At 35.0% G+C, this 288,358-nt stretch overlaps 14 protein-coding genes and 1 long non-coding RNA gene across 24 annotated transcripts in view; 6 read left to right on the forward strand and 9 right to left on the reverse strand.

Annotated features, from left to right (window-relative positions):
• Positions 1-12,186: 12,186 nt before the first annotated feature.
• LOC126757025 (protein sine oculis) lies at positions 12,187-93,796 on the forward strand. Its single transcript, XM_050470604.1, has 7 exons — positions 12,187-13,148; positions 43,828-44,260; positions 44,373-44,583; positions 44,714-44,841; positions 45,814-45,918; positions 48,549-48,604; positions 92,103-93,796. The coding sequence occupies exons 2-7, from the start codon at positions 43,952-43,954 to the stop codon at positions 92,740-92,742; spliced, it is 1,449 nt and encodes a 482-aa protein (XP_050326561.1). The 5' UTR covers positions 12,187-13,148; positions 43,828-43,951; the 3' UTR covers positions 92,743-93,796.
• A 4,402-nt stretch (positions 93,797-98,198) lies between these two features.
• Positions 98,199-99,097, reverse strand: LOC126757062 (uncharacterized). The gene is made up of 2 exons (XR_007666673.1): positions 98,348-99,097; positions 98,199-98,292 (listed from the first exon to the last, which is right to left on the reverse strand). It is a non-coding gene; the product is annotated as an uncharacterized LOC126757062 (long non-coding RNA).
• Positions 99,098-105,590: 6,493 nt separating this feature from the next.
• On the reverse strand, positions 105,591-111,264 carry LOC126757003 (condensin complex subunit 1). Its single transcript, XM_050470545.1, has 7 exons — positions 110,636-111,264; positions 109,198-110,568; positions 108,947-109,091; positions 108,798-108,885; positions 108,434-108,729; positions 107,435-108,368; positions 105,591-107,364 (listed from the first exon to the last, which is right to left on the reverse strand). The coding sequence occupies exons 1-7, from the start codon at positions 110,748-110,750 to the stop codon at positions 105,934-105,936; spliced, it is 4,380 nt and encodes a 1,459-aa protein (XP_050326502.1). The 5' UTR covers positions 110,751-111,264; the 3' UTR covers positions 105,591-105,933.
• Positions 111,265-111,353: 89 nt separating this feature from the next.
• On the reverse strand, positions 111,354-112,182 carry LOC126757049 (DNA-binding protein SMUBP-2). Its single transcript, XM_050470636.1, has 2 exons — positions 112,066-112,182; positions 111,354-112,007 (listed from the first exon to the last, which is right to left on the reverse strand). Exons 1-2 carry the CDS (start codon positions 112,076-112,078, stop codon positions 111,436-111,438), a joined length of 585 nt encoding a protein of 194 aa, XP_050326593.1. The 5' UTR covers positions 112,079-112,182; the 3' UTR covers positions 111,354-111,435.
• A 1,281-nt stretch (positions 112,183-113,463) lies between these two features.
• On the reverse strand, positions 113,464-115,644 carry LOC126757019 (nucleolar protein 9). The gene is made up of 2 exons (XM_050470590.1): positions 115,345-115,644; positions 113,464-115,291 (listed from the first exon to the last, which is right to left on the reverse strand). The coding sequence occupies exons 1-2, from the start codon at positions 115,553-115,555 to the stop codon at positions 113,496-113,498; spliced, it is 2,007 nt and encodes a 668-aa protein (XP_050326547.1). The 5' UTR covers positions 115,556-115,644; the 3' UTR covers positions 113,464-113,495.
• A 925-nt stretch (positions 115,645-116,569) lies between these two features.
• On the forward strand, positions 116,570-121,384 carry LOC126757004 (cleavage and polyadenylation specificity factor subunit 1). The gene is made up of 3 exons (XM_050470547.1): positions 116,570-116,773; positions 116,855-118,228; positions 118,285-121,384. The coding sequence occupies exons 2-3, from the start codon at positions 116,885-116,887 to the stop codon at positions 121,243-121,245; spliced, it is 4,305 nt and encodes a 1,434-aa protein (XP_050326504.1). The 5' UTR covers positions 116,570-116,773; positions 116,855-116,884; the 3' UTR covers positions 121,246-121,384.
• A 367-nt stretch (positions 121,385-121,751) lies between these two features.
• Positions 121,752-122,550, reverse strand: LOC126757050 (phospholipase A2). Its single transcript, XM_050470637.1, has 2 exons — positions 122,155-122,550; positions 121,752-122,075 (listed from the first exon to the last, which is right to left on the reverse strand). The coding sequence occupies exons 1-2, from the start codon at positions 122,454-122,456 to the stop codon at positions 121,826-121,828; spliced, it is 552 nt and encodes a 183-aa protein (XP_050326594.1). The 5' UTR covers positions 122,457-122,550; the 3' UTR covers positions 121,752-121,825.
• Positions 122,551-123,415: 865 nt separating this feature from the next.
• On the forward strand, positions 123,416-124,354 carry LOC126757045 (UPF0598 protein CG30010). Its single transcript, XM_050470631.1, has 3 exons — positions 123,416-123,647; positions 123,706-123,916; positions 123,974-124,354. Exons 1-3 carry the CDS (start codon positions 123,480-123,482, stop codon positions 124,273-124,275), a joined length of 681 nt encoding a protein of 226 aa, XP_050326588.1. The 5' UTR covers positions 123,416-123,479; the 3' UTR covers positions 124,276-124,354.
• Positions 124,272-125,397, reverse strand: LOC126757042 (protein crossbronx). Its single transcript, XM_050470628.1, has 4 exons — positions 125,223-125,397; positions 125,098-125,162; positions 124,928-125,031; positions 124,272-124,865 (listed from the first exon to the last, which is right to left on the reverse strand). The coding sequence occupies exons 1-4, from the start codon at positions 125,297-125,299 to the stop codon at positions 124,401-124,403; spliced, it is 711 nt and encodes a 236-aa protein (XP_050326585.1). The 5' UTR covers positions 125,300-125,397; the 3' UTR covers positions 124,272-124,400.
• Positions 125,398-125,535: 138 nt separating this feature from the next.
• LOC126757038 (phosphatidylinositol 4,5-bisphosphate 5-phosphatase A) lies at positions 125,536-128,266 on the forward strand. Of its 2 annotated transcripts, XM_050470624.1 has the most exons (3): positions 125,536-125,730; positions 125,793-127,144; positions 127,243-128,266. In XM_050470624.1, the coding sequence occupies exons 2-3, from the start codon at positions 126,128-126,130 to the stop codon at positions 127,279-127,281; spliced, it is 1,056 nt and encodes a 351-aa protein (XP_050326581.1). In that variant the 5' UTR covers positions 125,536-125,730; positions 125,793-126,127; the 3' UTR covers positions 127,282-128,266. The 2 variants fall into 2 exon arrangements, with proteins under 2 accessions (XP_050326581.1, XP_050326580.1); XM_050470623.1 differs by having other exon boundaries at positions 125,539-125,730; positions 125,793-128,266.
• A 27,471-nt stretch (positions 128,267-155,737) lies between these two features.
• LOC126757035 (putative uncharacterized protein DDB_G0282133) lies at positions 155,738-158,501 on the forward strand. Its single transcript, XM_050470620.1, has one exon. The coding sequence runs from the start codon at positions 156,503-156,505 to the stop codon at positions 157,577-157,579; it is 1,077 nt and encodes a 358-aa protein (XP_050326577.1). The 5' UTR covers positions 155,738-156,502; the 3' UTR covers positions 157,580-158,501.
• An 11,519-nt stretch (positions 158,502-170,020) lies between these two features.
• The window catches only part of LOC126757034 (stomatin-like protein 2, mitochondrial), a 385,292-nt gene continuing 266,954 nt past the window's right edge, over positions 170,021-288,358 (reverse strand). The window contains exons 1-2 of one of the 2 annotated variants that reach the window (XM_050470617.1): positions 171,298-171,414; positions 170,021-171,244 (exon numbers count right to left, since the gene is read on the reverse strand). In XM_050470617.1, the coding sequence (XP_050326574.1) occupies positions 170,087-171,172 (1,086 nt within the window). In that variant the 5' untranslated portion in view covers positions 171,173-171,244; positions 171,298-171,414 and the 3' untranslated portion in view covers positions 170,021-170,086. Of the gene's footprint in view, positions 171,245-171,297; positions 171,415-288,358 lie in introns of those variants that run through there. The other variant, XM_050470619.1, reaches the window with a different exon arrangement.
• LOC126757037 (protein Rae1) lies at positions 171,653-173,277 on the forward strand. Its single transcript, XM_050470622.1, has 4 exons — positions 171,653-172,325; positions 172,386-172,611; positions 172,667-172,989; positions 173,050-173,277. The coding sequence occupies exons 1-4, from the start codon at positions 171,894-171,896 to the stop codon at positions 173,131-173,133; spliced, it is 1,065 nt and encodes a 354-aa protein (XP_050326579.1). The 5' UTR covers positions 171,653-171,893; the 3' UTR covers positions 173,134-173,277.
• LOC126757057 (NADH dehydrogenase [ubiquinone] 1 beta subcomplex subunit 3) lies at positions 173,262-174,137 on the reverse strand. Of its 2 annotated transcripts, none has more exons than XM_050470649.1 (3): positions 174,049-174,137; positions 173,651-173,793; positions 173,262-173,593 (listed from the first exon to the last, which is right to left on the reverse strand). In XM_050470649.1, the coding sequence occupies exons 2-3, from the start codon at positions 173,779-173,781 to the stop codon at positions 173,404-173,406; spliced, it is 321 nt and encodes a 106-aa protein (XP_050326606.1). In that variant the 5' UTR covers positions 173,782-173,793; positions 174,049-174,137; the 3' UTR covers positions 173,262-173,403. The 2 variants fall into 2 exon arrangements, with proteins under 2 accessions (XP_050326606.1, XP_050326604.1); XM_050470647.1 differs by having other exon boundaries at positions 173,982-174,097.
• LOC126757009 (uncharacterized) overlaps positions 176,776-288,358 on the reverse strand; it is a 158,892-nt gene continuing 47,309 nt past the window's right edge. For 2 of the 7 annotated variants that reach the window (XM_050470559.1, XM_050470562.1), the window contains 6 exons: positions 191,774-192,708; positions 189,243-189,369; positions 185,085-185,205; positions 183,827-183,903; positions 181,243-181,624; positions 176,776-181,180 (listed from right to left, as the gene is read on the reverse strand). In XM_050470559.1, coding sequence (XP_050326516.1) covers positions 179,485-181,180; positions 181,243-181,624; positions 183,827-183,903; positions 185,085-185,205; positions 189,243-189,369; positions 191,774-192,562 — 3,192 coding nt within the window. In that variant the 5' untranslated portion in view covers positions 192,563-192,708 and the 3' untranslated portion in view covers positions 176,776-179,484. Of the gene's footprint in view, positions 181,181-181,242; positions 181,625-183,826; positions 183,904-185,084; positions 185,206-189,242; positions 189,370-191,773; positions 192,709-213,827; positions 214,418-239,619; positions 239,727-243,466; positions 243,582-278,097; positions 278,547-288,358 lie in introns of those variants that run through there. The other 5 variants (XM_050470564.1, XM_050470560.1, XM_050470561.1 and 2 more) reach the window with 5 other exon arrangements.

The raw sequence follows: 288,358 nt of genomic DNA on the forward strand, positions 1-288,358 counted from the left end.
TCTAGTTTTGGGGTAACAAAGGGCAATGCTTGCCGCTCGACTGATAGCGGCGAATAACAAACACACAGCACACAAGCATATTCGCTCTGCTGTGAGCCACACTCGTATAAGTGGTACGATGGTGTATCTAACGATGTGTTCATTAGTCCGATGATTGTTTCAAGGACGGTATGACAAGATAAAAGAATTAAAAGAAAACGGAGCGAAGCGTATGGAAAGGTAGAAGGGCAGTGTGTGTGAAGTGGAAGCAATAGAAATTAGAGCAAAAATCATTTGAGTGTACTGCCTGCGCGCCCGACTCAGCGACTGTCTCGCAAAGGCTAAAGGACACAGCGGTCAAATGTAGATTTTTGATTGAGACGCAGAAAGGAGATGGCAATTTTGATTACGTTGCTGGAAGAAGAAGCAGTAAGCAGACACGCTAATTAGAGGGGTCAAGAAGGGAGCAAATGTAAAGGCATGAGAACTAGACTAATAAACGAAGAGCAGTTTGAAAGTATTTGCACCTTTTGTAATGCGCACGCCTTAAAAATATTGAAATCTAATCAAAGAAAAAATAATTTGAGAAAAAATTCACAATTCGCTAATTTCGTGCCAACCATGATTAACTACTTACAAACATATTTATGTATCTATGTACATATCTATGTATCTTTGTAGGCACTTCAATTGCGGTGAATTTGCGCATTTACCATGTCTATTCACCATAATTACATAACAATAAACTATTCGAAGGTGTCGGAAATTATTTTACAATTGCATGTAATTGAATATAATTATGCATACGAGCCGAGGCGCGAACAAAACGCGAGAACTCAAAACACGAAAGAGTGAAAAAAGGCTCGCTAAACGACCACCAGCCGATCGCAATTGGTTGGGAAGTAGCGGAACGCTAATGCAATGCATACACACATGTTGACGCACACATATACACATATACATAGAAGTCAAACTCCTTTGGTGTTTCAATAAATAATCGCCGGCTCATAAATATTCGGCACATCTGACAACTGAAAATTATCTGCTTCGCTCACGAGCCATTTAAATCAATTTAACACGTTTGGCGTTCCATTACGCGCAGGAAAAGCTGCACACACACACACATAAAAAAGTCATATGTATGTATATGCATATATACATATGTATATTTGCAACATGCAAGCACTTCTGTTATACTTCCCAGCTAACCACCTACCACCAGGGATCCACGCAGCCATTTAGTGTAAACTCCTTCATTACGTTCAATGGCATTCGTGTGGCATCACTTTTGAAGTTTATACTCTTACTCGGCTTTTTTGCTCTGAAAATTGAAATTTATTGAAAAAATGATGACAAACGAACGAAAATAAGCGCCTGAAACATAGCGGTGTAACTAGAGGTGTGTAGAGGTTCGTGAAAGCAAATTTAATGCCTTCGGGCGTAAAATATGACAACGCGTAGATCAATGCAATTTGATGGCCGGGTTGCCAAACTAATACTAACGTTGTAAGAATTACTGTGAACAACCACAGTGGTGTGCCTAGGCTTATGAACTAGACATACAAGGTATACTCGAAACCTTTCTAGTAGGGAGCGTACTGGGAGTTCTGAATTTTCCTTCTTGCTTGAAGCAATGGACCCCAAAGGAACACCCTAGGTCTTGGAACAGAAGCAACACAGGGCATAACACAAAGTTACTGTGGAAGTAGAGTTGATGGTGGACAGGTGATGGTTTTAGGCAAAAGAGAACTTAGTAAAATAGGGATCATCATAGGACTCTTACCCTAAAGCTCCCACCTTCGGAAAATTGGAAAAGAGGGTTCGGGGGATGATGAGACTCTGCCTTCAGCCGGATGAGGGATATATTACACGGCTTTTAATGCTCCATCTTAAAACAAATTGGGCAGTTGGGATAGCAAAAAATTAGGTTGTGTCAGTGTAGCCAGGTCCTTCTCCACATGGTCTAATGGAGTGGAGGTCTTCCTCTGCTTCCTCCGGTGGGTTCTGCGTCGAATATTCTCAGAGCTGGAGTGTTTTCATCCATTCGGATGACATGAACTAGCCAGGTAAGCCGCTGTCTTTAATTCGCTGAACTATGTCGTTGTCGTCGTATATGTCATACATCTCATCATTCCATCGAATGTGGTATTCGACGTGACCAATGCGCAAAGGACCAAGAACCTTTCTCTCGAAAACTCCAAAGGCCATCAGATGTTGACGTCGTCCATGCCTCTGCACCATATATCAGGACGGGGATGATAAGTGACTTGTAGAATTTGATCTTTGTTCGTCGAGAGATGCCTACTCACTCCAAGGCAAGAGTTATTCTGCGTTGACTTTCGATGCCGACGTTGTTCTGAGATATGGGATGTGGGTAATGAAATGGCCGTGGAATAAATAATCGTCAGTGGAACTTACTTTTGCTCATTGCTCTTGCCAACAGGTGCTACTTCGGACTGTGTAGGCAATTGAAAAGTAAAGTCCTCTCTCGACGAACAAAAGCCAAACTCTATAAGTCGCTCATAATTCCCGTCCTGCTATATGGTGCAGAGGCTTGGACGATGACAGCAATCGATGAATCGACGTTACGAGTTTTCGAGAGAAAGGTTCTGCGAAAGATTTATGGTCCTTTGCGCGTTGGCCACAGCGAATATCGCATTCGATGGAACGATGAGCTGTACGGGATATACGACGACATTGACATAGTTCAGCGAATTAAAAGACAGCGGCTACGCTGGCTAGGTCATGTTGTCCGGATGGACGAAAACACTCCAGCTCCGAAAGTATTCGACGCAGCACTCGCCGGGGGAAGCAGAGGAAGAGGAAGACCTCCACTCCGTGGGAAGGACCAAGTGGACAAGGACCTGGCTTCGCTTGGAATATCCAATTGGCGCCACGTAGCGAAAAGAAGAAACGACTGGCGCGCTGTTGTTAACTCGGCTATAGTCGCGTAAGCGGTGTTTACACCAATTAAGAGAAGAAGAACTTACGAAACCAGATGAATCCATACAGGCCACAAGTTAGGCTTATTTAAACAGGTCCTTGTAAATTCAGCTTTTTAGTGACCTGCGAGCCGAGTCTTTTTGCTACTACACTCAAATATCGTACAAGATTTTCTCATGGTTCGAGACGACTTCGACAGCTTCTTGAAACAAAGAACTTGCGAAAGTAGCCAAAGCTAAAACTAATCATTAACATTTTAATTTCAAAGCCGTTGGCAACACTGGCCAAAATCGAATAATTATCGACCAGGTGAAGTGGCTGTGACGTTAGCAACAAATGAAGCGCGGAACTGCGCACGCGTGCATAATTTATGTAAGAGCTGTGGAGCTCAAGCTGTTTCCACTGTGAAGCAAAGGCTCCAATTGAATACAAACATAATATGAACGAATATGTATGCATGTGTGTGTGCGCGTATTTTTTGAACGCTGTGGCACTTTGCGTGAAACGTTTAAACCAACAATTACGCGTACATAAATCAAACAGTCGACTGGCTAACTGGCAGCCTAGTTGAACTGAGCTGTTGGTGGCGCAAACACCAACACCTCACAAGTAGAAACATACCTACATACATACATACATACTTTAAAGTTTATATATGTATGTTAAGTTTTGAGAAGATTGGGGAGCGGCAGACGGTAGGTGGCGGGGGGTGTGGAGTAGCACAGCTCAAGTGAGGCAGCAGCAACAAAAACATCAGTATTGCCACATTCACAGCCCTGAGCGCCTGCTGCAGCCACATGCATACACACAAACACGCCACACCAGCCGCCGTCAGCAGTTGGAACTTTTGGTTGGTGGAATTGCTGGTTACTCGTTGGCGGTGCCGGTGCTGGCGATACAGTTGGTCGGTTTCAAGTATCAATAAATAATAGCGCCGGAATTCGCTGATCGTGATGGGAGTTTAGATTATATGTCTCAGATACAAATCTGTGAATGCCACCAGCGATGACCGAGCGACGCAACAACAACAAGAACAATGAGAGAATAATTTGAAAAGTCGCGCAAACGACAATCATCATCTTGAAATCGACGACGGACGACGGACGACGGACGACAACAAAACAACGAACTTTGCCAAGTGGACAGCCGCCAAATAAACTGCGCGCTTTTGAAAAGCAACGGCGGCGGCGGTGTTCAATTGCAATTGCCATGCTGATAAGCGTACAAAGGGTTAACCGACCTACTGACTGGTCATTTTGTTGCGCGAAGTGCGATAAATTTCGAAAATTGCTGGCGTTATTTAAATTAATTATGCTGCGGCGCATAATTGCAAAGCGGCGAGGAAGAGAATTATGCTGAGACAGTTAAAGGGAGCAAAGTGCAAGTGCAGAGCGTGCTAATGAGTTGCAATAGAAGTTACGGCGAGGGCGAAGGATGATATACATACATACATATATACTATATGTAACTTTTTCTAAAACTTTTTGGAAAAAATAACCAAAACAAAATTTATAAACATAATTTCCTCCTGTATTTATGTAAGTTTTACTTTCCTCTACTTAGCATTTGCAGCCATTGACAACCACATTTTCCGTTCCCACGTCAATCGGGTATAAGTAACCTGAATGGACCCGGATTTTTACCCGACTAAGGACTGTCAACTCGGCACCATTCCTCAAAATTACTTTGGGAATATTTTCTGCCGCTACAACAACAAATCATGCCACAGAACATCGAAAGATCATCAAGTCTCTAGCGAAAAGGACAAAGCAAACACTGTTGCATGCAAAATACCGCACTGCAGACTATCACAGAAAGTCACTTGCTGTCTCCCATAGCGGATCTCTACTGTGAGCCTTGTATGTACCCCTTTAAAAAGTACAGTGACCCCTCTCTAAATAATTTCTATTAGCATTAAGCGTATAATTTACCCTTGCTGCCGCCTGCTTTGAATGGAAACGCCCCTTAGAAGAAATAAGAGAACTTCATACGGTGCATGACAATAAACAATATTGTACCGACCAAACTTCGGACGGGTCTAGCTGCAGTCAGACACTCAAGGCCATTCACAGCGAAGCTATTAACACCTTAAATGTCTACCTTCCAACGAATGGCTTGACACCAAAAACCACACACAACAAACTGTTGAACAAGAGCTCGAGTTGCCTCATGAGATCCTAGCGCATCTTCGTTCAAACTAGTACGCATTCAGAATCGACCCCAACATACAGCACCTACATACATATGTATGTCCTGTATTCACCAAACCAACTCATCTAGCCCTCTCTTCCTATGACTCGACCTCATCCAAACATTTTTTGATCCTCCCGTTGGATGCCTTCGATGACAGGAAACTGGCAATTTCCCCAGATTCGAGACCTTTCGGTAGAACAACAACAACAATTGAGCTACAAGGCTCTTAAACAATGTCACTTAGAGTTACATGCATGTCTTTTCTCCTGCACTTTTCTACACAAGCTCCTTCATAAACTTCTGATAGACAGCATCTGTTTGCACGCGACCAAATTATATAAAACATATGCATATATATGTATATGTATGTATATTGAAACATACATATGTATGTACCAGCATAATTAACACTTTGAGGCACGCAAAGCGCACGCAACTACTCGAATTTCGAATTTAGCATTCTCTTCTTTCTTGACTTCTGCCTCTGCTTCTCCTTTATTTGCATTCTTTGAATAACTTGCGTGCCGACTGAAATATTTTTGACATCTTTCGCAGGCTACTGGTGGAAGGGACTCAGCATGAGGTAAGGTGTTATGCTTTAAAAATATTTAGAGGGACTAGGTACATATATACATATAAATATACATATCCACATACTATACAGTATACATAAGTATGTATGAGCAAGTTATACATAGAAATATAAATTACAAAGTTGTAAACCCGACGTTGGCAGTTATGCCGTGACCTCTAACTTCCATCTCTTGATTCGAGATATCGCACTACTTTAAGAGTTCTTGATCCAAGCTTTCCTATAGAACTTCTAAAAGGTAGAAACCATGTGGAGGGATCGGCGTAAGAAAGATTATGCCTATCTGTTATAATCTAACAACAACTGTGGTAACGAGAATTTCTTTGTGTGTTTTTTTTGAAGTTTGATGTCAATGTAAATCACTAAAGAAAGGATGGGGGGTTACGTATATTCTTTACAAAAACTAAGGGTATTATCACCATCTATAAGGTTTATTGCTTTAAAATATTCTTTGAAATGTGTCCGAAACCCTTATGCACTAATCATAAAGAGTTCATCGGTCGACAGCTACTTATATATTTCAATAAGAGAAGCTCTTAAGATGGTGGCTTATTTAACAGAGCTATATATGCCTTAATTTTTATTGAAAATAACTTTCTCTGCAGCAAGAGGTTCATTGAAAATATGTAGAAAGTTGAGTGTAAAACATACATAACCTCCAATATTCTCGTGAAATATGATCAACCAAATGATGAACTAAAAAAGTTGCATGGTTAACTCGTTTGAGTTATTAGATCTATTGGATAGTTTCGATAATATCCACATAGTTTCTTAACCGAACTACCTTGTTTCATCTCATTAGACAAAGCAACGTATGAACTAAGGGGCGTTCCATTTCAAGGTTCCCTACTTTTTTAAGAAAAACACAGAAACTTCTAATTTAAAGAGGAATGTTTATTATCATGCGAAAGAACATTATTCGGCACTAATTTTTTGAAAATTATCCCTTTCAAATGTTATCCGCGGCTACGTCTCAGATGGTCCATCCGTTGAGTCCAATTTTCGATGAATCGTTCGAGAATTTCGACGGATAAGTGGCGAATGACACACGTAATGTTTTGCTCCAACGCCTGAATCGAAGCAGGATTGTCCGCATAGACTTTAGACTTTACATATCCGCACAGTAAAAAGTCGGAATTTAAAAGTCTGATCACATAATCTTGATGGTCAATCGAACCACCGGCCCAAAACCTGAAATTATCTGCTCCCCGAAGTGTACTCTCAATAAATCCACTGATTGTTGCGATGTGTGGTAAGTGGGGCCGTATTGTTGAAACCAAATGTCGAAGAACTATGGATCTATGACCCGCAAACCACCCCAAACCGTTGTTTTTCCTAGATGAAATGGCAGCTCTTGAATCTCTTCAGGTTGCTCTTACTTACACTTTTTGCCATTTTTCCGATAGAGACAATATTCCATCAGTGTAAAACTTTTCTGGTTTCTCGGCGAAAAACTGCGCCAAGTAATTTTCACAGGCTTCCCTTGAAGCTAACTTTTGTCCATTAAGTGAGTTCTGCATTGGCCGAAACAAATTTTAGTCCGATGGTGCAAGGTCAGGGCTATAAGGTGGTTGCATCAAAACTTCCCAGCCAAGCTCTCCCAGTTTTTGTCGAGTCATTTGAAACTGTGTGTGGTCTAGCGTTGTCCTGATGGAATACGAAGCCCTTCCTGTTGATCAGTTCTGGACGTTTTTTTCGATTGCCTTCTTCAATTTGATCAGTTATTGACAGTAAAGTGTAGAATAAATCGTTCGACCAGGCTGGAACAGCTCATAGTGGATGATTCCTTTCCAATCCCACCAAACACTCAGCATAACCTTTCGAGGCGTCAATCCTGGCTTTGCGACCATTTGTTGAGCTTCACCACGCTTGAACCATGATCTTTTTCGCACATTATTGTCGTATTTGATCGACTTTTCGTCTCCTAGTAACTATTCGCTTCATAAATGGTTCGGTTTCATTTCGTTTCAACAAAGAATCGCAGATGTTAATTCGATCCATTAAATTTGTCACAGACAATTCATGTGGTACCCAAACATCGAACTTTTTTTAGTAGCCAACTTTTTTTTTTAAATTATTCAAAACCGTTTGATGATGAATGTTAAGTTCCTTAGCGATGTCATGGCTGCTTATGTGACGGTCCTGATCAATCTTTTTCATAATTTCATCGACTTTTTCAACGATAGGTCGACCAGAGCGAGGTGCATCTTTCACATCGAAATTTCCAGAACGGAAACGAGCGAACCATTGTTGTGCTACACGAACTGATACAGCATCGCCTCCATAAACTTCACAAATTTCATTGATGGCTTGCGTGGCATCGTTCCTTTTTTATACAAAAATTTGAAAATATAGCGAGTTTCTTCATTATTTTCACTTATTTTTGAACAGCTGTAACTTTTTTGCAACTTCCCCGAATTTAATTTTTTGCAAATTAAAGGTAGAATCTCATCTTTCCAATACTATACAATGTGATTGGTAGCACTGGAGATATTCGACTGCAACGACATCTATTGACAAAGAGAAGAGAGACTTTTTCGACTACCTAATATTTGGTATGCTTTCAGTTTAGGATCTCGACGTAAAGTGCGCCAAATTGTTGCATACGTTAGTCCGAGTTGGTGCGAGCAGCGCCGTATCGACTCTCCACGGTCATTGTGTACACTTTCAGCTACAGCTGCTATATTTTCTTTACTGTGCGCTGAACGTGGTCTATTCGGTCGGATGATCTCCGATAATGAATGCGGGGTCTCAAGATCCATCTTCTCATCCTTAACAATTCTCTTTTCGGTATTAACTCTCAGTTTAGATTAGTGATGCTAATTTTACAAAAATTTTGAAAGCCAGTTCTGTTAAAAGAACCCTTGTACACATTGTTACTTTGTATAATGTATTAACCGACATTGAAAATATCTTAATTTTAAATTGTTAGAATTTGGTAGGGAAGTGTTCAGTTTTATGTAATATTGAAATGTTTTAATGGAACATGGCAATTTTGTTGCTTATCTTTAAAAGTATCTTTGTTTTGTGATTTTTTTTTTAAATTTTTGATATCCTTTTGCGATTTCAAAAACATGCAAAATAAAAAAAAATTATATTGAAAAAAAATTCATTATACATATTACTGTTCTATAAAACTGATACTATAAAACTGACTGTCATGGCAATTTACTCACCTTTTTTATTAGTGCATGTCACCAAAGTATGTTTCTAATGTATTAGACAAAAGATAGCTGGACGCACGTAAAAATAAATAATCTATATCTCTAACGTATCTATAACGTTTTTTATTAACTTAAGACCGGACATCGAGTTTGTGGCCTAGTGAGTCAATCCAAAGTATTACTCAGATAATTTGTACATACATACATCTACTATGTATGTATGTATGTATGTATTTCCATTTATGGAAAATTAAATCGCATTGTTTATACTTATGTACATATGTATATCAATTTATACTCGTACACTACAAAAGCATTCCCTTACAACTAGTTTTCAATCTGAAGTAGATATCTTTTGCCATTATAATTGTATTTACTATTTGAAACACATACATAGCTAGCTATTCAACAACAGAAAAAAATCGATAAAACACAAAAGAATAAAATTTTCAAACCGCAAATCCAAATGCTAATAACCACACAAGTCGGTAAAACTACAAGGATAATCCATTTTGTGGTAGGGAAAATAACAACGGAAATTTGTTTTTTTTTTTAGTTAAAAATAGAAATTACAGTAAAAATAGGAATAGGAAAACATATACTGCACAGGCAGACAGTGGACGTGATATTAAAATAGAATTTAAGTGAAGTTTTATAAATTCCCGAAATTTTGATTTTAATGAAAAGTAGTAGTAAAATAATTAATGCATGTATAAGTGTATCGTTAGTGTACGTAGCATCATACATAAAATATATGTAAATTATTTAAAGCTATAGCCAAAGCCAAAGTTTTATCATCTCCCTTTTTAGCAAAGGATTACAACAGCTTTATTTGTATAAATTCTTCATGTATTTGAGTATGTACTTATGTAATTTTACATGTTACCACCTTAGCATCCTTTATTTAACACATCATTTAAATAGCATATACAAATACATATATGTATATACATATGTATGTACATATATATACATGTATTTACTGTATATTACGAGGACACAAAACCACACTTCTTATTAAGCTTCCTCTCTCCGCAACATCAAATAATTTTTCGTTTGCTTCCACATCTGTTCTTCTCATTCACTAGCAATTAGCATCAGCTTCAATTGGTGATGGCGTCCATTGCGCAGGTCCATTGGCACGCACACCTTGTTACGAGCATAGCGAATCAGTAACTAGTTGACCAATCAGCGAGTTGTGTTTGTTGTTGGTCAGTTGTACACGAACGTATAAGAGGAAACAGTTAGCCACGCCTAAAGGAAAACAGGTTGTCTTACTTGCTTTCACGAAGCACAATGTAATAGAGTTTAACCATTGTTGTTGTTAGGGGTATATGTATATAAAATATCATATGCCAATTATTGGTTGTTGTATAACCGGTATTTGAGAATACAGTTGCTTTCAAAATGTTGACCGTCGTTAAGGTAAGAAGTTGCACCATTTTGATCTCATTCTCTTTAAATACTACTAGGATGTGAGCGCGAAAAATAAGAGTAGGTATGGTATACACTAGTGTGCAAAATGTGGGAGTGCGGACTTTAAGTTCATTGAATTAAAACTATTTGAATGAACATTTGATAAAATCTTTTTTATTTTAATTCTTTGTTTTTTCTCTTTCTTCTCACAAACCGAAAAAAATGATTAAAAATTAAAAAACAGAAAAGAAGAAAAGAATTTGTTTTAGAATTAAAAAAAAATCGCAATCCTATTGTGGTTTCAGTTTGATTTAAAATGCAAAAAAAATTCCACACTTAGTACTGTTATAATGCTCTCGATTTTAGTGGACAATATTTTTTGGATCTATACAACTTTTACTACCAAATGTATTAGTAAATGGTCTATTTAGACTGAATATTTAAACATTGGCCGTTCTGAAAATTTTTTTTAAAAAATCAGTATTCGTTTTATCGTCTTGTTCCGGTCTTAAAATGTATTTTGATATGCTTTGTGAATCATTTGAAGTACAAATTTGAGCCAGGATGATTGCATTTGAATTAAGTAGAACTAGAGTCAAAACAAGATAAAGCGGGAAGATACATTAAACGACGCCAGCAGTTATAATGCCATATTAAGGTCTTCATAGGTTGGTTGTTGTTATGCTTTATAAACTTAAAGGTGTTAAATTGTATGCTGTTATATCTAAATACTATATTTATTATATCTTATACTATTTCAATATACTTCTATTTATTTTGAGGGGTTATATAGAGTTAGACTGTCGAAAAAACGAATTTTACAGAATTTTTTCTTAATCGGCTTAGCCGTTTTCGAGTACTGTTGGTCACTGACTTTGCAAACATCATTTAGAGAAAAACGCGTTAAAAGTTTGGAATGCCTTTCCAAGCGCTCGGAAACGCCTTTTAAAATTTGCGTTCGAAAATTTTCATCCGAACGATATAAAATTTTCTGTGTGTCTTTTTAATTTATATATGTACACTAAGAAAATAAAATTAAAAAAAAACGATTTTTTGAAAATTTTAACTGTATATGTATGTATTTAAGTTATATGGTATATTTCAATACCATTCGAGATATACGCAATTAAAACTTTTCTAATATCCATTTTTCATGTAACTGTAACACAATTTTACTACCATCCTCCCATTTGAAAATCCATACTGTTTATAATCATATAATATTAACCATCACTGTATTTTTTATTTCTCTTCAACTGCAACTTATTGTAAAGAGCGCCGCATTTTCTCTCATTGCAAACAATATACTTTGAAAGCCACTGGCTTAGACAATAGAAATATATAAATAAATAAGCAAAAAGTGGGTGTGCTGCTCCGTCTGCTCTCCTTTTCAGGCACATTGGCTAAAACCCTGTGTACAACGGCAGATCGCCAGTTGGCAGTTGTTGGAAAGAGACAGCCACACACATACAAGTTGTTTACAAGATGTGGCCTAGTCGCTTTAGTGGTGGTTGTGTGTGTTCCTTGCGATCGTATCGAATTCCGATTCAGTTACAAAGTAGACAAATGCAACAACCAGCTAAAATGTGAGCAACACAAATCATTAAAATAAGTATAAAAATAAAATTGAAAATTGCAGCGAGCAACTAAAACAATATCCCTATCGCCACCACGGCCATCATCTGCAACAGCCACCGTCACCATGTGAGCGGTTGAGTGTTGAGTGCCGCAAACGTCAACGGCAACCAGTGCTAACAATGCACAAACAACAAACACACGGGGAGCGCCGAGCGCACTCATTAGTTGCGGAGCAGCACAGAGTAGCTGGCGGATGTGTGATACTCGCACCAGTTGTGGGATACAGACAACAGACAAGCAGCAGATACATTCGACGAATTCAGTTTTTCGTACTCCGTGTTAGCGTGTGGTTCGTTCGTCGTGTGTTATAACGTTTCAGCGTGACGGACGTTTCGTTTGCATACAATCGTTCGGAGGATACGCTGCATGCGCGTGCGATATCCATACACCGTCGGTGGCAAATTACAAAACGGACGTATACGAAATGCGAAGTGTCGTTTAGTGTTGAAATAGAAAATGTAAATAAAAAATATAAAAAAAGGATTAAAAACAAAAAAGGATATACCAAACGGTAGACTCGCCAAAAGGCGCAACGAAGACACTGAAACTTTTTTATTTCAAGCGATCTACGAAATATCTACTTTAATTACTTGCTGTTGTTGTTTTATTATAATTTTGTTGTTTTTTGCCTTTGACTGTTGGGCGTCACGCAGCTTTTCCGCGCGATCTGTGTACATTTCACTATTCTTCTTGCTGCTGCACTGCTGTTTACGCTCTGCAACAGCAGCAATCTGTGACGTCTAGCGCTGATTTGTTGGCATTGTTATTGTCGAAATTGCTAAACGTTTTCTGCGCTGCAATTAATTAAATGTATCTTAACGTATGTATGCCTCAAGTGTGTGGCGCGAATCGAATAAATTTGCGGGAATAAAGGAATGTTGGCTGCTTTTGTTTTATATTCGGCAGCTACAGCGACAATTGCTCTACTTTTTTTGTGTAATTTACTACTTGTTGGCATTGGAAAACACGTGCTGTGACTAATAGCTGAAAATATCTAAATCGGCAGAATCACGTTGCTGGTGCAAAAAAGTGTGAATTAAACCTGGCAAATACAAGTGGCAAAGCAAATACTCAATATATGGACTGTTCGTTAAAAAATTTTACAAAACAAAACTGGAAAAAGTGCAATTTTGTTTCGGAACTACGCGCGATAGCGAAATCTGAAAATCGGAAATAGTAAAAAGAAACTTTAACGGATTAAATTCATATGAGAAAAAGCAAAGGTTTGTATATAATATTAAAAAATTAATTATTGACTTGTGCATTTTGTATGCAATACATACATATGTATGTACATGTGTATGTACATATACATACATACATATGTATTAAAAACAGCAGAAGAAAAACATTTATAATTAAACATAAATAGAAATTTAGTAGCATAATCATTTGCACTTGAGGAGATCTTCCTGAAAAATACTGTGATTTCTGTGAAGATCAAGGAAATTTACACAAAACAGATTTACTTTGTTACCATTGTACTTTTTTCTACAAATATTGCTTTTAATAAATTTTGAAACTTGCTAAGAGCATAACTTTCGTACATTTGAAGAATCTGAGATTTTTGCATTTGTACTACCGACGGCAAAATTAATTGAAAATGAAATTGGAACTTATAGCATGCAAAAATCTCGGATTCTTCAAATGTAGCGTATAAATTTATAAACATAAATACAGTATATAGTCTACTAAAATGCAAAATAACGCTGTATCGCTCTTCAAAAGTTTACAAGTGAAGGAAAAATGATATAATAGAAACCACTCGCATTGAAACAAAAATTGGTTTTTGGTTATAAAATGGTTATATTTTGATTATTATATCAGCGAATTCCGAATTTTTTGATGATACGTTGCTTTGTATTTAAGGTGACGATATGTATATACTTACATATATGGGCAGTACTATATACATATGTATGTATGTATATTATGAAATAAAATAATCAGTAAAACAATATTTTTCCGATAGCTAGGAGCTTAAGTGGTTACATGGGTTTAGGGGTTTCAAAAAATCGATTTGTAATTGTCTTATTAAATTTTACAACACCTCTCTTTGAGAATTTTCAAGAACTTATCTCGAGGTAATAGCTACAGGCTAAGTACGCCGAACTTTGCGCTGCGTTTTTTTTCGAAACTTTGTTTTTGAAGTCGGTTGGCAAGATTTCTCGAGAACTACTCAACCGATTTTAATGAAATGGAGCGTTTCTAGTTTAATTTACAACAGCGCGCCATTCGTTCTTCATTTTCGCTATTTGGCGCCAATTGGAGATTCCAAGTGAAGCCAAATTCTTCTCCACCTGGTTTATATAAACGAAGTGGAGGTCTTCCTCTTCCCCTGATTCCCCCTGCGGATACTACATTGAATACTCTCAGAGCTGGATTGTTATCGTCCATCGGACGACAAGACCTAGCCTGTGTAGCGGCTGTCCCTTAATTCGCTGAACAATGTCAACGTCGTCCTATATCTCGTGCAGCTCATCGTTCCGTCGACTGCGGTATTCTCCTTTGCCAACGCACAAAGGACCATAAATCTTTCGCAGAATCTTTCTCTCGAAAACTCGTAACGTCGGCTCATCAGATGTTGTTATCGTCCATGCCTCTGCACCATATATCAGAACGGGGATGAGGAGTGACTTGTAGAATTGGTCTTTTTTCATCGAGAGGGTATAAAAATTAATGAGAGAGTCAGCAGTCGTTCTTTGTCCTAATTCCTAGAAATTAAATCACATTAAGCTCATAACTTCAAGAAAGCTGAGTGTATTTTCTCATCCTTGGTCCAACAGATCTCACATAAATGGTTTAGTTTTTTTGTCGAGAAGCAACCTTGACTTTTTAATAAAAATTGTTTTTTATCAGATTTTAGAGATTGAGTAAAAGTTAGTTTTTTTAGTTTCCAAAAGCAGAAAAATACTTCTGCTTCCTCCTCTGAGTATCAAGAGCATTAATGCTTTCAAGGCATAAAATGTTAATTAGGTTTGTTTAGGACCCAGTTTTTATAATTGAAATTGTTTTAATGAATGTGGAATTATTATCTTTTGTGTTATAATGTTATAATATTTGCACTCCCATTATTTCTGAGGAAAACGACTTACTTAATTTGAATAAGTTAAAACCAGCTTTTATTACAGCCAGATATGATGCTTTCATGTTTTCTGAAAAATAGTATAAAATATATAAATATATCTATGTACTTGGCGTTGACAAGGATATTTTATTCCTCTCTTAAACAAGGTATATTTCCTTCAATATGAAAACAAATTGTTTATAATTCCTTTTCATAAAAGTGGACTTCGGTCATACATTGGAAACTTTAGGATTATCGCAAAAATATCAGTTATACCAAGACTTTTTGCAGCTATCATTGCAGACTATATAACCTTTTAGATGTCTCTGTTAATTTTTTCTTCTCACCTTGGATTTCGAAAAGGCAAATCTACTCTAACAAATTTTCTTGGGTTTGTAAACCATGTGTCATTGGGTTTTAGGGAACACGAGCATTCGGATATTAATACGCTGAACGCTGACGCATAGCTTTCCATTAAGTAAATATCTCGACTCTTGTACTTAGTCTGTATTTTCGGGGTTTTCAACCAAGATTTCTTCAATGCCTATCTTCTTATCTTTATAATAGTACACAACGAGTGATATTTGTGGATACTCTTTCATATTCAATTAAGGTCTCTATGCTAGTTATTTATTAACGATGTCCCTTCTGTCATAGAATTCTCAAAAATTTTATTATATGCCGACGATGCAAAGCTTTTTAAATTATATACTATACTTCAAGAGATGAAAGGTTTCTGTTGCAAAAATACTTCAACAATTTGGTTGCTTGGTGTGATAGAATTGAATTGCCATTGAATTTTGAATCTCAAAAAATGTAAGACGATGTGCTTTTCTCGGATTATATACTAGAGCAAGTTTTTAACTTTGTAGATAGGAAGCTACTATGGATATAAACTTAATTTTAGTCTTCATATTGATACAACAGTCTTGGAAGCAAAAGCTGTTCTCAGTTTTGTTAAACGTTCAAGAATTTGAAAATTCGTTTGTTACCAAATACTTTTTACATTTTTGGTTAGACCTGAAATATGACTCTGTGGTATGTACCTTAGTTACAAAATTCATTCTGATAAGTAGTAGTCTGTTCAAAAATAATTTTTACATTTTGCCGTAATGCATTTCCGATTCTAGGTTAGGCGACCTTCATACACCAAACGTTTGAAAATTATCATTCTAGCTTCACTTACTAGCCGTAAGGAAATACTTGGCATTATTCTTCGTTAAAATCCTAAATGGCACAGTTTACAGTTCTTTTCTCTTGTCTGAAGTTAAATTTAATACCCCGGTACGCTTTCCAAGGCAGTTTAGATCCCTACTGTTGAAGTCTTGTAGATAAAATTTTTAACTAAACGAAGCATGCCGTCAAATACATATGTATGTATGTATGTATGTCATGATTTTAATTCTCATTCCTGCACATTTGATTTATCTGACTCACTTTTCGAAATTAAAAAGACTCTCAACATAATAATAAAATAAAATAAAAACAAATAACAACTTGAATTTAAGTACCTTAATTCTATGCCAAGAAAAAAAATTCAATATTGACTAGTACCTCGCGCAATATATTGGAAACAATTTTTCACTGCACGAACTGAACATTTTAAGCATTTACCAGGCACTTAAAAAATTACTATATACTTGCTATTTTAAGAAAAACTCATAAGTATAATATTTCAAAGTTGAAAGGAGCAAAGCACACACCTGGTGCAAATACACACAAACAAAAATGCTACAACACTAACGGCGCATAGAAACATAGAACAACTTGCCAGTAGTTTGTGGCGCACACTTTTCCGCTGTTAACAAAGCAAAAATAATAAAAATGTGTTAAGTGACGATTTCTGCTCAATATTTTCCTCCAACCAATACGCCCCCTACGCATCACGGCGTTCTTTCGTTTTTCGTTTTTCGTCTTTTTGCTTTTGTATTTTTAATTTTTTTATTCACTATGTAGGCACATCTCCAACTCATCACATTTTGTCTATAAATTTTGTAGTTTTTGAAATTTTGAAATATCTTGCTGCTAAATTTAAAAAAACGCAACAACAAATAGATTTTCGAAATTTCGAATTATTCACTTTCTGCTGTGGCCAATCAATAAAACATTTAATACAGCGCTCCTTATTTAATCATGATCAAGAGAATTTACATTTGTATATATGTACATACATACATACTTTTGTTTGTACATATGTATGTGTGTAGGATGTGCAGTGAGAAATCAAAGAAATCATAAGCTCAACAGCCATAAATTTGATATTTTTATCGGATATGTTGTTGCAGTAGTGTTAAAATGGTGCAGCTTTGTTGCGCTTTTTGTTGTTGCTTATTATTCTTTCTTTCCGGTTCTGTATGTGTTAATTTGCGGCTTTATTTGCTGCTCATGGTTGATTTACTTGTTTGTTTATCTGCATCGCCTTAGTTGTTCGAAAATTTATTAATTGATTTTTATCACTTGATTTGCGAGAATTTTTGTAACAAAACAATAACAAAAACCATAAAAAGACTGGGCAAACGCTTTTAAAATTCTTGCTTTAAGATATTGTGATATTTTTAGCATGTCTGTATGTGTTAGTAAATATTCAATCGAATATATTTGGTATATTTTATGATCTGCTATTGTATCATTATAACACTTTATTAATTTCGTCTGGCGTTTGAATACAGTAAAGAATTGGCTTCTCTATTTAAAGTAAATATTCAAATAGCTTCCGGAAACCCGTTTTGCACCTAGTGATATTTTAGAGCAGGCAATAATTTTGAAATAATTGTTTAGATAATTATAACTTCTATGAGTCATATTGATTTTTTGACACTTGCTTTTCTCTCATTCACAAAAAATTTCGTTGAAATTGTTCCATGTTCAATTTGATGCGTTAAATTTATTGGCCCATAGAATCGTTTAACATTTTTCTTAGGCTGGCACAATCTCCTTTTGCGAGATCGTAGAAAACTTCCAGGCAAGCAACATGTCAAACTACTACTTGTTACCAACCATAATGTTGAAATAAAAACTGTGTACGAAAATGGTCTTGTAGAATTATGGTAAAGGAGTATAGCATAGAGTAAAGAGGAAGATACATTGTGAAAAAAGAGTACGCGGAAACACAAGCTTACGAGTGGTACAAAGCCTTCAAAAACGGGCGAGAGATCGTTGAAGATAGGCCTCGTTCTGCACAACTTTCAACCTCTTCAACTGATGAATTTAAAAAAGTGAAGGATTTGAGGTTCTTGCTCGTCTCGTCCCGATAAAGCTGATTTTTTTTTCAAAAAGAGTAGCGTAAACAGGTCTCTTTGGACATGCTTAATCGTGCGAATTCCGATCCCATTGCCGATGAGATATGGGTTTATGAGTATGGCATGTAAACAAGTCAACAATCATCAGAATGGAGTGAAAAAACAAGCCGAAACCAAAAACCACGCCAAAGCAGCTCAAAAATTAAGATGATGCTCATTTCTTTTCGATATTCGTTATTTGGTGCATCAGGAATTTGTTCAGGAGGGACAGACAGTTAATAAAGAGTTTTATTTGGCCGCACTGAGACGTTTGCGTGAGAACATCGTCGAAAACGGCCGGAATTGTGGAAGAACAATTCATGGATTTTACACGATGATAATGCAACATCGCATCGAGCCACGATTGCGACTGAATTTAATGCCAAAAAATCAATGAATACCAAGCAACCAACGTATTCACCAGATTTGGCTCCAAGTTATTATACCCTGAAGTTTGTAACACCCAGAAGGAAGCGTCGGAGACCCTATAAAGTATATATGTATATATATAAATGATCAGTATATTGAGCTGATTCTGAGTCTGTCCGTCTGTCTGTATATATACGAACTAGTCCCCCTCAGTTTTTAAGATATCCTTTTTGAAATTTTGCAAACGTCATTTTCTCTTTAGAACCACTATAACATATAGCTGCCATACAAACTGTATATATACGCATTTGACGCGGTATCTTCACGAAAGTTGGCACAGTTATTTTTAATGTAATAGACGAAGAAATTGTGCAGATGACTAAGCATATATTTGCCATACAAACTGAACGATCGTCAGTTCTTTCTCTTTGCATTTGACAAGATATATTCACGAAATTTGGTATAGATTATTTTCTAAGGCAACAATGTAATCTCCGAAGAAATTGTTCAGATCGGTTAACTGTAGCATATAGCTGCCATACAAGCCGAACGATCGGAATCAAGGGCTTGTATGGAAAACTTTCGCATTTGACATGGTATCTTCACGAAATTTGACATGGGTTACTGCTTAAGGTAATAATATAATCTCCGAGAAAATTGTTCAGATCGGATTACTATAGCATATAGCTTCCATATAAACTGAACACATAGTTACTAAAAGAAATGCACATGTGAAGGGTATATTAGCAGCCGAAGTTAACGTTTTTTCTTGTTTTTTCCTGTTTCCGAAACTGAACTGTCTTGTGATTTTTTAGTGTTTTTCAATCACGGAGAATGCGTCATAAGACAAGCGTCACAAAAAGAAATTCGCTAAACGAATAATAAGTCTTCTGAACCAGATTTTATACCAAGTGTATTGAAATTCGGATTACTCATTAAACATTTGCTTTGACACAAATACCAACTATTTTATGAAGTATTTTGGAGTAATTATTACTAAACTGTCATGTGATATGCTCTTTAAGCTACTCGAATATTGTTAAATAAATTTTGTCAGAGTCACGCGAAAGAAGTTTAAGGCTTATTCTTCCAATACCATCGGTTTGAGAGAAAATTTTTACTCATTCGTTTCAAGATCTCTCTATGATTCTTAAAAAATCGTATACATGTCGTATTTCTTACCTATTTACAGTAAGATCTTACTGTGTAAAACTCCAAGTATTACATGTTACGAAAAGTTTTTAGATTGCTATAAAGAGCCTCAATATGACATTTAAACTCTTCAAAGAAGTGTAGATAAACTTTTCAACATTCGAAGTGTGGTTATCACTTATTTCACATCTATTGTTATTAGCACTTTACAAAAAGTTATCAATTTTAAAAAACATGAATAACACAGTACAACAGCTAATCTGGGGTGAGAAATTCCAAGTCAGGGTGATGGTGTTAGGTCAGTATAGTAAAACCCTCAAAGGGTTTGGCGTTCGTATGTGTCAGTTTTTTTTTATGACCTTTTAAATTTTTTCTTGTCTTGATGTTTTTTCGCTTAGTTGTAACATTTTGGCAAAAACGTAGTTTAAGATAACTCGCGAACCACTTGTCCGATTTTGATGAAACAAATTTAGAAAAATTAAGAATTACAATTTTTATTTGTTTTTATTTGTTTTTATTCAAAAAAGTGTCATTTATCGCCTTTTTTTTATAAATTTTCCCCAATAACTCCAGACTTCTGGCCATAAACTACTAAAAAAATAAAGTAAACATTTTTATAATTTTTTATTTTTATTTTATTTATTTATTTTGACTTATCTTAATAAATATTGCCTAGATTTTTTTTTTTTTTTTACTAAGCGAAAAAACATCAAGATAAGGAAAAAATTTAAAAGGTCATAAAAAAATGGCACATACGAACGCCAAACTCCTGACCTAGTACCATCACCCTGACTTGGAATTTCTCATCCCCCAGACAATAATCCCAAAAATGTTCCACAGTGTAATGAATCAGCGTAAAGACCTGAGTCGGTTTAGCCATGTCCGTTTCTTCGTCAGTCTGTGTATACGCGAACTACAGCCACAGTATTTGAGATATCGATTTTGCACACATCCTTCTCTCGCCGAGAAGCTGCTCATTTCTTGGAACCACCTATATCGGATCGCTATATCATATAGCCGGCATACAACTAACCGAAAAAAATCAAGTTTTTGTATGGAAAATGTTTTTATTTGTGAACGGTATTCAGAGAACTTAATATTTTTGGTGGGTTCTAAATGTTCCGCTTATTTATTCTGGTCACATTAAACCTATATATCATACAGTCACTAGCGAACAGCGGCCAATACTGCATAAATTTAAATTAAACAAAATGTAAAACTTAATTTTCAAAAATATTTAGTACAAACCTATTATTATCAGCATTTATCTTCCTTCACGTCCTGGCTATTTTAAACCATTGCAGTTATTTTCGCTTTCCGCTGTCAAAACCACACACACTTCTCCGAGTATATTAAACGCTAGAAGCGCGCGGCTGTGACGTGAAAAACTATAATTTAATACAATTAAAATAAACATATTTCTAATATTATAGTACAAGGCAAAAACAACTGTTCGAATCAGCTAAAAATATACAGTGGGACAACGGGCAATTTATCTATTTTGGTAGCACAGCACAAGTATATGGGTATGTGTGCAGGCACATGAGCGGGCGATAATATATGCGTGTGCGGGTGGCTTGTCTGCCAACGAACAACAAAAATAAACGCTGTAATAACAACAACAAACACAAGTGGAAGCCCTCCTTTTGCATAGAAGCAACGACAGCAGTTGCCAACGGTGGCTCCCAGTGGCTCTTGGCCTGTCGTTGCTAGTCCAACTTGGCTGTCATAAATTTCAATTAATTGCCATGAAAGTGGCTAGTTTTAATGCAAAACCAAATTTAATATCCTCGACGTCTTTGTCTAAAGTGGCAACACTGCGCGCATGCAGCTACGCGTGTGCTGACGTGCGATCTTTCGGCCACTTAAGCAGCTGCTTTGACATTTCTTTTGCATTATGTACTTATACGACTATTTCCGAACTCAACTGGACCGCTCGACTGCGCTGCTGTGCTCGTAAAACTTCTTGCCAACGCAATGCCTCTCTATTTCACAGCATCCAGCTATCGCTTACAAATGCAGCAGAAGCAACACACTCGGCGCTCTGCGTCCACAACGGGCCGTAGATCATAAGCGATCATGTTTATCGACCGCAGTAGTTACATGTGCGTTGTTGTAGTTGTCGGTAGTAGCAATAACAGCAGCAGCAGCAGCAGCAATAATATTTTGCCGCCCACCAGCTGCTGTTGCGGCGCAGTCATAGCCATAAATGTTGTTGTTTTAATTTATGTGCTATTTCTATATCTTCTTCGCCGTCCTCATCGTGTTCCTCTGCTCTGTTAGTGTTGTTATGGATGTTTTCATATTTTCTGCATTTCATTAATAAATTCACAGTTATGTCATTCATTATTCTCACGCATGTACGAGTGTTTATGATCAGATATGCATAGATATATGCATATGTAAATATGTATGTCTGTAAAACGAAGCAGCAACGCACAAATTACGCGTAACAGCATTTGATGTCAAATTTATCAGAGGAAGTGTGTGAAAAAAATTTATAAGAATTCTCGCATCGTCGAATGCGAAAATAATGTTTATGCACTTTTCCATATGTACCTCGAAACATGTTCACATGTACATATGTGTATGTGTTTGGATGCTTCATAGTGCACATTAAAGCATTCACTAACTGTCCATATTTATGTACATACATACATATATCATACACACATGGATGTATCAAGTGCGGCATCCAATGGCATTAAGTCATACATTTGAGAAAGTACTGTGTGCCAAAATGGCTTTTTATTGTATAAAAAAAATACACAAATATCTATGTAGGTATGTATGTTTATAATTCCTTAAACATATAATTGAAATAATATTTGAATTTATCACTCTTTACTTTGTTATACCGAAAATCTGAATTAAAAAAAAATTTTTAAGTTTTTAATCCCAAATTCTAAATTGTAACTGAAAAATAAGAAATTTAATTCCGAATACTGATATTAAAAATAAAAATTTGTATTGCAACACTCGCATTAAATGTTTAATCCCAAATATCGGAATAAAAAAATAAAAAAATAATTCCAAGTTTATAATCAAAACGAAATTATTATTTTTTTGCGTACTTCGTGTTCTACCATTTTGGTGAAAAAGGAGAGCTTATTTTGAATATAATAGCAAGCAGTTTAATTCTTTTCATTTTAAGTTGTGTTTAAGTTAAACATACATACATACATATGTAAATTTTTAAATTTTTCAAATTTTTTTTTATTAATTGTTACTTGAATGTTTCAAGATTAGAATTAGATTCAAGATTAGATTAATTCAAGATTAAATTTAATTTTTCAAAACAGAATTAAAATTTAAAATTAATTTTCAACATCACAAACAAAAATTGAAAATTAAAATTTTCTTAAACAGAATTACATATGTACAAATTTTAAATTAATTTTCAACAATTGAAAATTAAAATTTTCTTAAACAGAATTAAAAATTTTAAATTAATTTTCAACAATTGAAAATTAAATTTTTCATAATCAGAATTAAAAATTTTTTAATTAATTCTTCAAAATGAGAATTAAAAATGGAAAATTTAATTTTTCAAGAATTAACAATTTAAAATAAATTTTTAACATCATAATTAAAAATTGAAAATTTAATTTTTCATTAAAAGAGTTAGAAATTGAAAACCAAAATTTCAAAACAGAATTAAAAATTTTAAATTTAATTTTTCAAAACAAAATTAGAAATGTTAAATCCACCTTCAACATGATAATTAAAAATTTTTCATAATCAGAATCAGAAATTTAATTCAAAATCAGAATTAAAAATTGAAAATTTTATTTTTCAAAACAGAATAAAAAATTTAAAATTAATTTTCAACATCATTGTTAAAAATTACAAAATTTAGTTTTAATTCATAATTTAAAATTAATATTTTAATTTCTCATAATCATCAATCAATCTCATAAACAGAATTAAAATTTAAAATTAATTTTCAACATCACAAACAAAAATTGAAAATTAAAATTTTCTTAAACAGAATTAAAAATTTTAAATTACTTGAAAATTAAATTTTTCAAAATCAGAATTAAAAATGAAAAATTTAATTTTTCAAGAATTAACAATTTAAAATAAATTTTTAACATCACAATTAAAAATTGAAAATTTATTTTTTCAGTAAAAGAGTTGGAAATTGAAAACCAAAATTTCAAAACAGAATTAAAAATTTTTAATTTTTCAAAATCACCTTCAACAGATAATTAAAAATTTTTCATTATCAGAATCAAAATCAGAATTAAAAATTCAAAATCAAAATTAAAAAATTGACAATTTTATTTTTTTCAAAACAGAATAAAAAAAATTAAAAAAATTAATTCAAATTTTAAATTAATTTTCAACAAATTGTTTAAAATTCATAATTTTAAAAATATTTTAAATTCATAATCATAATTCAAAATCAAATTAAAAATTTTAATTTTCATAATCAGAATACAAAAATTAAGAAAATTTTTCAAAATCAGAATTAAATTTTTTGAAAATTTAAAATTAAAATTTTTTAAATCAGAATTAAAAATTTTAAATTAATTTGAAAATTAATTTTCAGCAATTAAAAACTGAAAATTATAATTTAAAAAAATTAAATTTTATTTTTCATAATTAGAATTAAAAATAAAAAATAAAATTTTTCATAATCAGATTTAAAAAATTGAAAATTAAATTTGTCAAAATCAGAATTAAAAACTGAAATTTCAAAATCGAAATTAGGAATTAAAAATTAAATTTTCAAATCAGAATTGAAAATTGAAAATTTTATTTTTCATAATCAGAATTAAAAATTGATAATTAAATTTTCAAAATCAAAATTAAAAATTTTATTTTACAAAATCAAAATTAAGAATCGAAAATGAAATTTAAGTATTTTAATAAAGCAAATTTCTAGTTCAACTACAATAATTCTGAGTATGAGATTATCCAACGTTCTTGAAACAAACTATGCAAACTCATGTGGTTTACGGGTTTCAAAAAATCGATTTCTTATTGCCTTATTCTCCTAAATTTTCAAGTTGATCCAAGTAATAGTAATAGATACAGGCTTGAGAATTTGTGGGCTCGAGGCTAGCTAGGCTAAGTGCCGCGTCTTTAAAAGCGTTTTTATTGAAACTGTGTTTTGAAGTCGGTTGGCAAGATTTCTCGAGAACTACTCAACCGATCTTCATGAAATTTAAACAGGTCTTTACGATACAATTCTTAAAGACTTTGACGAAGGATTACAACTATTTGAAAAAACAAATTTCAGTGAAATTTAATTTTTTTTTTTTAATTTCCGCCAAAAATTCAATTTCAGTTTTTTTTTCCTTCGTCAAAGTTCTAAGTTAAGTATTTAACTAACACACGTTGTTTCACTTTAGATGATCCTGTTAAGAGTTATCCTGCCAACGCGGGCGCATAATTTTTCCGAAGCGTCACCGGAAATGGCGTCGCAATGGCCGAGTTTAAAATAATTTTCCGAAATATTTCAGAACTTCTTTGTTAATCGTGTGTTGTTTGTTGGAAAAACGCTGTTTTTAGCCCAGGAAACCCATGTATAACCCCTTAAGTAAATGTAAAACAAAGCTATCGCTTATTTTACCGTTATTTTCTTATGCTTTTTAACTCAAAACACAAACATTTTAGGAACTTTGTGAAAAAGGACTTTTTGAAATACCAACCACAAAGCTATTTACAGCTCATAAGACACCTATTAAAAACGCCAGTCAAGTAATGCAAAAAAATGTTGTATAACCCAACGTTTGACTCAATTCATTCATAAACATGTTTGCCATAAGAAAATTTATTAAAAGTAGCAACAAACAAATGACAGGCAAAAAACTTTAATTAACTTAACTCATGTCTTCATGGCGGTGCAAATTTTTCTACGCCACTTGAAGGAAACAAAAGAGCCCTCAGCCAATAACAGCAAAGTTTTTTATTTATGCTTATGAGTACATATGTCTCTATGTATGTATATGTATGTACATAAGTATGTAAGTGGAAAGCACAATATAGATTTGTTGTGCCCTGCACTTTGCTTGGTGAGAATTGAAAAATGTTTGTTGCTGACAGCATTACATGCGTCGCTGGCAAGCAAAAGAGCAGACGACGACGGCGCGCCGATGCGTGTTGTTGTTGCACTAAAATGTGAATGCAGCAAAATGTTGTTGCATTTATAAGCAAATATCGTGTGTTGTTGTTGATGTTGTTGTTCTTTAGTTGGTTACTTATGTTTGCTGTTGGTGCGACGCGTTGCGACTTTCCATCGCTCACTGTGACACAAGCGATTAAGCGCACACACGCACACACACTTGCACTCTGACTGGCTGCTGCTGTTTGTTTTTGTAAATTAATGACTTAATTTTTGTGAAATTCGTAATTGCAGAAATTTCATTCAGCATTCAAATTCAAATTTAGCTGTTGCAATGAATTATATTGCGCCGCATATGGCCAACCAACTGAAAGACTGTGCGACTGTGTGGCCGTGTGACTGCATGTGTAAATGTGTGTGCACTGGTAGACTGGTAGTGCATTAACATTTGCTTTGAAATGCAATTATTTACTCTGTTTTAATGTCATCTTGTCGCTCTTTTTGCTATGGTTGTTATTGTTGCTCTAAATGTGTTTGTTTTTTTTCAAGTATTTTCTTTTAATTTGCATTTTTATTATTATTGCAAAGTATTAATTTAGACAGTGTTGGCTTCCAGTTAGCCCGTACTACTAGTAAGCTTTTAGTAGAGTTTTTTAAATGTTGTTTTTGTTTTTAAATTTGTCTAAGCTTTGTAGTAAAATTTAGCTTAAATTGGATTAAATTAATGTCTGCTTTTCTGTCTGGGACAAAGCTAAATAATTAAAGCTTGGTTTGAAAGGCGGATGCGGTATCAATGGCTTAGTAATGGTTTAAGTAATAATTTAAATTTTCATAGAAAAATGTATTAAAAATTTAAAAAGACACTGCAAACTAAAAAAAAAATAAATAAATAAAAACAAATTAGAATTAAAAAAAATCAACTGACTTTTGTTTTAAGCGGTTATATACAGTTAGAAGGCCGAAAAAGCGAATTTTCCAGAATTTTTTTTTGAAAAAACTTTAAATATAAATATATGGATAAAGTGATAATAATTTCATTATACGTCATTTTTTAAAATTAATTTCAAATAATTTTTACTTTGAAACATCATCATTGGTTCCTAATGTATATACTCTTATTATTCAGAAAAATCAATGGAATTCAAAATAGCATTATATTGGAAGAAGGCGTGGTTGTGAACCGATTTCACCCATATTTCGTACATGTCATCAGGGTGTTAAGAAAATATTACATACCGAATTTCATTGAAATCGGTCTAGTAGTTCCCGAGATATGGTTTTTGGTTCATAAGTGGGCGACGCCACGCCCATTTTCAATTTTTAAAAAAAGCCTGGATGCAGCTTCCTTCTGCAATTTCTTCTGTAAAATTTAGTGTTTTCTGTGAGTGATTTTCAACATAACCTTTGTATGGGAGGTGGGCGTGGTTATTATCCGATTTCTTCCATTTTTGAACTGTATATGGAAATGCCTGAAAACGACGGCTCTGTAAGTTTGGTTGACATAGCTATAGTAGTTTCCGAGATATGTACAAGAAACTTAGTAGGGGGCGGGGCCACGCCCACTTTTCCAAAAAATTGCGTCCAAATATGTCCCTTAATGCGATCCTTTGTGCCAAAAAATATCTTTATTTATGGCTTAGTTATGACGATTTATAGGTTTTCGGTTTCGCCATTTTGTGGGCGTGGCAGTGGGCCGATTTTGCCCATCTTCGAACTTAACCTTCTTATGGAGCCAAGAAATACGTGTACCAAGTTTCATCATGATATCTCAATTTTACTCTAGTTACAGCTTGCACGGACGGACGGGACGGACAGACAGACATCCGGATTTCGACTCTACTCGTACCCTGATCACTTTGGTATATATAACCCTATATCTGACTCTTTTAGTTTTAGGACTTACAAACAACCGTTATGTGAACAAACTATAATACTTTGTTTTAGCGGTTATATATTGTTGCGAGAGTATAAAAATTATACACACATTATGGTATCTTTCAATTGTCTTTTAAGATTTAATATTAGTAAAAATATTTATTTGGAAATAACTTCAGCTGATCTCCGGGAGCTCCTCTCAAAAAAGACGTTTTGCGGTGACCACTACATCTCTGAACTGTACCTCTGAAATTAAAAAACCAAACAGACGTTAAATTATTTAAATCTGGAAAGCAAATCGAAGAACGGCAAAATTTCTCAAAAATAAAATCGTTAGACCAAAATTTCGGCTTTAAAATGTTTATAAAAAATATGAAAGTGGCGTACCTCTGGCACCGAACCCCATTGTTTATGAGCAAGTCCAGCTTATCTACTACTAGGCTCCATGGTAGGGGGAATAGAACTCCACCCTGTGGCTATCCTAGTACGCAGTACAGCTTTAATCAGTCTGCATACTGGAGCTGCCACATTCATTTTCTCCAATGCTTTGATGATTTATCGGCGAGAAAAAATCTTCATTTAATTACTAAAAAAATATATTTAAGAAGGTCGTTGGCCACCGACTTTGAAAACACCATTTTGAGAAAAATGCGTTTAAGAGGGTGTTCTGGTCTAGACGCATGAATTTTAGGCATTTTCTAAACAAAGATAAAAAAAAATTAAAAACATTTTTACTATCCATTTTTTTATATGTTTTTTATTGACATTTTAATAATATAAAAAAAATTGCAAGAAAAAAACCAAAATTCGTCGAGATACGGGCCGGTGGAGTGGGGGCTTCAAAAAAAACGGTGCGTCCTGGTTGACGTGATTTCAACCCTTGTAGAGATCTAAAACACAAAAAACAAGAAGATTCTTCATTAGTAAGGATGTCGTTATCGGGTTGACCATTTTCAAAAAAAAAAAAAAATGGCGTCGACTTGAAAAAAAAATTTTTTTGACCCGATTTTTTCGACCATTTCGAATTTTTTAAAAATACTTCAAATCAAAATTTTTGGAAATCCAAGGCAGACACGATAGAGCATTGTATAAAGAAGATACATATATATACCAAATTTCAAAGGAATCGGTTCAGTAGAACTTGAGATATCATTTCAACCACCTCAAAAAAAGTGGTTTCGAGAAAAACGCGTCAAACGAAGTCGAATTTTGAAAAATCCTTCCAAGGTCATATTTTTGAAAGTGCAAAATATGCAAAAAAAATCGATTTTTTCAAAATTCTAGACCAGAATACCCCCTTAAAGTTTGCCTTTTTCTTCCAAGCACTCTGAAACGTCTTTTCGTGTAACTTCGAAAATGTTCTCCGTAACGATATGAAATTTTCTGTGTGTATTCTTAAATACTTATACATATGTACATTAAGAAAATAAAATAAAAATAGAAAATAAAAAAAATCTAACTGTATGTACCCCTTAAAAATATCTTTATTTTGATTTTGACCAATCAGATTGAATGGAATCTACATGCTGCCGTGCGATATCGGCGGTTTCGATAAATTATCCCGAAACAAAATTTCAGATCGATATCTCTGAAACTGGGGTTTAATTCGCTTATACATAGACAGACTGACGGACAGACCGACGGATATGACTAAAGCTCGTTACGCTGATCATTTATGTGCATATATCTTATATGGCGTCCGACGTTTCTTTCTGGTTCAAGGTACCTTTCTTTTTATTTTATAGTCGCACGTTATATAAGGATATATATTCTGAAATTTGTATCTTCTAAAAAGGCGTCTACGACTCTTTTTGAAACTTCGAGCTCCGAACAGGAGCCGTTAGGCTGAACGGAACGATTCCGCTCTCGAGCTACTGCTGAGGTTGCTGAATCGGAGGGAATTGGCACAGGAGTCGCAGGACCATGCACAAATCTCTCCACACCTATGGGTAGTTTTCCGAACATATTCCAAGCAGAGGTCTTTGCCATAAGTCGCTGCGTAGAGTTAAACCTCGAATGCAACTACCGCAATGAACGTTTACCTATACTAAGCGATAATCAAGCCGCACTCAAAGCGATCTCTGTGAACGAGAATTGAATCGCTATTGGTGTATAGAACGACTGAATAGTCTATCAGATCATAACCACGCGTACCTTATTTGAATGCCAGGTCACAAAGGTATAGCGGAGAACGAACTGGCTGATAAGCTTGCCCGCTCTCCAGGATCCACCAACATGGTAGAGCCGGAACCTTTTATTACGGTTGGTCCCCACACTATATACGAGCTGCTTCGAATGGATGAAACAGGGTGGCTACAAGGTTCAAATATGTAATCAACATCCCAAAGGGAAAAACTGAGGCTACTTGTCGCCTTCTACACTAGCCATTGTAAGCTCAAGAAGCACTTATATAACATGGGCCTAGCTTCTTTTGCGAACTGCCGGTTCTGCGACTTGAAGTCTGAAACTTCAGAACACCTGCTAATTGACTGCACAGTATTCTGTAGGCGCAGGACAAAGGCCCTTGGATCCATGTTTCCAAATACGGATCACATCACCTCAATAGCAGCTAGCAATTCCAGGCGGTTTTATAATATTATGATGTCCTTAATATTACGCACACCCAAATATCTCAGGAATCCTTATGTAGTATTAGAAAGTATAATTTTCATACGTTTGAAGGGAGCTTTACTACTATATCGCTTCAAAGTGATTCAAGCTTGTACAAGAACGTCTAATCTTTAAGGCAGTAGTCTGGTAAATTGGGTTCGAAAAATCGAAAATTTTTTTTGCTTAATTTGAAAGTACAATGTCTTGAGAATATACTTTGAAAATATCAGAAATATTTCGGGAGTTATAACGAGTTTCCTAGAGCGCCTCGGAGTTCTCTCTCTCGGAGTTGTTGAACTTTAAACGCGTTTTTCTCAAAACATTGTTTTTCTGGTCGTCCCGGGTCCTAACTTTTTTTCTACTGAACCGATTGCTTTCAAATTCTAACAGGCTGTTCTACACACTTATAGTTCTCGTCGGTACTAACGAGAATCTATAATCTCTAACTTTTTATTTTACAACCCTTTCTTTGCTAAAATAAAAGGACTTTTTTTCAAAGTCCGCCATTTTGTTATTTACCTTTGAAATTTAACTTCATTAGTTCCGACCAAAATGACATGTCTATAGATTAAGAATAATCAAGAATATTTGATTTCAGATAACATGAAGAGCCAAAATCACCCGGGCCACCCACGTGCATTTTTTTTGAGGTTCCAACTTCAAGTGACAATAATAATAGTAATAAAGTATTAAATTTTTTCAAATAATTTTTTTTTTATTTTCAATATGTAAATAAAAACACTCTAAATATTCAAGATAATTCATTTTTATTTTCCTATAAAAAACCACCCTCCAAAGAAGTCATGAAAATAGGCATAAGTTACCAGACTACTACCTTAAGTTAGCTTCAAATCTTTAAAAGATACCGTAAATGAATAAAATGATCCCATAAATAGCGTTTCCCTCCTATAACACTATATTTATTCCTCACAATAAGTATGGAAATTTCTATCTATAACGGTAGTGTGATATTGAAATATTTATTTTTGTACCATTTGGACGCGAAGGGCTTTTAATGCTCTCACCTAAAAGTTGGTAGTGGTCGAATAAAGGCATAATTTAATGGAAAATGCAGGTTTTTGGACCACTGGGTACAGTTTAATAAGTCCATGGAGCTTTTTCGAAATAAAGTTTTGAATAAAATGTTGCGCAACTAGAACAAAAGCATTAAGAATACCTCAGCAACAACTATTGGACAATAAATTAAATAGATAAATAAGGTAAAATTTACAAAACAAAAAAACAAAAGACAAAATTAAAAACACAAAACAATTGTAAAATAATTTCGAGCAATTTTTAAGTGCATCATTGATATAAATATAACTTTTAATGCACTTGGTTAGCTGTGTTTGCAAATTTAGACGAGCACTTAACTTTATTTGCCTTTCATTGGACGTAAGTACTATAAATATTTGTACTATATAATAGATGAATGCGTAGATATGCACATTTACCGATATTAAACGCTTAAAATAATATTTTCATGTCCAAATAAATATTGTTTTTGTGCTCTTAATGCAGAAATTTTACGAAAATGTCCACTGCAATTAATATCTACATGCTGAAATTTCCTTTAATTTATGCATTTTATTTACAAATTTCAAAAACAAAATATTCTAATAAAATTTTGATCACCTTCCGCGTATCTAGATTACACGAATATCTACAAGTGCGCCTACATACGTAACTAATTATATTTGCGCGACATTCTAGCACAATTTTAAACGAATTTCTTTCAACAGTTTTTACCTGTTGTCACATTTTTCAGTCGCTCGTGTAGAAATTCTACACTTAAATGCAATGCAGCATGTCTCCTTAAGCAATTTAAGCAAAATCAGCGGCGAAGGTGTGCAGACATGCCGATATGCAGGTGCCTACGGCACACATATACATACATACATGTGTGTACATTAGGGGTTTTTTTTTGAACTATTCATTTTTTTCAATCCCACCATGAAATTTCCTTGGAAATACCGTAAAAAATTCCCTGAAAATTTGAGCCCTTAATATTAACATTAAGGACTGGACCAAGGCATGTAAAAATTTTCCATAGAGAATACAGGAAAATCGTGATTTTTTATCTTTAAATTTCTATAGCTCGGAGGCATTTTATAAGGCTTTTAAGTAAGGCTTTATAGAATTTTCATAGATGGCATGTAATAAAAAATCTATGAAAATTGCATACAGCCTTACTTAAAAAGTCGAATATCTCGAGAAGTATTAATGATAGCGATTTTGACCTCGGACCTTTTTTGTAGCAAATAAAATTTCCTACAAGTTTGTCATGAACATTTTTTCTATAGCTCTTGTCATTTACGAGATATATACAAAAAAATGCGAATTTCGTGGAAAAGTCAGGTTTAGAGCCCCGTACTACCTCGCCGGTGTGAGTTTCGACTTTGTCGCAATGGGCACTTTTGTAGAGTGTTCAATTCTGAGGAATATGTGTCTAAAGTCAAAGCGATGTCATAAAATGCCTCTGAGCTATAGAAATTTAAAGATAAAAAATCACGATTGTCCTGTATTTTCTATGGAAAATTTTTACATGCCTTGGTCCAGTCCTTAATGTTAATATTAAGGGCTCAAATTTTCAGGGAATTTTTTTAGGGTATTTCCAAGGAAATTTCATGATGGGATTGAAAAAAATGAATAGTTAAAAAAAACACCCTAGTGTACATACATACATACATACATAAATGTGAGTCGTGTAGCCGACGTGGCGTATGAGTGATCTGTCACCAGTTATGCGTTGTTGCTGTAAGAATTAGCACAGTGCTGCACTTCATATGCAGAAATATCTATCTATATGTATATACATACATACACATGCTATTAATTACGATTTTACGCACGCACATACGTGTATGTATATATTCCAAGATATGTATGTGTATATGTGTGCGTGCATGCGTATATTTTTATAATTATTTCTGCATCATTTTGTATATTGCCACCGTGTGTCGTTTATCTTTTTGATGTTCTTACGCTTTGTACGCTTTACAACAGTTGAGGCGTGTCGCCTCGCATTTGTATCGCATCGTTTCGTATCGCATGACATATCTACGACATGAAATGTCTTATCCCCACTGTTAATACATATATTATGTACTTATACACTTACATACATATATGTATGTATATGCAAGTCTACGCGAAGTACAATGATTTAGGCGGAGCTATTTTTATAAGTAGGCGATGATGCAGCAGCATTGCTGGCAGCAGGTGAATGACAGATTTTTATCAATTTTTCTTTAGCAGTGTTGTTGTCATAATGGGGACAACACTCAAATGCAGGTATGCATGTATGTACATACAAATATATTATATACACAGACGTATTAGAAATGGTTTGTTTACGCCAATAAATTCCCAAAACGTTGAGTTTTGCAAAGGTGAAAATTTGTATAGAAATTTAATTTTATTATATTTAGGCAAAAATGTATATTTGCATTATATTAAAAGCAATTTAAAAAATAAATGACATACTTAAATAATAAACGTATAAAAGCTGATGAGAGACAAAAGGTAAAATATTAAAAAAATATGAAAAAACTAAAATAAGTGTTTTAATAAAAAGATTACTAGATATACTCTGCATATAAAATAAAATAAATATCTAAAATACTGGAGACGTGTCTTCCGTCTATCACAACGTGTTCGATCTGGTTGGTGGCTTTTCGATTCGGAGACAGCCACGTATCTAGCTTGATGAATTTTCTATGCTGAAATCTAGTACTACAGATAACCATATTTCGGGTCCCGGCGAAGTCGATCAGCCTCAACCCATTTGGAGATGTTTCATCATGGAAGCTGAATTTACCGACTGTTTTGCCAAAGATACCTTCTTTGCCCACCCTGGCGTTAACGTCGCCAAGCACGATTTTGACATCGGCATCTCTCATAGGTGCGCTCCAAGCGCTCATAGAAGGCATCTTTGGTCACATCGTCCTTCTCTTCCGTCGGAGCGTGGACGCAAATCAGCGATATGTTGAAGAACTTCACTTTGATGCGGATTGTGGCTGGACGTTCATCCTTCGGGGTGAATGACAAGGCTCGGCGACGGAGTCTCTCTCCCACCACGAATCCCACACCGAATTTGCGCTCTTTTAGTAAATGCCACAAGAACCTACTTGCCTTAGTCCTTGTCCCGTCCATCCCATTTCTTGGGCGGTGGTGATGTCAGCCTTCCCTCTAACGAGGACATCAACCAGCTGGACAGCGGCATCTTTCCAATTAAGGGACCGGACATTCCAGATGCATGCTCTTATATCGTTATTCCTAATGCGTTTGCCATGGTCGTCATCAAAAGGGGGGTTTCTCTTCCGAAGCTATTTTGATCTTTTCATTAGGGGGGTTTTTTACGTGGCGGGTCTCGAACACAGTGCACAACCCTGAGATGTTTCGCCTGCTCACTTCAGCTACCCAGAGGATATTTGGTCTAAGACCGGAGGTCGGTGGAGCACTCCCACGTGAATAGGAGTCAGAGAACTTGCGTGAACTTCTACACATGGCTGTTTCATCCATCGTATTTTAATAGGAATTAAAATTGCAAAGGAATGTCTTACATCAATTTTGGAGGGCGGTTCAATAATTTCTTTTTCAGAAACTTCATCGCTTTTCATGGCGCAACAAGTCATGTTTGTTGGGTTTGAAATATTCGGTTCTACAATATCATGTTATAAATGCGGCTGAGCAAATCTCATTGTCCACCTCAATATAATCTGTAATTGTAACATTTGAAGGGCTAAATACGCGCGGCGACTGCTACGTGAGCAGCTGTATACAAAATGGGAAAAATGCGTCTAAATTTAAAATTTCGATTTATGAAGAACTTCGAGTTAAGGAAATTTTAGTTATGGAAGGAAATTTTAAGAAATTTGACTTCTAAACGCGATTGCCAATTCAAGAGTTCGACTTAAAGAAAACTGCGAGTTATGCCAGTTCAGCTGTACATACATACATACTTATGTATGTATATCGAAGCACATTCCACAACATATTCATTGTAAGTTCCACAGCTTTCCCTTACAACCCTTTACAAAAACGCACAACCTTTCTAGCAGTTAGGTCCCACTGGTAATAAAAAAAAAAATAAAAAAAATAATAATTGCTTTTTTTGTCTTGCAATGCTCAATAATATTGAAAGTGAAATTTCGTAAGCTATTTGATGACGGAGTCTCTTTATTCAAGCAATTTTTAGTAACAATCAACAGCTGTTTTTCTTAAATTGTATTACGTCAAACAGTTGCGCTGAATCGCGCAGACGATCACATCAAATCACAGCGCATCACAACACGATCGCAATTGGATCACAACATATCGTACAACAACAAAACCAACAAATATCGGCCACCAAATATAAACACACACATACATGCATACATATGCACATGCATTACACATGTAGAATGTCGGCTGGCGGTAATCGATCGGGATCGGAATCGGCATAGACGATTTTATACGTCATACATACATACATACATACATATGTATTTGTTTTTTCGTTGTGAAATTTAGAAGTTTATACGAATTCAGCGAAGAATGTAATTAGTTCGATTGCCGGCAAAACTCTGTAAACAAAATGTTTCGTATGAAAAGTAGAAAATTATAACGAATTTTCTTATGCTTACAAATATGAAAACATACATACTTATCTACGCACAGGAAACTTTACTGGACGCATACATACATACATATGTATATTTCTACATACACACGTATGCGTGTATGTATGTGTGTATATATACAATATATGCACTTTGCCGCTTTGGTTGCACTCAGACGGCGGTCTAATATTGCCTACAAGTCGACGACTGTCGGCGGTTGAGGTTCTATTTTCATGTGAAATTGAAATGAATAAAGCGAAACGATGAAATGCGCAAAGAAAGAAAAACTTTGCGTTGGTATTTTCATTACAGATACACATGAAACTGAAAACAGATCCAAGAATATCTCAAATCACCAACAATGCAGCCACGGCAAGTGTGCGAACAACAATAACAATAAACGGCGGAGCTAGCTAGCAGTCTAATATAAACCGTTATGTGTTTGCGTATTGTAGAAAATGCGTAAACGTAACGAGAAACCAGAGCAGAAAGTTTCTTGTGTTGCATAGTGTACGTGTACGTACGTATGTACATATATTTGTATAATTATAATATGTGTATGTATATTTATAAAGTATATAAAGATGTGAATGTGCTATAAAATATAATGTTCATCTGAGATTCTAACAAAAAAAATAGCCATAACACCCTTCAAAAATCCAAAAAATTCCGTACACGAACGTAATTATGATCGATTAGATTTAATGGTAGCTATAGGTTATAGTCGCCCGATTTGAATATTTTTTTTTTCGAAAGCTGTATCGTTGCCGTAATAAATAATCCATGTCAAATATCGTGACATTCTTTATTAAATATAAAAGTTTTCCATAGAAGAACTTATTTTTGATCGTTCAGTAGGTATGAAAACTACATACTTATGTACATATGTATGTATGTACTATAGTACATGCATATGGCTACAGTGACACAATCTAAACAAATTTTACAGATATTGTAACGGTACAAACCTTAGGCAATAATCAATACCAAATTGTATGAAGATATCTTGTCAAATAAAAGAGTTTTCCACATAAGGTTTTTATTTTGATCGTTATGATTTTCTGGCAACTATATGCTATATTGGTCCGATCTGAACCATTCTCGGTCTTTTTGGGCAATACTGCATGCCAAATTTCGTGAAGATATCTTGTCAAACAAAAAAGTTTTCCATGCAAGAACTTAAATCCGATCGTTCAGTTTTTAGGGCTGCGTTATGTTATAGAGCTCCGACAAATGAGCAATTTCTTGCGGGAAGAATGATGTGCGCAAAATTTCTGATCGATATCTCAAAAACTGTGGTGCTAGTTCGCATATATACAGACGGACAGACAAACGAACATGGCTAAATCGATTCAACTCCTCATGCTGATTATGTATGTACATACATATATTTTATAAAGTCTCTGACGTTTACGGATTTAAGGAACTCTTTTCAGTTGAGCGTCTTAGGTTTGCTAAAATTCCGGACCTAGATGACCGGTGTCCGACGGTTGTGAAACATCAAGTGATCTCATCTGCATCAATATTTGTTTTCAAATTATCCTTTGTTGTTGATACGTGCCTAAGACGAAACCATCCCTGTCTGCGGAAGAATTTAATTCATGATTAAGAACTAACTGAAGTTCATATAGAAACAGTCCGTGAAATTTCTAATTATTAATTATTCAAAATGTGTTTCAATAGGATGATTCAAATAGAGTTTTCTTAAGGGGTTACAAGGGTTTCCTCATGTAAAAAACAGCCTTTTTTCAAGAATTTTTTTCACATATAAAAAATTAAATATTTTATTAGAATTTTTATTTTTAAAACATACATTATTAACATAGAAATTCTGAAATTATAAATTTGTCGGAAAAAATTGCTATTTTAAATTCCCCAAGAAATTCTCAAAACGCCATTTTTCATTTGATTTCCGATTACCTCTTCGGAAAAAAGATGCTCCCCCTTGTTGGCAGGCTAACTCCTTACAGGATCATCTTAAGTGAAAAAATACGTGATTTAGTTAAAACATTAACTTAGAACTTGGTCGAAGAAAAAAACTCAAAAGTGTATTTTTGGCTTTTGACGTTTTTACAAAAAAAAATTAAAATTTCAGTGAAAATTTCGATTCATTTTTTATCAAACAGTTGTGAACGGAAAAAATTCTTCGTTTAAGTTTTTAAGAATTGTATCTCGAAGACCTGTGTAAAATTTCATAAAGATTGGTTGAGTAACTCTCGAGAAATCTTGCCAACCGATTTCAAAAAGCCAGTTTCGAGAAAAACGAGAAGAAGTTTCGAGATGACTCACTTAGCCTACCTAGCCTCGAGCGCACAAGTTCTCACGGCTGTTTCTCCGAAAGATTACTCGGATCAACTTGAAATTTTGGACAATATTCTAGAGGTTGTAGAATTGAATAAGACAATAAACGTAAACGTAAACCCACGTAACACCTTAAGTGATGCTAAACATACTGTTGACTTCGGCCTGATCAATTATTCAAAAATATTGTTTAAAAATTATGTTTAGACTATAAGTAGGTAAAGTGTTGAGAATTTCTATATACATATGTATGTATGTAGAATGCAAATATCAGTAGATTTTATTCTAGTTAGTGCTTTATGCTAATCATTTCGGCAAATGCAGTTTTCGCCGAGGGCTATGGTATGATTTATGTACATAAGTTGCAGACACTTGTTACGTTCACATTTACCGAAGCCTAACCTAAAAAATAATATACATATGTATAACACACAATAATAAGAATACTAAATACGCCAATAATTTATAATATCCGAAATATTTTTTTCAGTATTTATTTTAAAAATTGTTAAAACTCCCCAAGTGTTCAATTCTTATCAAATTCCACATTCTACGATTAGTCTAATTCTGAATGCAAAAGTCAAAGTATCGAATTTATTTCATTAGCTACTGAAACACTTTTTCATGTACATATGTATGTATGTATGTATATCGGAAGATGGGTGTCTACATACATATGTACATATGTATAATAATGCCATAAAATGTAAATAATAACAACAGCCAATATACATACATATGTACATACGTATAACTGAACAGATCGCGCTGCAGCGAGATCACTGAAAGTGAATACGATCTGACGATTTCTGCGTTTACACGAACGTTGTCTGATGCCAAAACATACGATCCGAATTGTATGCTAACCCCTCTGAGGAAAGTAATACCATGCGTTTTGTGTGAAGTGTGGCTGTGGAGGAGAATGATTTTAAGCAGCGTGCGACGTAGGTTGTGTAATTTTAGAATTCTTCTTAATAATGTATGAGTGGTTTATTTTCGAAAAAGTGTTTTGATTCAAGCGAATGTACGACTAAGTAGACGAGAAATCAAAGAAAAACCAATTAAAGAAAGCGAAAGCGAATCAAGTGTGTAAACGGGAGTGAGAATAAGTGGGAAATACGGTTATGATCGAACATTTTGAGTTTAATAATGTTGATATTGAATTTTCTCGTTGATAAATATATTAAAAAAGTAATAAAAAATATTTACTTATGCTAAAAAATATTTTTAAATTAAATAAATAATTTGAAAAGTCTTGGCTTACTTCTAAATACAATTATGAAGCTAGAAAAATATCTTTATTGAGTAGATAAAAAATTATTTTATATACAAAAACTCTATTCTATAAAAATATATCTATAAATAATTTAAAATTCTGCGCAAAATTTTAAAATAAATATTTTTAATTAAAGAAAAATTAAAAACAAAAATAAAAATATATGTACATATGTATGTATATTTTTTTAACTGAATGAAAAAAAAATAAATAACTTAATTCTATAAAAATGTACCGATAAATAATTTAAAATTAAAAGCAAAATTTTAAAATAAATTTTTAAGGACTTGCTTTTGATGAACAATTAAAAACAAAATAAAAATATATTTTTTTAATTGAAAAAAAAATAAAGATGTCTCAATTTTATAAAAATATGTATATCTATAATTAATTTAAAATTCTGAGCTAAATTTTAAAATAGATATTTTAATGATATTTTTAGTTAAAGAAAAATTAAAAAAAATAAATAAAAATGTATGTACATATGTATGTATGTATGTATATTTTTTAACTGAATAAAAAAAAATAAATAACTTAATTCTATAAAAATGTACCAATAAATAATTTAAAATTAAAAGCAAAATTTTAAAATAAATTTTTAAGGACTTGCTTTTGATGAACAATTAAAAACAAAATAAAAAAAATAAAAATATATTTTTTTAATTGAAAAAAAAATAAAGATTACTCAATTCTAAAAAAATTTATCTGTAATTAATTTAAAATTCTGAGCTAAATTTTAACATAAATATTTTCAATATTTTTTTTTATATAAGAAAATGTTTTAATGAAAAATTAAAAAAAAAAATTAAAGTGAGTATTATATTTTTAATTTAAACAAAAAAATAAAAATATATAAAATGTTTTAATTTTACTAGTGAAAATTTAAAAAGTTAGTGTAAGTTTCTTAATAATGTATTTAAATAAGATTAGTAATTTAAAATAATTTTAAATAGATTTGTGTAAATAATTTTTCATATTCCTAAAAGTTCGTAAAGAAATATTAACAGAAATGTTTGTATATAGTTTTAGTAAAATTTTCAATACACATACTAAAGATAATTATTTTATGCAATTTGTAATCTACAATATATACTACACCTGCCTACAAAAATTTTGTTTTATTACACAATTCTAAATGCGAGTTTATTTTTATTGAGAAGTGAAGAATCACGCAAATATTCCAGCCCAAAGCAAATTACTTGCTTTGATAAAAACGAGGAGAAATAACTCAGCATGTTGCCACTTTTAATGAGCTGCAAGCGAATTAATATCCTAAATTGATGGGCGGAAGTGAGTTTGCAATAAAAAACTTAATTTGATTATGCTAATGGCAGCTTAAAAAGCATAATTAATGGAAAATTTTCATAATTTTCATTGAGCAGCATTTGTAATGGAAATTTTTGTTTTTAAATGCTATATTTAAAACTTTGCGCGAAGATCATATAAATTTGTAAATTATGGTACCGAACATGTTTAGAAATAACAAATTGATATATAGACTTCGTAAATGATAAAATAAAAAAATACATACAAATATAACTTCAAAACGATAACCTCAAATAAATTATACATATTTGTAATAAAAAAGTCTTTATTACTTAAAAAAAATATTTTTAAAAAAATGCAAAGTTGTCGCTTATGGTGTTAGGGAGGAAAAAAGCATGTGTGCGTGTAACGAAAATTTTTTTTTGCTGTTCATGGGATCAGAGTCCCATATTTTTGAACATTTATTCTTACATATGTAAAATTGTACGAGGAATCGAATGGAAAATTTGAAAAAAAAAGTTGGTGAAAAAGCACAAAAACTGTTTTTTTTTTGAGATTTTGAAAATATATTTATCAGAAAGCTGAGAGTTTTTTACATAAAATTGTATAACTTCAAAATTTTTTGCACTCAATTTTCAGGTCGTTAAAAAATAAAAGAAATAGTAATTTTTTTGTTCGATCGAAATACGGGTACAAAACCATGTCGCCAATTGATGGAATGGCCCACATGTTAAAGTTTATTGAATCCTATTACTGAAATTTGAAAAGTTTCAAAAATTTTACATGCCACAAAAATAATAAAATTTTAATTTCGTGCCTAATTACACACACATTTTTCACCTCCTAACAACCAGAGCGATTATTTTTCGTCATTCAACTCAAATATTTCTTATACTTGTAGAACACAGGCACATACGCAGATAACTAAAAAAATCAAATTTTACATAATTAAACATTTGATTGCCTTATTTTCGTGATGAAAAATGCTCGAATTATATGTAAACATTTGGTAATTTCTAAAAATGAAATACGAACCTTCTATTTATTGCTTACTTGTGTTGTGCTGAGTGAAATGATCTGCGTTATTTGAGAATTTGCTGTTGGCAGGCGGCCAATTTTCGAAAGGCACGACAAATTGGGATGCACGCTCGTGAGTGAAAATTTAACACAGGAGAGCGAGTACAAGTATGAAAAAATGAGAAAAGCTTGCAGAGCAAAGCATTGCAGTGACACAGAGAGAGATAGAGATACAGAGAGCGGGAGAGTGGTCGAAATAATGAACGTTAGAGAGAAGAAAAAACAAGAGGAAATGTACACTATTTTTTCATGATTAGGATTCAATATAAAGAAACAAAATTTCGTTTATTATTGACAGTAAATGAATATAAACATTATTCCATGAAATAAAATTTCATATTTTGGTAGAAAATTCTTTTTTATCTAATATGATTTGGTGTAATTTGAGATCGACTGTCAGAACTACGCTTATTAAGGGATTTGTCTCAATAATATAAATTCATATTTATAAATTCAGAAATAATATTTTCCGACATCAAGTAAAAATTTTTCAAAACCATAAAAAAAAATTAAATACTTTTTAAGTAAACTAGAATTGAGTGTAAAATGAGAGAACACAGGCATCTTTCGCTCGTTTTGGCAAAATTTGCACCTGATCTTTTGACAATATCAGCACTTCCTTATCGCATATTATCAACTTTCATTACAAAGTTCTTTTCTGAAAAAATATTTATAATTCATTACACTAAAATTTTTTAAATCTCGAATGCTTTTGGACCAATATTTCAAATATGTACATACATATAAACCCAAAAAGTTATAGTATTATCTCGAGGTTTGAATTTTGCTATTATTAGCAATTAAGGTTTCTGTTAGTGGTAAATACTTTCTATGACTTGTCTCTTGAATATAATATAATCTTATACCCTGCACAGGGTATATTAAGTTTGCCACGAAGTTTATAACACTCTGAAAGAAACGTCGGAAACCCTATAAATTTACTGCGTGCAGAGCTGAGTTGATTTAACCATGTCCTTCTGTCTGTATAAACGCGATTTAGTCACTCATCAAGAAATTGCTCAGCAATCGGAATCAAGTTATTGTATGGAAAGCTTTTTATCTGATAAGATATTTGCTCGGAATTTCGCAGGGGTTATTGTCTATAGCAATAATGTAATGTTCGAAGAAATTGTTCAGATCGGAACACTAATTGCTATAGTTGTGGCTGTCCTACAAACCGAACAATCGGAATCATGTTCTTGTAAACAAATTTTAATACCTTGTGGTGTATTAAAGCAATCGAAATTAACATTTTGCACCTCTGAAACCCACCTAACCCTCTGTGGAATGGGAGAAATTCAACCAACTATAAATCAACCAAAAATATACATTCGTGGGAGCCAAGCCGCTAGTGGAACGACTGTTTCTTTGACGACAGGAGATATTTCGTCTTGCCCTCGTTCACTACCAGACCCATTTGCTTCACTTCCTTATCCAGTCTGGAGAAAGCAGAACTAACGGCGCGGTTGTTGTGGCCAATGATATCAATATCATCGGCGTACGCCAGAACTTGCACACTCTTATAAAAGATTGTACCTTCACTACATATAAAAACATATCCTTTTCATTGAGGGCACTTTTTACGTGGCGGGTACCAAACCCAGCTCATAAGCCTCGGGAAGGGTGGTTCCCCTTCTCACATTGACTTGCCTTCTTACGGATGTTTTTAAGCTACTCGGAGGATACTCCGTCTAAGACCGCAAGTCGTGAGCTGCTTGAGCCATATGTAAAACAATCGTTTCTGGCCACTCCCAAGTGAATGATGCTCAGAGAACTTTCCTCCCTTGTGTGAACTTCTGTACATGACTCCATCCTCCCGAAACTTTCATTACTGTTATTATTAATACATAGTTATTCTTTTTCTTAAAACAAAATATTTTTAAAGCTAAAATATATAAAGCTATGCTTATTCTGAATGATCTTTAAAAATATATTGTATTCTTCTTTTGCAGGTTTTCTAACAACGCTAGCAATGTGTCGCTTTCTCCAATAACTTGTGTAAAAAGTATTAGTTATCAAATTATATAAAAAAGTCTGATTAAAGGAGGTGTATTTGAAAATAAAAACAACAACAAAATGCTTCAACATACCGCCACGGATTTCTACGACTTGGCTGCCGCCAATGCTGCCGTATTGAGTGCGCGTCAAACGCCACCATACAGTCCGACGGGCTTGATCAGCGCAGGAGCGGTTCTTAGCAATAACAATAACAACAATACAAGCAATAATAATTTAGACATGTTGGGACACAATGGCAGCATTATCGGACCTGCCGGCGGTGGTGGTGGCGCTGGTCATATCGGCAATACGAACGGTGGCAGCAATGGACGTGAAACGTTGCCCAGTTTTGGCTTCACGCAAGAGCAAGTGGCTTGCGTGTGTGAGGTGAGTTGGAAGGCAATGAAAATGTTTAAGTTACTAACTAATATATATGTAGTTAAATAGACGAAAAGTTTGATAATTTTCAATTTTGTTGCTTTATATGTGTTTGTTTTAGGTACTGCAACAAGCTGGCAACATCGAAAGACTGGGCCGCTTCCTTTGGTCCTTACCGCAATGTGATAAACTGCAATTGAACGAGTCTGTGCTGAAAGCGAAGGCCGTTGTTGCATTCCATCGTGGACAGTATAAGGAGTTATATCGTCTGCTCGAGCATCATCAATTCTCACCACATAATCATGCCAAATTGCAGGCGCTATGGTTGAAAGGTGAATATACACGTCATTTTATTTACTTAAGGCGTAATGTTATATGTTTTTATGTGTTGTTAATAACAATAATATTTTTTGTTTGATTTGTGTATTAATTTTGAACACTTTTATTTGATTCGAAATGTAGCGCATTATGTGGAAGCCGAAAAACTGCGCGGAAGACCTTTAGGTGCTGTTGGTAAATATCGCGTACGTCGCAAATTTCCACTGCCACGCACAATTTGGGATGGCGAAGAGACGAGTTACTGCTTCAAGGTGAGTGAGTGAGTGAGTCTCTAAATGTGTGCGCGTGTGTGCGTCTGTATGACTTGCTGAATTTCGGGAGACGGGCAGGCATACAGCGTTGCATTTAAAGTTTATGCACGGTGAGGGTAACTTTTTTAATTGCTGCTGCCGTTAAAGTTCCTTCACACACATGAGCCTTCGTTCGCTCTACTTTTCAAATAAAGGGGGAAATTTTGAACGCATGAAATCGTAGTAGTGTCGGAACTTGTTTCTCGAAATGAAGTTAAAACTTTTACGTGTCCTGCCGCATTTCATATGTGCGTTTGCAGGTTGTTAAGTCGGATTGATAATCAGCAACAATTAAGCTGGCTTAAAGACAACAGCTTGGCAGCGCTTTAAAGCTTCTGGGTGGCTAGGGAAGTATATTTGCAGTAGTGCTTGTTACAGAAATGGCTTCATTTGATTAACTTATGACCTTTTAAAGTTGTATAAGTGAAATTTTACAAATATGTATGTACATATGTATAAACATTTTATTTTTTCTCTTTTCCACGCTTTGCAAATAACTCAATGTTGAAATTTGTAAATTGCCACAGAAATATTTTTGATAAAATACTTGTTCTATTAATACTTTATATGTAAATATGTATGTATATGAATTGGTGTAATTTTAGATGTATGTATGTACATATGTTTTTCTAAAAAAATCTTTGTGATTTCGACAAAGTATACGAAGCGATTTACATAACTTATTTTAAAGTGAAAACACGACCTTATTAGTGTAGTAAGTAACAATAAACGAACGTGACTTTTAATATAAATAAATAAATTTGTTACAATAAAAATAAATTTCGATGAATTATATAGTTTAAAACATTTTTGAGCCATAAATTGTATTTTGAATGGTGTAAAAAATAAAAAAATCATCTCAGTCTTATAAAATTGTTATTGTTATTGTAAAATGGCATAATTAATAAAAACCATATATTTCTCTTCCCGCAGGAGAAATCTCGCTCTGTATTAAGAGACTGGTATGCACACAATCCATATCCTTCCCCGCGTGAGAAACGTGAATTAGCAGAGGCTACAGGACTGACAACCACACAGGTCGGTAAACAAATTTTGACAATAGAAGATCTTAAAAAAATATATTTTACTAATTATTTTTATAAAATGCCTACATGTGTGTAAAATATATTAAAATCATAATTGCAACACTAATTATAATTTTAATTCAAAAATTTTGGTTTAAAAATTCGACTTTTAATTACATTTTTAATTTTTTAAATGCTTTTAAATTTTAACCTCAACATCTTCGATTAAAAATTAAATTTATATTTTTTATTTTAAAAATAATTTTTCAATTTTAATTTTAAAAATTAAATTTATATTTTTATTTAATTTTTCCAATTTTAATTTTAAAAATTAAATTTTTATTTAATTTTTCAATTTTAATTTTAAAAATTTCAAATTTTTAATTCCAATTTTTTGAAAAAAAAAAAATTAAATATGCAATATGTTGAGAGTAAATATTGAAAATTTTATTTTTTTATAATTGAAATTTTATTTTTTTTTACTTAATAGGAACAATTATAAATTTAATCGCATAATCAGAACGAAAAATTTGTATAAAATTAATCGTTTGAATTATTAGTTTCACGACTACTGCTCTAGTTCATTGAAGATGATGGGTCTGTGCGCCCTCAAGTATAAACATTTTTTTTAATTATAATTATTTTTTTATTACTTTTTTTTTAAGTATTATTTTTTTTATTATTTTACCTTTATGCATGGGATTAGTTCTTTTCTGTCTGGTATTTGGATTTAAAATAAAAGTTTTAATACGGTTTTTGCGAATAAAAATATACATTTTATTAATTTTTCAATCTCATATTTGAGATTATATTACTTTTATTTCAATCCATTGTTTGGGTTTAAAAATTATTTTTTATTAAGATTTTCGGGACTACAAAAAATATTAAAATGTTAATACAATTATTTTTAAAGCATTATTTGCAACACTCATAGCAATACATTTATAATTTTTATAGACAAATTTGTGAAATTTTTATTTTACTGCTAAAAAATTATAAATTTAATTCAAAATTTCTGAAACCAAAAACAAAGACACTTCAAACTTTCAAATTATGAATTAAAAAAAATATATACATTTCAAATTATTTTTTAAACCATACTTCTACAAAAAAAAACTAAAAACAAATTAAAAAAATATACAAATTAATGCTGTTAATTATTTTTATGAAAAGTTCATACAAAAACATAAAAATATGATACATTTCTAATAAAAAAATAATCAAAAATCAGAACTAACAGCTTTTTTTCGTAATGCAATATAATTTTAATAATGTACACATATAATAAAAAATATAAAATATTAAAAATGTAAAATAATTAAAAATAAAAACCATTTTTTATTCATAATTTAACTTTTATAACTATAAAAGAGACAAATGTTAACACAAAAAAATATATTTAGAAATAATGATTTTCCAAAACTTTTGGCATTTCATTGTCAGCTTTATCTTTTTTATTTTTAGTAATAGTAATAGCAATTTCTAAATAAAATAAAAATATTTTAACTTAAGAATTTATTTTAAGAAAACAAGATTTTACATATTTTTTGTTGGTACACTGCAAAAAGATTACTCCCAAATGTAATTTGTTCTCTTAAATAAATATTTATGCTCACCTTCAGCGTTTAGCGTAATTTTCACATTTTTGAAATTTTTAAAATTTTCAATGTCAAAATCGCCACTATTTTCTTAACATACATAGATGTGTATGTTCATAGATATTAACGTATTTACGTGTTATTTATACATTTGTGTAGCATTTGCTTTGCTTTATATTAATTTATCAATTTCACCACTTAATCGTTCTCTGTTTCTCGCTTGAATGCAGCTAATTAAGTTGTGTTTTGTAACAAATGACCGAAATTTGATTAATCATTTAGATGGCCTGGTTCAAATGTTTAAGTACATATGTACATATGTATGTATGTATGTATGTACATACATTAGAGTGATTCAAAAAAAAAATTTTAAAGTTTGATTATTTTTGGGAAAATTTTTTATTTCTTATGAATTTTATAACTCAATGAAAAAAAAATAGTATGAATAGATTTTTGGAGGGGCTTTCTTAGAGGTGTCTAGGAACCTATTTTTCAGAGTACCAAACGAAAAAAAAAAATTTTTTTTTGATCCACCCTAATATGCATTGATGTTTGACGATGAATATCTCGTAAACGCTTAACTTAATCGAAAAATCAAATAAGACCATTTTTATAGAGCAGTAAATTTCCTACAAAACTGTGAATTTCATCATTCATAATAATTTTTTTTTCATTGAGTTATAAAATTCATAAGAAATAAACAATTTTCCCAAAAATAATCAAACTTTAACTGTTAATATCTTTTAAACGTTTGGGTTTACGAAAAAATCATAATAGTACATATATAATTGAATTTAAAACAAATTAATATATATTATTATTTAATTATTTATTAACAAAAAAATTTTAAATAAAGAAAATTCAAATTACTAAAAAATAGAAACCATCAACATATGTATACATTTGTACATATGTATATACAATTATTTACATACAAAAAGAAAATAAAAATTAAAAATATAAAAGCAAACAAATTTTAACATAAATAATAATAACTCAAATAAGTTTATATTTAATTGTTAATTTAAAATTTTTCCGATTGCAGGTTTCAAATTGGTTTAAAAATCGCAGACAACGGGATCGCGCTGCCGAACACAAAGAGTAAGTAAAATCAATTTAATATAAAAAATCTATTTCAGAAAAAATATATAGAAAAATTAAGAAAAAAGCTGAAATAAGGCGCACAATTTGCTATTTTACACTCTCTCATGCTAAAAATTACGTTATGTGTCGTTAATTTTAACAACAATATTACGCAAATTATCTAAAATGTTGTGTGAAAATATAAAAAAAAAATATTTGTATTAAGATGTCATTACTTTGGCACTGGGGGGTGCAACCCTGAATGCGACAGTTACAGACGTTTTAATTTTTGCAAAACCAAATGCAACAAAAAATATTTGCATATGCAATTTCAACTAAAATAAATAACCGTATAATTAGTGTCAGGGTTGTGAAAATATGTAAAATTCGCTTTTTTGTTTTTACAAATGAGATGCGGTGAAAGAAAGCGCATGGAAAATTCGCCACAAGATCATTTTTGCATCCGCGGGCAGTACAAGCGGCATGACCTTGGCAATAAGCGATACACAAAAAAAAAAAGAAAAAACAAAACATAAAGCTTCAGTTACATACATATGTATGTATGTATGATGTATGTATGTACATTTGAGCACACACCCACATCAGCAGCGGTTGCTCACACCCCGAACGCTGCCACCGAGTGCTTACGAGCCGTCACAAGAACTATTCATTTTCATGAATTTCATGAATTTGAGACAAAACAGCTTTTTGGACAAGCACAAACGAACAAATACCAAAATCACAACAACAACAACAATAATAATAATAGCGAAACAAATAGCAATAATAATGTCAAGCAAATAACATTGCACGAGATATGGTATGAACGCGCTGCTGGTGGTCAGTTGTTCTCAGGCTCTTCTTCTTGTTCTCGCTGCTGTCAAATTTGTTCGGCTGAGGCAGTGAAGGCATAAAAACAGAAAAATCCAATCTTCATATTTATTTGCCACTTCATATTATATGTACATATGTATATATAGTATATGTGTGTATGTACATATGTACACATGTATGTATGTACATATGGCAGTGTGCGTGTGTTCGTTTTTTAATAAAGTCCTCACATTTGTCGTCAGTTTCTCAAAGTATGTGTCAGAGTACTACGAAATTCATATTTCATAAAATATTATTTTTTTCCATATGTCAATATACACACACATACATACATATAACCAATATATGTATGTATAGTATTTTATGTTATATTAAATGAAATATGATTTCTCTAAAATAGCCAACAAGCATATTTTTAATGTTGCATGTTTCAAATAAATGAGCAATTAAGTGTAGGTGATATGAGCACAGCAGCTGACATTGGAAATTAATGAAGAAACGCGTTGAAAAAAGCTAGACTATTAATTAGATTTTATGACTAAATTATGTGGATGTATGCAACACTTTCCAAAATATATTGAATATTAACACAAGCTCGAAATTTGCAGAAAAGATCTAGTGTTTCATAAATTTCTTCTAGCTATTCTATCTATTCAGGTTTACCGCCTTGAGTTGAATAGTTTTACAAAGAATTTTTTGTTTCAAATCCTTTTATTTTTACAAGCCTGAGATTCATTTCTTAGAAAAGTTCAACACTAATACTCACAATAACAAAAAGTTATTCTTGCTTTACTGTTAATAATATTTTGGGGGCTTTTTGGCATCCTCGTCTTTCATTTTCCACCCAGAGAACAATGGCAAAAGCCTAATTTATTTTGTTTATAAAATGGTTATATATTGGTTATAAAATGGTTATATATTGGTTATAAAATGGTTATATATTGGCTATAAAATGGTTATATATTGGTTATAAAATGGTTATATATTGGCTATAAAATGGTTATATATTGGTTATATCTGACAGCGAAAGCTTTTATGCTACATACTCTTTCAGACTGTTTATCTGATTGTTTCGGTTGATATTCAAAAGTACTAAACATTTTGCTTAAAATGCCTATTTTATTAAAGGATTACAGAAAAAGATGGGAAAAGTTAGGTTAAACTGCCTACCTATAACGGCCCAAAATTTTGTACCTAGTTAATTATTGCTATAAATAAATCCAATTTTAAACCGTCTTATTTTTCATTATATTTATCTTTCTCCCAAACTCTTATGGCGGTCTAAATGTAACGAGTTAGCTACCAAAATAACTCTCACTGCTGCGTTGTTTTCGAAAGAAAATCTTAACAAACATTTGCAAACACAAAAATATTTCTCACTTTCCTTAAAATGCCAAACCAATTTCCATTCCCATGCAAATGCTAAATCGTTTTCCTTTATCGAAAATAAAATTTCCCTTTCAATATTTATTTTAAATAAAACATCTGCTTGCTTCACATCTAAATAAATATTTGCAAAGCCCGCTCAAACATGTGTGCGTAGAAGCAGCGAAAAAACGATCAAAGATCGCACACAACAACCACAAACAGCGAAGAATGCATCAACTTGACTCCGACATCTTTCCGACGTCCTTTCGAGTGCGCGTCAAACAGATCCGACGGCAATGATAAATACACTTAGGAACAAATACATAAGCATACTTAAAGTAATTGCTAATATGTACTCACAGTTTTCGTATTGTTCGCTGAGGACTCTCTTCTGCTGCACTTAGCGGCCATTTTCTTAACACACACATATCTGTGTATTTGTTGAAGTGTGTGTTTCGCTTCGATGCATTCAAATGTCCTGCTGGAGGTCAGCAAGAAAAGCAGCACTGTCGATTGTACGTATGTATGTGTTTGGTTTGGTTGATTGACTTCCTGACTGCATTGTTTGTAAGCACTTCAGCGCACTTTTGCCAATGTGTATGCCGACAATTGGTTAGCGCAAAGGAGTGTTTAGCGCCGTCTTGTAAGGGCGGCAAGTTTAATATGAAAATTTGTATAGTTGAAAATTTATTTTTACAAAACCAAATATTCGATTTTTAATTTTTTCTAACTGCGCTTAAATATGCTCCTAGTTCAATTATACTGGAAATATTAATACATATATTTTTTACTTTTTATAATGCTGAGCACCCAGAAGGAAACGTCAGAGGTCGTCAGCAAGACGAGCTGAGCCGATTTAGCTATCTGTTTGTATATATGTATATTAGCAAAGAACTAGTTTTTGTGATATAGATGTAATTTTGCAGACGTCCTTTCCTCCAAAAAAAAAATGCGATATCGGACCACTATAGCGCATATCTACCATACAGGCTGGCCGCTCAGAATCAACTCCCTATATGTTAATCATTAGACAAGACACCGTGGCGAGTTTAGCTCGGATTATTGTTCAAAGCAATGCAACAATTTCTGGATAACTTGATCAGCTAGGGCTATAACATGTAACTTCCCACCTCAAAGTGACCATTGGCCGATTGCGATTTCAGATTAAGTTACAAATACTCGTATAGCTATAAGAAAAGGCACTGTTAAGGATTATAATACTTCGGTGCAGCCGAAGTTAATTTTTTTCTTGAAGTGAGGCTTGAATTCATTTAGGCCACCATAAAAATACGTTTTAAGGATGTATGTAAAGTAGTAAAGTAGGACTACGTGGTAACTTTCTTTTTTTTTAATTTTGCAAACCAAATAAAGTCGCTCGGGATCAAACATAGAAGACACAGTGTATGGTAGTTAAGCAGTTGTCATTGTGTGTTTTCTGCTATTCGACGTCGAATCTACTTTGCCTTCTATACTACTGTGCCCAAAAAATAAGGTGACATTTGACATCAAAATATTCATTAGTGTTTGAGATACGTGTCGTTTTGTGAGCTGCTAAAAGTGAGTTTTTCGTTTTTTGCGATGTCGAAATTTGTTGAGCAAAGAATTTGCAGAAAGCCTTTGGTGATGAGGCTATGTCTAAAAAAAATGTTTACAAGTGGTATAGTGAGTTCCAAGCCGGCCGTGAACGTGTCGAAGACGAAGAGCGTCCAAGGCGACCATCAACCTCAACCGACGACGCTCACGTTCAACAAATCAAAGATTTGGTGTTGAAAAACCGGCGATTAACAATTAGAGACCTTGCTGATGAAGTTGGCATATCGAAATTCTCAGCCAATACCATTTTGAAGGATGTTTTGGGCCTCAAGCGCGTCAAATCTCGACTGGTACCGAAAACATTGAATTTTTTGGAAAAAAGGCGTCACGTTAAAGTGTGTAAAATGATGCTTTCCGACTACCAGGGTGTCATGAAACGCATTATAACTGGCGATGAGACTTGGATCTATGCTTTCGACTCCGAAACAACCGATCAATCGAGCGAATATCGTACCAAAAGAGAGCCGAGACAAAAAAAATCGCGCCAAAGTCGCTCAAAAATCAAGGTCATGTTGACTGGTTTCTTCGATTATCGTGGTGTTGTGCACTATGAATTCCTTCCAACCGGTCAAACAGTCAAAATGGAATATTATTTGAACGTTATGCGTCGTTTGCGTAACGCTATCCGCCTAAATAGGCCGGAATTTTGAAAAGACAATTCTTGGTTTTTACACCACGATAATGCACCATCCCATACTGCCCTCGTAATTCGTGATCATTTCGCCAAAAACTCAACCCATATCATTCCGCAACCACCGTATTCACCTGATCTGGCGCCGTGCGACTTCTGGCTGTTCACCAAAAGACCGCTCCGGGGACACCGTTTTTATACGATAGAGGAGATTCAAGCCGCAGCGAAGACGGAACTGAAGGCCATCCCGGAAAGTGACTACAACCAGTGTTTCGAAGATTGGAAAATCCGTTGGCATAAGTGCATAGCATCGGGAGGGGATTACTTTAAAGGGGATGAAATTGATTTGGAAGAATAAATAAGTCACAGTTGCGCTTTTTCTTTTTGGATAGCAAAAGCTAGACACATCTTGCCGACAGCTTTCCCTTGTCCACTATTATATGTGCTTTTTTTAATATGCTCGAGCTATTTCGCTCACCTTCAATCGACTGTCTCTTAATATAGGATTGCGAACTTTCTGTCCCTCTGCACGTAGAAGAAGGGTGACCATAAAAATCCAACCCAAAGTGCTCTTGTATTTGACTGCGCTCAAAAACTAGAATGAAACCTCTTACCGATATATTTTTTGATTAAAATTCGCTTCCATATGCAATCCAAATAAATATACATACAGGTCTGATTCGGCTAACAAAAGTCGACAAGGTTTTGACAATAGCCGCGAATAATAGTAGAGTCATTGGCCGGTGAGGATAGGTGCAATCGAACCGCACTTGCTTGCACTGCTGAAACTCTCAAACAATTTAATTATAAATCAATTTGTTTTAAATATAACCAAAACTGTCTAAATTCGAACAGGTGTACTTGTTAAGGGTCTAGGAATTGACGCTTAGTAATATTTCGGAAATATAAATTTATATAAAATATTAAAGCTTGTGTGCTATATTTTTTCAAGCATATACATATGTATCTATGTACTATATAAATAATATAGTAAATAAATAGTAATACCAAAGGCAATGAAATTTTCCTACCAACATAATATGAACTTTAGCTGCCCAAAAACATCAAAATAAAAGACTAAACAAACAAAAATGAGCATAACGTACATACATATGTACATACATACTTATATTGGATATCGAATTACGATTTTGTCTACGTTTCCAGCAACACTTATTAACTACAAAAATACACACATACGTGCATACATATGTATGTACATAAGTTGATTCATAAAAGCACACACATTAGCAAGAAATAAAGTGGAATAAAAGCGAAAATGGCCAAAAAGAGTGGCAAAAGTAGAAGTTTGGTGAACAAAAGTTTACTTTGAGGCACATAAATCTAGTATATACATATACCGTTACTATATGCTTTTTGTACACATTCAAATATGTTTGCATTAGGGTGAGTAAAAAACTGAAATTTTTCTGCTTGGTACTCTGCGAAATAGGTTCTTCTTAGACACTTTCCAAAAAAGAGACCTTAATTGAAATGAGAATATCTCTGCCTTACTGTTTTCTATTTTTTCATAACAGATAAATAATATCGCTTTCAACCACTTGAAAAAACCTGCCGTTTCATAGATTTTATAGGAAATTGAAATCTCTTACGAGTTTTTCGTTAATCTAACCGTTTAAAGATATTATCGCTTGAAGTTTGGTTATTGTAATTCAAGCTTTTTTTACAATGAAACAAAAAATCAGCAATAAATCGGAAAGCTTAAGTTTTAAAAATTTGAAAAATTGGTCTTTATTATTATTTTTCACTTAAGTTAAGGGTTTACGAGATTTTCATGGTCAAAGATCATATGTTTGTGTATATGTATATATGTGTATATATATACATATATTTTTTTAATTATAAAAGGCCATTCCGTTTCAAATGAAGAACTCATACTTTTTAGAATACCAAGCGGTGAAAAAATTTTTGATTTTTTTGACACACCCTAATATACATATAAATTAAATATAGTCAATATTCGAACCTTTATGTAAGCCCGATATGACTGAATGTCCTTTACAGTTGTTATTTTGTTCATATGTATGTATGTATATGCATATACTGCCACCTTATACATTATATACATACTATATGTACATACTACATACATATGTATATCCACATTTAGGTTAGTTTTGGCATATAAAGTACAATATTATGCTCGTAATGACATTTTATCAAGTTGAGTAAGGCAAGTGAACTCAAACGAAAAGGACAAGAAAAAAACACATAAAAAATCAGGCAAGGCATTGTCATAAGTCAATAGTGAAAAGCCGAGCGCTGCTCAGTTTTCTGTCTAATTATTACTTGAACAATCGTTTAGTACATGTTTTTTTATACTCTCGCAACAAAGTTGCTAAGGAGAGTATTATAGTTTTGTTCACATAACGGTTGTTTGTAAGTCCTAAAACTAAAAGAGTCAGATATAGGGTTATATATACCAAAGTGATCAGGGTGACAAGTAGAGTTGAAATCCGGATGTCCGTCCGTCTGTCCGTCCGTCCGTCTGTCCGTTCGTCCGTCCGTACAAGCTGTAACTTGAGTAAAAATTGAAATATCATGATGAAACTTGGTTCACGTATTTCTTGGCTCCATAAGAAGGTTAAGTTCGAAAATGGGCAAAATCGGCCCACTGCCACGCCCACAAAATGGTGGAAACCGAAAACCTATAAAGTGTCATAACTAAGCCATAAATAAAGATATTAAAGTGAAATTTGGCACAAAGGATCGCATTAGAGAGGGGCATATTTGGACGTAATTTTTTTGGAAAAGTGGGCGTGGCCCCGCCCCCTACTAAGTTTTTTGTAAATATCTCGGAAACTATTATAGCTATGTCAACCAAACTCTTCAGAGTCGTTTTCTTAGGCATTTCCATATACAGTTCAAAAACGGAAGAAATCGGATAATAACCACGCCCACCTCCCATACAAAGGTTATGTTGAAAATCACTAAAAGTGCGTTAACCGACTAACAAAAAACGTCAGAAACACTAAATTTTACGGAAGAAATGGCAGAAGGAAGCTGTCTCCAGGCTTTTTTTAGAAATTGAAAATGGGCGTGGCGTCGCCTACTTATGGACCAAAAACCATATCTCAGGAACTACTCTGTCGATTTCAATGAAATTCGGTATATAATATTTTCTTCCTGATGACATGTACGAAATATGGGTGAAATCGGTTCACAACCACGCCTTCTTCCAATATAACGCTATTTTGAATTCCATCTGATGCCTTCTCTGTATAATATATAGTACATTAGGAACCAATGATGATAGCGGAATAAAACTTTACAAAAATACGGTATTTGAAAAATATGTAAATGATTTGATAATGAAATCTCGATTATCATTTTATCATGCGAGTATAAAATGTTCGGCATACGCCAGCAGCCCTTACACTTTGTTTTTTATGCCATAAGAATGATCAGTGACAGTTCTCAGGCAACTTTAACCTCAATCTCAAATAATTGTTTTTTAAAACAGGTTTTCAGCGTGTTTAATTAAATACCAAAGGGTATTGGCTTCAATTCTAATTTGAATTTTTGTATATTCCTGGTGATACCATAAATTAAAGGTCCAACTAATTAAAACCGACACCAAAAGGCTGATGGATTTTATGCCAATCTTTAATGTTTCCGATATACGCTCTGAGTTTCGCCTACGTACCAATACCCTCACCAAATGTAAGGATTCATGAATAGTTATTCTTTGCCAATTGTGGTTAGAATTTTAACAGTCTGGGTAGGTTAACACCAATAAGCCACCATTGTGTTTGGTTCTTTATGCCAAAAGGGTGCAGTTACTAGGTTCATGATAGTTATTCTTTACAGCGAATTTTAACAGACTCTGCGGCCTCACTATCGACACCTCCTCCAGTGTATCATATCATGGACCCCAGATGCTTACAGCGTAGTCTTGCCAATGCGGGACAAGTGCACAAGAAATGCTCCATTCTTTCCCTGGTGCCTTGCTCTAGACATTTCCTGCAATCTTCTCGATATATTGGGTTAGAATGACTCTGAACCACAAAATTTTATACATGTGAACATATTTAATGGCAGTTGAAAACCGGCTGGTAGTCTCCCAATCACTTATAGATTCCAAACTGGAAACTAGGCTATTTAGACTGTCCAACTCTTTTGTATTCCACTCCGGGGAATGAATTCGGATTTTTTATTTTTTATTAAAAGAGATTTAAAGTTGTTCTTTTTTAAGAAAGAGCGGGTATTTTGACGCAAAGTATTGTTATTACAAATTTGACTTCCAAATAAATTATTAAAAGATATTTGCTTATAAAGTATATAAGAAAGAAGTAAGATTCATGTTAGGATATTTAAAACATGTACATAAGTGTTTTGACATTTAAATATTTTTTTTATATTGAGGCTTAAAAGTTAATTTTGAAAATCTTCTTCTTTTTCTTTATTGGCGTAGACACCGCTTATGCGGTTATGGCCGAGTTTACAAAAGCTTTTTTCTTCTTTGTGAGTTATGGTTCGCCTTCTCACTTTAGCTCGCCTTCAAACGGATGTTTTTTGGCTACTCAGAGAATACTTGGTCTAGAACCGGAAGTTGTGATCTGTTAAGCCTTATGTAAAAGAATCGTTTCTGGCCACTCCCAAGTGAATGGCGCTCAGAGAACTTTCCTCACTTGATTTTCAATCTTCACCGTATTTAGGCAACTCAGCTTTCATATTTTTCAAAAAAGTTTCAGCTCGAGATTGATCCGTAGTTCCTTGTTTCAAAATGTAAATCGTAATAATTTATAAGTGTTCTTTCTTAACATTCTAGCACAAAATATTCTAAAAAATTAATAGTAAAGGTAGCAACAAATTTAGCTGAGAAGAAGGTTTTCTTTAAAAATATACATATGCAATTCTGTACCTAAAAACTCTTATTTAAACATACAAATATTTGTATCGTATACATGGTACCCGAAAATTGTAAATAAAACGCAAAATAATTAATTAATTATCAATATTTATTTTGTCGCCTTTAAAGTAATTCCCACCATATGTAATACACTTTATGACAACGATTTTTCCAGTCCTCGAAACACATTTCATAAACACTTTTGCGATAGTCTTCAGCTCCTTAAGCGAATTTTCTTTTCGATCGACTGAAAACTGTTTCCACGGAGAGGCAACTTCAGTTTAGGGAACAGAAAAAAATCACAAGAAGCCAAATCTCGTGAATACGGTGGTTTATTCACTGCGTTTTTGGCTTTTAATTCGGTCCATCGTACTCTTTTTGAAAAAACTTCAGAACGCGTTTCGTACCCAAAATATCCACCAAAGCTTGAGCTCTCTGGCCATCTCTCCAACACTTGCCTGTCGCTTTTCAAGCACCATATCCTTCACTTTGTTAATGTTTTTATCAGTTGAAGAGTTCGAGGGTCGTCTAGAACGAGCTATGTCTTCAACGATCTCTCGACCGTCTATGAAGGCTTTGAACCACTCCTAGCAATTAAAAACAGTTTTACCAACTAAGCAAATTACATTTTTTAAATATTATTTACCAGGGTAATTTAATTACTTTTTTTTACGTGCTTTTTTGTACCAATTTGTGTATGGAATAACAGTTAAAATAGTAAAACACTATATTCCAAAAACCAATTAAAATACATAGAAGTAAATCGTTAAAGGAAAATGGGTAAATAAACAACACTGAAAGTAGAAATAATTTTTTCAAGTGGGCATTTTTAGCAGTAACTATAGTTTAAGACAGTAGTTTCTTGTTGCAAATATTACTCCCGAACAAAGAGAAATTCTTTGTTACATACGCCAAAAGAACTAATAAAACTTATATCACAAATTTTCAGTCATAAAAGCAACAGCTTATTAGTTATTAAACGAGCTTAATCGCTTTTAAAAATTAAGCTCGGCTAAACGTATAACTCTGCTTTGTGGGTGGTCGCGTGCGCTGGCCCTTTTTGGCTTTAATAAGCTTATATTCTTAATGCGGCTTTAATTGCTGAGATTTTAACGTTTCACTTGTGCACACAAACTTACATACATATATACGTATATGTGCAACGGTTATAGTTTTTATTTTCTTTTTAAATTTGTTTCCTTCATCACAAATTTTTCTTAGCTGAATGAAGTTCAAAATTCATTGACGGGGAATTAATTCATAAATGTGTCGTTAAGCAGTTGTTATTGTTGGGCTGCCACTCGAGCACAGCTTTCGTGCAAGCGTCGCTATTTAAAATATGTACATATGTAAGTATGTACGTAGACACTACATCGCTGCCTTCTGCAGCAACTTGGCGCTCATCGAAAGTTTTGTTTTTCGTTCTGTAAGCATCTTTTAGCTTTTTGTTGTTGTTGGCACAAGTGCATTAGCTTGGAAATAAAAAAATTAAATACACTTGACTGGATTAAAAACAAACGATCGTCACGTGTTCGTCGCGCAACAAGCACAATGAGAGACTGGACAAAGAGAAATTGCTAAAAAGCGAGAATGTTAAAATTAAATTGTTTTTACTCTTATGGTTAAACTATTTTGTTCGTAGGAAAATCAAATGAACGGTGAAATAGTAAAAATAAGATCCCTAAACTATAGCAGCATATAATACTAAAGGAGATTTCGTTTCCAAAAAAGTATAGTCTAGGACACTCTGGTTGCTATATATCCACCACTGAACTGACATCTTAGCAGCTTTCTTCAGACTACTTTTGAAATATATTACGAAGCTCCGTCTGTCCGTCCATCCGTCTGTACAAGCGATAACTCGAGTAAACATTAAGATATTTTGATGAAACTTGTGACAAGTGTTTCTTGGCTAAAAAGTAAGGACGAGTTTGTATATCGGCGTTGTCGGACCATTGTCACGCCCATAAAAAGTGTGGCTCCGCCCTCTAGTAGGCTTACTGTACATATCTCATAAACCAAAGTAACAAAAACCAAATTCCTTTAGAGCAAATATTATAAGAGCTCTTATCGACATTGTGAAAATAATATAATAGCATTGGATCTTATCTTTATTATATCTTTACACAAAAAGTGCCTTTGAAGCTTGACACCTTATGACAAAAATCACCGAATCAAAACTCTTTAAGCCCCTTGGTGCCGATTGACTTTTAACGAAAATATGGGTCAATGTATGAGATATATAACTGATATTAGTATGTCTGTGTGTAACAAATGAGTTGAATCGGGTCAATACCTCCATATACCTAATATAAACATTTTCGATCTTCCTACCGCATATATCGGTCAGCAGAAACTTGATCTAAAACTCATATAACTAACGGGCCTTACGTACCTGAAGGTATTATACCTTCAAGATTATACCCGAAATTAGCCTTTCGTCATTGGTTTTATCATATTTTTATACCCTGAACAGGGTATATTAAGTTTGTCACGAAGTTTGTAATACCCAGAAGGAAGCGTCGGAGACCCTATAAAGTATATACATATATAAATGATCAGTATGTTGAGCTGAGTCGATTTAGCCATGTCCGTCGGTCTGTCTGTCCGTCTGTATATATACGAACTAGTCCCTCAGTTTTTGAGATATCGTTTTGAAAATTTGCAAACATCCATTTCTCTTCAAGAAGCTGCTCATTTGTCGGAACAGCCGATATCGGACAACTATAACATATAGCTGCCATATAAACTGAACGGTCGGAATCAAGTTCTTGTATGGAAAACTTTCACATTTGACAATGTATCTTCTCGAAATTTGGTATAGATTATTTTCTAAGGCAATAATGTAATCTCCGAAAAAAATTGCAGATCGGTTAACTGTAGAGAATAGCTGCCATACAAACCGAACGATCGGAATCAAGGGCTTGTATGGAAAACTTTCACATTTGACAATATATCTTCACGAAATTTGGTATAAATTATTTTCTAAGGCACCAATGTAATCTCTGAAAAAATTGTTCAGATCGGATTACTATAACGTATAGCTTCCATACAAACTGAACACATAGTTACTAAAAGAAATGCACCTGTGCCCAAGTTAACGTTTTTTCTTGTTTGCCATGATTTTGTATTTATCTTTCAGAAATAATATACATATGTTGTTCCCTTTATGCCAATTTCTTAATTTTGTTTGGCCTCATGTGAATATTCTTAAAATCATTGACCATGGAGAAAATATAATAAGTATCTCTCTCCAGAGATGAAGATATCTTCAGTTGTCTGAAGTTGTGTAGAAGGACTTGAGTTTGATCGATCAGTTTCTATATAAGGTTGTACCGTTGGGTTAAAAAATAATTCATACCGATTTTCATGAAGATATCTTGTCAAATAAGGGCTTTAGTTGCGACAACCAGCTATCGGGTGATTTTTTAAGAGCTTGATAACTTTTTTTAAAAAAAAACGCATAAAATTTGCAAAATCTCATCGGTTCTTTATTTGAAACGTTAGATTGGTTCATGACATTTACTTTTTGAAGATAATTTCATTTAAATGTTGACCGCGGCTGCGTCTTAGGTGGTCCATTCGGAAAGTCCAATTTTGGGCAACTTTTTCGAGCATTTCGGCCGGAATAGCCCGAATTTCTTCGGAAATGTTGTCTTCCAAAGCTGGAATAGTTGCTGGCTTATTTCTGTAGACTTTAGACTTGACGTAGCCCCACAAAAAATAGTCTAAAGGCGTTAAATCGCATGATCTTGGTGGCCAACTTACGGGTCCATTTCTTGAGATGAATTGTTCTCCGAAGTTTTCCTTCAAAATGGCCATAGAATCGCGAGCTGTGTGGCATGTAGCGCCATCTTGTTGAAACCACATGAGTCAACATTTAAATGAAATTATCTTCAAAAAGTAAATGTCATGAACCAATCTAACGTTTCAAATAAAGAACCGATGAGATTTTGCAAATTTTATGCGTTTTTTTTTTAAAAAAAGTTATCAAGCTCTTAAAAAATCACCCGATATAAGTTAGCACCCCATACATTCAAAAAGTATCATATGATGCATTAATATCATATGATACATAGTAATATAATATGACACCACTAAATCGCTGAGAGTGCGACACGTGTAGTGGCAACCTGTGGGAAGCGCTCCGTCAGCAAACTCCGTACCCGTTGCAGCGGCAAACATAGGTCTAGAGTTAAGTATAATTAATTGTAAATTTTAGTTTTTAAGCGGAATTCAATAAAGGAACAACATAGCTCCCGAAAAACATTTTTTTTATTAAAAGTAACTAAACGTTTTTTAACTTACATATATTGGCGTTTTTTAACAAGGAGCTGCTTATTGGCAAGAAATGTGTGTACTTATGTAAAATTTCAGTTCGATATTTCAAAAATTGAGGCACATATGTACAGATGTATGTATGTATATACAGGCGAACAGATCGTAACACTGATCATTGTTATAATTTTTATAGAGTCTACCACGTTCCCATTTGAGTATTACAAACTTCGTGACAAACTTAATATACCTTGTTCAGAGCATAAATACAAAACTTGAGTAGAGCAAGTTGGCCATGAGAGTATATTCTACCAGAATATGCTAATAAAATATGTGTTACATACTATACCATATAAATATGTAAGTATGTACGTACATATTTATGATCATTGAGAACATCAAAGCGAAGACTCAAAAGTAGCTTAAGGGCGCTTCAAGAGCACAAAGCTGCATCGCGCCAACAACATGCCACCCTTTATCGTTAAAGTGTTAATCTTGTCACCAGACAATTCGCAGCCGATGAACATGTGGAACGAATAACTACAAAAACAACACTAATGCATGGCTATGTTTGGAATTTGACTTACTTGTAGCACTGCACACATGCTCATACATTCATACATATGTATATTTACGCACTAACGATGGAAGTGCGAAGCTGTGAGTGACATTAAAACGCATACGAAACATTTAAGCGCATAGCCGGGCAATTTGTAATGATCTGTTGCTGCATAAAAATGTCGTAGTTCCTATATGGATACATACATACATACAGAGAGGAATGTAAGTAGGAAGATGCACTTGCCGCTAAATGCAACGGATGCCAATGCGGAGGACATGCAAATTCTGCTGGCTTGTTCGTATACTGTGCCGTTGTAAGCGGCGACCAAAATAAATGATTGTGACATAAACAGAAATAAAATTAAATGCAACAAAAACAACAAGGAAGCTGCTGTGGCAGTACTAAATAGTATAAATAAATGTCTGTAAGGGGCGGAGGCCAATCATATGTGAAATGCAGTTTGAGTGTGCCTGAGTCTAGAGCCTAGACAGTTACAGTTGAAATCTACAGAAATTATATTTAAATCGCGTAGCTTTTCGAACGTTAAAGCCAAGCTTCGTGCGCAATTTTCCCGCCACTAATTTTTTTCTGAATATTTCTGCTTTGCTGTGCTCTTTTGTGTTATCGATGATCGTCTGTAATTGTAGATTTTTATATGCCATCACCAGCAGCTTTTTAATGTTGTGCTGTAACAGCAACAATAACAATATACAAATATATGTATGTACATATATACATGTGCGTGAAGCGAGCAATAACAACATGAGCTGTGGGTTACGAAATGGTCATCAGGCAAAAGTGCGTTGTGTGACAATTAATAAAGGCAACGGCGAGCAACAACAACAAAAGTGCGCTAACTAAATAAGCGCTAATAAAATGCAAGCAAAAAATCAGCAACAACAACTACTACTACTACAAATGTGACAAACAAATGAGAAGCCACCACAAACGCACCCATGAAACATTAACAACAGCCACAACGTCGCCAGACAGTGTCCTCAGTTTATGCCCCCACACCGAGCTCTTCCTTGGCGAATTGTGACTGTAACCACGAACAGCACAGTCACAGCATGCATCCTTGCTTCTTCTTCCAAAGGAATGCTATACCTTTCCACTTACAAATTACTGCAAATGAATATGTTTGTATATATGTATATACATATGTACATATATGTATGTATATGTATGGTATATACATATGTGCATGTACATACAAAAATACACACATTATAGTGTGCAGTGCCTCAGTGGTCAACTTCAGTTCCAACTCCAACTCGGCAGCACTGGTGCACAAGATCGCCGAGACGATCACACCATCAGCGACATTAACAATCAACAATCGCCAGCCAGCGGTCAACATTATCCGCTTAAAAACATTAGCAGCGACAGCAGGAATAACAAGAAAGCCAACAGCGACAACAACCACAACATAAGCAACAACTGTAATAATCTAGCGTCAGCGTAAATAAGATCATAAAATTCAACACTTGAAGAAACGGGAGGGCAACAAAGCGAGACAGTGGGCATTCACAAGTTTTTGTGTGGAAAAACAATAATATTATATATATACATACTAATAAACAATTATAAATGCGTAGAAGTAAAAATTAAATTAATATTAAAAAAAATAAAATAAATTAAAAAACAATAGAAAAAATATAATTAAATAAAATAATAAAAATATTCATAACAAAATTACAAAAATGTTTTACATAGTTATGTTTCAACTAAAACATATTAAATAAAATAATTTTAGAAAAAAATAAAACTAAACCAAAAAATATTAGGTTGTCAAATATCTCCCTTCCGATTTTTTACTCTTTATTCAATGCTTTATAAAAAGTGTTCGGATTTAGTTCAAATATGCGCATCTTGATGGCAACTTCATTATACCCCCCTCGCGGAAACCCCCTTCCTTATTTGCGAAGAACTCGGACAGCCACTTTTCACAAGCCTCTTTTGAGTTCAACTTTACACCAACAAGGGCGTTCGCCATGGACAGAAACAGGTGGTAATCACTTGGCGCTATGTCCGGGCTATATGGTGGATGCGATAAAACCTCCCATATTCCCGTATTTCTAACGAGTCATCAACGAAGTGTGTGGTCTGGCGTTGTCTTGGTGGAACACTACACCCTTCCTGTTGGCCAATTCGGGACGTTTCTGGACTATCGCCTGCTTCAAGCGGTCCAGTTGTTCGCAGTAGATGGTAGAATTAAGCGTCTGGCCATATGGGAGCAGCTCATAGTGGATGATTCCCTTCCAATCCCACCAAACACACAGCAAAACCTTCCTGGCCGTCAATCCCGGCTTGGCCACTGTTTGAGACGATTCACCGGCCTTCGACCACGACCGTTTTCGCTTGATATTGTCGTATGTGATCCATTTTTCGTCGCCTGTCACCATCCACTTCAAAAATGGGTCGAGTTCGTTCTGTTCCAGCAGCATATCGCAGGCGTTGATGTGGTCCAGAAGTTTTTTTTTCGTCAAATCATGCGGCACCCAAACATCAAGCTTTTTTGTGTATCCAGCCTTCTGCAGATGGTTTAAAATGGTTTGGTGACTAACTTCCATCTTCTGGGCGATGTCACGAGATGGCACATGCCGGTCTAACTCGATGTTTTCCATGATTTGATCGGTATTCGTCGTCAAAGTTCTTCCGCCGGCTGGCTTATCCATGGTGTCGTTTTCACCCGCTCTGAATCGTCGAAACCATTCGTCCGCAGTTCGAAGTGATAGAGTACCATCCCCCAAAACACCACTAATCTCACGAAACGTTTCTCAAGCGGAAAACTTTAAAATAGCGCGAATTTCGGCGTTAGTGAACTCCATGTTTACACGTCTATAACTGTTGAACGCAATATCCAAACTAATTATGCATAGCGTCGTTTTGTAGGTTATGTCAAGACCGCGAAATTTAAGAGACAGAAAGGCGGAAGGGAGATATTTGACAACCTAATATATAAACTTATACGTGGGTTGCCTTTTATATTTCGGGATTCGAGAACAAAAACAAATTTTAATCATCAATAATCACTTGACTGTTTTTAGAAATATTCTGAATTATAATCTATACCCGTTTGAATGCGTTTGAAGCAATTGTTGAAGCATTTTGTCATTCCGCTTGAAGTATCTCCAAAACATGCGTTTGGAACGCTTCCACCGCCTCTGCACATGTTGAAAACGTTGACCTCTTACTTTAACTTTTACGTACGGGAATAAAAATAAGTCATTGGGTGCCAATGCAGGACTATACGGTGGAAGACTCATCAAATCGATGTCTTGAAGGTTCAAAAATCCAGTTGTTTCAGTCGATGTTCGAGAGCTCCCATTGTCGTGGTGAAGAGTGATCCGTTTTCGGTGGTTACATTTCCTGACTTCTTGAAAGACAACTGGCACAAAAATGGTTTTTCCAAAAAGACAGGCAACCATTTTCTTGGAAATGCTTTTGGCACGAAGAGCTTTTGATATATTCGCTTCATTTTGAAAAACCCATACAGTCGACAGCTATTTACTTTCGAGCTGATACCTATAAATCCACGATTTATCATCTGCCATTAATGCCTTTATTTGTCTTCATACCCACGATCGGTCACACGACTATCATACAATATCAGTTTGAGCCCAACATCGATAGTTTCCGGAGCAAGAACTGATTTTGGACGACCTACACATAATTAATCTTGGAGTGATCTACGACCTCGTTTGCATTCATCATACCATCGATAAACAATGGTCAAAAATGTCAAACTGTACGATAAAGTTGTGAGTTGCCAGATTGCAAAACTACAGTTACCAAATCCCGAAATATAGAAAGCAACCTACGTATAGTAAAAAACAATAGGAGTTACTCTTATTTTAATGGTGTATAACATTTTATGAGAAATCAAAGTCGGATCCTCGAAGAAAAGCTATGTTTCAAAAATACTGGTCCGACTTTGAAACGTATATACCCTTGAGGGACAAATATTAAACACCATTTAATGAGAGGTAAAAGTGGATGGTTATCATATTTTGACCATTTTAGGACCTTACTTACTTTAATTGTGACTTCGAAAAACGAAAAAATAACCTTTTTACCTACGACGTGATTTCTCGAAAATTATTGGTACGGTCCAATGCACAGTGTAATTATAATCCCAAATTTTTCGACTAATAGCACACTAGATTTATAAGCTCTTCCTAGAATCAAATTAATATGAACACTTACAATTTTTTTAAGTGGTTACATGAGTTTCCTCGGTAAAAAGCCTCCTTTTTCAACAATTTTTTTCTCATATAAAAAATGAAATGAAGACATTCTGAAATTTTTGAAAAAAAAAATGTTTTAAACTCAGCCATAGCGACGCCATTTCCGTTGACCCCTCGCAGAAAAGATACGCCCGCGTTGCGACATTTTTAAATTAAATACAAAAATACCTTTGTCGAAGTTTTTAAGAATTGTATCTCAAAGACCTGTGTAAAATTTCGATTTCGAAGATCGGTTGAGAGTTCACGAGAAATCTTGCCAACCGACTTCAAAGGCATACATAGTTTCGAGAAATACGCGTTTAAAGACGGCGCAGTTAGCCTATCTAGCCTCGAACGCAAAAGTTCTCAAAGCTGTTTCTCCGAAACTATTACTCGGATCAACTTGAAATTTGGGACAATATTCTAGAGGAGTTGTAGAATTGCATACCCATGTAAACCCTTAAAAAAAGTTTAATCTTGTAATTGTCTAAAGCAACACCACTGTGACACACACTTTTAAAAGCTCAATCAGCACCACTCGTACAAGCTAGAAAGCATAAACATTGCATTCTGTTGAGAAAGCCACCAACAGCGCAGCCGCATACAGTCTGCGTCTTACACACAGTCGCAGAGACTAAATAAACCGAGCCAACAATGCGCCGGGAAACTCATCAGGAATTTGTCAGATACGAGCCTAGAGATTAGCGTGCGACAGCAATGAAATAACAATGCGTAGTGTGATGCTCAGACAGACAGATCAGTGCTGATAACGCGTAAAAGCGAACAAGTGGGGGAGGCGGTGCAGTCGGTCTGGTCTGGGTCCAACGACAATTGTGGTGTTGAGACTACTCAATAACTGGTGTGTGTGGTGTGACAGCAAAAGGAGCAGCAGCGGGCACGACAAGTCAGTGGTGGTGGTCCAGTGTAGTTGGCAACATTAAAACAACAAAAAACGGGAACATAAGTATGTATGTATGAAATACACATACACATACATAAATTTTTCGTGATCGTGTTGCTCTGTAATGTGACTGCTTGGCCGCGACTACGATGCTTGATAGTGTCAATTGGCTGTGAAATATGACAAATGAGCTGTGCGTGGCCAGACTGTATGTCTCCACGCTTAAAAAGCGCATACTTAAATATCTGAATTGTAAAGTGCTTTGGGTGTATGCAAATGTACATATGTATGTACATATATATGTTTGTATGTCTGTATGTTTGAATATAAGTATATAAATGTAGTTTGCTGCACTGCGCGATCGCCTAGTCGATCTCTGTTTAATGTATGCAAGTCGAAAAAGAACCAGTTTACAGTTGTACAGAAAAAAATCACGTTTTATTTCAAATGTGTCACAATAAAAGCGTCTAACGATGACATAAAATGACAATCGTTGACAATTGGCGCTGATGCGATCACAAGTGATCATTAATATGTACATAAAGGTGTACGAACATACATATGTATGTATGTATACAATTATTGCTTAGAATGTTAAAGGTTCTCAATTAAGATACGTATGTCGGTCATTCATTTATTAAAAACGTTTTTATGACAATAAGCTAATTTTATTTTACTTGACTGCAGTTGCGTAAATTTTAATTATGTAATAATTTTACATATCGTCACCTGAAATGCAAAATAACGTAACATCACTTTTCGTAGGTTTACAGGAGAAGCAAAAAACCGTATAAAAAGAAAACCACTTGAGATATTGAAACAAAATTTTCAAATCTGAATTAACATGCACCTACAAGTATATTTTAGAAAAAAAATAATGAAAAAATTAAGCAAATTTTATTGGAGGTGTCTTACGTTATTTTGAATTTTCATTTCTGAAACAAAATAAATGATCAATGTAAATTTTTATAAAAATTAAAAATTTGAATATTAATACTTTTTTTTTTAATTTTAAATAAAAACAGTTGCAAGTTTTTTATATTTCATGTTATTTTTATTATTAATATGTACATAAGTACCAGAAAAAATTTTAATATTTCAAGCTAAAAAATGTGGATAATGTTTAATTATTACTTATTAAATAACTAATTATTCAAAAGGTATGTTATCATAAAAGTAATAACAGTCTACTGAATTTTTGGGTCCTGCAGATGTTGCCATTTTCTGTCTGATTACTTGGATCATGGAGTCGCTAAAAACGAACTCTGGCGGCTAATTTATCAATTCCGGGAGTTGTGGGTCGTTGGAGAAAAGTTACAGTGAGCTTCTTCATGGATGGGTCAAAGGTGGAGGGTCTACTGTCAGGAGCTCTCTATCAACTCCAGTTTCTCCAACTTCCTAAGCATTGCAGTGTCTTCCAGGGCAGAAGATTTACTACTCCGGAGTGTAGCCTCCTTCAGCGGAGTGCCCATCGGTTCAGATAGCAGAGCGGCGATTCCAGCCTTGAACTCATTAACAATGAGAGAATTCAGAGCTGATCGAAGACCTAACCTCGCTATCAATAGCATCGAGTGCCATGAGCTTGCAAGAAGAGTCTTACCATACGCCATCTGCAGAAGCTAACTCAACACTTTCTTCTTGACTGTCCCTCGTTTGAGAGGTCACGACTTAAGCAATTGGCAGCCCATTCCTTCGGACATCCCACCGAACTGGCGGGAAGCGTTTTGTTAATTTATAAGTTCGAACACAGGAGTTATTCTTTTCTATGGCCTCACAAAGGACTACATATGCACATATATGTATATAGTAGTCCACGTTCGATCAATGATGTAGCCTAAACTTACCAAAGCACATTGAACTTAATCACTAAAAATAAACATAAACAATAAATGAAGGCTAACTTCGATATAAAACAAAAAAACACTCTGTTATATTTACATACTTTAGTGATGATAAGTTATTTTGTTTAACGAAATCAAGCACTTGATGATACGTTTTTTTGAATTTTTAATATAGCTTTGGTATTTTTGATCGCAGAAGCTTAAAATTTGCGACACATATGTAATATGATGTGGTGAATCGTAATCAGTAAAAAACTCAATTTTGAATTTTTTGATGATACGTTATTTTGCATTTCAGGTGACGATAAATACATATGTATGTATGTATACGTAACAACAATTTCTGACAGACGCGTTTTCTTCAAAAAAAAATCGTTTTTTGTTTCAAAATATTTTTTTTGATTCCCCGATGGCTAAATGTAAAGTTGTTTTGATAAATGTTTGCAGCGTTTTTGGGTCCTTTGTTTTTTCACCTCGCGCTTCGTGTAATTTATCAATTGGTGTTTCGTTGCACAGATGCTTCAAAATTTATTGCATAAAAATGAAACAAGAGTTAATAAAATTTATTGGCAGTTTTTCTGGAAATAATGGTAGGGAAGTTGAGTTATCTTGTAAGTAAGAAGAGTCAAAAAATTTATTAAAAGACGACGAAATATGTAAATTTATACGCGGTTACGGACTTTTTCTTTTAAAATGAAGTAATTTGTAGATAAAAATAACATAAAAAGTTTTAAATATTTGATTATTAAACTATAAACACGTTACTTTCGGTAGATCCGACGCTAGAATATCATTCATAAACAACAAAGTTTTCATATAAGAACTCGGTTTTGATCAGTCGATTTGTTTGGTCCAAGGCTTGAATCGAAGCGGGATTGTCTGCATAGACGTTGCACTTTACATATACCCACAGGATGTGTGAAACCAAATGTTGCCGAGATCACTAGCTTCTATTTCTGGCATCAAATAGTCGGTTTTCATGGCGCGATAACGGTCTCCACTGACGGTTACGTTCTCACCGCCATCAATTATGTAGAAATATGAACCGATGATTCCAACAGCCCACAAACCATATAAACTCTTATTTTTCCTGGTTGAAATTGCAGCTCTTGAATCTCTTCAGGTTGCTCTTCATCCCAAATACGGAAAATTTTGCTTGCATAACCAATGAGCAATGGGCCTCATCTTCTTCTTCTTCTTCTTTATTGGCGTAGGCACCGCTTTCGCGATTATAGCCGAGTTAACAACAGCGCGCCAGTCGTTTCTTCTTTTCATGGCGCAATTGATACAAAAAAGGTCCTCTTTGGTCCTTCCCACGGAAAACCTCTTTGGATCCCCGGCGGGTACTGCGGCGAAACGTTCAGAGCTGGAGTTTTTCCATCCGGACAACATGACCTAGCCAGCGTAGCCGCCGTCTTTAAATTCGCTGAACTATGTCAAGTTGTTCAGCTCATCGTTCCAGCACAAGTCTCATATCATAGGCTTGTTGCTTCCTTTCATTGGGGTGTTTTTTTTACGTGGCGGGTTCCAGACCCAGCGCACAATCCTCCGGAGGGGATGTTTCACCTTCTCACTTTAGCTCGCCTTCAAACGGATGTTCTTAGGCTACCCAGAGGATACTTGGTTAAAGACCGGAAGTCGTGAGCTGCTTGAGTCATATGTAAAAGAATCGTTTCTGGCCACTCCCAAGTGAATGGCGATCAGAGGCTTCATCGCTGAACAAAATTTGGCACGAAAACATTGGATCTTATATTCCCCATAGAGGGAAGTGATATCGCTTGGGAAGGTCGAGCGGGTTCACTTCTTGCACAAGCTGCATTTTGTACGTTTTTAATTTAAGATCTCGACGAAAAATGCGCCAAGTCGTTCGATATGTCAGTCCGAGTTGCTGCGAATGACGCCGAATCGAATCTCCACTGCCGTCGTATACAGTCTCAGCTACGGCTGCTATATTTTTTACTGCGTGCTGGATGTGGTCTATTTGGCCGAATATTATACAATAAGGAATGCTGGGTCCCAAGATGAGTGACGATGAGTTCACGAAACACGCTCTTTACAGAACGTGAATATTCGTAATAAAGTTGAACGATTTGTAAACGACGTTCAGGCGTTCTGTCAAAAATAGTCAAAAAAAGAAGTACCTCACCTCACTCACGGATCACCCGTTATATGCAATACTTATGCATTCTGAACAATTTGTTCAGATATTTCATGCCAAATTTGGTGAAGATATATCGTCAAATGAAAACAAGACAAGAACTCGATTTTGAACATTTAGTTTGCATAGCTGCTATAGTGGTCCGATAACAGCGGTATCAAGCAGCTTCATGAGTAGAAAAAGACGTGTGAAAAATTTCAAAGCGATATCTCAAAAGACTGAAGGACTATTTGGCTAATTTCTGTTTGAATAGAGTTCTGACACTTGAAATTGTGTGTTATGCAAGTATTTAAAGCTACTTTTTTTGGGGGGCTTTCTTGCCTACAGATAATAACAAAAATATTTTGGAATAGAGAGAACTTCTCCATCTACGGTTTGGGTCACATTAGGGATTCAAGATTTTGCTAAATGAAAGAGACAGCAGCAACAGCTTTTATCTCTCGAGGCATACTTCATCTTAAGCCACTTCTTCACACTTTGAACTCCTGTTTCTTTAAATAGTAGTCTCATAACGAAATCAACGACAACAAATGTTTGCGAAGACTGCTTGCTTGACTTAAATGCATACACATGTTCATACATACATATGTACATATGCTATATACAAACATATGTATGTTGGCTTATAAAAATCCACTAAATTATATGAAAATTTATGATCGACACCTTTTTCGATTTGTTTGTTGTGTCTTTTTTACTGTTTTCCAATTCACCCAACACTGATTTGTTGTCGTGTTTCTTAATGCTCTTTATCGTTTTCGTAAATTTTTAATAGCCCAAACCGTCAGCCAACGAGCCTCGCGCAAGGTTGTATGCACAAAGATAATAAAAATTATAGCTGCTGTGACACTCATTTGGAGATTTTTGCTGGCTGATAAAAAATCTGTATTCCATGTTATCTTATTTCTTATTTTTTTTACTTTTTTACTGTTTTTTAATGGTAACATGTCTTTTTGTGGTCGAAAAACGATTTATTAAAACTTTTATTGTGTGTGTTTGTGTGAACGCATGTTTGTAGTTACATGATGTTATATGTACATACATGTGTACATATGTATGTACATACAAATGTATGTATATGTATACATGTGTACATTTTTATGCTTATGCACAAAGTGTGGATAACATTTTTTTACAATCTTGGATTGGATCTTAAGGTAAAGAATGCGGATCAGGTACACAAAGAAGGTATATGTAGGTATATCTTTTTTTAATATTTAGTTTTTAATTTTTTGTGAAAATAAGGTTTTCAAAATTCATAAAATACATCAATAGTAACTTTTTTAACTTTATTTTTGATTTTATTTTTTGTTATACAACAAAATAAAAATTGTTTTAAGTTTTGTACTTTGATATGAATATATATGTATGTACATACATACAGTTACAGACAATAAAATAGAATCATCCACGGTACTAATTTTCCGGTCTAAAAAAAATTGAATTTGGTTTAAATTCAACTAAGTTATATTTTTATTATTTACTTCATATCAAGTGCTATTGACGGCAGTAAAAATATTGGAAAAAACAATTCATAAATATTACTGAAACATTACTACTCATTAGGCTACCGAAAGTGTTCTGTGGAACAGAATACCAAAACTTTGCACCTTCTCTCAGAATTCTGTATTAATTTTCGGTTTAACGGGTGCAATATTTTCCTTAACAATTTTCCTGTAAGTTTTTGATTGGATTCAGATCTGCTAATTGCTCTGTCCAAGCCATAACCCTAACACCATGATCTGAAAACCATTTCTTGCAAGACCCGAAATATGTTTCGGATCGCTCTATTGTTGGAATTGCCAAAATGCAAGGCGAATTCCACTCAGCATTTGGGAGTATGACCTTATCTAAAACTTTAACGTATATATGGCGGTCTATGTTTTCTTGCATCTAAAAAATAGGTCCCGAAACACAATATGAGAAACAATGCTAAACCATTATATTGTCGACACGAGGTTTGAAGGACCCAGTCGTATAGCGGACGCACATTTCTTTGTTTTTTTGGTTGCGGACTCACACCCAACTATCATTTTCTATTAGATTAATTTTACATTCAGACCATAAAATGTCGTTTACCAACTGAATACGATTGCATCAATGCCGATTTCTCAGCATTGTCACCAAAAGCAATTTTTCTCCACAATTTATCTTCTTACTGTTCTTGAAGAAATTTTTGCACATAATACTTATTAATTCGCTGAAGAGGCCTTAAACGGATCGCGCATCGACAATATTGCAATATTTCGATCGACTTCCGCAGCAATTTTTTTGGGATCGACCTGTTTTTCAATAATTTTTCGGAAATTTTAAGGCATCAAACACAAATTTTTGAGACATATTCGATTTGCAATTTTCCCTTACGCGTGACCCATTCCTTGCAAATTTTGGACGCACAATCTTTCCTCCTCTGAACAATGTTTTGCTCGACCCATTTTTTTTAATAAATTCATAATTGACACAAATATTCATTCTGCAGATCTAATTAAGTAATATAACTACTTATTACGCTTTTTAAATTCAATATTTTTCGTTTATGAATCCATTTCGCTATTGACTCTATTATTTTGTCACTAAGCACGAGGCACGTTATTTACACTTTTTAAATTACAGTTAACTGTAAAACTTGACAATGCTATCTTTTCCTCTTTTTTAAAAGTACATATTATTTATTGCCTTTGTCATTGTGCAGAAAAGTTACTTCATAAATGAAAATTTTCAAAAAAATTATACCATTGTTTCAAGGCAAAAGCTTTGATTCTATTTTATTGTCCGTAACTGTACATATGTATATGTATGAACAAAGTCTTACCACTTTTTGCTCATGGTAGTATAAGTGTGTATGTATGTATGTTCACGAGCAAGCTCCCTTTACTCTTCTTTCCTGACCACATTTAAGCTTCTTATCTAATTTAATTCTCACAATGAACTTCAACTTGCTTCTGTGGTTCTCGGACTTCGCATAAGTATTTACGGTACAAACTTACATACACACTTACATACATTAGCCCCACACACAGTTAATGAATAGGCGCTTTCAAGTGCTTCGCTTGCGTTACTGTTTGCTATTGGAAAGGCGTGAAGCCATTTAAAATCACCTTTACTTTTTATTGCCGTTTCACTCTACTCAAAAATGGCTGAGTATGTTTCTCTTTCTTTTCATAACATTTCATGCGCACACACACACACATAAGTTTTGTAGAGAAAAGTATTAACATTGACATATTTTTACGCCAATTCAAGAAGTTGTTACATTGAATACCATTCAAACATACATATGTATATGTTCATCATCTTTATGTTCATGTATGTATACATATGTATGTATGTACATATATACATATATGGCGGTTATAAAAATAAGCTAAAACAAGTGGACATCAATGCTTTGGCTAATTGTTGAATGAAGGTCGTAAACGAGTTCTACCTTAGTGGTATGTTTCATCAAGTGTGAATACGTCAATTGGGTGGCGGACATGTGGATAGGCTTGTCAAGCGAGAAGACCCATAAATGTTTTGCATTCTTTGATATATGTATGTATGTACATATGTATATGTATACATAAATATTTTAAAACTAACTAATCTTATATGTAGGTGGTGTGTGGTAGGTAATTATAATTGAGAGATCAGATCCATTTTGAGAATCTGTGGATAGAACAAAATAATATAAAAATTGCGATTAAAAATCGGGGATAGATCGTATAAAGGTGAAAATTTGGTATGTCATACATTTTCCATGATGAAAAGATATAAACCAAAAACAAAATAAAGAAGTAAGGAAGGACTCTTGCAACTTGCAGAAGCCAGGGAAATACCTCTAGATGCATACCGCCAACCAGATGATAGGACTCCAAGCAATTATACATATGTATATATACGGTGAAACTTCCCTAACTCAAATCAACATAATTCACAAAACAACTTCGAGTTAGGGAGACTTCGTCTTATGGAAGGCCCAATTTTATCCATTTTAGGCACATTGTTATCAGGAAAGCACGCTCTCTCATTTTCATTGAGATAACTCACATTTTGGCCGATATATACATACATATGTACATATGTATGTACATATATGGGAAAAAAGAGTTCCTGGAAGTTCGAAAATCGCTGTGTTAGGTATATGGGAGCTAAGGGAAGTATTGACACGATTAAAACCACTTTTGACACACTGATATACCATTATCAAGGAAGGATTATCCCTGAATTTCAAGTATATGTATGTACATATATCTCATACATTGATCGATATTTACGGTAAAAAAATTAATTATGGGTAGTGGGTCCAAATATTCGGTACCAAAGGGCTTGAACAGTTATTTTGTAGGTTTTCTTTGAATAGCGTTTTGTGGGCGTAGCCTTCCGCCTTTTTTCCCAAGGAATAAGTGTACCAAGTTTTATCAAATTATTTTAAAATTTGAGTCAGTCAGTGGTCGTCGAAACCACGCTTTTGTCATGAATTATATTTTCGTGAGTAGTAGTATCTATATAAAAGTCCACCTATTTTTGATCAATTTGAAGACTCCTCAAGCTTTCAAAATACGTACATATGTTTGTATCCATGTACCAACTTTTACCGAAAATAAGGATGGAAGTTGTTCAGATATCAAAAACATCACATTATCAAGGATACCAGGACCGAACATGTTTCTGAAAAATTCCAAACTTATTACTAAAGTATCTCCAATTCGAATAAAAGTTATTACGTAAAAAGATACAACAGTTTTTGGTATCTTTGAAGTATTAGTATTGCGGGTTTTATGAGAAGCTCACTGAGTTTAACAGTATAATAAACCTGTATGTTATAAGGAACTGAAAAAAGAGTTATCTATTATGGTCTTAAGCTCAGTAGTGTTAGTGGAACAACTCAGAGCTTGGAACACCACGAACATAGGGCGAACCACAAAATTACTTTGAGATAGTGTTGATAGTAGATAGACCAAAAGGCTTCCACGATTAAGAGAAGAAAGTATTAACTTACATCGTAGTGGTCATCAGTAGTGGAGATTCATCTAAAATCAATCGGACAAAAATATTAGTTTTATAAATAGATAATCCTGGGCCTGATCGAAGGATTTTTTTTTTTAAATTAACAAAATGGCGGGCTCAGAAAATTTTTGTCTAAATTTTTGCGAAAAAATCAACAATTGATCTTTAAAAATTTGAAATTTTTGAAAAAACAAAAATCCTTCGATCAGGCCCGAGTTTATTATGTATTCTAAAAGCTGTATAAATTTCATTAAAATCTACTGAGCGGTTTTCGAGTTACAGTTGTCACCAGTTCAAAAAACATAGTTTTGAGAAAAACGCGTTTAAAGTTTCACACTAGCGCTTTGAAGTGCCCGAGCTCTCTTTGTTATTTGTCGAATAACTCAAAAACTAATTATCGGATCAACGTGAAATTTTCAGAGAATATTTTTATTATTACACTTAACGAAAATGCAAAAAAAAAAAATAATTTTTTGAAAATTCTGACTACTCCTAACCCATTAATCGGTTGACTGTTGAAACGGGACAGCGTTCACAGTTCCTATTTTAAAGGAATTGGACAGAAAGGGGCGAAAAACTTCAAAATTATATGAAATCTACAGGTTTGGTGCTTAGTAGGGGCTCACATGAGAGCATAATGGGTGAGGATGGAGAAAAATGTTACCTTCTTGATTCAGGTCCTCTCTCTCCCTATTAAAAATTCTTCTGTATTAAATTATATGAATGTTAGTGTACAACTGTATTAAACTGCATCCATATTTATATACATATGTATGTACGTACATATGTACATATGTATGTACTATATATGTATACTATGTATCTGTTTCAACAGGCATGAGTTACGAAAAGGCACATTCATTGATGCGTTCGCACGCTTCCTCGTCCATTCATTTTCGACTTAAAGTCGCGAAACTAAAGATGACTAACGAGTAAATTAACAGCTAGAAATTGGCACAAGTCGTGCCAAAGAAAAACAGCTGACGAAATTTCCAAACATAAACACGAGGCAAATAACTGCACGACGACAGGGCAGCCAAATGACTCCCATACACCAAAGAGTGGGATTGGAGGGCAGACGAAGAGCCGAACAAAGCGCAAACAAAGAGAAATTTAATAAACACAAAATTGTTAAATACAAAAATAAAAAGAATTGCAAAAAGTAGGAAAATATAATATTGTATGTATGTATATGCTTACATAGGCAACAGGAACAACACCGAAAGCAAACGCAAAAAGCACAAGCTGAAAAAGGCAGAGCACAGAGGGGAAATTTTAATGAAAAATGGAAGTTGAAGCAAAAAAAAAACATGACAAACACACGCACATTTTATTGAAATTTGATACGTTGTTGAATTTAGCCCCGCCGGCAGCCGTCAGCAACAACAACAGCAACAATAAGGGCAGCATAGCCAGCGACGACTGACAGCAAGTAGAAAAATAAAGAAAACTACAACAACAACCAACAGCATCAACATACGCTTAACAACGCCGCAACAACCACCATAAAACCGAAAGCTGCAAACGAGCGAATGAATGCATACAAATGAAACGAACCAAAACGCCGCGCAGTCGAGCGTTACCGAAGCGCACAGAGGCGCTAATGTGGGGAAGACAGGAAAGTATGCAAAAGTACCAACAACAACAAGCAAATAAAGACGGCAGCGAACTACATAAATGTCACTACAGAAATGAGGGGAACACAAGGGAGCTTACACCACCACCTCAGCACAGTGTTGTTAAGGCTTGACAAGAGAAGTAGTGCGCAGCAGCAAGAGCCGACATGAGACGCTTCAAATAGCTCAACACTGGCTACTGATTTGTTGTTGCTTTAGCGCGCTTTTAGTTGACAATGAAGACCACGACCGACGGCGTTGACGGTGGCTCACAATGGCGAATCATCGGCGTCGCAGGGAACTCTGTTGTTTACTATGCATTTACTTGTTTGTTTGCTCGCACCCTTATCTGCTGGACATGCCATGCCATCGCCTGCTGGCTGACTCACCGCTGAGGTGTGCGCGCCTATGACGTAGATTCAACATTTCACTGGCTGCTGGCTGGCACTAGCAAAACTGTTTGTATGTATTGCAGTCTGCCGTTTGTGTAGATTATATTGCCGGCTAATTTTGATGCGTTAATGGCTTCGTCAGTCGGTTTCGTTAATTTCTCTCGACACTTTGCGAAGTATGTACATACGTCCTCGTTATTTAGTTAAGGAGATCTGGCTTACCATTAAGAGTTTGTTAAATGCATAATAAGGCGTTTTCAAGTTGATTGGGTGAACTTTTTGATGTACATATGTACATAAGTATGTATGTATATAAATTTAACTAGGATTTATAGATATTTTGGTATAACCGATTAGACGATTAGACGAATATAGGTTAGGTTAAGTTAAAATGGCTGATCCGTCAACCTTGCGGAGGGCATTATGTATGCCAAAAGAAAAATATCATATAATTGGATATCTGTTATCGGCAAAAACGCTCTGAACCTATTATCCGCTATTTCCCTAAAATGTCTAAAAGTATGACATTCGAGGTGTTTTATCTTGATCTGGCAAAAGCGGAACATTCGAGGAAGAAATGTTGAGATTATTCTCGCTCACCTTCTTCCAAATAGCTGTTGCACCTGGCATCCGATAGGATATTCAATCTAACTGAATGAATCTCGTTGGGACAGTGTTCAGTTAGAATTCTTGCAACCACTGAGAGATGGACCTTGCTGAGATCGAAAAATACTCTAGATCTGCTGCGCTTTATCCTGTTCCAGAAGGACCTTGTCGACCAGCGCTTACTGATTTGGTCTGAAGCCCTACGGTTCAGTAGTGAGCCACAGGAAGCCAAAGGAGCTCCGACCCGCTCCTAGTCCGCTGTTATTTAGACTGAAGTGCCTGTCGCAGCAAGCTCATTAGTCTTACAGTTTGCTGCATATCTTCGCAGCCAATCTCATCATAAAATAACTCGATGATAGAGATAAGGTGTCTACACATCTTTTCAATAGTTTTGAGCACACTGTCAGCGAACTCAAGGCTAATATCGCTGCCTTATTATCGGATCGGAACATCGTGAAGTCCGTGATGTCACCGCGGAAACGGCCGCAGCTATCTTTTTCCACCAAGTTCTTGGTAATTTTGTTAAACGTTTGCACAGCTTTGGTGCACGACCTTTTATTGAGATAGACTTCTCCATCAAGTGACATTTGTGTTTAACTGACTTTTAGGAACGTCATGTTCATGTAATAGCCATGTAAAATTGGCTTAATTTTGTCTGAAGTCAGTCGATTTATTGCCCCGTCTTCTCTTTACCTAGTGGGACTGACCTAGATGTACCCCGGATAGTGGTTAAACCGTCCCCTTTAGTAGTATTGGCAGGTGACGGTTTCGTCACTGGAAATCCTGCGCTCCCAGGGATAGATCTAGACGTCAGTTTCGACCTCCCTTCACTACCCGACTCCATCTTTTCCTCATTTGTTATGTGATGTTTGAAAAATATTAATTCACGTTCAGTTTTCACATTGCAGTACTTTAATGTTTAATTTTAAATATTTTTAATTCTATTATTTACAATGTTTTTATTTGCATCATTTGGGTTTAAACTGTAACCTGAGAGCAATGATCAGTGCTTCTGTAACCTCAAAAGACATGCGCATTGTGGGTATCAATTTTTTAATTTTTTTTTTATTTTTTACAATTTACCACAAATAGGTACGCATGTATTTGTTGTACTATTGTCTTTTTGAACTTACAGAATTTGAAGGCTATGAGTTTGCATGCGTATGTGATTTATGATTATGAGTTGCGGTTAACTTAAAATGATGAACGACATGTTTTAAAATTTGCAATAATATACCATAAAATGTTATTACAATTAATTGAATATATTAATAATAAAATTGTTTATTTTTTCGATATCAAGTTGAAAGACGAACCATTCGCAATAATAACAACATCACATATTCATTATATAAAATATTTTTTAATTAGGATAATTTTAATTATTACTAGACTTTGCACAAGTTGATATGCATGCCTTACAATTCGTTCACGATTGTGAATATTTATCTTTGTATATACATATGTACATACATATACACATAAACAACCAGTACGCATCCATAATAGCATGCCACCTCCAAAAACCCACTACACATCGCAAACCGCACTCCAGACCACACGTTGTTGCTGTTGCCACCGATCTGGTCGCCATCATTATATTATAATGGGTATAAGCAAATGGTGCAGCGAGTGTGTCCACAGGATCAAATTACCAAATGCAAAAGAAAAAAATGAAAAACGCGCGGAAAAAAATTTAAAGGAAGACAGTGCAAATAATAAGAGAGGAGAAAATATACGTACATATGTATATACATAACATACTTATGTACATATGTACGTACATGTAGGTACATAGTACTCGTAGGTATATTTAAAGTAGGAAAGGAAAATACCTTGATGAATATTTTTTTTATTTTAATTTATTATTGTATATTATTATTTATTGTATTGTTTATATACATACATATATATATGTATGGGGTATTCCATACCAAATCGACCACTTTTGAACCCGACCCCTTTAGATTTTGCTGAAACTTATCCATCCTTTTCTACCCTTTGAAAAACATTTTTGAGAATTTCTTCAAAATTTTTTATCCAACTTCAAAAAAGTTATGAATTTTTCAAAAAAAGGCTTTTTATTTTCAAATAGCCATAACTTTTGTAGAAATTGACTTTTGGGGACCTTTTTTTTAAATTTTTGTTTTTGAATGAACTTTTCGAAAAAATTCACGAAAAAAATGTAACACGATCAATTATATAAAATAATCGTTTTTTTTTAAGTAAAATCGTTATTTTTTGGAAGTTCGCCATTTTTTGAAAGTTCGCCATTTTTGTTTTTTTTTTCCTCAAAAAAAAAAAAAAAACTACAATTAATTTGACTACTATCCCTGCTAATCCTGGAGTGGGCTGATTTTTTTATATTTTTTTATTTATTAAAAAAAAATTGTCAAATTTTCAAAAATCTAAATCAAGATCTACCACCGTGTTTTACTGTTTTCACAATGTACCTGAAGTTCAGCGCCATGTTGGGAGGACGTCTTACATACGATTTTCCGTCGGACTGGAATAAATTGAACTTAGATTCGTTACACCAGAGAACTCTATTCCTGTATTGGGGATTTTTCTTCAGCATTTCCTTTGCAATTCCTAAGCGCTTCTTAATATTTTTTTTGATACAAGCGGTTTTTTTTGCGCAATGCACCCACGCAATCCCGACTCCTGTAAACGCCTTCTTATCGTCCGAGCTGAGATTTCTACATTAACTTCTTGTCCAACTTCAGCCTTTATATCACGCGAAGTCATGAAAGGGTTGCATTTGCTTGTCCTATAAATTATCCGATCTTCTGCTGGAGTGATTTTCGAGGTCTGGTCTTTCTGATAGGGGTTTAAAATTTCTTTGTTTTTTTACAAATAAATAGCTCCAAATACCATTTTTTTAGAGCAAGCAAACCTTTGTGCGATAGCTAACATTGACAATTTCTCCTTTTGATAGCACCTTACAATCAACTCTCTCATTTTGGGAGTACATGACATTTTTTTTGCATATTCTAATAATTAAAACGTTTTTAATTGAACGTTGTTTAACTGAAGTATACTCACTTTATCGCTAAGTTCTAAAAAATCCGAGAATGAAAAGATAGAACTGCGCGTTTCTAATTACGTGGCCAGCCAAGAAACACAAACCGGGAAATAATTTTAATTTTTTCAATAACCAATCAGCAAATAGTCACGTGTTTATTTAACAATAACGTTCATAGTCTACACTACGAATAACGGGACTTATAATTTACACTGCGCGTCTTAAAAAAATTATACAGTGATTTGATTTTTTCTAGTGTATCGTTTCTAATTATAAGGCCACCACTGTATTTATTTACTGGCGTAGACACCACTTACGTGATTATAGCCGAGTTAACAACAGCGCGCCAGTCGTTTTTTCTTTTCGCTACGTGGCGCCAATTGGTAATTTCATGCGAAGCCGAATCCTTCTCCACCTGGTCTTTTCAACGGAGTGTAGAGGTCTTCCTCTTCCTCTACTTCCCCCGGCGGGTATTGCGTCGAATACTTTCTGAGCTGGAGTGTTTTCGTCCATCCGGACAACATGACCTAGCCAGCGTAGCCGCTGTCTCTTAATTCGCTGAATTATGTCAATGTCGTTGTATACCTCATACAGCTCATCGTTCCATCGAGTGCGATATTCGCCGTTGCTGATGTGCAAAGGACCATAAATCTTCCGCAGAACTTTTCTCACAATTAGGCCTCGAAAACTCGTAACGTCGACTCCTCAGATGTTGTCATCGTCCATGCCTCTGCACCATATAGCAGGACGGGGTCGATTAAGTTCTGCAGCTCAAATTATTTTCTCCAACAGCAGATTGAAGAAGTCACATGATAGGGAGTCGCTTTGTCTGAAACCTCGTTTGATATCGAACGGCTCGGAGAGATTCTTGGATCCTGACAGATTTTTTTGGTATTGATCAACGTCCGATGGCCGCTCCCCACCACCATCAAGTTTTTTGTTTTGAACAATGCTCGGAACCTTAATAATAGTCTGTATGCATTTAGTGACAAGTTTCATTTACTTATCCCGCTCCAATGTTGGTTTCTGATCCCGCCGTGTGTTCGTTTTCTTCCAGTATTTTCTAGTTCTCGGGCTCTTTGGGTTGTCATTTCTCTTTTGATTCAGCTATTTGGTACACTTAGTTGGGCCTATACCAAGTGTTAAAAAAATGCTTTATCGGGACGAGTCAAGCTAGAACGCGTTTCATATTCAAAATATCCACCAAAATTATTCGAACGGACTTTTCTCTTCCTTCGTTTTTTTTTTTTAATATTTTCTCCAGTTGAAAAGGTCGAAGTTCGTAGGCTTGTGATTTTAACAAAACCTTATGACAACGACTCCGCACACGAAATTTGATCAGGAATACAAAATTTGAGACAAATTCTTTCTTCAATATTTTTATCCATTGTAAAAATCGCAACGACTACTGAGGTGTACCCACTTAAGCAACTGCTGCAAATAAACTGGTTGACAGATCGCGCCCTTATTTGGCATAGTAATTAAGGATACCTACCAACCAAACAAAATACATATTTTTGAAATATCATTTACCCGGGAAATTTAATTAAAATTTCCGGGTGCTTTTTTGTCACAATAAAAATAAAATTCGTTCAATGTTTTAGGCTTAAGAATATACACTAAATTTTTTCCGCTTTCTTTCATTTTCTTTTATTTTGTTTTGAATTGTCTTACTCTAACTTTATTTATTTGAATCTGTATTGTTATTTATTTATCCATTTCAATTATTTCTGATTTATTTTATTTATTGCTATTTTATAATTTTCTTAATTTACCGCTTTTTCCAATCATTTCGTGGCTTTACCCTTACCTTTCAAATTTCATTGTCACTACTACATGTATGGTATGTATAAGTCACCATTGCTATTTTTATGAACTAATTTTGCTTTCGTTGTTTAGCAAGCTCGCCAATCATATGTATGTACTTTGTTGTTCTCCGCTTCTGCTAATGTCATTAGATCCCTACCTTTCAACTTACACTTCCTATTTACCGGCTTTTTTACGATTTGTTTCATTTATTGCAGGCGCTATTGAAACACTTTCTAGCTTCGTTCCACTACTCCACCCACTTTTCAACGCCTTATGGCAATCCACACCACGATTCACGTGTCTCCAATGTTGATTTTTTATGAATTTTTGCGTTTTCCCCTTTTTATCATACTCCTCTATTCGCTGCATTTCAAATCGCATTAAACACCATTGCTGTTAGCTAAATAAATAAGTATGGGCCGTATAAATTTGGGGAGGTGCAGGGAACATTGATCGCTCGCTCACTTTTTCTATTTCTATTTAATAAGCAGAGCGCTTTTGAGGGAGAGTGCCGTAAAAATGTATGGTTGCAAACAAAAATAAACAAAAACGAAGCGAAAGAAATGCACAAAGGCATTCAAAAGTATCATATTACATCCGTTATTTTCAAAAGGTTCTTCTTTTATAATTATTTTTGTTGGCGCCTTGGCTTATGCTTTCTCTACACTTTCGTCTCAATTTAGTATGTACTGGTGTTGTTGTTGCTTTTTGGAGCATATGTACACACATACATATTTACATGCGTATTTATTTTAGTATGTATTTGTGCCACTTGAACGCTTGGTTTATATTTATAAAGACAACAAGTTGATGGAATCTTGAAACGTTTTGGAATATTGTAGCAGAGAAGTTGGTGCCTGTAAGAGGAGAAATGTTCGAAGTAAAAGGAGCAGTGATAATAAAGGAAGATAACACAGGTCCACAAAAAAAAATCGATGAAAGGTTCCTTTAACCAAACATGGTGTATTACATGTATTTTGGGCCCCTGAAACCGAATCTGAAGTCCGTTTTGCTCCATCACGTCAGGATTTTTTTCTAACCTCAAAATACATGTCTGAGTGACAGAAAAAAATTTAAAAATATTAACGGATTTACATAGCTTAATTTTAGGATAGAGGGGTTTTGAGGGGTCCTTGCTTACGGAATTAAAGACAAATTTTAAAAATAATATAATTTAATTATTAATAATAATATAATAATTATAATTTAAGAAGTTATATCCTCAAAAAAGCCCTACTGGGTAATCGGAAATTGGAAATAAAACGCAGAATATTTAATTATTCATCGATACACATATATTTTATAGTCTTCAAAGTAATTCCCAATAGATGTAATACACTTATGCCAACGATTTTTCCAGTCCTCGAAACACTCTCCATAAGCACATTTTGTGATCGTCTTCAGCTCCTTAAGCGAATTTTGTTTTATTTCTTCGATTGACTGAAAATGGGTTCCACAGAGCGGCAACTTCAGTTTGGGGAACAAGAAACAATCACACGGAGCCAGATCTGGTGAATACGGTGGTCGAAGGTCATGCAGAACGAGGCATGTCTTTAACGATCTCTCGACCTCCTTTGAAGGCTTTGTACCGCTTGTAAGCTTGTGGTTTTAATAAAACTGAATCACCGTAAGTCCTTTCCAACATTCGCAACGATTCTGCAAAACGAAATTTGGTTAGAAATACTTAATTTTAGACATATTTTTTGTTCGATATTGTTATCCACTGCAATAGTATAAGATACACTCTCATTTTTAGACAAAAAGCCAATCCGGGGTCAACACCTTTTTCTAGAAACTCAAGCTAAGTATATGAATTTAATAAAAAACGGGATCTTAATTAAACATATGTACATACATACATAGGAGGAGAGAGAGGATGTACATGGCGGCAGGTAGTGTTGCGCCACGCCAAGCTGCTTAGGAGGATTAACCTCTCCCCAAACATTAAAATGCCCCATCCTCCGTGAGTATTCTTCGGATCCTCGTCGCAGTCTACACAGGGCACTGCAAGCTCATTAAGCACCTGTCCAACATGCGCGCATGTTTCTCCTGTGCTAATTGCCGGTTCTGCGACCTGGAACAGGAAACACCAGCACACCTTATCCTTCCAAGATTGCACAGCAATCTGTGGAAAAAGGCTTTCAGAGCCCTGGATTCCATCTTTATCAGCGGATCAACATCACCTCACTAGCGCCCGGCAAACTACTGGAATTTTTCAGACTGCTAGGGCTTTGGGAGGTCATGTTACATTCGCTGAATAGACCCTAGGTCGCGGTGCAGATGTACATATGTGTTGAGGTTAAGATAAATTTTAATTTTCCCCAAGCATCAAAATGCCCCATATACAATGCGCAAAATTTACTAGTTTCAAAACCGATTACAGGATATTGATAGGTTTCCCCTCTCCACCAGGCATTCAGGTTTCTAAGAATGCGTGACTGCTGTCAGTTAAATATTTAGATTAACTGTTATCATTTTACATAATAGTTTTGCATTTTTTGTTTTGAAATTTAAAACTACACTTGCAATTTTCTCTGCGATTCTTCATAAATAAATATTTTTTCTCTATTTTATTGTTGTTGTTCCTCAAATTTCCTTTGTTCTTCTTTAATCATTTAAAATACCCACTCACTCACGCCTATTTACACTTCTCACTTGCTGTGATTGTTGGTACTCGCCGCGCCATTGGTGGCATTCAAACGAAATGAAGCAGAAAGAACAATAAACAATTAAAATTCGCAAGCTACAAAATAAATGAAACAAAGAAAAATAAAACTCGATAAAGCAAAGCAAAAATAAACAGAATTGGTCGGCAATTTGTGGCATGGACGCTCTCCTCACGAACGCCAGCGCGAAGTTGTGAGCACGCTGTGTGGCGTCAATGGTGTGGGGGGAAATAAGTAAAGCAATGACGACTGCAATGACGCGTACGCCGAGTGTCAAGTGGTGGAGACGCAACGCGTTTTAATTTACATATGAGTACATACATATGTACATACATGTGTATATACATATGTATGTATGTAAGCTTGTATGCAAGCAAGCAAATTTGCCTTCGCAAATTTATGGGGGACAAGTGTGGGTGGTCCTGTTGAAATATTAAATTATGTGTATTATTTAGTAGCAAAATTTTTCGAAAATAAATTATTTTTGTTTAATTCAAAAAATATATTTTTTGGTTAAAATGTATTTGTGACAGAATATACTATAGTACTATCGTGTCATTAGATACTTATGTATCTACATAGTATATTTACATGTTTTGTGCTAGGTGTGTGAGATCGGGTCTTTATCTTGTAGGCTAAAGATTTGGGTAACTTAAGAGATAATAGATCGCGAATACAGCATCGATCTTGCTAGTATAAAATTTATACTACAATTTCGCGATATCGAGGTAATTTTTATGTTATTCTTTTGGAAGAGCAAAGTGGTTTGAAATCAATTCCGCCGAGGTGAAAATAAATATACATACATATGTACATATATTATACACGAATACAGAGAGATCACGACAACGACATTTTTATACTCTGAATATGATATACAAATTTGACAAAGAAATTTGAAATATTCTGCAGTAAACGTGGGAGACATCCGTCTATCTGTAGTGTACGGGAGCTAGTACCTCAGTTTATGAGATATCGATCTGACAATTTTCACACGTACTTTTCGCGCGAAGAAGCAGCTCACTCGTCGGAATCAACAATATCGGACGACTATAGCAAATGCATACATACATACATACATATGTACATACTGTCATACAAACTGACCGTTGAAACTAAATTGCTTGCCTAGAGTACACCTGTTATTAATACGGATAAGCACGGTAATAGAAAATATAAAAAAATCTTTTGAATTTCATTTCGCTTCTAAAGGAGCTAACCATGACTTACTTGTTAAATTTCATTTACTCAAAATATTCATATACATATGTACATATGTATGTATGTACAATATTATGGAGTGCTTGCGTCAAAGACATACACTACAGTTCAAGCCACGCCAAGATCTCAGCTGTTGCTTATAAAATACATATGTATGTATGTCTTTTGCGGTCTCTAGAGTATTTACATTTTCACACATTCCACCGAAATGCAGGCATTAACCAAAAAACCACTCATGTCTATCAACAACAATCATCTGCAAAAACAACATCCGCTACGGCAATTACAATTAACTGCTTCCAGTAACATAAACACGACTTCCCAATTCCCCAAAGTGAAATTCCAGACAGTGGCATTTGTCAAATATTTTTACACCCTGTACATAAATATAATGTATCATCACCACAATTCCCACCAACCGAACATATGTTGATATCAATAATACATACAAAACTTGGCCTATGCGTATAAAAGTCAAATTTGACACTCTCGCGTTAAAATGCGATTAGCGCTTCCCCCGCATATTGTAATTGTACACCTAAAGTGGATGCTCTCGTATTCTGCTGCGTTTTTCTAACTGTTTTGATCGAATAAATGTACTCTTATATATGTATAATACATACTTATGCAGTTACATGAACTGCTGCTGCGACACCCTCAACAAGACTCACTCTCACAGCGAACTCTCTGAGGAATTTTTAATTTGAAACGCCTCTACGTAATCTAGCTGACTCGTGCCATACTCAGTTGGCTCATTCCGCCAGATTTTTGATTTTTTGCCGTCCTGTTATTCTTTCGTTCGGCCAAGTGCAGCACGAATTCGAAATCTCGTATTTACTTCCGGTGTTCGTTTTCATTTTAATTTAAGTCGTTTTGTTTATGTGTGAGGTATTGTTTTTTAAAATTAATGTAGTTTCTAGTATTTTTATGTTTATGAAAAGAGTTGGACGATAAAGTAAGAAACTTTTCTGGAATCCGAAGTTGATTAAGCCATGTCCGTCTGTTCGTTTGTCTGTGGTATATAGGAGAACAAGTTCTTCAATTTTTGAGATAGCTACCAGAAAGTTTGCACAGATCCTTTTCTCACCAAGAGACGTTTTTCTTCTTTTAACTAGTGTTTTGGTAATCCGCCGATATTCATGTTGATCCTACAGCATATAGAAATATCCGAAAGAAATTGTTCAGATTTTCACTTTTTAAACGAAATAATTAAAACGAAAAATCATCTAAAACACCTGAAAACCGTCGCCAACATAGCCTCCGGGGATTAGTTCAGTATTTTTTAGACTACCACGAAAGTACTTTCACAGAATAACTACATGGGAAACCTTCAAAAGACTTTTAAGTTCTTGAAGTAAGCTACCGTTAAACTACTTCTGAAATTCAAGAGAAGCCTCTCGGTGTTTCGTGAAAAAATGCTTCTGATACAAAAAGTATGTTATTTTCAACCTTGAATCACCTCTATTTTTCTGATCACCACTGTATATATTTTTTGGAATCTCGATGAATCATCTTTTTAATGAGAATCAAGCCGTTTTGCAGCATTCAGATTGCATTATTTTCGATAACTCCGAATTGTACATACATACATACATACATATTTGTTGTATACGAACATACATACACATAATTTACAAGTAACTTCTACACACGCACATATTTATACATTTATGTACTTGGTATTGGTTGATGACCCAGATCTAGTTATATGCGCCGACATCTTTGTTGTAGGGCCTTTTGTCGTCACATCACAGATCATCAGATGATCAACACGTTGATCAGCCAGCCAGCATGTCGTTGATCTTGTATGAGAACAGAGACGGGCAATCGCAATCAGAAGCGATTCAAAAACAGTACTGACATTATCGGGAATGCATACAAATTTAGATATGTATGTACATACATATTTATTGTATTTGTACGTTTACACTTTTACTATGTATAATGTGTAAGTGTGTGTGTGTGTGGCTATTTCAGAGCTGTTTGGAATAACTACTTCGGCATGGCACATCTTCGTCGCTGCATCGGCGGCAGCATCATCATTGTCAACCGCATTATCATTATGTACTCCACAGTAGCGTCAACTGCAAAAACAGCAAGAACAAATTTAACAACAATAAACGAATGAATGTTTCGCGTTTGCTCGTTGTGTCCCATCACTCAACACAGTGGTTCAGGCAATAATATCATCTCAACCGTAACCGTAGCCATAGTCGGAGCTGAAGCGAGGCCGAGACTGTTGACTGTCATTGTTGGTTTGTTTAGTGAATTCTGTTGTTGTTGTTGTGCACTTCTTTTTGTAGCGTGAAATTTGATATCCTGAAAAGAGCAGCAGCAACGGCAGCCAAACTACGAACCAACAACTGACGAATATAAAGCAAACAACAACAACAACAAAAGCAATAATATGCTTATTTTACGTACATACATGTACATATATACAAACATACATATGTATGTGTGTATTCATGCTGATACATACCTATTTACACGTTTCTGATAAATGCGTTGTTAATGGCATGCTGCACGGGATATTCCGAATGTAGTGGAGCCCTGAGTGCAAAGTAGCTGTGGTTAAGTCGTTTATTTGTTGTTGCAAGGAAACTGATGCTAGATATGATTTCTATTGATTTTATCAAAGCATTGCCATCAGCAATTTTCTTTAACGGCAACAATTTGATTGGTCTTAACAGCGACGAAATTATTCATTGAACGTGTTGTGTGAAGAAATTTGTTAAATGCACAAGTTCAAGTATAAAAGCCAGACAAATCGATTTCTGGCTGGTTTGAAATTTACTACTCGCTAACAAGTCGGACAATGTATTTAGATACTTACATACTCTAGTTCATGAAGAAATTACGTTTAAGTTATGATACCATTGCGGAGAGAGGAAAAATGGAACTCTATGATTACTTCCATTTGAAGAGTTAACGGTTTATTAACAAACCATAATTTTCTTTGCCAAATGAGGCCACTTTTTTTGCAATTCGGCGTCGAATCGTCCAATTAATTTAGAATAGTAAAGCCTTATTACGTTTTATTCTTCTTGAGACTGCACCTTCTTCGGAGCAGATTCGAGGATTGAGTTCTTTTTACCTCTAAAGTGTACAAAAGGTGCCATGTTTCGTTGACCGATACAAAACCATGCATAAGCTTCAGATTTCAGTAGACATCTACGTGATTCCGGTTCTAGCGTTTTCTGGCGAGAGCGATGGTTCCAGCCGGTGCGGTAGAGTACTAATAACTCGTAGCAAGAATATATACTATTTTATATTCAATAAATACAAAAGTGGTCAATGAATGTTACCACCCTTGGATTTTTGAAATACGATCAAAAAAAGTGTTTTTGTATTGTTTATTTGAAAGAGAAAGGGAGAATGGTTATAACAAATATAATCGTTACACTTTTTGCTCGGTGGCACGGCACAGAGTCATCCTGAAAGACTGGGTCGTTGATTACAGGAATCAAGACAGCCATTGCTGGCTCCAAAAGGTTCTTAATAATGTCAGTATATCCCGACGCATTAAGGAATCATTTATAATTGACAATTCACTGTAATCAATCCCATCCCAAATCATGTAACCACTGTAAATTTGTTTCTGGTTGTCAAAGTACTTGGGAGCAAGTCTTCTTGTAGCTGCCTCCGAAAGTACTGGATTCCATTGGACTGCTTCACATTCATTTTCGATTCATCAGTGAAGATAACACCTTTCCAATCTCCTAAAGTCCAATTTCGATTGTCTCGCGCAATAATCAGGCGTGACGTGAGTATTTTTACATTTAGAGAAGGCTTTTTTCTGAGCCTTCTCGCCTATATTATAAGAACTGTTTTTGAAATGTACCTGCCAGAGGTTTTTTTTTTATGAAATAAACCAAATTACTGCTGAATTAATACAATTCTCCGTCTATCTTCTCATTACAGCGGCGCGTCGGACAAACAACATTTGGATTCATCCAGTGATTCCGAGATGGAGGGTTCTTTACTGCAACAAACGCATAATGTAGCTAATAACAATCATCACCACCAACAACAGCAAGTGCATCAGCACCAATCGCCACATCATCAACAACACCCCAGCGCGCACACGCAATCACAGCAACAGCAAGCACAACAGTTATCACCAACTACGACACACAACAATCACCATCATCATCATCATCACCATCATCATGCCGCTGCCGCTGCTGCAGCTGCGGCCGCCGTAGCCGCACAATTACCACAAACACATCATGCCAGCGCAGCGGCTAGCATGGAACAGGCACATCACCAACACCCGCACAGCTTGAATGCCACACAATTGGTAGGACTCTCACCCACCTCGGGCGGCAATGGTGGTTCGGGTGGCGCCAGCAGCGGTCTCACCACAGCAGCCGTTGCAGCCGCCGCCGCTGCTGCCGCTGCCTCGTCGAATAGTAAAAATGGCAATAATGCTGCTGCTGCTGCAGCGGCGGCGGCGGCGGCAGCTGGACAAATGGCGCCACTATCGGTCGCCTATCCACACCTGCACAGCGTCATGGGTTCGATACCCATCTACGATATGAGTGAATATCAGCATTTATGATTTTAGTTGGAAACATCAGCAGAGTGGATGGCCAATGCAGCAGCAGCAGCCGCTACGGCGACGTCGACTGTGGGCACTGAGCATACAGCAATGGCCAATGAGGCGGGTATGACGGCGGCAGAAACAGCAGTGGCGGCCATGCGGCAAGAATTGCAACAATCGACGAATTTCTACTATTAAATGAAATGATGCGAGTTTGTACTTAGAACGAACCAGTGAATCGAAAAACCTTAAATAACGCAAATAGAGCAGTTGTTAGCATGAGGCTTTGAAGGGAATGAGTGATATTTGTACGGCTGCTATGAAATTGAAATTTTCGCTAAAAGCAGCACACCCTGTACTGAACTGCGTTGGAGTAGTTAGACATTATTTAGATAAAAAAGGTTAGGTCTTCATTGTGGGGGTTTAATTATGTTTATCATTTAAAACCGCTTAAATAGTATTTTTCTGACTTTAATACTATATTGTTTTCAACACAACAGCTGTTTGATTATCGAAATTCATTAACACAATAGTTGGAAACAGTAGAACATTTTTTAAAACCAATATTTCACTGTTATTTCTGGTGGTTATTTAAGGATTTTATTTTTAACAAAATAAAAATTCAATTTTTGAGTAATTATAAGCAAAGCTATCAAGAATGTAAACAAATATCAGATGTCCTGTCATTTAAATAAGGAAAAGAAAGAAACTGACGTCAAAGTCGCACTAAAATCAGCAGTGCATTTTATCAACCCACAACTATAAACTTGCCCCATAATGGAACACAGAAAGAAAATAATGTTGCATGCAATTTTTTAGCAATACCTATTACAACAAATAGTAGTAACACAATATATTATGTTATTGTATAGCAAACATAGACGCAAATTAAAATTAAAATATATCGATATTATGTAAATTGTAAAAAATCGCCGTAATTATAAACGAAAAGAGCGTCTAATTAGAGCAAATAAGAAAGGAATTATTTAAAGTATTTAAATAATTGTAATATTACATTATATTATTATTGTAAATAGTGGCAATTTAAATTAAATCAATCAATAAAATCAAATATGTGCAAGTGAAATCATATTATTTCTTAGTTGTACATACATACATACATGTATAGCTTTTAATTTTTGTTAAACTATCGAATATTTTAAATTATTTGAAGGTATTATATGATAGCATAAAAAACACGTTCAAAACTAAAAATATGAAAATTAAAAAAAAATTATATACATACAAAAATTAAATAATAAAAAATTCAAAAATTTAAATAAAATGATAAAAAGTTAAATTATACACAAGTTGCAAATTGTTTTATCCTTAGATAAAGATGAAAAATTCTCTATACTTTTAAAGGGAGATGCATTTCAAGGTTTCATACTTTTTTAAAGAAAAGAACACAGAAACTTCGAATTTAATGAGAAATGTTTATTATATTTCGAAAGAACATTCTTTGGCATTTATTTTTTGAAAATTATCTCTTTCAAATGTTGGCCGCGGCTGAGTCCAATTTTCGATGACACGTTTGAGCATTTCGACTGGTAACTGGTGCTTTGCTCCAAGCCCTGCATCGAAGCGGGATTGTCCGTTTAAATTTTAGATTTTATAAATCCCCACAGGAAAAAGTGTGATATCATACAATCTTGGTGGCCAATCGGCAAGCCCAAAACGTGAAATTATCTGCTCACCGAAGTGTTCTCTCAATAAATCCATTGATTGATGCGACGAAATGCGAAGTGACGTCGTCTTATTCAAACCAAATGTCACCGAAATTACGAGGTTCAATTTCAGATATCAAATAGTCGGTTATCATGGCCGCCATGAACGGTTCGTTTTATTTTTGAAGAAATGTGGACCGATGATTCCACCGTCTCACAAACCCCCGCCAAACCGTGGTTTTTTTGTTTTGATGAAATGGCAGCTCTTGAATCTTCTCAGATTGCTCTTCGTCCCAAATGCGGCAAATTTTGCTTGTTTACATACCCATCGCGCCAGAAATTAGCCTCATCGCTGAAAAAAAATTTGGAACTTTTCAAGAGCCCATAGAGCGAAGCGATATCGCTTGGGAAGGTCGAGCGGCTTCAGTTCTTGCAAAAGCTGTATTTTGTTGGTTTTTAAATTTAAGATCTCAAAAAACGATATTAAAACAATGCCTCTACTTAGATCACTTTTTAAATTTGACAAACAAAGTTAAAGCACAAAAAGTGGAGTAAAATCGTGAAAAAAATTAAAAATTGCTTTATTTTCAAACCGCTTTAAATCAAAGCCGTATAAATACAAAAATAGGTTAATTCTTCTTCTTTTTGCTGGCGTTATAGCGATAGCAAAAATAATATTTCTTTTCGCAACGTGGCGCAAATTCCCCAAGGGACACACAGGGATCCTTCTCCACCTAGTCTTTCCAGAAGTGCCAGACTTCCTCTGGTCTAACGGCATATAATACCAGACTGGACAAAGACACATACTGGGCTTTCAGGCCTGCATGTGAACATAAAATGTCGTTGTATATTATAAGCTCACGTCACTGAATCGAAGACATGGCAAAATGGCAAAGGACCATAAATCTTTTGCTAGTCTAAGTAAACTGTTCGTGTTGTCATCGCACTCAGTGCGAATGATAGCGAAATATAGGCCGATACATTAAACGTGAAACATATGTACATATGCAGAAGGCAATTGCTAAGATATACAGTTGGTTTTCATTGTTGTTGGTAGTTGAATATCATTCCTAATAGATCTACTCGCAAAAGAGAGAAGATAACTCTGGTTATGGAAGAATGACGGAACAGAAATACACATTTCAAGAAGCCAACAGTGAAGGAACAAACTGTGGCAATATCGATAAACAAAGAAAAGGAAAGAAAGAATGTCCGCTAAACTAATCGAAGGTGTTGAAAATTGCTTCTATAAAAACACTGCGATAAGGTCTAATTAGTTTGTTGATTGCCGATCTATTGACAATACGGCGGCGAAGAACTTATATGCAATGTTTAGGAGACTTATCTACAAAGAAAGAATATGGTCGGACGAAAGCACGTTGGACGCATAGAATTCCAATCGTGTGCTTTGTCCGATCATACGAAAAGGATGACCCCATAATCTGCGCCAACTACCGTGGAAAGATTAAGCCCACCGTCAATCTTCAACATCGTGTGGTCTTAGGTCTGGAAAATCAACAACCGACCGAATATTCACCATGCGCCAAATCTTTGAAAAGACCCGTGAAAAGAGGATCGACACACAAAACCTTTTGTCGATTTCAAAGCTGCTTTTGATAGCACGAAAAGGAGCTGCCTTAATCCGCTATGTCTGAATTTGGTATTCCCGCAAAACTAATACAGCTGTGTAAAATTACGCTGAGCAATACGAAAACACCGTCAGGATAGGAAGGACCTCTCCAAGTCGTTTGATAGCAAACGAGGTTTCAGACAAGGGGACTCCCTATCGTGCAACATTCTTTTTCTACTCCTCCGATGGAAAGAAACCTGAAGAGCTTTAGAAAACAAATATGAGCTACTCAATACGGAAAATCGAGTGGAACAAATAAAACCATCGACGAAAATTGGCAGCAAATTATCTTAAATGTGGGATATGACTACACACCAAAAGAGGGGACATGGGCGCAGACTCTACCGCTCTGGAGAACTTGAGTCAAAAAAGGACTTATAAACCAAATAACTTGATGCTGGCTACACAATTGTAGGCATCTCTCGACGCAGGAAGAGTTGAAACTGTACTTCATAGACCCATCTTGGAATCCATGCTCTGAAGTAATGTGAAAGCGGTCAGACAAGAGAAGCAATCCATGATGAAAGGGAGTTGTGTTTTATTGGCTTCATCACTAATGTAGGATGACGATCCCTATATGGTGTGAAATAAATAAAAAACTAAAACAAACGCTTTATTTTGTGTGTGTTTTCGAGAGCATTATATACATACATACATATTTTCTATATACAATTACGTACATATGTAAACATTTAAATATGTGACAAAAACAAAAAATCAACGCGAGTCATTCATTCACTCAACATTCAATCTACGCTCTCGACTATAATCCCAATTAATCGTGTGGAAGCATGCCAATGTATGAGAGGTCTAATCATTAAACATACAAAGTGAAGACTCACATGCGTAGAGGTGAGCCCTTTTCTCTCTACTCTTTTCCAACAATGTTCATTTATCCACTAAGCGGATTTTCTTTCACTTAACACCTACTTACGGTCTTGTTTTGTCTTTTGGTCACACTTTTTTGTGTGTGTGGCTTATTATAAATAAACAATTAATGTTTGCGATGAATGAAAAGTATTGCTTTGGCCCATTCATTAGAAAAATTATTATAAGAAATGAGATTTTTTAATAATCCTTTTCTGCTATATTCTGCACATTTTTAAGATTTATAAAGAAACGGCTTAGCGAAAACAAGGCACAAGTAGAAGATCGTAAGAGGCCGGTGATCAATAAATGCCTTGCCTTTAAGAACACCAGTAATTCTACAACATACACAGAGGTTCCTTGATTTAACGTGAATATATTCGTTGTGTGCACTCGCGGTAACGTGAACTAATTAAAACCAAGGGAGTTCACGTTAGTGAAAATGTTCACGTTACGATTTCGAATGAAGACGCAAAATCTCTTCAAATTGCTAAATTCAGGATTTTTACACATTTAAATGTAAAAGTATTTTAATTGCCATTAGAATTTCATCATACATATTAAATTGCGAATAAAATTTCACATTAGATTTATTCATTAAAAAAATCCGTTATCTTTTCTGCTGGTTTTTCCTTTCTAATAGCTGAAATTTAAGCGTCTAAGTACACTCATGTCGCTTTGATCAACCATTGCATCTCCAGCCCATTGCAATGCCTTGTTAAAGATTTCAACTGCCTCACTTGCGGCAATTTTCTTTATGGGGTCTTTGGCAATACAATCATCATCGTCACTTTCTTCAATTTCATGGATTTCGGTGATTTTCAAAACTTATCATCAACATGAGCATCGGAATCATTGGCAATGTAAACTCAACCTAAAATAGAAAAAAAGTAATAATGATATCAAAATGAGTCGTAAAACTTCTACCTGAGGACTCAAGTCCTGAAGAAGATCAACTGACATTCGCATTAAAGAGTTTATTTCTGCACTCCAGTTGTCTTTCAGGATATTTAATGAAATGTTATATTCAGGGTCCTCCTCGTTTCCCATTAAACTTAAAATGTTTTTCCAACAATTGGCAAGAGTTTCTGTGCTAACCCGATCCCACCCGACAGATAAAAAGGTAACAGCATCTTTCAACGTTACATTTTTCATTGATTCAAGCAAATCTAAGTTTTTTGCTGCTATTGAAGCCAACAAACTGTTTCTGTAATATAACTTCGTTATTTTAATCGCATTTTGATCCATAGGTTGGAGAAGAGGGGTGACATTTGGCGGCATAAACATGTCAATTATATTTCCATCTTCAGTTTTTAATTCTGCTTCACTTGGATGAGAGGGAGCGTTGTCAATAAGTAATAGTGCCTTTATTGGTAAGTTCTTCCGCTTTAGAAACAATCTTACCTGGCCAAAAGCAAGAATTTATAATAATTATTAATTAAGCGAAAAAATTGTTTACCTGTGGCACAAAAGATTGATGGAACCAATGTTTAAAAATGGCAGACGTCATCCAGGCTGATTTCGAGTTCTTATAATCCGTAGGGCAACTAAAGTGTTTAAAGCTGCGTGGATTTTTTGCCTTACCAATTACTAAAAGTTTAAGCTGGCAAAAGCTTCCAGAATAAACCAGATTCGTCAGCATTATACAATTGGTCATTACATAACTCCATTTCCTCAATTTTTTGTTTTAGTCTCAGTTTAAATGGATCAACCAATTGAGGCTGCGATGAGAGTTTTTCTCCAGATACTTTAAGCAATCTAACTCCGTATCTTTTCTTAAATCTCTGGAGCCATCCGTCACTAGCATTGAATCCGGTCGAGTTTTCTTTAAGTAAGGAATGCAATTCTTTAGCCTTTTCTTTTAGCATTAATCCGCTTACAGGACAATTCCTTCCGCGCATCCGAATGAACCAAAGGTATAGACTTTTTTCCATAGCTGGAAGCTCTGACGATTTTAAAGTTTTTCTTTTTCCCGGTCCTTGGTATGTATTATTCACGCATTTTAAAATGGCTTCTTTTTTCTTTTTAATACTGCATATTGTTGACTTAGTGACATTATATTTTTTTGCTAAGTTAGTCACACTTGTTCCTTTTTTCAGACTGTCTAAAATGTCTGCTTTTTCTTTTAATTGCAAACACTTCGATTTTTTAGAACTCATTCCGATTGATTGATCACTCCGCGAAAGAAAAAACCTTCAACTGAAGTAAGTCGTTGTCATATGGTAAAAATTTGCGCCAATTTTTCAATATTAGGGGATTCCCCGATCTTAAAAAATAAAATTTAATGTATTCAGTGTTGTACGTATGTTAATAAAAAGTGTAGTGAACAAAAATTTTGTTCACGTTACTGAGCTTTCTAAGTATGTTTGTTCACGTTACAGAGTAGTCAATGTAAAAAAAAGCGTGTTCACGTTAGCCGGTGTTCACGTTAGACGGTGTTCACGTTACCGCGAGTGCACTGTACTAAAAAGTGGCGAAAAAGGCTTAGTAAAAATAATATTATGGCCGGCTATTTTGAGCATAGAATCTCTTTAACTAATTTAGTGATCTACTCAAACAGAATAAACCAGAATTGATCAATAAAAAGCTGTAGTGTTCCACCAAGATAACCTTTTGAATGAGATGTGTTACCATACCCTCCATATTCGCCAGACTTATAACCTTCGGACTATTGCTTGGGTTTTTGGAACGCGAGAACCTTCCCCTCAAATCAGGACTGGGTCAAAACTTTTATGAGCATGGAATCAATCTATTTCCCGAAAAAAGGCAAGAAGTATGAGATCAAAATGGAGAATATATAATTTCAAAAAATGTTTTACGTAATATATGTAAAATCGTCTTTAAATTGCACTGTAAAAAAATTAAATTATTTAGTGAAATACCCAATAAAACAAGAAAGGACGGAAAAGCCCACATAAGGTCTCGAAGAAATGAGATTACAGTTACATTTTTAGGTTTTAATTGAATATCTTCCATTTAACTTATAGGCATTAGGTGGATCTGCTTCTTAACCACATTGTGATTGGTACCACACTGGACCTACTTCCTATTTATGCCCTTAATTTCTAATAATGAAATTTATTAAGTTGGAGGCCTTTACTTTTCGTAGTATAAGCAATTTTACACTTTTTTGCGTAACTAAGGTTCATTTCTCTTTAGATGTAAAAAATCTAACGCCGAAGAATATATAATCGCTAAGCGTCTTGCAGTAAAAGAATAAAGTTACGAGGTCTTCTTTTGTAGAGAAATTGGAATTGGATCTTAGATATGCCCAGCGTCTAACCGATCTGTTATGGCATCATATGCTATTCATAATCATATTTAATAGACCTTATAAAATAGCGCCTAAAAGACGTTGGATGACTTAACTAGCAAACCTTAAGGAACACCGGATCCAAAAATTTCCGCAAATTTGAAAACAAAAAATCATTTATTTCTATTTGTAAGTTGTATATAAGTATGTTTATCTATTATATAGTGAATTAATTAACTTATCCCAAACCAACACCGCTGCATCATATTCATCACGTGCCAGGCGCATCGCCGTCGTTAATGGGTAGCCATTAGTAATGATGATGGTAATGATTTCGCAGGCGTCTTGATGTATCAATATGCACAATTTTGCAATAAAAAAATATATATTTGTATATTTATTTATTTTTATTAAATATATCCTTTGACGTTTACATAGGTAGGTGTTTGACAAGTGTTGGCTGAGATGCTCTGCGCCAACGAGTTAAAAGTTCCTTTTGCATATTTTTATGGGTAGTTGTTAGTGCATAATTAAATCAACCGCAATAAGATATTAAAATGCACAACTCAAATTTCCCACACATCCGCTTAATATTGAATGTGTGCCGAGTGGCTTTGAAAATCTCATTAAGAAGTTGCTAAGAAACGGCTTATATTGGTTGTAGGCTCATGCCAAACAAACAACAACAAAATCACTATCCAAATAAGAGTTAAATACGTATAGATACATACATACATACATACATATGTACTTTCATGCAGTCAAAGGCAGAAGTTTTGCAGTCCTTGACAACTCCCCTCAAGAGTGCAAATCTCGATGGAATTTTTAGGCATATTGCCTCCGTTTGTTGACTGTTCATACATACATACATATGTGGCAGTTATGTTTCGTTATAATTTGCCTTTTGTGTAGTTATTATTCATCACCGCCGCATTTAGTCAGCTTGGTGGTCGATTATGTGTACCCTTTTCATCTTCATTATCCCGTTAACCCACGTGCCGAATACGGCACGCTGGTTGGCTGACAGCGCTTTGTCGCGTTGCCAACCACTCAATCTCACGCACTGTTGCGACTGCTTGGAGGGTGTTATTTGTTGCTGTTGGTCCATTTGAGGCTTTTTACAAACGTACGGTTACTTTAACGAGTGTATCAACGGCCGCCGCCTAATGCCAGACACGTGCAGACGTACAGCCGTCTGTGTCACCACCGCCGCCTCCGCACGCAACGTGTGCGCTTTCCCCCTCCTCGCAAAAGCTGTACCTGCTATTGCACTTTGCATCACCTTGTATCACATTTCATAATATTTTGACTTTGGTTGGTGGATTAATTAACACCGAACAGACGTTTGGAACTGATGAATGAATACATGAGTGGGGTTTCCCGCTCCCCCACTCATTTAGAAAGCCTTTTCGTACATCAGGTTTTAAACATTCTTGGATTTTGCTACAGTCTTGCATGGCTGGCAGAAATATTAAGTCTTATATTTGATCACAGTTATTTTATTCCCCTTAAAAGTGCCTGGTTATCTGATTGATCTACGTCAGACGAAAGTCACGTCGTAATGTGGAAAATATGATAACTTATAGTATGTATATAGAATCCGACTGATCTTCTTAAGTTGGGAGTAGGGCTTTAAATTTTTTTCAAATGAATAATATATAATCTCACATTAAGTCTGTTTATCCAGCAGAAAACGTCGAAGAACCTATACCTATAAAGTATCAGCCTTAGCCGTGTTCGTCTATCTTTCAGCATATACTCGAACTAGTCCTTCAGTTTTTGAAATATAAATCTGAAGTTTTGAACCCGTTCTTTTCTCCCTAAGAAGCTGCTCATTTGATATAACCGGCGATATCGTACCACTTTAGCATGTAGCTGCCAAACTAGCCGAAAGATCGGTATCAAGTGCTTGCATGGAAAACTCTTTCATTTGACGAGATATCTTCATGAAATTCGGCATGGATTATTGTCTAAGGCAGCTGTAAAATCTCCTAAGAAATTGTTCAGATCGAGCCACTATAGCATATGGCTGCCATACAATCTGATCGTTCAAAGTTCTTGAAGGAATCTTTCGTATCTGTAAAGGGTATTATATTTATTTCACAGGGGGCCGCGCCCGGGCGCAACGTCTTGGGGGGCTGCAAAATGGTATTTAAAAACTCCAATTCGGGCAAAAATTCCTGCAAATTGTGTCAAAAGTATACAAGATATAGGGCGAAAATGGGTTTTTTCTATGGCTTTTAATAATATGTCTTGTAAATTTACTATCAATTTCCTCAAAAACTGTATTGTGGGAATTTTGGAACTTCAGAATTTGCGTGGCTTCTAGTTCCTAAATTTTATATACTTAATATCGAAGATATTTTGTAAAAATTCACTTTTGTTTGAACCACCTCCTGAAACTTGTAGGTAGGTAGATAAAGGGGGGCGGCAGAACATCCTTGGCCCCGGGCGCCCGAAGTTATAGCTACGCCACTGGTATCACCTAAAACTAAGTGAGCTAGATATAGGGTTATATATATATAAATGATCAGGATGACGAGAAAAGTTGAAATCCGGTTGACTCTGTCTGTCCGTCCGTCCGTCCGTGCAAGCTGTAACTTCAGTAAAAATTGAGATACTTGTATCTTGATGAAACTTGGTAAGTAGGTTCCTTAGTACAAAAAAAATTTTGAGTTCGTAGATGGGCGTAATCGGACACCTGCCATGCCCACAAACAGCCATTAAGCGAAAACATATAAAGTGCCATAACTAATTACTATAACTATTACTTTGTAATTTGACACAGGGTATCGCGGTAGCAAGGGGCATTGTGTGTAAAAAATGAAATGAAAAAGTGGTCGTGGCCACGCCCTCTAATATGTTTAATGTACATACATATCTCCTAAACCACTTAAGCTACAACAACCAAATCCTACCGACAGTGTGAAAATGAATGAAATCGGAGGGTAACACCGTTCACTCTATAACGGTACTGTTTAAAACTACTACGGATAAAAGCGCGATAAATCAATAACTAAATACGCCAGAGGCATCAAAATTTCCCACCGAGATGGTATGAGAGAGCTTTATGGGAGCCGGTGTGAAAATTGAACGCTAGGCGTGGCACCGCCCAGTTTTTGGTGCAATCCCATATCTCGGGAGCCGACCACCCGATTTCGGCATACTATTTCGGATATAAAAATGGAGCCAAAAGGCTCCATCCAAACTCCACCTCGGTCGGGTGTAATACATGCAATGGATGGAGCCATCTTAAGACCTGCTCAGGCCTAAAGGGACATAGGGATTGGACCACGAGTTGCGTGGCCCCATGTTGCCAACGCACTACTGCCACATGAGCCTCTACGGCTGTGCAATCTGAATTCGCGTACTGCGCCGCCACTCACGAGTAGCAACAGAGGACCTCCACGGTCCCCAGAAGCTCAAACAGGCAACATAGCTCCCATTCTGACTTGAACACCATCAAAGCTTTGTCTAACCTGAAGAGACAAGATGACTGAATTGAAGTTCAATTCAATGGTCATACCTCTTTGGACCCGAAGAAGTGCGCCAGCTACCGGCAATTCACACTACACCCTTCGGTAGACAAAACCAAGCGATGTGTTTCCCCGACGGCTGCGAAAAATGCCAAAAGACTGCGCGCCACTTACTTTCACCAATGCGGAGATTCAGAATGTCATCAACAAAGCGAAATCGTTTAAATCCAATGGCTAGGGTTACCATATTGGTCTCAGTCAAAATTAGTCCCGTTGCAAATTCAGCTAATAGGCTTAAAAAATTGCTCATTCCAGATTCGGATTGAACACACCGGTGATTAGTAAATTATATAAGTAAATTCAGCAAATTTTATACCGAATAAAATTGTATGCCGAAAAAAACCTCCGCGAGTTGAACTTGGTCGAGGTTTGGAATGCAACCAAGAATGATATGATTCATGTAAATGCATCCCAAGTAGACTAAAACTCTGTGATGCTCACTTTTTTCACGCACTCGCTCAAAAAATAATAATAATTAAAAGAAAATCGCCGATTCAGGAGGAAACCAGGGAATCAGTGCATTTTTCAATTAAATCAGGGAATCGGTAGCGAAGGTCAAAATCAGGGAATTCTTTGACAAATCAGGGAATATGGTAACCCTACTATTGACCCTGATGGAATCAACATGCTTATGGTAAAGCATCTAGGCTCGACGGGAGTAAGCTACCTCACCAAGGTCCTCAATCTGTCGCTGACCACTCTTCAAATGGCCGACGTGTGGAAAGTCTGAAGAGAGGTCCCACTACTGAAACCTGAGAAACCCACCAACAAAGGGGAGCCCGATAACTCTCCTCTCCCCATTAGTGAAGACACTTGAGGCCTTGCTACTCCCGACCTTCACTCACCACCTGAGCCTAGCCAACCACCAGCATGGATTCCGAAAAGTGCACAGAACCACCACAGCACGCTCAGATAGTTCGTGGCCCCAACCAGAAACCACCCTGTGAGAGAACGATCCTCGTAGCGTTGGACTTGTCAAAAGCTTTTGACTGAAGAGGTAGACAATGAACTACTTGAGCGGTCGTCAATCATGCGTACTGTTTCGAAGAAAAAATCTACGTTGATGATTTCTCGCTTCTTCACTGCACGGAACCTATGGCTCCTCCCCACCAAATTCACAGCGACCATATTCACGAACTGAACAAAGGAGTATAGACTTGAGCTTAATATTACAGTCGATGATATCAAGATTCCGACAGTCATCAATCCTAAGATTTTAGATGTAACATTGATAGTCTATGGTCCTTCACTTCTCATACGACCGCGATTATCGCCAAGGTACAGAGACGCAACAAAATCCTCAAGTCAAGTTTTCAAAAAAATCACCCCCGCAGCCACCTGCTTGGAGCGTAACCGCCTCCTAGGACCATCAAGAGGTCTTTCCTCAATTATGTCGACGACATCGAAAAATACGCCGACCGGACTTCGGACGCAACTAATTTCCGACAGGTACTGACCGCCATTCACAGTGGAGCTATTAACACCTTCACCGACTCCCTTCCAGTGAATGGCGTTCTTGGAGTCAAATCACCACCCATTGCAGACGAAGAGCTCGAGTTGCTGCGAGAAACGAGAGTGACCCTTGCGCAGCTTCGCTCTGGATATCGTAGCAGGTTAAACTCCTACTTGTCCAGAATAGACCCCGACATATCCAACATATGTCCTGCGGGCAATGAGTCTTCGCATGACACTGGCCACCTCTTTGCATGCCCCGCCAACCCCACACATCTGACACCCTTTTCCCTTTGGTCCAACCCCGTCGAAACAGCACGTTTCTTGGGCCTCCCGTTAAATGACGTCGACGACAACTTTGATAATACTTACCGTCCTAACGGGGACTAGATAACCGTTAAAACAACAACTACAATAATCATAGCAACTTGTAGCAAGAATATAAAAATAGAGTATACATATTTTCTTTAGTGACATTCAATGTATTTAAACGCCAAAATTCGCAAAATCGATTTCCACATTTCTACATACTATCCCATAGGTTGATAATAAGCGATAAATATGTAAGTATATAAGATGGTGACGGCCTGCTTTGGGTAGTCAATATCCACTCGCAAAATAATTTTGGTATACTGTTGTCGAACGGCAGCTATACTCGCGCTATTATAAATACATAATAGGTGTGTGTAAATCTAATTTTAAATTTATATTAGCAATTTATTTGCTTTAATTTTTATTAACTAAACTACGTTCCGTGCGTTATTTTTCTAGAGTTTCTAAACTACTACTAAATATGGCTTCCATTCATTTGCGATTGGCACGCCCACGTTTGCGTTGGGGATGCTGTTCTTCCTCATCATCCGAGCTGCCTGACTCTTCGATAACTTTGCTGCGTGCACCAGTGCGCGGTTTGTTTGTTGCTACTTTCGCCGCTTTTCTACTTCTGTCGCGCGCCGCTGATGCTGAGTTTGCTACCCCACGTCCACCCCGCGCTGTTTGCGCACTCTCTTCCTCTTCCGACGATGAGGAATCCGCAACGGTTGCACGCGCACGCGCATTTTTCTGTTGTTTTTGTTTTGCAGGCGCTTCATCGTCACTACTGCTTGTTGTTTCGCTGCTGGAAGATTTGTCACGCTTACCGCGTCGGCTACTGCCCGCACGTTGTTTGCTACCACCTGCCTTTTTACCTTTTTGGGTTTTGGCAGGCGCTTCGCCACGGCCAGCGCTCGAGTCGCCACCACCACCACCAGCTTCCTTATCTTCGCGCTCCTTTCCGTCATTTACTTCCAAGCATTCATTGATACGTGTTTCCAACTCCATAACGGCGGCTTTAAGTTCGGGTTTAGCCAGTTTTGATGTGTTACTTATGATCAACTTGAACGACTGATATACTTCGTCGATTTGTACTTTATCCTTGAAATGTTGTACATTGTCTAGCAGTTTTTTTACGGCGCGTTCATTGTAGGAAAGCAGACTCAGACAGTAGGCAATGTCGCGCCATTGGCGTTCTTCACGTGTCACTGGGAAGCGCAAGCACAATTTCTCCACCAAAGTTTCGACCTGTCGATCCTTTTGTATCAGACCCAAAATGTAACGCATAATCGTGCGATATTTTTCCTCTTCGATATTCAAACTAGTATCGCTCAATTTCGATATGATGTCCGGCAAGACATTGTACAGGATGTTCGATTTGTTAGCGATCTCTTTAAAGAACTGCTGCGTAATATTCTTGATTTCCGCGTCAGCGTCCACAATACACATAGCCAAATCGGCAATCTGTCCTTTCACGCGTATCATTTCGTGCAAAATGAGATGCGAAAGCATTTTCACCGCCGTCAGTCGTAATTCAGTATTACTTTCGTGCAGCGTCGAGTAGAAATGACCCGTCCAGGGTTCGATTATATTGGGAAAACGGAAGGTCAAATCGGATAAACCAATTACAATATTACATTTGATCTTAATATTTTTCGTGTGATTCAAGATGTTCATAAGGAAAGGCATATTCGCTTCGCAGAACGTTGAGGAAACGCACATGAAGCGAATGAGCGTAAGCGTGGCCGCTTGTTGCAGTGATTGATCCCGATACTTAACGGGATATTTGCATATTTCCATGACGTAGGGAAATATTTTTGTAAGCAGTGAGTTTTCGTCTTGTAGTAGTACATTCTCGCAGATATGGTTAATAAGCTCAGCTATATTGTCTTCAGCAGTGGCACCAACAAGATCCTCGTCTGGCTGTAAAGTTAAAATTAACAAAGTCATTATTAAGCATAAAAAAAACAATTGTCTCCTTGGTTTCACTCACCTCCTGTTGTGGTTCGGCAGCTGTACCCGACAATCGTTTCAACGATTCCGTCGCTGACATATTCAAATTCCCCGTCTTTCGTCTGTTCGTGTTGAATGCGTTCTTCTTTTTTTTCTCTTCACATTCGGTCAACTCTTGTCTAAATTTCATATTATTATAGACATCGATATCGAGAAAGATCATCTCTTTCATTGTCATATAGCCAATGGTGAAGAGGAAGCGTGTTAGTAAAAATACAGGCATACGTTTTTGCTGTGGCACTGCAGCAATCTGTGACTGAGTTGGTTGTGTCTCCGGTATGGGCTGCGAAAAGGGTGTTTCAAGCGCGTGCGCTTGCTGCGATGGTGTAATATCGGTGATACATATAGCATAATCACGGAATTTTTTCAATAAGCCAACAACAATTTTTTGACAAATAACATCCGGCGTCTGACAGAGGTGATAGAAGAATTCCAACGTACGCATTGCTAGCTTATCAAAATCTGGCACGCCGGGATGAAAGAAATACCGTTGGAAGAATTCGATTACTTTTTGCACAAGTGCTGCATCTGGCTCATAACGTTTGTAGAATTTCGAGTGTGCGCTTGAATCGATAGAGTTCAGCATAAACTCCATGCAACCAGTATAAACACGTGGATCGGATTTGGCACGTTCGCCCAAGCCAATCGTTTCAATTACATTAATATTTGCCGATGCAATGGACGACTTGGCATGTGATGCCATTATCAGCAGCTGTAATGCTAGGCGAGATTCATTGTCGGTTGTGCCCTCTAATTTCTGCGTAAAACGTTCAAAAAGCACTTGTATAATAGCAGCATCAATATCGTCCGTGGATACCCATTCGCGCATCAAACACTCCATGGCTGTGTAATGACCATATTCGAGTTCCTCAAGAAACCTCATAAGATTCTGCACGACCTTAATGCCATGTGCCCTAAATTTGCAAAAGAATATTGTATGAAGATACACATATATATGAATAAACACTCTTCAACCAACCTGCCCGTTTGATCGGTAGTGAATAGTACTTTTTTGTAGGCATTAGAAACCGCATCACGTTTTTCCTTATCCGAAGACCATACCAGATACAACATCTGTCGCATACCACCTTCAGTGCCTTTAATACCAAATAAATAACCAGTGGTAAAGAGATCAACAGCTTCAAATACATCAGTGTTAGTTTTGGACAGCAATAATTCTTGAATTTTTGGCACAGCTTTTGTTATGACTTTAGAAAAATCGATCGAGTCTTGTAAAAACTGTACGGTCTTGATTTGTGTGCCCAGCTCTTCGTTCTATAATTTGAGGAAAGTATGTTTACTTCTTCAAAACGATTTTTTTTTGAAATGAATAGTAAACTTACGCTGTCTTTGCACCCGTTTGCCAGAAAGATGTATGATTTTAACAATGCCATATAATAGGCGCATTGTTCTTCTAGTTTTAGAGTATGCCTGCAATAAATATTATAATTCTAAGTCAATTCTTCAAACTGTACGGCTTGAAAATATATACCTCAATTCAGCGTTGCCGGCAACATGGTCGGCTTTTCGCAACAAATTAACTGCCTCACGATATTTCTTCTCCAACAACAATGTGGAAATGCGTTGTATCATATCTTCATAGTTCTCTTGCGTATTCTCTGGCAAATCTTCGGTACCTAATACAAAGCAAATAAAAAGTATAAATAAATATTAATATGTATGTACATAGAAATAAATGTATATCTATAATATACATACATATATACAAATAAGTTTACTAACATTCTTTCAAGTGTGTCTCTACAATGGGTAATATTTCTGGTATTAACACATTCCATTGCTCATCCAATTCCTCGGCTTTTTTACGCTCCTCCGCCAACACTTCACTTAATTTCTCCATTTTCTCACATTCTTCCGCATGTTTCTTTATTAGCTCTTCTAACGTTAGTTTAGCTGCAAAAGGATTTCGTTCCAAAAATGATTTAATAAGCTGCACAGCATGTTTGCGTACAGAGGAAGTTTTATCTTCCAAACGATCGACAGCTTCACATAACACTTTTAACTGGAAAGACAACGGTACCGCGTTTTCTTCCTTCATATTATTCCAAATTTGTAAAACTTTCGCGCGCACATGCGCTGACACATCATTAATGTGCGCCAATAAATTTTCAAGAAATTCATTTCGCGCCTCTTTCAATTCTTCTGACATCTCTTCTGAGGTTAGCTCACCAACGATTGCATCGCCCATAATTTGTAAAATACAATTTCGAAGTGTATGAGATTCGCAATTCAACAGCTCATCACATAATGTAGAAAGATGTGGTATCATTAGTTTTGGAGCTATGGTTGCTAGTTCCATTAAAAAGTTAGAAAAGTTTCTTGATACCACCGTATCAGCTGAATCGACGGTTAGAGTCTCTACAATATCCTTAATGAGTACTGAGAAAACACTAGATATACCATACTCTTCCTGCAATACATTTATACCGCTTGCAATCGATAGAGCAGCATGTTCGGTCGTTCGTAATATTTGTAAAATACGCACGGGAAAAGTGAGCGCATGATTGTAGCGTTTTATGGCGGTACCGAAAATTTGAAAAACCGTATCTGTAATATGTCGATTATCTGAACGGGGTTGTATTAATTCGAGTGTACGATAGCAAATGTCACAAATTAAATTTACAAAATTTTCTTCAGCTACAGGTGGATCCCAAAGTTTTTCCAGCGGAAACTGTAAAATATTAAAAAGTTGTACAAGAAAACGACCACGCTTAGAATCCCAATCAGGGTATTGCTCAAGGGTTTCAGTTTGTTTCGAACGTTTTTTCTGTTGACTCTGCTGTTGTTGTTGTTGAACCTGAGCACAAACACTATCAATACGTCTCACTACATTGACTTGTAAAAATAGTGACATTTTTGATAAATTCAGATATTTTTGACGGTCTTCTAAGCTGTGTGCTGTGTCACTACTGGATAATATTGGCGCTAGCCTCTGACCAAGCTTGTCTACAGTAATGTACAGTAAATCAAAGGCTCGCATTAGATTGGTAACAGTTGCCGCATCACAACCGCGTCCTTCAATTATAGTAAAATATGTATCAAAATGATCAAAGAGATAGAACGGATCACCTTGTTGTACCATTTGTTTGCACACTTTCAAAAGAAAATCAAGAATTTATTAATGCGTGTTAAAATATAAAAATAAATAAGTTTCACTAACATCGTAAACGTTCCCCAATTTCATTTGGCGCATAAACTTGTTTCACATAGTAACTATCTCCGCTTGAGTTTAGCAGCTCTGCATTGGCGGTAGGTAACACGAATTGGAAATCCATGGCGCGCTATTTTCAAATAAGATTTCTAATTTCCCTCACTTTCTCGTTGATTTTCACACAATATTTTGTATTGTTTAACTTATCAATTAACCATTAATTGTTAAAAACAAAACAATTGGAAATGTAATGTTATAACTAAGCATTCACAACAATAAAAAATTAATTTCTTCTGTGCGACGCTTGCTGCCGTCAAAATTGAATTAACGTCAAACAAAATCAACTGACGCTGAAAACACAGAGTTGTTAAGAGTACTGTACGAACACTAAACTCACTGATCGTCAATTTGTTTGAATTTAATGCACTTCGAATTTTATTTTATTTTTTGGCGAAATTTTACGTTTTTAATGGGCACGATTACGATTCTTGCGGCGCCGCGATTTGATGGTACCGATGGATAGAGGAGGTCCTCAGGATTAAAAAATATATACACATATACCGTCCTCAGACGCATAGTTTTCGAGATATTTCACTTCAAAGTTCCACAATTTTACATGCAATTCACTCTTATTTTGTTTTTCTTTACATGTCATGACAAATACCGCCGCAAGAATCGTAATATTGCCTTTAAACGGATTAACGTTGTTTTTGTCTCTATTCATATATAAATTGACGAGAATTTTTCTTTTTTTATTGATTTTGTATACTAAACTTGTTCGCGTTTTACATTACATTTATATATATTACTTATTTCCCTTTCTTCCGCTTTGCTCCCTTTCCATCGCCTGTACCACTTCCATCAACTCCACCTTTGCCACCTTTCACGACCATCGGAGGACCACCATTTACTTTTTGCATACGTCCAACTTGCATATCTTTTAATTTGGCTTGTAACTTTTTCTTAGCCTGTGCAAGATCAGCTTCTTCGCGGACGGTCTTGGCTGGTTTAGGGTGTAAGAATTTGACTCTTTCCTCTCGTTTTACTGCCTCTCCACATCCATGGACCTCCGGCAATCCGTGTTTGAAGCAAAATCGTTTACGGCATAGCTCACAATCTTGGCCCATAAGTTTTGTTTTTGTTTTGCATCGCGCATAATCGCATAAGTTATCTACATCTTTTACTGCAGTCAATACATCATCTAACTTTAAATTAACGACTTCTGTGGGAATGCGTTCTAAAAGCTCTAAGGTGTTATTGGTGCCATAGTTTGGACGAGTTTTTCCTGGCGCTATCGGAAAAAGTGGTTCATCTAGAGCTGCTTCAGTAGAGTTTGAATTTTTTGATGTCGAATCCGAAGGAACTGTCTTATTTGTATTACCTAAAAGTAAATATTAATATTTTCTCTTTGTAAGTTTATTTAAATCATTTATTTTCACCCTTCTTTTCCATTTGTTTCCTAAAGTTTTGTTTACACTCCAAATGAAAATGTTAATCAAATACAGCTGATTTTGAGAACGAAAGTCGACTATTAATTCTACAGGGTGACACTAAAAGTGGAAAACCGAATACGTGTTTGAAATATTTTTAAAACATTCACAGCAGAAAACGGAATTTGTACAGTAAACTTTTGTTTTAGGTTAAGGTCTATTTAAAATATTGATTAGTCGAAAAAGTGTTTTCGTATTTTGTCAATAGATGTCGTCGCAGCCGTATATCTCCTGTGCTACCAACCATATTGTGTTGGAAAGGTGAGACTTTAATAGCGCAATTCTGTGAGCAGTCTCTAGTCATTATTTGAGACATTTTGAGATAACGGAGCATCTCGACAGGATAAAATTTATGTCATACTACTGTATTGCCGTGCTGACTCCATATTGCTTATACTAATTAGTATTCCATATATTGTAAGCAATAAGCTGTCACTTCAGCAGTTTGACAGCGCAGTTTTCATTTCTATGAAAATTTCGAAGAGGCAACATATCCGATTTGCACATATGCCGACGGTATTTTCGTCACGGTAGAGGAGTACCATGTATTTTCATTTACATTTTATTACCTTGTACCATGATTTTCATTTCGGTAATATGAAATTTAGTAGAGCGAGTATTAAGACGGTTGAGTTATATTATAAAAATAAAGTACATTTTCAAATTTTTCCAAAAAATTAATAAATTAATTTACAGAAAAATTATGCAAATGGGGTTGGGTATGAGCGAAGTCTTAAATTTTATAAACTTAAACAAGCATAAATCAAAATATCATTGCTTATTTTAAATCTATTATTTTAATTGATATATTAAATTTATGCCACAATTATTATATAGTAGTCCATAAATATGAATTCTTATTTTTCCCAGAAATACATTTGTAAAAAAAAGGATCTGTATCCTTTTTTCATTTTCCACATAAAAGATTTATGGAGTTCAAGAGCTCAAAGCAAGCGCTACATCAACCAGGGATAATCTCTGACATCAACTACCACCCGACGGCATTTCGAAATGATAAAATAAATTTTCAAGAGCTCAAAATATGCGCTACATCAGCTTGAACCTACCTACCCGACGCATTTTCGCAAATGATTATGTTATGATAACAAATGCCCACATACAGATTTGGCAATGGCGATAGCAATACGTTTGACAGTTAGTACAACATAAATTTTATCCTGTCGAGATGCCCCGTTACATTCATCAAACGGTTGTGAACCATTTAAAAAAATGCTGGCTACAAAAAGATGCTCGATGTTTGGGTAACACATGAATAAATAACTTCCATTACACTAATTTATTTTATGTAATAACACTTTGAAGAATTGTAGAAGACAAAACTGTGAATTCTGGTCGAATAAAATTTTTATTATGAAAAGTTAATTAACAATGTCCTTAAATAGTTTATCAACTCGTTGCTCCTTATTCGCATGAAAGCTAGCTTTCCATTGCGTCGCCGAAAGTCTGTAGGTTTCAACACGGAATTTGTTGTAAAGTAATCTACCGAATGGTGTACTCTTTAGCATGTTTGTTTTTTCTGCTAGTTCTTTTACTATACGCGCTTTCTGGGCCTCCTGTGCGGCCACAAAACAACTGTCCACAACTCGTGAACCGAACTTAGAGGTGGCTAAGTCCACATAGAAACCCTCCATGTATCTAATGAACTTCTCTCGAGATTTCTCGCCTATATATTTACTTTGCAGGAACGCATCAACGATATGTGAACCATTTGGTGTATTAAATATGGTCACTAGTTGTTCGGCAGGTGTGTCCAATATACAGTTGACCAAAAAAATAGGCTTATTGAAACGCAAAATGTGTTGAACAATAAGTGAGCCATGAAGATGTACGAAAGCGCTGTTATCCGCTTGTGTTACTTCATACGGCTTCAATTTGATTAAACAATGAAAGAAGCTCTTAACTTTTTGCTTATCGCTCGCAGGTGTGTGAAGCGCTGTTTGTAACGATACTATACTTTGAGCTTGCTTCGAACCGATGCGTAGACAGGCGCCAACAAGCGTCTCTACTACACCGGTATGGCCAATTTTTAGTAGATCTTCAATGTCATTAACTAATTCGTTGAAAACGTTTTCAAAATCTTCCTTTTCTTTAATATGTTGCAAAAGCTTTTGCACGGCAAAATTAGTTAATTGTTCTTTAGCTAATAAAGATAAACGTCCGGTAAAGAGCATTGCATAAAGTTGAGTCAATAATTTTGGACCAGCTATAGTGATCAAAGTTTCCAATAAAATAACGGATGATTGGTATTCAAAAACCTTTGGTAACTTGACAGTAGGTTTTTCTTCTTCCGCGCCTTCAGCATTTTTACTTCCAACTTCCTCAATTTTCTCCGATGACTCTTCGTCGTCGTCCAATATTTCTATTTTCTTATCCTTTTCTTCGCCAATGTGCTCAACTTTAAGGAATGCTTCCATTAATATTTTTTTTCCAAAATGTTTCAAAAGTTGTTTGTCTGTTGCGCGTAGTGCAATACAAATAACCCCTAGTAGAGCTGAGGATAGTTCTTGATATGGAAAATCTGAGAATTGAGGCCACATTTCTAATCGTTGTGGAAATTCCTTTAGCACATCCAACCATTCATCTGGTACATTGTACAGTTTTCGATTTTTTGCCATGTCAGCACCACCCTTCTCGAACGCCACCTTTGCCACATGCACACCGGCCAAGCTGAGGATACTAGTTCTCATAATATGATTAGCACAGGGGTCCCAAACGAAATCTTCCAAATTGTTAAGTAAGAACTTACTCACACGATCGACAAACTTGCTGCACTGCTTACGGTGGTCAGCGCTAAAGTCAGATTCAGCGTTATACGATTCTTCACTAAAAGCTGTCACTTCAGTTTTAAGCCGTTTCGGTGCAGATGGTTGATCCGCTGCATCTGTATTATCATCGGCTTCACCTACATTCTTTAGGCTCGCTTTTCCTAAAGCTCTCAAAAAGGCTATTTCAACCATTTTTTGTAAAACGTGTGATGCAAAGCGGTCGGAACAGATCGGCCGAAAATTATCAGCAAATACATTAAAGAAACGTTCCAAATTTTCTGCGTCCACAAATCCAATCAACGACTCAAGCACTTTACACACAATTTGATTGGATGCCAAATGAATCTCTTGTTCATTCGTTTGTGCAAATACGTTGTTAGCCATATTAACTATAAATAAGAAGCGGTACAATGTAATATGTTCCAAGAACACACAAATATACCTTTTTCTTCGACATCCTCAAATCCATTTTTCATTGCATCCAAAATATTAATGAAGTAATTGTACTGATCATCATCAATGTGGGTACCGCGACCATAAATTCCTTGTTTGGCAAAACCCTTTGCATTTCGAAGAAATCTACTATTTTTCTTCTTTTTCCTCTGACGCTTTTTATTTTGGTCGACTGCAAAACCATTAACTTCGGACTCCATACTTGAAAAAAATGGAACTTTAATTATTTTCAATTGCAAATGTATAGAACGTGTTTTAACAAAATAAACTGTCAATAGCCATAGCAAAATAAACTGAAAAAACGTGCAAACATCAATGCTGACAAACAATTTTTTTTATCAAAGTGTTACCAAGTTTATGATGGAAATGCAGCAGAGAACGTTTAATCAGAGAACGTTTAATATAGAGAAGGTTCACGGTGCTGCCAATTTTACGATATTTCATTTTTTGGAGGGGTACTCTTTTCTATTAGTGGATTTCACCACAAAAAGAGCGGATTTCAGCAATATTTAACAGGAGCGTCGAAAATAGCAGAATTGAGCATTTTCAGTGTTAAATGAGAAAAATTATGCTAATTTCAATGTACGCTTACAGATTCGCATATTTACAATGCGCCAACGGCTATGGATATCATTTATATACATATGTACATATGTATGTACATATATTTAATAACAAAGCTCATTAGTATGTATGTATGTGCAATTTGACCTATTTAATGATAAATTCCATTAAATCTGTTGAAATGTATAATAAAGAGTAAAGTTTGTATTATTACTTAAATATTTAATTAATCTAATTATAATTAATATAGGTTTATAAAGTTATATATGTATGTACATATTTGTATATGTATGTATTTATTTGCTTTGGGCATTAGAAGTTTCGATAACATCTTAAAAGACGATGTCATATGCATATACATAAATATGTGTACATGCAAACAGATTTTGAAAAACCGTACGCATAAAGTTCACATATTCACATACATTAATATTATCAAAGATAAGAAATATTTAAAAAGTAGCTTTTATTTGGACATTAACTACAAATATTACCATGAAAATAGCATAATTTAATAATAATGTTATCAATTTTGCATGAATTCACAAAAATTCGCAAAATTATATTCATATCAATTGATATGATAGCATGTAAACGTATAAAAATATAAGCCAAAAGGCCAACATGCGTCTGTAATAGCAATGTATATTTCTGAGCATAATTTTCATTCAATACTCAGCTCTGTTCACTCATTTCTGTTAAAATTTCTCCTTCTGAGCCAAAAGTGGTGAAATCCACTAATAGGATTTTGTTAGCTCTTGACAGTTCACACGCTTGTCCGCAGTTGAACCTTCTCTATATTAAACGTTCTCTGACGCCGGCAAATGTTTTGTTTGCGCGTGAAAAATAAGTCGGTAAGCAGCTGTTTGTTTATTATACTTTTACATTTTTTAGTAATTTCTCTACAATTTATTTGATTATTTTATATTTTATAGATTTCCCGACAATAACGCCAGTTGTTCATCATGTTTTCGCTGTGTAAACAATCACATCCCGCTACTGGAGTAGAATTTGCAATTTGCTGTCATTTCTTCAACAATTTTGAGGAGAATCTTGTCGTAGCAGGTGCAAACATACTCAAAGTATATCGTATATTCCCTCATCTAGATGCTGCGCAACGCCAAAAATTGCTAAATATCAATGACTTACGTACACCTCCGAAAATGCGCCTAGAATGTTTGGCGACCTACACACTTTATGGTAACGTGATGTCATTGCAGAGCGTGTCGTTGGCAGGATCACTACGCGATGCACTACTTATAAGTTTTAAAGATGCCAAGCTATCGGTAGTACAGCATGATCCGGATACGTTTGCACTAAAAACACTTTCACTGCATTTTTTCGAAGAGGACGACGTTCGTGGTGGATGGACAGGACGCTACTTCATACCAATGGTACGAGTTGACCCAGACTCTCGCTGCGCTGTAATGCTGGTTTATGGTAAACAGTTGGTGGTTTTGCCCTTTCGAAAGGATAATAGTTTAGATGAGATTGAGCTTGCGGATGTGAAACCCATAAAGAAAACACCTACAGCACTAGTTGCTCGTACTCCAATATTAGCTTCGTACTTAATAGCACTTCGCGAACTTGACGAAAAAATTGACAACGTATTAGATTTACAATTTCTATACGGCTATTATGAACCAACACTGCTGATTCTCTACGAACCGGTAAGAACATTTGCTGGACGTGTCTGTGTACGATCCGATACGTGTGTACTAGTAGCCATTTCATTAAATATTCAACAACGAGTGCACCCTGTAATCTGGACAGTTACTGGTTTGCCATTTGATAGTCTTCAAGTTTTCCCAATACAAAAGCCAATAGGTGGCTGCCTCGTCACTACCGTGAATTCCATAATTTACCTTAATCAGAGTGTGCCGCCGTATGGTGTGAGTTTAAATAGCTCAGCAGATCATAGCACAAGCTTCCCACTCAAGCCACAAGACGGTGTACGGATCTCACTTGATGCAGCCAATCTTACATTTATTGATATTGACAAACTAGTGATTTCGCTTAAAGGAGGTGAATTGTATGTGCTGACCTTATGCGTTGACTCCATGCGCACGGTTCGAAATTTCCATTTTCATAAGGCAGCTGCTAGTGTTCTGACCAGTTGTATGTGTGTTTGTCAATCAGAATATTTGTTTTTGGGTTCAAGATTGGGAAATTCATTATTGTTGCATTTTACTGAAGAAGATCAGAGTACTGTTATAACGTTGGACGAAGTGGAAACAAACGATGCGAACGCTGCAGTTAACGACGAATCTGTACCTAAAGCGAGGCGTATCGAAGACGAAGAGTTGGAGGTAAGAGTATTGACTTACTTATAACATTTAAAAATTAATTGGTTCTCGCTTTTTAGGTATATGGAACCGGTGCTAAAACATCGGTTCAATTGCGGAAATACATTTTCGAAGTTTGTGACAGTTTGCTAAATGTGGGACCAATAAACTTCATGTGTGCTGGTGAACGTGTTGAATTTGAGGAAGACGGTGTTACATTACGTCCACACGTAGAAAACTTAGCTGAGCTAAAAATTGAAGTCGTTGCTTCCAGTGGCCACAACAAGAACGGTGCTTTATGTGTCTTCGTAAATTGCATTACACCCCAAATTATTACTAGTTTTGAGCTGGAAGGTTGCCTAGATGTATGGACTGTGTATGACGATGCTAGTAAAAAGTCTACACGTCACGATCATCATGACTTTATGATATTATCGCAACGCTCAACATCTCTAGTATTACAGACTGGCGATGAGATCAACGAGATCGAAAATACCGGCTTTAGCTGTCAACAACCAACTATATTCGTGGGTAACCTAGGACAAAATCGTTTCATTATACAAGCAACAACACGTAACGTCAGACTGCTGCAAGGAACGCGCCTCATACAAAATGTACCCATCGATGTGGGCTCACCGGTAGTGCAAGTCTCGACTGCAGATCCCTATGTTTGTTTACGTGTACTGAACGGACAAGTGATAACATTGGCTTTACGTGAGACTAAGGGGACTCCACGTCTTGCAATCAATAAGAATACGATCAGTAGTGTGCCTGCTGTGATTGCAATAGCTGCATACAAGGATATATCTGGCTTATTCACAGCTAAGTCGGATGATGTACTCAATCTCACAGGCAGTAATGGCAATTCATTGTATGCTGGTTTGGGATACATGAAAGCGGAGCCGCATATGAAAATCGAAGATGAGGAAGATCTGCTATATGGTGAATCTGGCAACGCCTTCAAGATGAACAGTCTGGCCGATCTTGCAAAACAATCCAAACAAAAAAATACTGATTGGTGGCGCCGTTTGCTGCCTCAAATAAAACCATCTTACTGGCTGATCACGGCTCGTGAATCGGGCACTTTGGAAATATATTCTATGCCCGATTTGAAGTTAATGTATCTAGTTAATGATGTGGGCAATGGCGGTATGGTTCTTAGCGATTCAATGGAGTTCGTGCCAGTGCCACTAAGCAATCAGGAGAACAGTAAAACTGGCATACTTTTGAATTGTATGCCACAGCATGCAAATTCGCCTTTGGCACTCGAAATCAGCATGGTTGGCTTGGGAAATCAGGGCATGCGTCCACTACTTTTAATACGTACGCGTCTAGAATTGCTAATCTATCAAGTGTTTCGCTATCCCAAAGGTCATTTAAAAATACGTTTCAGAAAACTGGAAACACTCAATATGTTGGACGTGCAACCAACAAGTATGGAAGTAGATGATTTGGAAAGCGAACTAGAATCGTATAATTTGCAAGAGCGTTATGTTAGCAAATTACGTTATTTTGCCAACATTAGTGGGCACAATGGTGTGATGGTTTGCGGCGTAAATCCACATTTTCTTTTCCTCACCTCCAAGGGTGAGCTACGTGTACATAAGTTTTATGGAAATGGTGTCGTGCGGAGTTTTGCGCCGTTCAACAATGTAAATTGTCCCTTTGGCTTTTTATATTTTGATCATACAGCCGAGCTAAAGATCTCTGTATTGCCTACCTACTTGACATACGATTCTATTTGGCCAGTGCGTAAAGTACCGTTGCGTTGTACGCCGCGACAGATTGTGTATCATCGTGAAAATCGTGTTTATTGCTTGATCACGCAGACCGAGGAGCCTACTAACAAGTATTATCGTTTCAATGGTGAAGACAAAGAGTTGACCGAAGAAAACAAGGGCGAACGCTTCATCTATCCTAGTGCTTCCAAATTTGCAATGGTGCTTATGAGTCCGGAAACATGGGAAATTGTGCCAGACGCTTCCATACAATTCGAGGAATGGGAACACGTGACAGCATTTAAGATTGTAAAGCTCGCTTATGAGGGCACACGATCCGGTCTTAAAGAGTACCTTTGTATTGGCACAAATTTTAATTATAGTGAAGATATCACCTCACGCGGAAACATACACATTTACGACATCATTGAAGTTGTACCTGAACCAGGCAAACCGTTAACAAAATTCAAATTGAAAGAAGTTTTCAAAAAAGAACAAAAAGGCCCCGTATCAGCCATTTCGGATGTACTCGGTTTTCTAGTAACAGCACTCGGTCAAAAGATCTATTTGTGGCAGTTGAAAGACGATGATCTTATTGGTGTCGCATTTATTGACACAAACATATATGTGCATCAAATAATATCTGTTAAATCGTTAATTTTAATCGCTGATGTCTACAAATCAGTCAGTTTACTACGTTTCCAAGAAGAGTTTCGCACGCTTTCACTTGCATCACGTGATTTTAATCATTTACAAGTCTATAATATTGAGTTCATGGTGGACAACAATAATTTAGGTTTCCTAGTGACAGATGCGGATAAAAACCTTATAGTTTACATGTACCAACCAGAATCTCGTGAATCTATTGGAGGTCAGAAGTTACTACGCAAATCTGATTATCACCTCGGCCAGGCGGTGAATACAATGTTTCGTGTGCAATGTCATCAACGTGGTCAACACCAACGGCAACCATTCCTCTATGAAAATAAACACTTGGTGTTCTTCGGCACATTGGATGGTGCGCTTGGATATTGCTTGCCACTGCCTGAGAAAGTATACCGACGATTTTTGATGTTGCAAAACGTTCTACTATCCTATCAAGAGCATCTGGGTGGTTTGAATCCTAAAGAGTTTCGAACGGTGAAAAGCTCCAAAAAATTATCTCTAAATCCTTGTCGTTGTATAATCGACGGTGATCTTATTTGGACATACACAATGATGTCTACAGCGGAGAAAAATGAAGTGGCGAAAAAAATTGGTACGAGAACAGAGGAAATTCTTGCAGATCTCTTGGATATTGAGCGCATTGCATCGGTGTTCTAATCCAAGTCCCTAACATTACATTTTATTTTTAAAAATAGTATATAAGAATTGTGGAAGACAAGTTTTGTGTACAATAGAGCACCGCGTCCTTGTTTATGAAAACAAGTGGGGTGAATAAATTACATTAGAAATTAAATAATTAATGTATTTTTCATTATGGTATTCGGCGTTATGAGTAAGATTGATATGTTATAATAAGGGAATATATTATGAAGAGTGTACGATTTGAATATATCTATTGGTATATACAAAGATAACAAACAGGACTAAATGTTAACTTCGACTGATATGTCGGCTTTCAAATGTCTTTATTATGATAATGATCATATTGAATTGCTCTTTAAGCTGCAATGGTCCGATCTGAAAATTTGTACTGATATTGTAGCGATTCCACAGATAATAATTAATGCGAAAGTTGAGTATTTTGTGGAAGTGTGTAGGTCTAAATTATAACGAATTTTAAAACTGAGCAAACATCCTAAATAAAATATGAGTAATACAAAGAATTTAATCTTTTTCCTTTATTTCTCTATGTATTCATTAAATTTAAAAGTCATATGTACATATGTTCAAATGAAAGCTATCGTTTATAACTATAAAATGGTATATCATAGAACTGCCAAATTTTTGCCCGTGTTTTATCCACTTGGTAACGTATGCAACGCTGCCTAAAAGTCCCTTTTTGATACTCTTTGCAACTTACTATTGGATATCCATTAGCGAAACATTTTTTGCGTGTACCAAAGTAGACACGTCCCAATGTATTTGCGACCATATCATTAATAGATTGTAGGCAGTTCAAGAAAGTTTGTTCACAAGTACATTTCATACTGAAAATATTTACATTAAGTTTTAATATTTAATAATAACTACGATTTATATTTATGGATCTTATTTAATATCACTCACATAGGAAATAAATCGGTGTTATTAAGTCCATGTAAAGTTTGTCTTGACTCCAGTATTTCTTCACAATGATCATGCTCCCTACAGCATGTGTCAGACTCACGTTGAGTTCCTAAATCATTATAATTGGCTGCAGTATTTCCAGGTCCGCACCATTTTGTACCTGGTACGGTTATACCGGTGAAAGGAACTGATGGTAATGCTTGATTGTAGATATCTTCATCTTCGAATATTGACTCCTCTTGAAATGCAACAACGCCTGCAGCCAGAAGAACTATGATGATACAGTTTTGTAATTTAATCATGCTCCTTTATGAGCTTTTAATAAACTAAATTTTAAGTGCAAAAATTTCATAATCCAAGTCAGCTGTAAGTCTCAGATTGTTACGAAAACTTAATGACCTCAGAGGTAAATAACACTGATAAGACTTATGAACCTTGTGAGAAGATTTCAATTTAATGAATTCGTGAGATAGGAATATTCAGCCAGTTCTACATATTTAAGTCTAAATATACACTGGATTAAATAATAAAAACATTGCATATGTAAGTAGAATGGATGAAGATCCTACATGTATGATGCCTATATTTGAAGTTGTAAAAAAGTTGTATAAACGAATACGCGTATTTACATATTTTTTGTATATACATACATACATACATACATTTTACGTGCATAAATAATTTAAATTTGTTGCGAGTACAATGCTGCTAGATAATTGGCCGAGCTTCTTCCATGTGTAATATGCTCATAGATGTTCTTCAGGAAATATAGAGTCCTGGACTTATTCCGCCACTTCTCTTAGAGAAAAAATCTTCAATTTTCGTTTTGGAACAGTTGTTATTTGAACCCATAATTTAGTTGGTTCTAGTCATGCACTTTACATATTCATATGATAAATTCATATATTAATATATAATAACTGTATATGTTGTATTGTACTATAATCCATCCAACCTGATTTTGGTTTAATTGTTTAGGGATTGGTAAATACAAAACAGCATTCTGAAAAAGTGTTTACTTATTTAATCATAAATAAATATCACAGTTATGAAGTTTATTACTTTTCCATACAAATATACTATGATATGTGCAATTACGTAAATAAATATGTGTATGTACATGTGTGATTATAGTGCAGCTTCTTATTAAGTTGACCTTCCTTTTACAGATTTCCGTTTGAAATTTAATTTCCGGTAATTTGTGTTAGCCGTTGAATGTCACTTTGTAGGTTGTATCATAACAGCTGATTTTTGTTTTGACAAGTTTATTTGTTTTTATTATTAAACTCGAACAACTTGTACAAACAAGTATAAACGCAATTAAAATGATTTTTCGGTACGTGTTGAGACGCGCTGAAAATAAATATAAAACTATTGTCGCTTCAACATGCCTACTAAGGTGCAATCATTTCAGTGGCGTAAGTTATGTGCAGGGCCAGGAACCTGAACCGAAAATACGTGAATATTTCTACTATATTGATCACGAAGGCATGGTGAGATCTTTGGAACTGGAAATAATTTGCAAAGTAATAAAATTTTAAATGTAAACAGCTTTTTTTAGATGACGCCAAAATGAAAAACTTCACCTCTTGCTTTAAGGAAAAGAAATTCTTGAAATTTTTCTTTAGTCGAGTAAAACTAAATGACACCAAGAGATATCGTGAACACTTTCCGTATCTATCTTTATGTGGACGTGAACGTAACTTCATACGCTGTGATGATACACCAATTGTGTTCACACATGTGTTATCAGACGATAAGGGTAAATATTTTACTGCACAGTAGCACTACGATAATAATACGTAAAAATGTTTATTAGGTCCTGATCGTATATCATACGCTCATGCCGCAGAGCAGCTTACTACTGAATTTTTACCTCAAAAGATTTATATGAATCCTAAAACAGGTCGCGTTTACCATCCTGCATGGTCTAAGGTTGGAGGTATTGGTTTGATACGTTCGAAATTAGCTATAGAGCTAAGTCGTAATTTTGAGTTTGTTAACGGAGAACAAGAACCGCCTACACATTTCACATGGCGTGGTGAGCGGTTGGAATTGGAAAATACTTGGGTAGGAAATACTCAACGCCTTGGTATATTTGAAGAAGAAGAGTGCAATTAATACTGTGATAAAGTTAAGGAAATATATTTTAAATGTTTTTTTTTGTTAATAACTAAAAATTATATTATTGCTAACTACATTACACAATTTTTTAATACTTAACATTTTTATAACGTCATAAATGATTACTCAACGGTTAGAGGTTTAAATTCACCTTCCTTTACCCACGAAAGACCATTTGATGGCACAGTTGGGCTTTCCGGTAGATCTTTGCCTGAACAAATGCGCTCCTTTATTGGTCCATGAATGTCTGTGTCAAACTTTTCAAAAACTATGTAATGTGGATCCTCCGTGGGTGGTTCATCATAAATTCGATCTTTGCTAGAGCTTGCGCAGTCCTTAGCTCGTGCTATAAATTCTGCACGATTTTGTGATAGCAATTCCGCTGCTTCGGCATTGTTATATTTGGCACCACTAGCGGCAAGACGTGTACACTCAATGGGATCGATAAATATTGCCTGTATATATTTAAGCAATTGCCAGATGTGATCCTCTCCGGTACGCCAATAAGGAAAGGCGCATGAAATATCCAAAGATCCGGTGTAAGGGCAAATGAGTGGGTGGATGATTTCATTTTGGAAGATAACGGTCTAAAAACAATGGAAATATTTAAAGTTAGTAATTGATATATTGACATCGTCTAATTTCTTACAGGTAATGTCTTATCGTCTGGAAATTTATCTGGCAATAGTATTGTAAAACGAAATACTGCATCAATATAGAATCCTTGTCTGACAAATATGACGCCAAACCATACTGAAATCATTAAAATAATTACATTTAAATAAAGTGAAAAAGTTACAATTTAATAAGATAACTTACAAAGCGAGTTTCCATATGACGGTATTACATAGACCCCACCTATTTTTTCTGATTCAATCATTTTGCTTGAAATATAAACACTAGTTAATATAATTCAATGTAGTGCGCCAAATGTTGATACTTACTATTCTGCAAGTATTTTATATTCCTGTTGAATAGTGGTCAGCAATTTATCTTCTCCCTTATGTGCATCTAACGTCATTTTAAAAATTAATTTTTGTTAGCAAATTAGCTAAAAAATAAATGCGAACAAAATAGTATTAGATAAATTATTATACTTATCAGCTGATAGTAAACTAAAATGTAATTTTTTTCCGTTGTAGCAAATGTCAAAAAATTGTAAAACGTAATATTTTCGTTAAGCAAACGATACGTTCACATGTCAGTTTTGTATCTCATCAATAATAATAAAATGTGTAAGGTAAATGGCTGAGTGTTGAAATTTAACAAATTAAAAGTTATTCAATCGGTTATTGTTTGATTTTGCCAATCGCAATGGAATTTAAAAATTTAACTTTGTTCAACGTAACAAAAGTTGTATAAGTTCACTAAACACAGCTGTATCATACGTTTGCTAAAAAAAAAACAAAGTGCCAATGAAACAGGTTTAAACTTTAAAGGTGTTCGGGAAAGGTAAATTTGTTTTGATTTCGATAATTTAATTAGTAGTTAATATAAACACTTCTCTTCTGTAGAAATAAAATGAAAAATATCTTACTAAATTAGGTGATGAACATAATGTAAAGGAGATAACGTTGTTAAACATTTAAAATATATTTCTGCATGCTGATTATGCTGTATTCGAAGGCCAGTATAAAACAAAGCAATATATTTGACAACCAGAATACGGCGTTTAGATAGTATTAGTATAGCACCAAATTTGTTATGAGCTAATTCGTGGATTAGTAGCTGTCAAGTAACCTGATCGTGACCGTATAAAAATCTCACCAGCAATAATATTTTTATATGAGTAATACTTATGCACAGTAATTTCTAGTGTCGAACGTGTATATATAATAATTAAGTCGGAATGAGTGCATCAATAATTGCTAACTTATGTGTCTACATCCTTACATGGAATGTAGGAACACATCGTCCACATGATATATCTATGACGGATGCTTTGTCGCTAAACGGTACAACAGCTTGCCCGGAAGAAAAATTACCTGATATTTATGTTGTGGCATTACAAGAAGTCAGCACCCATGCTAAAAATCAATTTCTGAACATTTTCAATGATGACCCATGGACGTTTAAGATAAGTGAACATCTTACTCCCCACGATTATATTAAAATTGGAACAGAGCAGATGCAAGGAATATTAATTATGATGTTCGCGCAACCCAAGCACGAACCACATATGAAAGACATAGAGGTGCAAAGTACCCGTACAGGTTTAGGCGGTTTATGGGGTAATAAAGGCGCCGTAAGTATACGCATGAGTCTCTATGGTACCGGTGTGACTTTTGTTGGTGCACATTTAGCGGCACATGACGACAAACTGAGTGAACGCATCGAAGACTACAATCAAATAGTGAATAATCATCATTATAAAACACCAAAATATCGTAGTATTTTCGATCATGATTACGTGTTTTGGTTCGGTGATCTAAATTTCCGTTTAACTGGCAGCGATTCAGCATGGGATGTGCGCTCTTTGGTTGAACAGGGTAAATTTGAGGAGCTATTAGAACGCGACCAATTATCATTGGCACGCAGTACGGGCAATGCATTTGCTCTACTCTCTGAAGAACTACCTACTTTTGCACCTACTTTCAAGTTCATTGAAGGAACATCTGAATACGATTTGAAGCGACGTCCAGCATGGTGTGATCGTATCTTACATCGTGTACAAGAAAATCGTTATCCTGATATAACTTTAAATATAACACAATTATCATATAAATCTCATCCCAATTATACACTCTCCGATCACAAACCCGTATCAGCTGAATTTATTTACAAAATAGAGGCGCAGACCAAAACGGATGAGGAGTTGTACGAATTAACCCACGGTGGCAGCAGTACCGAAACCCCTTTAGCTAGTGTAACTATCTTATTTGTTACAACTTTGTTGACATTGTACTAAAATCTCGCAACGAAACTTGTTTGTATTTATTTTTTTTCTTGTTTGTCTATCTGCAGTTCGATAGCGAAAATGTTCGGCTCGCTCCAATGTATTAAAAGCTAAGCAAAAACGTTTACAAATAAGAAATTATAAGCAACAAGTCTGATAAGAAGGATCATTTAATTGACAGCGTGATAAGTGCCAAAATGCCCAGCATAGCGGACATACTCTAACGTAATTTTCTTTAATATCATTTTTTGTCTCAGAATTGTTTGTGTTACAAATTAAAAAAGTGGGCATTTCTTTGCATATTGCTTCGTATTGCATGTATGAATCTCAATATGTGAATTTTGAAATTATTTTTTTAAATTATGTATACATATATGTATGCATATCGATTTTTTAGTCATGCATTTTTCTTCTCTAAGTATATTGAGTTTTATAATTGCCTATTTACACTAATTAAATGAACAAAATACTAACAGCTAAAGTTATATTACATATGTTAATTCATAAAAATTCTTGAATATAGTTTTATTAGAGCAGTAAGCCGTAAGCCCTGGCAGCTAGTGTTTCTTACTCTGTAAGATAATAATTGTATTATTATTTTTCATTTAATAAATAAATAAATAAAATAAAAATTCTTGAAAGCTAAGTTTGTTCTCGAATAAAACTTTATTTGTTTTGCATAAATATACTCATTTGTTTTTAAATATTGTCCTCTACAAACATCTTATATTCTTTTGCAATATTACGTAATTATATACAAACAGTTATAGTTAAAAGCTTTAAATACATAAATAAGATAGAAGTATAGCACTTGTTAAAATCCGAAAATTTGCTCAGCTAACAATAAACTGTTGTAATAATGTAATATATTAGAGATTAAAGAGATAAATTTGCCTTTGTATAGAAAATGTTCACATATCAAAAGTCAGTGAAATTTTAATTCTCGAAACGTTTATAGTAGTAGTGTATAAAAAGCTGACTGGGCGTATTATTTGTTGTGCAAATTTAAAGTGAAAAAGTAAAGTGAATTACATATGTATATGCATATATCTATATTTTCATAAATAAAAATAAAAAGACAACTAACCTAAATGCTTGTTTCATTAAAATTAATTAAAAATTTCCTGTTAATTTTCATTGAAAATGCTTATCAAGTTGATAGATGAATTAACCTAAGGTTTAATTAAAAGTAAAGTCTGGATTTGACAGCTGTGTACATATTTCGTACCTATGTGCATATATACACCCATAAGTATATAGAAAGAAATATAAGGCTACTCAATTATTATTTGTCAGTTTGTTGAATTCCTTTTGTATTGATTATTTATAATTCGTTATACATATATACAAATGTGTGTATTTATGGGAGTTTGGATTTATTTGCATTGTTTCAATCATTCAAAGGCGCTAAAATACAGGTTTAATTTAGTTTAGTTGGGTAGTTCAAAGAAATATGTACATATGTACATGTGGATGTCTTTAGCTAAAGCAGCTAAGCGGCACAAAGAGCTTAATGATAGTTTAATTGCCAATTGTAGTAAGAGTTCTTTCAGCTCGTCTTTCAATCTTGTGGGCTCTAACTCTTTCCAAGCTAGCATTAAAATTAAAAAAAAAAACTAACATGTTTGACTGATGGCTATGAATGATAAAACATCTCGCATACTTCAAATTACAATTTTGTATATTAAAAAGTTTTAAAATATAAATATAAATTGCTTATTTAGTGAAATAATAATATTTGTTTTTTTTTTTTTTAATTTTACATATGTATACTATAGACGCAATATTGACTGCGGCAAAACATGTTGAACTGGTTGCAGTTTATCGCGATATGCGATGATAATCAAGTTATTTTATGATGATTTTGCAATCTCGATTTAAACAACATCATAAAAAATTAGGATTATATTAGTTTAACTAAGATTCTTTATGACACGATTCAAATTTTACTTATTTTTTTAAGGAATTAATAACAAAAAGTGGTAATGGCTGGAAATATGTAGATATTCTTCTTCTTCTTAATTGGCGTAGACACCGCTTAGGCGATTATAGCCGAGTTAACAACAGCGCGCCAGTCGTTTCTTCTTTTCGCTACGTGGCGCAAATTGGATATTCCAAGCGAAGCCAGGTCCTTCTCCACTTGGTCCTTCCAACGGAGTGGAGGTCTTCCTCTTCCTCTGCTTCCCCCGGCGAGTACTGCGTCGAATACTTTCAGAGCTGGAGTGTTTTCATCCATCCGGACAACATGACCCAGCCAGCGTAGCCGCTGTCTTTTAATTTGCTGAACTATGTCAATGTCGTCGTATATCTCGTACAACGCAACGGACCATAAATCTTTCGCAGAATTTTTCTCTCGAAAACTCGTAACGTCGACGCATCGGTTGTTGTCATCGCCCAAGCCTCTGCACCATATAGCAGGACGGGAATTATGAGCGACTTATAGAGTTTGGTTTTTGTTCGTCGAGAGAGGACTTTGCTTCTCAATTGCCTACTCAGTCCGAAGTAGCACCTGTTGGCAAGAGTTATCCTGCGTTGGATTTCTAGGCTGACATTGTTGGTGGTGTTTACGCTGGTTCCAAGATAGACGAAATTATCTACGACTTCAAAGTTATGACTGTCAACAGTGAAGTGAAGAGATATTTCGTTTTGCCCTCGTTCACTGCCAGACCCATTTTCTGTGCTTCCTTGTCCAGCCTGGAGAAAGCAGAACTAACGGCGCGGGTGTTGAGGCCGATGATATCGATATCATCGGCATACGCCAGCAGCTGTACACTCTTATAGAATGTAGATATTCAGTTCAATTAAAAAGATTAATTATTAAAGACTAAAATAATTGGTTTGTTACAAAAGACACATCAATAAAGCAATGCTGAGCTTCATTATCAAGAAATTTAGGGAAAGCGAATATGTGGAAATTCATAATCGTAAAGGACGACCCAAAGCTAAAACACGACAGAATGATTAAAAAATACTTAGAGAATTGTACTGGACAAAGATGAGCGGGTGCAAGCAAAAAAAAAAAATGACCAAGACGATTATAATTTGCTCGGCAACACATCAACTAGTCAGTGGAACGATGGAAAACAATATTTTTCTCTGATGAATGAAAATGTAGTTCTAAAGGCTCAGATCGAATAAGATGAGTTGAGAAAAATATGCGGCTAGGTCCCCGATACTGCCAAAGTACTGTTAAGCATGGAGGTGATTTACGTAAGGGGGTGTTTTTCCGGGTTTGGTGTTGAACCTATGGATCGATTGCCGCACTGAATATTGCATATGTTTAATTTTTTCCGTATAAAATGGCAAGAAGTCAAATAATTTCTAAGATTCTGTATGTTTTCACAAAATAAGTATTTATTTTTCAAATTTGAGTGATTTATTTATATTTAAAATGATAATTGCGAAAATTGCAGATGATAATGTAATTCGTAGGTATTAGTCCAATTTGTTTTGTCCGTCACTGTATATCAAATTCTATAAATATAATTTCCCTCGAATAAATGCATTTTCTATAATGTTCAGAGAATGAGATATGTTAGGTTAAGAGGTCGATACTAAGAGGGATCTCACCTGTGCAGTGAGATCTGGTATCAGCGCCGTTTCGCTGTGGTAACTACTGGTATCTACCTACATATATACTGGATCATAAGACCCTTACAAATCGATAAAAAATTTGCTGAGACGGCTAATGCCAGTTTCGGCTATGTTTTCTGGCTGCACAATGAAGGCGAAAGTGCCAATAATTTAAGTAATTTTTAAAACTATTAATTGATCTCTGGTAGCTTGTGTGGGCCACGTTGCCTGCTGCGCTTTGTCCTCCCTATATACCTAAATTATCAGCATGACAAGCGTGCCTATCTTGCCGTTGGTCTCACGTCTTTTCCTTCCCAGGAAGCTGGTTATTTTTTGGACTGAACGATCAATATGAAGTCCTGGCATGCAGAAATTTTTTATTAAGATATCTTCATGAAATTTGGCATAGACATATTGTTTAGATCGGAACACTATAACATATAACAGCGATTAAAATTTGCCGATATCGATATATCAAACCTTCATAGAATATATTTTTTTCTTTTTAAGTAGCCTTAACGTGACTTGAATCAAACGACTTCAACTTCATGTCAAATAACAAATCCTTGGCCGGTAACGTTTTCAGATTTATTTATTTGTACATATAGTTCCTAAAAGGAAAGCACATATTGAGGGTATTATTTTCAGTGAAGCCGAATTTTTCATGTTTAATTTACGTCTATACCTCTGCATCCGTGACCAAACTAATGTTCTTTGAGTCCTCGTTAAAAGACTAATGCCGGAATTACATGTGCAGAATTCTGCGTGCAGAAAAAAATTTGTACTGATTTGACAGTTCAAATTCTGCATCTCAATGCAGATCTGCACGGCATGTGAAATTTGAATTTAAGAGTTCCTCATTTGCATCTTGCTTTCTACCAGAAAGCTATAACACTGAAGGGTTAAACGAGTTTGACGTAAAAGAGAGATTTATAGTCATTGACATGTCTACCTTGTATATAAATATTCAAGTAAATATTCCACTTTTTCATATTTTGATCAAGCGGTAAATTTCATTTTAGTCAGTTCCTTTCGTTGGGGAGAAAATAACTTGTTTTCAAACCTGAATGGCGGGTATTGGCGCTAAGCCTGTACCAAGTGGTCTAAGTCTTTAAGATCTCGTGGAGTTAGCGCTGCCTCATACTTTAATTGAATAATATTTATTTGTGGGGACTTTGTGAAAAATGATTTTCTCCCACCGCCAGTCTTTAACGTGCTCGTATAATTGGTTGCCTTAGCACCCGGAAAATACAAGTGAAAGCTCCTCGTGGTACAAGTTCAATAAATCAATTACAAAATTAATAATAATAGTAAATAGTTTTATGCACGCGCTACTATATTACGAATGTTGGTGTTGTTGTAATAACATCACTTGTATACAACATGCAATTGTAAACAAGTGGGTGCAAAGTAAAGTTGGTCCAACGGAAATCCCCTTTCGAGAGCAACACCATTTAATTGGCTGTAACATTGTAAACAATGACAAATCAGTACATTGAAAAAATTTAGTGAGGCCACCAAGAAAATGAAGGCGACGTACGTTACTAACGTTCTTTCGGACGTAGATTCGTAAACAGTTACAAACCCGATTAGGCCATGACAATTTCAAAATGGGCAAAATGGACAACAACTACGTCGCCTTCCATTTATAATTATGGTGGACTTTAACTTGTTTACTGTGAACTAATTACTTCAGTGTACTTCCCAAAAATAATTTTTTTAATTCCTCGCTTTTTGTTATCAACGAGTGTATCGTCAATTAATCCTTAACTTATCATTTATGCGCATTAACTTTTTGGGTGCTACCGTTCGATGCAGATATAACAATTTTCTGCACCTGTGCTTTTGTACGGATATCAAATATCACCCTTCAATCTAATCGATCAGTCTTGTTGTTATTTTTTTAGTAACGAATGCCAAAGGGGAACATTTCTTATCAAAGTCGATGGTATACGTGTAAATATATCATATAAATTAGTCGAGGTATTGGAAAAAACCAAACCAGAAAGTTGAATCATAAAAAATGACTTCAGAAAAAAGCTGACGATGTCACGATTACCGTTTCAAATTCGAAATAAAAAGTTCTGGCATTCATGAACATTTGATATCACACCGCCGATTGATATTTGTTAATTCCACTAATAAGTTTTTTCTCCTTGTTACTTCTCTCTGGTGCATAAGACCTATGCACGGTTGTACCATACCCACATGATTGAAGACGTCCCTTTAAGCAGGTTGGATGGTTTTTCCGCCGCTGGCTACTCAATATAAATATCAAAATATTTCTATATTTATGGTCTAAAAGAAATCTGGTATCCAGAGTTATACCCTAACTGAACCAAGAGTGATAACCTAACAGAATCCAAAAATAAAACAACAAAATTATTTTTGAGCCAACTGTTGTTCCTTTTAAAAACGTTTCCAAATCACTAATTGTAATAAAGCAAAATTATTCAAGAAAGATGGGACCGGTGACGAAATTTTGTTTTTGAAGTGAGTTTAACCGAAACGTTATTGGTATGAGACCTCAGAAAAGAGGGAAAGGCTTACAGTTGCTATGACAATTTTGAATTTTGTCGCAATCATGTCTCCATAGTTTTTAGAACAGTAACTGTGAATAAATGAGTACTTATTTAAAAACGTTGTTCTAAGTTTCTTATAAAACAAGCACATATTTCGATGAATGACGAAATGATCGATCGATATAGTTTTGCCAATATATGAGAGTTGGCTGAGGGGCTTTCTTATACAAGTATACCAGGTGCACCGGTATGGGAGTGCGTTTTTTTTTGTGAAAAATATTCCAAGTATTGACCATTGGTTTTCACAGATTTTGATCAACTTTATGGCAATTTGTGGATATCATGCCAACAGAAATGTTCGTTTTTTGAGGCAAACAAATCAGACACCCAACTTTCAACTCCTGCGTAGGAAAGAAAGTGCTGTTTAGCCATCGATGAAAAGAAATGGTAATCTGAAGGGGAGAAGTCTGCTGAATACGGCGGGTGGAGTTGCAGCTCCCTGCCAAGTACTTTGATTGTATCCTGAACCGCTGTCGATGTTGAGCGTTGTTCCAGAATAACAGATGATTTTCTTCATTTAGGATTGATGAAAACAAATCCACTTTTCATCGCCGCTTACTAACTGACGAAAATTGATTTTCTTTCGCGTCTTTAAAACAAAATTTTACAAGTGTTTCTTTTTCGGTTTTCCATTTGCCTTTCATTCAGTTCATGTGGCATCAATTTTGCACATTGTTGAATCGTTCCCATAGTTTTCAAACGGTTATTTGTTGTGCAAAATTGAACATTGTTACCATTTGTTTTTGACTCAAAGTATTAAAAGTTTTAGTATTGAAATTCACGAACAACCATTTAATATACATATATACATAAATATTTCGGAACTTCAGGTAATATGTAAGAAATCTTAATGAAATTCAGAAAGAATTTCTATATCTATGTATGTATCTTCTTGCATGTGATTGTATATAATGAATGCAATATTTTCAACTTCTAATTAAAGTATGTATATAAGAAAATCTCATATATCACTTTACTTTGCGAGAGTATAAAATGTACGACTTGTTTGTAATATATTATAGATTGGTATAAGAAAAGTGCGTGTCGAATATAATTGTATACTAAACATAGATCACTTTCCAACTGGGATGAATTGCCTTGTGTCCATTTGAAACGAGGGCAAAAACATTTTCAATGTCAAAGTAAAAAACTCCCAGCATTGTTATCGTTCTAACTAAATATTAATTTTAGTTTTTTTTTTAAAATCCAAATATGCATTTGGAATGCAGTAAATACAACGTTGTCTGCAAGTATATTTGGCTGATTTTCTATAATTGCTACTAACATACATCTATCTATATGTATAATCATTCTTTTTCCGCATTTCACTGTATATTTAACTATTGTAGATAATCTCTTTTTCCGTCACTGTTAATAAAACACGGTGGTTCGCATACCCATACATAGATGGCATTGAATGGGTTTCCTCGGGGACATTTTTTCTCATATAAAAAATGAAATATTTTATTAACATTTTTTATAGTTACAAACATACACTATTATCAAAGAAATCCTGAAATTTTTGGAAAAAAATATTTTAAACTCGGCCATTACGACGCCATTTCCGGTGACCCCTCGGAAAAAAGATGCGCCCGCGTTGGCAGGATAACCTCTTACAGGATCATCTAAAGTGAAAAAATATATTTTTAGTTAAAACCTTAACTTAGAACTTAAACGAAAGAAAAAAACTGAAAATTGGATTTTGGCAGACATTTTTACAAAATAATGAAAGTTTCGTAATATTTTTTTCAAATAGTTGTAATTGAAAAAAAATCGTCCAAGTCTTTAAAAATTAGTAGTTCTAGAAATCTAGAAATCTTGCAAACCGACTTCAAAACACATAGTTTCGAGAAAAACGTTGAGAGCGCACAAGTTCTCAAGGTTGTATCTCCGAAACTATTACTCGGATCAACTTGAAAATTTAGAATTTAATTTAATTTTTTTTAAATTTTTTTAATTTTAATTTTTTGGAACTTTTAAACCCATGTAACACCTTAAGTTTGGTAGAAATTAGCAATAACAACAATATCACTCGAAGAATGTCAGATTTATTAAATTAGATATAAATATGACATTCTTCGACTTTTAATTATCGTTTTCATATCATATCTCATTTTTCACTAACCCATATTTTTCTGTAAAAAAAACTTTAATTTAGAAGATATCGTTATTTGTGCATAAGAGATTGCGCGTTAAGTGCAATTCTTCAGCTTTTTTGCCCTTAAACTTACTCTTTATTAATGAGGAATGAAAAATAATGTTTTTTTTTCTCCATTTCGCTAATGAACCACCCGTTACAACTCATATGCGCGTTTAGATATGTACGTATACTTTACGCTTTGGTTTGCTGCAATATTCCAAAATTTATACCATGCAATAGTCCACCAGATTTGGCTGACTGATTACCCAATCATAACAGATATAATACCACAACATATGTAGGTATGTACATACATATATACAGCGAAGGGACGCGGTGTAGATTCATAGCTTGTGGGGATCCACCGTAGTCATGTTATACTAGGTTGTATTGAGGCATATAAAAAAATTGACACTTAATCGATTAAACGATTAGAATATTTTTTTTTTTATTTTTTATTTCAGAAATGCTTTTTGTGGTCTGTTTTTTGTAAAAACGAAAAAGTCATTGATGAAGTTTTTGAAGTCCACGGATTGACCGGGTTTTCATATTAAAAGTACTGCATTTATTACGAAAATGTGTTCGGTTGAAGATTTGTGTCAGAGTTCGTGTTTGACTTACAGGGTTATATACAGTTAGAAGGCCGAAAAAACCAAACACTTGTACACATCTTATACTGTATTTTAAGACTTAGTATTAGTAAAAATATTTATTTGGAAAGGGACTGCAGCTGATCTCCGGCAGCTCCTATCAAAAAGGCGTTTTGCGGTGACCACTATATCTCTGAACTGGATTCTCTGAAATAAAAAAACCAAACAAATTTCGTTAAAGTAATGTTAAATCTAGTAATTAATCGAAGGAATATACAATGATATTACCGTAAACTACAGCAATTTACAGACCATACATACATATTTTGACAGCAACTAATTTAGTTACAGATAAAAACCAGATATTACGCCAGATTTTTCGCGTTCGCAGGTTTTCTAGATCAACTATATGCCAAAATAAGTACACTTTAATTTTATTAAGTTACTATTTGTTAACTTTTCTTAAATAACGTTTTTATTTTCAAAAAGTGGAACTTTCAACTTATGTCATTATTCTCAGAAAACAAGGATATTGTACTGATTAAACTTTCTTGGTGAATTGAGTGCCTGCGTCAATACCAGTAAATTGTTGATTTATTGCCTTAATGGGGGAAATTTCTTGTATACTCAAGAAATTACATGATAAATAAAAAAATACACAATCAGAAATGGTTCATAGATATAGCGACATCAACCGTTTCAGTGAGTTACTCATAAATTGCGTTGTTAGTTTCCACTTCCCTATTTATCTTTCCCCGTACATTTCCACTCAGTTCACCGCTTTAGCACCTCATAATTATATTTCTTTTTAACGAAATAACGTGAAAACTATTTCTAGCACGGGATTTAAATTAATAAAAACATGCTAAGCTTCTGCCAAAAAATAAACACTTTAAATAGTAAATACACGATAAGGGGACTCACAGCTAAAAGTACATATTTAAAATATGCAAGAAAAACATATCTTTCTCCGGTACAAAGGTATGGATGGAAATTCAACGTTTCGAAAGTATAAAAGTAAACATTAAACTAATAAATATGTTTCAGCTTTTACAATTTACTGCATTAACTGATCAGGTGACCAAACTGTCGTTATTCAATTGTTTTTTGTCATTGAAAAATTTATATAAGGAAACTTTAAAATGTAGTATTATCCAAAATTTATAATTTCTTAAAGTATTAAATCTATAAAATATGAAACTTTTAAATAAAGCACAGAAAACTTATCACAGCACAACCAGAGAGGTGAATAGAAGGTCAATTTGAATTCTGACTCAATAAAATTTAAAAAAAATAAATTTTAAATCCGTATTTCTGACATAAAAGAGTAATCTTAAAATCCATTTCATTTGTTCTGAAAATACAAACAAAATACCCAGCTGTGACGGAATGTAAAAATAAATTCTTCAAAAATACTGAAATGTCAATTTACACATAATATAGGTGTCTGTTTCCTACTCGGTTTGTGAGTTAATAAATATAAAAGGTATGCGTGTGCAGATACATACGTACATATGTAAATATATGTGTATGCGATGTACTAAACACACAATGGATTTTGAATATTTTTGACTCTAACCATTCATTATCGTATTTTGTGTGTAATTGCGTTCGAATACATTAAAGAAGTGTGAACTAATTTTTGAATTTTCGCGGGCTACGTGTATTTCATTTTCGATTGTTTGGTTGCATTATGTTAGTACCCATATCCCTTACTTATGCTGACAAGGTCGGACATTTTGTATGTTTAGTTAATTTTTGACAGCTCTTTGCTTTGATGCGTTTTGGTTCGTCCTCGATTTTTGCAAAGTACATACATACATATCTCTTTCGAGATAGGATAGTTGCTGAGAGCAGATCCGAACAATGCATTTGATGGATGCCGAAGCCATGAGAAAACTAATCTCGAATTTATGTAATTTTGACATTTGTGACATGATGCACTGTTTCGAAAGCAAATACAATTTACTTCTTCAAATGGGTCTGTTTTCCGCGATTAGCAGACTTCTACTTGTATAGTTTATCACCACAACTTTTCCTGCTGATTGTGTCGTCTTTCGGATGACTGCTTATTATACTCGTGAGTAAAACGATTAAGCGCACTTCGCACTTATCTTTTGCACATCCAATAACTCATTAATGACGTCATACATATGCCAAACAAGTTAATTGTTATGTTTTGAATATCAGGTATCTCTATCAACACCATTTTACGATTAATGTTAGAGGTCTAACGGTTGCAGTAAGTGTTGGTTGCTGATAACGACCTGTATTGATCTTCACTTAGGTTTGTTCCATCTCCACTTTATTATTCGCACACTGAAGTTAAATTTCTATTTTATGTTAAGAGCTAAATACTAAATCCGAGCTTCTATTGAGAGACTTCGTTAGTTGCACAGTTTGTTATTGACGAATATAAAAACTAGCATCTGGCATGGCATACTTAGTACACAAAAGAAATTGTAAATGTTGAAAAATGATAGTATACCTTTTAAAATAGTCTCTTTTTTAACTCGTTACGAAATCGTGTACGTTTTTCACTTTATCCTCTGTGATAGCCGGGACACCCGAGCACGGCTCATCACAAACTGAAGCACGACCACGTTAAATCACTTTTTGAAGGTTGCCATTGATGGAGAAGCTTAATCACATATAGCATCCGAGCGCTCTTTGATTTCACTAAGCGATTTCTCTCTTAAAATTAAGATTCCTATCACCAATCAACAATAAAATAACAACTATCAGTCAGGCTTGGCAGTAAACTGAAATTAAGACTGTATCCGTTTGGGAGAAAGTAACAAAATTGCTTTGATGATAGTGTCTAAGTACTTATCGAGCTAAACTCGTATTCTACGTAATTATTACATCTATTTGAGTATGTTTAAATTATTCGAATTTCTTTGTAGTTATGCATTTGGTGGGTAAAGTCAACCTTCTTTTATTGTAAGGTTTTCTACCACCTCTATATAAATTTAGCTGGACTGTCATTAAAATATCTTGGATGACATACCGAATCGAAAAAGCATATTTCTTGTAGGCTCAAAACAATTCGTCATGAGAGTCTCTTGATTTATAACTAGTTGTTTTTGATATCACATAGCGCCAGTGTTTCAAATGTTCAAAGTGTGATGACCCCGAAACCTACCCTTACCAAATATATAGAATACTTATTTACATAAGTGAAACTTTAATATCAAACAATTTGAAAATAGTTTGCTAAAAGCGCCACTGCAAAAAGGAAATGCTAAAGCTCTTAATGGTACCGATGATATGAAATTCCCATAGAACTTCCGCAATATGCTATTAGTTGGTAATCGAACTACTATTTTCACTGGCACGACTTGCTTGCTTCACAGAAAGTGAATGAACGAAGCTAAGCGGCTTAGAAGTTCAAGCAACAAAAGGTTAATTTGAAGATGCACGGTTTGGCGGTGAAGTCCCTCAACATTTTTTTAATAAGTAATAAACTTTGTTTGAAGTGACCGCACAGGGAAATGAACTCAACATTAAGTCTTTGATCTATAGTGCAACAGGTTTATTTCAACAAAACATGTTAATAAACAATGAGAGAATTACAACAACAATTTATACACAAGTAGTAAGCAAACTATATCCGCTCACTACTCATATTTGTTTAGAAACCACAAGATATACTTACATACATATGTACATGTAAGTATGTATTTATTATATTTTGATTTACAAATCCCTCATGACTGTCGTATTAGACTTTATGTATGAATTTGTAGGATTAGCTTTATTACTTCTCACTTAATGAGGTATCAATTTGTTATTTAATGGGAGGAGGCGTAAGGCGTTCTGTTGATATTGACCATTAAGGTGACATGTTTGCATTTCTATATACATATGTACATTATCTTGCCAAGATTTAGTCTTCGAAAGAGAAAGAGCAATACAAGCTATGGCTCAAACTATCAAAGTTGTGCCCCTCTCAATGTTTTCTTGAAGACATCGCTTATAGACAATATATTGTTGCAACCGGGCAGAGAAAGAAATTATCTAATATTGACAGCTGATGAACTCGGTATTTAAAATAGATGGAGAATGACCTTCAATCATACACATACTCGTATGTATGTACATATGTATTTTGTGATAAAAATCCTGGAAATTGTAAATAACACGTAAAATATTTAACTTTTCATCGATATTTATTTTATCGCCTTCAAAGAAATCCCCACTATATGCATGCCAACGATTTTTCCAGTCCTTGTCCTAAGCACCCTTTGGGACGTCCTTCAGCTCCTTCAGGGAATTTTGTTTTATCTCTTCAATCGGCTGAAAACAGGTTCCACGGTCATAATTTGCGAGAGATGTCGAGCTCTCTTGCCATCTCTCTAACATTTGACTGACGATTTTTAAGCACCATATTCTTCACTTTTTTAATATTTTCATCCGTTGAAGAGGTTGAAGTCGTTCAGAAAGAGGCATGTCTTCAACGATCACTCGACCGTTTTTGAAGGCTTTGTACCACTCGTAGGCTTGTGTTTTGATAAAACTGAATCACCGTAAGCCTTTTCCAACATTCGCAACGATTCCACACACGAAATTTCGTTAGAAATACAAAATTTGAGATTAATTTATTTTTATCCAAATCACGCACTACTCAGGTGTACTGACTTAAGCAACTGACTTAAGTTTAAAGAACCAGGTTGACAGATCGCGCTTGTTTGGACAGTCCTACCAACTTTGCAAAATAGGCCCCAATGTATCATAGCCTACATTAAGCTAATGTCGTCTCAACAGATGAAGGCACTAGGGGAAAGCACACCTCTGGCCCTTCTCCCACGGGATAGCGTTACGAAGAGGATTAATTTCACAAAGAACTTTAGAATTGCTCTTGGCAACAAGACAGAGTGGAATGACGCTTGACATACTGCTGAGAGACACTACTATCCAGTGGTACACTGACGGCTCGAAAACACCGGAAGGCATTGGAGCAGGCATTGCGGGACGGCACACCAAGCTATCCATACCAATGGGACGTTTTCCAAGCATTTTCCAAGCAGAAGTATTTGCTGTAAGTCAGTGCGTAGAACTCAATCTCCACCGCAACTATCGCAACCAACGCATCGCCATTCTTAGCGGCAGTCAAGACAGACACCTAATCTGTATGCCGGGGCATAAAGGGGTAGCCGAAAATGAGCTAGCCGATGAACTAGCCCGTTCTGCGGCAGCGTCCAAGATGATGGGACCAGAACCATGCATCGCGGTGGGGTCCCATACTCTTAAGGAGCTGCTCCGCACGGAGGTGAGAGTGGAGAGAAAACAGCACTGGCAGCAGGCAGCAGGAAGGCCAAGCTGCTTCAAGGAGGATACAACCTCTCTAGGTTTATGGAATTAATTAACCTCCACCGTGACAAATTCCGCCTTCTCGTCGCGTTCTACACAGGGCACTGCAGGCTCAGGAAACACTTCTGCCGGTTCTGCGACTTGGAACAGGAAACACCAACACACCTGATTCTGGATTGTCCAGCAATTTGCAGAAGAAAGCTTAAGGCCCTGGGTTCCGTCCACATGGACAGGGATCACATCACCTCAGTAGCGCCCAGCAGTCTCTTGGAATTATTCAGGATGCTGAACCTTGATGACCGTATGCGATATAGGAGACGGCACAATAGACCCTAGGTCGCAGTGCAATACCTCAGTGTCAAATATCTAACTATTTATCATAGCCTTGTTTGTTTTCGTTACACTTGTAGAATTTTTCTAAAATAATATGCAGTTTCTGATCAAAATTTTTGTAATGTAAATATACAATAATATTATAATTTCTCTACTGGGATTTTTCTAGGCAAATTATTATTCAATATTCATTGTTATGTTTGCTTGAATTTTTCTTTTTGCAATACACAAGTGACGTGTTGATTAAAACTGTAAACAAATAAGAAGAATAAACAGATTCTTTCGTACAGAAAAGTGTAAAACGTAATCTTAATACAGCCTGTAGTGTGCACTTATTTTCATACTGTATGTATTTATGTATTTATTTATATGCATTTGTATGTTTGACATCATTGAACGAGAGATATGCCCAAGTAAGAGAATTGCGAACTGCGGAAATTCATTCAGATTTAAATTACAAAATGCACAACTTATACCTCGACCAGATTGTGCATTGTATGTGAGTATGTGTCCATATACATACACACATATGTATGTTTGTATAAAATATGGAATCAAGTTGAGTGGAAGTAATCAACTCGTAATAATGAAAGAAAATATATTTCGATTCGCCACTTTTCTTCTCGTTATTTGAGCTATGCTCTTTGATTAAAAAAGTGCATCTGAAATTCGGAACAGAGAATATTTGAATGTCTTACATATTACAGATGCATAACCCTCTGCTACTCTATCTCTATTTCGGCGTCTATTGTAATTTTGTATGTAAGTATATCAGTTTTTGGTTCGATTCGCTACGCTCAAACGTTTGGCGAAATGAAGGCTGCGGAACTCTGGGATGTTTTAGCATTTTTTATACAACTCACAGTAAGAACAATTAAGAGCAAATAGTTTATTGAGCCCTCATTGTAGTGGCCCTATTTAATCTATGGCGTTATTTAAAGAAGAAATGCTTCGAAAATAGGGAATATGGAATTATCGGTTGCCCCGAAGCTATAATACCCCTAACAAAAATAAAAGAGAACTTGATTTTGAACAGTCAATTTTTACGGCAGCTACATAAGTATGTACATATGTATATGTTATGGTGGTCCGATATTGGAGGTTCCAACAAACTAGCAGCTTCTTGGAGTGGAAGGAACGTTTGCAAAACTTTAGGGCGATATCTCTGAACTCAGCTCGTAATTTCGAATTATTATGTATGTTATACATGGTCTGTCGCAAAACAAACAGGACTGTTAAAAAAAAAAACAACAAAAAATTAATATTTTTCAAAAACAACATTTTTCAAAATTTTATTCAAAGTAGTTTCCTTGTGCTTCGATACAGCGTTTAGCCCGGTCAATTAGCATTTCAAATGAGTGTTTAAGGTCATTTTTCGGAATGCTCTTGAGAATATCGGTCGTCGCCTTTTGGATAGCTGAAATGTCCTGAAACCAGTGTCTTTTCATGGGCAAATGAAGTTTTCCAAATAGGTAAAAATCACAGGGTGCCAGATCAGGTGAGTAGGGTGAGTGATTAATGGTTAATATGGAGTTTTTTGCCAAAAAATCAGTGACAAGCGTCGACCGATGACACGGCGCATTATAGTGCAACAGGCGCCAGGACCCTGCCTCACTGTACTGTGGTCGAGCACGACGAATGCGTAACAAAAGACGCTTCATAACACCAAGGTAAAACACAGCATTAATCGTTTGGCCAGGTGGGATGAACTCTCGGTGTACAATACCCTCGGAATCGTAAAAACAAATCAGCATTGTCTTTATTTTTGACTTCTGAAGACGACCGACTTCTGATCGTCACAGAGGTCCTCACGACCTTCTTGGAATCGCTTAAACCACTCATGCACATTACTACGGGATAGGCACTGATCACCATAAACTTTTTTCATCATTTGAAATGTTTCAGTAAACGTTTTCCAAGTTCAAAACAAAATTTAATATTTGCTCTTTGCATTTTACGACCGATGACCAAAAGCTGCTGTCACTTTTTGATCGATAACATAGAGTGTAGTTATCCAATTGTCTTAAAATTTTTACGAAATGTCATCAAGAGATCAAATTTTTAAGACGGCATTAAAATAGTTCAGCGAATCAGAAGACATCGGCTAGAAGAAGAAAACACTCTAGCTTTGAAGGTTTTCTATTCAGTACCCGCCGGGAGAAGCAGAGGAAGAGGAAGAACTTGTTCACTTAGTTTCATTAAAATTTCACATATTTTGATCAACCTGAATGCTCGGCTATAATCGCGTAAGCGGTGGCTATTCCAGTAAAGAAGAAGAAGAATGCTTTAAGTACAGGTGAAAAGACGGAAATCATTTTATGGGGTATATAGGGGATAAAGAAAGTGAAGAGCTGATTGAATTAATTTTCACATTGCTAAGGTATACTGGAGAACATATTTTGAAGCTATTTTATATAAAATAACACTCACTAACCCATTAGTAACCTTATTCGGAATAAATCTGGCTGGAATAATGAAAGTCATAATACGTAGTATGTTATACCATATGGGAGTTGGGGATAGTATTGACTCGATTTCATCTATTTCTGTCGATACTACATACAATTATCATGCCCCAAGGTTTCATCGCGGCACCTCACATGCAATGGCCAATCGTATGGATTAAAATCAGCCGGATGTTTGAAAATAGTGATATTTTTATATATGAGTGCTAGGTAAAGTTTTCGCCCAATTTTATTCATTTTAGGCACAAAGATACACTGTTATGTAAAACACGCTCTTTAATTTTCCCTAAGAAAACTAACATATTGACCAATTTATGCGAAATAAAGTCTTGAGGACGTTCGAAAATCTTTGTTTTAGGTATTGACACACTGACATACTATTATCCGTTATAGATCTCACAAATTGACCAATATTTTCGGTCAAAAGTCATCTTTAGATACGAGGGGTCACAGGGGTATCTAGAGGTTTGAACAGTTTAAGTTAGATTTAGACAATTTTTGGTCATACGGTGGCATGCTTCAAAGGCATTATTCGTTTAAAGTTTTATGCCGTTGTATACTCGAAAGTGAAGGAATCAAATGGAATTTAAAATTATGTTATCTGGAAAGTACTAGGTGTGGTTGTAGCGCAAGTTCGCCCATTATCGCACTGTAATACATTATAAGAGTGTCAGAAGAATGTTATATACCGAATTTGGTTGAAAGGTTCCGTGATATTTCACCTAAATATGGGCGATGTCACGCCCACTGTCCGATTTTCACACCGATTTTTATGAAGCCCTCTCATACCATCTCGTGGGTAAAATTGTATATTCCTGGCATATTTCGTTATTTATTTATCGGGCTTTTAGTAGTTTTTAACAGTACCGTTATATGGGGAGTGGACGATATCATCCGATTTCTTTCGTTTCCACACTTTCGGTAAGATATCTTATGAGAATTGTCTTAAGCGAGTTTGGCTATTTTAACTTTAGTGGTCTAGGAGATACATACATACATATGTTCATTAAACCTATTAAAGGGCGAAACCATGCCCATTTTCCAAAACTTTGACTCTATAGATGCCCTGTACCAAATTACAGTTGTCTTTTTTAATTTACTGCTTAGTTATGACCCTTTATATGTTTTCATTTAATGGCTTTTTGTGGGCATGGCAGTTGTCCGATTACTCCCATCAACGAAACTCGAACTCGTTCTTACCTTTTGTTCAAGGAACATGTGTATCAAGTTCCATCAAGATATATTGTTGTTTGCTCAAATTACAACCTGCGCGGATAGACGAACGGACAGACATTCATCCGAATTCCATCTCGTCTCGTCATCCTGACTATTAATATATATTTATATAAATCTACGCCTATATCGATTAGTTTTAGGTAATACAAACAACCGTTAGGTGAACAACATGATCTGTAGCAACATTTCGCAAGAGTATAAAAATACTAGAATTTACTTCTAGAAATAATTTATATCAATTTTAAACGCATCTTTGCGCGACGTTCTAAAATCAGTAACATTTGAATATTATTTGTCCGAAAACCACTTCTAATCAGTTTATTGACGGGCTTTAATCTTTCGCACAATACGCTCGATAGAACCATATTTGCGATGTTGAGAGGCTAATCCCACGATAGAATGTCTCCTTTTTTTATGGATTTATTTTTGGGCATGCTTTCGTCCGAAATTGCAGCTGATAATCTTAAAAATAAAAATTGTTCTAAAATCAACTACAGCAATAAATCCAGGGCAATAAAGTCTCGTCAGCTATTAATTTATATTTATATAAATGAACAACATGGTCAAAATTGAATTTAAATTTTTATTTCGGGCGAATTTTGTTATTTACAATTATCTTAAAAATAAAAATTGTTCTAAAATCAACTACAGCAATAAATCCAGGGCTAATAAAGAGCTATTAATAAATCCAACGGTCAAAATTGAAAACATTTTGGTTGATAACATGTTGATATCCTTTAGCGATTTTATTACGGAATGTATATAAATTATATTTAATACATCAGCTTAGGTTGTTTTTAAAAAGTTTTGAGTTAAAAATAACTCACTATTTTATCTGCCATATAATTGAAATCTTCAGAGAGGCTAATCTGAATACAACTGTTGTTCTGATTGCTACTAACAATTATCAGTTTAAATTTGAATAAATACTTGTGTTTGCATTTCATTAGAAGATTTGATTTCTTTTTTAACGGGTTTTGGCCGAATGCGGATAAATCTGTTAAGGTAGGTATGTATATGAAGAGGGTGAAGTACAGATCAAACTGGATTAATCAGTTCATTTCGCATTTTTGTGTATTTTAATTTGACGAGATGAATCTGATTGCGATTTAGTATATTCAGGTGCATATATGGTACATATATGTATTTACATATATGCGTTGAAGGAAACGTTTATAAAGTATATGTGAGTAGATATACCGGTATAAACGAGTATCCACTTATATATATGTACTACATAAGTATGTAAAATATATTCTACACAGCTTTAGTGCTAATTAACGTTTTTTTCGCCGGTGCTTCTAATTTTGCCTTTTCCATACTCTCGCAACATGATGGTACAGATGATAATCCATGTACAAGTAGTACTGGATATGGCGATTGGCCATGTGGTAAGTGCTTAACCCCGTTGCTTCCTACAGGGGTATTTATATGAATGATGCCTAAATAAGCGAACGCCGAGGCACCTATGTATGTATGTATGTAGTGAAAACAAGAAAAAACGTTAACTTCGGCTGCACCGAAGCTAATATACCCTTCACAGGTGCATTTCTTTTAGTAACTATGTGTTCAGTTTGTATGGAAGTTATATGCTATAGTAATCCGATCTGAACAATTTCTTCGGAGATTATATTTTTACCTTAAGCAGTAATCCATGGTCAAATTTCGTGAAGATACCACGTCAAATGCAAAAGCTTTCCATACAAGCCCTTGATTCCGATCGTTCGGTTTGTATGGCAGCTATATGCTATAGTGAGCCGATCTGAACAATTTCTTCCGAGAATACATTTTTGCCTTAGAAATAATCTGTGCTAACTTTTGTGAAAAAACATTGTCAAATGTGATAGTTTTCCATACAAGAACTTTCTTTTTTTCGCTATTTCAAATCATCGGGCATTCTTCTCCACCTGATCTCTGCAACGGAGTGGAGATCTTCCTCTTCTTTTGCTTCCACGGGTACTGAATCGAAAACATTAAAACCTGGAGATACTGTGACCACTCTTGATTCGCAGAATGTCGCTTTATACAACTCATCGTTACATCGACTGCGGTACTCGCCGTTGCCAATACGCAAAGGACCATACATTTTCCGCAGAACCTTTCTCTTGAAAACTCGTAACGTCGACTCAGCAGATGTTGTCATCGTCCATGCCTTTGTATCATATAGCAGAACGAGAATTATGAAGGACTTGTAGAGTTTGGTCTTTGTTCGTGTAGAGAGGACTTTACTTTTCAATTGCCCACTCAGTCCAAAGTAACATCTGTTGGCAAAAGTGGTTCTGCGTTAGATTTCAAGGCTGATATTATTTATGAATGAAACGAAATTATCTGCGACTTCGAAGTTATGACTGTCAACAGTGACGTGGGAGCTAAGTCGCGAATGCGACTACTGTTTGTTTTATGACAGGAGATATTTCGTCTTGCACTCCTTTACTACCAGACCCATTTGCTTTGTTTCCTTATCCACTGTGGAGAAAACAGAATTAACGGCGCGGGTGGCCAATGATGTTATTATCTCGCGAGCAGCTTTACACTCCTATAGAAATTTGTACCTTCTCTATTTAGCTCTGCAACTTATATTATTTTCTCCAGCAATAGATTAAAAAGTCATTTGATAAGGAGTCTCCTTGTATGAAACCTCGCTTGGCATTGAACGGTTCGATGACGTCCTTCCCGAACGGAGCTTTTGGTGTTGGTCAACGACAGCTTACACAGCCGTATTAGCTTTGCGGGAATACCAAGTTCAGACATATGTATGTAGCAGCATTGAGGCAGTTTTTTTCGTGCTGTCGAAGGCGGCTTTAAAATCGACGAAGAGGTGATGTTTGTTGATCTTCCTTTCACGAGTATTTTCTAAGCTTTGGCGCATGGTGAAAATCTGGTCGATAGTAGATTTTTCAGGTCTAAAGCCACATTATAAGGTCCAATAACTTCAATATGCTCTGAAAATCAGTCACAAGGTCAGCAATTTGTCACTTTTGTCTCGTCCATTGCATTTTTTTACGAGGACATCAGCTAGCTGGGCAGCGGCACCTTCCCAATTTATGAACCGGACATTCCAGGTGCATCCCTTAAATAATTGTCCTTATTGCGTTTGCTCTGGTCGTCATCAAAAGTGGGGTCTTTCATCCGTGGCTGTTGCTTCTTTTTCTTTGGGAGTGGTTTCTACTTATCTACTTAGTATACAGTTTTAACAGATTTATATAATGAGCCGCTTGTTTCAAGACAGACGCCCGCTTGCAGCCGCACCTCTGGTAAATAGACGCTGCGCCTTTAAACCTTGAAATATCTCGGAGTGGCTCCGCTGAAGCTTCCTCTCTTTTAGCTGAGACCCTCCACAGGGGATGTCTACCGCAATTTACACAAGGGTTACTCAAGTTTTCTGGGTGCACGGCGAGTATGCAAGAGTAGGACTACTACTGTAACTGCTTACCCAGAAGCATGATTATATCCCATTACACTCCTCTATCACTGATCTATATTATAATTAACTCATGTCTGTATGTTGTAGATCCCCAATTTAAAACTGAGCACGAGTCGTGTGTATTGCATTATAATGACCCGAAATAATTACTAACTGAATAACTAATTAATATAATACATTCCCTATAACTGTCTGACAAATATTTCATTAATTGCTTAGGCAATCACTGAGGGAGGTTTAACAATTGAGGACAATGTTTTTTAGTTACTTAACAATAACACAAATGTCATGTTATAGTACTTCATTGTAATAATATGATGTCATTTAAAACGCGCTTTATAATTCTATGGAAAGTATGGTGTTTGAACAAATGTGGGTAACATGACATTTTTAATTCAATTATAAGTGATATTCATTTGGAATTGGGGCATTATAATAACTATATTTGAAAAGACATACTCGTGTTTAAATATTTAAAAAACATATGTACTTTTCACACATAACCTCTCATGACGGGGAACTCCTTCCTTTAGCCTCCACTTAAGCTAACACTGCTGCACATTTTTCGCTAACAAATAATATTTTAGTGATAATTAAATATGTACACTTCTGAAGTTAAAACTCTATCTAAATATTTACTTTAGGGCTAGACTAGATGATACAAGTGGAGCTTCTTTAAGGTCTTTTTTTCCATTTTCTGAGCAAATGTACAATAGTAATGTATACATTTTTTATATCAGTAGAAAGAGATTTCAGTAATCATAAGGTCTACTCACTTGTAAAAAAATCTGAAAATTTCACTTGAGATTTTTGATTAAAAATTAAGATTTTTTCCGATAAAAATTTAAAAGAAAAAATAGAGAGTTTGGGGCATGAGAAGGTAATTACACTAAATTTCGTGTAAGAAAAAAATTTGTCTCACAAAAAAACAAATAAAAACACAAAAATTGCGGTATGTGAATTTTTCACATAAATTTTGAGGTTATGTGAAAAGTCTGTTCACAAAAGTTATAGATCTTTTTTCTATAGGCTTCATAGTTCTGCCGAAAATCGAGATACATATATTGTGACAAAAAAGCATCCGAAAAATTATTTTAATTAAATTCTCCGGGTAAATAATACTTTAAAAAAATGTATTTTGCTAAGTTGCTAGGACTGTTCTTAATTACTATGCCAAATGTGAACGCGATATGTCAACCAGTTTGTTTAGAGCAGCTGCTTAAGCCGGTACATCTCAGCAGTGCGTTGCGATTTTTACAATGGAGAAAAAACTCGAACAAAGAATTTAGCTTAAATTTTGTATTTCTAACCAAATTTCGTGTGCGAAATCGTTGCGGATGTTGGAAAAGGCTTACGCTGATTCAGTTTTATCAAAAACGGAACCCTATGAGTGGTTCAAAGTCTTAAAAGAAGGTCGAAAGATCGTTGAAGAAATTCCTCATTCTGGACGACCTTGGAACCCTTCAACTGATGAAAATATTAAAAAAGTGAAGGACATGTATTTGAGAATAAATCGTCAGGCAAGTTAAGGAGATGGCAAGAGAGCTTGACATCTCTTGCGAGTCCGTTCGAATGATTTTGATGGACTTTTTCTTGTTTCACAAAAATTAAATTAAAATTCGCTGAAGGAGCTGAAGTGGCTGAAGGCCATCCCAAAAGTGCTTATGAAAAGTGTTTCGAGGAATCGTTGGGTATTATATTTGGCGGGGTTTACTTTCAAGGCTATAAAATAAATTTTGATAAAAAATTAAATATTTTGCATTTTATTTCAAAATTCCACTTAATGTTTGTTATTTTATCTTTCAATTCCAATGGGTTTCATACTTCTTTCTTTCTTTATCATTTTCAAAGGTTTCTGCACTAGTCTATAATATGTTAAATAATAATAAAGAACATATCTATAATTTTAATACATATATGTATTTGTCTCAACACTTAAGTAGCAACCCCCGTATAAATTTTCCGTGCTAATCGTTCGCGATAATCGGTTTCTTGTGTTTTTGTTGAAAGTGCTTGTTATAGGAAAGAAATATGAATTCAATTTCCGTTCAAAAAAACATTTTTAACGAACTGCCATATTTTTCGATAATTGATTTTATTTTACTATTGGTTAAGCGAATATCTGTTGATTACATCTACCTATTTCAATTAGAATTTAAGCAGTTTCTAAAGGTCGCTCAAAGGGGAAATACTATATTTAAGCTCAAACGGTTGTACACGCCCTCTGGCTTTTATTTTCTGTTATGTACCATAGCTTTGGTACGACCTTACATACATATGTACATATATGTAAGTATATCGTCACTTAAAATGCAAAATAACGTAACATCACTTTTCACAATTTACAGGCGAAGGAACAGCGGAACGGTATAATAGAAGCCACTCATATTGTAACAAAATTGGGGTTTTGGTTATAAAATGGTTATATATTGGTTATATATCGGAGCGGAAGCTTGAAATTTTACGATATTACATATACAAGTATAATATGAGGTTGTGAATCGTAAGCAATAAAAACTCAATTTCGATTTTTGTGATGATACGTTGTTTTGCATTTCAGGTGACGATATAGTATTTGGAATTGAACCGCCCAGCAACAAATACTAATATCTTGCATGTGAATATTTACGACTTCCAAACATTTTACAAACAAAATATTATAATAATGATAATTAAATTATATGCGCTTGCAAAAATCTTCACATCTCTGTTATTAATGACTGTCGATTATCTTACTCGTGCTGGTATTTTACTGGAGTTAAACAAGTGTTTCTTTGTGTAGACCAAATTATTTGAGTTTGCAGTTTTTCATGTTCATTAGCAATTATATTTTTTATAAATAATAAATTAAAATTAAATATCAATAAATTATTTTGTTTTAATGTGTAATTAATATAAATTTCAGATATATTTTTCCTAATATGAATAAATGTGTAAAATTTAGGAACCAGTAATACATTTTTTGTGTTATTAGCAGTTCATGCACCTGAGCGAACGAGTTCGGGTGGTTTACATTTATTTATTTCTTTTTTACTGATAATCTTATTTTATATCGATACAGAAAGTTAACAACTATTATTAAATGTAATTATTAAAAAGTGGGAAGAAATCGCAGGTGTTGACAGTAGAAACCTTGAGAAATTGATAATTGCAAATAATAACTTTTATATGAATATGTATATGGATGACAGTGATCGTATAATTACATACTGTATGTTTTTAAGAAGAAGCAATTCCGTTTTGCGACCAGGGGCGTACGTTAAGGGAGGTTCTAGGCGCTTTCGGATTTCGTCGTTGTTGCTTTGGGGAATCGAAACAAGCTCTATACAAAAGTGTGTTTCGTATTGCCTTTCGGCTTCGTGTGGAACGAATTAGCTGAAGTACTAGCGCTACTTAAATTCTTAACATTTGTAACTCAACTACTCTCAGTGAAAGATCGTTTTCGACTGTTCGCAGGATGAAAACCTACTTGCGGAATGCGACTAGGGAAGATTGAGCGGCCTTGCTCTTCTCAATTTTCATAGACATATTGGAGTTTCGATACATCCAGAAAATGGTGTTCTCTGACTTGCATTAAAGTACCTCACAGAATAACCGAAGTTTATATAGAAGATATACATATAGAATTTTCGACTTTTTTGTAAGTGAGATTGCGTACATTAAATACATTTTTATGTTAATTTTTATTTGAATAACGTCTTTGGCTCTAATTTTGATTTATATACTGTGAAGTGAAAGAATCTTCTTCTTCTTTACTGGTGTAGACAACGCTTACGCGGTTATAGCCGAGTTAACAACAGCGCGCCAGTCGTTTCTTCTTTTCGCAACGTGGCGCAAATTGGAAATTTCAAGCGAAGCCAGATCCTTCTCCACCTAGTCTTTCCAACGGAGTAGAGATCTTCCTCTTCCTCTGCTTCCCACGGCGGATACTGGGTCTAATACTTTCAGAGCTGGAATGCTTACATCCATACGGACGACATGACCTAGCCAGCGTAGCCCCTGTCTGCACCACATAGAGTTTGGTTTTTGTTCGTCGAGAGAGAACTTTAATTCTCAATTACCACCTCAGCCCGCAGAGTTATTCTGCCTTGAATTTCGAGGCTCACATTTTTGTTGGTGTTAATACTGGTTCCAAAATAGACGAAATTATCTACGACTTCGAAGTTATGACTATCAACAGTGACATGGGAGCTAAGTCGCGAATGCGACGACTGTTTGTTTGATGACAGGAGATATTTCGCCTTGCCCTCGTTCACTACCAGACCCATTTGCTTCGCTTCCTTATCTGTCTGAGGCCAATGATATCAATATCATCGGCGTACGCCGTTAGCTGTACACTCTTATAAAAGATTCTGACTTCTCGATTCAGATATGCAGCTCGAATTATTTTCTTCAGCAGTACATTGAAGAAGTTGCACGATAGGGAGTCGCCTTGTCTGAAACCTCGTTTGGTATCAAACGGCTTGGAGAGGTCCTTCCCGATCCTGACGAAGCCTTTGGTAATGCTCGTCAGCTTACACATCCGTATTAGTTTTGTGGGGATACCAAATTCAGACATAACGGCAAAAAAGGCAGCTCCTTTTCGTGCTGTCAAAAGCAGCTTTGAAATCGACGAAAAGGTCGTGTGTGGCTCTCCTCTCCCTCTTTTTTCGGCCTTTTCCAAGAATTTATTGTCGCTAACGAATTTACTTATTGAGATAACAAAACTTACATACAATATCAACCTCCCTCCCTGTAACATGCACACGTACCCAGTTTAATGATGATAGTTTTAGGTGTCTGTTGCTACATGGCTACAATGGACAGTGGTTGGCAGGTCGCAAGTATCCTATTTTATTATTATTATTTGTTAATTTTAACTAGATGTGCTTTTACCTATTAATTATATGGATAACACAGAATGGTCAAACACAGCGAGCAAAGAAGTGGCAAATGGAACCTATAATAAATCGATGTATATCTCTATAATTCCCCGAGTAAAATACAATTTTCTACAGCTATTTTCGCAGCAAACTTTATATTGCTTTTTATGTAGATAAGGTCAATCAGCGATAGCGTGGGAATTCCATATTTTTGGCATAAACTGCACCAATACAGCAAACTTACCAAACGAACGATAAAAAGTGAGTAATAGCCACTAATGTAGTGCATGAGTACATGAGTAGTATTTTTCCTGAGAAAGGATGTTCGAATAACAACACTTCCAAAAACCGTTATTTTTGCACCAGTTTATCATACAACTCAATTCTGTCAAGGTTGGTTTCTCCAATAAATTTCACACATATCAACACAAAACGACAATAATAAATTACTTACTTCCTTTATTTTACGATTTGAATTTGAGTAGCTGGGTACGAGTACCAAAAATAAATGGGGTTAGACTAAAATATAAAAAACCTTAAAGAGGTCCTACCTTCTTCGATCGAAACTGTAGGACATTACATTCAGTGTTTTTTGCGATGAAACTACAAAGTTATAGAAAGATCCAATTTCATTGAGAATATTTTCTATAATTAAATTGAAAGTCATGCTTATGACGAATACTTTAACGTACTACTTTTATTTGTACATGTCTGTATTTGGGTTTGTATTTTGGTATTTCATTTATTTTTTTTTTCGCGGACACATAAAAACTATTTTTGTATGCTGAAAAAAATTTCTGAAATCTTAAGCCCTTAATTTTGAGTTTCCTACAATTTTTTCCTTTGCGGTTTGTCTATAAAACCAGCAGTTTCCCAAATTTTTTCAAAAAGGTGTGATAAATGTGAAAATTCAAAAAGGAAGGAAAGGAAAATTCAAAATTAATGGCTCAAAATTTCGGAATTTTTTTCACAACATAAAAAACAAAATTTTCATTAGTCCGCGAAGAAATAATAAAAAGTTTTAAATGAAACACCCTAGTCTGTATGTACTATTTATCTATGTATTTTGATAAAAAAAAACATCAAAAGAGATTAGAATTATGAACGATGTCACAATTCCTAAACATTTGAACTAATCTACAACTCATATTAGGAGTTTTATAAAAATACCCACTACCTGTCAAATTTCAAGATATAGCAAATTTACAGCAAACAAAATGAGTCACATATATGCATGTTCATATTTACATATATACCAAGACAATGAAAATTGCCAATATCACGTATATGATTACTTTTAATAGTTAGAAAATATAATTACATTAAATATGACACTTTTATTTTAGTGCCTACTAAAGATTTTTCACCGCAACTTGAACCCAAATGCAGCTGTCAACTCGTAAATCACAAGATTTACCTAGCGAAGCTCAGTAGATTGGACGAGCTTTTTCACTGTTTTGCGCTATGCCTTTTGAGGTTATCAAATAAGTTGAGTATCTAATGAGTTGCTTCGTTAGACTAGTATGTTTACCGTCTCTTTGATATTATTTGTCAAAGAGGGCTCGTTGTTGACAAAAACTAGTTATTATTATTTTCCTAACGTGCCGGCTATAAAAAAAATTATTTAGCTACTTGTTTTTAACAATTTCCTTGTTTAAACATACATATGTACATACAAAATACTTATGCACATACATATATACATATATGTATGTATGTATTTCGGTCTCCATAACGTATTATTCGTTTTTCTGTTTATCATCACCTGTTATCGAACTGCTAGCATTGATAACGCACCTTACAAAAATTCGTTCAATCAAAGAGAGATTAAATTCGCACGCCTGCAAGTAATGCAACAACTGATTGCACGCTATAAACGTATGTGAGAGTGTGCATGTACACCGAACTAGTGTTAAACAGCTGTAATGCTTTTCAATTGTAAAAAAAACTCCCCCCATCAAAAGCTGCTCAACGCTCTGCAAAACAATACAATAAATGCTGATATGCGCGCCCCATATAAAAGCGTTGGCCAACGATGAGCGTCATTCATTGCTAAATGAGCGTTCGGTGTACAAGTTACGGCGGCGACGCGTGAACTATACACATACATACATATAAATAATTAATTCGGCTACGAAAGCAATAATAGAATATAATTTAGCAACGAATTTTGTCTGCTCGGAAGTATTCGGTTGAACCAAGTCTGATTAAAATACGCTACGTTTGTGTTGGTGCAGAGGTGATTCCCCAAGTGACGACAAAAGCATAAAGTATTTGCTAAATATATGCACATAAATGAGTACATATCAATAAAAGCTATGAGAAAATAATAAAACATTAAAAGAGACAAATTTGTAGTTTTGTGAGATATATAAACAAACATACATATAAAGATTTGGAGCAAGTGACTGACACGCCAATTATTAGTGTGCGAAAAGTAAATGGAATAAAAAATCACCTGTTAACAGGTATTAAAACACGACTAATAATCGAAGCAGTTTGTGCTGAATAATTGCAAGTGACATTAGCAAAGTGCTGATTGATTGTCAATACAGCAAAGAGAGACAATAGACAACAACAAAGTTCAGCAGTGAAATTGATTGCACACGAAGAGTTAATGAATACGAGCGGTGATTTTTCGGCATGCAATGACAGTTACAGATTTGAAATATAAAGTCAGCATATTAGAAAGTTAAAGTGCGAACTGAAGATACATGAGCAGAGAACTGTGAAGTGCGAGACATTAAAAAATCTAAATAAATTCCTTAACAAATAATATAAAACATTGTTTAAAATAAAAACTGAACAAAATGGGTATACCAGTAAACGATCCAGAGGATCCCGCAGGTTATGATTGCAACTACGCAAACAGCAAAACTTCCAGTGCATGCAAATGCAGCTGCAGTTGTAGTAACAGGCAGAGCGCTAGTAACAGCAACAGTAACAGTAGCAGTAACAATAACAGTAGCAGTAGAGGTAATTGCAATAGCAGCAATTCCAGCAGTTGCAAACATACTGGCCGCACAAATAAGTCAGGCGCCACTACACTCACACTCACATTTGCCAACAACAGCAGTTGCGGTGCAGCGAACAATTATCAATACAGCAAGACGGAAACATTGGACGCACCCCTAACAGCGGCGTCGATCACTCGTCATACCAGAGACTTGGTTGGCAACTCAAAGGAATATCGTATAGAGAGTAATAAAAGTGATTTGCGCATTATTGGCAATGGCAATCGGATACGTATCGGTTGCAATCAGGGTAATTTACAAATTATTGGCAATAATACAAGACTGAAAATCACAAATAACACCGGTTGCATACGTTATACGGGAAATGAGGGACGCATTTGCTTGGGTAGTGATTCGACACAACAAATAGTCGATTACATAGGCAACAATGGCAAATTGAAGGTGGTCAAATCAGCGGAATTATTAAGTGAGAAAATCAAAACTCACAAGCAAAAAAGTCCCAAAAATGTAGAAGCATCGGCAACTGCGAATATTACGTCGAATGCGGGGAAGTGTGCGACGTCAGCAAAGGTCAACGTTGACGAGGCAACTGGATCGGGATCGGCTGCGTCTCCGTCACACTCAACACCCAAGAAGGTGAAGGTGAAATCTGCCTCATTTGGCGGCGATTATAGTGCGCAATGGCGGCAGTTCAATGAGTTGTTCGAACAGCAAGGTTGGCGTAATTTCGATTTCGCATCAATGCCGAATTTGAAGTGCGAACACACTGTTGGTAAAGAGGCTGAACAAAGTAATAATAATGCTAGGAGTAGTAAAATTAATACTAAAAGCTGTAAAATTGATAATAATATTAATATAGTGAGTACTTATGGTAATATTTGCATAAAGAATGCGGTCAATGTTAGTATGTGAGTGAAGAAAGAATGATTAATAGCAGAGTAGCTAATTCATAAATTGCTAAATTTGCTAAAAAACCAAATATAACGGTATGAAAAATTATAACAAGTAAGGCAGTAATTTTCCTAAGAAATTATTAAATTCATAACATAAATAGAAAAGATTAATGTATATTTAAGTAGTAACAACGCTCTCTATGACAAATATGATCTATGACAAACGTAAATTTAAGTTAAAACAAGGAATTGAGTCATAAATGAAAGTGTGTAGTTTAAAGAACTTTTGACTGTATTTATGCCAGCAATACCTCTTGCCTTGTATTTGTAATTTTAGTGCAGAAATAACTTTTTGTTGAAAAGGAAAAAAAAACAATAAGAAAGGAATGGATATTTTGGTTATTTATTCAGTTAATTTTTTAATTAATAATGAAAATGCTTTAATTAATTTTGAAATCATCCTGACTATTTAAGTTAAAGTTGCTGTAATACTGAATAACCTAACTGTGAGTTCTTTTTAACTGTCTTTTATGTTGTAGGCTTTATAGCACGTAAAAAAAAAAACTAAAAAATATGTCCATGACAAATATTGTATTTATTTATATTTTGTACATTTAGTAAAGATTTTAATATATTTTAACAAGTGCACTGAAGACCTATGTATAAACTTTAACTTTAAGTCAGCGAATTGTTCCTAAAAATCTTAGTCAACATGCAGAAAGAACAACAACAAAATAAGCACAATTAATTTTAACAAAATACGCTTAAACGTAAAGTATTATGACAATAAGAAAATTCGTAGTATTTACACTTGAAATGCATCTGACTAAAAATCTAGCGCAAGTATTTATAATGTAGTGAAAATGATGTAAGCTGCATGTAAACAAAAATATTATGTCATTCCATGAATGATATGTAATAAAACTACATTTCAATTAAAATTTCGGAATTCATTTAATGCAAGAATAGCTGTGAGAGTATCTAAAGTAAAGACTGATTGCTCAGTGTTTCAGCAGCATTTGGACGAAAATTGCTTAGAAATGCATTTCGCGCATTAAAAAAGGCACTGTTTCAAGTTGACTGTGTTCAAATGACCTTAAGGCTTTCCAACAAATATGCGTTTGCTAACTACGGACTTTCCTGTATTGAAATTGTTTTTGGTATGGGAATTATTTTCACCGTGCTAAACCTAAACAATTTCTTAATTTACCTAAGAGCTCGCTGGTGCCAGGGCTTCTTTAAATTCGGTATCTATGTATGTACGAGTATAACAGCTTAAGATTCCAAAGCAATGAAAGTTAAAGCTAAGGCTTTACCAGTGTGACAATAAGCAAGAGACCGCAGTGGAATTCTCAACTTTAATCTTAAGCATAATCATAGTCTGCGGTTCTTATGCCCAATTTTTTCAACTTGATTGTGTTACGTAACTAATAAAGTTTGGAATGATTAGTTCACTACTCTGTATTTGCACTTTCCCTTTGTTTGTACATACTGACGCATGTACACATGTACATACATACAAAAGTAGCTACACAAAAAGTTGAATACTTCTGCTTTGTGAAAAAATTACGGAGTTCCTCGAAAAAAACATATCAGCATAACTCAACTGAAAAACATCCCCGAATGTCGAAATTCATTTGAATAAAATAAATATTTTACACTTGAAGTGATAAGTGCGACAGAAATTTACTGTATCGCACTGTTAGAATGAAGCACGCCCCATGTGGGAAGCATAACTGGGGTTAAAGCGCGCTATTTGTCACTTGATTTAAGGGGCTACAATAAAAGAATTTAGCTTTTTATTCAGACTTTTTATTATTCCAAAGATACATATTTTATAAGGATTTTGTGAAATTTTCATAAAAAAATATTCAAGACTCGGCCATTATGACATCATTTCCGGCAGTCCCTCTGCACAGAATGATTCTTAGACAAACAACATGATATTGATGTACAACAGCAAAGCGCATTTCCTAATGCCATTCGATCGTCAACAATACGTGCGAATCAAGTGACGATTTCTACATTGTTTTCATTCCGTGCTGGATCTAACGAGTTTTACAATAGGGACGCCACAAAAGTTGACCAATAGAGACAGCAAACGACGTCATATTTTTCCACTCTTTTGACATTTCTCTTTACTGAGGTTTGCCATTTCATCGTCATAATCGACCTGTCAGATCAACGATGGAGCATCTAATGAAAAAATTTGAATCCGCAGACACAGTACAAAATGTTCCCGTGCAAGATCAAATTGACGCAAGAACTGAAGCCGCTTGACCACCAGAATCCTCATATGTTCGTGAATTGGACAGAGCAACAACTTGAAAATGATCCGGATTTTCAACGAAAAATGATCTGCAGCGATGAGGCTCATTTCTGGCTGAATGGCTTCGTAAATAAGGAAAACATGCGTTATTGCTTTTACTGCTAAGAACTCCTAAACAAGAAAGTAGCTAAAAGCTAAGAATGTACTAAATGCAGTTTTGTTTAAAAAAATAACAAAATGGCAAATATAATTGGAAACAAGTTTTTAACCATTGAGATTTGATCGGTGGTTAGTTTTGATAAAAGAAAGAAAGCTTTAATTTTTGTTCGCGCTGTTATCTATTCATGGTGGTATTGACCAAAAGTAAGAGAGAGCCTGCACAATCTTCGAGGAGACCACTTCACCAGGCTTTTTCTTTCGTTCATCTTCCAACTTCTAATTAGACGGGGCTTTACTAGTTTTATTTTTTTCACTTTTTTAAATAATTTCGTTTTTGTACGATTATAAATACTTATGAGAGAGGAAATTATACGTTACATTCTTTAAAATTGGTTTAGATTAAATTCAAAGCCAACATTCATTAGAGGTAAAATATTCAGATTTGAAAATCTATTATCATTGAATATTTTTACAACATCTGATGATTTTAATAGCTGTCGTAATCTCGGTTGTATTCAGTTTTTTAAAAATTTTCTTAAATTTCATACATCTTTGCTGAGTGTAAGGAAACTTATTTAGTCGCTCATTATAAATCTCATCTTAATATCTCCTTTAGCATTGCTGTTATTCATGCTACTTGTACTTTACTTTTGTTCGCAAAAATCCGCATCATAATCAATTTTTTAAAAATATTTTAAAAATAACGATGTTCCGATTTTCTCATAAATTTACTAATCTCATGGTTGAAAACTTTGCACCATATCGGACGGGAATTTGGTGACCTTATAGAGTTTGGTTTTTTTTAAGATATTCCGATGTTTCAGTGTCATTGAGACATTCCCTGAGCGCAGATTAGCGTCACTTTTCCTTGATGGCAGGAGCTATTCATAATAAAAACGGTGTGATGTTACTCCCAATAACGTTGTTTCATGGTGTTTTATATTTTTAGAAATTATCAAAATTACATCTCGAAAAAAAGCCTTGTTCCGTCAAACGACTGTTTGTTTGATTGGAGATATTTCGTTTGCCTCGTTCTTGCCAAACCCGAAAATTTACTTCCTGTCCAGGCAGAACTATTTATTTCATAAGCCGGCATACGCTTAATAACTCTCGGGGACAGAGGAAAATTTATTTCATTAAGTATAAAATTATTTTTTGTCACAACGATAAATTTACTTAACACCGACGGTCACCATATTTACAAAGAAGTAAAGATTCGACATTTATCTTTCGCAATTCACAAGCCGCATGTTGGTTTTCAAAAGTAATGGAATTGCTCCATCGTCATCGATTTGTCGTTCACTGCCATTCAGCAGGTTGGTTCCTCCATATTATGCTCTGGACATCGTGACTAGATCAGCAACAGCATTTTTTGTAGAATGTGTTCTTTTGTCGGCCAGTATGTTGTACGAAATTTCTTTTTCTATTCACGTCTCGCTTCCCCTGAACTATCCCGCACGTGTAGTGGTCGATCGTAATAGGCAGCCTGATTTTCTTGACACGGCACTCCTCGTCGTACCAGCTGTTCACGGTTGCAGCTGTACAGTATGAAATGCCGTCCCACAGTTCCTTTATATCGAGTTTTTGGCGAGTTTCAGAGAACCGAGAAAATCGTTCGGCTATCTGTTGTGATTGCAGCTTCTCGACGTCGAACCTTCCTTGTGTTTGGTGGCGCGCCATATTTTTGCTGCACAGATGCGAATCTTAGCTGCAACATATAGTGGTCCGAGACGATGTTAGACCTCGGAGCGCACGCACATCTAAACACTATGTCATATTCCGTCTATGTACATGATCGATCTTTGGTTCGATATGATGAAATGCTGAAAAGATAACCATATTTCGGGCCCCGGCGAATACGATCAGCCCCAACCCATTTGGGGATGTTTCGTCGTGGGAGGCTGAAACCAGTGCCAAATTATACCTTCTTTGCTCCACCCTCAAGCAGATTTTGACATCGTGGCGGGGGCAGTTTAATAAGCGCGCCCAAGCGGTGAAGACATCTTTGGTCACATCGTCCTTTCTTCCGTCGGGGCGTGCAAATCAGCGATATAAAGGAAGAACCGCTTTGATGCGGTAACGTTCATTCACCCATGAATGATTAATCGGATTTCCTACCACGAATCCAACACCAAACTTGCGCTCCTTTATATTGCCACTGTAGTAAATGTCACAAGGACCTACTCGTCTCTGTCCTTGTCCCGTCCATCGCATTTCTTGGACGGCGGCGATGTCAGCCTTTGTTTTTACGAGGACATCAACCAGCTGGGCAGCGGCACCTTCCCAATTAAGGGACCGGACATTCCAGGTGTATGCCCTTAATTCGTATCAAAATGGGGTATCCGAGCTGCTGATTGGGGTGATTTACGTGGCGGGTATTAGGGGATGAACTTTAGCTCGCCTTCGAACGGATGTTCTATGCTATCCAGAGGATACTTGGTCAAAGTCGCACTTGGGCCATGTGAATTGCTTCTTACTCCCAAGTGAATGCGATCAGAGAACTTTGCGTGTTGACTTCCCATCCTTAGATTGCTATTATTCATGCTACTTGTACTTTACTTTTGTTCGCAAAAGTCCGCATCATAATCAATTTTGGTTATTAATTAGATGGAAAACTATTGGCAAAAATATTAGCATAACGATGACCGATTTTCTCATATTTATAAATTTACTAACAACTTTTATTTTAGTATTTTTAAATACTCAAGACCCAAAATTATCACTTTCAAGGAACTATTTATGGAAATTACCTCGAAGCTTTACATTTATTTCATATTTAAATTTTTTTGTGAAAACCGACATTATTTTGTGGTTTTATAAATTTTACTTAACACCATATGAGTCGAAAGAAATATGAATAGAAGTACCGCAATTCTTTGTTATGTGTCATGGTTGGTATTAGCGCGTTTAGCAACAGTCAGTTAGAAACGGTGAATGAAAATCGTGTATTAATAACTGGTAAGCACCATATTTAATCATTTTTCAATAGCACAAAACAATCGACTACGTAGGCAATTAAGAAGTTAAATGGCTATTTATAAAACGTACATTCCTATGTTTGGTGATGATGTCATTGAGACATTCAGTGTGCAGACCTGAGCGCTACTCATCACTTTCGGTTGACTTATTCTACTTCAGGGCAGAAAGCTATAATCTATTCGAAAACTAGAGTTCGCACAAATTAAGTATAATAAAAACGGTGTGAGTGATTTATTATTGAAACAAATATTTGTCGTTAGAGTTGGGTGTGTGACTTTTTGTTGCAGATCATGGTTACTTAGAAGAAAATATGTTTCTATATTATTATTATAATATATTACTATATTATATATTTAAAAGTATTCCACACAAAAAAGTGTTTCGTCAGTCTTTCCAAGAGAGAACAAAATCTGATTTTGTAGCATCAGTTCACGATGCACTTGTTAAGGGGCACAGCGACCCTGAAAAAAATCAGTTTTTGTTATAAAGTCTATACTAGGGCTCTTGAAATTATTCGAATAATCTCAAAACAAAATTTTTCGCCAAGGGTTGGACTGAACATCAACCTGGCCACAAGAACCTAACTCTCGGGGACAGAGAGATAAAGATGACTACTAAAACTACGAAAGCACATATGATGCTTTGCTGGTAGATGCTGGGGCTGCAAGCCAAGGATTGTCAGGTGGTTGTACACCATGATCGTGCGACCGATTATCACATATGGAGCGGTGCCCACACCATATAAGAGCTGCTCCGTAAAGATACGACAGTGGGTATAGAGAAGCATTGGCAACAAGTCCTAGGCATGCGCCATGTCAAGCTACTAATGTGTGGTTACAACCTCAAAAGATTTAATTATGTAATCAGCCTCCCAAGGGAAAAACTCAGGCTACTTTTCGCCTTCCACACTGACCATTGTAAGTTCAAGAAGCGCTTATGTAGCATGGACCTAGCTTCTTGTGCAAATTGCCGGTTCTGCGACTTGGAGTTTGAAACTCCAGAACACCTGCTAATGGACTGCACAGCAGTCTGTATGTATGTGGATGTGTGTGTTCTTTTACATATATGTATGTACGTTAGAGCGGGTCATTTTTTTTACTATTCACGGGAAATGTGCTACGGATCATTCTGACCAACTTTGCCAAGAGACTATAAGTCCAAAACCGGTTTCGAGCCTGCGATTTTTGAGGCGGAATGTCATTTCCAATTTTTTCGTTTTTTTGGCTCTCTGTACATCAGCCCGCGCTTTTGTACGCGCTGTCATTGAACATGTTTTGCAATTAATCGTCGATATCCCTTTTTGCACACGTTTTTGACACATTTAATTTTAAAATGACTAATTCATCTGTACATACATACATATATGGTACGCAGCCATACATTTATATATGTATATGTATATATACATACATATGTACATACATATATGGTTGTGCATATATCCACTGTTTACTTAGTAATTTATATACATATATGTATGTATGTATATGAATTTGTGCCTACTGGTATGCTCATTTCCTTCAAAACACATGAAGAATTCTCTGTAAGCAGTTAAAAGCTATGAATGGTCACTGTGAAAATTCCCCTCATTTTACTTATTTTAACATACAAATTTCTCTTTATAGCGAACAACGGAAATCTTTGAAATGCCATTAATTTCTTATTGAAACTTTTGAGTTATTTTTAACAGTTTAACAAGCGCGATTATCATGATAATTGTTTCACATCTGAATAGGTTACAACACTTTTGAATAAAATTATTCAATTGTTCTCAAAACATCGTTAATTTTTCCAAATTTATAGAGTTTTTCGATGACACTCAGCTGATGCTTTTCAGCATTGCCACTAGAAGTCTATTGAATGCTAGCGGATAGCCCTTATTGTCGCTTGGCTATACTTTATAAATTTCCTGATTATTGTAAATTTCCTGATTATTGTAAAGGTCCACTTAGCGCTTTCTGTTAGTCTAACAGTCTTGGCCTCAAAGACTGAATTATTCTTCTTCCTTACTGGCGTAGAAATCGCTTATGCGGTTATAGCCGAGTTAACAACAGCACGCCAGTCGTTTCTCTTTTCGTAAGGCGGCGCCAATTGGCGATTCCAAGCGAAGCCAGCTCCTTCTCCACATGGTCTTTCCAACGGAGTGGTCCTCTGCTTACGCCGGCGGGTACTGCGTCGAATACATTCAGAGCTGGAGTGTTTCTGTCCATTCGGACAACATGACCTAACCAGCGTAGCCGCTGTATTTTAATTCACTGAACTATGTAAATGTCGTCGTATATCTCGTACAGCTCATCGTTCCATCGAATGCGATATTCGCCGTGGCCAATGCGCAAAGGACCATAAATCTTTCGCAGAACTTTTCTCTCGAAAACTCGCAACGTCGACTCATCCGTTGTTGACATCGTCCAAGACTCTGCACCATATAGCAGGACGGGGATGATGAGTGACTTATGGGGTTACATGGGTTTCTTCGAGCAAAAAACGGCCTTTTTTCAATAATTTTTTTTACATATAAAAAATGAAATATTTTAATGAAATTTTTTTTCATTTAAAAGACTCATATTTAATAAACATTTTGTAAAATTAAAAAAAAAAAAATATCAAAATGGCAGTCATTACGACGCCATTTCCGGCAGTCCCTCGGAAAAAAGGTGCATCCGCGTTGTCAGCAGAACTTCTTTCAGGATCATCTGAAATAAAATTAAAAAATACGTGTTTTAGTAAAGACAATAAACTAGGTATTGGACGAAAGAAAAAAAAATGAAAATTGAATTTTTGGCAGACGTTTTTATAAAAAATGCGGATTTCGATGAAAATTTCTCGACATTTTTTTTTTTAAATCGTTGTAATTCAAAAAAAAAAAATCCTTCGTTCAAGACCTTGTAAATGATATCTCGAAGACCTGTGTAAAATTTCATCGAGATCGGTTGAGTAGTTCGCGAGAAATCTTGACTACCGACTTTGAAAACATAGTTTTGAGAAAAACGCGTTTAAAGACGGCGCACTTAGCCTATCTAACCTCGAACGCACAAGTTCTCAAGGCTGTATCTCCGAAACTATTAGTCGGATCAACTTGAAAATTTAGGACTATATTCTAGAGATGTTATAGAATTTAATAAGATAATTTTCGATGTTTTGAAACTGTGAAACCCATGTAACCCCTTATAGAGTTTGATCTTTGTTTATAGAGAGAAGACTTTACTTCTCAGTTGCCTACTCAGTCCGAAGTGTCAGATTTCGAGGCTTACATTATTGTTACTGTTAATGCTGGTTCCAAGATAGACGAAATTATCTACAACTTCGAAGTTATGACTGTCAACAGTGACGTGGGAGCCTAGTCGCGAGTGCGACGACTGTTTGCTTGATGACAGGAGATATTTCGTCTTGCCCTCACACAAATACTAAATTATTCACCACCATCAATATTATCGGCAAAATTTGAGATTTCTATTATTAACCAAGTTAGGCAAAAGTTTGCAGCGTTACCATGTGTGTTTTATAATTTGTAGGCGTTATTTCTTGCCTTAGGTCATTGCTTTTTTGTTTTAGTTTTGGTAGTTAATCACCTGTTATACATAATTTGGCGAGATTCGAACCAAAAGCAACAGCTATATAACTCCAGTAAAGTGATGCTATTTCCGGTCTTTGGTACTTTTTCCGTCAAAGTATATGTACAAAAAATGTTATGATGGCTAAGTTGTTGATTCCGGTCGATAATATTGACAGTGTATACCTACTTTATGCGTCTTTTAACATATGCCCTGCTTTTCATATATATTTATTATCTTTTTTTGTTGGAAAAAATTTACCGCATATTGGCAATTTATCTGTTCGAAATTCTGTGAATTTTGCTGACATACCCCTCTGCTTTAGTAAGGACGTCTTAATCATAGGCAGTGATTTATCGGCGTTCACTGCATTTTCGACCTACTTTCATAAAAAATGTCCCCCCATTTTAAATGACCACTTTGGCTTTAACTTGAGCTGCAACAATTAACCCAAAATGAAAAAAGTACCAAACGATTGTGAGGTCAACTAAGTGCTCGCATGTACATATGTACATAAGTACATATATTAGTATTATTTCAATGGGGTCACTATTGCATCAGAAATCAAAGTAACTAAAATGCCTACAGAAGAGCAGGAAAAAGTTAATTTATGAAATAAGTTATTTTAAAATGTGATTATGATTTCTCTAGCAGCTCTTTCATTATTTAATCTAAACATGAGCATGACCGAACTCATTCACTCGCGACACCCAACAACAAAGCGGTTTCGCAAGACAAGACGGCAGCAGGCCACAATTGTTACTATTTTAAGCTCACAGTGGGATGTTGTGGTCAAACGTTTACAACAAAATAAAAACTGTATAAAATTAAGTAAATTAGTGATAACTACAATTTTATGAAAAAAACTTTGTTACTAATATAAAAAATATATAACGTACATACATATATAAATAATACATAAATAAGAGGAGAGTAACATGCAATTTCAATTTGACAAACTATAAAGCATATAATTCATATATTTATGTATTTTTTTATAGATTTTAGAAACTGAAGCATTTGGAGGTTGTGTATGTCGAGCGTTATAAAGACTGTAAGTCTTTAATAAAAAGTCAGCTGCGTGACAAATTGAAATTATATATAAGATGCGGAAATTAGGTAAGTTTTAATAGGTCGTAATAATCCAAGAAGAAGTAAATTTTAAAAGGATAGGACGGACGATCTATTACCTAATAATATTCGCAAAATTAGAAAAGTAAATAATCGTAGAGTTATATAACCTAGCAGTAATTTGAAGTGATTCTCGTTTATTTAATCATTGGATCTGCAGTGAGTAGAGAACCGACTTCGAAGATTTGTGCAAATGCCTGTTGGATTATAACATTTATATAGATATACCAACAAGACAACGATTTTAACCATATCAGTAAGTGCGCAAAGAAGTAGTGTAGAGTCAGGAACCCCATAAGAAATCTCGAAGCCGATATGAAAACCATTTTACCATTGAAAACCAACCAATTCGAGAGATTTGTGGCAGTTAGTGAAAGAGAATTGGGAAGGATTGAATTATGTCAGAATATCATAAACTCTCTTATTTATTTATTTCATTATGCTGTAAAGTGTTGAGACCGATTTAATTTAAAATTTGTAGAATTTTACATATAACAAAAATCCTATTTTTATGTGGAAACAGTTTTTCAGTTAATTTAACATATATAGTAAGTGCATCAAATTTTGTTTACGTTCAATTTAAATATATGAACTATGGAAAAATTTGTAGGTATATCATTAGTGCATGCTTGGTTCAAAAATTTTGTGACAAAAAACATGTTTCTTACTGAAAATTGAAAGATGCGGTATGTTTCATGCGGTCACTCCTATTTTTTGACAACTGAAGATACATACATACATATGTACATACATTAGTATATATATTTTTTTAGTTCTTCATGGGTAGAACATTCATATTCTATGATTTCTCTTTAATAGATTATGTTTTTCTAGCAATTTAAACTATATCTTGAAATGAGTTATTGTACCATATCAAAATTTAATATCGGAATTCGTCCCACTGTACCTCGACGAGGTCACAAAACTCGGTTGCCATTCAAAATATTTCGGGGATTTTAATTTTGTTGCCTCTATTTATTTTAGATATGAACATACAAATGTACATACGTACCTAAAAATGATGAGCGAAAGCGAATGCAAGCATACATACATACTTACATATGTATGTATGTATATGCATACATGTATTCTAAATTGTTTATATAGTATCTATGTAAATATTGGCACATGTATAATAGTGCTAATTGGCCTTTGTATAATTTATATTTAGAGATAATTTTTTCTTTATTTTTAAACTTAATTATTTGTGTTTCTATTTTGTTTGCAAATTCGCTAAACGTAGCAATCGTGTGAAAATTACAAATGTATGTATATCTATGTGTGTATATGGTATATATTTATGCAAAAGCATATATTTGAAACGTTTGATTATTTATTATTGATGATAAATTGACAACGAATTTTGCCTGTCATGCATATGGATACATACATATGTACATAAATACATAACCATATGTGAAGCTAAATAACTGTGTATTCAAATACATGTATGTATATGCACTCACTCACTTTGCAAATTTTTAGCATTTATTTTGAAATTTAATATTCTTGCCATATAAATAGCATTATAAAAATTATGTAGTTTCGATTAGTAGTATTTCGACCTTCACAAGTTCATTGCACTACGAAAATGGTAAATAAATCTGACGTTTTTCAACTTACTTAAAAGCATGAGACGCTAATTTCATTTTAATTGGACATTTAAATAATTTGGATATTTTTGTGCTTGCAATTAGCTAGTAAACAAGGAAATATACTTACGTACACACATTTTAACAGCTAAAGGTAATTTGAGAATGTTAAATTTCCAAACCAACTTCTTTAAAATTTGTTAAGATTTCTATATTAATAATTCTCTTCTGTCAGAGTTAAAGTGAAATATTTAACGCCTACACTTAAATTCTTACTAGAACAAGCTTATTTTGTTACATTGTCCTGTATACAGATATTGTGTGTCCCAATAAAGTTTGTGTGCAGATTTCCCTGATTTTAGTGAAATTCTTTACTTTTCAAATAATTCTTAAAGAAAATAAAGTAACAGTAATAGCAAACCATTACGTCCTTTACGTTATTTTAACATAACGAACGAATGGTAAATGCAACACTCGATATTTTCAACACATTTAGCAAAGGCACAAACCCAAACTACAGTTCCGTTGAAAAAAAGTACCAATTTAAAAATAATACGCGAATGCATGAACAACCTTAAATGCGTACATTGCTTAGGTAAATTGTTGTCAATTAAACACCTTTTTTATCAGTTCCTGTTTACATTTTCAATACGAAGAATAAAACAAAATTTTTTATATTTTTTTTGATAATTCCATAATCCAAACTTCATTTTTACTTAATTATATTCAAATAAATATAAAGGAATTTATTTGAATGCAACCAAAGGAAAACAAATGCATTTAACAATATGACTTATAAATTGCATTTTTATTTCAATTCATAGTTCACTTTATCGTTTCGCAAATTATTCAATTTCCATTTTTTTATCCTGTTTACATTTACTCTCATCAATACTATTCTCCACAATACCATCTACACTACGTAAATTTTTTACATTTCCAATGTTATTATTTGAAATCGTTTGATAAACACTTAAAGCTTGTGTGACGAGTGCTGTTACATCGCTAGGATTCGATGGCAGTATGAGTGTGTTATTTGTTTTCGCTAAATTTCTAAACGCATCAATATATTGCTCAGCTAAAGTGAGGGAGGCAGCATTTTTGCCATCTAAATCTTGTAATGCTTTAGCAACAGTCTGGAGTCCACGGGCACGTGCATCGGCAACAGCTAACATAGCAGCCGCTTCACCGCTCGCTTTGTTAATTTGTTCCTGTCTTTCAGCTTCGGAGGCAAGTATACGTGATTTTCTTTTACCTTCAGCAATATTGATTTCGGCCTCGCGACTACCTTCTGACTCCAAAATAGCAGCACGCTTACGTCGTTCTGCTTCGACCTGCATTTGCATAGCTTCATGCACACGTGAAGGCAAACGAATATCACGAATTTCGTAACGTAAGCATGCAATACCCCAAGCCTCACTTGCTTTGTTAATCGAGTCCACTATGCTTACATTGAGAGATTCACGCTCACGAAAGACCTTATCCAGTGACATCTTACCCAACTCGGAACGCATAGTGGTTTGAGCGAGTTGTGTTATCGCAAATTCTGGATCTTCAACACCATATGAAGCGCGATAAGGATCAATGATTCGCAAGTACAAAACGCCATCTATGCTCAATGTCACATTGTCCGAAGTGATGGCACTTTGTTTGGGCACATCTATTGCTATTTCCTTCAGACTTTGAACATACTTAATTTTATCTATAAAGGGCACCAGTATATTAAGACCGGGTTCCATAATTCTATGAAAACGACCCATACGCTCGACGATCCACGCCTCCTGCTGTGGCACAAACATTATTATTGTATTCATAGGTGTTGATGCTTTGGTGCGGCTTTGCTGTATTAACTGACGTCCATTCCTGAGCAACAATGATTGATGGTGTTGTTGTGATAGTCGTCCAGCGGTGGTTACAAAGGTACGCAACATTGTCAAGAACACACTTTGACTTGATTACGAATGTAGAATGCAAATATAGATATACAGCTAATAAGTACGTCACTGCAGAAATAATTGTTTATACAATAATATACATTTGAAACTATAAATAATACCTTGCTACCACAAATTATTAATGCTATTATTTAATTTGAATAGGATTCGTGACAATATGCTGCATTTGCCAAAAAACACTTGCTTTCATGCCGATTTTCGGAATGTCATGAAAAATGAAATGTCATAATACTGATGTTGGTATGTACAATAGCTATGTGTGCAAAGAAAAATTAAACTTTTTAAATACTTTAATTTAAGTTGTACTATCTAACAAGCCTCATTAAGTGATATAAATAAAATAATAATATTGCACCTTATAAATTAGTAATAATTTTCTACTCATTTTATTTTTCCATTAATGATTAAAACAGTTTAAAACTGATTCAATTAATAAGTCTGGTAATACTCTACTTTTGACAGCCGGCAACAAGCCACTATGCGTGGTTTTTTTTATTGAATTTCGAAACATTGCGATTTTCTGCCAAATTCCTAATTATCGGTTGAATTTTTGTCTAATTAGCATTAATAACAATAGAATTAGACCTCGCTCAATAAAGTTATTAAAATATACAGCACTTGGAGGATTGAAGCAGTTGACGGCTGAAGGTCTAAATCAATTTGTTGCCGCCAATTTGTTTTCAGTAAGAAACACGATATGTTCGGTCAGCAAACTCTTGGTGCGACCACCGCCGCACCTTCTACAAATCGTATGAATGATTTCGAAGTAACAATGCCACCGGATGATTCCGTGTCTGCATTGGAATTTAGTCCCAGCACGATACCACAGAACTTTCTCATAGCTGGTAGCTGGGATAGCAGTGTACGTTGTTGGGAGGTGGAGCAGACAGGTAAAACTGTTCCAAAGTCAATGAAAACAATGGGAGGACCAGTGTTAGATGTATGTTGGTCCGACGACGGCACAAAAGTTTACATGGCATCCTGTGACAAACAAGTAAAAATGTGGGATTTAGCCTCTGACCAAGTAGTACAGGTGGCTGCACATGATGCGCCCGTAAAGACATGCCACTGGATAAAAGGTTCGAATTATAGTTGTCTAATGACTGGTTCGTGGGATAAAACTTTAAAGGTATTTATTTCAAACATGCTTTTATTAGACATTCTTAACATTTATTTATGTTTATTTCAGTTCTGGGATACTCGTACACCCAACCCGCTAATGGCAATAAATTTGCCAGAACGTTGTTACTGTGCCGATGTAGATTATCCAATGGCTGTTGTTGGTACTGCTAATCGGGGTCTAATTGTTTATTCACTGGAAAACACACCGACTGAGTTTAAACGACAAGACAGCCCGCTGAAATATCAACATAGAACAATATCAATTTTCAGAGATAAGAAAAAGGCACCGACAGGTACGCATGTATATTTAAAGTGCGCAACTCATTTAAACATTATTTATCTTTGAAGGATATGCGCTTGGTAGTATTGAAGGTCGTGTTGCAATCCAGTATGTAAATCCAGTGAATCCAAAAGATAATTTCACCTTCAAGTGCCATCGCACAACTGGTACTGCCGGTTATCAAGACATTTATGCTGTGAATGATATAGCCTTCCATCCGGTGCATGGTACTTTGGTCACTGTGGGTTCAGATGGTACTTTCAGCTTCTGGGATAAAGATGCGCGTACAAAACTTAAATCTTCAGAGACAATGGATCAATCGATTACCAAGTGTGCCTTCAATAATAATGGGCAAATATTCGCTTATGCGGTTGGCTATGATTGGTCGAAGGTAATTAAAAATTTTACTAAGCGCTAGTTTTGTTTATTATATATGCCATTTGATTTACAGGGCCATGAGTACTTCAATCCAGGCAAAAAACCACAAATCTTCCTCCGTTCTTGTTACGACGAACTCAAACCTCGTATTGCTTAAATTGTACACTTTATCATATGTATAAATAGGATCACAACTAATTTCCCAATAGAACTAGTAATTAAATTTTGAAACCGATGCATTTCAGTGAGTAGAAGACAGAAATCAAAATAAAACAAAACACAACCTTTAAATTATCCTAAACGCTGTATTTGGTACTTCATTAACACGCCACCCTTGTGCAACTACGGATAATAACAAACAAATTCGGTATTTGTTTGCTTTATTTAAAAGTAGCAATAAGGGCAAATGTTTCAGGCAAAGCAGTGTTTAATGATGGCCACCTTCTGAGTGTTCACCATGTCCATGACCATGATCATCTTTCGAACTAAAAGCATATTCGCAACCAATGTGAACGGCAGCAGCAATTGAGCCCCACAGTAGACCACGTAGGAAGAAAGCGCGTGCACGGCTAGCATGTGTGCCCATTTTGCTGGGCTCATAACGCCACACTTCATTCCTAAAATTAGAGTTGAGTGACATATTATTATTATTTGTATTGTTAGCGAAAACTAACCGCAACCATGGATCCTTTAAGCCTTGACGAGCTAGCGCTTCTTGCACTTCGCGTAACTTGGGTATATTTTCCACTTTATAAATTGAAGGATGTGGTATTTTGTAGGGTTCACCGTGTCCGTGTCCGCCCATGATTGTTTATTGCTAGAACGAGAGATATACTATGAAAAGAACTGTAGCTAATTTTTAAATGAAATTTTATTAAAATATCGCGGGTTCGCACAATATTGACAGCAAGGTTATATAATTTTACTAGCAATTTGCTTTTGTTAATAACATGAAAAATTTTGCAAACTGTTCTATATTTTTATAATTGTCACTTCGTGGCATACCTCGTTGATACTTTAAAATGTAAACTCGCTTTTTAAAATAGCTAAAAAGTTGGAAAGTGGCTCAAACCTTTTCTCCAATTGGTATTCTGTGGTAGCAGCAAAACAGCACAATATATTGTTTGTCAAAATTTGACAAATGAAAATCAGCTGTTGTTGGCGTTGCCATATTTATATATTTTTGAAAAATCATCCTTCAGTTGTTCAACTGCAGGTAGCAGAAATATACAAAACAGCACTAGTGATATATGAAAATATTGTTTGTCAAATTTTGACAACTGAAAATCAGCTGTTGTTGGCGTTGCCATATTTATATATTTTTGAAAAATCATCCTTCAGTTGTGTCAACATTGTTAATTTTATTTTATATATGATGCATTAAAATTAATAGCCCACCAATAAATTGCCAGTTTATAGCAGAAAACGTAATATATACACGTTATCTGATTATAGTCGCAAATGTACAAAAATATTATTATTCCGCTCACTGGCTGCTACCGATTTAGTAACAATAGGGGGATTCTGTTGCTCTTGCAAAATCCTTACACGGTGCACGAATTGCAAAATTTTCCTCTTGGTGCAACGGCATAACAACAAACACACGCAGAAAATGATTTGCAATGGCTGTAAAATATGTCAGTCCAAAACCCATGTTTATTTTCGGTCCATGGCACATAAAAAAATAATTGCAATCCTGTGCTAGCTGCCATTTTACTTACATACATATTTTGACGTTAGGTTGTTTAGGAAAGTAAATTTTAAATAGATTTCATGATTTCTATTTAAATTATAAAGATTTGTTACAGTTTTTTTTTGTTAAAAATGTATGCAGAAGATGCGCCAATTCACAATAGTCATTTACAATAAATTGACCAAATCAGCTGTTCATATATCACTGGGTGCTCTCGTGCCCTTGTTTATTTCGGTACAGGATTTTTGCAATCTGCAATCTTGCAAGAGCAAGCGAATCCCCCTAATGTATGCATTGTGGCATCACTACATTTCTTGAGCAGTGTTTCCCTAGTTGAAATTACTATTGTGACAGAAATAGCAATTTTGCTCCACATTGAAGTTTGTGCAAAATAAAAACAAATTTTCTATTGCATTTCCTGTGTTAATTTTTCAAATAATTTGCAACATAAAATTTCGGTAAAGTTTGCAAAACCCCCGAATATGTAAGCAGATATTTTCTCTGACCATATCTTTTTCAAGAAATCCCATTTGCAAATAAAACAACATTAATTGTAATATATATGTTTATACCTTTATTTATTCAAGTAATTCTAGAATATTTTTTTTTTTTTTGCATTTTTATAATATATGTATTTATTGCATTTGTAATTATAATTAATAATATTATAAGTTTCTAATATAGATATACAAGTTTATGTAGGTATAGTATAGATGTATGGATGTGTGTAGATGGAAAATTTGTTAAATATTTTGAAACTGAATCTTATTAATAAAGTAAAAATAAATTGAAAATAGTAAAGACACAGTTTTATTGGGTAATGGTTCACATGATTTGTGTGTGTATGTGTATGTGAAATTTTTTCAACGTATATAATCTTCCAATTAAAACCTATTAAACATAATTTAATTTAATTACTTCATATTTTGTATATTTTGTGGTTTCAAACAATGCCGTGCGTTATGTTTATATTATAATGAACAAATATCTATATAATAGAAATCCAATTTTGTTACAGGCTTTTGTTGTAACAATATCCACAATTTTATAGTTATAAAATACGCACTTTATTATGCTCAAACATCAGTTCATGCATTACTTCACACTCATGAAAAAACATAACAAACAAAAACAAAACTATGTAATCCACATTTGATATTTTTTTTTTGAACATAGCACGAAATTTGAAATTCGAAAAACTAAATCAACATTTTTGTTTGGAGTAGTTGAACAATATAAATTTTCAGTTTGCGAAAAAACTGTTTAAAAAATTCTAAATTTTTCAATAGACCATTTAAATTTTTTTCCATTCGCACAACGCCACATGCCTATAACTAACCGCTAAATTTGTATTATAGTAATAATATAGTAATTTTATATGATTATTAATGCAGCTTTTAACTTAAGTATTTTAACAACAGTAGTGTGTTAGCATTGTTAATGTGTATAATTATTATAAATTACATTATAAGAGTGTGGCATACTTTTTGTATTTTTTCATAAAATGTTTTGCAGATTTTTTTGTAATAATTTTTTGAATACTTTATGTTTTATTTTTTATTATTTTTATTTATAGCGATTTATAATGAACTTATTTTAATAATAAATTTTTAATGTGGCATATAAATTCTAGATATTACTTTTATAAAGTTATATTTTTTAAGGAAACTGTCAATTTAATTTTGTTTTTTTTTATTATAATTTTTTTTGGTAAGATCAATGCTGTTGCTTTTATAAATTTTGGCTAAAAAAAACTGTCTACGTATTCGTTCAAATAACATGTTTATTTTTGTTTTAATTTATTTGTTTAATTTCACATATTTTTTATTTAAGTTGTACAAGTACTTTAAAAAATAATTATTATTTTTACTTAAATTACTTCTTTGTTAACGTTTTTCCTATAAATATATTACTTTTAAACAATTATGCAATTACATTACTAGCTCTTAAAACCAAAATTTATAAATGCAACCGCATTTTCTAATTTTTAATTTTTTGTATTAATTTAATTTGCTCACACTTTTTTTCAAACAAAAATCACAATAAGGTTGTTTAATCGGCGTTAGCTATTGCCTATACGCCTATATTTATACAACTAATCATGTATTTTTTATTACTATTTTTTTTTTTATTTCTGGGGTTGTAAGCAAAAATACTGTGTTGCGCTTTGAATGCTTAATGGTAAACCTTACGAAGTTTTCTTTTAAAATTATATATTTGCTTTTAGTAAAATTTGTCATACAATTAGCTGTAAAAAATAAATTACACTTGATATTGTTTATTAACAAACAGCAAGTTTAAAATCGTATAAAATAAAGTGTTGTTTTTTAAACTTGTTTGCTTTGTTTATATGCAGGGTACGTTAATATATTCAGTATTTTTAAATTTTGTTTTGTTGTTATAATGAGGACTATGTAAAGATGGTTTTATTTTGTTTATTTTTGTGAATATTTCGTTTCTTTTTTATTGATTTTATTTTTAAAGTTTAAGGGATGTTTGTGTCAAAAAAAAATCTATTAAAAACGAAAAAATATACTTTTATTACTTTTAAACATTTATAATTCATTTTTCGAAATTATTTTATTCGGCTATATAATAGCGCAATGAACATTTTTCAAACTGAGATCGGTCTTTACCAGAATTAACTAAAAAAGCAGGAAACATCCCTAAACTTTGTTTAGTGAATATTTAATATTTCATCTGTTTAATTTTTTTGTTTTTATTGAATGTATATTATATGCATATATAGCCTGATTTATTTCATTTTATTTATTATAAATCATTCATGTATTGCATTACTTTTATAATATTATATTAACTATTATCAATTAATTATTATTATAGGCTCAGTTTTTTGTTGATGCATTTGTTTTTGTTATATTTCACTTGGTTTTCAATTAAGTTTTAAATCTGAACAAATTATCATGTTATAAATTATTTTGTTTCATTTAATTTTGTATGTATATTTTATTTTTGTATATAATTTTATTTATTCATATTTCATTTAAAATTTTTATTTGTTTTTATCATTTGTTGATCTCATTTATTGAAAGCTTCGTCTGAACGTGGACCTTCCAAAATGAATTGAGTTTAACTTTTTTAGCTTCAAAATTTTTTCATTTAAGCATTCATTTCATGAGATATTATACATATATTAATTATTTTTTTATGTTTATTAAGATTTTCGGTTCTGCATATGAGAGGTGGCATAGTAAAAGAAAAACCCAGTGTCAATTTAGAAACTTCTTCAATTGTTGAATTTTCGGTTTTAAAATTTAAAATGTACATATAATAATAATTTCAAAGTAAACTTAGTGCCCACTAATTAGAATGTATTTGAATTTATGTTACTATGTATGTATATGCTTTTATGCTCAGCAGAGACGTATTGTTTTTATCTGAACATTTACGACTTACTTTTTCATATCTTTTTTGTAATGCAAAAATATTTATGCATGAAGTGCTGATCCAAGTTTCGATCAGCAACTGATTTTTAAAAAAGAATTACTGCACTAAGTAATGCTCAAAGTTCTTAATTTTGCACAATATTCACTTTCTTGTGTACCATTGAAAACATTTGATATTCTACATCATTTTCGATTTGCAGGGGAAGACATTTATTGTGCAAGGTATGTTACTTCACAATTGTTTGTTGACAACAATCATTGCTTGTTGTTAGTTAATCAAATGACATGGTACATTTTGACAGTTAACTGCAATTTTAGTTTAGCGAAATCATCGCTAAACAAATAATGCTCAATGTACAAAGGTTTCATAATGAAAAACTCCTCTTTTTACGAAATCCAATTTCATTTCATATTCTATCAATTCTGCATTAATAATTTACTCTGCGGAAAATAAGTTTGCATAAGTTCAGCCGACAGTAAATTTTATTGCAGCGCAAATTTTTGCAAGTATTTAATTTTGCCGATTAATTGCATTTGTCAATGTTTGGTTTTTGAAACTTTTTAATCATATTTAATGATGTTATTTTGCATATCTTTTAGTGCAAATGGTAAAAATTTGGTTATTAAAAAATTTAATTTTTCAGATATACATGTGTGTTTCTTTTTAATTTTTGCTTAAAACGGTTCCAAATTATACGTTTATAATCTCTTCTTGTTGCTATTATTACTGTTTTTGTTAATATGATTTTATAAAAATTTAAACGTTGTCAATAAGTAGCCTTTTTACAAACAATTTAATTTTTTTTGAATTATGTTTTCGAATTTTTTACGATTTTTGTTTATTTGCCCTCATAACATGCCCCTACGCAAATAGCACTTTAAAATAGTTAATTTAAAAAAGCTTAATTACGTGTATGTATTGCTGCCAAACGCTGTGCGCGTCACTTCAGTTTTCACTTCCTTTCACTCTATTTCTCTCTCGGTTGCACGGTTCTCAAATTCCAATTACTCCATAAACATTTTTCCTATCATTTGTAGTTATTAATTTCTATTTTACACTTAAATTTAGTTGTTCAAGCGCTCCTATCTGGCGATCACACACGTTTCGCTGCTTTTGTTTTTCCAAAAATTTTCATTCACGCCGCATACTCAGTCAATTGTGCAATGGTGGGGGCTTGTGGAGGGCTAGTTTTGTCTGGGCTGGTTGCGGTGCTGCCACAAGTATACCTCTACGTTGTATTTGTAATTGTTGGTGGATTTATATTTCAGTGTGTGAAATAGATACGCGTAAGGTCTGCGCTCGAAGCGTTTTTCAAACTTCTGGCGTTTTGCTTGCACTTTTTCAGCATGTGGAGGTGCTCGTACACCAATTGAATGTTGCACGCAGTTTTATGCGTGCACAGCACGCTTATACGCAAACCTCTTCGGTAAGAATATCGTTGAGTAAGCGATTTAAGCTGTCTAGCCCCGTTAGAAAACCACCATCTGGTCCATGATGTACGGGAGTGCTGGAGGTTGCCTGCTGCAGCAATCCGCCACCGTTGCGCGGCACGAATGCCGTGTGCGCAAAGTCAATGAGACGCACATCTACAAGGCATCGTGCATCTTCGGTAGTTGCGGATGCTTGACAGCCTGCGATATCCAGGGATTTGGAGGCATGTTGTAAAGTCAGCCGCGTCGCTGTAGCCTTCTTTTTGCTTACATTGTTGCTCCTGCTCGTATTGTGTATCTCTTGTATGCCAGCGAGCAGTGTGTTCTTGATTTTATCTACTGTGCTCTCAATGCCGGATGTTGTTGAGGTCGGCGTCATGAGCGGCGTTTTCACCGGCGATGCGTTGACGGAGGTCGGTGTAGACGACACTGGTGCTGCACTACTGCTACTCCCTGCGCCCGTAACTACGCTGCTTAGACTCAGTGTTGTTGTTGATTTTTTCGCTTGCGAAGACGTCGATATACCGTCTTTTTTATTATCGCTGGCTGTCACTTCATCCTCATCGTCGGCGTCTTTGCAACGTAGACGTTTAACTGCACCGCGCACTGATTTCAGCGAGGACGCAGTCGAGGAGGTGGGGGAAGAGTTAGCAACGGATGCAGATAGTTTTCCAACACTTCCCGGTGGCAACGGTGGTGTAGAGCACGCAGATGAGGCGAGCGTATGCGGTAGACGCGCCGTTGTTGTTGTTGACATAAGCGGTATTTCGGTCGCTTGCGTCAAAGGTGAAATATCAAAGGATTCTTGCTGAGATTTGTAACGTTTCAGCATCACCTCTGTTTGACCAATTATGCTGCTATCATAATCAGAGCTGGCCTCGTCGGAACTGTTATCGCCCGTTTGGCGACCACTGGTGACCGCTTTGATTTGCTCAGAAAGTCCGGAGAAATCATCACTGCTATTGCTACTATAGTTCATCCAAGAGTCACCCGAGTGCGGTGAAGATGTCGAAACGCTTGGCATTGGCGGCTCGGGATCGAGAAATACTGTTTCTTCGGAGATTGGAATGAATGGCGGATTACTGTTACTGCCACCGGTGCACACAGCATTATTGCTATCTGTACTTAATCCTGCTATTGACGGTGGTGGCATGGATACTGCATCGTTAACAGTATTGACACCTGTGGCTGATGCAGCTGAGTCCTCATCATAACCGCGCACTGGTGTTACTACATCTGCGAAGCCACGCGATCTCTCCAGAGTTGCCTCTGTCAAACCGCGTTTGCGACGTGTGGCAGGGAGATTCAGACCGGCTGCGTTCGTAGAATCATTCGAGGCATCAGCATCATAACAGCATGGATCACCGCCGGTGCTGCTATTGGTCGCTGACGCATTACCGCTATCCGCTGCAACCATATGCAGGTCATCATCCTCTGTTTCGTGTGGCTCCAGTTCATCACCACCATCATGACCGGCAGTGTCATCATCGGCATCTACTACATCTTCATCGTCATCGTCGATGTCATCATCATCAATACTGTTATCAGGATGATAGTCGAAAGTAGCGGACTTTGTAGCTGACTTCGGCGTGGTTGGTGTAAGCCACTCCTCAACATCCATGGGATGAGCCTGTGGATTTTCCTCATAGCCCTCATAAACAATGAGTAGTGAACTAGAAATGAGAAGCATAAAGTTTAGTAAAAATATAATAAAAAATTCGTTCTTCACACTCACCACGAGTAGAACCGATAACTGGATTGTTTTTCGATTACACGACGCAATTGTAGCAAGCGCTGTACAATTTTCTTGATAACGCGTATACGCAATCGATAGCCATTGTAGAAAAAGTCATGCAAAGCCTGCTTGAAGCCACTCTCATCCAACTCGCGTCCCCAATATTTGTCGCGCTTGGCATATTGATCGATATGCGCCTGATAGGTTTGCATGCCACAAAGGCGCACGCCCAACGATGCCGATGTGCTAGCCGCACACTTGGCCATTTGTTTGCAGCGCTTCTCCGCCGAGGCATCATCACCATGCTGACGTGTGCCCATTTTCAAGTCCAAAATACATGGATTACGAAATTGCGAAGTGATGTTCTCGAGCATAAGGAAATCTGCAAAGAGATTTATGTTTGGAAAAGTAATGAAAATGGTTAGTAAATTTATGACATTAAGCAAATTACAGTTTTTTATATTTTATTAAGTAGAAATTCCACACACATGGTTTTCATTAGAAACAGAATATACATACTTATGTACATATGCAGTAAATGAGCAGAGGACAGATGGATGTACAAACACAGCTGTGAATTCCATTTGTAAACCATATGTATGCATTATCTTTTGATCAGCATATGAAATTGATAAATAAACAATTTCTATATATGTACATACATAGTATGTATACAATAGAAATACATTATAAAGGAAAAATACTGTCAGTTCCTTCTTATGTTCGCTGGTCAACTCAAAAGCTAATTTTTCACAAACGCTGTTAAAATTTGCCCAGTAAGCGACGTTGTGTCAAATTACGCTGAGCTAAGCGGAAAGACTATGAGCCTTTGCTAGTCACGTATTATGGTATGTACATACATGTATATGTATATCATATGTATACGTATCAGTACACTGTTTTTATTTTTAGATCTTTCACGTGCACTTCGTCAATCGATTGCCTGTAAAAATCACATTCCCATCACATGTCAGGAAACTTAGTTACAAATGTAGAAGACTTGACTTACTGATTGGTGAAAATCAGAGCAACAACAACAAATCAACTTAAAAATTACTCTCAAAATCGAATTTGACTTTCCTTTGGTCCTAGGTAAAAACATTTTCTTATAATGGCACAACCTTCTTTATGTTCGAGTGAAATTTTATCTCCATATGACCTACACTAACTGACAGCTCTTTGTTTACGACGCGAAAATTCTATCTGACGATTTTTATGCTTGGATTAAAGCACTCATGGCGCGTTCCTCGCAATGGATTTTTCAGTTTCGAAAACCGAAAAGTCACAGCGAGCCGAATCTGGCGAATACGGTGGTTGAGCGATGATTTTCGCTTCGTATTCAGTGGATCCAACTGGTCAAAGTGCATAATACATATGGAATTAAGAAACACATTCGAATATTAGGAATCTGTCTGGCAGTCGAAGTAGTCGAAATGAGAACCCTTTCTATGCGAAAAATAATCTAGAAACGTGGAAGACAAGAGGAGTACACTGGATCTGCGTAACCGCAGCGGATTGTTTTGCGAGATTCGACAAATTAGAAATTAGAATTAGGGTGAAGTAAATTTAATGATCAATGTGATCATAGCACAAATCGCCATAAAAGGAAACCTGAAGGTTTTGTGAATATTCTTTATTCACTTATATGAAGAAAACTTCCTCCAAACCTTTCTTCCAAATCCATTAGTTATCCATTTGGTGGCCACGAAAACGAAAAGAAAAAACTCGACCTATTTACCTAGTCAACACAAAAACATGCAACGCAATGACGACAGATGATCTAATGAATATGAATTATAGTATTATTAAGTAACTGCTTCAACTATTTGATCCCCCTATCTCAAAAAAATCAGTTATTTAAAATTATATATATGTAAATAAAGTAAGTTAATTTAAAATAAGAATCATATGCCGAAATCGAAAAACACAACTCTAACAAGGTGTCCTTAACGATAATGTAAAAATTTCCCAATTTTGTAAAATGACACAATATTAATTTAGAGGCTATTAAAATTTGTTAACAAATATGTTGCATTAATCTAAAATTGAAAATTATCAAATTAAACAGAAGTTACAGAATGATCAGCGATTGGCCAGCATTCAATACATTATGCTCCATTACATATGTATGTATATATGCAGGACCATAGAGAGAAAATCGGTGCCCGGAGATGATTGTAATGTTTTATGGGAGAAAAAATTTGCAAAGTATTGTTGCAGAGAACTAGGTTCCCCTGAGAACTCCGAGTCTGTGAGGAGCAGTACATTATAATGATTTGAAAAGGAGTTCCTCCTACAACGAGAGCTGAGATATAACCAAAGCATCACTTTAATCCGAATATGAATCTAATGAAATCATAAATTTGTACAGAATATTTTGATGACGTTGACAAAATACGAGTTCCGTTAAATTGATGGCATACGAATATTAACTTTGAAGTTAGATTTGTGGCTATTGAATGCATTTAAAATTGCATGACATGTGAAATATGAAATTTTTGTTGACAAAAAATTAGTGTTGTTGAATGTTTGGTTGGTTATTTGGTCGCATGTGGCCACACCAATTTCTTCTATTGATACTAACATTGCTTATTTGTGTTGTCTAATTGCGAAATACTTTTTATAACATCGGCAGCATTTCCATTCTTATGAACTTTCATCCTGTAAGAGAAAAGAAGAAAAATAAACCTTGTAGGCATTAAAAATTGCATAAACAAAACGTTGTTTTTTGTTTAATTTTTTTTATTTTTTAAATATACTATACAGATTTTAATAATTAGTAAATAAATATTACACATGGTTGAATAAACAAATGTGAAAGAAGATGCTTTCATTTTTTTTTTACCTATCCAAATTATTAGAACTACATAATGACAATCTTCCTAGCTAAGATAACAACTCTAACTATAAAAATCTAATGATGCACTTATAAAGTACGATAGAATATGATTTGCAATACATTGTATACATTTCTATGCAACGAGTTTATGTGTCGATAATGGAGGCATTACAGATCGCTGCCTTGTATTCCGCTCTAGGCTCCCAGCTCATCGTCAACAGCAGCGCTCGGCCATGCTTTGCGTTAGCGGCTATTCGGTCGGCGTTTCGCTACTGGCTGGCAAGGAGTCGAGTGGCTATGTGCGATGCGGTGCAGTGCGGCTCCAGTGTTTTGTGGGGATGGGGGCAGCAGCGAGTTAAAGGCGTCCAAACAGGCGCACGTTTGTTCGTTTGCTTGCTCGCTCATTTATTTCACTGGAGGGCGGCGGTTTGTTTGGCTTGTTACCTTATTTTTTGTTTTATTTCGACTGCGTGCTTGAGTCTGAACACACGGTTTTATACCAAACAACAATATTGCTCAATGTGAATTGGTTGATGGTGGTCGTCGTTAATGGCGGCCTAAAAGAAATATAGGGGGACATGGAAACATGTTTTGTGCTTTGGATAGGTTCATACGAATTTCATTATTTAATTAGTCTTCGTTATGAATTTATCACAAGAATTTGTTAAAACATATTTTGTAATTTATAAACAAAGATTTATTTACAAAAATAATGTTTTATTTTTCAATTCATACCCGCAAAAGTTAGCTCGCTATGGAGAGTTTGGTATCACGTACACAAATCTGTATATTTTTTTGTTTTTGCAACGCGCGCACACGCAAACATAAATTGAAAGTAATTTCTTTATATCTAAAATAAAAGCAAAAATTCATTGCCATATTTGTTTGTTGGGTCATTTGACATGTATAGTTTTGATGTATGTTTGTATTAATATATAGCAATAAATATGTAAAATGTTTTTCAATAAATTTTTAAAAAAATTGTTTTTTTTTAGCAACCTACCTTAGCACATCATCTCGTTTCCGCTTTGTGGTGCTCATTTTACGCACCGGCTCCTCGCGGAAGCTCGGCGAGTACCGTTTTTCCAATTTCGCACCGCCCATTGTGGTCGCTTGCATCACACCTACAAAAAATATTCATATAGAAAGAATTTGTTGATTAGTTGTGAAACATTGTTTTTGAAGGAGTTGCGTAATTCAATTAAATTAAAATAAATATATATTTAAAATTTCGCTTAACCTAAAAACGGACTAATAAATTGATATTCATACAAATGATTAATGTTTATTTTATGCTGTTTTCTATTAGTATTTGGTAGAGAAAGATGTCGAGGTAGCAACTATCACAAATGTGATGACGTGAATTTGAGTGTTGAAGTAGTATGCTTTAATTTTTTGTAATATACATACATACACACGGGTGTATCAATAACGTTTTAGGGACAAAACAAAATAATAATGAAAGTATATATTGATATGTATGTATATAATATGCAAAATAATCATTTCTTGACTATCTGGTTATTAGATTTATTTACTGGGCATTCTATTTTTTCAAATTATAAAATTTTAAACAATTATTTTTCTTTGGAGACACATTTTTATCGTCAGAACAAAAATCGATACAATTCAAATCTGAAAAATTCTTAGCGAAAGCATTAGCATGAATTATTATAACAAAAAAAAAAATCAAAAATAAAACAAAAGGTATACATTTAATTTGCATCTAATATTATTAAAAAAAAAATCGAATAAATAACATGAAATGTTCTGCGCAGATTATTCGAAGCCAAGCGACAAATGATCTGTACAAACGTCGCGCTTTATTCTTTAAGCACATTTTCACGTAAATTTGTATATTATTTACATATATTTATTATTAATATCTGAGTTATAATTTAACTTGTTGAAAGCATCTATAGTATTTATTTCTGGAATCGTTCAAGAGGATTAGGGAGTAAATAAATGAGCCTGAGTGAAAATCACTCCGAATTTAGTTAAAATATGTTAAAAAAATTATAACTACAAATGGAAAACTGCAGCGCGTTTTTATGAAGGGATATGTCATCCATATCTAAGTATAATAAATTCAATAAAAGTAAAAAAAAAGGTTGAAAAGACATCTCGATTATGCCACATACGCAGGTATTTCTTGAAGATGGATTTAAAGAACCCTTGGAGAAGTAATGTGAGTACAACCAATGAGTTCGCAGTGTACAATTAATTAAGTAAATAATTATGAAACTTTTTTTTGCAAAATTTTTAATATTTATCTCTCATTTAACAAAATTCTGCTTTACCTGAACAAAATAAGTATTATATTGTTTATTATTATATACTAATTTCATTGTAATTAAAATCGATACACGTATTAATAAACGTTTTAAAGATCGGGATAAAATCTTTATACAAACCCTTCCGTAATGAAATCGTGATATACCCGTCGACTTCGTCTTCGTCATAGTCATCGACTTATTGCATAAAATAAGCAATAGCACGATTAGAGTCAGACCGATTTCGCTATGCAGAGTTATGTATGTACATTTGTATATTTAGATAAGAGGAGCGATGTGCTTTTATGTCACACATTGGTTTCAGTTTCATTGCGGTTTCGATTTGTGGGGTTGCGCGGAAGCGTTCCTCAGTTTTCAGATTCATTGTTTTATTCTTTGTGTAGGTTGCCCTGTACAACAACAAATCGCGGCCGACGACGACGACGACGACATGCTTTCACTGAATCATAATATATAAATAAAGAAAAAAACACAACTTTGGTTTGCTCTTTGATAAAAAAGAAAACAGGTTTTGAGGATATTACGCTACAACGAGTTTCCCGAGCCCCCAGTAGTTCCAGATGAGCCCAAAAAATGTATTCACGCGCTCGCATTCTCAATCACTTTAAAGCTCTCTCGCTATCATTGCTTGCACATATCACTGCACTGATTCAATGTTCATTTCTCTGCTGGCGCGCACATTTTCTACGTATCTTCGAGCCATGCAACGAGGCTACACAGGTACGGGAAGTAAAAGCAGACCAAAAAAATCATTTCAACGTACATCCTCGTGTGCCCTAACCGACTCACACAGCCAAGCATTTTTTTGTAAACAAATTTGGTGGTGAGCGTTGTAAGCACACAAGGATTTTAATAATCATACAGTGAGTAGATGTTTGTTTGTGAAAAGTTAAATGAAGTAAAGTAGATAGTTAACTATGATAAGAGTGTAAATATATTGTATATAACCTATTAAAAATTATTTAAACAAAGCTAGGGCAAATATAGTGTTTGAAGTTTTAATATAGCATATATATTTAAGTTATTAATTATAAATTTTGCTGTATTTAATTTAAAATTCTACATTTCATTGCCGTAACTTTATTTTATTTGATAAATTTGGATAACCATTTTTAATACGCGTAAAATTCAAAGTATGCTTTTAAATTTTTACTATAACTTTTTCTATTCTTATTTTGTTTAGCTTGTAATTGCACTTACCCTTGAAGCACTTCTAATTGTTACTAAATCTAAATATGCATTACTACAGAAAGTTGAATTCACTTGAATAACGTAATGTTTTTTTACAGACATTTTTGCATACAGTTCAAACATATATTTGATCTGTAAATAGGAATACAAAAACAATTTATGCTTATTGTTATTAAACAATTATTTAAAAATTGTATTTGTACGATTTACAGATTAAAAATGTTGACTAACAATATTGCAAAAATACACAGGGTTTGTTGTGGCTTCTTGCTAAGCTTAAATTTGCAGTATACGTGTGCACACGCTGTAAACAAATTTGCACACAGCCGATATCTCAACTCAAAGTCATCGGCTTTTAATGTTGACGTTCGCTAGTTCATATGTATGTTAATTTTTGATGTAAAAACTCTTAATCTTTATATGCACCTTATTGTCGTTTAGTTTTTACATGTGTAGAACTGCAGTACGTCGTAGCTATGATACACATTGTGGCACATTTTGATAGAAAGCAATCCATATTAAAATGTGAAGCTTACTAGTGTAGATTGAAACCCTGTGTATTTTCTCAGTGTTAAAATAAATGTCTCAAAAAGTTGTTACTTAAATACAAAGAAGTCTTTAATACATTTTGCATATTTTTTTTTATCAAACTGTTTTTTTTTTGTTTTTATTTGTTTATGCTTCATTTTTTCATATTGTTTTAGTAACAAATACATTTTTTTATATTTGTTTAAGTCACTTTTCTAAAGTTTTTTTATTGTTGTATGTATGTTTACGTCTTTATTTTATTAGTTTGCACCATAATAGCAGGTTACATTTTTTTATAATATGTATATATTTAGCTAACCAATAAGAATAAAACCTATGTATAATGCAATTTTAACTATTAGTTTATTACTCTCTTGTATAATATAATAAGATTTTTATAAAGTTACTAGTATCACAGCTAGAAATATGTGTCTAATATAAATTAATAACTCGAATGCATGTTATAATTAGATTTTGCCATATTTACAAAATGTCTCCTGGTTTTCTTTAAAGTGCTTAAAGTAAACAAAAAAAAGGAATAGAGAAACATAAAAATCACACACAGAGATGAGTGAAAAGCTGGTTGGTTAATGATTTCAATTTTATTGTTCGATTTGTACTTGATGTCGTAGGCAGTAATTGATACTTGATATGAGGTGCTGAAAGGAGTTTACACGAGCAGACAAACATACGTGTATGGTATATGCAAATCTACATAATGATAAACAATTCAATTTTATACTTGTACTATGCACAATTCACTGTTATCGCGTTATGATACGGCAATTGTGCGACATTACTTTTGCAGGCACTATTTACACAATTTTAACTGCTTTGCATTTTATCTTAATTATTTTATTTTGTGTTATTATTTTTAAATGTTGACATATAATAAAGATTTAAGTCTAACCTTGTTTAAAATGCATTACATAGCGGTAATAAATTCACTAAATTATATTAAAATATTTGCTTTTCCCTTTAGTGCTATTTATCTTTATTTTTATATGTAAAACATTAAATGATTTAAATGAAAGCAATCTGATAGATATAAAACAAATTTCGATAAACATTTTTTAGTTCTTACTTTTCTATTTTTCCTATCTTCGTATATTTGTATGTGTACAACTATTAAGTGGCCGTCTGCTTACCTTTGTATTTGGGCACAAACTTCTGTACATCGTGCGGAATGTTTTGATAAAAGTCCAATTCACGCAAATTCAATGGCTTTATGACAGTGGATTGATTCAACAGAAGAAGACGTGTGTGGCCACCGACCTGAAATATAGATCGAAAAGCGTATACATTAATATAAATAATAATAATAATAATTCATATTGTTGTCACCGAATTATCGACTATGAAAGATAATATTGTTGGCACGGAATTATCGACTATGAAAGATTATGTCGATTTATAAAAATATATATTGAACAATTTGTAAGGTTTGGCAAATAATAAAGTTCATACTTAACAAAACCTCAAAGTTAACATAAAAAATTTACTTATTTTCGAAATATAAGTACTAGAAGTGCACACGTTATATGCAATAATATGTAAGACTAAATAATACTAAAAATATTTTCTCAGCTGCGCATACTCGTAAGTGTAAATATTTTTTTATAATTAAAATTGAAAGACTGCGCACATTATCGGAAACATTCCAACCATATGACGTCAATTACAAATATTCCTGTCGAAAAATGTGACATTTTCGTGTAAGGAATGTATGCAATAAAATCCATGTTCACAAACCGACTATATGAATATGAATAATATGTGTAATAACAGGTGGAACAATTTGTCAAAATTCTCAATATACTTGTGAACAAGTTGTTATAACTGCCTATACATTTCTGCGAACATATTACAAGGCTTGCAAGGAATGATATGCAACACAAGATATTCGTTACTTCCTGTACCCTACATATTTTGTGTTAGGTTATGTTAATCTGATAGGTCAATAAGCATAGAACAGTTTAGGTCCTTTGCGTTAACAGATGGAGTTCAGTTAGTAGGTTTAAAAGACTCTGTGGCCTCACTATCGATTCCTCCTCCAGTGGTATGATAACCATGGGGACTTAAACAATCGAACTTCGCCAGCAATTTTAAATAATATAAAAAATGCACATTTTTTGCATTAATTTTTAAGGTAATTGGCCTAAAATCTATTTAACTGGACCATCAAACACATGACATTTTCTTTCTGCTACAGCGATCAATGACTTTAAAAGAAAAATAACAAACAATCTGATTTTTACCACACGTTTGTGCATATAATGTGCAGAGTAAATATTTTTCATAAAACAAGAAAACCAAACGATCAACAGAGTGACAGAAAAATGCGCGAACACGCGTATAAACCTGTTACCAAAAATAAAAATCTTAAATACGCTGCCTTCTTATTTTATTTTCAATAAATACACACAGCTATAAATAAAATAACGATAAATCGATAAAGGAGGGAGCAATGAAATTGCGAAGAGAGATGACACAGATAATCCAAACGATATCGCATATATTTCCTCTTGATATATAGGTACATACATATGTATGTGCATATAAATATCATTTCAAACGACACGCAGAGGTTAGCTTGCGCCGATCTTTAAAATATATGCATTTACTTATGCACGCTATTTTTTTCTCTGCTAAGGTAATAATAAATTGTGCGAAGTCTATTGTTTACTTTAGTAGTTTGAAAAAATATAATGTTATTATTTTTAAATGTTATAAATTAATATTTATATTTAGTTCAATATAAATACTATTTTCAGCATGTTGAAAGGCTCGATCCGCGCAGGTGTGTACGCGCGCCTTAACATGTTGCCGCGTGAACAAAACAAAAAATACTTTGAACTTGACCGATTTGGCCAATTCAACGGCTGTCTATTTCTTTCTTAATTTTTCACATTTTATTTTTGCAATATACGTGTGCACATGATTTCTATTCTTAAATAAATTTAGCGTCAAATAAAAGTGACTTATTTCTTTCGCACAGTTAATCGTGCGCCATAAAAATAAATATTTTGCGGACAGGAAGTGATCTGTGTTAATTTATAAATAAATGCATTATTTATAAAGAATCTGAGATTACGTTATTTCTTTGTTAAAATTTGCTTATTATAATATGTACTATATTTTGCTAAAAAAAAATTATGCTTTCACTTTTAGATTTTAATAAAATTACAAAAAAAACATATTTGCTTGTGATTGTACGACAATTTTCGATAACAAAGTTTATTGATCGATTTGCCAAAATGACATAATAAAGTAATTAAGTATCATACAAGGAATTTGAAGCTTTATGATCAAGATAAGAACAATAAAAAAGAAATTATAGAAATTGTGGCTTTAAATTCTTTTTATCAATGAAATGACAATCTAAATGAATGATGAACTCATAAATTATATATAAATAGGTGTGGGAAGCACCTGTAATCAATTTTTCTAACTGTTTCTTATGTGTTCAGATTGAATTCAATATACTAGTATATAAATAACAATACCTCTAGCTTAACGGCTGGAATGTAGAATAGCATCCCCCGATTTCGGGGTTAAAATGGGTATGTATAGAGGAGATCCTTCAGATCAAGAAAAACATGGCTACATACCCATTTTAACCCGAACCGCGGGGAATGCTATTCTAAAATTTACCCCATAAAGCTCTTTATAAACATACCTGATTGGAGAGCGGCTGCAGTGCGACTTCATCTTCACTTTCCAGAAGATCCTTACTCAGCTGTGGCTGCAGGAAAGTATTTGCTGCTGCCGGCGTGGATGGTGCATTCGTACAGCTGCCAACATTACCGGCACACGAATCGGAACGTTGACGACCCAAATACTGATGCAAAGCAGCTGTCGCCGAGGCAAGCGGGTGTGCTTGTGTTGGCAACGATTGCTGCTGTTTTAACTGTTGAGTAGGTTGTTGCTGCAATTGCTGATAGGCGGTATTATCAAAAGCATCAAGCACTGTTGACTTAATTGGGGTCGAACAGTGACTATCACTGCGGCTGTTACTGCTCACAGACAATTGCTGCAAATTGGCTGTAACCAAAGTGCTGCTCGCCACATGTTGCGGTGAGTTAGTTAACAAATGTTGCTGCTGTTGTTGTTGTACAGCTGCGAGAGTATTGCCCAGCAATATTGTAGCATCTGGTGTGCCGCTGCCAAATTGAATGGGCGATAGTTGACCTAATGTAGGTGCAATTTCGCCAATATGTTGTTGTTGCTGTTGTTGCAATTGTAATTGCAATTCGAGGCGTTGCTGCTCATTTTGCTGCTGTTGTACGTGAATTTGCTGTACATGTTGTTGCTGCTGCTGTTGTTGTTGTTGTTGTTGATGATGATGGTGCTGGTGTTGGCTATGACTGTGGGCATGCAAAGTGGTCTGTTGTATTGTTGGAACATGTTGATGATATGACGTACAGTCAGAATCTCCCATGCCCCAATCCCCCAAGAAATATACCATTCCCTTCGGCGTAAAACAGTGTAAATCCAGCTACTTTGGCGCTAACCGTAGCAAAGACGGAATTGTTGTTCTTTTACAATTTTCTTGTGTTACGTTAATTTTAGAGGTCTGTATTTCACACCCCCTATTTTTCTTTTCTGTTATATCTGCAAGGAAAGAAAAATAAAAATTTATTATTAACATGATTATTAATCTTTCGCACTACTTTATTACAAAAAAAACCTTTGTTGATATGTATTAAAATCGCAACCACACACATTCGTTCAACAAAATAAATATTTAGTTATACAAAACTTAGGGCACAATAGACCTTAAGTCGCGCCGCAAACCTCATTTATTTGTCTATATAAAACTTGTAATTTATAAATCCAAATATATAGTGGCTCAGTCAGCCCCACACAATATTAACATACTATAAGTTAATGCGCCTATAGATATGCTTTGAATTTATCATATCCTTTAGCATCTTCAAATTCATTCATCTTATTAAAAATGCATACGCAGGCCTTGAGTTGAGCACACAGTGTACGATATCAGCTGTATAAACACTTCCACAACCTCGTTGCCTATAACCGTGCAACAACAATTACACAAGTACAAGTGCACTTGCCAGCTTCCCAAGGATTTGCATCAAGTGCATGTGCACTCATATTATGTCCTTCCTACCTGGTCGACCAGCGTACACACCCGCGCAACACAGCCACAACTTTCAACCCTCAGCAAGCAGCAAGCTGTCAATACGTACAACCGAAATTAATGCTGATGCCGTTGAAGGTCGTCCACGAGAGTTTTGTAGTAAATAAACGTAACTGTCTATGCCAAAACGGCGTATGGCAATGTCAAATAGCTGTCTGTGTAGAGAGTAAGTGAAAGTGATAAATATTCAGCGTTGTGGGAAACTCGATTACCTTATGATAATGTGCATGTTTGCAGCAAATAATAACAACAAACGGTACTTTACCTGGAAATATCAGTAAAATATTCATTACAATCTCCTAAAGACAATATTATGCTTGTGGCTTGTGGGAATTTAGGTCAAGGCACATTAAAGTTTTATAAAGATCATTTGCATTAAAATGTAATGGAAAATTGTGAAATAAAATTTGAAATGGGAAAATTTTATTATCGCCTATTTTATGCTGATGAAAAAGGAGTGTTTATAGCATAGTTAGCTTGGAAAGCCATAAGAGCATTTATTTTTATGTCTACTTTCGGTTCAAATCAGGTAGAGTTTACGTTAAGGGGGTATTCTGGTTTAGAAATTCGAAAAAATCGATTTTTTTTTTTTGCATATTTTTATAGTATAATCCTTCAAGAAAATGTCCCTGAGAGGATTTTTCGAAATTCAAATTATTTTCCGAGTTACAGCTCAGTTTGTGACTCCGACTCCGACTGCGCGCGACTAGTTCTCCAACTTAAAACTCGTTTTTCTCATAACTACTCTTCTAGAAACGGTGTGCATGTTATCTCAAGTTCTACTCAACCGATTCACATGAAATTTTACACAGAGCTTTCTTATACATTATAGTATCGCACTACGAAGAGCTTTCGAAAGAATTTTTTTTTTTAGTTTTTAAAAAATTCCGAACCACAAAAAACAGGGAAAATACGAAACTTTTTTTTCAAACCTCCACCATTTTGTAAAAAAAAATTTTTTTTTTCAAAAACGTTTCGTAGTGCGATAACTACACTTTTACTCTTCACGGATTTCGCATAAATTTTAATTTTAGGTCACGGAAAGGATTTATATCCTGCACACAAGGACAAGCCATTGTTTCATCAGTCTCTACTTCGCCGACCTGCAATTTTTTTTCTTATATTATTTATGTTTTGTATTCTCAGAATATCAACAAAAAGCATGTAAAAAAATGGATAATCAAAATAATTTTTGTTTGATTGTTTTTCATCGCTTCAAAAAAATATCTAAAATTCGGGCTTCTAAACCAGAACACCCCCTTAAAAATTAAAAAGAAATCAATTGTATCCACATAAAAATGCTTGGTATAAAGTGGTTCAAATGGAGACGTGGCAAAATTAACGGGAGATAAGAGTAAGGTATTACGTGATATTATAATCCATAAATGCAAACATCAGTTTTGTAAACTAATAAGAAAAAATCAATGCCTAAATTTAACAAAAATTTTAATACAAATTATATATTTTAAGTAAAAGTTATCAATAACATAACATTTTATATAAAGAAGAAAATACATTTATTTCGATTGCACCGAAGAAACATAGAAGAACTTCATTTTGTTCGATCAGTCTGTATGACAACTATATGATATGTTTTCAGATCTGAACAGTTTGTTCGGAGATTGTACCGCCGCCTTGAGCGATAATACAAGGTGCGTTCCAAAGTAAACAGGAACTTTTTGAATCTAGCGCCCTCTGGTGGCGCCATCTATATGTCGACTGGTGCGTTAGAATCTGCTATCTTTATCGATTGGCCAGTGAGAATTTCACGAATTTCGTCAAATTGGAAGTCGAAGTTATTGCGTTTTTAGCGTCATATGTTTATGTTATCGGTCGAAAATGAGTTCTTCCATTTTTGGCAACAAAATTTTGTTTTAAAATTGGTAAAACTTTTACCGAAACGTTTCCAATTGATGAAAAAGTTTATGACGATGATTCCTATCCAGCGTACAGACCATGCATGAGTGCATTTTTCAACGTTTTCAACGTGGTCTGAGGCTCATCACCCCAAATGACGATCAACATGTGGGCCAATCAAAATCCGTGAACACCGGAAATTCGATCGAAACTGTGCGTGAATTCATCAAAAATCAGCCGAAATCATCATGGAAATTCATGGAAATGGAATTGAACATCTCTAAAACATTGGGCTTACCAAAGGTGTGTTCGACATAGAAGGAGACTATTTTGAATAAAATAAATTGATTTTGCCGAAAAAAACATTTGTTCTGTTTTTTTTAAAGTCCTGTTTACTTTGGAACCCACCTTGTACATCCCAAATTTGGAAAAGATATCTCGTCAAACAAAAAAAGCTGGTTCTGATCGTTTGTACGACAGCTATATGCTAAAGCGATCTGATATCGGCCATTCCGATATGTGAGCAACTCGTTGAGAAGAAAAAGTTTTGTGCAAAATTTCAGATCAACATTTCGAAAACCGAGGAGCCAGCTTGCGTATATACAGACATACAGATAGACAGATGAACATGCCTAAATGGACTCCGCTTGTCATGCTGATCATGGATGTAGTATATATCGTCACCTAAAATCCAAAACAACGTATCATCAAAAAAAAAAAGGAATGGAAAATCGTTGTCAGATATAATAACCAATATACTTGTATAACTATTTTATAAGTATAACGAAAACTCTAATTTTGGTTCAATATTAGTGGTTTCTATTATATCGCTTTTCCTTCACCTGCAAACTTATGAAAAGTGATGTTACGATATTTTGCATTTTAGGTGACGGTATATATACATATGTACTATATACTATATACTACATATATATTATATATTGTAAAACCCACGTTTCATTTAATATACCCTCTGCGAGTATAAAAATGATTCATATAAGTATTTGTTGCGATTACTTCATTTCGAGAGCAATAAGAAAGTGATAAAAAATAATTAAACAATTTCCTTTTTTCTGCTATACCGGAAAATCAATCACATTGTTGTTGGTCAAAATGATGTAAGCCAGCAAATAAATTGCGACCATAAAATTTAGTACACGCACACACGAACATGGTGCATTCATATACATATACACATATTAATATGGCTATGTTAAGCGCTCATAACGCAATAGCTGTAAGAGCGTAGGTTCTAGTTGTTTAACTGTTCAAAGCCTTCATCGCGTAAATTAACAAACGATAACGTCATAGCAGTGTTGGGTGAATAATAGCTTATATAATATGTAAATAAGATATATTTCACGCCATTCATATTTACAAATACATACAAACATGATAATACAGATGCTATATAAAAGGTATAGGTGTAATAATAAATACATAGGTATACAACAGAGTACGATAAATTACATTATGAGTTGATATCGACTATTTTCCAGGCAATTGAGATGGTTCTTGCCAGTTTTTATATACTATCGATTACTATGAAGCTTTGATATACATATGTATGTAGTACGTTAAAATGTCAAATTAGGGAAACAAACTATATGTTGAGCAGTTTTCAGAACTATTTTGCGATTTTTGAAGTTAGAACTTCATATACAGTTGAACTTCCCTAACTTGAATGACCATAATCCACAAAAACTTCGAGTTAGAGTGACTTCGAGTTATGGAAGCTCAGTTCTTTCTACTGAAGTCTTCCATAAAATAAAATTCTGTTAATAGTATTCAAAACAAGCATAAAGTGCACTACAATCCAGTAGCTCTGCGCAATACGGATGAGAGTGTACAAGAAAACCGTGAAGAGTCGAGTCGGCGCCGTTCGCAGCAAATCGGACTAACGTATGGAATAACTTAGCGGATTTTACGTCGGTATCTTAAATTGAAACCGTACAAAATACAGTTTTTGCAAGAAGTGAAGCCGCTCGACCTTCCCAAGCGACATCATTTAGCTCTTTGTGCTCTGGAAAAGTTCCAAGAAGATTCGGGCCAAATTTTGTTTAACGATGAGGCCCATTTCTGGATATATAAATAAGCCCGAACATTAAGAGATTCAAAAGCTGTCATTTCCTCCAGAACAAATAACGGTTTGATGTGGTTCGTGGGCGGGTGGTTCCTTAAATGGATGTTCGTGATCTCGGCGACATTCGGTTTTAACAACACGGCGCCACTTCCCACCCATAGCATCGATTATTGAATTTATTGAGAGAACTCTGCGGTGAGCTGATAATTTCACGTTTTGAACCGGTGCATTGGCCACCAAGATCGTGTGATTTCACACCGTTAGGCTTTTCCCTTGAGGATGTGTAAAGTCTAAAGTCTATGCGGACAATCCCGCTGCGGCTCAAGTCTTGGTGCAAAACATCACGCGTGTCATTCGCCACTTACCAGTCGAAAATTGGACTTAACAGATGGACCATCTGAGACGTGCCGCGGCCAACATTTGTAAGAGATAAACTTCAAAAAAAAAAAACATACCAAAGAATATTCTTTCGAAGGATAATAAATATTCCCCATTAAATTTGAAGTTGTGTTGTTTTTTCTTTTAAAAAGTAGAAAACCTCGAAATCGAGCACCCTTTATAAATAAATATAAAAATATCTCTAATGAGGTCAGCGAATATTTGGCATTGAAACGCCGATATTGTTGTGGAAGTAAAAAATATAAAAAATCACGAAAAACATACTGGCACACATTTGATATCAGCTGATGTGCACAGAAATTGAGATGTCTATGGCAAAATCTAAATAATCAACAAATTCCATACTTCATGCTAATTAAGATCGAATGGCGAATTGAGTTGTCTATGGTAAAATCTAAATAATCACCAAATTCCATACCTCATGCTAATTAAGTTCAAATGAGTTCATTAGCACGACTAAATATAAATTTGCTTACTTTTATATATTATTATAGGTGTTTAGATAATAATAGGTATGCGCTTGTATTTTTTCCTCTCACTTGATAAGCAAATAAGAATTAATAATAAAAAATTCTTTATGAAATCACTTAATAAATAAACACAATAATTTAAATTCAAATAGAAAAACATACAATAACACAAAATTAAATCTGTTTGTGTTGCTTAATATAGGAAATTTACCGAATATTCTTAAATCTCTATATCTATTACTTTAAGCAGTAAATAAGGTGCTGCAAAACGTTCAATTCATATCATTCATTTATGCTTGTCAACTGTCAGGTGACAACGACATTTTGTAAACATAATAGTTGTGTAGAATGGCATTCAAAATAGTAATCGATAGAATTATATCGACATGATCTGGATACTTTGTTTTAAACTTTATTCAAGAGTAATTATGCCGTTTTAAGAAGGCCGCCTCCAAAGTGGAAATAATTCACACATGTGTTTATGGTTTTTAAATCGTTATAAAATGGTTAAACGAGCGATATTTTGGATTTTTACGCTGAAATATACTCGTATGTATGTTCTGGCATAGAAAACGTTTTAAGTTAAACATACTTAAATTGTACTTACTCAAAATATACTAATTTATTTGATTGATGTTAATTAAAAAGTTTTTTTTTCTTAATCCGCAGCTATAATTTGAGGTTACTTAAACTAATTTTAAATCGGTATGTTTTATGAATTGTATATTGATAAAAATTCAATTTGCTGTTTTCAGTATACCTTTAACCTCAGCATATTTCTAAGATTGTCGTTCTCTGGAATCTAAATATTGTCTTATCTCGTAAAGTGTGGGTACCCGACGCAATCTCATTAGTTTAGTGTATGTACATGCAAAAACATATTGCTGTATTAGAATTTGTTATACTAATCTGTCCATATGTTTAAGTCATACATATAAGTATGCAAATTTGAACTTACAAAACGTGCCGTTATAACACTTAACATTTGTGCTTATTGATTCAAATTATCAGCAGAAAGTGCGCAGAAGCACGTCGTAATTTCGCGCTAATGCAGGCAATTAAAAACGATGACAATCGTGTAGACCAGAGTGAAAGGGTATGCGCAATTTAAATGCAGGTTACATTTTACAATTTTATTTTTGAGGAAATTCATAAATTATACAAAAATATAGCTCAATTGACTTTTGTTTTCAATTCACAAATAGTGGTCTAATAATTATATAATAATAATTATTATTTTTTGCATTATTATCATTAGAAATTATTTTAAAATTATATAATTATTACGAGATAAAAAGTAGATAATTTTTATAATTTTTAATTTGAGAATATTTCCAGCGAATGTGACCTCTAAATAAATTATTGGCCTTTGCCTTTAATAATAACCCAGAGCGTTGAGAGATTTAGATTTAAAAATGCTTCCAAAATTGTTTGATGATTTTCGAATTACATGGCAAACAGATGCACGCAACTAAGGCCACCTTGGGGCAAGTCAAGATTTCATAAGTTATTCACTGCGTGAAATGCGAAAAACATACGAATATATGTATGTATGTATGAAATTAATTTGCCAGATCACATTAATTTCAATATCAAATCAATTATTAAAATGCGTAATTTCCTCAAACGCAATTATAACAAGAAAAAACGTTAACTTCGCCTGCACCGAAGCTAATATACCCTTCACAGGTGCATTTCTTTTGGTAACTATGTGTTCAGTTTATATGGCAGCTATATGCTATAGTTAACCGATCTGACCAATTTCTTCGGAGATTACATTGTTGCCCTAGAAAATAACCTGTGCCAACTTTTGTGAAGATACATTGTCAAATGCAAAAGTTTTCCATACAAGCCCTTGATTCCGATCGTTCAGTTTGTATGGCAGCTATATGTTATAGTAGTCCGATATCGGCAGTTCCGAAAAATGAGCAGCTTCTTGAAGAGAAAATGACGTTTGCAAAATTTGAAAATGATATCTTAAAAACTGAGTGACTAGTTCGTATATATACAGACAGACGGACGGACAGACAGACAGACGGACATGGCTAAATAGACTCAGCTCAACATACTGATCATTTATATATATACTTTATAGGGTCTCCGACTCTTCCTTTTGGGTGTTACAAATTTCGTGACAAACTTAATATACCCTGTTCAGGGTATAATAAAAAATTACATATGAACATAGCAGATGAATACGAAATATATTAAACGCTTTTGAAAATAATGAAAGTTGTTGGGTATTAAATGAAATGCCATTATTTTTTAAATGAAATAGTCACTATGAGAGAGCTGAACGCAATCAAAATTAAATAAATGGAAATCTACTGCGGAAGTGTATGAGCAAAGATAACCAGATAATGACGCATTTTTTGCAGGCAATACTATACTTAATATATTGTTATTCACAAATTACTTTTAGTTTTCTCAGTTTTTACATATTTACTAGCTGTATATGTTGAATCATGCCAATAACAAAACAACATTTACTCACTAATAGTGTGAACACCTTATTATCAGTGAACTACTTTCGATAGTTATCGGCTTTTAAATTTACTGATCTCGCTTAAAAAGGTTTTCGTTAAATGAATCAATAATATTTTCCGAAAAGACATATCAGTTTGCATAAGAATTGTGTGATAAAATATAAAAAGAAAAATTATGTTGAAATGTTAAATATTTTAAGAAAGATTTGACCGACTAATGCTTAAAAATAATGATTTTACCGAATTTAAGCCAATCAGTGGTCATTAAAGAAAGCTAAAACATTCCAGAGCCACTGCTCCAAAATTAGTCAAACACATGGCAAAAAGAGTATCCACCCATAAACAATAGAGAGAACTTTAAATGATAACGGGTTCCACAGTAAAATACTTCTTCTTCTTAATTGGCGTAGAAACCGCTTAAGCGATTATAGCCGAGTTAACAACAGCGCGCCAGTCGTTTCTTCTTTTCGCTACGTGGCGCCAATTGGATATTCCAAGCGAAGCCAGGTCCTTCTCCACTTGGTCCTTCCAACGGAGTGGAGGTCTTCCTCTTCCTCTGCTTCCCCCGGCGGGTACTGCGTCGAATATTTTCAGAGCTGGAGTGTCTTCGTCCATCCGGACAACATGACCTAGCCAGCGTAGCCGCTGTCTTTTAATTCGCTGAACTATGTCGATGTCGTCGTATATCTCGTACAGCTCATCGTTCCATCGAATGCGGTATTCGCCGTGGCTAACACGCAAAGGACCATAAATCTTTCGCAGAACTTTTCTCTCGAAAACTCGCAGCGTCGACTCATCCGTTGTTGACATCGTCCAAGACTCTGCACCATACAGCAGGACGGGAATTATGAGTGACTTATAGAGTTTGGTTTTTGTTTGTCGAGAGAGGACTTTGCTTCTCAATTGCCTACTCAGTCCGAAGTAGCACCTGTTGGCAAGAGTTATCCTGCGTTGGATTTCTAGGCTGACATTGTTGGAGGTGTTTACGCTGGTTCCAAGATAGACGAAATTATCTACGACTTCAAAGTTATGACTGTCAACAGTGACGTGAGAGCCAAGTCGCGAATGCGACGACTGTTTGTTTGATGACAGGAGATATTTCGTCTTGCCCTCGTTCACTGCCAGACCCATTTTCTGTGCTTCCTTGTCCAGCCTGGAGAAAGCAGAACTAACGGCGCGGGTGTTGAGGCCGATGATATCAATATCATCGGCATACGCCAACAGCTGTACGCTCTTATAGAAGATGGTACCTTCTCTATTTAGTTCTGCGGCTCGAACTATTTTCTCCAAAAGCAGGTTGAAAAAGTCGCACGATAGGGAATCGCCTTGTCTGAAACCTCGTTTGGTATCGAACGGCTCGGAGAGGTCCTTCCCGATCCTGACGGAGCTTTTGGTGTTACTCAACGTCAGTTTACACAGCCGTATTAGTTTTGCGGGGATACCAAATTCAGACATCGCGGCATAAAGGCAGCTCCTTTTCGTGCTGTCGAAAACGGCTTTGAAATCGACGAAGAGGTGGTGTGTGTCGATTCTCCTTTCACGGGTCTTTTCCAAGATTTGGCGCATGATGAATATCTGGTCGGTTGTTGATTTGCCAGGTCTAAAGCCTCACTGATAAGGTCCAATCAGTTTGTTGACGGTGGGCTTTAATCTTTCACACAATACGCTCGATAGAACCTTACATGCGATGTTGAGGAGGCTAATCCCACGGTAGTTGGCGCAGATTGTGGGGTCTCCTTTTTTATGGATTGGGCATAGCACACTTAAATTCCAATCGTTGGGCATGCTTTCATCCGACCATATTTTACAAAGAAGCTGATGCATGCACCTTATCAGTTCTTCGCCGCCGTGTTTGAATAGCTCGGCCGGCAATCCGTCGGCCCCTGCCGCTTTGTTGTTCTTCAGGCGGGCAATTGCTATTCGAACTTCTTCATGGTCGGGTAATGGAACGTCTGCTCCATCGTCATCGATTGGGGAATCGGGTTCTCCTTCTCCTGGTGTTGTGCGTTCACTGCCATTCAGCAGGCTGGAGAAGTGTTCCCTCCATAATTTAAGTATGCTCTGGGCATCAGTGACTAGATCACCTTTGGGGGTTCTACAGGAATACGCTCCGGTCTTGAAACCTTCCGTAAGCCGTCGCATTTTTTCGTAGAATTTTCGAGCATTACCCCTGTCGGCCAGCTTATCAAGCTCTTCGTACTCACGCATTTCAGCCTCTTTCTTCTTCTGTCTACAAATGCGTCTCGCTTCCCTCTTCAACTCTCGGTATCTATCCCATCCCGCACGTGTAGTGGTCGATCGTAACGTTGCGAGGTAGGCAGCCTGTTTTCTCTCCGCTGCGACACGGCACTCCTCGTCGTACCAGCTGTTCTTTTGCACTTTCCGAAAACCAATGGTTTCGGTTGCAGCTGTACGTAAGGAGTTTGAAATGCCGTCCCACAGTTCCCTTATACCGAGTTGTTGACGAGTGCTCTCAGAGAGCAGGAGTGCAAGCCGAGTAGAAAATCGTTCGGCTGTCTGTTGTGATTGCAGCTTTTCGACGTCGAACCTTCCTTGTGTTTGGTGGCGCGCGTTTTTTGCTGCACAGAGGCGGGTGCGAATCTTAGCTGCAACAAGATTGTGGTCCGAGTCGATGTTAGGACCTCGGAGCGCACGCACATCTAAAACACTGGAGACGTGTCTTCCGTCTATCACAACATGATCGATCTGGTTGGCCGTTTTTCGATCCGGAGACAGCCAGGTAGCTTGATGTATCTTCTTATGCTGGAATCTAGTACTACAGATAACCATATTTCGGGCCCCGGCGAAGTCGATCAGCCTCAACCCATTTGGGGATGTTTCCTCGTGGAGGCTGAATTTAACGACCGTAGTGCCAAAGATACCTTCTTTGCCCACCCTGTCGTTAAAGTCGCCAAGCACGATTTTGACATCGTGGCGGGGGCAGCGCTCATAAGTGCGCTCCAAGCACTCATAAAAGGCATCTTTGGTCACATCGTCCTTCTCTTCCGTCGGGGCGTGGGCGCAAATCAGCGATATGTTGAAGAACCTCGCTTTGATGAGGATTGTGGCTAGACGTTCATTCACCGCAGTGAATGATAGTACTCGGCGACGGAGTCTCTCTCCCACCACGAATCCTACACCAAACTTGCGCTCCTTTATATGGTCACTGTAGTAAATGTCACAAGGACCTACTCGTCTCTGCACTTGTCCCGTCCATCGCATTTCTTGGACGGCGGTGATGTCAGCCTTTGTCTTTACGAGGACATCAACCAGCTGGGCAGCGGCACCTTCCCAATTAAGGGACCGGACATTCCAGGTGCATGCCCTCAATTCGTAGTCCGTATTTCGTTTGCCATGGTCGTCATCAAAAGGGGGGTCTCTCATCCGAGGCTGGTTGTAGCTCTTCACAGTAAAATACTACATAAGAAGTATTTTATTTCAGAAAACGAAAATTTCGTTAATTATTCGCCAAAGAACATAAAGAAAAGGGGAATTATTTTTATCTCCAGTTCAGTCGAAATTCAACATTTTTGGTAGAGATGGAAGAGAAAAAGTTTGAAGAACAAATAAGGCTGAGCTGGCACGAAGAATTTAGTATTAATTGAAAGGCATGATGACGACAGCCTAATGGTTTGGAGAGTTGTTGCATCCTTTGAAGTTGGAATTTTAGGCTTTATTGAAACGTTAAATGCAAATGTCTCTATTGGCACATAAGCTTTATTGAATAGTTTGAATTTCGGTTCCAGTTGAAAATTTAATACAATCGAGCCCAAGGTAGCTTTTGGGAAATATAATACTTGTACTATATATGTATGTATCATTAAAAACAAATAAATTCAGAGAATGTTTCACACTCCATAAAGAAGTTGCCACTTTTTAAGGTAATGAAAATATTTTTTGTCATTTGTTTATTGATTTCCGATAAGACAATCTGTAAAATTTTGTGTTAATAAATTAATATGTAAAGATATTATCAACAAAAATCACTAAACTGATTAAAAATCCGGTTCCCAAAGCAAGATTTGTTTTACGAAGTTGAATGAAACTCGAGAGCTACATTTGACGAGCATGAGCGTGAAAAGTAACAGCTGATATAGAAGTTAACTGGAATTGAAACAACAATGTAATGCGGCGTAGTCATGTCTGTAAAGTTTACAGTGTAAACTAACAGAAATATACTTCAATCTCTAAAGACAAATGGAAGTAAAAAGCATGAATAAACTAAACCCATTTTTATGGAAGTAAAAATGTGTTAAACAAGAAATAATGAAATATATTTTGAATATTACAAACTGAAGAATAAAAAATAACTTCACGAACATACATACATATATGCATTATAAGAAATACACAAATATGTAATAAAATAAGAAGATCTAAATTAAGTAAAAAAAAATTGTGCTTGAGCCTACATGAAAAACAGGTCATCAAATGTAAACAGGTTGATTGTTACGTTGGTTGATTTGTTAGTCTGTACGCTACGTGGCACAGACAAACAATTTATAACAGCGACTGACAGCGAGTCGCGCCACAACGGCTGACGGCCAGGTTGCTAAGTAGGTCAACAAAATGAGGTAGCTACTAAGTGCTACAATCTCCCCTCCGGGGAATCAAAAGCTGGTAATAAATTGGTGTGGGATGTGGTAAATATACACATACATATGTATATTTATGTACGCACGATATGCACACATTATATAAATAAAAGACAAATTTATTATTCTTTGTCACATTAGATATGCTAGGCACAAATATGTAGTATGTGCTAACGATTACAAGCATTATAACTAGATACATGCCGATATATTTAGAACTCGTTAGAAGACATGTCTGTATAGATTTGGTTACTTACACCTGGGCGTAAAGATAAATAGAAATTAGAATTGTAGCGATAATGATAATAATTGATTTCAATATCTGACATTTCAAGTCAGATGTGATGTATGGGTAAAAATATCGACAAGTAAAGTGTTACTGTTCACATAATCAATCAATATTGTTATTTGCGATATGCACTTTTCTCGTGTTAAAAGTATTAAGTATGCACTCAAACTTGATTTATTGAATTAACAATTGTTCAAAAGGCGTGTTTTACTGATTAACATTGGAGACCAAATATAAATGCGACAAATTAAGTTGTTGCTGTCTCGAAAATAAGAAGAATTTTCTACAGATATCTCAGAGCTCTTAATGCTTCATGTGATTTTAAATTTCATGTCTGTAATGGTTAATGAACTCTATCGAACAAAACAATAAGTTTGCCCAAATGTACTTAACATATATTTATCAGTACTAAAATTTGCCATCCACTCGTAAATAAATTAAGAATTTTTTGTAAATTTTTGAAATTGATACTTAAAAATGAAATCCTTTAATAATCACAAGCGCTGTAATTGACAAACGAAGAACAGCTGTTCCTGTCAATATAGCATGCACAAAAACATGTCTACTCAAGTAGGTGGGCTTTGAAGCACCAAATCGAAAGGTATAAATTACAGCTACTTAAAGCGATACAAAGTCGAGTGCCCAGACAGGCAAAAACAAAAGTGTCAATAAGCCAGGCGATAAACAAATTGAATAAGCAGTAAGACACAATAAATACAAGAAATGAAATACTTAAAACAGTTTATCAAAGTAAAAAGTACTCAAAAGAGACATAAAATTAAATAAGACGGAAAAATAAGGCAACTTAAATCAGATTTGAATTATGTAAAAGTATATGCCGAAGATAAGTAAAGTAATGCTAAATAAGAGTAGCAAAACACAAAGTGATAATTAAATAAAGTAAGAATTGGACATAAATGTTGGTTAAAGAAATGTCAGATAAATCAAACTCAAAGGAAAATAGGAGACAAAGATAATAAAAATATATTAATATACATAATATACATGTACATACATACATACATATATGGTGGTATAACAGATGAAGAAAATGCATATAATATATGATATGTAAAGCAAATAAAAAAAAGTAAATTTGCAATGCTAAATAAGAGTAGCAAAGCACAAGATTATAATTAAATAAAGTAAGAATTGCATTTAATATGTACTATATGTTAAAGAAAAATCAGCTAATATTAAAATACTATTGTGAGTTTGTGAGATAAACAAACTCAAAGACAATTAGGAGACAAAGGTAAGAACAATGTCCGAGCAAGTGTTTTTGCGATTCAAAGAGGGTCAAGAACGCGTTGACGACGAACCACGTCCAGCACGGCCATCAACATCTACTGATGACCAACACGTTAATAAATTAAAAGAATTGGTGCTTGAGAATTGACGATTAAAAACCAGAGATCTTACTGGCATAGTTGGAATACCGAAAGGATCAGTGAAAACTATTTTGAAAGATGGTATGAAAAGTGAAAACAACTTCAAAAATCACTAAACTTTTACGAATGTGAAACAATGCTTTCCGACTACCAGAATGTCATGAAACGTATTATTACTGGCGATGAGTCTTGGATCTATGCTTACGATCTGAAAACAGACGATCAATCGGTCGAATACCGTTGCAAAGGTAAGCTGAAACCGAAAAAAACACGTCAAATTAGGTCAAAAATCAAGGTAATGTTGACCGTTTTCTTCGATTATCGAGGTGTGGTGCACTCTGAATTCCTTCCGACCAGCTACTATACTATTTGAGTGTTACGCGTCGTTTGTGCGAAGCTATTCGTAAAAACAGGCCGAAACTTTGGTCCGAAAGCTTTTGGTTTTTGTACCACGATAATGTACCGTCGCATATTGCAATGACTCTTCGTGAGTTTTTCGCCAAATTTGCAATCAATATCGTGCCGTAATCACCGTATTCGCCTGATTTAGCTACATGTGACTTCTGGCTATTCAGCAAACTCAAAGGACCGCTCCGGAGAAACCGTTTTGAGTCAATTGAAGACCTTAAACCTGAATTGCTACGGCTAAGGCTATTCCGGAAATTGACTTTAACAACTGTTTCGAGGATTAGAAAAAATGTTGCCACAAGTGTATTGTGGCCAAGGGGGATTGCTTTGGGGAGAACGATATAGATTTTGAAAAATAAATTAAGGGTAAATAACAGATGAAGAAACTGCTAGTTAAATGCAATAATAGCTTTTGTAAGTTGAAAAGAGTGCATGCTTTTGTAAAAGAATATGACAAAAATTGCTGATAAGATGCAGCTAACATATCTACATTGATTTTCCAAAAAAAAAATCGTATATCGATTTATAATAACAATGAGTAGTTCATACCACCGCATAAATGCAAAGTCCAGTGCCTCGATATAAGCAACATTAATGGGAAATGCGAAATAAAAACTAGACGTTATCACCTTACTTTATAAAAGACGCAAATTCGCATATCACATAAACTAAAAACAATCATTACTTCCGTTTACGCGGCGAAATTGCGAGAAAAGGGAAATGTGAACTAAACAAAAGAGAAAAAGTTGTTCGTGTACGCACTTAAAATACAAAAGCAAAACAAATAAAAAACATATTAGCAAAGAAAATTATTTGCGCACAATATAAGGAATTGTATAGTGCAAAAGAAAAAAGCTGTCTATAATCGGAAATGCGCCTAGACTGATGGAAAACACTTGACTATTTACTCGGCACACATATTTATAAGCATATTTACATAGCGAATATTATACTTAAAACGCTAAGTGTATAAACTACTTATACGCTTAATGATTACCTAATTATTTCAAAAGTTCAAGTAATGTCTGCGCGCTAGACAATGTATATTCTACGAATTAAAATAAAGTACTTTGAATTAATGTATGCCTTATTGTTTGCAAATAATATTATTGCACTAGAAAATGTTAAATATACCTGTAAACAAGAAAATACGTCAAATTCGGTTGTACCGGAGCTATAATAACCTTCAAAAATACAAAAGCTTCCATACAAGAACTTGATTTTTTTTCAAACAGTTTGTATGCAGCTATTATGTATATGCTATAGTGATCCTATCTGAACATTTTCCTTGAATATTATTATGCTGCTTAGGGTAATAATCTCTTCCAAATTTCGTGAAGATAAATCGTCAAATGAAAAAGTTTACCATGCAAGAACTTGATTTTGAACGTTCAGTTTGTATGCTATAGTGGTTCGATTTGAACTTGTTCGTAGATTGTACAGTTGGCTTGGTTAAAGATATCACATGAAATGAAACAATTTACAATTTAAGACTTTGATAGTTCTGCTTGTATGACAGCCAAATGCTATAGCGGTTCGATATCGGCGTTTCCGACAAATAAGCGGACAAGTTCGCATATATACAGAGAGTCAGACTGACACGGATAAAACGACGCAGCTCGTCACGTTAATTATTTCTATTTATGTATTTTATAGGGTCTCCCTCTTATTATACTCTGTTCAGGGTAATTTGATTGACACGAACACATCGACAAGCAACAGAAAATGTATTTAAAAATGCGCAACACTCCCACATTTGTCAAGAGTGGCCAGATTGAAGCCAAGCGAGAAATGTATTTATGGAAAACAGAAATATTTATGCTAATACTGGCATCCACTGGCATACTGGATCAATGAAATACTTTTAAGCATGCTAATTGAATTTAAGCGTGTTTGACTGAAGTCAAGCATTCATATATAATTTTTTTATTTCATTGCACACAAACTTTAATCGGGTAAATTTTGAATTTTGATTACACGTTTTGCTTGGTGTGACGGAGCAGAATATTGATGAAAGCAAAAATATTCGATGACATACAACTTCTGGGCGCGTAATAATAGATGACCTACCAAAATATTTTCTGAATTATATTTTGTGTCAATTTCGGCTCCTTGATCCCTGTAAAGGAGCAGAAACTTTCCATTCATTGCTATTGGCCTTCAGACGAATATTTTGGAAAAATTTTGGTATTGTTCGACAGCCAGTTTGTCTCTGGGGGCCAGACTTACTGTATATACGCGATTATTTTGCTGTTTGTAGCTATCATGCAATAAAAATGTTTTTTCGTCCGATAATAAAATTTCGTCTGCGTAATTTTTCAATATCCACTGCATTTATGATTTCGATTATCCCTATTTCCTTAGCCACAGAACGCCCCTGAGCTAAATTTCGTATACCTTTCTCTCACACATTTTCTAATAGCTTTGGTCCTAACGGGTAGCTTTCGTCCAGATTCCCTTTTTATTTCAAAACTTCTCATTTCTTTATAAACGAATAATTTCTCAATATCGTAAGGTTCAACCTTTTTAATAATTTTGGACACTTTTAAATATTTTAAAAACAAATTTACCACATATATTTGAATTTTTGGAATTCCATATGAAACTGCATGTTATATAATATTTAGAAAAATTTTAAGTTTCATTTTGTATGACAGGAAACAATTCAAAACAAGGACAGTTATTTTGTGTCACCCTGTAATATGTATACAATTTTTGTTTGCCCCGTTTTTGATCCATTAAATAATTAAGTATTTTTCCACTGGTAAATTGGTCATTTCTTTCGTTAAATTGTTTCAAAACTTTTATTTAAATCAATTAAATACGCACACACATTTTAATTGCTTTTAATTGCAAGAAAAAGTTCCGCTTAAATTGTTGGGCTATGCGAAATTGTCTGTGGAAAAGCGATATAATGACAAAATGCAATAGCCCGATAAGAGTGTTGCGTTTGACAATAACAAACGTCATTATTGTAAATAAAAAAAATTATTTCTTTTCATTGTGCATGTATATGTGTGCTGAGAGTCTTATAAAAGGCAATAATAAAAAGAGCCACTTGAGATATGCAGAAAGAAATTTTTGTATTTTATGGCTAAATAAATTTTTTATTAGCACATAGCAATTGTACCGCTATACACACTTACGAGTTTATGTTTAATTATTACTTTCTTTTTGTAAGATCTAAAGTGTCACATATGGGTAAATTGACGCCTTGCCGTCTGTTGTGTATAAGCATATTTTGAAGCTTATACATATGTACATTCATACATACATACATATTGCAGTTCTCAAATTGCTTTTTATTTCCCACAAGTTAATAATTTATAACATTAGACGCAACAATGTAAGTTTCATTTTGTTTTTGGCAGCGTTCGTAAAACGAAAAAAATTCAATGCACGAATAAGAGTTAAAATATACGTATATACATTTTGTAATTAATAGCGTATCTAGCGTGAAAATATGTAAAGGTTAATTTAAAAATTACTACTTTTGAGAGACTAACAGAAATTGAACACTTGTACGTTCTTTCACATTAATTTTTTTGCGATTATAATTAGATTATTATCTAAGTGAAACTAATTAAGTAAATAGCTTAATACTCGTAAAAGTGTCAATTTAAAACTTTAAGATTTCTTTATTCATAAATTACGCTCTTATTTCGTTTTTAGAAACTTCACCTCTGTGTTTTGCCATCTGTCGAATTTCCAAGAGCAGTGAAAATAAGGAAATAATGTTTTTTTTTCACAATACATAAATTTTATTAAAATTTTTATTTAATCTATTGAAGATAAAACTAAGTTTGTTACTGTGCTGAAATAATTGTAGAAATGTAGAGCAAAAGCAATTAATTTGCTTTGAGAAATTGCTTAGCAAAAGTTATATTTTCCGGAATTAATATTTTCTAAGAAGACTACCAAGTCATACACAAGCTACTAATTAATTCCAGGGAATAAAAAATATTACATCAAAAAGGCACTTTAATAATGGAAATGTGCCATTTTTCCCACTCGAATTATTTAATTGTTAATTTCATTGGTTTTTAGAGAACATAAATTTATGAATTTCAAAAAACGTAACATTTTATAAAATTTGACAGACTTCACTTTGGGAAATTATCTAAAAACACCTTAGCATTGCTATTATTATTATTGCTTTGTTATTTTAGTTGACAATACTCATAATAGTTACAGGGTGTTCACAATACAGCAACTTAGCTGAGTTAAACTGTTAAATTCATTTCGATTCAATTAAATACATATGTATGTATGTGTCATTTACGATTTCATTGTTTCCACTGACTCTTCAATAAATAATAGCATGTATTTGGTTTCTACTCATATGCATATGTATTTTACTTTAATGCAGATATGATAAATTTAAGCAAGATATAAATACAAAAACTGTAGAGTGAAAAAACTAAACACATTAGCGCCAAAATAAATTAAAATCAAAAAATCAAAAAAGTACCCAACGCAATAAAACGAGAAAATATACATTTTATAAGAAATATATTAGTAGACTGAAAAACAAACAAAATAGTCGAATAAACTACAAAAAACGAGATAACACACTAGCACTCGCTAATCTTCTTTTAAGAAAATAGTCTAAAGTCGAACAAAAAAACTTTAAGTCCACTTGTGTTCCACATTGAAGCGTAGATAAATAAGTAAGCAAAAATAAACTAAACGCAAAAAACAACTAAATAAATATAATGACGTATTTAACACGTCGCGGCGAGCGAGTACCAAAATTTCAGCACCGAAAATATAGCAAAGAAATCGACAAAAAACGAAAATTTAAGCAGAACTGAGTATAAAAAAGAAATACAAAAAAGTCACCATATGAGTTAGTCCCAGATATATAAATATACATTCATTTATATATGTAAATTTGTACAGCAATAATTAAAAATTCCACTGTATAAATATAAGAACGATCACAAATATTCGTTTGGTGATTTTACGAGCCACTGCAATATCAGCAATTGTCACTAAATATTAATAGTTAAAAACGCTTTTACTGTGTGCTGTAAGTTAGACACTTCAGCACAGCAACAAAATCGTGAAAAGCACTAGCAAGAGTTGTTTGACTAGAGCGAGTGAGTGGCGTTGACAGCAAATAAAAATAAGAAAAGCTAAACACAATTGTAATAGTCTAACAACTTGAAACACTCGAAGCGCACAGCTAATGGAGCATATAGTGTTAGCAATATTTTTTCCACAATCGAGTACACTTGAGTATGCAATATCTATTTCCTTTATATTTTGCGATTACCGCACTCAAAAACGTGTAATAAATATGAGTAGGTACGTATATATCAAGTGTATCAAAATGACCGTAGTAACAGCTTAGCATCTCTATTTAAGAACAAAAAAATATTAAAAAAAGTATGACGAAACACAGCATGCAAAAGTCACTATTAAACAGCTGGCCTGCTGCTGGCTCAGCAACAACACATACCACAAATAAAAACCTACTGTGTGAATCTTATACACTTGTATGCGAATACAAATTGCACTCGTACGTTGTGCACTGCCCTCTCGGTCATGCAACGCTGTCTGCGCTGGCAGCGTCAACGACTATGCGCTTGTTTTAATTGACTTTTTCTGCTTTACAAATAGCAAAATATTTTTTTATTTCACAGTAGAGTAATTTGACACACACACACATACACACGCGTAAAAAAAATCAAGAAAAAAGATGCAAACATATTGCGGTCTATAGCGAGAGAAGCCAAAGCAGCGCTGACGACGTCGAAGTCAGCGTTTTATCGCCGCATTTCGAAAAGGTTAAAAACTTGTTTCGAGACCATATGATGACGTTGGACTGTGACGACGTCTGTCGACAGCCAATAGCGACGGGTAGCGCTGACGTCGTCTGCTGCTCGTTTAGATTTTAAATGAATGCCTGCCTGGCTAACTTAAACTGGCTGACTGGCCGCTTGCAGTGTAGACTGTCGGCCTTATAGGCAGACATTCGATTTGAGAGTTGACAACGTTGACTATAAAACATTGTCTTCCAACTGTTGTAATTTTTTCTTTTTATTTTCATTAACATTGCTTGACAGTATTTTTTTCCACCTATTTTTGTTTTTTTTTTTTATTTTCCCACATTACTCACTTTATGTATTCCTGTATGCACAACCAGAAATACAGATTTTCACACGCTTCTTGTGTTTTCACTGCGGTGTGCTTTTTTTTTTTTTTTACTTTAATTGTATGCTAGTTTTTTAGTAAAGCGGATATGCACATAAAATTGTAGATATTTTATGTGTTGCACTTTGGCATACACGAAAACTCTTGCCTATGGAATTTTACAAAATCAAGCGAAACGATTAATTAAAAAAATTATATTTTTCTGTATTTAAAATTTAGGCACGCACTTTTCAGCGCTTTTTAGACTTTCTCGTGTTTTCACACGCACTACTTCACAATGTTTCATACTTTATACACAAAAAAATGTATGGACAATTATGGAATTTCGGCACATACACAACACATGTGATATACATACATACATATTTACATACGCATGTATTATGTTAATAAAACACTTATGATTTTTCGTATTTCGTATTTTTACTTCACCTTTTTCCACTTTAGCACTTATGCTCTGCTTCTTCCGCGATGTTTAGCGAACGATTTCAATTCTAAATGCGCTGACTGCCTCGTCGAACAAAGACTCTGCTTCAGCACACGCACACGGCTGCGTTTGTGTTAGTTAGTATTCCTGCTCAACTTGTATGTATAATGTTTTACTATTGGGGTTTTTTCACTCTTAACTTTATTTTACAATAAATTTTTTGCTTATTGCAGCTTTTATGCAAGCGTTTTGCTTCACAACTTTTGCACTCACTTTACTTCTTGCGTTTTTCATTTAATTTTGTATGTATACTTTGCAGCGATTAAAATTTTCTCATCATAAAGAAATGCATATAAATCGCATACACGCACAAACCAATGCATATACATATGTATTTTACACACGCACACACACACAAACACTGTTTTATTTGTATAATTTAGTTTCACACGCGTAACGCGATTTCATTGCTTTGGCAAATATTTTATGGAAAAAAAAATTCACAATCACTGTAATATTAAATTTAGCGATACTATTTTACTGCCTGCTCCGTTGCTGGCATCCGTTCCAAACGAGTTACGAGGCTAGACTGAGTGCTGAACGAGCGCGCTGAGTGCTACTTGTAGTGGCGTTGACAAGAGAGACAATTTGCCAGCCAGCCTTTGAAGAAGCAAATTGTCAGCACATGCTCACGACCAATGAGGGATCATGTATGGGTGGCGGGGCATTAAAGCGCAGCTGCGGGGAACGCACAAGTACTTGGAGCGCGGCAATATCTCCAAGTTTTTCGCTACCACCCAGTCAATATTAGTGCGACTGCTCATTAATTTTTTTCCTACTACAACGTTTCATGAGCTACTACAAAATTTGAGCGGCACTTGTGCTCTGCAAAAGCGAAACGTTCGCCATAGCCAGGTACTGTGATTGTAAAAAAAGATAAAAATATTTTCGCGTTTGCGCAATTTGTGTGTTACTATACCGTAAGCTGTGCTAAATTTGCACACAATTCACATAGCCATATTGGGACCAACCAAGGAACCAAGTTTTTTAGTTTTTTTTCTAAGAAATACTAGTTTATTAATATTAGTTGGTTAAAGTTTAAGTTAAATACAACACAAATTATTCACAACAAATGCATTCATTTATTTGTCAAAACGTGTCAACTGCTTATTACACAGATATTACACACATGCCACAGACAACAATTCATATTGCTAGTCACTAACATTTCATACTACCAGCAAGTATTTATGTGCGTTCATTAAATTCAGCAAATTACTATTTCAATTAGAATTACAAATTTCTATCAATTAGGCATGGGTTTTTAATATATAAAATAATAAAATTTTATTGCATATTGTATATTTTTAATTTCAATAATAGATCTAAACCGGATTTTCGAGATTTTAGCAATGATAGAATTCATCATCAAACCCCACAATAAAATAAGTGAAAGCCATAATACTTGCCAGCAAAAATTCCGCAATATAACTCTGAAAAACATGAGATCATCGCTATTTTTGTATTATATGCATTATAAATAAGAGATACAGTAAGTGTAAAATGAAATATTTTGTATATATGTATGTATGTATCATGCCGTTGCGATAGCTTTACAAATTTGTAGAATTGAAGAGAATTCCACAATTTCAGGTGCATAACTCAAAAATGAGATCATTGCTATTTATGGCGAAAAACAAGCCACTGAATATAGAGCTACACGTAAATATGGTACATACAGTAACCGGTTTGGCGAAATTTCAGTTGCGATAACTTTGAAAGAAGTATAATAACAAGAGAGTGGAAAAAAACAAAAGATTATTGCTTTTGATAAATTCGGGTTATGAGCAAAAAACACGAAAATATTTGCGTCGATAGCTATTAAAAATTTCTGGTTTTAATGTTTGCTATGCGGATATTTAATTGTTTTTAATCATCCACTTTTTAATATTTTTTTTTTTAATCATTGCTCTGACTATTGTAAGTATACAATTGGAATTAAATAAAGAAAAACAATTTACAATTTCCTACGAGAAAAGTACTCGTATACTGCATACTAAACTCAAATATATTAAGTTTAGACAGTGAGGGCAGAAGAGAGGGAGAGAGAGAGAGAGAGAAAAAATAGCGGATTCATTTGCTGAGACAAATTTTTCGCTCAGGCTACTGAAAACTGGTCAATAGAGAGGTCCTCTTTTGCAGAAAATACAGAATTGCCGGACAATGAATGAATTTTCCAAAAACCTATAGTAGAGGCAAGCGCTTGGGAAAATAGACTTTTGCCCACCACATGAAGTGTGTTTCATTGAGATAAATATTCGAGTATCCTCCAACAAGTTTTATGTATTTGAATTTTAAAGCAATTACAATATTGGTAATTTAATTGGTCAATCATTATTACAGTTAAATATAAAATGTGCAGACAGCTTTCCAGAATTATATGCTTAAAATATGAATAATTCAAAAAATTAGAATGGAACAATGTTTTAGATACATAAAATGCAGTTGAGGAATTTGAGTAAGTTATATTTTTATATTTTTTTTTTAATACTAACAAAACAACTGAGTCTATCTATACAAGTATTACATGTGAGCTCATGTTCCGATATCAGCTGTTTTGTGGACCTTGCAATTTCACATACATATGTAAGTATATGGTACCTATAGGTAATAATAAAAATGTTGAGCAAAAGCAGCTGTCAAGTGTGTTTAGCATTAATTGCGGCAATTATTAAATAAAAACAGTTTACAGTTATAATTCATACATATAAGAATACTGAAATGGAAAAAAACTCTTATATAAATAGTGAACATAAACACAAATAAGAATAGAAACGCATAAGCAAAATAAATACCAAACAAATATGGGGATTAAGATTTCGTTTGTGCTGTAAAATAAAGAAAGTAAAGCTCATTTAATTTAGCAACACCATAAATTTTATCATAATGTTAATATAGCACTTGTTAGTAGCAAAACTTAGGCCGCTCAACGTCGGTACGCGGAGAAGCCCTCATGATCCAGCAAAATTTCCATAGATTTTGACTAAACTTCCTTACTATCGTAAATACAGAGAGGCAATATAAAGATAACGACTAAAGCCGGTGAATTAAGGCGCGTGGCTGACGAGCACCCAGAGCACAAAATAGAGGTACGAAAAAAAAAGAAAATTTAACATTACGGGTGCCTCGAATACTCGTATACATTGTATGTTTTTAATAGAGTCTAATTTTTTGAGTTCATTTATATATAAACTAATTTTATTTTATTTATTTTAATACAGTGTGCTTTTAATCCAGTTTGCCTTGTTTCACCGTTTTTGCAGCTAATTTGGCGCGTTCAAGTCGAATTTGATAAGATAATATACTTATGTATGTGTGTATGCATAAACCTGTGTTATTTATATGACAATCTGGAGGCGCCATAAAACAAGTGTTTAGCGTCACTAGCACAGCAAATTGTTTGTTTGGCTTTTCTAGACTCTTTTTATGAAATGCAAGAACGAGCTGAACAAAATAAACAAATAAATAATAAGGTTCAACCGGTTGTGTCTAGCAATTTAATATGCATAAAGAATTTTTATAAAATACGAGTCCGGCACTCGAAGTGTAACCAACTTCAGACCGTTCCCGCAGCTGTCGCACTGGAATCAGCTGTTTATAAATTTGCTGGATGACAGTTCGGAGTATTGTTCACAAGTGTACAAAAGCGTTTTGCCAAAAGTGAACGCAAAAAAAAGTGATCAGCGATGAAATTCAAACGTAATAGTGTGATTTCTTTATATTTAGCTGGAAAATCACAGTCAGCAATTGTTCGTGAGCTCAAACACCTTAATGTGAATAAAGTTTTTGTTTATCGCACCATCGGTCGTTACAATGATACTGGTAGCATCGCAAAATGCCATGGAGGTGGTCATCAAAAGACTGCAACGTCACGTGCGATGGTTCGGAAAGTGAAGAAGCGACTTGAGCGAAATCCACGACGAAGTGCCAATCAAATGACTAAAGAACTGAAAATATCCGACCGCAGCATCCAACGCATATTGAAAAATGAGCTCAAGGTCAAGCCTTACAAGTTCCAAAAGGTCCACTTGGCCGAAAGCGGTCAAATTCTGAACATTGTGTTTTCTGACGAAAAAATGTTTCCAATTGAGCAATTCGTAAACTCTCAAAACGATAGGGTTTACTTGACCGACCGTTCATACGAGAATCTAAGTCATCGGTTGGCCACTAGGAGGCAGCACCCGCCACAAATAATGGTTTGGGCCGCTGTCACCGCAGATGGGCGCTCTCCAATTGTTTTCATCGAGCCTGGCGTCAAAGTAAATGCGACATATTATCGGGAAAGTGTTCTGGAGGCTGCTTTGAAACCGTGGGCAAACAAACATTTCGGTCGCAAACCATGGACGTTTCAACAAGACTCAGCACCGTCTCACAAAGCGCGAGTGAACCAAGGATGGCTGAAAAACAACGTTCCGAACTTCATTATGACCACACAATGGCTCTCGAATTCACCAGATGCAAATCCAATGGATTATTCTCTCTGGGCCATTTTGGAGAGCAAGGTCCGAAGTAAAAAATACACCAGTCTCGAGATGCTGAAGAAAGCCATTGTCCGTGAGTGGGCGGGTACAATACAACAAACATAACACAAGTAAATAACGTTAAGATAATATTAAAGTATTAGGAAATTGGACGAATATTAAAACAAATGCAAAGCACAATATTTAAAATAATACCATTCAACACTAAAAAAAAATAATTTTTATATTAAATGTTCAAGTCCTAAAATATACACTCAGAATAAAAAATTTGTATTGTATGTATTATTTTCTAAAAATTTCTACAAGATAAAGAAAAAGTAGAAAACATATTTCACAAATCCATAAACTTTTCATAACGATTTCCCAAGATTTTCAACGAGACATTAACTTGAAGAAAATTAGCTCGATCCAGCTGATTAAAATTACTCGTTTTTTTATTCCACACAAACAATTAATATATGTAGGTACTAAATATGAATTGTTTCCTATGTCATACAAAGAGTGATCCATTTCGAGGTTCCTTACTTTTTTTAAGAAAAAAACACACAAACTTCAAATTTAATGGGGAATGTTTATTATCAGTCGATAGAAGATTCTTTGACATTTATTTTTTGAAGATTATCTCTTTCAAATGTTGGCCGCGGCTACGTCTCAGATGTTCCATCCGTTGAGTCCAATTTTCGATGACTTATTCGAGCATTTCGACTGGTAACAGGTCTGAATCGAAGCAGAATTGTCCGCATATACTTTAGACTTTGCATATCCCCACAGGAAAAAGTCTAACGTTGTGATATCACACGTTCTTGGTGGCCAATAGACCGGCCCAAAACGTGAAAATATCTGCTCACCAAAGTGTTCTATCAATAAATCCATTGCTTGATGCCATGTCTGGGAAGTGGCGCCGACTTGTTGAAAACAAATGTCTCGAGATCATGAGCTACAATTTCAGGCATTAAATAGTCGGTTATCATGGCGCGATAAGGGTCTCCATTGACGATTACGCTATCATCGGCATCATTTTTGAAGAAATATGGACCGATGATTCCACCGGCTCACAAACCACATTAAACCGTTGTTTTTTCTCGATTAAATAATGACGCTCTTGAATTCTTCAGGTTGCTCTTCGTTTCAAATGCTGCAAAATCTGTATTTTGTACGCTTTAAATTTAAGATCTGGACGTACAATGCGCCAAGTCGTTTCATACGTCAGTCCGAGGTGCTGCAAACGGCGCCAAATCGACTCTCCATGGTCTTCGTGTACACTCACAACTACGGCTGCTATATTTTTTTCACTGCATTCTGGACATGGTCTATTCGGTCGAATATTATCCAATAATGAATGCTGGGTCTCAAGATGAGTGATGGTGTTGCGAATAGTACGCTCAGTAGATCGATTATGCGGTCAGTAGGCCGATTATATTGACCATAAGTTGAGCGAAGCGTGCGAAACATATTTTTTATATAATTTTCCAATTTTCGTAATAAATTTGAACGACTTGTAAACGTTGTTCAGGCGTAAGTCTTTCCTTGATGAAATGCCAAACAATACTGAACAAAAATAACATGACAGCTTGACAAGACTCACGCGTGATCAGTCAAAAAAGGCTATTGAAAAAAGTACCTCTACTTGTATGACCCGTTATATTCGTAATATTCACAGTAAATAGAATTTTAGTGACTCAAAAATTATTAAGTCAAACTTCCCATGAATAGCTTGGTTGAGACTCCTGAGCAAGTTTTGCAAATAAACCTCCCGTAACATTTTTATAAAATAATGTTTAACCAGTTTGCAGCCTAGTTGGGTATCAAAAAATGCTGTGAGCACTCAGTTCTTATTATTTTTAACTCTATTGATCGCCATTATCCAATCGTAGGAAAAATTTCATACGTGGCAAATTACTCCAAAAATATGAACCCCATTATAACATTACTCTCTTATCAGTTATTAGTTCAATTGGTTTCTGTCTACGCGACTATAAATATTATCTGTTATTGCTTTCCGCTAGAAAAAAATTGAGCACTCAGTTTTTGTGAAGGTGAATGGATGTGGAGCTGTAACCAATTGACAGTGGTAAAAGGAAAGAAGAAATACAATTAATGCTATAACCAAAATCAGATGAACAATCCTTCCATTAACTAGTTTAAATGACGTTAGAAATAAACTAAAAGTAAATTTTTAAAATAAAAGACTATCCATTTTCATTTTTGGTAGTGAAGTGATTTGAGTATTTGTTAGACAGACGTTGGCGTGTTGGACTGACGTTCAATACCGATTGCCTCTATTTGTATAAACATATTTTTGAATGAAGACAAAGTCATAATTCTCATTCACATACATTTGTTTTTACTGTTCAACACGGCATTCGAAACGCCACAGTTAGAATCAACATGCCGATTTATGAAGCGATCACTCCAATTGCGCTTAATTATGCTTTCGTTTGCAAGAAGTTTATAAACAATACTCAAGTTACGCATTTGAAATCTATATTCATGTCGCAGTTTAGCTTGTGATTCATCACTGCTTTCTGTGTTGTGTTTAATTTGCAATTCTATATGGCAAGTTCGAAGAAATAATCAACACAATATGCTGACAAATATGTTTTCAAAATTATGAGCGCTACAACAAATAAACATTTTAAAAAGTTGTTTTCATAAGTTAAGTTATTTTTTAATTAGCAACATTGTAATCATGGATCTTTTCGTTATGTCAGCATTTTAAATTTCTTGAGCAAACATGAACGAAAAGTGAATAAGAAAGCGTGAAGTAAGGATGAAGTCAGGGCACAATAGACCCTAGATCGCGGTGCATTACCTCGTTAATAATCTAATCTAATCTAAGGATGAAGTCCATCATATTTTGTTATGGTTGTTATAGCAGCTACTAATAGATAATCTGTCTATTGCAAAGTAATTAATAACTAATCATTTAACCAACGGGAATTTATCTGTAAATATACCTACAAATGTAAAAAATCATCAATATCTGCACGTAATATCCAATCGACAACTTTTTAATTCTGATAAGTAAAAGTTCATTTAAAATTGATCGATTGCTTAAGTACTTAGCGGATCGTTCAATCACACCGACGAACGTTCGATTGATCAAGAGAACCAAATCATTTCGTTATACTTGTATGAAACGAGTTGGAACTTGCATTCGGTGGTTTGGGCTAAATATAAGCAGACGCGACTGAAATTCATAAATTCTCGGAGAATAAAATGCAATAAAATGAAATTATATGTACATATGTTTGTACTATATTTACATGTTTTTTTCGTATTAAATTATTACTTAATAATTGGGTAAATATCAGTTCGACAGCTGCGTGTTAAGAAAAGTGTCGTACAGCAGTTAAAAGAAACATCGTTTTTTTGGTGTTTTAAGTCGTCAGAACTGTATTTCTTCTTCTAGTTATACTCGCTAACATACATATGTATGTATTGTTCCAAAAAGTAATAACAAATTGCTGCTGGCAGGGCGAAGAGAGAAAACCGGGATCGATTGTAATGAATTGTTGCGGGGCTCGGGAGGAGATATCCACGATTATCTCCTCTCTACTTCACTGGCTGCTACTATTGCGAAAGTTAATACAAAATATGTGCATAAAATATACTTATATATTTCCAAGAAAGTCGATTTAGAAACTACAAAGGCAAAGTAAGTACTTGCATTTATTATTACCGGTTTTTTGTTTAGAAAATATAAACACAAATGAGTTTTAATAAGAAAACTAATATAAATTTTACTTAACCGACTATAAAACGTGTTCTTATCTACATTTCAATCACTTAGTCGTGCATATGATGAAATGTTATTTATGAGTAAATGTCATTTAAGCACATCTACTGAAATATAACGCGTAAATTGTGGTTATTCCAGGGAAAATCTGTCAACCCTAATGGATTAGTGATCTCATGTATACCTATATATATACAAGGTACTTTCCAAAGTAAACAGGACTTTTTGAATCTAGCGCCCCCTGATGGCGCCATCTATATGTCGACAGGTGCGTTAGAATCTGCTATCTTTATCGATTGTCCAGTGAGAATTTCATAATATTTCATCGATTGGAAGTGAAGTTATTGCGTTTTAAGTGTCAGTATGTTTATGTCATCGGTGCGAAAATGAGCTTCGAAGTTTATGGCGATGATTGCCTATCCCGTAGCAGAGTGCACAAATGGTTTCAACGTTTTCACAGCGGTCGTGAGGACATAAATGACGATCAACATGTGGGCCAATCAAAATCCGTGATCACCGGAAAATCCATCGAAACTGTGTGTGAATTCATCAAAAATCAGCCGAAATCATCATTGAAATTCATGGAAATGGAATTGAACATCTCCAAAACATCGATTTATCGCATTTTGACAGAACATTTGGGCTTACGAAAGGGGTGTGCACGGTTTGTTCCGCACAAATTGACTGACGACCAAAAATTGCTCAGAATCCGTCTCATCGATCGACGCTTGTGACCGAGTATTTGACCAAAAATCACATTTTAACCATTAATCACTCCCCGTATTCACCTGATATGGCACCGTGCGACTTCTTCCTTTAAGGAAAAATGCATTTGCCATGAAAGGAAAGCGTTATGCAGACTTAGAGACATACCGGTCAATGAGCTGAAACACTCCTTCAACATTCTTTTGGATCGTGCAAAAATCTGTATTGAAGCAGAAGGAGACTATTTTGAATAAAATAAATTGATTTTATTTATATTTTTGAATAAATGTATATTTCTAATATTAAAGATATTTTCATAAACTTCATGAACTTTTCGATGGAAGGCACAAGTTAATGGGATCCACTAGTAAGTTTCCGAATTTTGATCAGATCCCAAGTTGCCTAATATTTATACGTCGTTCACAAACTCAGCTTTTTCCGCAACCAAAATGCGGATGCGGCTTTAGCAAGTAGTAGCCATGTACTGGCGAGAGAAGTACGGATTGAATTCAAAGAGAACTTACATCGACAACTTTGACTTCATACCGGATCACTTTGCAGAAGCTGTATTGATGAAGATGAGGTGGAAACAACTCAACACTTCCTTCTTGACTGTCCCACGTTCGGAAGGTCAAGACTTAAACACTTCGGAGTGCATACCTTCAGACATCACACTGAACTGGCGGGAGTTGAAATAAAACGCCTATGCAAATTTGTATTGGCTACTAAGCGTTTTGTCAATCTATAAGTCCGTACACAGGAGTTCTTCTTCTCTATGGCGTCACAAAGGACTACATATCGTCACCTAAAATGCAATATAACGTGTCATCAAAAAATTCGAAATTGAGTATCTTACTGATTACGATTCACTACTTCAAATTACATTCATAATTTGACATTTGTCTAACATTTTCAGGTTCTGCGCTCAAATAATGGGTTGTCAAAAAAGTCTTGCGGTATTTTTATTGAATTTTTTTTTTATTGAAATTGAAATGAATTTTTGATGACTCATGTCCAGCTCTTGACCGATGCTACGGCTGCTACTATGCCGGTCTCTTTCGACCAATTCAGCGATTTTATCGCAATTTTCGACGACAGGCCTTCCGGAGCGTGGCGCATCTTCGACCACCTCTACACCAGAACGAAAACGTTGAAACCATCGCGGTGCGGTGCGGTGCGGTGGAAATAGAAACTGTATCGGGACCATAAACTGCACAAATTTTATTGGCGGCTTGAGATGCATTTTTGCCTTTATCGTAGTAGTACTGTAAAATATGCCGTATTTTCTCTTTATTTTGCTCCATGTTTGCGACGCTATAACTCACGAACGACTTAAAAGAAACGACAATCAATCAAACGCTTGTTAGCGCGTGAAATGAGCGTTCCAAAAAGGTATAGCATGACCCGATGCGACGAATAAAACAAGAACTACGCGCTTTCAGGGCCAACTAGCGAAAATACCGCAAGACTTTTTTGACAACCTATTATAAACCAGTTTTAACCAACCTTAATTTTTTTTTCACTTTTGTTCCAATTTATTTCGTGTTTCATTCACGCCACTGTAAATTTTCGAAAATACTGTTACGTTATTTTGCATTTTAGGTGACGATATAAATACATCTTTATATCGACGATTTGTTGTCTGATGATTATAATTCAGGCAGGCAGACGGTACTGTTTGGAGTCAATGAAGATTTGCTTGTTTTTAGATATAAAGCTCCCATGTGAAGACTTTCTTAGCTACTTTCTTAATCAAAAACAGATGTTTATTAGAATTATAACAACAAACTAACAGCGCAGTAATTAATAGTATTTGAGGGTCGTAGACTTAGCACAAGTTCGGCTTTACGCTCTTCGTTATAAGTAGCTGCTCAATTTATTTTTGCGGAGTTCTAGAAAAGATTAACAGACATCTTGCTTCTTCGAGCCACCAGCTAAAATTTTTATAAATACAAGTGGAAAAGAAGCAGCAAACGTTCGTAATATAAGGTCTTTACTTTATACATACAAGTATGCGTGTAACTGTCTATAAACTGTAGAATCAGGAAAGAAAACCAGAAGCTCAATTGGAACGAAATATTATCAAACATCTTTCAACGCCAAGAAAAAAAGCGGTAATATGTAATAAAATACAACGAAGGGTAAAATAAAGCGAGAAATGAATAAAACGCCACCATTGAAAGGGAATAACAGGAAATATGTACTTGCATACAGTTATGGGTAAAATAATAGCGCCACATTTTGTTACAGTAAATATCATTAACTTATTTGTGATCCGTGGAAAAACGAAAATATGGTTAAGTCGGACGGAAGCAAAATAAATTTGGTGAAAAATTATGGAAAAAGAATAGTAAGAAATCTGTTAAATTTGCTTTACAGACCGCGATATGCCACTAAAACGTGTAAGTACAGTTGGATGGGTTATGGTGTGGCGGTGTATTTCCTGGTATGGAGTTGTTTCAATATTTTATATTAAGGAAAATATGAACAAAGACCTTTACGTCCAAATACTTAAAAGTAGCATAATATTCCTTTGCTGAGTGAAAAATGCCTTTAAAATAGGTATATCAGCAAGAAAATAACCCTAAAACACCTGGGATTTGGCAAAAAAATTATTTTCCGACAAAAGAGTTTAATTTGTGGATTGGATTGTGCGATCTTCTGACGAAAATCAAGAAGCATAAGAACTAAAATATATGTATAGCTGGAATATGGGAAAAAAATAGAGTCAGCAAAATACTCGATATCAAAAAAGGGATGTTGAGATTTATTAGATTCTATGGTATGTCCAAACGCTGCATGGACGTATTGATAATATACTATCCAATATTAATTCTAAAAACTATTTCAAACATGATTCTTAGTTTAAGGGGGTATTCTAATATATGTACAAGAGGATTTTTCAAAATTCAAATTATTTTCGCAGATATAGGCATTTTTCTGACCCGGCATCCAAACTGGTTGGGACGGAACTAATCGAACACAATACTTTACGCGAAACTTCAAACGCGTTTTTCTCAAAACTGACTTTTTCGGACCGATACCCACAATTTCTCAGGTTCTACTGGACCGATTTACTTGAAATTTTCATTGAATTTTCTTTATAGGCTTGTCTATAGTTGGAATTAGCCCCATACCCAAATTTTTATTTTTATTATTTTTAAAAAATTCGAAATAGTCAGAAAAAGTGATCCAAAAAAACTTTTTTTCAGTCAGTCGCCATTTTGTGAAAAAATTTTTTTCCCACTTTTCCGTAGTTCCGGCCATTGCGACGTTATTCTAGATTCATCATCTTTTTTTTAGGTTCCAGATAACTAGGAGGGTTGAAATCATGGGTATGGTCACGTGGAAATTATTAGAGACCCCCCACTTCGTCAGCTCATAATTTTTGAAATTTTTTACTTTTTTTAGTTTTTAATTTTTGTACTCTGCTAAAATTAACAAATAACTAATAAAAAAACGGATATTAAGAACATTAATTACCTGAAATTCATGCTTCTAGACCAGAATACCCCCTTAAAAACTCCTTTGGGTTTGACTATATTTTTATGCGCAATCAAATTCTAATGAGAACAATGTTTTTAAGTACAATCTAAGATTTTTTTCACGTTTGTAATGAAGACTGAGATAAAATATATACAATTTTATTGGAATCTATAAACTCTGACCCTATTAGTTTGTCCATAACTGTATGGCAAATAAAAAGTGACTGCGGGGTAAGCAAAGTAAAATGTTAGCTCACACATCCAGGCAATTTGATGAGCTCCACAAAAGTACACAAAGTCCGGGACAAAATGTTAGCAGATGTTGCTATTGGCGGCAGTTACACACGCAGTAGAGTTGCTGCTGCGTTGAACTGCGTCACCTACAATCCTAATACAAAGTCGCACACATGCGCCAATAAAATTTTGCGGCGTCAAATGCGTCACACGGCTAAAAGGACTTGTGGAGCACCGGCCCAGTGTTGATGACGAAAAAATTGCTGCTCGTAAAGCGCGTGCATCTAAACATACATACGTACGAAGCGGCTTTTGCACAGAGCTTAGTCCTGTTAGCTGTAAGTTGTGTGGTTTCACATGTTTGAGTTGAATGGAAGACCATTATGAATATGCGCAGCCATGCAAAAACAACTACAAATATGTAGACATATGAGGAATGAAACTACACTCGACACCAACACAATTGCAAGCAATTTTTTCTCTTCTGATACATACATATATTTACATATTTGAATACAAATCTTACTTACTTATATAGCGCCACTGTGTACAAGAGATGCCACTCTCTATGTGGGCGTGTGTTGGGTTCAAGTAGCTTTTTCTTCGCTTTCATTGTTTGCAGCTGTCAGACAGCACACATGCCATGGCTTCGGGCGTCATTCTATCAATAGTTACAATGTACCATTCTTATGTGGATGTAACGTTGAATGAAATAGAATAGCCGCGTGGCACAAGAAGTCAAAAGGCATGTCGGCATATTTGAAATTGCTAGCAAGCTTTTATTTCATTTCGACACAAGCAATGTCGTTATGACAATTGTAATAAGCTTTGAATGTTCTAAGGGCAATTTTCTGCTTTTTCTGTCAAAATGCTTTGTTATATGCCTTGCTTTCACATACGAAAGTAGATTCAGAAGAAAAATTCCTCTATAGCTGAAGACACCCACATTTGTAAGTATATACAACATTATATTGTATTATATTTAAATATGTAGATACACATGTATGTATATATGTAATATGAAATACGTATATAAAAATAAAAATTTTAAAAATAAACAAGAAAAAAACGATAACTTTTGTTACACCGAAGCTATAATACGCTTCACAAATACAAAAGATTCCTTCCAAGCATTTTGATCGGTCAGTTGGCATGGCAGCTACAGCTATAGAGACCCGCTCTGAACAATTTTTTTGGAGATTATACAGCCGCTTAAGACAATAATCCAAGACAAATTTTGGAATATATCTCGTCAAATAACGGTTGATCCAAATAAATGTACGTTTTTCAATAGCCTTTTTTTCACAGATCACGCGTGAATCGTGCCAATCTGTCATGTTATTTCTGTTCTGTATTGTTTTCATGATGAAATGAAAAGACTTACGCCTGAACAAAGTTTACAAATGACTCAAAAACTCACAAGATGTATTCAAGTGTAAATGTGATATTGATACTTTTTATGATTGGTGCCTGAAATCGAAGCTTTTTCTGAATCTATATAAATGCTCTCAGATCTCTTATGGTAGGGGACGTAACATCTTATCTTCAAGTTACAATATTTCTAATTGCGTCCTAAAATGCGTTACTGAAATCAAAGATCTTGGGGTAATCTTTGACAACAGATTTTCTTTCAGTAATCACATCAACTACATCACTTCTAAATCATTCTCTGTGCTCGGCTTTGTCCGTCGAAATGCTTCCAATTTTTCCGATCCCTATAGTACGTTAAAATTATTGTATATCTTTTGTTCGTTCTATATTGGAATATGTATGCTGTGTTCATTTGGAGACCATATTACATATCGTCAGTTAATCGGACTGAACGCTTTCAAAAGATTTTTCTTAAATTTGCTCTCCGCTCCTTAAAGTTTGTTGACCATCGTATACATCTTGTTTATTGCTTTTACATCTTAAATTACTGGAAAATCGACGGTCCGTTCTCTGCCTTTCATTTGTTTTCAATATAATTAATGGAGGTATTGACTGTCCCTATTTATTTGGGAAAATTAACTTCAATACTCCTCAGCGTTGTCTCACATCTATGTATTTCCCCATTTCAATATAAAAAGGAAAGAAAGTACTAATTTTGCTGAATATGCTCCTCCCAAGCGTGCTATGCGTGAGTTTAACTCGATTTCCGAGAAAGTTCTTCTAGATTTTTCTCAGTCTAGGGTATCCTTCATTAATACCCTCAATTCTGTTTTTTAGTTTAAGTTATCTACTTATGTAATTGTAATTTAATTGTTTTAGAATTCTAATTTGCATCCTAATTCTCCATTAGTCTGTAAGAATTAATGTTCATAGACTTAACTAAATAAATAAATAAATCGTTCAACTTTATTACGAAAATTCACGTTCTATAAAGAATGTTCAACATAATCGGCCTACTGATGTGCTATTCGCAACACCATCACCCGTCGTGAGACCTAGAATTTATTATTAGATAATATTCGATCGCCTCCAGCACACAGTGCAGAAAATATATCAGCCGTAGCTGTGACTGACATTTTACGTCGAGATCTTAAATTGAAAGCGTACAAAATAAAACTTGTGCAAGAATTGAAGCCACTCGACCTTCCCAAGCGGCATCGCTTCGCTTTATGGGCTCTTGAAAAGTTCCAAGAAAATCCGACGTTTTCAAGTAAAATTTTGTTCAGCGTGAGACCCATATCTGGCTCAATGAGTATGTAAATAAGCAAATTTGCCGCATTTGGGACGAAGAGATACAAGAGCTGGCAGAAAAAAAAAACGCTTTTTTGTGGTTTGTGCGCCGGTGGCATCATAGATCAATATTTCTTCAAAAATGATGCCGATGAGAACGTAATCATCAATGGTGACCATTATCGCGTCTTGACAGTCGACTATTTGATGCCTGAAATTGTTCTCGTGATCTCAGTGACATTTGGTTTCAACAAGACGACGCCGCTTCCCACACATCGCATCAGTCAATGGATTTATTTTGAGAGAATTCTTTGGTGAACAAATAATTTCATGTTTTAGGCGGGACGATTTGTATGAAAACTATGTATATGCTATAGTGGTAAGATATCGGCGGTTTCATGAAATTTTCAGATCGATATCAATCAATCCTTTCAAAATTTCACATCGATATCTCAAAAACTGTGATACTGGTTCGCATATATACAAGCAGACGGATATGTGGAATAATACTCAGTCCGTCAAACTGATTTTTTATGATATTTTATGTATATATTTTTAAAAGTCTCCGACGTTTCTTTCTGGGTGTTACAAATTTTATCGCACATTTAACACACCCTGCTCAGAGTATAGAAAATGGAATTCAACTACGTGTCTCACTGTTTCACATCAAATCTGATATTTGCCACCAATACGAAACAATTTTAATTTTGTCATACTTTCAGCAACTGCATTTTATGTACGACTGCAAATAAGCGTGAAATTGCACGCGAAGTCATACGAATTGTGATACAGGGTGGCACACGAATCATGATACAAAAATACACCTATGACTTTTTTCTGGGTGCGTAATCGTCTTACTTTTTTTTATTTGGCAAGTTATTTTTAAATAGTTTAAAAATAAATGCTGATACCGAAAAAAGTTTGGATGTGCAGCGTTACCATGATAGTCCGTCATTTCTGTCCAAAAGGAATTCAGACGAGATTTTGGCGGCACTTCCTCGATTAGATGGACCATTATGAGGTTAGTAAACATGTTTGCCGAATCTGAAAGTATCGCAAAAAGACCGTACCATCAAGTTTCGTATGTCCGTGTTCAAGATACAATCGCGCCTATTGCAACGTCAATTCATGCAAATTCTAAGAGTTTCGACTCGCAACTTATCAGCACAACTCGGAGTTAGGAGACGATCATTACAACGCATAATTCGTGATGACTTAAACCTATTTCCGTACAAAGTTCAAATAAAAAGCCTGTAAAACCCTCCAGATTTGCCCATTCGCATGGCATCTCGCGAAAAAATGACTGAAATGGTTGAAGAAGACATCATAAAACAAGATAAATTGCATGTTTATGTCTGATGAGGCTCATTTTGATTTAATTGGAGATGTAAACAAGCAAAATTGCCATATATGGAGTAAATCAAATCCAGAAATAATCCACGAGATGAAACTTCACCTAAAACGAGTCACTGTGTGGTGCGCAATTTTATCCAGGTTTATTGTCGGGCCATACTTCTTTGAAGAAAACGGTCTAACAATAGCGTTTGGTTCCTGCAAGATGGTTATTGCAAAGCTCCAAAGAAATTTTGAAAATAAATTAATATCAAGAAACTCGACTTTCCGCTGGCCCATAAAGTCACCTGACCTGATTGCATCAGACTTTTTTATGGGATTATGTCAAGTAAAAGTTGTACAAAACAAAAACCCAGAAACCGACTGAACTGAAGCAGTCCATTAAATCGAAAATAGAGCCAATCCGGACTTCAATCCTTCAGGCCGCAATGATTAATTTTTTTAATTAGGTTTCACATATCCTGAAGTCATTTATGTTTGTAATTTGGTACAGAGGGTCGTGGTAAAAAAAAAATGTTGATAAAGTGGTCTTCTAATAAGTTTAATGTACATATCTCTCAAACCGTTCAAGATAAAATAACAAATTCGTTCAAGATAAATCATATATGAACCTCTACCCACAGGATGAAAATAATTGAAATCGCACCCCGCTCATTCCTCATAACGGTACTGTTAAAAATTACTAAAAGTGCGATAAATCAAATTCCATCTGATTCTTTCCTCTTCAAGTAAAAATCAAGAAGCAATCAATATAACAGCATAAAACTTTGCACAAATAATGCTTTTAGGGTATGCCACCATGTGACCAAAAGTTCAAATCCAACAAAACCTTTTTGATCCCCTAGGTACCGAACATTTGGACCCTAATGTGTGAGATACAAAATGGAAATTCAGGGATAATCCTTCCCCGACAATGGTATGTCTGTGTGTCAAAAATGGGTTGAATTGGGTCAATACTTTCCTTAGCTTCCCAATATATCTGATACAACGATTTTCGAACTTCCAAGTGACTTTTTACCGCATATATCGGCCAACATGTGAGTTATCTAAAAGTAAATGAGAGAGCGTGTTTTACTGTTAACGCTGTATCTTTGTGTTAAAAATAGATAAAATTGAGCGAAAACTTGACCTAGCTCTCCTATAACCAACATATAACATCCGGGTGACTTTACTTTATTTTATTAGTATGTCATATTAATGGTATGTAGTATTACCAAAAATAAATAAAATTGAGATTATACTACCCCCAACTCTCATTTGCCAAATATGTATGTATAGGTATACAATAGAAAAAATAAATAAATAAATATAATGCATTGATTAAAAAAATTTATTACTAAAGTTTTTGTAGCACGATTCGTGCGTCACCCTGTACTATCACTTGATGCATTACTATTTTATTTTAAAAATGTATATAATGACGCTGGTAGCTTCGACAGACTTTTAATGGGAATTCAGTATTTAAATAATGAAAATCCTTTATCGATTTCCTTCGCGAAGAAGAAAAAATTAAAAAAAAAACTAAATAAGTAATGGTGTCATAAGTTGGCGTGTTGAAATGTCGAAAGTTTTTACTATGCACACCTAGTGTACCTAGACTATAACTCACAGAAAAATGTATAGGCAGGCAGACGCAAAGAGTGCCTATGAATTATTGAGAAGAATTTGTGACAGTGCAGGTAGTTTTCTAAATGATAGCTGTTTTGAAATTGATATGGGCTAAACACGAGAAATGTACATGAATATAGCAATAGCGATTGAACTCGTGACGTCAGTTGTCTATGTCGGCAGAAAAAATACAGAGGTCGTTGATGTACTTGATATTTGATAGTGATATCATTATATGTGACCTGGCCTACGGAAAGGGGGCTTAGGTGTCAAAAAATCAATTTTCACTTTTCAGTTGATTCGGATGGTGTTTTTAACAGCTGTTTCCCAGAAAACTAGTTTTCGCACGTTAGCTTCCTTTTCGTAGACCAGGTCACATATTATCATTAGAACAAATTAGCCGATTTTTTCGCTAAAAATCGAGTTTTTTCCTTCAAGGTGTTTTAAAAAAATGGAAAATTGGATTTTCGCCTTACGGCTTTAATATACTAATCACAATGTCTCGCATATTCAGTCTTCATGTTTTTGTTTATTATGTATTACTTGCGGACCTTTTTATAGCAAACAGAAATGTCAAAATCAGGCAACTTTTATATTTAATGTACTTTCTACGTTCTTCTACTATTTTTTATAAAAACAATCGCAACATTTGAGCTTTAATTTCAGTAAATCCACAAACTGCAAAAAACAAAAAAAAAATACTCAATCCGTTTGCTGTGTTTATATTGAGAATAAAAAATAAAAATTAAACGCTCCAACTCAGAGCCACTGCCAAGGTTTTTATAAAAGTCGATGCAAAAAAAGTGCAAAGAATAATAAGCACGAAACACATAAACCAATACAAAAGTGCAAGCATGCCTGCGAACTGCCGACGTGTGCGAAGTTGTTGCTCATACCGCCCGTGGTACCCATACAGAGTACATATTATGCTTCGGCTCTATGCAAATATATTGTTTAGCAGAGAGAAGATGAAAATAGTATTTTGGATTAAAAACTAAGAAAAGCGCTGCACTAACAATGTGAAAGGCTTTAGTGATTTAATGAAATGCAGTGAGGCATTTACACACACATATATACTATACATACATACTTGCATTCATAGTTTGCACGAGATCTGCATAGTTCTATATCATTAAAATGTAAAAATATGTAAGCTGCATTAAACAAGCTTACGTTACTGCTTTGCATAGCGCTTATAGCGGTAGTTTTATGCAGAATAGTATTATAGCGTTCGGGGGAACACTAAAAAAGACATTTGCAAAGCAGTCTGATTGTGAGAAACAACTTCAATTGAAATGTAATAATATGTAAGAGTTTTTGTTTTGGAGAATAATAGCTTTTTTGTAGATGAAAGCTTTAACAGGAAGTAGAGCGCAAGAATGCTTTAAAACAATAGACAACAAACGCTAAGATACGGCTCTTTAACAAAAATTTTGTATTACTTAATTTATGGTGAGATATGTATTCCTGAACAACATATATGAGATGGAAACAAAGGGTTTTTTGGATCATTCTTTCAAGTTTATAACATTGAATACAATTCCCCTGGCAACCTGTTGCTACAGAGTATAATTAATAGTTTTTTTTCGCCTAAATGTTGTACGTAAAACTAAGCGAGATAGATATAGGGTTATATATTAGGTTGGAAAATACCTCTCTTCCGCCTTTTTGTCTTTTGAATTTCGAGGCTATGTATAAAACGCTATAGATCACGTATCTGGCAATACTATACTAAAATATCGGTTAATGTGTGAGATATACAATTAAAATTCAGACAGAATCCTTTCCTGACTATAGTAAATCTGTGTAACAAAATTCGGTTGAATTGGAATAATACTTCCCTGAGCCCCCATACACCTAATATAACGATTTTCGAAGTTTCAAGTGACTTTATAACGCATATATCAGGGAAAATGAGCGAAATGATTTAAATTAAAACAAGAAAAAACGTTAACTTCGGCTGCACCGAAGCTAATATACCCTTCACAGGTGCATTTCTTTTAGTAACTATGAGTTCAGTTTGTATGGAAGCTATATGCTATAGTTAACCGATCTGAACAATTTCTTACATTGATTACATTGTTGCCTTAGAAAACAATTTGTACCAAATTTGGTGAAGATACATTGTCAAATGTGAAAGTTTTCCATACAAGAACTTGATTCCGATCGTTCAGTTTGTATGGTAGCTATATGCTATAGTTAACCGATCTGAACAATTTCTTAGGAGATTACATTGTTGCCTTAGAAAATAATCTATACCAAATTTGGTGAATGTGAAAGTTTTCCATACAAGAACTTGATTCCGATCGTTCAGTTTATATGGCAGCTATATGTTATAGTGGTCCGATATCGGCCGTTCCGACAAATGAGCAGCTTCTTGAGAAGTTGAAAATGCAAAATTTGAAAAGGATATCTTAAAAACTGAGGGACTAGTTCGTATATATATACAGACGGACGGACAGACAGACGGACGGACATGGTTAAATCGACTCAGTTCAACATACTGATCATTTATATATATACTTTATGGGGTCTCCGACGCTTCTTTCTGGGTGTTACAAACATCGTGACAAACTTAATATACCCTGTTCAGGGTATAATGAAAGAGAGTGTTTTAGTGTTGGCCGTGTATCTTTGTGTTAAAAATTAATAAAATTGGACGAAAGCTTGACGGGATTTTCGAACATCCGGCTGATTTTGCTCAATATGATTGATGATTGTATTTGAGGCACTTTAATGAAACGCAGGGAAAATTTTTTTTGGTATGTGGCACGATAATAGTTAATAATGGATTGTCAAAAAAGTCTTGCGGTATTTTTATTGAATTTTGGAGCGTGGCGCATCTTCGACCACCTCTACACCAGAACGAAAACGTTGAAACCATCGTTGTGCGGTGGAAATGGAAACTGTATCGGGTCCATAAACTGCACAAATTTTATTGGCGGCTTGAGATGCATTTTTGCCTTTATCGTAGTAGTACTGTAAAACATGCAGTATTTTCTCTTAATTTTGCTCAATGTTTGCGACGCTATAACTCACGAACGACTTTAAAGAAACGACAATCAATCAAACACGTGTTAGCGCGTGAAACGAGCTTTCCAAAAAGGATAGCATGACCCGATGCGACGAATAAAACTAGAACTACGCGCTTTCAGCGCCAACTTGCGAAAATACCGCAAGACTTTTTTGACAACCTATTAGATAAAATCGGCTCGGTACTACCTTTCTAAGAAATCTTTTGTGGAAATTGTCAGTCAGTGTACGAGTTATATAGAGTATATACATATGTATATACATTAGAGTGATTCAAAAAAAAAAATTTTTTTTTTCGTTTGGTACTCGGAAAAATAGGTTCCTAGACACCTCTAAGAAAGCCTCTCCAAACATGAGTTTTTAATTGTAACGGGAAGGTCCTCCTACATACAGTTTTCTATTTTTTCTTATTATCAGATAGAAAAATTTATATCTCGCTTCCGACTACTTGAAAAAATATCTTGTTTCTTATATTTTGTAGGAAATTTAATGCTCCACAAAAAAGGTCTATAATGATTTATTCGTAAACCCAAACGTTTAAAAGATATTAACAGTTAAAGTTTGATTATTTTTGGGAAAATTTTTTTATTTCTTATGAATTTTATAACTCTATGAAAAAAATTATTATAAATGATGAAACTTTATTATATTATATATTTCGTTTATTTTTTAAATTTTCCGTATACTACGTATGATGTACGAGAATTGAAGTAAAAGATCTTTGTAATGCTTTTACAAAGCTTACATTTAAGAAACAAATAGGTTTCTGGCAAAATTCATAACAAAATAGCCTAATATAATAACCCCATATGCTCCGTATTGTAATGCTAAATACATACGATTAAATATTTTTACAATGCTCTCACCTCCAAAAATACTAAAATTCTTACACAGCCCTTGGGATTGATATAGAAAAGTGGTGACATAATTAAAATTCCCAAAGAAAAAAATATTTTGGCCATGACAACAGCCGACAAGGGGTTTTCTAAAATTTTAAATGTTTTCTAAAACGCTCTAGAAAGTTGTGGGCGTGTTAATCGCCAAAACATAAAAAAACATGCTAGCAACGCTCTGGCGTCTCAATTTGTGCTTGAAATTCAGTATTTTTCTAATTCTTTATAAAAAAAACTGCACATAAAAATCTATGAGGTATTCTACGCAAATCTGTGATTGAATCTTTTTTGTATTGGAATATTTATTGTTTTAAAAGTCACGCATCAAAAACGTGAACGCGTGCCAAAGGAAGAGCCTATGAAGCGGTAAGAAATTTGGAAATTGCAAAAATTAAAAATAATAAAATGCTTTTGCTATTATTGGAGTATATAATATAATTCTACAAATTTAACCACAAAAATATTTGTGAACAAACATTTATTTTATGGTTGAAAAATTTATTCGCCGTTTTCTTTTAATGCCAAACATAGTCGGTCGATTAATATTTATGGATTTTGTGAGTCTGCTTGCGGATTAGAAATCGAATATCGCCGCGCGATTGGTATGCGGAATATGCAAATATATAATAAAGCTAAATATGCATATTTTTAAACGGAATGTGTATTTTTATAATGTTTTGATTTTATGTGAGCAGACTGTTTACAGAGTTGTTGTTATTGTTACGATTCATAATTAGCTTAAATTCAAATTAATTAGTCTGATGCTAAATATTACATTAAAATTAGGTTGAAAACACTGAATGTATAACGAGTTATATATGTACATATGTATATAGTAGGTATATGTACCGAAAGAATATAATATGGGTTGCCATAATACAAAAATATTGAAGTAAAGATATAAACTTAAATGAAATATATATTTAAGACTAAATCTGCACATTCCGATCAATTAGGTTGGCCAACTATAATATTTAATTATGCAAAAAAAAGTCAAGTTACTATTATGCACATCATATATTTTTGTCCATCATTCAGTTTGTATGACAGCTATATGCTTCGGCGGTTCCGACAAATTAGCAGCTTCTTGGAGAGGAATGGACTTATGCAAAATTGTAGATCAATATCTCAAAACCTGAAAGTTTGCGTATATATAGGCAGACGGAAATGTCTAAATCGACTCAGCTCGTCATGTTGATCATCTATATATATTTTATATGATCTCCTACCTTTCCATCTGGGTATTATAAATTTTGTAGCAAGCTTAATATACCCTGTTCAGGGTATAAATGAATATGGTTTATTTTATTCAACATTTTCTTTACAATTTTTCGACCGAAAATTCTCAAGCTTGCCTAGCTCACCACCTGTCAGTGTATGTCATATCTTAGCTAATTTATTAACAATTTATGGGATTTGTAAGCAATCATGTAGATCATATACTTTTGCACTTATATATGATATACATAAATTGCATTATTTATAAATCGCATGAAATCTGCTAATTAACATTTCCGTTCTGAAAATGCTGAATCAATAGCACTTGGCAGGCTGCTGCTGTCTATCGCCAAGTTCACGGGATTGCTTACAGTTCTGTCATTCTCTGAACATCTTGCTATTACTGTTACGTAGCTTCTTATATATTTTACTAAATGAATTCGAGCGCTTAGATATTTCACTTTCGGAATGCCTTTTGACAGGTGTTTATTTTCGGTAATTTCACAATTCTAATAACAGTGAGGTATATCATTACGAAATTGTATTTTTCGTTTCATTTGTGTAATCTGTTCGCATTGTTTCATGACTAGGCTGCTGTGGGTGAGTTCCAGCAGCGTTTGTTTTTGAAATGTCATGAGAGATGAGAATTCTAGATACATACAATCCAATACAGATTGTATGGTTTTAGTAACAATATTTGTAATTTAAGTAAATAAAATTAATCGGCAATTTTTCTCGTCTATAATAAAGAGTGATCCATTTCGAGGTTCCCTACTTTTTTTTAAAGAAAAAACAAAGAAACTTCAAACTTAATGGCGAATGTTTATTATCATTCGAATGATAATATCGGCTCACAAACCACTCCAAACCGTTGTTTTTTCTGGATGAAATGGCAGCTCTTGAACCACTTCAGGTTGCTCTTCGTCCAAAATGTAGCAATTGCTTTACATACACATTGAGACAGAAATAGGCCTCATCGCTGAACAAAACTTGGCTCGAAAACGTCGGATCTTCTTGGAACTTTTCCAGAGCACATAGAGCGGACTGCTATGTTGCTGGATGTGGTATGTTGGGTGGAATATTATCCAGTAATGAATGCTAGGTCTCAAGATGGGTGATGGTGTGGCGAATAGTACGCTCAGTAGGTCCACTATGTTAAGCGAAGCGCGGAAAAGGCATTCTTTACAGAACGTGAATTTTCGTAATAAAGTCGAACGATTTGTAAACGTTGTTTAGGCGTAAGTCTTTCCATGATGAAATGCCAAATTATACTAAACAAAAAGAACATGACAGCTTGACACAAAAAAAAGGCTAATGAAAACTGTACCTCTACTTGGATCAACTGTCAGTTCTTGAAACCCCTAATTTTTCGTAAAATGTGTATTTATAAAGTTATAAAAAAATTTTTATGATTTCTATTTGCAAATCATAACTTCAAAATATTTAACATTAATAACAACAATTAGACTGTACGGCAAAATCATTGACCAAAAATCATTATTAATGACATATTTAATTTATACAAAAATATATCAGCCACGTCATCGAACTATTTCCAAGATACATACATACATACATGTATAATGGGTCGCCAAAAAAGTCTTGCGGTATTTTTATTAAATTTTTTTTTATTGAAATTGAAATGAATTTTTGATGACTCATGCCCAGCTCTTGACCGATGCTACGGCTGCTACTATGCCGGGCTCTTTCGACCAATTCAGCGATTTTATCGCAATTTTCGACGACAGGCCTTCCGGAGCGTGGCGCATCTTCGACCACCTCTACACCAGAACGAAAATGCTGAAACCATCGTTGTGCGGTGGAAATGGAAAACAAACAAATTTATAAACTGCACAAATATTATTGGCAATTATGTATTAGATGCATTTTTGCCTTTATCGTAGTAGTACTGTAAAATATGCCGTATTTACAGGAAATCTCTTTATTTTCCTTTGTTTGCGACGCTATAACTCACGAACGACTTAAAAGAAACGACAATCAATCAAACACGTGTTAGCGCGTAATGATTTTTCCAAAAAGGTTTAGCATGACCCGATGCGACGAATAAAACTAGAACTACGCGCTTTCAGCGAAAACTAGGTTTTACTTTTTTGACAGCCTAATAAATAGTATAAGATTTCTTCAAACTTAAGGAGCTCCGACAAAAAGAAAAATTCAATATATCTATATCTAAGTTCCAAAAAATACTGGGTTAGTTTTGGTATATTTGTTATCACCTTTGAGTTGTAAAAGAAAGAAAAATATTGAAAATTAAGATAATCATTCTTTTGAACTAACAAATTTAGCGATAATTAAAGTGTACATACCTTAAGTACGAATATTTTTCAAAGCAATAATGCTTTTGTAATATTAGTTAATTGTGCACCCTATAAGTATTATATTGTAGTAAGAGAAAAATCCAATAAGCACATACCTGCAAAAGTAAAAAAGAAACATATTTTAACAAACAAATTTATAAAATTAGTGTAATATTATTCAAATATTTATTATTATTATATTTATTTGAAAAAACAAAAAAAATTATAAACCAGAAGTTCATATGTACATACTTACCAAAAACTTCAAAGTATTCTACAGGAAATATCTATTAAATGTCTCTTTGTTTGCGATTTATTGGCTTAAATCACTGAACACTTTTTTACCACAATGAAAGTTTTTCGCAAAATGCGTTCATTAATCAAGTGATAAAGGCAAAACTAATTATTTATTACAAACCAACTTTTGTTTATAACAAGCCCACGGACGTGGGTACGTACATATACAGCTATGAACAGAGGAATAGCACACTTACAAAATATTTTTTGAAACCATGTTCTTTGGCCATATCTATGTCAAAATGTTTAATATTTATTTTTAGGAACTTGTTTTAGATGAAATATCAAATGAAAAAGAACAAACAATAACTTAATTTCCTTCATTTTTTTTTTTTGTTCAACGTTCACCGATTTTGGCTGCACACAGAAATAACACACTTCCACAATTCTGTAAAACGCAAACTTTTAAATGAAATAATGTAAAAAAATTACTATGTATATTATTATTCATTACCATGTTAATACTCTGTTGTATGGTCCTGATTTTTCAAGCCGGCTTGATATCTGCAAAGTAAGCTCTCCACCAGTTGCTGGTGCAATGGAATGCAGCGGTCTTTATATCATTCCAAAGATTTTTTATCGGGTTAAGATAACCAATCCTTTATTGCCCTAGCTACAGGTTTCGGTTCATTATCATTCATGCTTGAAAAACCAATTTACAGGCTTTGATTTAAATGAGAATGGCTTCACTGCGTGCCTTAGGATGTTTAGATATGAATACTGATCCATTCTACCATCAATTCTGACCAACGATGTCACTTTATTCCACGAAACCGCACCTCATATCATGACATTAACTTCACCATGTTTTACCATTTTTTTGGTGTATCTTGACTTTAAGGGTTGGTCTTTCGGGCGATGAACAAACGAGAGAGCCCAATTTGATTTACTTTTGTTTCATCGCCATAATACTCTTTTCCAAAAAATTTCATTACTCTTTCCAGTCTTAGCGAAAGAATTCCCCGCTTTCATATTTTTTTTTTTAAAGAAGCGAGTTTTTTCGGCTGATGCCTCCTAGAGCTGAGCATCATTGAGGGGTTTTCTGACAAGCCTGCTGGATAAGTTTAAGCCAAATTCTTCATTATTTTCGAACATAATGGCGCGGAAGGACTTAAGTGGAGCAACCTTGCACTTTCTCATAATTTTTCGATCAACTGTGGAAGCGGGTTTATGTGGAGCAGCCTTCAGGATTTTATTTTTGTCTCTGGATTAGAATTGACTGATACAATATACATACATATACCATTTTTCACGAACTTTTCAATATTTTTGCGATTTGAGAAGAATTATTCCCGTTTCCAAGAGTTCGTATATAATGTACTGTTTTTCTGAGATACAATGTATTCCTCTACCTACTTTTTTATTAATTATGCAAATTAAAATTCCATACTAAAATCAATAACTTTCTTGCACAACTTTCGATTTTCGATGGGCAATTATCAATAATGCCTAAGCATGTACTTACATACATACATATACATATGTATATGTACATACATACATAAATATGTATTTTAGAAATAAGAAAAATTTAAGCTCCAATGTTTGCATCAATAAGGGTGCATAGCTGTATATGTAAATGGGTACATACTTTGTTCTTATAGTAATCTCCTGAAGTTTGCTGACTTACGTAAACTAATTCACGTTGGTACTGGAAATCAAAACTTTTTCTGCGAATAATTTCGAGGAAGCTTTGCTTTAATCTACAACGTAATTAAATACAGGCAAACTAAATAAACGCCGAGTACTCATTTGTGGTTGCGATACTGCGCTTCACTTTCGAGTTATGAATAATAATCGGAAGTTGGTTGAAATGCGTTGATACCTTCACAGAGTTTGTTGAAATTGCGTGCTAATTTTAGTAATGGATAATAATCCATAGCGCATTATGTGAGTTACAGGAAAATCTTCAGTAGAAATCCATACTAAAAAGAGACGAAGGTTTGTTATTCCTAAGCAAAACATAGGTACGATTTATAATAAATTTTGAAGAAGTATTCGTAGAGTCGTCGCTCATTATATGTTATATCTGCTAGTTGCTTCTTCGATTCACTACCCTTGAAGTTCTACCGACAGAAATAATATGTACTTGTATATCAAAACAGGGAGAGATTTATATTCTTAAACACAGCTTGCAAGACTAAGTCTTAACTACATAATTTCAAAGTCCGAACTCCAGGATAGGCAATCGAAAGTACTGAATCCTCAACTTATAACCTCAAAAAATTAATAAAAAGATCACTCATTCCTACGACAACACTGTATGGTTTGAATGGTTTTGTATGGTCTGAATTCTATACTATGTACATATGTCTTGCCTAATCTGAGATATTTGTAAAACTTGCCACATATTTACATACATACATATATAAAAACTCTATTTTTCAAGCTCCCAAAGTGTAGCTGTTATTTTTAAATTTAAATTTTCTGGATGAACACACTGATGATAACCAATGCTCACTTCCCATAAAACGTTGTTAATCTTTTTGTTTAAACTATATAAAAGCGCAATAAATCAACATATATAATACGCCAGAGAAATTAATTTTAAAATATCAAATAATGGTATGGAACCGATGTCAAAATTGGACGATGGGCGTGGAACCGTTTAATTTCCGGTGAAATCACAAAACATGGGCATTCGAAACCTCTCCTATTCTACCAAGTTAATATTACAATATGTTGAGAATGTCGATAGTTTTTCTCTATCTTACTTACCCATTCAAGTGAAAATTCCAGAAAATGTAACAGTGTTAGTGAACAGCTGAAAATGTTTCAATGTGTTTGTGCAATCTGTTACCTCCGTCTTGCAGGGTTTGTTATTCCTAAGCAAAACATACGATTTACATATAATAAATTTTGAAGAAGTATTCGTAGAGTCGTCGCTCATTATATGTTGATCTGCTTTTACTTCAAAAATATCGGTCAACCGATAAGATATATACTTGTAATATCAAAACAGAGAGAGATTTATATTCTTAAACACAGCTTAGCAGTCTGTGTGTTACAAATTTGGGTCAGGATAGGCAATCGAAAGTACTGAATCCCAACTTATACCTATTAATAAAAAGATTCATTCCGACAACACTGTATGGTTTGAATGGTTTTGTATGGTCTGAATTCTATACTATGTATGTCTTGCCTGACCTGAGATATTTGTAAAACTTGCCACATATTTACATATATAAAAATTGTATTTTTCTTATAAAGTGTAGCTGTTATTTTTTTAAATAAATTTTCTGGATGAAATCTGATGATCGCCCTAGCTCACTCCCCATATAACTAACTGTTATGTACTTGAAGCGCAATAAATCAAAACTGCAAATACACCAGAGATATTAATGTTCGGTTATACCCGGGGGTAAAAAAGTGAAGAAAATAAGCGCTGGCCGAGAGCAAATGACAAACATTCATTTATTTCATCACAGTCTTATATGTATGTTTTTATGCGAAATACGTTGCAAATAGGAAAAAGGGTCTAATACTTAGTTAATATAAACAATAAATAAGAAAACGATGTTTTCCTCAAGTGTCATTAATCGAAATGAACAAAGCATACCTTTACTGAAAGTTGGTGAAACACGTGGCGACTAATGGAATTTTATTGCCAAAACGTAGCTCCCCCAATTGACATGCAAAGTGTTGTTAAACTTGCGAATAGGCAATTAACGAACCTGCGACAGAACAAGAGAAGGAATAAGTGTGGGGAAGAGACAAGTAAACAAAAGAAATATAGAAACAACACGCAAATATTCAGTGAACAGATAAATCGTAGCAATTTCAATAATTTAATAGTGATAGTAATCAACGTCTGGCAACGACACGCGCCAAACAAAACTAAACAATTTATCTGAGCGCACTTAGTGTCGAAGACTTTTGAAGTTTTTGTTTTTTGTGTCAATTGATTAGGTATGCAAGTAAATAAACAGTGATAAAATGGGCATAGTTTGTTAATACACACCACATACATACATATGTATGTACATAAATATATTTCTATTGCTTGTAGTAAAGCAAAGGTTATTGAAAAAGTATGGTAACAGATGCAAAAGTACACAGAAAGCGGTACGTCAGTCTAAATATATAGTTACATACATATTGTATATGTAAGTAGCTCACAATATTTTATTAAAAATTTGTCTACTAAATGACCCCTATAGTTCATAAATATATGTAGCAAAACCAAAAATAATCTTAAGGGCGTATTCTGGTCTAGAAATTTAAAAAAATCGATTTTTTTTTATATTTTCAAAGTTTAACTATTCAAGAATATATGTACAAGAGGATTTTTCAAAATTCAAATTGTTTTCGAAGATATAGGCATTTTTCTGAACCGGCATCCAAACTGGTTCGGCCGGAACTAATCGAACAAAAGACTTTACGCGAAACTTCAAACGCGTTTTTCTCAAAACTGACTTTTTCGGACCGATACCCACGATTTCTCAGGTTCTACTGGACCGATTTACTTGAAATTTTTATAGAGTCTTCTTTATAGGCTTGTCTATGGTTGGAACTAGCCCCAACCCAAATTTTTATTTTTATTATTTTTAAAAAATTCGAAATAGTCAGAAAAAGTGATACAAAAAAACTTTTTTTCAGGCAGTCGCCATTTTGTGAAAAAAATTGTTTTCCACTTTTCCGTAGTTCCGGATATTATTCTAGATTAATAATCTTTTTTTTGGTTTCAAATAACTAAGAGGGTTGAAATCATGTGTATGGTCACGTGGAAATTTTTAGAGACCCCCACTTCGTCAGCTCATAATTTTTGAAATTTTTTACTTTTTTTAGTTTTTAATTTTTTTCTGTACTCTTCTAAAATTAACAAATAACTAATAAAAAAATGGATAGTAAAAATATTAATTGCCTTTTTTTACGATACTTTAAAAATTACCTGAAATGCATGCTTCTAAACCAGAATACCCCCTTAAAAATTTGGCGATAATATTTTTTCCTTTAGTCTTGCCGAGCTGCTCCTTCCTCTGGTGATGTATTTTTTGGTGTTCAAAAACGACCCCAACAGTTTATGGATTTATGTAAGACCGAAACTTTGGATTCACATTAAACTTTACCGTTATCTAGACGATACTATTTTTCTAAACATGTAGTTTTCTACCTACTGTAACATTTTACTAGTAGTAAGCTGCTTCGACGATATATATACGATATTCAAGGATACACTCATGGGTACATTTTCAACTCTAGTTTCATTCTAACTTTAATCGTTGCACATTGTCCTTACAACGTTGTCTTCTTATATAGCTCATGTTACCGATTGCCAACTCTTTACTTCAAAATGATCTGGATTTAACAACACTATTTTCTGCACTCTCTAGTATTGTAATTCAACATTACTCTTACCATAAATATTTTAGAATGCCTGAACACAGCAATTCCTACGCCTTCAGTATAAAGATCTTCCGAGGTATGATTCTAGGCTAAGAATAGAAAACACCAAAACAAGGTTAACACATTTTTACTTAAGTGGTTTCGATGATAAAAGAATTATGAGTTGCTATCTGCTTTTCAACTCGAATCGGTATTCAGAACACGTCTTATGCCCGGTTTCACAGTCCATACTGAAGTTGAGCTTAAAATAAAACAGGAAAATAGTGTTTTACAGTTCATACTTAAGTTATGCTTAAGTAGTGAAAATAGGAGACTTAAGCAGTGCCGATTTTTGTTTTGAATTTTCAGTTATTTGTCAAAAGAAGAATAATAATAAATAAGAAATTGTGTTTTGTGAAAAAATATGGAATCGAATTTGGATTTCCACCAGTTCCAATAGCTGCTCCGGCTCGCTAGCGCTGAAATTTGAGGTTCTTTCGTTGTTTTCATCCATTTTCGATATAACTTTTCTCGCAAATTTATGTATTGTATTTTATAATTTAAATATTTCAAACATATTTTTATGGATGACATTTGTAAAACATATGTTGCCCATAACGTTGCCATATATCATAATAAAATCTTATAGAAATTAAGCATTGACTGTGAAACGCAAACGACTACTCAGTCGGCAACAATGCTTAGCTAAGATTTTATTTGGGCACAACTTAAGTATGGAATGTGAAACCGGGCATTAGTGGAAAATAATTCCGATTTCGAAGGCTTTGAACATTTATCTTGACAACAGCGTCTCTTTTATGTATATTGACAGTGACAGACGAACATACAGCTAAACAAGATAAAACGCCAAGTGATGTCTTAAGAAGCTCCGATTTTCAGACTAAATTCAACGTAAACTTATTTGATTCGCCTTTATTCGAAAGTTACACAAAAGGAATATAAACTATGGATAATATAACATACGTACATATGTATATATTTCCAATAATACGTATTTGGGTAAAGTAAAAACAAAGACGGAGCATGACTGAACTCAAATAAAATTGTTTATGATACGCGAGACATTGCTCAATTCATTTGAAGGGTTTTTATACTCTCGCAACAAAGTTGCTAAGGAAAGTATTATAGTTTTGTTCATATAACGGTTGAACCTAAGTCCTAAAACTAAAAGAGTCAGATATAGGGTTATACATATATACCAAAGTGATCAGGGTGACGAGTAGAGTTGAAATCCGGATGTCTATCTGTCCGTCCGTCCGTCTGATCGTCCGTCTGTCTGTCCGTGCAAGCTGTAACTTGAGTAAAAATTGAGATATCATGATGAAACTTGGTATACGTATTTCTTGGCTCCATAAGTAGGTTAAGTTCGAAGATGGGCAAAATCGGCGCACTGCCACGCCCACAAAATGGCGGAAACCGAAAACCTATAAAGTGTCATAACTAAGCCATAAATAAAGATATGCCCATTTGGGTGGGGCATATTTGGACGTAATTTTTTTGGAAAAGTGGGCGTGGCCCCGCCCCCTACTAAGTTTTTTGTACATATCTCGGAAACTACTATAGCTTTGTCAACCAAACTCTATAGAGTCGTTTCCTTCAGGTATTTCCATATACAGTTCAAAAATGGAAGAAATCGGATAATAACCACGCCCACCTCCCATACAAAGGTAATGTTGAAAATCACTAAAAGTGTGTTAACCGACTAACAAAAAACGTCAGAAACACTAAATTTTACGGAAGAAATGGCAGAAAGAAGCTGCACCCAGGCTTTTTTCAAAAATTGAAAATGGGAGTGGCGTCGCCCACTTATGGACCAAAAACCATATCTCAGGAACTACTTTACCGATTTCAATGAAATTCGGTATATAATATTTTCTTAACACCCTGATGACATGTACGAAATATGGGTGAAATCGGTTCACAACCACGCCTTCTTCCAATATAACGCTATTTTGAATTTCATCTGATGCCTTCTCTGTATAATAGTATATACATTAGGAACCAATGATGATACGGAATAAAACTTTACAAAAATACGGTATTTGAAAAATATGTAAATGACGTATAATGAAATCTCGATTATCACTTTATCATGCGAGAGTATAAAATGTTCGGTGACACCCGAACTTAGCGCTTCCTTACTTGTTATAATTAGGGAAGATACATACTATTGTCGTACATATTTTTATAGTATAGTACGTTGAAAATCGATACGGTCACTTACTTAATCTCACCTATATTGCCTTCAAAGTGCTTTTATCAATATCATGAGTACACTAGACTAGTCTGTCAATTGACAAATCGCGATCACGATCTCAATATTTGTAAACAAAGATGAATCTACAAATTTTGCTGACTGTAAAGTGACTATGAAGTTAACATGTGGGCATAAAATACGTGAGCAAATAAATATGCCAACAGCTGACAAATGCACGCTTGAAAAAAAAAAACAAATAGGAGGTTTAATAAAAATAAATAAAATTTGCGGATTCCGCAAAAATGTGTTGTACAAATAAATAGTGCAAAATAGAAAATAGCTGAGAAAGAGGGTAAGATGAAACAAAAACAAAGTATACGGGGAAGAGTGCAAAATATTGTGAAAGCCGCTATTTTTTGTACGAATTACCGTGCGATTTTGTACTGTGATACAGTCACAAGTCCCTAAATTTGAGCTTTTAAGTTAGAGACAATTTTTGTGGCTTGAGACGATTTTGCTATTCTGTAAGTGACAGTCACAAAATCTATTACATTTCATTATTCAGAGATGTTTTTACACTTCAATGAAAATAAATATGTCGATAACAAATATTAAATTTTCTATAAAATAGTCAAAAAACATAATTACCAATAAAAGTAAAAATATATGTTGACTTTGTTTCATAATATTTACGAAATTTATGTAAAATTGTTTTATTTTTCACTTACAAAATATTAAAAAACGACAATCGATTAATATCTATGATGATCTCTATTCAGTATATTCAAAATGCTAACTATCAGGTCTCAAATTTGAGTCAATATTATGAGACTAACAGTCTCTACTGTTTAATGAATATTAACTAGTCACAAATTGAGACTTTACCTCAAAATGTCTCAAATAGTGACTAGAGACTGCTTACAGCATTCCACTATTAGAGTGATTTTCGTACTATATATTTCATATATTATTATATTTCAAATAAATCCCGAAAAATTGAAATTGTTATAACATCACCTTCATTAGTTCGAAAATTGTATATCAATTTGTATTTGAACCGAGTCATTTAAACGTTAAACATCAACTTTGACATCTGGCTTGACAGTTATCTCTGTGGGAAAGTCTAACTCTGAACCTGGCACTTAGGTACAGCGTACTTAAATATTTGTGATTAATTTCAGTTTATTTTGTATTATAACAATTCTTTGATTGCGATAAATATACATTACAGTGACTGACTTAATTTACAAAACACTCGAAATGTCAAAAAATGTAATAATAATGACACTGTCAAATTATATAAAATTTCCCAAGCCACATACATGCAAATGATGATCCAGATGATCATAAATACATACCATACATTCCTCTACAATATTATTACCAATAAAAATTTTAAAATTTTGCGCTCAAATATAATTTCTTGTCAATTATGACACGAATATGCAGTCAATTTCTCTTTCCTATATTCCACTTCCAATAATTTTGGCGATTTTTTTCACTTTATCAAACTCCAACATTAAATTAGAACAGCCTGCAATGAGGCTGTCAGTTTTCGAGTTTGACGTTTCATGTCGCTTGCCAGCTGTGAATTTGATTACGCGGCTGTCAATTGCCACAAGCTGCGTTAATACATTTATACGAGCCTGTCATAAATCTATATACATCAGTGATCGATGCTTACTCGTTAAACTTTATGAAAGTTTGTATGTTTAGAAATAGCTATTAGTTCCATATACATATGTATACGAGTATACATACATCTGGTTACTTTTTAATTTTTTACTGAATTTTAATGTGCTCACCACAGCGGCTTTAATGTGCTTCAGCTATACTAATTGGTGAGAGCGCGGAATTGATATTGATTTATTGGCTTTGGAAAGGAGCATAAAAACTTATTTATAAGTAATCCAATATATAAATCCATTACTTACGGCTGAACAACGTTTAAAAACGTATATGCGTATTTCAATATTTGACAGATATCGCTTGAAGTCTGTCGCTCTCTATGTGTTCAGCATATTAAGGTCAACATAATCGGTCTACTGAGCGTACTATTTACAACACCATCAGCCATCTTGAGAACCAGCATTCATTATTGGATAATCATCGACCGAATAGACCAAGTCCAGCACGCGGTGAAAAAAAATAGCAGCCTAGGCTGAGAGTGTACAAGAAGATCGTGAAGGTTCGATTGAGCGCCGTTCACATCCTTCGGACTGATGGAACGACTCATTTAACGTCGAGATCTTAAATTGAAAGCGTACAAAATAAAGCTTGTGCCAGAACTGAAGCCGCTTGACCTTTCCAAGTCATATAGCTTTGCTCTATGGACTCTTAAATGTTCCAAGAAGGTCCGATGTTTATGAGCCAAATCAATGGGTACGTAAACAAGCAAAATTGAGGTCGTAACCGTCAAAAGCGACCGCAATCGCGGCATTATAACCGACTATTTGATGCTTGAATTCGTAGCTCGTGATTTCAGCGAGATTTGTTTTCAAGAAGACGGTGCCAATTCCCACACAATGCATCAATTAATGAATCAACACTTTGATGAGCAGATAATTTCACGTTTGGGCCGGTCGATTGGCCATCAAGATCGTGTGATATCCCACCGTTAGACTTTTTTCTGTGGGGTATGTAAATTCCAAAGTATGTACGGACAATTCCGCTTGGATTCAGGGCTTGGAGCAAAACATCACGCCTGTCATTCGCCAGTTACCAGTCGAAATGCTCGATCGAGTCATTGAAAATTGTACTCAACGGATGGACCATCTAAGACGTAGCCGCGGCCAACATTTGAAAGGGATAATCTTCAAAAAATAAATACCAAAGAATGTTCTTTCCAATGAAAATAAACAGTCCCCATTAAAAATGAAGTTTCTTGGTTTTTTCTTAAAAAAAAAATAGGGAATCTCAAAATGGATCACCCATTATTTGATTTCGATCCAGATTATGAGTATCTGTAAGGATCAGAAGTTCGATAATGCTGTTTATAATTTAAGCACATAGACCACAATTCGTAAGTAGAAACCCTAATTTAATAATTTATTATACCTACAAATATACTGCTTGGAATTATGTGTTTACAAAAATAAAGAGTTGCTAAAACACATACATACATATGTACATACATATTATATATATTATTACGCATGTCACTTCATCAAGTGACTGTTCGCCGCCAATATAACCTAAGATATAACTCCCGTTTATTTGCTAACATCCGAGTCATACAAATAACCAAGATTTACGAGCTACAATTTTTCACTCAACCAAGTAATAACAACACAAAAAAACGAGGAACAGATAAAACGAAAACAACAACAATTTAATTAACCATGCTTCGACGCTGACACATAGAACTGTCGGCATTTTGCTCAAGCTCTGACATAATAAATCCCTCGCAAACAAGTAAGAAAATTACAGTAGCAAAAGAGAACGGCCTTGCAGCAAAGAGCTCAAATTGTCATTGGTACCATAGTGGGGTGAAATTCTTAGAAAATAAAAGCTGCATTATTTCTGTTCAATAAATAATGTCGAAAAGACAAAGAACGTATGTATGTAAGTAGCAAAAAAACAAACTTGGGAAACTAGAAGCAGGCGTGGGAAAAACTTCTTTGGGTACACTTATACATACATAACAGACAGAGATGTGAGAAGTTAGTGGTGGGGTAGAAAATTGTAGTAAAAGAACACAAAGAGAATGCAAAAAATGCCTGGATTACAGCAACAATTCAGGTCAAATCAGAGTCAAATGCTTCGAAAAATTAGTTTACTGCGATTATTCAAAGACTGGAAGAATCGAATTAAAGATAATTGATGGCGATTAGCGGCATGAGAAATAAGTGAGTAGGCAAATATACTTGTAGTTAACGGTAAATTTAATAATGTATGCCGAAATTTAATACATACATACATACTATGTATTAATGTTGGAAAACGACATGCGAGCCAAAAAGAAAACTGCGTAGAAACGAAACTACGCAATAATGTATGTACTATATACGCTTGGGAACAACAAGCAAAGTAAGCAATTGGTTTTTCCTTCTTTACTGGTGTAGATACCGCTTACGCGGTCATAGCTGAGTTAACAATAGCGCGCCAGTCTTTTCTTCTTTTCGCTATTTGGCGCCAATTGGAGATAACAAGTGTAGCCACGTCCTTCTCCACTTGATCTCTCAAACGGAGTGGATGTTTTCCTCTTTCTCTGCTTCCACCAGCGGGTACTGAATCGAAACCCTTCAAAGCTGGAGTATTCTTTATTTCTGGAAGACTTAACTTAGCCAGAGAAGTCGCCTAAAACCGCACTGATAAAGTCCAATCAGTTTGTTGACGGTAGGCTTAAATCTTTCACACAGTACACTCGATAGAACCTTATATGTTGAGGCGGCTTTTGGTTGGCGCAGATTTTGGGGTCACCCTTTTTGTGGATTGGGCAGAACACAAACTCCAATCGTCGGCCATGTTTTCATAAAACCATATTGTACAAAGAAGCTTCCCCCTGCCGGTGGGGGGGACCCCCTTTGGGTTCGGGGGGGGCGAAAGAGGCGACTAATATCCTTGCTACCAGTTCAGAGCTGTATGGAAGCTCAACTGGTAGTAGCTTCGGCTACGAGGTCTGATCGGAGACTTAATTCTTGTGCCACGGGGAGCAGTAGCCCTTGGAGGTAACTCCAATCTGCTCATTGGGTTTGGGCCTTTATGGAGATTCGTGGTGGTTGTGGTTAAAACCCAAATACGGGAAGAACTGACTTTGTCAGTTGAATGTGGAGTTGCATTGCAACCGGGTGCCGGACCCAAAGCACGGCAGAGGTTTTAGATGGGCCTCGAACCCTACCAAGGTGACTAGTCAGTTCTACGCTATCAGAAACGATACTTTTTTTTACATATGGCTCAAGTGAGCTGCTTCCGGTCTTAGGCCAAGTATCCTCTGGGTGGCCAAAAACATCCACTTGAAAGCGAGCTAAAGCGAGAAGGCGAAACATCCCTCCCTAGTTTGGGACCCGCATCGTAAAAAACACCCCTCACGAAAAGAAGAAAACAGCTTTGAATAAGAGATCCCCTTTCGACGACGACAGCAGCAAACGCATTAAGAATTGGTTTTTACAAAGCTGAAATCAGTATAACCAATTAATAAAACAAATTTGAATAAGGGGAAAATTTCAAAACTGGAGTCAGCTGTGGGTTGCTTAAGAAAAAAACAGTCGAATTAATTTTCCAAGAGAAGAAAAATGTCGATACTTTGCTCCGATTACAAGACTATGGGATGTTCATAAAACTATAACGCTTATTTCAATAGCGAATATCCGATCGTTAGTTCATTCCTTCACTTAAGTAGAACCTTTCAATGCGTAAGTTTTTGTTGTGACTATTCAAATAAGTAAACCAGAGAGGATACTGATTAGCGTACCACTTCTGAAGTTGAAAATAGCTTTTGCAAAATTTCAGATCGATATCTTAAAAACTGAGGGATTAATGCGCGTATATATCGCCGAACGGACAGACCCTCGGACATGATTATATCGACTCAGTTCGTCATGCTGATCATTTATACATATATAACTATACCTTAAAGGGCTTGCACCGATTTCTTTTGGGTATTATAAACTTCGTGGCAAACTTAATATAGCTAGTTGAAGGTGTAAAAACATCTAATTAATATCAACTCTGTGATATTAATGAAAATAGAGGTTAAAATTTAATTATGTTAAAATATATGTATATTCAATAGGCCAAGTGTTTAAGAATTATTAACACCCCACCTTTTTGTACCGAGGTAAGCGACAAGATGCTAAAAATTAATTTCAGTTTATCAAACCACCCTCACAGGCGGAATAACGAGCTGAAACTCTCTAGCAATTCATAACATATTTTTTTTTTGCTCTTTTGCTCGCTTTAAAAATACCTTGTTAGTATATAAGTACAAACACCCAAATTTTGTGTTGTGAGTCAAGCTTAACGCCCACTATACTACGCCTGCATATGAACCTTACATAACCGAGTACACACGTGATATTTATGTATAAGGGCGGATAATCCACTTGCAGCACATAATTCCTCATTTAGCAGCACGGGTCTTTGCAAAATTTAAAACAAAAAATACTCTACGACCCGCACTTGTCGCCTTAATTACAGGCACGTTGCACTAACGAAGTACAAAACTGGCCGAAAATGAATAGAAAACAGAAAACAAGACAAGCGGTACGTATTCGTATGTGAGCCGTTGAGTATACAGCGGACCAGGGCGTATGAGCAACATTATTCATGTGTAGGCATATCAAGCAAATATTGTAATGTGGGCAAATTTAGGCTTACGCCCGCAGACACACGTATTTACATAGTCGTTAGATACACAAACCTGAGTTATTTGACAAAGCAGGATGTAAGTAATGTGATATGGCACAGAAACACATACATATAAATTTGCCAACACACTCTCGCATATATGATATAGTAGGTGTATAGGTAGACGTAATACTAGATCATTCATAGCAGACATGTGTAGGTTTATTCATAACCTCAAGGACATGTTTGCATTTGCCCTAGCGTAGCCAAGTAGTGACAACAACTACCACTAACCGCTCAAAAGCTTGCCAGCTGAAGTGCTGGTTGTCTGTTGGCTCGGTTCTACTTACCTCATTTCAACTATTTGTATTACATTAGTTAGTATTAGTTAAAGGTGGTTGGCTAAGGGCACTAACGAATGCTATTTTTGGTCGCATACATATCAGTAATACCTGTTAAGCAATAATTTTTGTGCTGCCATTTGATACACCCAACCCGTACGCATTGAGCTTTTACCACGATCATAAATCAATGTCGCTTGTTTGCGCTGCTCATCACTCTTCATGGATATACTCGCATGCAAATGCATTTTTGCATTAAAAGTCTATTTGCATTAAAAGCCAGATGCTTAGTGATGGGACTTGTTGGCCGATAAGGAATTATTTTGTGAGCGCAGGATTTTCGGCAGTTTGAAGCGAGTCCGAATGAGCTTGTGCAGTAGGTAAAGGCTCTGTGTTCGATTCCAATAAAATAATGACGAAAATAAATACTAAACTATAAAACAACTCATAACGAAGGACTAAGTTCGGTTGTAAACGAATATTTTATGATCTCGCAAATTGCAAATAACGGGTTTTTCAATCGGGAGCTACAAAAGTAAACCGATGGGGACAGCACACGACGCCATATTTTTCTCGCTTTTTTGACATTTCTTTTCAGTAAAGTTTGCCATTTCATCATGGAAACAATATCAGCAAAGGATCGAAATTATTAAAAGTTTCTACCGAAATTCGGAGTCAGTGGCCTCAACTTTATGAGCGCTACGTCCAATTTATGGGCGTCATAATAGTCCTGTCAGATCAACAATTGAATGTCTAATGACAAAATTTGAATCCACAGGCACAGTACAACATGTTGCGGTGCCAGTGAGACAAAGAAGTGTCCGTAGTGTCGAGAATATTGCTGCCGCAAGCGCATCAATTGAGGAAGAGCCAAATCAATCTTTCACACGTTATAAACGTGTGGCATCTCTGCGACGTCGTTGTGACAAATTTTGCGAAAAGTTATTGGCCTACATCCTTACAAGATCAAATTGACGCAAGAATAGAAGCTGCTTGACAACCAGAATCGTCGCATTTTCGTGAATTGGACTGAGCAACAACTTGAAAATTATCCGTACTTTCAACGAAAATCAACTTCTTCCTCTTCTTGATCATCAAGACCGGCAAGTTGCTGTTGAATGGGAATCGCTACCGCTCAATGATAACCGAATATTTTTGGCTCGAATTGTATGATATGGACTTGGACAATATGTGGTTGCAACAGGCTGGCGCCACAAGCCACACAACGAATGTCACAAACGATTTATTGAAAACCAAGTTTGGTGAACGTGTTATCTCCCGAAATGGCCCAGTCAATTGGCCGCCTCGGTCGTGCGATTTGACACCGTTAGGCTATTTCTTTTGGGGTTACGTCAAGTCTATCGTCTAGGCAGCGACAATTGCTGAACTTCGTACGAATATCGAACATGAAATTGCAGCAGTACCGGCCGATTTATGCTTGAAAACCGTTTAAAATTGGGTTCAGCGTCTGGACTTCTGCAAGCGTGCCAGTGATGGCTATGCAAAAGAACTCGAGTTCCATATATAATGGCATCGAATGTACTTTCAGAGGAATAAAGAAGAGAGGGATATCTCTTGATATTTTTATATATAAAATAGCTTGGAATCCGATCCTTTTTAAATTCGTGATATCTTTTGAATGGAATGTCCCGTACGAATGAAGTTATATAATATAAAGGTATGAATCAGTCTTGAATATGAAAGTAATTTTGAAAGGATTAATACTAAGTCACAAATAATATGCTTTCACAGGGGCGAAATTTATATAATAATGATTCATAACTTTTTTAAAATATATTATAAATATATATAAAATATATCCAACAGTTATAGAGGTGTAAACATGGAGTTCACTAACGCCGAAATTCGCGCTATTTTAAAGTTTTCTTTCGTTAAAGGCAAGTCCGCTAGAGAAACGTTCCGTGAGATTAATGGTGTTTGGTGGATGGTACTCTATCACTTCGAACTGCGGAGGAATGGTTTCGAAGATTCAAAGCGAGTGAAAACGACACCAAGGATAAGACAGCCGGCGAAAGACCTGTGACTATGAATACCGATCAAATCATGGAAAACATATCGAGTTAGACCGGCATGTGGCGTCTCGTGACATCGCCCAGAAGATGGGAGTTAGTCACCAAACCATTTTAAACCATCTGCAGAAAGCTGGATACCCAAAAAAGCTTGATGTTTGGGTGCCGCATGATTTGACGCAAATAAACCTTCTGGATCGAACCAACGCCTGCAATATGCTGCTGATACAGAACGAACTCGACCCATTTTTGAAGCGGATGGTGACTGGCGACGAAAAATGGATCACATACGACAATATCAAGCGAAAACGGTCGTAGTCGAAGGCCGGTGAATCGTTCCAAACAGTGGCCAAGCCGGGATTGACGGCCAGGAAGGTTTTGTTGTGTGTTTGGTGGGATTGGAAGGGAATCATCCACTATGAGCTGCTCCCATATGGCCAGACGCTTAACTCTACCATCTACTGCGAACAACTGGACCGCTTGAAGCAGGCGATCGACCAGAAGCGTCCAGAATTGGCCAACAGGAAGGGTGTAGTGTTCCACCAGGACAACGCCAGACCACACACTTCGTTGATGACTCGTCAGAAGCAAAGGGAGCTCGGATGGAAGGTTTTATCGCATCCACCATATAGCCCGGACATAGCGCCAAGTGATTACCGCCTGTTCCTATCCATGGCGAACGCGCTTGTTGGTGTAAAGTTGAACTGAAAAGAGGCTTGTGAAAAGTGGCTGTCTGAGTTCTTCGCAAATAAGGAGGTGGGCTTCTGGGAGGGGGGTATTATGAAGTTGCCGTCTAGTTGGAAATAGATTATGGAACGAAACGGCGCATATTTGAACTAAATCCGATCACTGTAACACATTTTATAAAGCATTGAATAAAGAGAAAAAAATCGGAAGGGAGATATTTATATTGTAGTCTGTGTTTACCAGAGAAAGTGTAGCTTCCTAACGTCGAAAGAATTTTTCAAAGTTCAAATTTCTTTTTTCAAATTTATCCTCACGGTAAAATTGTAAGGATTTTTCTTAAAATCTACTGTTACTTAATTTACGGGCGTATATTTACAAAGCGCCAATGCAAATAACTTGCACAACATGTCTGGCTTAATAATATCAAGGTTGCATAAGCAGTGAAATGTTATTTAATTTTATTTTCAAACGCTCATTGACCTTAGCCTTGCATCAGAAATCTTGAAAAATTCGTAACATTCCAAAGACGTGTCGGCCGGCACTGCACTTTTGTTGCGCTCATTGAGAAAATGGAAAAGAAAATTATTACGATTCGAAGAAGTGGAAAAAGCAGTGTTAGTCATAGTCATGGCAAGTTTACATAAATCAACTATATATGAAAGGAAATTTGTATATATGTATGTATGTACAAATATGTATATATTTACAAGAATTTCAGAAACAATGCCGTGACGATGAACGACACTCTAAACTGGCCATGAAATCGCGTTAGGAGAGGCGATTATCGAGCAGCACAAACAAAACCAATTCCAAAAAAAACCGATAAAAAATAGAAAATTATCACAGTAAAATATATAGAAAAATTCATTTTCATATGTGAAAATTGTGCGCCAAGAATATGTTGTAAGCAAAAAAATAAATGTCAAAGTCAAAGGGATTAATATAGAGTGTTGCATGCTGACTAGGAAGACACGCAGGCGACAAGTAAATGCTGTAGCAAAGCTTTTAACCAATTTTTATTATTTATGAGTTAAAGGTTAGAAACGCTTGTAAGCTGGCTTGTGTATGACTAGTTTCATATTTACGAATGCTACTTGAGAATTCTGTAACCCTGTTAGCTAGACAAGCTGTCTGCAAATCACTTAAGCATTTATTTATGTATATATTTGCTGATTACCGATTAGTGTTGCCAATGAATTATACAAGTATATAGCCAATATTTGTACTACATATGTTCATCATGTTTTGAAAAATTTGTGTCCTAAAGTCGAATCAATTTATTGATAAAAAAGGAGTATGACAAATGTGTAGTTAAAAGATTCCCAGAAACCAGGTTTCAAACCTGGCGAAATTCAGAATTTGAGCATTCAATATTGGATAATATTCGACCGAATAGGCCACGTCCAGCATGCAGTTAAAAAATTATAGCAGCCGTAGCTGAGAGTATACACTAATAGTAGAGAGTAGATTCGGCGCCGTTTGCAGCAACTCGAACTCGCCGCTCGACCTTCCCAAGCAACATCGCTTCGTTCAATATGCTTTGGAAAAGTTCGAAAAGGCGACGTTTTGGAACCAAATTTTGTTCACCGATGATGGTCATTGCTGGCTCAATAATGCAGCTGAGAACGTAACCGTCAATGGCGATCGTTATCACGCCATGATAACCAACTATTTGATGTCTGAAATGGAAGCTCGTGATCTTGTCAACATTTGGTATCCACAAGACGTCGCCACTTCCCACACTTCACATCAATCAATAGATTTATTGGGAGAACACTTCGGTGAGTAGATAATTTCATTTTGGGGTTGGTCGATTGGCCACCAAGTTCATCTGATATCACACCGCTAGACTTTTCCCTGTGGGCATAAAGTCTATGCCGACAATTTCGCTTCTACATATTCAGGCCTTGTAGCAAATATCACGCGTATTATTCGAAAGTTTCCAGTTGAACAAGTCATCGAAAATTGAACTCAAAGGATGGACCATCTGAGACGGAGTCGCGGCCAACATTTGAAAGAGGAAATCTTCAAAAACTATACGCCAAAGAATGTTCTTTCGAATGTTGATAAACATTTCCCTTAAATTTGAAGTTTCTGTGTTTTTTATACTCTCGGAACAAAGTTGCTAAGGAGAGTATTATATGTAGTTTTGTTCACATAACGGGTGTTTGTAAGTCCTAAAACTAAAAGAGCCAGATATAGTCCCGTCCGTCCGTCCGTGCAAGCTGTAACTTGGGTAAAAATTGAGATATCATGATGAAACTTGGTACACGTATTTCTTGTCTCCATAGGAAGGTTAAGTTCGAAGATGGGCAAAATCGGCCCACTGCCACGCCCACAAAATGGCGAAAACCGAAAACTTATAAAGTGTCATAACTAAGCCATAAATAAAGATATTAAAGTGAAATTTGGCACAAAGGATCGCATTAAGGAGGGGCATATTTGGACGTAATTTTTTTGGAAAAGTGGGTGTGGCCCCGCGCCCTACTAAGTTTTTTGTACATATCTCGGAAACTACCATAGCTATGTCAACCAAACTATATAGAGTCGTTTCCTTCAGGCATTTCCATATACAGTTCAAAAATGGAAGAAATCGGATAATAACTACGACCACCTCCCATACAAAGGTTATGTTGAAAATCACTAAAAGTGCGTTAACCGACTAGCAAAAAACGTCAGAAACACTAAATTTTACGGAAGAAGTGGCAGAATAAAGCTGCACCCAGGCTTTTTTTTTTTAAATTGAAAATGGGAGTGGCGTCGCCTACTTATGGACCAAAAACCATATCTCAGGAATTATTCCACCGATTTCAATGAAATTCAGTATATAATATTTTCTTAACACCCTGATGACATGTACGAAATATGGGTGAAATCGGTTCACAACCACGCCTTCTTCCAATATAACGCTATTTTGAATTCCATCTGATGCCTTCTCTGTATAATATATACATTAGGAACCAATGATGATAGCGGAATATAACTTTACACAAATACGGTATTTGAAAAATATGTAAATGACGGATAATGAAATCTCGATTATCACTTTATCATGCGAGAGTATAAAATGTTCGGTGACACCCGAACTTAGCCCTTCCTTACTTGTTTTTTCTTTAAAAAAGTAGGGAATGTATCACCTTTTCATAGTTTCAGCTGTATCGAAGACTAATAAAACAATTCCTGGTTGAGTCATTTTTGTACAACGTTTCGAATATACAAGTAGTCGTATCCCGATACCCTGAGAAATTGCCTCATAGTTACGCGTTTAGCTTTCTTATGACCTTTTCGCACTTCGAAACTAGATTTTGCCTTTCGCACAGGCTGCTACTCGGTTAACTATCAGTTGTTATACTTGCTTGTGTTCTTCATTTTATATTTTTACTAATGTTTAAAATTCATCAGCTGATTGCTATATTATCAATGCACACAACCAAATTTGCAGTATGGACAATAACCGTCAGAGTTAAACACGGCCAAATTTACAATGTGGACAACAAACCGCAGAGTTGCGCTTCAATTTCAGCTCGATTTCAATTCGATTAAGAATTAATGTAGTACAATAATAATTTTTTTTTTGTATGGTAAATATGTAGATCTAAATTAGTGCTATAATCGAGAAAAAGACCGGCAAATTGATCAATTAACTCCTGTGCGAAAAGGCTATTTTGTTTAATTCTACGCAGAACTTCAAAAAGTACTTTCTCAGTGTAGGTTTTTTCGGAGTCAGCATTTTTGCTATGGTTTCCAGACTAAGTACTATGGATTATCAAGCATTGAAGCAATGAAAGATATACAGTAGAGGCCCGCTAATCCGGACACGGCCTAATCACGATTCCACTGTAATCCGGACAGGGTTAAAAAATTCAAAATTTCTATTATGTCCCTTGTAATCCGGACCGACATTCTCTATCCGTATTATCTAATCCGGATCACATATTTATTATTCACTACATTCGCTTTTATACTTTATTGTTTTAAGTTTTTTCTTTTGGAACATGTGTATTATTTGTTATAATAAACAAACAGAAATTTATAAATATTTTTTCTTAATACGAGTACATAGTTCTGATATGTCTTTGGTAATCCGGATTCCCTGATGTTCCGGATAGGGGCCGGTTTTAATTGATCCGGATTAGCGGGCCTCTACTGTATGTATTTTGATTACGAAAGGTGGATCGTGGAATTTATCTATATATTCAATAACATAGCCACGAACCACGAAACACTATTTATTTCTAGTAAAACTTCTCTCAAATTAAAAAATAATAATTAAGACATTTCATGAAAATTTCTCACCTTTCATAATTTCTATTCACCTGCCAAACACTATACAAGTATGAGAACATATGTGGAAATTCTTCGATTATAAAAAAAAAACTTATAACGAAAACTTTTACTTTGAAAACATTGTATACTTATTTATTCGAAAGAAACAAGTGTTTCGTCTACGCTCAACGGCGTTTCATTTGGAAGAAATGCTAAATCATATTACGTATTCTTCGTATTGGCTAATGCGCACAACTGACTAAACAAACTTTCATAGTTAGAAATTACTTAATGCGCAAATTTTCCGTTTTAAATATGAAAACAGTTGGCTTAAAAAGAAAACAAAAACAAGAAGACCGCAACTAAACAAAAATTAAGAAACAAAGTAAAAATAATTTTAAACAATCAGCAAAAATAAAAATAATGAAATAAATTAATTAAACAATAAGTAGGGAGGGACTAAGGTCGGGTGTAACCGAACATTCTATATACTCGAAACTTCCAAGGACCAAAGCCGGATGGAATTTCAATATTTTGTATGACAGGTTGATCGATATTTTTGGTAAAAACTCGCATTAGAAATATTCGATATCTGGGGGGCTTGAAAAGTTTTGATCCGATTTGCAAAATTTTTGGTCATAACGTGAGACATCTCATAGGCACTATTCCTGCACTATTCTTTTTCGAATGCATTGATTGGTTCTTGATTTGTATTCTGGAAAATGAAAGATTCAGATGGAATTTATAATTGTATTATAAGGGAAGTAGGCGTCGTTGTTATCTTATTTCACCTATTTTCGCACTGTGATGTAGAAATGTCAGGATAATATTAACTACAGAATTTGGTTGAAATCGGTTGAATAGGTTCCTAGATATCGGTTTTCATCTAAATGTGGGCGGAGTCTATGATTTTATTTTGATCCCGCCACTTATAAAATCCACTCGTAGCATCTGGGATGTAATATTTAATGTCTTTGTCACACAAAATTCCTACGGCACTCGATAAAAGATGCTGTTTGATGGGAATACTAACTGGGCATAGTGTGGTGGCGACACACGCCCGCTGGAAGAGGTTGACAGATCGAGAAGACTGCAGGAAATGTCTAGAACAGGGCACCAGGAAAACAATAGGGCATCTCTTGTGCACTTGTCCCGCATTGGCAATACTACGCTATAAGCATCTGGGGTCTCCACGGTATGATACCGGAGGAGGTATCGATGGTGAGGCCGCCGAGTCTGTTAAAATTTGGGTCAAGCGCGGGCATCGTAAAGGATGAGTACTCCTTTAGGATCTAGCAACTGAACTCCATCTGGTAACGCAAAGTACTAAAACTGGTCTATGCGTGGCTTATCGGCTTGCCAGATTAAGCTAACCTAACCTTATGTCTCTGGCATATTTAGTTATAGATTTATAGCACTTTTAGTAGTTTATAACAAAACGTTATATGGAGAGTTGGCGGGGTTATACTATAATAAAAATTCACCCATTTTCACAGAATGGTTGACCCGAGCAAATTTGGTTGTATAGCATTAAACTTAGTAGGGAGCCACGCCCAATTTTTAAAAATTTTGTAACTATACAAGTCTTTTGTTAAGGAGCTTTATTATGACACTTTATATGTTTTCGATTAGTTCCACCAATCTGCAATACCAACCCTCCTTGGGTGCCAAGAAACATGTGTTCATCGAGATATGTATCTCAATTTTTATTAAAGTTATCGCTTGCACGGATGGACGAAAAGACAGACAGTCAGTCGGAATTCAACTCCAATCTATCTTGATTAGTTTCAGGTGGTAAAAAAACTAGTTGAACAAAACTATTATACGCTGTAGCAACATGTTGCAAGAGTATAAAAATCATGTTCAATAAATATTTTTTGTAGAGATAAACATATGGGTTCATCAATATGCGAGATAAGTACTCTATACAAAAAATATTCGTTACATTTGTACATATATGTACATATGTATGTTTGTGTGGCTTGTAAATCAAGTTGTCAGTTTCGTTATCAATATGGCGGTGGCGAGTCTGTTCTGACACGCGACTAATTGAATAGGTGCCTTTTAGCTTCTAACACTCAATAAAGGCATGCAAGTCGCTATATTTATATACATATGTATATGTAAATACATGTAGAGCTATTGCGGATTCATAAAAATTATTTTGGAGATAAAGCGAATTATTTTTCGTGACATTCCCAAATATAAAATAGAATATATATTGTTATAGTGTATACAAGAAGGGGAGATTGATTACTTCAATATTATAGTGAAAACATAAGGATATATGGTATAAATTGTATATATGTATTCTTAAATAGGTACTACCAACATCCACGATGCCACTTGAACCAGTTAAAGAGTAAAGGAATACAAAAGCAGCCTCTGGGAAATGTCTGTATATGACTGTTAGGTTCGGGCCAAATGCCAAACACACTCGGGCATTACACTTTCTGACCAACTGAAGCATCTATTTTTTTCAAACGAAATAAATCTAGACGAATTACTGAACAGATCATAAATCTACTAAGAAAACTAATTTAAATATTATGAATGAATGACAAAAGGTGAATGTATAAGAGAGGTGCTAATTTTAACTTTCGAATGATAATAAACATTAAATTCGAAATTTATGTGTTTTTTTCATTGAAAAAGTAAAGTTTGAAAAAAACCTTTAGCTCATTATCTTTCAAAGGATTCATTGTGTCAAGTCCAAACTTCGTACAATCCATCTTTATCCCACAATATCTTGGGACAGCTGAATCACTCTCAATTTCTCTCTCTCAAAATTTGCCAAACTTTTAGGTGCGATATAACTTTCCATCCGCTCTCAATTCGGTAATTCTGTGCATTCTTTGGCACCACCAGCTAGGCCACGGTTAATGGTTTTGAAGCCCTAATCAGGGAGCTCTGGATCAATACTGGAGTTAGCTCGTAGTCACTGTAATCTTAATAATCAATGATAGAGTTGAATATTCTGATTATGAATTACTGAGTGTCCATACCCAGAGAAATTCATGCACCCAGATTTCTTGAGGCCGATGGTAACAGCGCATTCTCCGAAAATTTCAACAAGTGATTCTATTCCCGTTGAGAGTTATAACTAGTTGTTACTGTTAGAATCTTTTCTCTGCACAAAACCTAAGTGGAAACGTGTAATGCTCAACTGTGGTTTCATAGAGCCAATAAACAAATTTTTAGTGATAAATCTGACAGCTCGACTTTAGTAGTATTACACAGGTGATGTCTACTTCACTTTTTTTCAATATTTGGCAATGAAATTAATCTCTAAACAAATTTCACAGTAGATAGATAGAATAAATCAAAAAAATAATGCATAAGTTTGAGAAGAAAGTCCCAAAAAAGAGTTAAGAATAGGCAAAGCTCTGTAAGTACCCATAACAATTAAATTTTTAATAGTATTTAGAAAAATTTCAACAGCTACTAGTTTGTTAAAGAAATTCAAATGATCAATTATTTCGACAAAACGAATAGCATCAAAATTTTGGTAGTTCTAAGGTAATTTAAAAAGATCAATTTACTCTAAAAAGAAGTTGCAAGTCAAACAAGTTGGAGAGAGCGATATTTCTTGTTTTCAATTGCATTAACACCACAGTTTACTTTCTGACAGCCGAGCTTTTCATATGTACTTAATGGGATACTTATTTATTCATAAGCACTTAAGTACTCATAAGTATGTGTGAGTGCTCGCAACATTATCAAATTAATCAGACTTGTGCCGATTAGCGAAGCAAAGCAAAGCGTTTCCGATGAGCAAAACAAAAAACAGACAACAGGCGGTTATACCATAAATAAACAAGTGCACGCGCCAATTGTTCCTTCTTTTCATGCTTTGTTTATAAACAGTCAGTAAATTTTTGTTAACAAATGGTAGTTAAAGATTGCAATATATAATAAAAAAATAAACAAAATTAAAAAAAAACATCGAAAAACGTGTGCGAATATATCCATTTAACCACACCTATAACACTTATTAAGCGTTTTATTGTTGAGTTTTGTATGTATGTATGTATAGTATATGATTTTTGATGCATACCGCGTTCGAAAGCATGTGTCACTTAATGATCTACAGGCATATGCATATTTATACTTGTAAGATTCTTTATATAAAAGTATGTACATATCTGTATAGATATAAGGGTGGGTCAAGAAGAAATATAATGGGTTGTCAAAAAAGTCTTTCGGTATTTTTATTGAATTTTTTTTTATTGAAATTAAAATGAATTTTTGATGACTCATGCCCAGCTCTTGACCGATGCTACGGTTGCTACTATGCCGGTCTCTTTCGACCAATTCAGCGATTTTATCGCAATTTTCGACGACAGGCCTTCCGGTGCGTGGCGCATCTTCGACCACCTCTACACCAGAACGAAAATGTTGAAACCATCTTTGTGCGGTAGAAATGGAAACTGTATCGAGTCCATAAACTGCAAAAAATTTATTGGCGGCTTGAGATGCATTTTTGCCTTTATCGTAGTAGTACTGTAAAATATGCCGTATTTTCTCTTTATTTTGCTCCATGTTTGCGACGCTATAACTCACGAACGACTTAAAAGAAACGACAATCAATCAAACACGTGTTAGCGCGTGAAATGAGCTTTCCAAAAAGGTATAGCAAGACCGACGAATAAAACTAGAACTACGCGCTTTCAGCGCCAACTAGCGCAAATACCGCAAGACTTTTTTGACAACCAATATTTTTTGCTTGATACTCTGAAAAATTGCAGGTTTTTAGACACCATTAAACAAATCTCTCAAGTATAACTCTTAATTGGAGCGGGAAGATCCTCTTCCTTGTGAGTATCTTATTATCAGATTGAAAAGTTTATATCTCGCTTTCAACAACTTGAAAAAGTATTTTATTTTACAGATTTTGTAGGAAATTGAATTCTCTACAAAAATGACCCGTATAATGCTTAGATTGAGTTAAGCGTATACGAGATATCCATCGTCAAAAATCAACAAAAAACATATATATAAAAGAAAAAATTAAAAAAAATAATATTGAAGATTAAAAATTATTAAAAAAAAGAAAAAAAGCAAATTAAAAAGTTAAAAAAAATAAGAGACCATTTTTGTAAAGCTATAAATTTCCTACATACCTTCCAAAAGAAAAAATTGATGTTTGACGATGAATATCTCGTAAACGCTTAACTTAATCGAAAAATCACAGGAGACCATTTTTATAGAGCAGTAAATTTCCTACAAAACTATGAGTTTCATCATTCATAATATTTTTTTTCCATTGAGTTATAAAAGTCATAAGTAATAAAAAATTTTCCCAAAAATAATCAAACTTTAACTGTTAATATCTTTTAAACGGTTGAGCTTACGAAAAAATCATCATAGACTTTTTTGTAGAGCATTCAATTTCCTACAAAATCTAAGGAACAAGATATTTTTTCAAGTAGTTGGAAGCGAGATATAAATTTTTCTATCTGATAATAAGAAAAAATAGAAAACTGTATGTAGGAGGACCTTCTCGTCACAATTAAAAACTCATGTTTGGAGAGGCTTTCTTAAAGGTGTCTAGGAACCTATTTTTACGAGTACCAAACGAAAAAAAAATTTTTTTTTTGAATCACTCTAATCTACATGCAGAGTACTAAACAAAAAAAATTCCTTTTTATTCACCACCTTAATAAATATGTACATATGAATGAAGAAGCATTTTGCTTTAACAAATGAATAAGCAAAATCAAATATCAGAGCATCCAGTCACAGTAAGTAGTTGCGCAGTTAGACGTCGGCACGTGTCAATCGAACACTCAACAGCACTCACACCTTGCCGACTGCTGAACTTATGACGTTTCAAAAGCGTGCGAACCAGTTGTCAACTGTAGCACTCCCTTACAAGTACCAAAGAGTCATAATACTATATAAGTATGTTTAGTAGTATATATTATACATATGCACATACATATAGTACATATAAATATATATTTTTTGTATTTACATACATATATTGCTTTGTACCTACACATACCTTTATTACTTGTAAGAAGCATTTTGTATTTAATTCACTCGAAATTATGAGTATTTCATTTGTGTAGCATGCGATTTTTTTCTGCATAAATTATTGTCACGAATGCCCCCAGCTGGTCGCATGAGTAATGCTTAATATTTTCAATGTTTAACTGTAGTTGTTGTTGGCAAATGGAACTGTAATTGCAGAGAGCAGTTGTAATATGTGTTTGGACTGAGTGTTTGGCTGAAGGTCACAAAATTATTGTATTTGAAAATCTGTATTTATGAGTGTTTATCAAAAAATATATTATAAATGCATTTGCATCTTGCAATCGTATGAAACGCAGGATATAAATTTTAACTAAAGTCAAGGCAAGCATGAGTTAAAACACTGTACAAAGAATGTAATGCAAATCAGAAATCAATCAGGAATTTTTACAAGTCAACTTAACAGTCATGTTGAAAAATTCGTATTGTCTTAATGAAAAGCATACTTTCTACAAAATTCGATATTATTATTAGAGCGGGTTCATTTTTTCCTATGAAAAATATGAGGAAGATCTTCTATGGATCATTCTGAACAACTTTGGATCTAAAACCGGTTTCGAGACAGCGATTTTTAAGGCGAAGTTGAAAAAATTTGAATAGTCGGTTGAATGGGAGATGTGTGATACAGTTGTTCGATTTGGCCTATTCTGACAAATGATTAAGATTATGAAAAGAAACCTACGTCTTAAATTTCATTTGGATATCTCGAAATATGGCAAACAAATTTTTATAATCTTTAAAAACAAACTTCGCCTTAAAACTAGCTGGCTCGAAAACATAGTCCCATAGACAAAGTTGTTTAAAATGATTTGTAGAACATTGTCGTATACTCGATTTTTACGTTTTATTGACTCCCTACAAATCGACCCGCTCTAAGGGCCATGCACCAGTTATGTTGATACCCAACTTTTCGATGAAATTTTTGTATTAGAATGGGTCGTTGGGCACTTGAAGTTGAAAATAGAAAAAAAATTATATTTCAAAGCAATTTACCAATTATGCAATTTCTGTACGCCTAGCAGCTTGAGAAAAAACTAAGTCGAAAACTTTTCCTAAAATCCATTTGATTCTTTCACTTTTCATTACATAAATCCGGAAGCAATTGATATAACGGGCTAAAACTTTGCACAAATAATTCCTTTAAAGTATGTCACCTTATGAACAAAAGTTGTTCAAATCCAAACAAAACTGTTCAAGCCCATAGGTACCGAATGTGTGGACCACAGTATCTTTAGTTGATGTTTGACCGAAAATATCGGTCAATGTGCGAGATACATTATTGAAATTCGGGGATAATCCATCTCTGATAATTGTACGTCGTTGTGTTAAAATCGGGCCACCATATAGTACCTAATATAAAGAATTTTGAACTTGCGTGTGACTTTATATCGCATATATCAGCCAATATGTGAGTTGTTTCAATGAAAATAAGAGAGCGTGTTTTACTGTTAACGGTGTATCTTTTTGTTAAAAATATAGGTCTACAACTTTGCTTCCGCCGTTTTGCAATAGATGTCTCTAGGGTCAAGCACTGGTCGATTAAATCGTTTTATATCGATCTTGGACATCAGTGTCAACACTAACCCAAAAAAATATTTGTTGAGATCTGTTTGCATAAAAAATTTATTCTCAACTGAAAATGTCACTTTTTGAGCCGAATTCTCGACATTTGCGGGAAATTTTGCTTTTCTTTTTTAATTTCAAGAAAACTGCGGCTGAGGCTCATCGAATGGGGACTGTCCTAAGTGAAAGAACATGTCGCGAATGGTTTCAACGTTTTAAGAATGGTGTTTATGAAATCGAAGACCGGCATGGTAGTGGAAGGGAGAAGATTTTCGAAGATGCTGAACTGGAAGCATTACTCGACCAAGATGCGTTTCAAACCCAAGAGGAATTGGCCGAATCGTTGCAAGTGACACAGCAAGCCGTATCAAAACGCCTCAAAGCCATGGGAATGATTCAGAAACAAGGAAACTGGGTTCCTTACGACTTGAAACCAAGAGATGTCGAACGGCGCTTCTTTGCATGTCAACAGCTGCTTCAAAGGCACAACCGAAAGGGATTTTTACATCGCATTGTAATTGGCGGCGAAAAATGGGTCCACTACGATAATCCTAAGCGAAGAAAGTCATGTGGAAAACCTGGACATGCCTCCAAGTGGACGGCAAAACCGAACATTCACGGCGCCAAGGTCATGCTGTGCATTTAGTGGGACCAGCTGCGGGTGATATATTATGAGCTGCTAAAGCCAAGTGAAACCATCACAGGAGATCGATATCGAACACAATAGATGCGTTTGAGCCGAGCACTAAAAGAAAAACGGCCACAGAACGAGGAAAGACACGATAAAGTCATTCTCCAGCATGACAATGCTCGGCCTCATGTCGCAAAGGTGGTCAAAAAATATTTGGAGACGCTGAAATGGCAGATCTTATCCCACCCGCCGTATTCTCCAGACGTTGCGCCATCTGACTACCACTTGTTCCGATCGATGGCACACGGTCTAGCTAACGAGCACCTCAGTTCTTATGCAGAAGTCAAAAATTGGATTGATACTTGGATCGACTCGAAAGACGAGGAGTTCTTTCGTCACGGAATACGCATGCTGCCAGAAAGATGGTCAAAAGTAGTAGCTATCGACGGCCAATATTTTGAGTAACATTTTTGTTATGTATAGTATATAAAATTTATTATGTTTTATACAATAAAGCCTTAAATTTACAAAAAAAAAAAAATGGCGGAAGCAAAGTTGTAGACCAATATATAAAATTGGGGGAAAACTTGACCTAGCTCTCATATAACCAAATTTCAGGGAGCATTATTATTAGTATTGGCAAAAATAAATAAAATGGGGTCGATACTATCCCCAAATCCCATATACTACATATGTATAATGATATTCGTTTCTGTGATATGTTCGATTGATACATTCTCAGCGGTTTATCTTCCGAGTTTTCCAAAATAGAAAATTAGTAGCTGGAAAAATAAGGAAACTACGGGAAAAGCAACGATACTCATCCCAGCCGTGTGTTCAATTTATAATTGGGATTTTTGATACGTTGCTTGTAACGTTCTGAAATCGAAGACAAAAAGCTGAGGAACATTTTCGATCCATTTATTCAAATACGAATAAAAATGGCCGCAGAACTAAAAGTTGACGAAGAAAAACCAAAAATCTGGGCCGACAAACAAAACGCGAAAATTTCTGCGTGAGAACTTGCGTCGAATACTACAGGGTCTCAGTGTACATTCCTCTTTTGGATACAAACGGAGAAGGTTTGAAGACGTGCTTTTGTAGAGAAGTATTGGATGGATTTCAACTAAGTTTGCTGCTTCCAGAAAAAGCATGTGCTTTGAAAACCAAAGAAATTAAAAGTCTTATTGACTGCTTGATAAATAAATTCAAAGGCCTTTTGGATAATGACAACGTCGTGCGACGTTTGAAACTCAAAGGTGAACTTGATCACTGGCAGTGCCATTGGGGGTAGAATTATCGAGCATTTGAAAGGTTGAAGAACTGCGTTGTAGACCTATGTATATATACCCCATAATTCATAGTTTTTCTCGCATATTCTGTATACTTCCTGCCACGAATGCGAACTCTAGATGCTCTTTTTCGAGAATCGGGATCGGGAAGGACCTCTCCGAGCCGTTCGATACCAAACGAGGTTTTAGACAAGGCGACTCCCTATCGTGCGACTTCTTCAATCTGCTGCTGGAGAAAATTATTCGAGCTGCAGAACTTAATCGAGCAGGTACAATCTTTTATAAGAGTGTACAGCTGCTGGCGTATGCCGATGATATTGATATCATCGGCCTCAACACCCGCGTCGTTAGTTCTGCTTTCTCCAGGCTGGACAAGGAAGCACAGAAAATGGGTCTTGCAGTGAACGAGGGCAAGACGAAATATCTCCTGTCATCAAACAAACAGTCGTCGCTCTCGCGACTTGGCTCTCACGTCACTGTTGACAGTCATAACCTTGAAGTTGTAGATTGCTCTTGCCAGCAGGTGCTACTTCGGACTGAGTAGGCAATTGAGAAGCAAAGTCCTCTCTCGACAAACAAAAACCAATCTCTATAAGTCACTCATAATTCCCGTCCTGCTATATAGTGCAGAGGACGATGACAGCAACCGATGAGTCGACGTTACGAGTTTTCGAGAGAAAGGTTCTGTGAAAGATTTATGGTCCTTTGCGCATTGGCCACGGCGAATATCGCATTCGATGGAACAATGAGCTGTACGAGATATACGATGACATTGACATAGTTCAGCGAATTAAAAGACAGCGGTTACGCTGGCTAGGTCATGTTGTCCGGTTGGATGAAAACACTCCAGCTCTGAAGGTATTCGACGCAGTACTCGCCGGGGGAAGCAGAGGAAGAGGAAGACCACCACTCCGTTGGAAGGACCAAGTGGAGAAAGACCTGGCTTCGCTTGGAATATCCAATTGGCGCCACATAGCGAAAAGAAGAAACGACTGACGCGCTGTTGTTAACTCGGCTATAATCGCGTAAGCGGTGTCTACACCAATTAAGAAGAAGAATGGTTAAAACTATCATTTTTCATGAACTGTTAACTCAATACATACTCACTTCATCAATAATAGCGTTGTCACGATTATGTGTCTTCTTTTAATTTAGTTATTTGTCTTTTTATAAAAATTATGGCTGTGTTTCTTATTTTATTTTTATTTTTTACTTTTAATTAACTTAATTATTATTTTTTGGTTTTTAATTTTTATAAATATTTTTTTATTTCAGTGCTTAATTTTCAACTCTTTCTAAATACCTTTTGCTTTACTTAATTTTAATGTCATTAATTTGTTTACTTTTCAGTACAGACAGATTAATCGATAAATATCACTCATACGCCCCCGGCTCAGTGACGTCAATGCATGTAAAATCTACGACATCGCTTCAGTATACAAACTATTAGACGAAACGACTATTTTACAGTTAAATGCAATTTGAAAATGTGAATAGACGCAGGCCAAGTAAATTGCTTCTATTAAGAAAAGTTAAAGCTAATTTAATTTAATTCATTTGATACACTTTGCGGTCTGCTGACTTGCGATTCATCCACAAGCAATGTACGTGTGTTTCTGTGTGTGCGCACGTAGCTTTAAATTGCGAAAGATTTATATTGCCATTAGTAAATTTATTTTACGCGCACGTCCTTCGCACGACCCATCGATTGCAGCTGCCTGTCTACATATGTATGTACATATGTACGCAGTGCTACCGGCAGCTTGAAATCTAAGCGCCGCGCACGCACTTCTCTGCCAAAACATTGCATCACGCTGTTTATATTCTATGACATTTCCTCTTTTTCTCTACCAAAAAAAGAACAAAACAGTAAAGAGTACAAAGAGCAATTCGTATAGTAGGAAAGTCACTGTCATGGCCAACTCAAACGAAATTCATATGATCATTGTGATAGAACCACCAAGGGTAATGCTATTTTTTTATGTTTAGCATAAGTTCATTTATATTAAATGTAATACTAAATTTATATAAATTATTTGTCTGACAATGCATAAATTATTGGCCACTTGCAGTTCTCTGGCCAGCAGCGCTGCTTGAGAGGCATGGTGCACCGAGGCAAAGAGCTTACGCCACAAATTCATCAGCCGCCTAGTGTGCTATCGACCCAGTGGCCACGTCAACCAATCAAACACACATCTACGCTCACACGCCTCTTTGTATACAATTTCACGGCAACGGCATTGTGTAAACAGAACTCAAGTGATATGTGTGTTTAATTGTATGTGTGTTAGTGACGTCTTCATTCATTACCTTCCGATCACTCGCTCTTCATGTTGGCTAACCGTTAATACTACGTATATATGTATATATCTACATCTGTTGTATGTGTCACAATATCTTTGTTGAGGTGCTAATGAAATGTGTAAATAACTTCTTGTCATTGACTACCGACAGTGTAAATTCAAAATGTAAAAAGAGGACTAAATAAACAAAAACAAAATATTATATAGTAACCTGTTTCTATATGTGTGCTCTGGGCATGCAGCAATACAATGTTCCTTTTATACTACAAGGGAGAATTATTTTCAAAACAAAGGAGCACCTCTAGGCCGTGAATATGTATGGTATAGTTCAGTGACTCGATACATTCATTATTTGAGCAAATTCTTTAAATGAAATCACAAGTGCAGCAAATATCGGTTTTTAACTTTAACTCGCCGTTTTTTAATTTACATCAATACAATCGTAAAAAGAGTTTTTTGAGGCTTCATTTTTATACTGTTATATTTGACAATAAAAGGGAGTGATTTAATGCCAAATCTGGACTATGCGGAAGATGACTCATCAAATCGATGTTTTGAGTGCTTAAAAATGCAATTGTTTCAGTCGATGTTTGAGAGCTTGCATTAAAGTGGTAAAGAATGATCCGGTGATTGGTTTTCCTGATTTCTTGAAAGGCAACTGCCAAATAAATGTCTCACAATTTCCTGTCCTAGGTTTTTCTAGTGCTATGGTTGCGACTTATTCAAGCATTTGCTTGCAAGTATCATCATGCTCATCTTGAAACACCCATACAGTCTAGTGCTGTGCACTTTCAGGCTCATTCGTATAAATCCATGATTCATCATCTGTCACGTTGTCATAGACATGTTTCGAAGTACCGTTATCGTATTTTTTAACATTTCACTCGACCAACCGACACGAACTTTTTTTAATCGATCAACAAATTGTGTGTGATCCTACATTAAAAATTTGTTGCTGATGCGTTAATACACGTCAAAAGTTGTAAAAAATAAACATGCGAAAATACGATTTATTCCATTTTTGATCGAAATGAATATTTTAAGTTACTGTAAACAACACAAATGGTGCTCGTATGTCAAAACGGTCTGAGTATGTACAACTTCGAAAATGTCGAGCTTTACGATGAAGTTGTGAGTTGCCAGATGGTTACCAAATCCCGAAATATAAAAGGCTACCTACGTATTGGTACAAAAATATAAATACGTATCGCACACTAACTGTCAAATACCAAACAAACGGTCTACGTCTTTCGTAACTTAACAACTTAACCGAATTTTTTTTAAGTTTTAATAAGCACATTAAAATTATTAAAATGGTCATATTTAACCCTTTCGGACCTGTTGGGACACATACATCCCAGAAAAAGTTTTCTCATAACTAAATTCTTAATTTTCCATTTAAACTCATTTAAAACTGTCCCGTCTGATATTTTGAAGTTCAGGTAACGGCTCTGTGTTTTTTTTGTGCTAAAATTGTAAACAAAAGACGCTCAGCTTTCTTCGGAATGTTACTGTGCTTTCATCAATTGCTATTTTCATGTGAATATTCAGTGATTTTAGTGAATATAAGTATTCAAAAGAGTGTTCTGGATCGCTGTAATTAGGTAAGTAATATTAGTAAGTAATATATAATAATATAATCTAGTAATATTTCAGTTTTTAAGTGTTATTATGGGAATTTTTATTTATGGGATCTATGTGTCCCGTTAGGTTTATTTGTTGGTATAAATATGTCCCGTTTAGAGCTTGCCGACATTCTTTAACTTTTAGTAAATTACGAAAATATGTACTATAAACCTGTTTTTTAGACAAACTTTGCACAATGTCAAGAAAACTAAATGAGGATGATATATTAGTCCAGCTTGTGGAGTGTGACGAATCTGGTGACCTTTCTGACGTCGATTTTTCAGATGGAAGTGAAGATAATTACGAGCCCTCTGATGATGAAAGTTGTCTAACAGACAAATCTGACGAAAATAATGAAGGAAATTCTTCTAACAATGATGATTTGCAATCAATAGAAAGCGGCGAAAATAATAATATGCCATACTTCGAAAATGTTACGGTTTGGTCAATACCTGATGAGAGTTTCCAGCCGCGTAAGATAATTCAAGCTCAACGAATCCCTAACATTGCTACACATTTCAGCCGATCTGACTCGGTAATAGAAATACTCAATAAAATATTTCCTAAAAAAAGCTTGCTTATTTACATAACAAATTTGCCTCCAACTAATGCGTAAGTCTCCAAAATATGCTAAATTGAAGCTTACCGATATAGGTGAAATGCAAGTGGTTATCGGTTGTACACTTATAATGTCGTATATGCCATTACCTTCGATGAGAAACTACTGGTCCAAACATAAGGCTATGGGAAACCAAGCTATTTAATCGGCAATTGCTCGCGATCGTTTCTTAACTCTTTCTCCGAAAATGTATTTCTCATCTACAGAAAAACCTGTTGGTGCTAGCAAAACATACTACGTAGATGACATCGTGGAATGTTTGAAAGGTCGGTTCCAAGCAGCTCGTGGCGACAGCCTTTATCAAAGCATCGACGAATCAATGACCAAATTCAAAGGTCGTTCCTCTCTGAAGCAGTATATGCCTCTAAAACCAACGAAAAGAGGTATAAAGATGTGGATGCGTTGCGATTCGCAGACAGGTTATTGTTATGACTTTAATATATACTGTGGAAAAGAGGAAGGTCCTACGATTGGAACGCTAGGTGAACGAGTGGTTAAAACCTTGGTACGCACAGTACGAGAACCGGATGTTACATTATGTTTTGATCGTTTTTTTACAAGCGTTCACCTTTTAGAGAGTTTGGACTTTGCTGCGCTCGGTACGTGTATGGCAAACAGGAAAAATTTGCCAAAGATAACACAAAAATTGAAAAAAGGGGAAGCAGTGTTCAGAAGCAGTAGCTCTGGACTAATGTACACGAAATGGCAGGATACAAAAGAAGTAATCCTCCTAAGCAACTGCCATGATGACGAAATGGCAACCGTAGAAAAAAAGCAGAGGGATGGGCAAATAATATCTACACCATGTCCAAAAATGATAAAATCTTATCGCGAGATTATGGGAGGAGTCGATAGACTGGACCAAATGGCTGGCTTATATGATTTGAACCGAAAAAAAAGTGGTGGAAAAAAGTTTTTTATCGCCTCTTGATGATGTCTGTTGTAAATTCATGGATAATATATTCAGAGTTACGTCGTAAGAAGACGCCATTGATTGATTTTCTAGTAGTTTTAGCAGAAGAGCTCATTGATGAAGGTCAGAAAACGGCAGCCAATGTTCGCAGTGGAAGGTCTGGTTGCATTTCCAAAAAGAAGAAGACTTATAGGAATACCGCTACTCGTTTACCAATTGAAGGAGGCACAAGACGAAGATGTGCTGGATGTCGCCTCAATAATATTGAAAAACGCACTAAAACGATATGTGAAGAGTGTCAAATTCCACTATGTAAGAATTGTTTCGCACCTTATCATAAACGATGATTTATCTAATATTTTTATGAAATATAATTTCAGTTTTACTAACTTTTCCTTCAAAATAAATGAAATAAATGATTTTTAGTTGATAAAAAATATCCAACATACTGTTTAGTTTTTATTGAGTTATGTGATATAGAGACCCAACGGGACTTATACGTCCCGCTCAAAACAACGGAATGGACACATATGTCCCACCCCCCTTAGGCCCTCCTGGAGGGGGTAGAGACTCCACTTCAAAATTTTCCACTTTTAAGGCCTATACTAAAGCTATAGTAATCAATAAACCAGGAATTTTCCTACTAGTTGCTTTCAGGTTCGAAAGGGTTAAACCACACGTACGCCTATAATTTTTAATTAATTAATGATCGATGCTCCGGTCCATTGCATTATATATCGTTTAGGGCGTAAAAATGTCAAAAAATTAGGTTAGAATATATTTAGTATGGTTGTACCACAAATGTATGAAATTGGACTTTACATGTCTTACTTCACATTAGTCCTGCAATAGTTTACGATGCGAAGTCGCACTAGCGATTTAATTAGGATACCACGAGAAACAGATTACTTGAAGTTCACTCCAACATGCTTATAGAACACTGCCCTTAAGGAAGCATTATGCTGGTTGTGGTATAATACCCTAATGAGCGGGTAATGGACCGTGTGTCAGCTCGAGGTGAGATTCCATTACAGAAGTTGAACTTAAAGTACGCAGAGGTTTACCGTTTCACACAGACAATTGGTAGTGCCTTTTATTTCTGGGCGCTGATCAACTTATTGCTTTGAGTACCGTGAGATACATACTAACATATTACTCTTTGTATATTGCTATGACATACTTAAAACAAAAGAAACTGGTCCTAGGATCTAAGCTTTGAACAAATTAATGCAATTATTTTATAGCGTAATATATGTATATCCTTCTGTACTTAGTCTAATAATGATTTTTTTAACGAAATCCCTATTAAGGAACTATACCAGTGTAATCCATAAAAAATTAGGCGATTTTCGTGATTTTTTTAAAAGAAAGTGCTCGATTGATTGTTTCTAAGTTCTTTGGACATAATAAGGTATATTTTCAGCTTCACTTTATGATTTCTTTTTTACAAAAATATTGAAAAATAACGGAGTTATGTGTTATCTTCGAGGGTGCCAAAAAAAAGTCCACCTACTGCTAACATGATTCCGGCCGAATAAGTAGCTAAAACAAAAACAGGTTTTAAAGTTGAAGGTTTTTCCTATACAATGACCTGCGATTTTTGAAAAGATATCAAAAATTAACAAAAATTGAAAAAAGTGTTGTTTTTTGGTTAAACAATTTTCGATTTTTTAATGCCAATTTGATAATTTTCAACCAATCAAAAAGATTCAAGAATACTCAGTTTCAATTTGAAGTCGATCGAGCGGGCTTTTCTCGTTGAGTTGTGGTGTTAGAAATTTTGCAAAATTCCGTTTCGAGAAAAACCCGTTTAAAGTTTCAATTAACAGATTTATACCTGCGAGCGGTCGCTTTTTAGCTGTCATTCAAAAACTATTCAAGATATGACTTTGCCGATTTTACAGGATATTTTTGAAAATATAAACTATTGAAAAAAAATCGATTTTTGGAAAGTGTCACACTGGTATAGCCCCTTAACCGTTAAGTTATAGATATGCCGAACTGTTTTACAGCTCTAACATTTAGCTCATTCTAATTTTTATCAAACCTTACCTTGCTACCTACTGGGCTTCTAAAATCGCTTGCTGCTAGCAATTGATGGGTTTTAATTGATCTATACTGAAATGAGCTAGAAATGGCACTCACTTCCTCTTAATTGCTTTAAATTATCGTTCACAGCTTTTTTTCTTATTTCGATTTAAGCACTTTCCACCGCATTACTTCCTTGCCTTTTCACGCTTTAATTACACTTTTCCAAGGACTTTGGCGGCGGTATAAACTACTTTCTTGCATTGAACACTCGCTCATATGACCGAACATTAAACACTTTTCGCAACAAATTGCCACAAAACTGCATACGATTAAAACGGCGTAGAGAGAGAAACTGGTAGCTCAATCGCACAAAACGACTTTAGCAACGATTAACTGGCGCTTTTTTTGCACATTCACAGCGTTAAGTACGCGACCCAACGACCGACTGTTGCCACTCAAATGCTGCGGCGCACTAAAATTACGGCAAGTGCAATCGAAACGACAAAGCCTCCGCCATTGTCACCAGCGCCAACTATCCACGGCTGCTGCGGTGCAATGCATTTGCTAGCTGCCGTTGTCGCTGGTGTTGTTTTTATAACGCGGTGCACTTGAAATGCGCAAATCTTCCATAAAACAAATATGCGCGATTAAAATGTGCGGGCGTTTGCGGATATAAATATGAACGAGCGCACCGATAAATGCTTGCGAAAGCGTTGAAGTGCAACGATATTCCCCAAGCGCCGCCGCGTACAGCGCCCGGGCACACCAGTGCGTATGAGTGTTCGAACTTTGCACAGATTTTGTCGACCCGCCTTCGAATCACCACCAATGCCTACGATTTGTAATAATCTTAAAGCTTTGTATTGTTGTTGTTATTGCAGATTTTTCATTGAATTGGGGAGTGGATCTTTTGGGGCGTTGAAGCGCAACCAGAAAGGTAGAGTGAATTGTAAAATTAATTGATTTAAATTATAAAATATTTTTTTTTTTTTTGCGGTTTTGCGGTTTACAATAATTTATTGCCGAAACTTTGACCGAAAATAAAATTCACATTCATTCAGCGGCAAGCTGATTAATGTGCGCACGGTAAACGGTGATGGTGGCGCGTAACTCAGAGCCGATTGATCGCAGACAGGGAAATGTCACAGGCAAGGCGAGTAATTGCGAGCAATGAATTTGTATAGAAATAGAATGATATATAAATAAAACAAAGGCAAAATAAAAAATTAAAAATATAAAAAATAAATAAAAGATACTCAAATGAAATGTATAAAAAATTATAAAAATCATTTTTAACAGAAACACATATACAAAAAAAATAATGGACTTAAGTATACAAAATTACAACAAGAAAAAGGTCAACTTCAGCTGCACCGAAACTAGAATACCCTTCACTTTTTATAACACAAAAGGATATAAAAAGATCTTAATCTTGATTTCGATCGTACTTTCAGGTGGACGGCGCCAAGCAATTTTCAATTTTTACACCTTATGAAGGCCTACCGTAACATACCACAACAGCGCGCCAGTCGTTTCTTCTTTTCGCGAGGTGGCGCCAATTGGAGTTTTCAAGCGAAGCCAGGCCCTTCTCCACCTGGACGTTGCAACCGAGTGGAGGTCTTCCTCCGCTTCCCCCGTCGGGTATTGCTTCGAATATTTTCAGAACAGGAGTATTTTCGTCCATACGTACGACATGTATAGCCAGCGTAGCCGCTGTCTTTTAATTCGCTGGACTATGTTAATGTCGTCGTATATCTCATACAGCTCATCGTTCCATCGAATGAGATATTCGTCGTCCAACGCGCACAGGACCCCAAATCTTTGGCAGAACCCTTTTCTCGAAAACTCCTAAGGCCGACTCATCAGATGTTGTCATCGTCCATGCATCTGCGCCATATAGCAGGACGGGAATAATGAGTGACGTTTAGAGTTTGGTTTTTGTTCGTCGAGTACTCCCAAATTGTCTACTCAGTCTAAAGTAGCCCCTGTTGGCAAGAGTTATTCTGCGTTGGCTTTCGAGGCTGACATTGTTGTTGCTGTTAATGCTGGTTCCAAGATAGACGAAATTATCTATAACTTCGAAGTTATGACTGTCAACAGTGACTTGAGAGCCAAGTCACGAGTGCGACGACTGTTTGTTTGATGACAGGAGATATTTCGTCTTGACCTCGTTCACTGCCAGACCCATCTGCTTCGCTTCCTTATCCAGTTTGGAGAAAGCAGAACTAACATATTTTGAGTGAAATTTAATGTCTTTGACGTATTTACTTAGCGAGTTATCACACTACTGAAAACTACTAGATTCAATATAACCGTAATGGTGTTGTAAGAAAGTTTGTCCGCTTTGAGTTTAGTGGTTTGTTACATACTTGTATGGTCTTTAGGCCTATTAGAAGCAGAAGCAATGCAAACTTTTTAAAAATGCTTGTCCTATCGATTAAAATTAATCTGAAGTGGCAAAGTCTGGTGAATACTGCAGGTGGCGTAGCAGCTCTCACCCAAGGTGCATTCTTAAAAGATATCCATTTTTCATCGCCGGGGACAATTCGATAAGTGTCCATGTGGCACCATACAATTCATGTTTCCACATTATTTGATTTTCCCGTTACTTTCAAACGGTGTGAAATTGTTTGTTGTGCAACATTTAACATGGCTCCCATTTGCTTTTGACTCAAAGTAATATCTTCATCCAATATTGCTTGCAGTTCGGCGTCTTCAAATTTTATTGGATGTCTTCCACGCTCTTCATTTCTCACATAAAAACCTATATCTCTGAACCGTTGAAACGACCTTTTGCGTGTTGCTTTTGATAGAGCATGATCACCATATGCCTCGACACTCATACGATGCGACTCTGCAGCACTTTTCTTCAAATGGAAAAAGAAAAGTAATGCTTTCCATAAATCAACACTTCTCGGTACAAATTGTGACAATTTCAACACAATAAAAATATATGATGTTGTTGGTAATTGAATATGTTTGACAGATGTCAGCCCAACCAAACAGAGAAAATATTAAATCACGTTCACAACAAGGGAAAATTTGTATCTTAACGCTCACTTCATACCGGCATATGTAAGAAATCTAAATATCTATTTCTGATATTAAATAACATTGCATTAATTATAATAATTTTGTCTAATTGTGTAATTTTATCTCATAACTTGAACGATATATAAGGGGACAGATAAACTGTTTAAACGGAAATCATGAAATTCTATATATAAAGACCAGAGGAAGATATCTTTTATATTATATATATAAATATAATAAGATTTTGCTGAAACTTATCCATCCTTTTCTACCCTTTGAAAACATTTTTGAGATTTTCTGAAACTTATCCATTTTTTGTCCAAAAACTTCAAAAAAGTTATGAATTTTTAAAAATTTATATTTTTTATTTTCAAATAGCCATAACTTTTGTAGAAATTGACTTTTGGGGACCTTTTTTTTTTAATTTTTGTTTTTGAATGAATTTTTCGAAAAAATACACGAAAAAAATTTAACACGATCAATTATATAAAATAATCGGTTTTTTAAGTAAAATCGTCATTTTTTTTTGGAAGTTCGCCATTTTTTTTTCCTCAAAAAAAAACTTCAATTAATTTGACAACTATACCTGCTAATCCCGGAGTGGGCCGATTTTTTTTATATTTTTTTTATTTTTTTCATTTTTGAAAATTTGACAATTTTTTTTTTAAATAAATTTTTTTGGAAGTTCGCCATTTTTTTATATTTTTTTTCCTCAAAAAAAACTTCAATTAATTTGACTACTATCCCTGCTAATTCCGGATTGGGCCGATTTTTTTTTATATTTTTTGTATTTTTTTCATTTTTGAAAATTTGACAATTTTTATTTAAGAGGAGGATGGATAAGTTTCAGCAAAATCTGGTGGTCGATTTGGTATGGAATACCCCATATATAATACATGAATGTAATTCGTACAATTCGATAATATATACATACGTACTTGTACGTCCATCCACTTTTTAAAAATTTTCGCTTAACTAACTCAAGCATTTGAAAACTGATTTCAAAACCTGAAACATCAAAACCCAATAAAATAGACAATATCTGCACGATACAATTTTCAATTTCGCAAAACATCAAGAAGTATGACCAAAAATAAAATATTTTTTGAATGTATTTCAGATACAAGTTTCTTAAATTTACTGAGCGATAAGGTTTTTAAAAATAAATGCAACTGACGCGCCACGCTTACAAAAACTTTTTATTTTATTTTATTTACTTTGTTTATTTTACAAGTTTATTTTGGTATCTGCTTTGCAGCTTTGTTGTTGCACTGCTTGTTGCAGTATTCGAAAATAGCGAATTAAGGAACCGGGACCCAGAAACTGCATTCGAACTCACAGCGCCAACAACCCACAAGCACTTGAGTGAATGTGAACGCCAAATGAGAAGAACTTAACAAAAAAAAAAAAAAAAACGAAAAGAAAAGAGACCAGAGCAAGCATTTGCATTAACATCGTTTAATTTGATTGCGCTGTTTTCCTCTCAACTTTCTGAAAACTTTTTTTTTATCGCAGCTGATGTTTGTTGCTTTGCGCCGCTTGACTGTTGAGAGTCCTGCTGCTTTGCATGGCTCACTGCCTCATTCAATGTTAAGCGCTGTCGACAGCAGACAAGGCCAGACTGTTGAGTTTGTGATGCCATCATCACAGGGCATCTTGTTGTTGTTGTTTTTTCTGTTTGGTCTTCCAGTTTTGCTTTCGACCATTAAGCTGCATTGCATTTCTACCGAAAAAGGCTTTGATTGCGATTGCATTACACATTTCTCTTAAAATATATATGAAAATTGAAGAAACCAATGCTGAGTTTTACGTAAGTTGGAGCTTTAGTGTGGCTTTTATAAGAGAATGTTTCATTTTTTACAAGGAAACTTAAAATGTATAATAATTTAAGGGAATTTCATTTAATATCAAAGAGAAGAAGATTCACTTTGCCTATTTGGAAGGACTGAAAAAATAAATTATTATAATCTTAGCAGCGAAGGCAAGACGAAATATCTTCTGTCATCAAACAAACAGTCGTTGCACTCTCGACTTGGCTCTGTCATTGTTGACAGTCGTAATTCTGAAGTCGTAGATAATTTCGTCTATCTTGGAACCAGAATTAATACCAACAACAACGTCAGCTTCGAAATCCGACGCAGAATAACTTGCCAACAGGTGCTACTTCGGATTGAGTAGGCAATTGAGAAGTAAAGTCCTCTCTCGACGAACGAAGGCCAAACTCTGTAAGTTACTCATTATTCCCGTCCTGCTATGTGGAGCAGAAGCATGGACGATGACAATAGCTGATGAGTCGACGTTGCGAGTTTTCGAGAGAAAGGTTCTGAGGAAAATTTATGGTCCTTTTGCGCATTGGCAACAACGAATATCGCATTCGATGGAACGATGAGCTGTACGAGTTATACGACGACATTGACTTAGTTCAGCGAATTAAGAGACAGCGACTACGCAGGCTAGGTCATGTTGTCCAAATGGACGAAAACGCTCCAGCTCTAAAAGTATTCGACGCAATACCCGCCGGGGGAAGCAGAGGAAGATCTAGACTCCGTTGGAAAAATCATGTGGAGAAGGACCTGGCTACACTTGGAATCTCGAATTGGTGCCAAACAGAAGAACAGAAGAAGAACGACTTGCGCGCTGTTGTAAACTCGGCTACGCGTAAGCGGTGTCTACGCCAATAAAGAAGAAGAAGAGTTTTATCAGCTTATGCATTTATAGGGAAATATATGAGATAGGTTCCAGTCCACTCGGGCAACATACACAGCTGATGTACCAGGCTTGCTAAGTGTTTTTTGGACTATGGACCAGGCGAAGCCACCACTCATAAGTGATTTTCTCAATTCTGTACAATAAATATACTAAGCTCCGAAGAAGACGAACTCAGTGGATGTTCAATAAAGTACGGTACGAACCAAAACATTAGAAAATTCACAAAACTATTTTGGATGGCGGTAAACTGAGTTTTACCGAGAAAGCTGACACTTAAAACAGAGCAACGGAGCGTGTTCATTTTTTAAAACATTTGTTTTTAGTTTTTTTTGCTAACACCTAGCAAGGATTATCGCTAGAAGTCGAAGAAATTGAAACCTGTTTTAAAGCAAAAGACCAACTTACAGAAGTGGTATCGGAAAATGCGAAAATTGGTATAATTTTCCAAAAAAGAAACTCGTTTGGATGGATTTTAGTGGTCTTCATTGTAAGGTGAAAATCTAAAAGTGCGATAAAGAATTTATCGTCTCGTTTGTACGATGAGATGTTGCTAGACTTCATGTCATGTGATGCAAAGAATCCATTGACGATTCAGGCCTTAAGAAGAATGTTGAGCCAACTATTTTGTATATGAAAATCTTAAGAAAAGTGCGTTATCACCCTATTTCTATCGGTATATCTATTTGTCTTTTCTTCCCACATATTTTAAAGCATTTGTCGTCTCTTAATCGCAATACATTTTCCCACAAAATTGTTTCTAAGCATTGTTTCTACTCGTAAAACAATTCCACGCTATTGTTTCAGAAATCTCATATTTTTGTCTACACTTTTTATTCCTTTCTTATTGCTAATGTAACAACTTTATTTATGACAGCTTTAAAAATTTATTTTTTATTACTTTAGTTTTGCTTCTTTCACACTGAAATTAGTATTGTTTGTTTTTCGAATGTGTCCATTGTTTTGTAGCGTTTAGTCGGCGCATATTGTCTGCTAAGCACAGAAAATTAAAAAAAAAATATATAGTAATAAGAGGCTTGACAATTCAACACACAAGACGCTTTATAAACATAGAGAAACATAAAGGGGCCTGTAATAGTGGTAGTTGAGCTTTAAGGGGATATTCTGGTCTAGAAATTAAAAAAAAATCGATTTTTTTTATATTTTCAAAGTTTAACTATTCAAGAATATGTGTGCAAGAGGATTTTTCAAAATTCAAATTATTTTCGGAGATATAGGCATTTTTCTGACCCGGCATCCAAACTGGTTCGGCCGGAACTAATCGAACAAAAGACTTTACGCGAGACTTTAAACGCGTTTTTCTCAAAACTGACTTTTTCGGAACGATACCCACGATTTCTCAGGTTCTACTGGACCGATTTACTTGAAATTTTTATAGAGTCTTCTTTATAGGCTTGTCTATGGTTGGAACTAGCCCCATCCCCAAATTTTTATTTTTATTATTTTTTAAAAATTCGAAATAGTCGAAAAAAGTGATCCAAAAAAACTTTTTTTTTCAGGCAGTCGCCATTTTGTGAAAAAAAAATTTTCCCACTTTTCCGTAGTTCCAGCCATTGCGACATTATTCTAGATTAATAATCTTTTTTTTTTTGGTTTCAGATAACTAGGAGGGTTGAAATCATGGGTATGGTCACGTGGAAATTTTTAGAGACCCCCACTTCGTCAGCTCATAATTTTAGAAATTTTTTACTTTTTTCAGTTTTTAATTTTTTTCTGTACTCTTCTAAAATTAAGAAATAACTAATAAAAAATGGATAGTAAAAATATAAATTGCCTTTTTTTACGACACTTTAAAAATTACCTGAAATTCATGCTTCTAGACCAGAATACCCCCTTAAGTTCTTGTACAATACTTGTTCAACGTTAAAAAGGAGATAAGTGTCTAGAAGTAATTTTCAAGGAGCTGGCCAGGCCCGTTTCGATAACGTTGTTGTCGCTTCAAGGGTCTTCTCGTAACTTTGCAACACCCTGCACTCCTGAGATCTTAAGCCTAACCTCAAATTGTTCCTCATGAAATTTCAATAACTTAACCTTCAATTTTTAGATCTCTGAAAAGCCAGAGTGACCATAAATCTGTGTCAAACGAGCTAGCTGAGCTCTGTTGGGAAACCCTATGCATTTACGAGTATGTAATTCGTTTTTGTTGTACTTCGACCAACGCGTTGGTCATCCGCTAGCCCCAGCTGGCAGCGCACGCTGTACTGAAACAATTTTGCAACAATGGGCCATAAAGACAATATGCACATTACTGCAACAAAATATCTGCACAAGTAAACATATATACACATGCAGTATACCCGTATTATCTGTTAGATCTTGCGAAAAATTGCGGTCATTGTTTGCTGGAATCGGAGCGTTGCAGGCAGCTGCAGTTATAATGTGGTTTTTAGCAAAAGGAAAAATAAGAAAATATAAAATATACTACTTCGCACAGATACACATAGATAAATGTCTATATGTAAACATTATTTTTGAATTTTGCTCTTTTGCGTCTCTTTTGTATGCTAATTTCCTATTCACTTCCTTTGTTGATTTTGTGTGCACATATTTTCCTTTTGTCTCATATTTCCTAAGCTTTTATTTACTTTTATTATACTCGCACACAATATTCGCATTGTTGTAACGTTTGTCTGTGGCCAAATCAAATTTACCGCCTTATTTACTTAAAAGCTTACAAAGTCTAGTTTTGAATGCTTTAAAGCTTAAGATGGCCACTAGCTGCAGCAGTGGAGGAAATTTTAATAGTTTTAATATATTTCTGAAATTAAGACTGCTTACTTGGTCCGATGAATACACATGGCACCGCCTCCTCTTAGTTGTTTCTAAGCTCATCGTTTAATAAATATTAAGATTTGGTTAATATCTGGTCAAATTTGGACTTGATCACTGATATGATCCAAACAGATAGTTATTGGGTGTAATCAGATTGTATGGCAGCGCAGCTATAAGACAAAGTTGTCTGATCCAAATAATTTCATTGGATATTTTACCGTTGTCATTGACAATTATCCGTGCCCAATTTCATGAAGATATCTTTTAAATAAAATAGTTTTTTATACAAAAATATATGCTTTATCGCTCAGTTTGTATGGCAGCTATATGCTGTAGGCGTCCGATATTGGTATTTTTGGGAAGTCCATATCTCAGACAACTGAATTAGTTTTTCATCGCGTATATACAGTAGGATAGACAGACTTGACTGAATCGACTCACCTCGTGACGCTGATCATTGATATATATGTATGTATATTTCATAGGGAGGATGAAGCCATCTGTAGCAGTTCACGCAAGTGAGAAAAGTTCTCTGAGCACCAACCATTTGGGAGTTGCCAGAAACGATTTTTTTTACATATGGCGCCAGCAGCTCACGACTTCCGAGCTTAGACCAAGTATTCTCTGGGTAGCCAAAAAACATCCGTTAGAAGGCGAGCTAAAGTGAGAAAGCCCTGGGTTTGGGACCCGCCACGTAAAAAAAACTGAACCACTGCAAACATGTCTAGGATTACGATTTTATGGCATGCACCTGAAATGTCCGATCACTTAATTAGGAATGTGCTGCTACTCTGAGACGAGTAGGTCTTGTGGCATTTACTATAGTGGCCATATAAAGAATCGGAAATTCTGTTTGGTTAACACCAAGGTGAGCAAGAAAGGTATCTTTGGCGCAACGGTCGGTAAAATTAGCCTCCATCATGAAACGTCACCAAATGTCGATGCTGATCAACTCCGCCGGGGCCCGAAATATGATTATCTGTAGTACTAGATTCCAGCATAGGAAAATTCATTAAGCTACCTCGTTCTTTCCAGATCGAAAAGCCACCAACCAGATCAATCATGTTGTGATAGACGGGAGACACGTCTCCAGTGTTTTAAACGTGCGTACGCTCAAAGTTCCTAATATTGACTCGGACCACCATCTTGTTGCATGCAAGATACGCACCCGCCTCTGTGCAGCAACAAACGCGCGTCAACAAACACAAGGAAGGTTTGACGTCGAGAAGCTGCAATCAAAACAGACAGTCGAACGATTTTCTACTCGACTTGCACAACATCTGTCTGAGAGCACTTATTAGCAACTCGGTACAGTTTGACGGCATTGCAAACGAAACCATTGGCTTTCGGAAAAGGCAAAAGAACAGTTGATACCATCCATTGCCCAACCAAGTAAAGGTTCGAATAGCAATTACCGTCTGAAGAACAACAAAGCTGCGAGGGCCGATGGATTGCCTGCCGAGCTATTCAAACACGGCGGCGAAGACCTGATAAGGAGCATGCATCAGCTTCTTTGTAAAATATAGTCAGACGAAAGCATGCCCAACGATTGGAATTTAAGTGTGCTCTGCCCAATCCACAAAACGGGAGACCCCACAATCTGCCCCAACTACCGTGGGATAAGCCTCCTCAATATCGCATATAAGGTTCTATAAAGCGTATTGTGTGAAAGATTAAAGCCCATCGTTATCAAACTTGGACTTATCGATGCAGTATCCGACGGGAAAGCAGAGGAAGAGGAAGACCTCCA

The sequence above is a fragment of the Bactrocera neohumeralis genome, chromosome 4 (assembly GCF_024586455.1).
Source record: "Bactrocera neohumeralis isolate Rockhampton chromosome 4, APGP_CSIRO_Bneo_wtdbg2-racon-allhic-juicebox.fasta_v2, whole genome shotgun sequence".
Classification (NCBI taxonomy): Eukaryota; Metazoa; Arthropoda; class Insecta; order Diptera; family Tephritidae; genus Bactrocera; species Bactrocera neohumeralis.

Bases quoted from the DNA above. Each gene is read 5' to 3' on its own strand.
- LOC126757045 (XM_050470631.1), top strand. From the start codon at position 123,480: ATGATTTTTCGGTACGTGTTGAGACGCGCTGAAAATAAATATAAAACT. The intron at 123,648-123,705 runs GTGAGATCTTTG...AAATGTAAACAG, and splicing joins ATATTGATCACGAAGGCATG to CTTTTTTTAGATGACGCCAA. The intron at 123,917-123,973 runs GTAAATATTTTA...AATGTTTATTAG, and splicing joins TGTGTTATCAGACGATAAGG to GTCCTGATCGTATATCATAC.
- LOC126757038 (XM_050470623.1), top strand. From the start codon at position 126,128: ATGAGTGCATCAATAATTGCTAACTTATGTGTCTACATCCTTACATGG.
- LOC126757057 (XM_050470649.1), bottom strand. From the start codon at position 173,781: ATGGGCGGACACGGACACGGTGAACCCTACAAAATACCACATCCTTCA. The intron at 173,594-173,650 runs GTTAGTTTTCGC...CTCTAATTTTAG, and splicing joins TTAAAGGATCCATGGTTGCG to GAATGAAGTGTGGCGTTATG.
- LOC126757003 (XM_050470545.1), bottom strand. From the start codon at position 110,750: ATGGATTTCCAATTCGTGTTACCTACCGCCAATGCAGAGCTGCTAAAC. The intron at 110,569-110,635 runs GTTAGTGAAACT...TTCTTTTGAAAG, and splicing joins AATTGGGGAACGTTTACGAT to TGTGCAAACAAATGGTACAA. The intron at 108,886-108,946 runs GTATATATTTTC...TATTTATTGCAG, and splicing joins GCCGGCAACGCTGAATTGAG to GCATACTCTAAAACTAGAAG.
- LOC126757050 (XM_050470637.1), bottom strand. From the start codon at position 122,456: ATGATTAAATTACAAAACTGTATCATCATAGTTCTTCTGGCTGCAGGC. The intron at 122,076-122,154 runs GTGAGTGATATT...AAATATTTTCAG, and splicing joins AACACCGATTTATTTCCTAT to TATGAAATGTACTTGTGAAC.
- LOC126757042 (XM_050470628.1), bottom strand. From the start codon at position 125,299: ATGACGTTAGATGCACATAAGGGAGAAGATAAATTGCTGACCACTATT. The intron at 125,163-125,222 runs GTAAGTATCAAC...TTATATTTCAAG, and splicing joins TATAAAATACTTGCAGAATA to CAAAATGATTGAATCAGAAA. The intron at 125,032-125,097 runs GTAAGTTATCTT...TAATGATTTCAG, and splicing joins GTCATATGGAAACTCGCTTT to TATGGTTTGGCGTCATATTT.
- LOC126757004 (XM_050470547.1), top strand. From the start codon at position 116,885: ATGTTTTCGCTGTGTAAACAATCACATCCCGCTACTGGAGTAGAATTT. The intron at 118,229-118,284 runs GTAAGAGTATTG...CTCGCTTTTTAG, and splicing joins TCGAAGACGAAGAGTTGGAG to GTATATGGAACCGGTGCTAA.
- LOC126757037 (XM_050470622.1), top strand. From the start codon at position 171,894: ATGTTCGGTCAGCAAACTCTTGGTGCGACCACCGCCGCACCTTCTACA. The intron at 172,612-172,666 runs GTACGCATGTAT...TTATCTTTGAAG, and splicing joins TAAGAAAAAGGCACCGACAG to GATATGCGCTTGGTAGTATT. The intron at 172,990-173,049 runs GTAATTAAAAAT...TTTGATTTACAG, and splicing joins TTGGCTATGATTGGTCGAAG to GGCCATGAGTACTTCAATCC.
- LOC126757019 (XM_050470590.1), bottom strand. From the start codon at position 115,555: ATGGAGTCCGAAGTTAATGGTTTTGCAGTCGACCAAAATAAAAAGCGT. The intron at 115,292-115,344 runs GTATATTTGTGT...TCTTATTTATAG, and splicing joins TGAGGATGTCGAAGAAAAAG to TTAATATGGCTAACAACGTA.
- LOC126757025 (XM_050470604.1), top strand. From the start codon at position 43,952: ATGCTTCAACATACCGCCACGGATTTCTACGACTTGGCTGCCGCCAAT. The intron at 44,584-44,713 runs GTGAATATACAC...TTCGAAATGTAG, and splicing joins GCAGGCGCTATGGTTGAAAG to CGCATTATGTGGAAGCCGAA. The intron at 44,842-45,813 runs GTGAGTGAGTGA...CTCTTCCCGCAG, and splicing joins AGACGAGTTACTGCTTCAAG to GAGAAATCTCGCTCTGTATT.
- LOC126757035 (XM_050470620.1), top strand. From the start codon at position 156,503: ATGGGTATACCAGTAAACGATCCAGAGGATCCCGCAGGTTATGATTGC.